Source organism: Rhinolophus sinicus, chromosome 14, assembly GCF_057876585.1.
Source record: "Rhinolophus sinicus isolate RSI-liver-muscle chromosome 14, RSI-T2T, whole genome shotgun sequence".
Classification (NCBI taxonomy): domain Eukaryota; kingdom Metazoa; phylum Chordata; class Mammalia; order Chiroptera; family Rhinolophidae; genus Rhinolophus; species Rhinolophus sinicus.
Genome location: NC_142514.1, coordinates 178,064,174 through 178,287,028, shown reverse-complemented (window position 1 = coordinate 178,287,028; position 222,855 = coordinate 178,064,174). Strand labels below are relative to the sequence as shown.

Here is a 222,855-nt window from a genome sequence, read left to right as displayed (position 1 = left end):
GGATGACAGCACTTGGGTAAAATTCAACATTGTCAGTCCCCCAGAGAATTGCATCTACTGAAATACACTTTGACCTCAGCCTTTTGCCTGACTTGAGAACTAGCACTACAAATCTTCTTGCTTTCCTGATTTAAAGTGTATTGTTGAGGATTTTAACCACTACATCAATGGTTCTGAATATGGCTGCACAAGAAAATCATTTGGAGAAGTGTTGGAGAAGATGTGGGTCACACGGGGCACTCCTGCACGGCTATGGGAATATCAAACAGTGTAGTCACTTTGGAAAAACAATTCGGCACTTTCTTATAAAGTTAAATATATGCTTACTGTGTGTATATGATCATACAAACGTCCTTGTAAGCATTTACCTAAGAGGAACAGAAGTGTATGTTCAAGTATTTGTGCATGAATGTTCACAGTAGCTTTACTCACAATCACTCTAAACTAGAAACAACCCAAATGTATTTCAATAGGTGACAAGATAAACAAACTCTGGTAGATTCTTGCAATGGAACACTGAAAAAAAACCCAAACCTTTGATATATGCAACAATTTGAATTAGTCTCAAAGGCATTTTGATAGCAAACTAAGAATAATTTCAGCAAGTTACATACTAAATAACTCCTTTTATTTGACATTCTGTAATGGAAAAGCCATGGGCCAGAAATCAGATTAATGATTGCTAAGAGCTAGGAGTAAGAGAAGGGGATGGATTGCAAAGGGACTTAAGTAAACTTTTGGGGGTATTCAAATTGTCTATATTATTATTATGGTGTTAGTTATGCAAATTCATACGTTTTTAAAAACTATCAAAGTATCTAAAGTTGGTAAATGTTACTGTATGTGAATTATATCTCAATTAAGCTGAACAACAATAATAAAAATAGTCTGGAGAACTTTTAAAAAATATATAATTCCAGATTTCATATTCCCTTAAGACCTTCTAAATAAAAAATAGTGATACGGGAGAGTTAGCATGTCCCTAGGTAGACAGGGAGGTCCCTGGTGGAATAAACAAAGACAGTCATATCCTAAAACTTCAGGTTTTAAAATCACTCCGCTCCAGGACATAATGTAACAAGGCCTTGAGGTTAATCGTAAAATTCATTTTGGTCTGACAAACAGAGCTGATGTGATAGATAAAGAGTGGGTTACTTTGCTAATTCCTTTAGGATGGGCAAACAGAACAAACCTGGTAGATGAATTTCATTAGAAGGTGCCAGTTCCTTTCTTAAAACAAATCCCCTTCTTCAAAGAGCTCCCCTTCCCCAAGCAGGCAAGGGAAGGTATAAAAGTAAGAGCTTTTGCCTCAGTCATGGGGTACCCCCCCATTCGGGATTCCCTCCCACTCAGGAGCTGCAACCTCTTCTCCTACCTCTAATAAACTATCCTCTTTTTAAAACTTTTTGCCTCTCCCTGGTCCGTGTTTCCATTCTTTGGCTTCACGAGACAGGATTCCGGCCCACACTCAGAAACTGCCGGCAGATCCAACATCACCTACATCAATAGCAGGGGCAAGTTTAAGTAATTTTTAAATTTTTCAGGTGGCTCTAACACGTAGTTAAGTTTGGAAAATGTTTCACTACATCATTTATTTGTCTACTATGTAAGGGCTCATAGAAAAAGATTTTTTTTTTCTTTTTCTTTGGCTCCAAAAGCAAGAAATGATATGCTTTATTTAAGTTATAGTGATAGCAATAATTAAAACGGCTGACACATACTGAGGACTACTCCATGCCAGTCACTCTGCTAAAGATTTAAAATTTATTATCTCACTTACCATATGCCACATTACATGGATTACCCCATTTAATACTCAGTATAAATTCTTGCGCAGAAGAAGGGTCACCCAATAGACTTTTTTTTTGGATGACAGGGTGGATTGACTATTGCTTCTGCTAATGATAATAAAAAGGGTAATAATAATCATAATCATTAATTGAGTGCTTAGTATGTCTCAGACACCGTTCTAAGAACTTTACATGTATTGGTTTATTTGTCACAACTACTCAATGGGACAGGTCATTGCCATTTATAGATGAGGAAGCCAAGTTACAGAGGAGTTAAATAACTTGCCCAAGCTTCTAAGTGGCAAAGTCAGGCTTGTCATAAATGAAAACTTAATCTATAAGATGCTCATATATGCTTAGAGAATATACTCATTTGTTAATCTCAGTGAATCCTTAATTATTGAAATTCTGGGTGATATAAAAATTAAAATTAAAATTTCAGAAATATTTTTAAAAGTTTAAAAAATATTGAAAATAATTTCAGAAAGAGGCAGCTGTGCTTCCTGCCAATCTTATCCTTCATTGAGATAATGAGGAGTTTAGTGAATGGGGCACCAATGAAGTGGCTGTGATAAAGGCCAGACCAAAAGCTAGAAGTGCCTATCATGTCTTCTAGCACTTCTCATTCCTGGTTCTTGATCCTCTCTTTAGCCTAAGGTACCTGCCAAGATGTTCTGATTACAAGGCCCACAGTGCTGCAGACTCTAGAGAAATCCTTGAGGAGGAGCTTCCTTGAGTCCTTGAAGGTGAAAGTGGAGCATCTTAGGGAATAAAGGACTAGCAACTGCCTATGAAAGAGGTGGGAAAGAGAATAAGTGTTCACTGAGCACCTGTTCTGTCAGGCATTCACTCATTTTGCAACTCGTTTGGGTCACATCACCTTGCTGCACGTCAGGTATATTATATCCATGTAACCAAAGAAGAAAGGGAGGCTAGTCATATGACTTGACCAAAGTCACACCAGTAGTGAGTGGCAATGCTATGATTTGAACCTACTGTGACCTTTGCTGTGTGATGACCCAAAACCATCCCCTTGTTCCCTACCAAGAATTATGTTAGATAACACCGGGAGTTATTCCAAGAATTGCAAAGTTGACTGAAACTAACATATTAATGCTTAATTTATTTTTTCTAAACAATCAAGTGACTGATGAAAGGTTAACCATTATGACTCTTCTTTGAAATTAACAACAGGTCATTGTATGTTTTGTTAAACCTGAAAGGATAATGTTTAATTTGTGGTGAGACAGAAATTTAGTTTTAGAAACGGATCAATGATCTTGTACCATAGAGAGTTCTTTTTTTTCTTTAATAATATATGTTGCAAAGGGACTAGAATATTACCAGGGATAAAGAGTGCCATTGCATTATGATCAAGGTATCAGTTCACCAAGAAGACATAAAAAATGCTGAAATGTATATACCTAACAACAGAGGCTCAAAGTACATGAAGCAAAAATTGATAAAACTGAAAGAAGAAATAGGTAAATCCACAAGTATAATTAAAGACTTCAACACTCTTTTATAAGTAATTTATAGAATAGACATAAAACCTCTAAGTACATAGAAGAACTGAACAATACTATGAGCCAGTTTGAACTAATTGACATTTATAGAATACTTTCCTCAATAACAGCAGATTACATCTTTTTTCAAATGCACATTAAACATTTACCAAAATAGACCATATTTTAAAGAACTTTAAAAGAATTGAAATCATATCAAGTATGTCCTTGAATAATATGAAATTAAACTTAAAACTTTTTAAATCTGAGAAGTATCTGAAAATATTTAGATATTTAGAAATTATACAACATACTTCTAAATAAACCATGCTTTAAAGTCAGAGGAAAAATTAGAAAATATTTTAAGTGAATGAAAATGGAAAACAACATATCAAATTGGGATATAACTAAAGCTTTGGGATATAACTATAAGTGGGAAATATATAGTATTAAATACTTACACTAATAAAGAATAGTGGTCTCAAATCAATGCTTTAAGTTTTCACCTTAAAAACACCAGTTTAAGTTAACCCCAAAGCAAACAGAATTAAGGAAAATGTAAAAGATAACAGCTAAACTCAATGAACTTAAGAGGAGAAAAACAATTGAGAAAATCAATGAATCCAAAATCTGGTTCTTTGAAAAGATCACTAACCAAACTGATCAAGAAATAAAGAGAGAAGATACAAATTACCAACATCAGGAATGAAATAGGGGACATCACTACAAACCCAATAGACATTATAAGGATAATAAGGACATACTATTATCAACACTATGCCCGTAATTTCCACAAATTATGGTCTGTGAAAAGCACAAATTACCAAAGGCCACTGAAGAAGAAATATACAACCTAAATTGTTTCATATATATTGGGGAAAGTGATTTCATAATTTAAAACTTTCCAACAAAGAAAACTCCACGCCCAGATGCTTTTAGTGAGAATTTCTACTACACATACAAGGAAGAAATAATACCAATTCTTGCAGAAGAGAACAGAGGAGGGAACACTTCCCAACTCATTTTATGGGTACAGAATTACTGATACCAAAACCAGAAATGGATATTATAAGAAAACTACAGAACAATATCCCTTATGAACATAGATGAAAAACTCCTCAACAAAATATCAAGTCAAATCCATCAATATATTGCAAGGATAATACGTCATAGCCAAGGGGAATTTATCTTGATAAAGCAAGGCAGGTTCAATATTCAAAAATCAATCAATGTAATTCATCATATCAGCAGACAGAAAAGCCATATGATCTTCTCTTAATAGATGTAGAAAAGTATTTGACAACATGCAATATTCCTAATGAAAATAAAACTCTCAGCAAACTAGGAATAGAAAGAAATTTATTCAACCTGATGAGAAGCATACACGAATAACATACATCTAACATAATACTGAATAGTGATAGACTGAAGGTTCCCTCTGAGGTCAGTAACAAGGCAAGGATTATTCATCCTTATGATTTCTATTCAACACGATATGGGTATCCTAGCCAGTGCAATAAGAAAAAATAAAAAAAGGAATACATACTGGAAAGAAAGAAATAAAACAGAGTTCATTCGCTGAGGGCATGATTGTCTGATGTAAAAAATCGTAAGAAATCTACAAAAAACAAAACGCTCCTAGATATAATACTAAGTTTAGCGAGGTCATAGGATTCAAGGTCAATATACCATAAATACAAAAATTGATTGTATTTTTATAAACTAGCAATGAACAATTGGTATTCAAAACTAAAAATCAGTACCATTTATAACAGCACCAAAAACAGAGACAACAAAACCCTTAGGTATAAACCCTGTTAGTTTACAAGGCTTGCCTCTAAAATAAATGCCATTTTCTTTTGCTGATGAATCATGCATCTGGACTCCATAGGGAAGCATGAGCACACTGTATGATTCAGTATAGTTATTATACTGTTCATGCTGATGGGAAATCTGGAAGAAATAACATGATATCCTACCTTTTGTGCTCTGACACCTTGTGTAGGGTCTTTTGTAGACTAAGCCACAGGCAGTTAGTATAAACTAATACACCGATCCTTCTAACTGCGGTAGGGTAGGACAACTACCCAGGAGGCAGGGTTTGGAGTCACACTGCTTTGATTCCACAAATTCAGTTTTCTGGGTAACATTGCAAAAGTTAAATATCTGTGAGTCTCAGTGTTCTTGCTCCAACTTTTACAGGGTTATCATTCCCTCACAGAGTTGTGGGGAAGATTAAATAAAATGATATGATAAAATTAAGAGCCAACATGTCTTGAACACTTACTAAGTATCAGGAAGTACACCAAGTGCTTTACATGAACTCAAACATCTTACTTGAATCATAAAAACAGAGAATCACTGCCTCTCAATTAATTCCCAGACTTGAGCCAATTTACAGATCTGGAACTCCTTGAATGGAAGGAAGAATAAGTACCCTTGAGGGAGAATCATTCCACTGTCAAACATGTATACTGTCAGTCTTCCTCCCCGTCTTCTCCAAAGGGATCTACCACCTTTAACCAGGATGACTGTGCATTTTCAGGAAAGGAATTAATTAGACTTTCCTTTACTAGATATGGATTAAACGCTTGCCTGTTCTACCTTTAATTACTACCAGAAAGAATGACTCCAGATCAACTGTGCTAAAACTAAAGTCATCTGTTTTGGTAGGCATCGCCTAATATTTGTCTATGTTAACTCTTAACGGCCTTCAGCTGGCAATCCTATTCAATGAATGAATGCATCCCACAGCTAACTACCTTTTATTTTTTTCGGAGGGGGAGGTAGTAAATCAGTTAGGTGCTCTGTGCACTAGGATGGTTTCATCTTGAGTGGCTGCTTTAAAGTTTTCTAGGTTAAATTTGTTTTTCTGCCTCTATAGGGCAGATTTCTGGGATTTGAATTATTCTTTCCTCCTTGTGTTAAATTGATCTCAACTTTTGTGAGACAACTCTTGACACTACTCTTAGCCCAACTCTATTGTGAGGCCAAGTAAGGCTCAATAGCAGATCCTCAACTTTAATGAATAATTGCTTCTTCTCTCCACTCAATTGACTCTTTGATGACATAGTTTTTCCCGTAAGTAGAAATCCAGAATATTTCTATGAATGGTTCTTGTTACAAAGATGTAGCTTAAAACCCATTCCCGTTCAATACTCACTAACGTCTCATGTGAGAGAAATATTTGTGTCATGACCTGAAAAACTGCCTATCAATTTCTCCAAATAGTGGATACAAAATCGGTTAACGTCAACTCCAATTCATTCCATGTGTAGTGGCCGCCTGGATCACTATGTTCTGACTTAGTGATGCTAGCATGTGCATAGAAAAGAGAAGTGATCTCACCTATTTTTAATCTAGTGCATATGAATGTCACTGGTCCCAAACACCAATGTTCAAAATTTGTAACCTCTTTAGTTTTCCTAAAATTGCACTTAATTTCTATATTGAACCTTTGCCGATGGCAGAAATTTAATAATTTTATAAAAGCTCAGTAACTCAAAGTTTGCCTCCCCCTCTTCCTCCTGAGTCTGACATAAACACGTCATGAAAAGGGTGCAAAAGCACAGGCTGAGGTGTGGTCCTTGGTCATTGAAATGTTCATCATTCCATTGGCCCTTGGTCTTCGGCATCTTCTGTGCTACCTGCTAAGGCACCATGTTTCTACTGCACTTAGTCCTGAGGTCCTGTCTGGCACGCACTGCTGCTTCCCCTCTCCCCACAACCACAGGGCCCCTTCCAGTCTGGAGGGTCTCTCTTTCTTCATCTCTTCAGTGAACAAATGTTTGTGGAAAAGGTTAAACAGATTGCCCCGTGTGTGATGCTCTTGGACTTTGTTCACCAAACCCGTGCTCACAACACCATGTTCTGTCTCTACTTATTAAATAGGCAGAAGCTCATTCAACCAAAAATTTAGAAAAAAAAAAGTGACATGTCCAGCAACAGAAGATAGAGAAATTAAATTAGAATTCTTCCATATAATATTATGCAGTCATTAAAAATGATTATGTGGTCAGAAGCATGGGGGGATAAGAGATAGCCCTGGTCTCTCCCACTGAAGTTACAACAAGTTGAACTGTTATAATTCAACAAAGGCGTCCCTGCTCAACACATAAACATGTGTGAGATCTGCGCGTTGAAACAACTGAAGGTAGACCAAGGGGGTGAACAGGGGAGGAGGAGAGGGAGAAGGGCAGAGACAGGTGCTCTCACTAAGGGTCTTAGGAGAGGGGAGGAATCAGGTTGCAGCATGCACTCTCTGCAGCCCTAAAGATCAGAAAGGTAGAATAAACATCTGGCCTGCGTGGTCATCGCACACTGTGGCTTAACCCAGTGACCCAGGCAGAGATGGAACACAGAGGTGTGGCAGCTGTGGCCTAGCAGCCACCATTGCCAGGCAGAAAACAAAGCCATGGAATCTGGCTGCATGCCCTTACACTCTGAGAGCTAGCAGGGGGACCAGGAAGAAGCTGGAGGAGTGAGTGTCAGGTTACAGAGCACACTGTTTGCAACCCTGAGAATGAGAGGTAGCTTCTAGAACCAGAGAAGTAGAAGTTCCTTCCTGAGCAGCAAGCATACGCGGCTGCCAGTCCCAGTGACAGGGGTGGAGATACAGAAGTGAGACAGCTAAGGTCTGGCAGTTGCCATTACTGGGAGGGGAACAAAGCCACTGTCATGCGGGGTGGCCTGCGGGGTCTCAGCTCCTGCTCCCCCACATAAGAACGCAGGACATGGTGAGGCCAAAAAGGAACACCCACCACTTTCGGGGAAACACGATATATGGTCTTTAGTATGTTGAGGTACTTTCCTTATGTACCCATTTTCTTAAGTGTGTTTTTTTTTAAGTTTATTGGGACGACAATTGTTAGTAAAATTACATAGATTTCAGGTGTACAATTCTGTATTACATCCTCTATAAATCACATTGTGTGTTCACCACCCAGAGTCAGTTCTCCTTCCATCACCATATATTTGATCCCCTTTACCCTCATCTACCACCCCTGTCCCCTGTTACCCTCTGATCTTAAGTGTTTTAATCATAAATGGAGGTTGTATCTTGTCAAATGCTTTTTCTACATCTATTGATATCTTAAATTTTTTATCCAGTATTTTATTTATGTGGTGTACCATATTGACCAATTTGCATATGTTGAACCATCCTGTGCTCCTGGAATGAACCCCACCTGATCATGATGTATAACCTTTTTAATGTATTTGATTTGATTTGTAGTGTTTTGTTTAGGAAGTTTGCCTCTGTATTCATCCGAGATATTGGTCTATTGTTTTCTTTTCTAGTGTTAATTCTTACCAGGTTTTGGTAACAGGGTAATGTTGGCATCATAAAATGTGGTAAGAAGTATTGCCTCTTCTTCAAGTGTTTGGAAGAGTTTGAGAATGACAGATATTAAATCTTCACTGAATGTTTGGTGGAATTAGTTAGTAAATCTGTCTGGTCCTGGACTTTTACTTTTGGGCAGGCTTTTGATGATTATTTCAATTTCCTTACTGTTGATCATTTAATTGAGATTTTCCAGTTTTTCATGATTCAGTCTAGGAAGGTTATCTGTTTCTAAGAACTTGTTCACTTCTAGTTTATTGGTGGCACATCATCCTTCACAGTATTCTTGTATGACCCTTTGTATTTCTGTGGTGTTCATTGTACCTTGTCCTCTTTCATTTTTGATTTCGTTTGTCTTTTCTCTTTTTTCTCAGTGAGTTAGACAAAATGAACACAATTGACATTAATCTTGATCCAGGTGATTCCCAGTTGAGTGCTGTCTTTGCTGCACAATGTTGGGATTTAATGTTACTTCTCTTGAAGTGTTAGGACAGCTAACTCTCCCAACTAACGGGTACCAACCAGAAAAAATATCCCTCTGCATTACCAACCATACTCACCCATGACACTGTTGTCTTAACTGCATAGAATTCAGGCACATGAAACAATGTGCCAAGGTCAAATGAAACAATAGGTCCCGATTCTGTACTGTTCTCCCCCTCAACTTCTATCTCTTCTCAATAAATATCTACCTCCTTGGTCTGGGTCCTCCCACTCTCCATAAACTCACCCCATATTCTTATCATCATGAACCACTTAACTTCAATTTCTATAATCAAACACAGAATCTCTGGTGGTTTGGGGTGTTTTAGAAACCTCCATTTTTAGAAACAATAATGAATCATTTTCCCTGGTGTGGGAGTGAGGAGAGGACAGGCTAATATAAGTTAGTCCTTTTCTTAGTAACTCTCCCTGCCATACCATGTATGTAATGTTTAACCTAAATACGTCCTATGTTTTGTGTAAAATATATTTAATGTACTCATAAAGCAGCAATCAGAGGACAGAATAATCTCTACAGACCTACCGAGCAGAGTTCACTTGATGAACATTAAGAGAAAGGCTATAGAAAGAGAAAGGAATAAGTCATAATTCCCAGAAAACATTACCCCTTCTTGGAAAATTGGGCAAGTCTCCACCAATCCCATGCACTAGGAGTTTCAGGAGAAGCCATTTGGAGCCACACATAGCTGATGAAGAAGTGTCACCGAGATCTCCAGAAGTGTGGGGACCTAAAGTATGTGGGACCATGCAGGGTACCTGGGACAGCTTTACATGGACAAATCTAAGGGAAGCCTGTGAGTGATTTGAATTCAGGGACCATGGTGGTCCTGCTGACCATGCATACCGCTTCCCCAGAGACCAGTCTCTTACTGATGATTGCAATTACCATTTATTCTTTTGGTCCATCCACTCATCCACTACTCCAGCCACGTGCCCAGGCCCATTCGACACTGTCTTGTGTGTAGGACATCACAGAGGCACACAGTGCCACTGGTTCCAGTCACAGGGCATGGGGAGATGATGCAGATTATAACATGTCTTCTGCATAATTTTGTTATTCTTGTCGACATGAGAATACGTGGGGAAGCCGAGTTTCTCCATAGCCTGGGACTGGGTATAGACAACATAGGTGACGAGACCCTGGGCTCTGTACTCAGGCATGGTGCCTCCCATCCGCATCTCTCCTGTCTGGTCCATCAGGCTCCAGGACACGGGGGTCCCCTCAGGCCCCAGCAGAGCGACGCTGGGGAAGCTCCTGATACAGCGCTCGATGAATCTCTGGCTCCTCTCATTGCCACCAAAATGCCATAATTTATTCACCAGGGCAGCATGGGTGACATCCAGGGATGAGAGTTTAAACATCTCTTGGTTGCTATGGAGGTTCCAAGAGAAAAAGCAAAGTCCATGATTATTTATTATATTTGTTCTTATCTCTGTTGTCTTGAGAGACTGACTAGGCAGCGGGGATAGCAAATGCAAGTCCTGGAGTAGGGTGAGCTTGTGATGACACAGGGACAGAAATAAGGCCAGTGTTGCTGGAGGCAGAAAGCAAGGAGCAAAAGAGAAGTCGGCCAAGTTGACAGAGGCCTGGTGTATTCCAGATGACAGAGGAGGTGGTGGGAGCTTTTTAAGCAGGAGATGAACATGCTCTAAATTACATTTCTAAACATGATTGTTCTGGTTGCTTTGAATAATATTGATTATGGGATGGACAGAGTAAAAACAGGAGGAGAAGTTGGGAGGCGCTTCAGGACTCAGAGGTGGGAATAGTGGGAGGGACTTTTATCAAACTTACATGGCTTTCGGTTTGCCACTGTTGGGGGGTAAATTCTTCACATCCAACAGAGAAGGAACCAGTTTCTTTATAGTCTCAGTTGTCATATAGAGAAAGCGCTGTGTTTGCTCAACTTTGAAGGATTTCATGACTGCTAGATTTTGTATTGCCTCATTCAGGCCGGACTGTGAACCTAGAGGGGATTATAAAGAGAGATGCGATGATTTCAGTTCGTTCTATGGAGAAGCTGTCCAGTGGAAGAGCAAGTGCTAGGAATTAGGGTCAGAAAACCTTGGTTCTGGCTTGGTGCTGCCACTATGTGATGGAGGCCACGGAATCAGGATTTTTGTAACTTCCTCATTTTACTTAAGTGAAGAAGTGCTCAGAAATTCATGCAGTCATGGTTATGCCATTTGTGGCAATATCAAACTGGAACCAAGATTTCTGGGCTACATATTCATGCAGTTTTGATAATCATAGGAGATGAGTTATTTTAAAAAATAGTAGTGTACATCTACTGCACATTTACTATGTTTCTAGTATGGTAGATTGTTGCAGGAATGGCCCACAATTTGTCCACATTTCCTCTATCCATTCCCGGGAATAGTTCCCTCCTGCATTGCATCTGACCTTCGCCGTATGACTTCTTTCCAATGAGGAAGGGTAAATTTGATGTAGGGAGAGGTTTAGGAGTGCTTCCACATTGAGGCTTTGCCTCTCTTTGTGTTCTTAATTACCTTGAGACCAACAGCATATAAATAGGCCTAGACTAGCCTGCTGATGACTTGTGCTCCTATCGGGTTGTCACCAGAGCAACCAGCACTGACAGCTAGAACCATCATTAAGACATGTGACTGATAGTTTAGTGGTTACCAGAGGATAAAGGAGGGGGGAGGTGGTAGATGAGGGTAAAAGGGATCAAACATATGGTGATGGAAGGAGAACTGACTCTGGGTGGTGAACACACAATGTGATATATAGATGATTTACTACAAATTTGAACACCTGAAATCTATGTAACTTTATTAACAATTGTCACCACAATAAAATTTAATAATAAAAAAAGACACATGACTTAGGCCATGCTAGAACATCCAGCCAATAGTCCACCCATTAATGGATTGCAACTGCATGAGGAAACCCAAATGAGACCAGCAAAAGAAATGCCTTGCAAAGCCCAGTCCAGATTGTTTCACAGAATTACGAGGTTTGCTATGCAGCAAAAGTTAACAGACACATCCAGGTATTGTGCTAAGCAATTCTTATTCAAGATTTTATATAATCCTTTCAACACCCCTGTGTTTTAGGTACCATTATTATCCTCAGTTTTATATATGAAAGCCGCAATCTTAGCAAGAATAAGTCACGTGGCTCAGATTATATAGCAAGTGACAGATGCCATCCTCGGGAGTCTGACTCCGGAGGGTATGCTTGTAACCATGCCACTTGTCCTTCAGGACCTGGGAGGTATTTGAAGGTACCAGTTGTCATTCTTATTCTAGGAGCAGAAGCCCCTAGGGAAACTCAGCTCTGGCACTCAATCAACCTAAGGGATTCTGGGTATGTTTGCAAAATACGCCATAAATTCTTGGCTATCTAATAATTATGTTATGGTTCCATATATGAAGCCAGTCTTTGCAAGTTTGAGGGTGTTTTTCCCTCTTTACAGGTATAGTAGAAGCAGAGTCCAAAAATGACAGCAGGCTGAGGGTCTGGAGCTTGGAGAAAGGAGATACGAGCCACAGGGTAAACTGTTGAGGACAGAGAAGTGAGTCAACACAAATCCCATTCCTCTTACTTACTTTGGATCTGCAAGTGCTGTTTCCAGTTGATGACCTCTGGTGAGCTAAGGAAGTGCTGAGAGTTCTCAGGGTCCTTGGAGTAGATTTGATAGGTATTGGTGTAGTGATCAAAATCATCTATCATCTCCTGTCATCATTAGAGAAAGGAGAATAGGGAAGGAAACTTCCATGTATTTCATGATTATAATACTTTTTCTAAATTCCATTTTTCTGTGAAAATTTTAAGTACTAAAATATTGGTATTTAATGGTGCATTATGATTATTTCTGAATCATTTAATCATGAGGTGAAGAGTTTCAAGTATTCAATTTATAATGGAAAATTACAGAACAATACTATTCTCTGCCCATATATTGCTTTAAAATTTCAAATCAAGCAGCGACACTAGTATTTAGAGAGCATTGTTCTAGAATTCCATGATCCTCAACAGGAAGAAGAGAAAAATCAATCGACAAGGAAGAGCTTCTGTTGCAAGAATAATATTTACTACAGTTCAAATAGTTACAGAACACAAAAACTATGAATATGACAGTATTAAATTTGGTTACTCTGGATTAAAATTTCCATCTATACTTAACGAACTCAAAGAAGACGAAACCCACTTAGAAATGTTTGCTTAAAACAATCCTATGGTTAAACAAATTATAGTTCCCGAAAAACCAAGAAACCATTTATTTAGAAGGAGCCCCATTATTAAAAAAAGATGAGATTATTAGGAGGAAGGAGGCACAGAAAAATATTACTGAAACCAGGGCAGAATTAGAAAGCTTTTTAAAAATAGTTGGTAAAAGTTGCGCAAAACACAGTCACAAATCAGCAATGACAATACTAACACATTTTCTTCCTTAAGATCACATTTAAGATAACATATCAAATGATTTTATGTCACTTCAGTTTTTATTATTAATATAAATTTCTCCATTTTATATATTATCTAATTTAGTGATTTTAAATACTATTTATTTATAGGAAAGGTACAATACTTGTATTATATAAATTTATAATTTCACTAGATGTTTTTAAATGAGCTTAAAAATTTTTGGTTTTGAAATTTTGTTTCACTAATTTTTAAAGGTTCCCCTAAAATGTATATGGAAATTCTAGCTCTATAAATTTGCTTTATACAATCACCCTACCTCACTGTCCTGCTTCACACCCTCCTACCTTTGCCCGTACTATGTCCTCTATTCTTTGTCAGCCTAACAAATTAGTTATCTACAAAATGCAAGTCAGGTGAAACTTCCACTGAGAAGTGCCCCTAACCTTATCCTGTAACCGCCATCTTCAGCCTCCATAGTTTAAACAGCTTTCGCCTGTACTATCACTGTACCTTGTGCATCTTCTGATCTTGCATACTTCACCATGAGTTATAATTTATTTGCTTCTCTCTCTTTTCCTCAAGGTTATAAGCTCCTTCAGGGCACGGACTTGTTTAACATCACTGCAAATCATTTCTATATCTCCTGGGTCTACCACCTTGCTAGGCAATTGGTAGGCACGTAGCAAATAAGAAAGCAGAAGTGTATTCATTCCACATCAGGCTCCTTACCTGCTCCTGAGGGCGGACAACTACTGTATTATAATCAGGCCACTTGTCCACCAGGACCTTTAGCTTGAATGGGTTTCCTTGGTTCATGTGGAAGACGGTCCCATAAACCTACAGCATCCCAAGAAAGTGGGAGGGTAAGTATATTAGGAAAGGATGAAAAAGTGTCCTGTTTGATCAGGACAATAAATTCTTTCTGTGAGTTCATGAAATTTAATGCAAAGAACCAAATAGGGCACCTAGGTCAAACAATCTCCTTGTACTACAGGTCAAATGAGAAGACCTTTTTCTTCCCCTCCATTATGAATCATGCATGCATATAGGAAAATATTTGGACAAATAAAATTCATGATTGTAAGAACATCACTCTTTATTTTAGCATTTCATCTTTTCCCAGACTTTTTCCTATTCATACACACAGAGATACATAATTGAACAAAAATAAGATGATCTGATACATGTTTTTTTCCCCACTAAATTTACTGTGGGCATATTTTTATGTTCATAAACACATACTTTTCAGTTGTTTTCTAATGGCTGCACAGGATTCCATTATATGAATGTATCACCATTTCATTTATTCATTTGGTTATTGACGGTTATTTCAGCTGTTTCCAACTTTTCACTTTAACAAATAATTCTCTATAAAATATGCTTGCACAGAAATCTTTGCATGGGCATTTGATATTTTTTTAGAATATACAGAAAACTAATTGTTGGTTCAAAGACTATGTTTAAAATTCTTTAACACATATGTCCATATTACCTTCTGGAAAGGTCAAATGAACTCCCACCAACAAGCTGAGGCTACAACACAGTGCTCAAGAGAATAGGGTGTGGGGTCCCCTGCCTGGCGGCCACCTTGGATCCCTAACCCCACCACGTTGTACAGGCTATTGAGAGAGAAGGAGCAGTGGGGAGAGAATGAATTATGTCAAGCCTGTGAACATGAAGTGTCCATGTGGTTTGGTGCTTGGGAATATGGCAGCATGGGCCTTATGACAATTGCGAACACAAATCCACAGTTACCAGCAAGGAAACATGCCAATGACCAAAGGTCCAAAAGATGGTAGACACTTTAATGGCTTCCCCAGGGACAGATGAAGTCCAAGGACTATATCAGTATCCCTCCCTCCTGCCACCTTCCACCTCACCAATGTAGTGACTTTAATTTTAGATTAGTTGATTTGGAGCCATTTATTTTTGGTAGTAATTAAAGAACAGACAAGTTATTACATTAGTCTCTTTCCAAAAAGTGATATGAAGCCAAAGGATCTATAAATAAAATAATGTAAATAAAATAGTATTTTCTCCTATACTGAAAGAAGTGAATAACAAATCTACTAGGCATTGAGGGAGGTGAATACATTTATCTGATCTAACATGTGTGCATGTTATAAAAGTATCATATAAAACAGGAGAAATCAGGTATCTATTTCCACAAAAAAGTTTCAGGGACAATGATTGTTACACACACACACACACTGGTGCAGACCCTATGCCTTCGGTTATTAAAGAAAAGCACAAGTAAGGACCTGAGCCTATCAGTAGAGTTGCTCTTGCGCACTTCTGGATGTAGGTATTGACGTGTATGTTCTTTCTAACCCTGAGATTTCTGATCAATTTTACTAGGTTAAGGGAGCTACTGGGATCCGACCACAAAATAGCCTGATATGCAGTAGTTCAGAGCAATTGGGAAATTTAAGTCAAACTAGGAATTGACTTATTATTAATTTCAAAGAAGACTCATGATGGTCAATGTTTCACCTGGCAAAGTGCTCTCTTAGGGGGAACAAATTAAACATTATATGTAGTCTTGCCTTTGGAGAAAAACTGGGCAAATTTCCAGGGCTGTTATGGAATGTTCCTTGGAAAGGAGTGAGGAATACTTTTTGAATCACAGAGCACAGGGCAAAAGACTGTGGTAGGTCTCAGACATACCTATGTTCTTACCAAGCATGGCAACTCAACACATCTGTGTAATACAGGGCACATGACTTAACTGAGCCTCCACCTTCTTATCCCGTGACATGGACATCAGAGCAAATATCTTGTAGGGTATTGAATGACAGAAAATATGCAACAGTGCCTGGCACAGAATTGGTATTCAACAAATGTTATTCTCTTTTCCTCTTCTTTCACAGGAAATTTCTATTCCTTCCCTCCCTGACAATTTTCAACTGTACCTTTAAAGATTCAGGAAGACTCTTCCTCAAATATGTCTCCAACATCTGAAGCATCTGGGCACCTTGTAATGGGAACATCATGGCAGATACCTTAGCCTAGGGAGATAAACAAGAAACAACCAGGAATGAGAAGAGCTGAAAGAGATTCAGAAACAAAAGGAGCAAGTTCTATACTAATGCACAGGTCCCTCTTAGGGTCCCTTTAGTGGTGTCACCTTCACTAGGTCTTCACCATCTCCAAGGAAGGACAAGAATGGCAGAAAGCACAGGCGGCACCTTTTGGAATTTCGTAGTTCACCTTCTTACACATCGGTGAATTCCAGACATCAGTTTCACGTTATGGTAACAAGCGCATTTTAAAAATATAATGTCTTTTGAAATTTAGTTGCTATCGGTGATTTTCCTGACTCTACCAGTATTAAGCTGTGTAACCTTGGGAAAGTTACTTAGTCTCTCTGTGCCTTGGTTTCCTCAGGGTAGATGGGATAACAGCACTAATCAACTTCCAGAATTTGTGCGGGTTAAATGAGTTAATACATTAAATGAGTAAGTAGGTACTTAGAAGAGTAGGTTTCATATGGTAAGCACTGAGCGTGCTATTTTATCACTACGACCAGTCTTCCTCCTCTCTCTCTGCTCTTCCTTGTATTTCTTTTTCTTCTCCTCCTCTAGCCCTCCTCCTGCTCCTCCCCAGTTGTGTACAAGTGCTGTACATTGTATGATATTTTGATGCAGCCTTTCTAATGGAGGGCATTTTGACATGGTCTAAAATATAAACAACTAACCTTTTTTTCTTTTTTTTAAATTGCCAAGTCATCGTCCCAGATGGTACCCTCGTCCTATCAGTGAGTCTTACCCTGTTTCTGAGTCTTACTCCATCTCTAAGCCTCACTCTTGGATCTGTGATACATATTGTACAAAGCACTAGGTAGTATAAAAATAGCATTTTTTTTTTACATATTTGACCTACTGTATCAACTTGAGATTACCAAAACATTCCATAATACCCCAACAATATGAAAAAAGGGGAGAAAAGAGGCTGTACCAGTTTTTGATTTTGGAATTGTGATCATTGGAGGAGTACGTTACTTGTAAGTGAGAGGACGTTGAATTAAAATCCCTGGGACTGCGATGCAACACTCCAGGCCCGAAGAGTGTAACTTTGTGATTTTAGAAAAGGAGGGAGGAAACCTCCGCTTTTGGCCAAGATTGGATACCAGGATCTCGATTTACCTTTTCTTGGACGGGGGGCAGTGCAAAACAATGATACCCCCAAAAAAGGAAAGCAGAAAATATGAGACGTATGATTGCATCAGCTTATTGTATGAAGGCTGCAGCTCAAGGAAATGGAACCTGACCCTGAGCACACGGGTCTCACTGACTGAGCATACAGAGATTGGAGTTTGTGGAAGACAGGGTAGCGCTTCACACAGAGAGAAAGTAGAAAGAGAGACAGCTAGGGCTAGGGCTAGGGCTAGGGCTAGGGCTAGGGCTAGGGCTAGGGCTAGGGCTAGGGCTAGGGCTAGGGCTAGGGCTAGGGCTAGAGCTAGAGCTAGAGCTAGAGCTAGAGCTAGAGCTAGAGCTAGAGCTAGAGCTAGAGCTAGCTAGCTAGCTAGCTAGATAGATAGATAGATAGATAGATAGATAGATAGATAGATATAGATAGATAGATAGATAGATAGATAATAGATAGATAGATAATAGATAGATAGAGATCTGGAGCTCTTCAGAGAAAGTGATCTCCTCGAATCTTTGGCACATTACTGACCTGTGTAAGGGGAAGCTACCTTAGACTTTGTCTTAGGGGAATAAGCACTGCAAAGGGGCAGGTGGAAAACTTCATAGATCTCACACAAAGCTGTGAATAGTTTATGTTTCCCACAGGCTGGAGTGGAAGTTCTCAGAACATAAGTCTATTGAGTAAGATGCTCCGGATTAGCAGGAGGGTGAAACTTGGCCACGTCTGCTCAAGATCCATTCTAACACTGGTTAGAAGAAAACCTTGAAATGATCCATCTGATTGCAATAACTTAGATGTGCACCAGAACAAAATGCAATGCTCTCAATAAGTATAGCAACAGCTATCAACTAACAGTATATAATTCACATTTTCCAGCATCCAAAAACAAAACAAAACAAAAACAACAACAAAAATGCTAGGCATGAAAAGAAATGGGAAAACGTGATTCCCTAACCAGCCGAAAAGCACAGGTCAGTAAGTATTGACTCAGAAGGGACATTTGCAGACTTTATGGTCAAAATGTTTTCCTTATTGTATTGGTGTTTCTTCCCCTATTGGAATGGTCTCTTTCCCCCACTTCCATGCAATAACACTTGTAAATAAGGTTTCTCCTTACCTAAAGAAATTTTAAAAATAGGGAGATGCAGAGATATTGGAATAGCAAACGTGGATATTAAATAGCTATAATAACAGTGCTCCTCATGTTTGACAAGATGGAGGAAAACATGAACAATGAAGAAAAAATGGAGGATATAAAAGAGACCCTGATGGAGCTTACAGAACTGAAAAACATACACCTAAAATGAAATATACATTGGGTGTTACTATAAGTTCATCAGACATTACAGAAAAAAAGATCAGTGAAACTAAAGATACAGCAATTGAAACTATCTATAATATGTTACACAGAGCAAAATAAAAAAGACCATAGGACCAATTATTGCTAATATGTCACCATCTTTTCCAAATTGATGTATAGTTTATAATTAGTTATAAAACACCCAAAAATTAATTGTAAAACATTACAAGCTGATTTTAAAATTTACGTGACTTCAAAGCTTACTAGAAAGCTGCAGTAATCATGATAGAGAGGTTTTGGTATAAGGATCAACAAATAAATCAATGAAATGGCATTGAGGGTCCAGAAGTAGACATTTGTGGTCAATTGGATTTCTACAAAGATGTCTAGACAATTAAATAAAGACAGGATAGTCTTTGCAACAAATGGTGCTGATTTTTAATTTTTAACAATGATTTCTTGATAGACTCAGGTGGTTGTAAATTTCTGAAGGTAGGTGTTAGAAGAAAGTCATTGCTGTCTGTACTTATTTGCTCCTCCGCTATTTTCTGCCTTCCCACCCGCCCCCAGGTCCTTTATCTAAAATAGCTCCCCAGACAGATCAACCTCCTGGTCAAAATGGCAGACTAGGAAGATCCTGGGCTCAATTCTTCTAGGACACACCAAAACTACCACTATGTAGAGCAAGTATCTCTGCAAACAATCCAAAGACTAGTGGAACAGATGCGCTATAACTGGAGAATATTAAGGAGGCTGTGAAGGAAAAGCCACATCAAGACAGATAGGCGGGGCAGAGTCGGTATGCTCAGGACCCACACCCTGGGTGTGACATGCCACAGGCAGGAAGGATATTACGGCCACAGACTTCCCCCAATGACCCAAGTGTCTAAGACCCACCTCAGGCTTCCCAGCCTGAGGGACCCGGACTGGCACTGGGAAGGGGAGCCCGTATAACTTCTGGTTTAAGGACAAGCCAGGCATCTGAGGGAGCCGAGGAGCTGTGGGAAACTGAGTGTCCACTCTTACAGGGCCCACACACAAATTCAGTCCCAATGAGTTTCAGTGCAGAGACAGCAGTTTGAAAAGCATATGCGAAGGGCCATATGCGAAGCAGATACAGTGACTGTTTCGGAGGCATGTGCTGCAGGGGCTGGAATCTGTTGGAGCTTTCTCTGGGGACCGTGGTGGGTGCCACTTAGCTTGGTTTGTTTCGTTTTGCTCTCCTTCCACCTAGACAGCCCCAGGTTGGTGGGTGTCCGATCTGGCACTCTCCCTGAAACTGCTACTAACAGTAGTAGTACTTCCCTAGGTGTGAACTCCTCTGGGGAAGAGAGCTGATCTTATTCATTACCTTGTCCCTTACGCTTATCATTATCCCTGCCTCATAATATGCCTTTAATAAGTGGATGGTGAAGCAGTGAATGCATGAAATGCTTATAGTAGCCTTTCTGTCTGATTTTTCCACTGTCCAAAGCATAGATATGATTAATTGACAAATTCAAGCAACGTATGTATATTGAGTGCTTAATATATGCTGGGCATGAGAAAGATTTTAAGCTACTTTATGCTAAGTTATGTCTTGAAGAAAAATCCAGACCAGACCAGTGTAGAGATAACTTTGTCATATATTTGAAGGCCTTAGGACTGTGAAAATGGAAATTTCTGAAAGCTAATCTTATCTTTTATTCAGAGGCAACTCACAAGGAGGTTACATGAGTATGACATGCACGGAGAGTTTGCTGTCAAAGCCGTGGGGTGTGATGCTACCATATTCCCTGAAAAGTGTAGCGTCCGTACCACCCTCAAAGGAGGTGCACACAAACTAACAACCAAGGATGGTGCCAAATGACTAGGGGAGACTGAAAATGACTGAGACTGAGATTCTGACACAGTCACTGTGAGATGGCGAATTGGGCCACAGGCAACTTCCTCGTGAGTGAGCTTCAGAATCTTTAACTCAGTCATTCCAGAAGTAGAAAATTAACAGAAAGAAAACAGTTCAAAAGGAAAAAAGCTCTAAACAGAATTAGATAAAGTCACACACACATAAGCACGGTCTGCGCAAAATCCCAATGTCCAGCGATAGGGAAAGGTAATATATGATCTACTGGGGTGAAGCAACTCTACAACACTCACATTATACCTGTATGTATGGACACATTGGGAAAGTGTTAGAAGAAAATGAGAGAATGTAGGACATAAAACAGTCCATAGAGCACATAGAGGAGCATAAGTTTAAACAGAACACAGACAAATAAAAAAATAGATTGTGGTCGTAGCAGTATAGGGGAAATCTTTAAAGTAAATTTGCTTACTATACGACTTAAAAAAATGATAAATCTGGTTTGAAATCTTGTCTATATTCATCTACTTATTTCCTTTCTGACTTTAAGTACAACAACCTTCTCATCAGCCAGGCAGAAAAAACCTTATAACATAACCAGAAGGATTAAGTATGGTCACGTTTGCAGTGCCTCCACACATTCAGTGCTCCCTTCACCCACCCGCTTCCAAAAGTGCCCAAATCTCTCCTCATTCATTTATCAGTTCAGATCAGAAACCTGCAAGAAACTTTTATAGCACCTAACTAGTTGCCGTTTACAGAGTAGGCGCTAGACGTATGTTTTTTTAAGTTGAACTTATTCATTTACCTTAGGTATATGATATTGAGCAGAGCACAGTATGAGCATTTTGAATTGTGTCACTTACGTGGACAGGATGCCGCAAAGCAATGATTATCTCTTTTGAGGTGGGGAGAGAAGGGCATGAGTCCTCACCCGGGGAGCTGCCTCTACACCAATCTTCACAGTTGTCCCCAGGAACAAATGAGAAGAACAGACTTCTAGATGAAGAAATTTCCCCCTGATGTGGTCAGTTCTGCAGTACCTTACAGAGTGCAATTTGGCGTGTCTCTTCCAGAAACTGCTGAGCTTAGGTTTCTAAGGTGGACCTTACACAAAGTGAAAAATTCCTGGTGTTAGCGCTTACGCAATCCAGCCCTTCCTTTGGGAGCCTCGTGCTGAAGGAGCTGCTTCTGCAAGGTTCACAGGTTGACAGTGTGCCGCCGGAGCTATTTTTTCCCAAACGCCAGGCTGCTCTTTGCTCCCACAGGCTTTGTCACTACTCTGCAATGTTTGTGAACCAACAGGCCAGATACTGGAAGGGGAGTCAGATTGTGTAGGCAATAAATGCCTTCTTCCTCCCCTTCCCACTCTCAAATATCTGCAAGAAGAGCAAGGCAGTAGGCAAGATATGGATGAGATCTGATTTGCAGAATCTGATCTCTTTCCTTACACGTATGCAGAACAGGAAATCACTTGCATCGAGTGACTAAAGCTGTAAGGACTCTCCTTTTGTAGGATAAGCTCTGCCCTCTCACGGCCTATTCTAAGGCTGCAGTTAAACAACGGGAGAATGACCCTGTGAGCACTTCTTAGACTCACTTTTATAGAGAAGGAAACTGAGGTTCAGCGTGGCTGAATTAAATAGAATTTAAACCCAGAGCCTCTTCACACAAACATGCCCACAACCCCACATTACACTTGCTGTACCATCCACAGAAAAAAGAGAATTGTTCTTAGAAATGATATTTTGAGTCCCAACTCCTATTTGAAACAACTAAGGAGGAAATGTAACACTACTTCTTGTCCTCATCAGCCTTATCCTTGTTTACCAGGTAAGTGGGTAGTTTCATTATGGAGGGAAGAAGAATCACTCTAATCAGAGGAGCACAGACAGGGGTGGCTAGTGTCTAGAGAGAAAGTCCGAAAAGCTGGGGTGCCCCTTCAGTCCATGGACCAGCACAGCACAAGTTTGCACATCTTTTTTCCCTCCCTTTCTAGGAGTCTTGTCCTTCCTAGAGTATTAGTCCTCAGTCTTATCTCCTGGGGTTGATGGCATTATAACCGTTCATTATTATTTCTCCAAGGCCAAGGCCATTGAAACTATTCTGTCACTATCAGTAGAGTGGATACCCTGGCCCCAGCAGGGTCCATATCTCACAAAGATTGACTACAACAGAAGAGTCCTGTGCCCCAGTACTAGAAACCAGACCTCTGGTCTTCTGTTTCCTTTAGCCCTCAGCCTTACTCAGTCAGATCTAGGGTCTCTGCTGCCCTCCCTTGTAACTTAATCTAGGCTGTTAACCTCTCTGGGTTGTTTCCCCAGCTGTCAAGAGTATTTTCATACCAGGTAACCAAGGATTTTTCCTGCTTTTCCTTGACTCTGGTTATCATTCGTGTTTTTTTACATGAGACAGTGCATGTAAATTTTCTCTTGAACATGAGGTCAGATACAAAGTTTCAGGAGCACTGGTGTCAGTCTGCCTAACATAACAGCTCTGATATGGCCAAATTAACAGGGCTGATATCCTGACAGCACCATTTATAAGCTGTGATCCAACAATATGGTGATTGTTTAAATAAAAAAAGAAATTATTACAGTAAAAGACACATTGCCATTAATCCTTCTCAAAATACTCCCCCTCACTTTGAACACACTCATCCCATTTTTCTTGCCACTTTCTGAAGCAGTCCTGGAAATCCTCTTTTGTGAGTATCTTCAGTTGTATTGTCATGGCTGCCTCGATGTCCTGAATCATTGTGACTTTGGGGAATACCCAGAAGTCACACAGTGCCAGACGTGGTGAATAAGGTAATGTTTTTATTTGATAGAAATTGGAATATACCAGAAATGATTGTGACACAGATCGTTGTCATGCTGTAGGATGATTTACAGCACACTTCAAAACACACCTTCTCTCAACCATAGCTCACACCCGACTGACAGCACCGAACAAGTTGGAATTTGTCACACACTGTTACTAAGGTTCAAGATACTGCTTCTCCGTATTGAAGATCCCTGCCTTTCCATTGGATGGCACTTGGCAGCAGCATTCACTGTATTTTGTGATCTCAACAGAAAGCCTTCATGTCACACATGGCATCTAGGATGGCAATTTCTTTCAAATAAAAACATTATAGTGTGTCCTCATCTTCCTTATTCACCACACATCTTCTGGCTCTTCCCCAAAGTCAAATTGACCATGAAAAGTAAAGGTTTTGAATCAATTCAGGACACTGAGGCAGCCACAATAGCACAACTAAAGACACTCATGAAGGAGGACTTCCAGAACTGATTCAGAAAGTGGCAAGAAATGGGATAAGTGTGTTTGAAATGAGGGGTAGTTTTTGAGGGGGATTAATGGCAATGTGTCTTTTACTGTAATACAGTTTTAAAATTTAAACATTTACTGTTTAATTTACTGTATGATGATGATTTACCTCATCATACCTACTGTGTGACCTTGGACATATTGTTTCATCTTTCGTGTTTTGTTTCTGTATCTAGAAAGAAGATTAATAATAGTACTTAATTTGTAGGGTTTTGAGGAAAATTAAGTTCTTCTTGTGCTTATTTTTTGTGTGTGTGACAAAAACTAAAAACTGTTGGCAAGGATATAGAGAAATTGGAACCCTTGTGCACTGTGGGTAAGAATGTGAAATGGTGCAGCCACTATGGAATCCAGTATGATAGTTCCCCCAAAATTTAAAAAATAGAACTACCACATGATCCAGCAATCCCACTTCCAGGTATATTTCCAAAAGGATTGATATCAGGATCTTGAATAGCGATCTGCCCTCCCTTGTTCATTGCAGCCTTAAGTCACAATAGTCAAGACGTGGAAGCGACCTAAATGTTGTCAACAGATGAACAGATAAAGAAAATGTGGTATATACATAGAATGGAATATTATTCATCCTTTGGAAAAAGAAGGAAACTCTGCAATATGTGAAAACATGGATGACACTTGAGGACATTATGCTGAATGAAATAAGCTAGTCACAGAAGGACACACAGTGCATGATTCCGCTTTATGAGGTATCTAAAGTAATGATACTCATAGAAACAGAAAGTGGAGTGGTGCTTACCAGGCGCTGGGGAGAGGGAAAGATGAGCTGCTGTTCAATGGGTAAAATTGTCTGTTATGCAAGATGAAAAATTTCCAGAGATCTAATGTACAACACACTGCTTATACATAATACTTCGCTTTGCACTTAAATATTTGTTAAGATATCATATTATTTTTTCAACCACAATTACGTAAATAAATATTACAAATCAATCAGAGACAAAAAGACACATGTTGTATAGGGAATAATGATAAGAACTGCGATTGACTCGTCATCACTACAAGTCAGAATGCTTTGGAACAATGTCATAAAAAGTGCTTCAGGGGAAAATATCACGTAATTCCATGTGCATTGAAAATATCCTTCAAAAGTTGAGGTAAAATAAAGCCATTTTCAGATAAAGATAAACAGCTAGCATACTTTATCACTACAATCTGTGCTCTTTCGTTTTTACCACAGTCACTAGTCAGCAGAAACAAAGCTAACATCAATAGCCAGACTTGCGACTGTGAGACTATGACTAACTGAGTCCTACCAGCTCACATAAAACCGCCAGCTGACGGGAGTCACATGGGTGATTTTTCAGCTAGGAGGGATGAGCTGAAGAGTCACCCAGCTGAATCCAGTTCGAATCCACAAAATTGTGAGCTAATAAATTATTGCTATTTTAAGCCACTGTTCTGGGATGGTTTGAAAACCTAACGATCAAACCAGACAGGGTGAGTGCTAAGCACTTATTCAAGATCTCACTGAGTCTTTAAATGGTTTTGTCTCTCGAGTGCCCTTGTAATCCTCATTTTTATCCATAAGAAACTGATCCACAGAGAGGTTGTTAGTTGCCCTAAATCACACAACTAGTTAGAGGCCCAACCAGGTCACAAGTTTAGCTCCAGAGAGATATTCTTAACCACTGAATGCCTCTGTTGTAGATATGACAGAATGATAAAACAGAGATGAGACAGAGGGGAAGCTGTGCTCCCATACACATGCTTGCCAATAGATCCTGGAGAATAAATCATGAGTCCTTAGCTGTTAAGAAATGAGATTACTCCTGCTTTCCGTTGTAAACCCCATACATTGCCATTTCCAAGTTCTAATTCACTGTGGAGGTGGTGACAGCTGAGAGAAAGGATGGACAGCAGGCTGAGTGTCAGGGGCTTGGAGTAAAGATGTTATATATGGAACAGACAGCTGTTATTCAACATGAAGAGTGACCCTACAGTAGAGACATGGGAGATCTCAGCAGCTGGCACACATCCCAGTGCTCTAACTTTGAGTCTGCAAATGTTGTTTCCAGTTGATGACTTCTGGTGAGCCAACGAATTCCTGACAGTTTTTCGGGTCCTTGGAATTGATTTGGTAAGTATTGGAATAGTCATCAAGGTCATCTGTCATCTCTTGTTTGGTTTAACAAAGTAGAATCAACCAAAATATTTGTATTCCATGATTGCCATACTGTTTTTCAGTGTTCCATTACACTTTGATATTTTAAAATACTAAAACATTATATTTTTTCTGGGTGTTGCCTTTATTTGGAATTATTTATAATATGAGGTCAAGTCAAGGACTTCCTGATTCAATAATAATGAAAACTGTCCTAAGCAAAACTATTCTTAGCTATTGCTCTAAAACTTTAAACAAAAATGACCCATTTAAAATTACATTTCTATACCTCTATAACACTCAAGTAGAGAAGTAAAATGACCAGCAAAATCTTTGGCCAAAAGAATAAATCTTGCTCCAGTGCAAAGACTTTCAGAACATATGGGCTATGAACATGTCTTTCTTAAAACAGATACATGTAACAGAATTAGAACACCCATCAATAAAAGATGAAACAGGATCACGTCATAAAAATGGCGGCATGAGGTAAGCCTCTGGAAATCTCCCCTGGGATTGACAACACATTGAACAATCATAACTCCACAAAGGACTCCCTGCACAGCAGACAGGCAAGATGAAGAGGCTCACTACTGAATTCACCTAAAGGTGGGCGAATCGCGCGAGCAGGGCAGGAGGAAGGGAGAAGTGCGGAGACGGAGCCGCGTGGGCGCAGGATGCAGACCTAGCTCGGTGCTCTGAGCTCGCTGCATCCCGGAACTACCGCAGTCGCGGGAGAGGGAAGAACTCAGACTGCTAGAGCTCCATTTATGACCCACAGGGCTGAGGGGACAGCATATAACACAGCTGAACACAACGCTCACGGCAGAGACCACGGAGCAAAGACTGAGGGAAGAAGGCTGAAAATGGTTTAAGCCCTCACTGCCGCAGAGAATGGAAGCCTTAGGCACTGAGACTAGCCACCCCCTCCCTACCCTCCCAGAGCTCGCCCTGCCCCCACCTGCCCGGTGCTAGAAGCAGAACAGTAGCAGTGTCAGATCAAAAGAACAGAATATTTGCATTCTGAGAACTGTGGTCCACAGACACAGACTGTCATGCAGGGTCTCTGGTCCCGCTCCCCGCATAAGAACGCAGGATATGGCTAGGCCAAAAAGGAACACCAATGGAGCCATAGATAGGGGAGTCATACCACTATATTCTCACTGGCGCTGGGTTGGAGACACAGGGAACAAACATCCACCAGTACCTCAAACGGGATTTTCCTGCACCCCAGCTCTTTGGTGGCCTTGCGAGATGCAAAAAGCAGGATCCAGACGATCTGCAATCCCCTGTCTGCTTCTCTGCCTGCCAACAACCAACCAACAAACCAGCCCAGCCACAGCAGTTATATCAGTGGCTAATTGGCTAACTGGTTACAGCTGATGGCCGACTACCCGCAGCTGATGGCTATCTACTAACCAAGCCAGCACCCAAACGACGAGAACTTTCCAAACTTGTGGAAAGAACTAGATCCTCCAATCCAAGAAGCAAATAGAACACCTATTTACGTCAACCCCAACAGGCGTCCTCCAAAGCACATTGTATTGAAGCTGTCAAAAATGAACAACAAAGAAAGAATCCTCAAGGCAGCCAGAGAAAAGAAGAAGGTAACCTACAAAGGAAAGCCATTAGATTATGATCAGATTTTTCAGCAGAAATTCTACAAGCCAGGAAGGAGTGGAATCAAATATTCAAACTATTGAAAGAGAGAAATTATGAGCCAAGAATAATATATTCAGCAAAGATATCCTTTAGATATGAAGGAGGAATAAAGACCTTTCCTGACATACAGAAGTTGAGGGAATATACACGACCTACACTACACACAACGTCTAACACACGACCGGCACAAGAAACACTGAAGGGGACTATTTGACCAGCATAAATAGGGATAATTTGTGACAACCAAAACATAAAAGGTGGGGGGGGGGAGGGGGGAGAGTAAACGCCTGAACAAGAATATGGGAATGGAGAATGTAAGCATGCTGAAGAAAATGGAATACTCTAAATAGGAAACTTTCTTTTACATAAACTTAATGGTAACCACTCGTAAAAAATCCAGAACTGAAATATATAATGTAATAAAAGAAGAAAAACAGAGGGAAAAATCATAGAATACCACCACACAGAAATAATAGACAACAACAAAAAGGCAAAGAAACAATGGAGACACAGTCTTACCAAAAAACCAGAGATACAATGATATATATCAATAATCACTCTAAATGTAAATGGACTGAACTCACCAATAAAAAGGCACAGAGCAGCAAATTGGATCGGAAAACTAAACCCAATCATATGCTGCCTCCAAGAGACACATCTCAGCTACAAGGATAAACATAGTCTCAAAGTGAAAGGGTGGAAGCTGACACTCCAAGCAAATGGTATCCAGAGAAAATCAAGTGTAGCCATACTGATACCAGATGAAACAGATGTCAGTTTAGATAAAAAAGGTAACAAGAGACAAAGATGGACATTTCATAATGGTAAAGGGGACTACACAACAAGAAGACATAACAGTCATCAATATTTATGCCCCCAATCAGGGAGCACCAAAATATACCCACCAACTACAGAACTAAAGGGAGAAATTGACCAAAACACAATTATAGTAGGGGACCTAAATACATCACTGACAGCTATGGATAGATCATCCAAACAGAACATAAATAAAGAAATAGCAGCCCTAAATGACACATTAGATGAAATGGACTTAATAGACATTTATAGAGCACTTCATCCTAGAACATCAGACTACAAGTTTGTTTCTAGTGTACATGGAACATTCTCAAGGATAGACCATGTGTTGCGACATAAAACTAGCCTCAGCAAATTTAAGAAGATTGAAATCACACCAAGCATATTCTCTGATCACAAGGCTTTGAAATTGGATATCAACTGCAAAAGAAAGCAGGAATAAAACACAAATATGTGGAGATTAAACAACATACTTTTAAAGAACGACCAGGTCAAAGAAGAAATAAGACGAGGGATCAAAAGATACATAGAAACAAATGAGAATGAAAATGCATCCTACCAAAATTTGTGGGATGCAGCAAAAGCAGTTTTAAGAGAGACATTTATATCATTACAGGCCTATCCCTAAAAACAAGAAAAATCCCAGATAAATAACCTCACATTACACCTTAAAGAACTAGAAAAAGAAGAACAAATGAAACCCAAGGTCAGTAGAAGAAAGAAAATAATAAAAATCAGAGCAGAACTAAATGAAGTAGAGAACAAAAAGACAATAGAAAAAAATTAATGTGACAAAGAGCTGGTTTGTTGAAAAGATTAATAAAATGGACAGATCCTGGGCTAGACTCACTAAGATAGAAAGAGAAAAGACACTAATAAGCAAAATCAGAAATGAAGAAGGTGAAGTTATCACGAATGCCACAGAAATACAAAGGATCATCCAAGAATACTACGAAGGGCTATATGCCACCAAATTCAATAACCTAGAAGAAATGGACAAGTTCTTAGAAATATACAGTCTTTCTAGGCTGAATCATGAAGAATCGGAAAATCTAAACAGACCAATCACCAGTAAGGAAATTGAATCAGTCATCTGAAACCTCAAAAGCAAGAGTCTGGAACCAGATGGCTTCACTAGTGAATTCTACCAAACCTTCAGAGAGGATCTAATACCTGTCCTACTCAAACTCTTCCAAAAAATTGGAAAAGAGGCAATACTCCCTAACTCATCTTATGAGGCCAACATTACCCTGATACAAAAAACCTGGTAAGGATAATACAAAAAAAGAAAACTACAGACCAATATCCCTAATGAATACAGATTCAAAAATCCTAAACAAAATTCTAGCAAATCGAATGCAACAATGCATTAAAAGGCTTATTCATCACGACCAAATGGGGTTCATCCCAGGGGCACAAGGATGGTTCAACGTATGCAAATCCATCAATGTGATACATCACATAAGCGAAATAAAGGACAAAAATCATATGATTATATCAATAGATGCAGAAAAAGCGTTTGACAAGATACAACATCCATTTATGATTAAAACACTTAATAAATTAGGTATAGAAGGAAAATACCTTAACATAATAAAGGCCATATATGACAAGCCCTCAGCTAATCTCATAATTAACAGTGAAAAACTGAAGCCCTTTGCTGTACATTCAGGAACGGGACAGAGCTGTCCCCTATCACCTCTGCTTTTCCATAGTGTTGGAAGTCCTCGCCAGAGCAATCAGGCAAAAGAAATAAATAAAAGGCATCCAAACTGGAAATGAAGAAGTTAAGTTGTCACTCTTTGCAGATGACATGATGCTATATATAGAAAACCCTAAATACTCCACCAAAAAGCTATTAGAAACAATAAACGAATACAGTAAAGTTGCCGGCTACAAAATCAATGTACAAAAGTCCATTTCATTCCTATATGCTAACAATGAAATCTCAGAAAAAGAAATTAAAAAAATTCCTTTTGCAATTTCAACAAAAAGAATAAAATACCTAGGCATAAACTTAACCAAGGATGTGAAAGACCTATATGCTGAAAACTATAACACATTAAAAAAAAATGTGAGAAGACACAATGAAATGGAAAGACATTCCGTGCTCATGGATTGGAAGAATCAACATGGTTGAAATGGCCGTATTACCCAAAACAATATACAGATTTAATGCAATCCCCATCAAAATCCCAATGGCAATACTATTCGGCAGTGAGAAAAGATGATATAGGAACATTTGTGACAACATGGATGGATCTTGAGAGAGTAATGCTGAGCAAAACAAGTCAGACAGAAAAAGCAGAGAACCATGTGATTTCACTGATATGTGGTATATAAACCAAAAACAACAAAAGAACAAGACAAACAAATGAGAAACAGAAACTCATAGACACGGACAATAGTTTAGTGGTTGCCAGAGGGTAAGGGGGGTGGGGGGGGGGAGGTGAGGGTAAGGGGGATCGAATATATGGTGATGGAAGAACTGACTCTGGGTGATGAACACACAATGGAATTTATAGATGATGTAATACAGAATTGTACACCTGAAATCTATGTAATTTTACTAACAATTGTCACCCCAATAAATTTAATTAAAAAAAAAAAAAAATCCCAATGGCATTTTTTAATGAAATAGAAAAAAAGATCATTAGATTTGTATGGGACCACAAAAGACCCCGAATAGCCAAAGTAATCTTAAGAAAACAGAATAATGCTGGAGGTATCACACTCCTGGCTTTAGCTTGTACTATTACAGGGCAACAATAATCAAAACAGCATGGTATTGACAGAAAAATAGACACACAGACCAATGGAATAGAATTGAGAACCCAGAAATAAACCCACATAAATATGGACAGACAATTTTTGACAAATAAGCAAAAAACATACAATGGAGAAAAGACAGCCTCTTCAATAAATGGTGCTGGGAGAATTGGAAAGCCACATGCAAAAGAATGAAACTGGACTGCTATCTGTCACCATGTACCAAAATTAATTTAAAATGGATCAAAGACCTAAGCATAAGACCTGAAACAATAAACTGCATAGAAGAAAACATAGGTACTAAACTTATGGACATTGGGTTCAAAGAGCATTTTATGAATTTGACTTCAAAGGCAAGGGAAGTGAAAGCTAAAATAAATGAATGGGACTATATCAAACTTAAAAGGTTCTGTACAGCAAAAGAAACCATCGACAAAATAAAGAGGCACCAACTGAATGGGAGAAGATTTTTGCAAACAGAGCCTCCAGAAAGAGGCTAATATCCAAAATATACAAGGAACTCATGCAACTCAACAACAATAAAACAAACAACCCAAGTGAACAATGGGCAGAGGACATGAAGAGACATTTCTCCAAAGAGGACATACAAATGGCAAATAGACATATGAAAAAATGCTCAACATCACTAATCATCAGAGAAATGCAAATCAAAACCACAATGAGATATCACCTTACACCAGTCAGAATGGCTATCATCAACAAGACAAATAGTAACAAGTGTTGGAGAGGTTGTGGAGAAAAAGGAACCCTCATACACTGTTGGTGGGAATGCAGACTGGTGCAGCCACTATGGAAGGCCATGTGGAGGTTTCTCAAAAAATTAAAAGTGTGGAGGTTCCTCAAAAAATTAAGAATAGAATTACCATATGACCCAGCAATCCCTCTCCTGGGTATCTACCCAAAAAATCTGAAAACATTTATCCATAAAGACATGTGTGCTCTGATGTTCATTGCAGCTTTATTTACGGTAGCCAAGACATGGAAACAACAAAAATGTCCTTAGATAGATGAATGCATAAAGAAATTGTGGTATATATACACAATGGAATACTAGTCAGTGGTAGGAAAAAATGAAATAGTACCATTTGTGACAACATGGATGGATCTTGAGAGTATAATGCTAAGCTAAATAAGTCAGACAGAAAAAGTAGAGAACCATATGATTTCACTGATATGTGGTATATAAAACCGAAAACAACAAAAGAATAAAACAAACAAATGAAGGGACAAAAACTCAGACATAGACAATAGTTTAGAGGTTACCAGAGGGTAAGAGGGCAGGGGGCCTCTAGAAGAGGTTAAACAGCGTCTAATATATGGTGATGGAAAGAGAAGTGACTCTGGGTGATGAACACACAATGGGATTTATAGATAATGTATTACAGAATTGTGCACCTGAAATCTATGTAACTTTACTAACAATTGTCACCCCAATAAACTTTAATTTTTATAAAAAAGCATATATGGTTCATCATCCTTTTCTTTGGTTTCGTCATTTATTGATGGATATTCTAATTCTGTTACCTGTATCGGTTTTAAAAAAACATGTTTGTAGCCCACATGGTCTAAAAATCTTTGCACTAGAGCAAGAATTATTTGGCCAAAGATTTTACTGATCAGTTTACTTCTCTATTTGAGTTTTATAGAGGTATAGAAAAAGAATTGTTTTGTTCAAGACAGTTTTCAATATTATTGAATGAGGAAGACCTTTACTTGACCTCATATTATAAATAATTCCTAAATAAACGCAACACACCCAGAAAAAGTATAATATTTTAGCATTTTAAAATATCATAGTGTAATGGAACACTGAAAAACAGTATGGCAATCATGGAATACAAATATTTTGGTTGATTCTACTTTGCTAAACAAAACAAGAGATGACAGATGACCTTGATGACTATTCCAATACTTACCAAATCGATTCCAAGGACCCGAAAAACTGTCAGGAATTCGTTGGCTCACCAGAAGTCATCAACTGGAAACAACATTTGCAGACTCAAAGTTAGAGCACTGGGATGTGTGCCAGCTGCTGAGATCTCCCATGTCTCTACTGTAGGGTCACTCTTCATGTTGAAAAACAGCTGTCTGTTCCATATATAATATCTTTACTCCAAGCCCCTGACACTCAGCCTGCTGTCCATCCTTTCTCTCAGCTGCCACCACCTCCACAGTGAATTAGAACTTGGAAATGGCAATGTATGGGGTTTACAACGGAAAGCAGGAGTAATCTCATTTCTTAACAGCTAAGGACTCATGATTTATTCTCCAGGATCTATTGGCAAGCATGTGTATGGGAGCACAGCTTCCCCTCTGTCTCATCTCTGTTTTATCATTCTGTCATATCTACAACAGAGGCATTCAGTGGTTAAGAATATCTCTCTGGAACTAAACTATCTAAGGTTGTGACCTGGTTGGGCCATTTACTAGTTGTGTGATTTAGGGCAACTAACAACCTCTCTGTGGATCCGTTTCTTATGGATAAAAATGAGGATTACAAGGGCACTCGAGAGATAAAGCCGTTTAAAGACTCAGTGAGGTATTGAATAAGTGCTTAGCATTCACTCTGTCTGGTTTTATCAGTTAGGTTTTCGAGCCATCCCAAAATGGTGGCTTAAAACAGCAATAACTTATTAGCTCCCAAGTTTGTGGGTAAGCAATTTGGACCAGACTCAGCTGGGTGATTCTTCAGTTCGTCCCTCCTAGATGAAGAATCAGCCACGTGGCTGCAGTCAGCTGGGGGTTGTCTGTGAGCTGGTAGGACTCAGTTAGTCACAGTCGCTAGTCTGGCTGTTGGTGCTAGCTTTGTTTCTGCTGGCTAGTGACTGTGCCAATGTAAGTGGATTGGGCATTGTATAGACATCACAGGGTTCTCAAGAGCAGAAAGAGAAGGGAAAACACCGGGCGCTGCCACATTTCAAGCTTCTTAGTAAATCACATTTGCTACTGTGCCCTTGGCCAAAACAAATGTCATGGTCCAGCCCAGAGTCATTTCATGAGGAAAAATCCAGATAGTGAGGAAAGAACTGGAATAATTGTTGCAATGATCTACTGCACAGAGTGCATAGAATTGTTCAATAAATTTACGTAATCACATTTATACGTCATCTCTTTTGATAGTCGTAACTACATTGCGTTATCCCAGTATTAAATTTAAAAATGTTGGAGTGATTTAGACAGTTTCCTATAAAGGCCATGTCATGGTTGAACACGAGTTTTGAGAACTCTAAACCCACAAACTTTCCAGCTCCTGAGCAGCTTTTTCCCAACATTGAAATGAACACTGATATCTCATATTATTCCTCATTTTCTTTATCCAGATTCACAGCCCATCCTGGATGAGGTTGGAAATAGAAAATCTTGTAGCTGTTAAATTGGTCAAGGTCAGGCAAACACAATGCATTCTCTCTATGGTCTCTGAGACAGCAAAGAAATTGTTTCCTTCTGTGCTGGATGCAAAGAAGTTATCCCCCAGTGGTGGAAGCACAACTTCGTGCAGGTCCTACAGAAGCCACACGCTCCACCTTGTGTCTCTCAGTACTACAGGAGCCCATGTGTTCATTTTGTAGGACTGCTGCAAAAAAAATCACCAAAACAAGCAAACAAACAAACAAATGAAAAACAAAAAACCACCACCAACTGGGCTGGCTTATAACCACAGAAATTTATTCTCTCACAGTTCCAGAGGCCAGACGTCTGAAGTCAAGGTGTCGGCAAGCCCGTCCTCCCTTCAAAGCTTCTAGGAGAGAATCCTTACTTGCCTCTTCCAGCTTCTGGTGGCTCTAAGTAAGCATTCCTTGGCTTGTGGCTTCATCACTCTAGTCTCTGTTTTTGCCCTCACATGACCTTCTTTTCTGTGAGTGTATCTTCTCTCTGTTATAAGGATTGTCGTTGGATTTAGAGCCCACTGGGTAATCCAGGATGATTTCATGTTGAGATCCTTAATTTATTTACATCTGCAAAGACCCTTTGCAAAATAAGGTCACATTTTCAGGTTCGAGGTGGACATATCTCTTGAGTTTCGCTCGGATTTCTTATCATCCATTTTCTGCAGAGCAGCCAAAGTAATCTTCCTTTGAAAAATGTAAATTATAACATTCTTAAAAGACTCCAGTACTTCTCATCCCACCTTGAAATAATTCTAAACTCCTTCACGGCCACATACGAGCCAGTACCATTTATCTTTCAGACCTCATCTCCTGTCTTGTTGACTCCCCCAACTACATGGGCCTTCCTCATGTTGTCAATCACAGCAAACTCAGGCCCTTTGAGTCAGCTTTTCTCTTTTCCTAAAATATCTTCCCCACCCCCACCGATTCTTTACACACAGGACTTCTTTTGTTATTCAGGACTTCTCAACTGTCACGTTACCAGTGAGTACTGGTGACACCACCCACCTAAAAATCACTTCCGTTATTTGCCACTCATGACCCAGTTTTATGTTCGTCATAGCACTTGCACTTATTTGAAATTAGCTGACTTAGTTCACTTACATCCTTATTTGATGTTTGCACTCTTCCCAAGAGGATGCAAGCCCCCCTGGAGCAGACACTGTCTGTCTGGCTCACTGAAAGGTCCTCAACAGCTACAACAGTGCCTAGCATATAGTAGGTGCTTAATAAATGTACTTAGTGAATTCGCAGAACAAAAGATTTCCAATAAAGATAATTTCAACAAGTGATATATTTTCTCCCACTGATGTCTAGTCTAACACTGAAGAGAATTAAAAACTGACGGCAGCGATTTGATCTGGAGATGGTCCATCCCACGGCCTTCTGCTAACATGCCTGGAAAATCTTTACTGAATCGCACGTTACACCTGCAAAGCACCTCCTCACATACCATCTCATTTGATTCTCTTGTCCAGCCCAAGAGATAGATAAGGTAGGAAATGTTATCCCCCTTTTCCTGACAGAAAACAGGCTCAGAGGATGAAATACTAGGAGCTCATTCAGGTCACGTGGACGGGTAAGGTATAATTGGGGCTTGAGTCTCCATCTTCTGGTACCACATTGTGGGCTCTTTCCAGGACACCCGTCAAAGCCCCTTTAGGCCATGGCAGAAGCTTCCGGCTTCGGTGCTCCACGTCACTGCCCCTCTGTGGACTGCAGCTTTCCCACAGTGGCCAAGGGCCCCCTAACACCAACATTCTAAGCTTCCACGATTCTCGGCTCTGGCTTTACAGCTTGCTAGCATGTGCTTCGGGGCAGGCATTTATTTTCTCGGAAACTTTTCCTTCTCTGTAAAATGAGGATAAGAACACCTGCCATATCTAACTTGGATGGTTATGTCCAAGGCCAAATGAAACAATTGCAGCTAATTTCTGTGGGGTGCTTACTATCTGCCAGGTACTGACTCTAAGCACCTACATCCATGGGCTCATTTAAGCCTCACAGTGAGTCTATGAGGGAGGTGTGATTATCATCCCTCTGTATTCGATGAGGAAATAAAGGGAGCGAGAGGTGAAGTCATCAGCCCCAAATCCCACAAGTAGTCAGATGATGAACCCAAGCAGCCTGGCTGCAGAGCACATGCCCTTGAATTTGCCCCCTATTTGCCCCTGAAGACAATGTGGAGGGGAAGCAAATATCATACTTCACAGTGCATGTGATAGTGTAGGCTGTTCTTTCCCCTTGTTCCCAATACCAACCAAGAGATGTTTCAACTCTCATCCCTGGATGTCACCCACGCTGCCCTGGTGAATAAATTCTGGCATTTTGGTGGCAATGAGAGGAGCCAGAGATTCATTGAGCATTATATCTGGACCTTCCCCACCTTCTGTCTGCTGGGGCCCGAGGGGACCCCGTGTCCTGGTGCCTGATGGGCCAGACAGGAGCACTGCGGATGGGAGGCACCATGTTTGGTACCGAGGACAGGGTCTCACCTATCAGGTCGCCTATGCCCAGACCCAGACTCTGGACAAAGCTGGCTTCCCCATGTAATCCCATGTGGATAAGGCCAACCACACTATCCAAAGAATGAACTTCAATGTACAGAATGCCCCCATGCCCTGTGACTGGCACCAGTAGAAATGTGTGTTTCGGTGAAGCAGCCCTGAACACAAGACAGTGTTGGGTGAACTGGGCAGGTGCCTGGAGGAGCAGATGGGTGGATGGAGAGAAAGAATAAATTGTGGTCAGTGGTAACAGGGTGGTCTCTGAGCTCTGGGGAAGCGGTGATGGATGACAAACAAGGCAGACTCAATCTCTGCCGTCACATACCTTACAGACTTCCCTTTGTTTCTTCAGTATGAAGCAAACCCAGCACTGCTGCTGCCCAGCCGGTATAGCGCCCACATTTCCAGGATGGTCGTCACAATTTATAATCAGTTGCTTTTCTATACTGTTCTTCGTGGAATTCTTGCTCATTGACCCCTGCCAGTTTGCCAGGAGGTGGTGATATTTTGTGGGTTCTATGATTTTCTCTTCTGGCTTTTGTATGGTATTTTTGCTGGTGTTCGTTTGTTTGTTTTTGACAGGAGAGTGGCCTGTCTTCTGACCAGGTCTTTGCAAGATCATCCTTTCTCAAGTCACTTCTTAAGCTTTGTATTATAATCACGTGAAATATATTACGCGCGCATGCATACACAGACACACATACTATATAGCTTGAGGGTATGATGCAAATGAAATAAGCCAGACAAAGAAAGACAAATACTGTATGATTCTACTCATATGTGGAATATAAAAGAACAAATGAACAAATAAAACAGAACTCATAGATGCAGACAACAGATTGGTGGTTATCAGAAGGGAAAGGGGTGGGAGGGCAAACTGGGTGAATAAACAGCGTCAATTGTATGGTGACAGATAGAAACTATACCTTTGGTGGTGAACATACTGTAGTATATACATATGTCAAATTATAATGTTGTACACCTGAAACTTATGCATGAGGTCTGACAATTAAGTTCGCAAACGCATCCTAGAAAAAGTGCTGCGTACCTCATTGCTGACTATCACTACACTCACTTTCGAAGTACTCCCCTTGGGAAGCTATGCATCAGAGCTGTCGTTGTATTACCCTTGATGTCCTGAATGTCATCAAAATGTCTTCTTTTCAATATTTCCTTTATCTTCAGCTAAAGAAAGAAGTCATTGGGGGTCAGATCAGGTGAATAGGGAGGATGTTCCAATACAGTTATTTGTTTACTGGCTAAAAACTCCCTCACAGACAGTGCCGTGTGAGCTGGTGCATTGTCGTGATGCAGGAGCTGTGAATTGTTGGCTAAAGTTCAGGTCGTTTTCGTCTAACTTTTTCATGCAGTCTTTTCAGCACTTCCAAATAGTAAACTTGGTTAACTGTTTGTCCAGTTGGTACAAATTCATAATGAATAATCCCTCTAATGTCAAAAAAGGTTAGCAACAATCATTGCAACAATTTCGCGAACTTAATTGTCAGACTTCGTAATGTTATAAACCAATGTGACCTCAATGAAAAAAAGGGGGGGGGGAGAGAGAAAGAGAGAGAGAGAGAGAGAGAGAGAGAATATGAGTGTCCAGTGAGAGCGCTGTATGGCAGAATTCACTCATACTGTAAATATTTGCTGAGCGCAATGTTGGGCACTGTGCTAGTTAACATACAACAGTGAACGATACAGACAATTCCTAACTGTACAGATCGGGTAAATAAATCACCTGAGGAAAGGGATGGAGATCACAAGTGCAACCACATTAGTAAAAGTATTCTTAGAAATGGTGGTCCTATAAAGGAAAAAGTGAAAATAGCTATGAATTCGTATGAGATAGAATCTCAATTTACTTGAGGAGGTTGCAGGAAGCGCCTCTTAGAAGAAGAGGTGGAGGGATGTTCCAGGCAGTGATACTAGAAATGAGTCAGGATTTGTCCCTGACGTGGCTGTGACTCACCAGGTTAGTCACTTAAACACCCAAACCACTCACTGTCTCACCTGTCTTACAGATGGGTTCACAAGCAGATGACACACTTTCTGTCAGAGTATTCTGTACCCTACGTCTTTTAAATCTTATTCTTTAAGGTAAATGCCAGTAAGAAACCCTTGACCCTTTCCTGAAACTGCATGGTATGTAGGGGATCTGGACAGGTCTGAAAATGACATTACCTGCTGTCAAATTGATAACTTCTCTTCAATTTCTCACCTTTTCCATTCACTCCCACCCCTGCCCTCTGCTCTCTTTTCCCATTCTTTGTTAACTGCCATATCTTCAAAAGAACAAGTTGTTCAAGGCCATTCTCCAGTGCTTCTTCTATCATAGAACCTTCCTGATATGCCCAGTTTGAAAATGATTTCTCTCTCCTCCGAACTCCTCCAGCACTTGACCCATACCTTTCTGGGGGACCAAATACTGTGTAGTCTACCTTATTTCAAATAGTTTTAGCACAGCTGCTGACATAGGAAGATAAATGACTTTAAAGGAAGGGGTGTCTTGCTCCTTGATGACCAAAAGCTGACACTGTGAAGGGAAGACCCATGGTGACTTTGAATTAAGGGGAAGCGGATGAGAAGGGCTCTGATGAGGACATTTCCTTTTTTAATGCTCGAGTGTGGCTGGCACTGGCAGGAGGTGAAGGGAGACACTATGCCTCCCTCATACATACAAAGGTGCACAATACAGACAATTCCTAACTGTACAGATCTGGTAAATAAATCACCTGAGGAACGGGATGGAGATCACAAGTGCAACCACATAAGTAAAAGTATTTGCCACTGATGTGACAAATACATGACATACCAGGAGTTGTTCAAATCAAGAACGAGGAGACTTGTGCCAAGTGTATATTGTGCAAAAGGCAACACAGTCATTCAGAAAAAGAAGGCAATTAGGGCACATGCTACAGAGTGGATGGACCTTGAAAACAATACGCTAAGTGAAATACGCCAAACACGGTATGATTCTGCTTACCTGAGGTACCTAGAGTAATCACATTCATAGAGACAGAAAGTAGAATGGGGGTTGCCAACAGCTGGTGGTGGTGGTGGGAGAAATGGAGAATTGTTGTTTAACGGACATGGAGGTTCAGTTTTGCAAGATGAAAAAGGTTCTGGAGATTGAACAACAATGTGAATATACTTAACGCCACTGAACTAAACAGCTAGAAACGGTTAAGATGGTAAATTTTATGTTTTAGGTTATGTGTGGTTTTTTTAACCACAACTGGATTTAAAAAAAAACAAAAACCAAAAAACAAACAAACAAAAAAAAAACGTCATTCTGTCTCATAAAATGACCTGCAAGGTGATCACATCTGTGTGCCACTTACAATTGCTTGAAGGGAGAGTCTCAGGCAGGCAACACCTGCGGTCTGCACTGCCCTCTGCTGGTAGGTGATGCCAACGCAGTGAGGGGTACTGGCTTCCAGAATAAAATCAACTGCTCACCATCAGAGGAGGCGTTTACTTTATCAACACTCTTGGCTTTGAAAACAGGCAGAAAGTATGCCCCTGGGGTAAAATCTTAGTCCAAAGCCCGCACCATAAACCAAGAAGGTTGAAAGCCACCCCCTTTCTTCACCTTTCCCCTTACACTGGTCCCTGTCGTTAGACCTCCATATCCCCTCAACCATATCCCAGCCTCTACCAGGTAAACCATAACCTGGGTGACTTTAAAGATTAAAGGCTATGATTTTCTCCCAGGATAGTAGTTTTATCTCTGTTTGCAATGCATTCTGATCTACTGGAGAGGGTGTACATCACAAATTGTTCTGACCCTTGGTGGAAAGTATTTTTTCCTAAATTGCTGGTCTCACCTAAAAAGGCCTGCTGTCCATAGAACAGGTTGAATTCCTAGAATACTCTTCAGGAAGCCAGAACAAAATGGAACGTTCCATTCAGGAAGTTGAATATTTTCTGTTTGACTTCAGCCGGGAACTAGGTGATTTCTACTTCCAGCTGTGGAAACGGGAAGGAAGTTGAGTGGGATAATGCAAAACGCTTCATAAAGGAGTAGCTTTTGAGGTGAGGCTTGAAGGTGAATATTTGGTGGTCTATGGCGATATAACAAACCATCACAAAATTGAGTGGCTTAAAACAACAATTCTTTATCCCTCCCTATGCTGTGGTTTGACTGGGCTCAATCGGACCCCTCCGGTCCATGGGATGTTGGCTGGCAGGGAGCTCAGCTGGGCAGATTGTCCATGAGGCTTACTTACATATGTAACATAAAGATGGCAGAAAGGCTGGGCTAAGCCAGGACGCTGGCAGAGCAGGGCCCTCTATCTCTAAGTAGTCTCATGGTCTCTCCTTTTCCACATGCTCTCTCCAGCAGAATATCTGATCAGCCCAGGACTCTCAGAAGTGCAAGACTTCGGCTCCAAACTGACTTCTTAGGCTTCATTGAATTGGTTAAAGTGAGTCACAGAGCCAGACCAGATTCACTGTGGAAGAACTCACAGGGGGACGAGCCCTTGCAGGGACGGTTAATCGGGAACCATCCCTGGAGACCCGTTACAGCAATGGGTAGACAAAGATGCTGAGATGGAGAAGGATGAGCAAAGCGAAAAGCCTGAATAAAAGCACAAAGTTGGTAAAAAATACAGAACGGGCTAGTTTAAAGTGCAGGCTTTGTGAAGAAGAGCAAATGAACAACTGCTTTGAAAGTGAGGCAACAGTCAGACTGCTGGGATATTGAACGTTAAACTTAGCAATTTGAACTTAATTCTGTATAGTAGTTCTCAAATCTGTGTCACAGAATCTCCTGGGGACTGTGGAATGCCAGCTCCCTCCAAAACCATCAGTACAACCTGTTGTTGTTGTTGAGACAGAGAGAACACCCTCTCAGCAGAGATTTGGCAGTGCAGGGCGGGGGGGGGGGAGGCAAGGCCAGAATTTATAGAGATTTGGAAGTTTGGTTTCAGACAGGTCCCTCACTGGAGGTGGGGGAAGTCCTGACTAGGATTGGGTAAAAACTCACAACACAACAGTCTGAGTTTGGCAGCAAAAGCAACATAAGGCAAGGGATTCACATAATCTTAGGGTACAAACTGTCGATGCTTTCGCTGAAGAGCTGATAGATATTTTAGACAATTTCTATGATGAATAATCAAGGCATTTGCCTAGGCAAGAATCTGCTGGAATAGTAAAGTCATGCTAATGAAGACAAGGGAATAATAGCTCCGTGTTAAGGAGACGGGAGCTCTGTGGAGTGTAGGTATTTTGGTTCTCAGAACTTTGTCCAAATAACAGATTCTCAGAACTCATCCTCAAAAGTTCTTATTCGATGAAACTCAAGGACCCCTATTTTTAACAGGCTTCACTGGGAACCCATGCTAGAAGCTGAAGGGTAGTGGGGTACACATACCACCCAAAATATGCTGTTTGGTTAGATTGCTTATTTTGAGCTGCATACATTTGAAAAATAGCAAATGCAGGGAGATGTTTTCTCTGAACTTCCCTTATCTGCCTAGAGACAGAACTTCCAAAAGGAACTCGATTGTCATAAGTCCCCTCCCAGGGAGTTTCATCATCCAGGGAAGGTTGACTCTTAACACAGAAGAAGATTCTAGAACTAGACACCACAACCACAAAAACTTTGTCACAATCATACCTCCCATCTCTTCTGCTAAGGGTCATTCATGTTTCCTAAAAACCATTCACTCTCCCTTATGAGATCTACATGTTCCCCTCTCCGTTATTAAGATGGTATGTAAGATAGCATTGAAGACGAAATTCTAAAGCCACCTCTTGACTTACTCATTCTTCCCTGGGTAAGCATCTGTTTCTCTCTTGTTAATCTCTTTTATTACAGGAGGTCTCAGTTAAGAACTCAGAAGGATAGAGGAAAATAATTTTTCATCCCCTACAAAGTAATTCAGGTTTGTTTGTTTGTTTTTTGCATGTCTGCCTGGATCCCAGCTGTGCTTCAGGAGATGGAGAAACTCCTGAGGGGACTCCAGAAATCATCTAAATGACATATAATGATAGTATCAACTGTGAGTTTTGAGGACACAGGTTAATTCAGTGAATCTAATTCAGACAGATTCTTCGGTCTACCTCCCCCAGCCCCTTTTCCTCATCTTTTTGGTGATGCTGGGTCTTCTCCAAGCTAACTTGGAGAGAATCTGTGTATCCATTGCCAGGTAAGGCAGACCCAGGAGAAATCCTTGAGGAAATGTATCAGGAAAGGGAGGGAGAGTACAGGACATGGGGATTCCCAGGTGCCTTTGGAGGGAGGGGAGTGGGAACCGGAAGTTTCCTTGAGCCTACTGTTCTTTAGTCAGTACCTCTTGGTGTGCATGGCAGGGTGGGGGCAGGAGGGCACCTGGAGGGAGGAAGAGCGATTTAGAAGTTTAACCGAAAATCCCCATCAGCTTGCATTCAGGGTGAGAAAGGCCTTAAAAACGTCATCTGGGATTTAGGATCCCTGGGCCTCCCCTGACTTGCACACTAGAATAAATGTCCCCTAGACCTCTCAGCCCATCTGACTCCGAATTGGTGTAATCATGGTTAAACTACTCTGTCCCTCTCCTTCCCCTCACAGTCACAGATATTCATAGAAAAAATGTTCACCGAGATGAAGTCTCTCGTCCAAGGTCACAGAACTACAAGTGCAAAGCTACCTCCCAAATCTAGTTCTGCCAAACTCCAACTAACTCTGCCTCTCTGCTTCTTTCCTGTTTCATTATTGCCTCTTCCCCTTTCACATGCAGCATAATTTTTTCAAGCAGCATGATGACATTTCCCTATTTTAAAAGTACGTAGACAGATAATGCTGCAGCTAATAACGTTGTAATTCTATTGACAGAAGTTTCTTCTTTTGCAGTGTTATTTAAGACCACTTTACATTCTCATTCACTCATCCATCCGTTCATTTATGTATTCCCTCTGCAACATGTAGGGTGTGAAATGAGACCCCTTCATGCAGGAGCAATAATTAGCCAGTAACCTCAGGGAGGCCATTTGTAGCCAGTGTGTGTTCTGATTAGCTGGGCCCGCAACTTTCAGGGTATTAAATATTTGGACTATTGCCTCTGCCTATCTGCCAGGGAACTGTGTGTGTGTGTCCCTTAGGGCTCTCAGCTGGAATGTGCACAGCCCAAGGCTGTGCAGTAGGGTGGGGTGTGGACTGATTCCTGGAGGGGGAGTCGAGAGGCAGAGACCCCAATCAGGATCCTCTACAGTCTATCAGGTATTTTTTTGTTTTTAAATTAAAGTTTATTGGCGTGACAATTGTTAGTAAAGTTACATAGATTTCAGGTGTACAATTCTGTATTACATCATCTATATATCACATTGTGTGTTCACCACCCAGAGTCAGTTCTCCTTCCCTCACCATATGTTGGACCCCCTTTACCCTCATCTACCACCCCTCTTCCCTTCTTCCCCTCTGGTAACCACTAAACTGTTGTCTGTGTCTATGAGTTCTTGTTTCTTCATTTGTTTGTCTTGTTCTTTTGTTGTTTTCAGTTTTATATACTACATATCAGTGAAATCATATGGTTCCACTACAGTCTATTTTTGTGTGGCCTTGTGCCCATCACTTTCTCTGGAAATCAGTTCCTCTGTGGATAAAAGTGTACTGTTTTTATAAAAGAAAGCAGAATGGATCTCTGTGCCTGGGTGCACACATGGAAACGTGGCAAGGATATGCCCCTACCTGTTCACAGTGGCTGTCTCTGGGGAGTCGACCTGGAGGAAGGAGGTCTTTTCCACTTTATCTAATCTCTTTACTCTTTTAATTTTCCATAACAAGCATTTGTTGTAGTTTCTTTTAGTTAACAGCTGAAAAAGTCCCATTTGTTCCTGTTGTGCAGGAACTCACACTTCTTAGCCGAGGTCACACGGGGCCTTGGCATCTCACTCAAGGCTGTCCTGCCTGTGTGTTCTTTACGCTGCCTCTGAACAATAGGGGGATGTGAGGCTGGGTACAATTTGACCCTCCTAATCCCCGGGCCTCAGCAAATTCTGCCTAGAACTGGTAACCAAACATCCTCACAGTTTTCCTTGCCCTCCTCCTGCTGGCCTCTGAGCCGTGTCAGCAAATGCTCAGCCACCGGTCAGTCAAAGCCCGTTTATCTTCTCTTGTATCCACGGCTTTAAAACGCCCACAAACCTGCTTCCGGTCCTGGGGACAACCTATCACCAAACATGAAGGATTTCCAGACTCCTTTGGATTTATAATGACATGAGGTGTTTGTTCCTAAGTCACAAGCCTTAGCAGGATATGGGAAAGCAGAATGATTACTTGTTCCTGTCCTAGGAATATACACCAAGGGTGGGGGGGGACTTTTTCCCAGAGAACAGTCTTTTCTCTACCAAACAATCCATCCCAGATTACCTGATGATAAATCAGTCACACTTTATAAACAAAAGAATGTAAAACTAGAGATTGGAAGGAACCACACGGTGGTAGAAAGAGCACTAAACTTTGGATTCAGACAAATCTGGGTGCAAATCCAGACCTCAAACAAGTCACTTTACCCACGTTACTGAATGAACAACACTGGCTCGAGGCCCAGTGTTGGGACCATTGCTGGCCCTGTGTGGGCACCATAGTGGCTGTTGCTCTGGGGGGAAGCTATGGCTTCAGGTACTACAAGAAAAGAGGCTGCAGGAGACTCCAAGGGGCATCCTCAGAGAGGAACAGAGCGCCTGTGGGGCCACTGAAATCACGGCAGAGCCCAGCTCTGTCTGAATGCACAGGCAAGATAAGAGCCTCATTACTAATGAAAGCTTTAGCCCGTTCTGCTCCTTCTGCCACCTAGATAAAAAGTAAGATACCCAACCATAGAACTGGCTCCACTTTCTGAAGGTGCCAATGTAGAACTAAACTATGCTTCCGCAAACCCTTCACCAATTCACCTAATATAAGCTCAAGCCCTGTGACAATCCCTTTCCCTAAAACCCTCTGCGGAGAAGCCCCACCATTCTCCATGGTCACCTCCCTTGTTGCCAAGAGTCAATAAAAACAACTTCATTCAAATATAGGTGTATTCCAGGTGGTCTTCGGCAGTGGGGAATCAACAGGGAAGATAGAAAAATATAGGACCTATAATACAGCTTTGAAGTTGTAATTCTTTTTGTAATTGTTATAAAATTTATTTTGTCAATCTATTTTCCCAGAATCATTCATTGTCTTGGACCATCAAAATTCTCTCTTGGTCTTGATCTAAGTTAGAGATTTTTTTCAAACAGGACCTGACTTACTTGTGGATCAGGAAATGAATTGGATGGTCATCAGCATTTTTTTAAAATTAAAGTTTATTGGGGTGCAATTGTTAGTAAAGTTACATAGGTTTCAGGTGTACACTTCTGTAATACATCATCTATATATCACATTGTGTGCTCACCACCCAGAGTCAATTCTTTTTCCATCACCATATATTTGATCCTCTTTACGCTGATCTACCACCCCTTCCCCCCGTACCCTCTGGTAACCACTAAACTGTTGTCTGTATCTATGAGTTTTTGTTTCTTCATTTGTTTGTCTTGCTACTTTGTTGTTTTCAGTTTTATACACCACATATCAATGAAATCATGTGGTTCTATACTTCTTTTGTCTGACTTATTTCGCTTAGCATAATAATCTCAGGATCCATCCATATTGTAACAAATGGCATTATTTAATCTTTTCTTATGGCAAAATAAAATTCCATTGTGTATATATACCATATCTTCTTTATCCAATCATAGGTACTAAACTTATGGACCTTGGGTTCAAAGAAGATTTTATGAATTTGACTTCAAAGGCAAGGGAAGTAAAAGCTAAAACAAAAGAATGGGACTATATCGAATATCAAACTAAAAAACTTCTGCACAGCAGAAGAAACCATTGACAAAATAAAGAAGCAACCAACTGAATGGGAGAAGATTTTTGCAAACAACGCCTCTGATAAGGGGCTAACATCCAAAATATATAAGGAACTCACACAACTCAACAACAACAAAAAAACAAACAGTCCAATTAAAAAATGGGCAGAAGACTTGAATAGACATTTCTCCAAAGAGGACATAAAGATGGCCAATAGACATACGAAAAAATGCTCAACATCACTAATCATCATAGAAATGATGAAATGAGAGAAATGCAAATAAAAAATACAATGAGTATGACCTCACACCAGTTAGAATGGTTATCTTCAACAAGACAAATAATAACAAGTGTTGGAGAGGATGTGGAGAAAAAGGAACCCTCATACACTGTTGGTGGGAATGCAGACTGGTGCAGCCGTTATGGAAGGCAGTGTGGAGGGTCCTCAAAAAATTACAAACAGAATTACCATATGACCCAGCAATCCCTCTCCTGGGTATCTACCCCAAAAAATCTGAAAACATTTATCCATAAAGATATATGTGTTCCTATGTTTATTGCAGCCTTATTTACAGTGGCCAAGACATGAAACGGAAACAATCAGCATTCTTTTTTAATGACATAGAAAATATAGTGTATTCCATAAAATAAATACAGAATTATTTTGTGAAATTTTATTTCAGTAATATATTTGAGTTGATCATATAAAATCGCCCATATCTAATCATTTTTTACTCACAAAAAAAAGGCAGTTTTCTATGGTACAAACTAATGTATATGTATCACTGGGTCATGAGGTAAAACATATTTTAAATTGTTATTAGTCAAAACATTTAAAAGCCATTGTTTTCTTTTTTTTTTTTAATTTAAAACTTTTGTGCTTCAAAGGACAAAACCAAGATAGTGAAAAGACAACCCACAGAATGGGAGAAAACACCTGCAAATCATGTATCTGATAAGAGATATTAATCCAGAACACATAAGAACTCTTACAACTCACAAGTAAAAAAACATATAAATTGAAAAATGGGCAAAGGATCTGAATAGGCACTTCTCCAAAGAAGACACACAAATGGTCAATAGCACATTAAAAGAATCTCAACATCATTAATCATCAGGGAAGTGCAAATCAAAACCAAAATCAGATACCATCTCACCTCACCAGAACAGACAAAATAAAAAAGACAGACAAAAAAGTCACTGTTTTCAATGGATGTTCCAGGAAGCTTAGCTTTGGAAAACTTATATGAGCCCCCACCCCTCTATTTCACCCCCACTAGGAATTCTGTGGAAGAGACTTCCTTTTGGATGTCCTGTTTTAGCTCAAGTTCAACAGGGTAAGTTGCCCTTCTCTAACCAAAGACAGCAATTTCTTGGGGACAGGGTTCGGTTTTGTAATGTTCTTGGAACACAACTTAACCCCAGAGTGTGGGTCTCTGGTTGTCACAGGAAACTGAGGGTGTCCCTTTAAATCCTAACCTCAGAACCACAGGGCATGCAGGACCTAGTCTAAATGAGCCCCTTGTGGTGTGAATTTTTTGAGCCAGTTCTGAAGGCACACGGAGAGACCCTAGGTGGTGGTAGTCAAGAAGTACGGCCTCACTGGGTGGATAAGACCCCATCTCCCTGCCCTGGGGGACCTAAGTGAGTCATTTAACTTCTTGGGGTTTCAATTACTCTAGCTACAAATTGGAATTTATCAGGGCACTGATAAGAGTATTGGTGCAAACTCTGAGTTCTGACTAGAAGAGGCAACTGAAATCCAAATATGCTGGGACGTTGGAGATCACTGCTCCCACTGGTCTGATGTGGGTGCATTAGAGCCGATTGTCAGCTAAGGACTGGCTGACTGGTGGTGCTCCTCACCGTTCTCTGGACTTGTGGTCACTACCATTTCTAGAGACTTTATGTGAAAATACCTTCATCATAGCATCTCACTCCCTCTTCACAAACCCTAAGGTAGGTAAGTAGTTCTCATGCTATGCATAAGGCTCAGAGAGGTTAAGTGATTTCCCCAAAGTCACATGACTCAAATACTAAGAATAATAATGGATAACACCTACTGAGTATTTACAATTTGTCCTTCACAAAAATTATTTTACTTAAATCTTTGAAAAACCATGTTAGCTAGGAACTGGGAATACCGTTATTTTACCAGAGAGGAAACTGATGCTGAGAGAACTTAAGCAGCTTTTACAGGAAACTGCAGCTGAGCATAGCCGTAAAGCTATGGGCTTGACTTGGGTCAAATATTGGCCTCTGTTAATTCCTTGTGCTTCAGCTTGGTCCTCTATAAAATAGAGTTAACATGTTAAATTCTTAGGTTATCTGAGAAGATAAAATGATTTAATGGTACAAAGCACTTTGGAACAGCCGGGACTTTCTAAATTTGAAATCTATCACACTAACACTAGGGGTTTGACTTGCAGCTGCTTTAAGAGTAGGACTCCAGAATTAAATCAGACAGACCTGGGCTCCAGTCTCAGCACAGCTGCTTACTAGCTCTGCAACTATAGGAAAATTGTCTCACCTCTCTGAGAACTAGTCCCATCTATGAAATGAGAATTATCACATGACTAATGTCATAAATTGTTACAAGGATTAAACAAGATCGACACATTGCCACTGATCCTCCTCAAAACACTCCCCCTCACTTTGAACACACTTATCCCATCGTCCTTGCCACTTTCTGAAGCAGTTCTGGAAGTCCTCTTTCGTGAGTGTCTTTAGTTGCACTGTCATGGCTGCCTCAATGTCCTGAATCGATTCAAAATATTTACTTTTCATGGTCATTTTGACTTTGAGGAAGAGCCAGAAGTCGCACCGTGCCAGATCCAGTGAATAAGGTGGATGAGGACACACCGTAATGTTTGTATTTGACAGAAATTGCCGTACCAGAAGCGATGTGTGACACAGAGCCCTTCCGTTGTGATCACAAAATACGGTGAATGGTGCTGCTGAGTGTCATCCAATGGAAAAGCAGGGATCTTCAATACAGGAAGCTGCATGTTGGATCTTAGTAACAGTGTGGGACAAGTTTCAACTTGTTCCATGAAGTCAGTCGGGTGTGAGCTAAGGGTTGAGATAAGGCACGTTTTAAAGTGTGTGGTAAATCATCCTCCATCATGACAACGCTCCATGTCACGCATCGCTTCTGGTATACGACAATTTCTGACAAATAAAAACATTATGGTGTATCCTCATCCACATTATTCACCGGATCTGGCACCACACGACTTCTGGCTCTTCCCCAAAGTCAAAATGATTCAGGACATCGAGGCAGCCTCAACAGTGCAACTAAAAACACTCATGGAAGAGGACTTCCAGAACTGCTTCAGAAAGTGGCAAGAATGATGGGATGAGTGTGTTTGAAGTGAGGGGATGTAATTTGAGAGGGATTAATGGCAATACGTCTTTTACTGTAATAAATTATTTTTTTGTTTAAACATTCACCATATTGTTTAATCACACCTCATGTGTGATCAAATATGTACCAGGGATGCCAAAAAAAAATGTATACAAGTGGACACTTGGGTCAACATTGCTCAAGCAGTAGTTGGCCGTAATCAGAAGTGTCTGGACGCTGATGGTAACCACTTTGAGCACCTCTTGTAATTGCAGAAGTCAAACGTGACTTGTATTCATCTTTTGTTATCGGTATATATTGAGTAACACAATTTTAATACAGTTTTCCTTTCTTAAAATGTGTATACATTTTTTTGGCACCCTCTGTGTGTGTGTATATATATATATATAGACATACATGGGTTTTTTTTAAAATAAAGGGAAATAGATACGCAGCTGAGCAATTGTGGCAGGAGACTTACAAGCAAGGGCCTGGTAAACGCCAAGCCCCATCTCCCAAGTCCACTTCTTATCTCAGTCATAATCTCATACTTCTAGGCTTAGGCTTGGTCCAAACCTATCCTGTCTAATGACTGTTCTCTGTAATTCATAGAGAGGAACTGTTGTAACCTAGATAGTCTCTGCTTATTTTGAGAATCTGACAATGAAAACTGATTTTAAATTTAATTGTTGGCTTATAAAAAGCAGGTTGGGGTATAAATGAAAGTGGGATGTGTATATGTTATACAAAGAATGTGTTACAGGGCTCGGCCCTGGGCCACTGAAAAGCAGGTGCTACCCCAGGGGGGCAGTGGCTGGTTATGATGTGGGGAGACCAGTGATGAAGCCATCGAGTTCATTGCAAACAAGTGAGTTTGACTCCTCAGATGACGAGCCTGTTAAAGATGAACAGACTCCAATTCAGATATCATGGCTGTGATGAGTGAATTGTTCTCAGTTTCTTGGTTTATGTGCTCTTCCAGGTTGTAAATTTAAAGATATTAGAAGAAACAGCGAAAAAGATACAGAAGAACTAAGCAGCTGTGGTACACAAGACATATTTTTTTTCTGCACCAGAAGGGAACTGTCAAAATACAGAGTCCCAAACCTTTGGAACCTCTATCAGCAGTACAGAATTATTACTCACCATCATCCAATCCCAGGCAGAGGGACTCCTGCCATAGCCAGCTGCTATGAAATGATAGAGGAGCTTGCAATCTGCTTTGAAAACAATTGAAAAATCTTAACACACTGTTATGGAGGAGATGGGAGATCTTGCTTTGCAGCCATTCGTCTCCTACTATATCTGTCTGACATAGTGTCACCACAGCGAGCCCCAGACAGCCTAAGAGGCCTAAGAGAGTCTGGAGCAATACACCATAAAGTTCAGGACAAACTAGCTGCCCATCTGTCATCAAGAGACTCACTCTTGATCTGTATCTAGATTTTTAAAAAAAAAAGAATCTCAAACAGGATATATATATATATATATATATATATATATATATATATATATGAAATTTGAGAGCTCTCTGACATAATTTGTATTGAAGTGAAACTACTAGTGTTATCAACTTGAAGCAAATGTATATGTGCAGATAATCCTAAAGCTTTTATTGACCCCAAAAAAAAAAATGTGTTGCAGCATCAAAACGCTAGGAATCACTAAATTACAGGCAAACAAATCTGCAACATTGGGAGCTCAAAATTCAGACTGGGGTTCAAGGACTCTCTGTTGAGCTTCATGGGTTAGGAAGTCTGAGGTGGGGAGAATTGGAGGTAAGAAAGTGAAGGCATTTAAATCATTCATTCATTCATTCTCAAGGGGCTTCTAAGAAGGCTGACCCTTTATGAAGTTTTGAAGATAAAAAACATTGAAGGACGAAATAGAGGAAAAAGTCTTTGTGACCTTGAGTTAGGCAAAGATTTTTAGATATAACACCAAAAGCAAAATCTATAAAAGAACACATTAATAAACTGGGCTTTGAAGGAAACCAGAATAAGTTATCCCAAAATATGCTCTTTGACATAAGAATTATTTTGAGCAAAATAAAATTAAGCAATTGAGCAAACACACATAAAAAAAAGCTCCCCCTTTCTTGCCTAAAGGCAGGCTATAAATCCTACTTTTATTGACGATAGATTCATATCTACCCAGAGCTGGCACCAGAGGAATCTGCAAACAAACCTCACTCCATTCATTTACCTTCCCATAATGAGCTGCCCTGGGAAGCCTAAGTATTTCTTTGTCCAGTCATTTCTCTAAAAATGTATTCTTTGTTGAAGATGCTAGAATATATAAACTGGAATTCTAAGCCACATTTTTGAGTTACTTTTGGTTTCGGTTTCTCCCACAAGTGTCCTTTCTCCTTTAATAAACTGTTTGTTTTTCTCTTGTTAATCTATTTTTTTGGTTAAGAGTCCCAGCTGAAAACCAAAGTGAGTAAGGGTAAAGTTCTGCCTTGCCTAAAACTTCAACAAAGTTTAAAACAGGACTAAACTTTTCAAAGTTTAAAAAAGCTCTGAAGCATAATATTCATATACATATGGGGTCAGCAAATATGACTTACAGGCTGGGTGCCTGTTTTTGTAAATAGATTTTATTGAACATAGCCACACTCATTTGCTTACATATTATCTGTGACTGCTTCCATGAATAGTTGCAACAGAGATGTTGTAGTGCACAAGCCTAAAATATTTACTATCTGGTCCATTAAGAAATAGCTTGTTAACTCTTCAGATAAAGCACAGACTGTAGCCAAGACTTAATTAATCCCTTTAACACTATGGAAACCAAGTGGGGACTGAGACTGCCAGACATACCATCCCTACCATGGCCCAGTTTCCCCCAGCCTAGAGCAGCATACTCCTGGAATCCAGATCCCCTCCAGTTTACTCCAGTGTGTCATACAAACATTATCTTTTCTTGGAGAGATCCAAGATGGTGGAATACATAAACATTGTGCCTGCATCCTTCTGTGAACACATTAAAATTACAACTAAATTATATAACAGTCAACAGGAGAACCATCTGAAGTCTAGCCAAACAGAAATCCTATAACTAAAAATATAAAGAAGCCATGTTGAGACTGGTAGGAGGGGTACAGACACAGAATGGGCCCCAAACTTCCCTGTGGCAGTTGATAATCAGGAGGGATATCTCGGTTGCGGAGTTTCCCCCAAAGGAGTGAGGGATGCCTGCCTCCTACACCAGGCTAACAAGCCCAGAGTACTGGTACCGCGAAGAGGAGACCCCACAACATCTAGCTATGAAAAACAGTGGAGATTCCGACAGTTCGGGTGGGATGGTAAGTTGCAGGAAACCCAAACGTCCTTTTAAACAGCCCGCGTACAAATTTACTCATTCGCAGGCACTCACCTTGGGCTCCAGTGGAGGGAGGGTGACTTGGGGAATCTAGGAGACATACAGGGGCCAGAGAGAGGTGTGTGGCTTTAGGGAGAAGACTGGAGGACAGTTGACATGTTCCTGGTGAGGAATTCTTCTCCCGTGCAGCCTGCAGGCAGACACCATCTTTCCTATGTTGAGCCTGCCTCCACAGGCCAAATCTGAATCTAATCGGCTGGTGAGATTGCCTGCTCTGCCCTGCTGACTCAGCTGGGAACCCTCCCCACCAACTCATGCACAGCTGGAGGCACATTCTCCACGAGTAGCCAGCCTCTCCCAAATTGCACTCTTCCTTGGAAAACTACATGAGTCCATGGGCCCCAGGCAGGTGGTGACTGGCCTCGGTATGCTCTGAGACTTTTGCTGAGTTGAGTCACTCCAGGCTCAGCACTGGCACCAAACCAGAATCTACATTAACCTGGTGATCACAACTCTTCCCACTCTAGTGACTCCCTGAGACCCTGCCTCACCCAAATTGCATACCACACAGGCTTAATCAGTGGCTGAACCTTAAGGGAGTTGGCAGGTGGCAGCAGGATTCTGGGTGTCATGGCTTTTTGCAGAATTATCTCCAGCCTAGTGCTGGTGGCAGTCATCCTCGGTTTGAAGTGTGGCCCACACTCCTCCAGTTTTAGCAGAGGCAGCACACAACTGTAAGTCACTTCATAGCTCCTACCAGGTGGCTCCCAGCCAGTCACATGCAGTGGCTGACTTGGGTCTGCATTGGAGCTCCTCCTAAGAAGCCCCAGAACCAACATACTTACTTGGAGGTTGGCTTCAGACCATAGCAGAGCACCTTCCAATTAGCCCCACAAGTGGCACACATAAAGGGTGGTCTCAACAGGCACCAGAGCCCACTGGGGCAAATCCCGTTCAGTGGGTAAGCCTCCCGCACAGCAGTCCATAAGCTGTAGGTGTGGCCAAATGCCACAGCTAATCAGCCTGAGGGTCAATGCTATCCACTGACCTGCCAATAGCAATCAAGGCTCAACTATAACAGGAGAACATACACAACCCACACAAGGGACACTCCTGGAGCACCCAGAGCAGGTGACCAGGGAGACTGTGCCAGGGCCCCACATTGCACCTATTACATAAAGCCACCTGGCCAAGACTGGGATGCAGAGCAGATCTGCCTAATGCATGGAAACAATCACAGAAAGGTAGCCAAAATGAAAAACAAAGAAATACATCCCCAGTGAAAGAACAGCAGAAAAATATAGAAAAAGAAATACACGAAATGGAGGCAAACAACCCACCAGAGACAGAGTTCAAAACAATGGTTACAAGGAAGCTCAAGGAATTTAGTGAGAACTTCAACAGAAAGACAACAAGCATGAAACAGGACACAGAAACCATAAAAAAGAACCAGTCAGAAGTGAAGAATACAGTAACTGAAATAAAGAATGCACTAAAAGGAATCACTAGCAGACTAGATGAAGCAGAGGATCGAATCAGTGGTTTGGAAGACAAGGTAGCAGAAAACAGCCAATTGCAACAGCAAAAAGAAAAAAGAATCCAAAAAAATGAGGATAGTTTAAGAGACCTCTGTGACAACAGCAAACGTAACAACATTCACATCATAGAGGTACCAGGAGAAGAAAGAAAGCAAGGGATTGAGAACCTAATGGAAGAAATAATGACTCAAAACTGTCCTAACCCAGTGAAGGAAATAGACATATAAGTCCAGGAAGCACAGAGAGTCCCAAACAGGATGAACCCAAACAGGCCCACACCTAGACACATTATAATTAAATTGGCAAAGCTTAAAGATAAAAAGAGAATACTAAAAGCAGCAAGAGAAAGGCAACCAGTAACTTATAAGAGAGCTCCCATAAGATTGTCAGCTGATTTCTCAACAGAAACTTTGCAGGCCAGGACGGATTGGCACAAAATATTCAATGTGATGAAAAGTAAAGACCTACAACCAAGATTACTCTACTCAGCAAGACTATGATCTAAAATTGAAGGATAAAGAGCTTTCCAGATAAGAAAAAGCTGAAGGAGTTCATCACCACCAAACCAGTATTGCAAGAAATGTTAGAGGGACTTCTTTAGGATGGGATAAAAATCAAAATTATAAGTAATAAAATGACAATAGCTCCATATGTGTCAACAATTATTTGCAATGTAAAAGGATTAAATGCTCCAATCAAAAGACATAGGACAGCTGAATGGATAAGAAAACAAAATCCTTACATATGCTGCCTACAAGACACACACAAACAGAAAGTAAAGTGATGGAAAAAGATATTTCATGAAAATGAAAAAAGTGAAAAAATCTGGGGTAGCAATACTTATACCAGACAAAATAGACTTTAAAACAGAAGCTATGAGAAGAGACAATGAAGAACCCAGTAACTGCACTTCAGGGTATTTATCCAAAGTAACCCAAAACACTACTTCAAGGGGACATGTGCATCCATATGTTCACTGCAGCATTGTTTTCAATGGCCAAGGATGTGGACGCTACCTGGCTGTCCGTCGATGGAAGAATGGATAAAGAGTAGGTGGTACATATATATACAATGGAATATTGCTTAGCCATAGAAGGGCATGGGTTCTTTACATCTGCAGCAGCATGCATCCATGCTGGGGGGTGTTGCGCTGAGTGGAGTATGTCAGACAGAGAAAGACAGATGCAATGTGATTTTGCCTATATGTGGAATCTAAAGAACAAAATAAACAAACAAAACAGAAACAAATTCATACAGAAAACATTTTGATGGTTGCCAGATGAAGGGGTTTTGGGGGTGTGGGTGAAAGAAGGGGAAGGATTAAGAAGTACAAATTGGTTGTTACAAAGTAGTTATGGGGACATAGGTATAGCATAAGGAATATAATCAATAATATTGTAATATCTATGTGTGGTGTCAGATGGGTACTAAATTTGTTGGGGTGATAGATGGGAGGGGGCCGAGTGAAAAAGGTGAAGGGATTAAGAAGTACAAATTGGTAGTTACAAAATTGTCATAGGGATGTAAAGTAAAGCATAGGGAATATAGTCAATGATATGGCAATAATTATGTATAATGCTAGATGGGTACTAGACTAACCAGGGGATCACTTCTCAAATTATATAAATGTCCAACCACTATGCTGTACACCTGAAATTAATATAAAATAATATTGAATGTCAATTATAATTGATCAATTTAAAAAGGAGGGGAAAGGGGAAAGAGAATAAGAGGTCCAAATTTCCAGGTATAAAACAAGTAAATCATGGGATGTAGTGTACAGTATAGGCAATATAGTCAATAATATTATGATAACAGTACAGTGTCAGATGGTTGCTGGACTTATCATGATCACTTCTTTAGGTCTATAAATGTTGAATAACTATGGTGTACCCCTGAAATTAATATAATATTGAATGTTAGCTATATTTTTAATAAAAATCTTTTTTAAAAAAGACATTATCATTTCTGTGAAAAAGGTTGGGAAGAATTTATCTAAAGCAATAATCATTCTTCCACAGCAAACCTTCCATTCCCTTTACCACTACCCTTTACCTGACTCCTTCTTCTCGTTCAGGTTACATTTGGGAAGCATCTACATTGTGTCAGGGAAGACACAAACCCCTGCCTTTAAGGAGCTCACATTTCAGCACGAGAGAGGCATTTACACAGTTACTATGCAGTATGCTAAGTCATGTGATAGTGGCGTAAAGAAAAATTATGGCTTGTACATCCATATACCTCAATTTGAATACCGGCTCTGCCAGTTGTCAGCTCTGCAACTTTGGGTCAGTCATTTAACTTTTCTGAGCTTCAGTTCTCTCATCTGTCAAGTGGAAATGAGAATAACGTCAAGTGCCACAGGGTGTTGTGAGGATTAAGTTCTGTATCAGAATTCAAAATTATTATTACTCTCAGAGGCAGTGGTAGTAATAGTCAGTAGTAGAAGCAATAGTGATAATAGATGACGTATAACCCACAAGTCACAGCAAAGAGGAGGGCCGTGACATAGGTGTTATTAATCAGGGATGTTCTCACAAAGAAAGTGACATGTCATTGGAATCTTGAAGCAAGAACAGGAGTTAGTCACGTGGAGAGGGAGGTGAGGGTACAGATGGAATAAAAGAAACCCTTCTTGGGAGATGCAAATTTGTCCAAGATGAGAGACAGAGAGTGGGGTTTTCTTATATGCCTTAGGTTTACTAAAACTCTGGTGACCATAAGAATGAGAGGGGGCCCCTTGTCCAAATCCCTTGGATTTGGACAAGGGGACCCTTTCAGTTCTCTTTAGGACTAAGACAGAAGAACTGACCTGGCTCCTGGTATTTTTATCTTTCCTTCTTCTCATGGATTCTTTCATGCTGACTTTAAGAGGGTCACTGATCTAAAATCTTGAATACTTTCTCATTGCCTATCGAATGAATCTAAAGTCCCTAGCATGGTGGGCAAGGCCCCAACCTTCCTATCCAGCTTCGTCGTTCCGTTACTCTCCTCACCACTCTTTCCTCCATGCTTCCCATTCAACTCAACACATTTAAAACCAGACTTGCAATCTCCTATGCTACCCCCATATCAGTTCCCCCTTTTGTGTTCTTGCCTAAGTTTTTCACTGTCCTCCTGGCTGGGAGGGGGTGCTCTTTGGTTCCTTCCTCTTTCTAAAACTCACTATCCTTGTCCCCAACTTCCCATGCCAAATCCTGTGTTATGCTTTTCAGAGCTGTCCTCTTTTCTCCGTCCCCCCGTCACTTTTAATCCAGGTTCTCCATCATCTGGAGTTTTTGCATCTGGTCTTACCTCTATAAACACATCTGTGCTTCGGTGCTCATTTTAAAGATGTGAATCTTATCGTGTCACCTGACTGCTTAAAAATTTCCAATGGTTTCTCCTTGCAGTGTTGATACCCTTTATCCAAAGACCCCCAGGCAACACCTGTAGTCAAAGTTCACTGCCTTGTTGCAATGAGGGAGACAGCACCTCAGGGGGCACGTTGGGGTAGCCCAATAAGGAAGTGTTAGCAGGGATCTGTTATCGGATTTGATCTTGTGGAGTTAGTTTTGGGGAGAATTCAATGAAGCACAGTTTTGCTCTGGGTTGGATGCTGTCAGGGATGGGACAGTTCTGTGACTGGGTATCTTGATCATGTTTATCTAGGAGGAGATGCTCTTTGTTGTCTGTATGGAGACACTAATCACACATTCACCTCTGTCACCATTGGTTGTAATCCTCTGCCTGTGTTCCGTCTCCACACATAATTTTAATATTAGTGAGAGAGAAGAGTGGTAACCCCCAATGTCCAGAGTTGGTCTGAGGTTCACAGCTGAACTGTGATATTATGACCAGCTGGTCTGAGGCTCACAGTCAGGTTGTTTAGCCTAAACAACCTAAACAATCTCATAGAAGAATCACCTCACACAAAGTTACTCCGAGACCATGATAAAGGAAACAAAACAAGGCCACTGTCTAATTGCAGACAAAAGTAAGGTGACTGTGCCGTGCACAGAAGAGTCATGGAATCCATGGCCCCCACCTTCTGACAGCATCCAGTCTAGAGCAAACCTCGGCTTCCTTAGGCGCTGCCCTAAATCACCCAACCCAAACTAAGTCCTATTATATGTTCTTTCTAACTGTCTTACTGAGATGCCCTGTGGCTTCCTATGATGTGTATGTATTATCCCTCATTGCAACAAGCAATAACCCCACCTGTTTAACTACTGGTGTGTTTCTCCTGGTCTTTGGCTGAGGGCCTTGGCCCTGGCCTTGATCCCCTGCTCAGCTGATTTCAGCCACATCTTTCAGTTAGTTCCCTGAAGACAGAAAGCTCCTTCCTGCCTCGGGGCTTGGTACTTAACAGTTCCCTCTGATTGAAACACCCCACCCTCAAGTCTACTTCTCATTCAGATTCCCTCTCATCATTTAGATCTCGGGGAAAATAACCACTTGAGAGAGGCCTTCCTGGCCCCTCCTCTCAATAATTCTATAATATTGCCTTTTAGGTTTCCTATATAAGCCGTATCACTCTAAATTACATTATTGTGTGTTACCTGTCTGCTCCCACCAGAATGCAAATTTTAAAAGATCAGCAATTATGTTGAACTTACCTCTGTATCCCAGTGCCTGTAAGGTTTCCATGAATCACTGAAAGGTCCTAACTTACCTTGAGCACAATAGCATCTTCTTGATGGCCCTCTCTACCTCCAGCTGCTTTCACCTCTAATACAGCTCTTACATAGCTGTCTGGATTATTTTTCTAAAACACACGGTAGAAGCCAGCATCGTCCATTTTCAAAATTTTTTCATAGATTCTCTCTTGAAGGTGTCACCAACTCACTTCTCTAGTGTCATCTGAGCTTCAGAGTGAACAGTCTCAAACATGCCACATACATTTGTCCAACAAACTCAAAAGAGTCTGGAGGCTTTGGCTAGAAATAAATAATAAATTTTATTCAAGGATCTCAGAGTTTGCAAGTTGGAACACAGGTAGGCAAAAGCCAGGAAGTGTTCCAAACAAAGAAAACTTAAGAGTTCTTATAGTAAAAAGTGCCTTCTTGAAAACAATCAGTCCGGCTTTCTTAGCCCTAGGATTGGTCCAGGACAGCTATCAGTCAGGTGTCAGGCAGTCTGGATGATGGATGCCAGGTGGTCTAGAGGAGGGGCTCCAGGAGGTCTGGTCATGTCAGGTGGTCTGGATATGTGAGTCTTCCGGGGGCATTCAGAGGGTTATCTGGAGGTCTGGTGTACATCCAGATGCATATTTAGGCATTGACACAGGACTGAAAACTTCAAAACATAAGTTCCCAGGCTGGTCTGGTCAAGAACAGTCTTTCCTCTTGCCTCAACCTTCATAATGTTAATAATTTTGGCATCTTGGTGAAAGTGACTCCATTTTATATATTCCCCCTCTTCACTCTTTCCTTATTTTCCCCTTTAGATCCCAATTTTTCTATCAGACAACACCATAGATCAAACATAACATTCTAAAGTGCCTCATCGCCAGGATGGCAATGCCTTCCCTGGGTCCATCATGTCCCTCAGAGGGGCATATGGGCTAGACACATGCCTGCCATCCTACATCCAGCCCAATATTTGTGCCAATTTTTAGGTTGCAGCATTAGGAAAGGCCCAATTAAGACATTATTATGTGTCAGTTTCAGAAACCAGTCTTGGTCTGGGGAATAGTTCAGTTCAGTTGAACAGTGGTGTCTCATTTCAGGAGGCCGTGATACAGGTGGCACACATAGAGCTATGGTACAAGCAATCAGGTATTTGATTAGAGGTGTCTCTATGGAAACGAAAGAAAAAACAATGGCAATTGTAGAAGCCAGCTATAATCCCAGTTTCTGAGTTGTGAAGGCAGCTAGTTGAGAAGATTTCTAGATGTTTGGCTGGAAGCAAATTCTGATGGACAGGCAGTGATGATCTGATAGATTCTCCTGGTTTGCAGTTTGAGTGTCTCTGGTGATTTTTCTACAATAGGCACAAAGATTGTCAATATATGAGCTGTTGTGGTGATTTCTCTGAAGTTTACGTCAAGTTGTCCCACTTTAGTTTGTGTGGCTTTGGGAAAAGGGAAGCTTTAGTTCTCAATGATTCCAAGTCAGAAGGGTGGGAGAAAAATTGGAAACATCAGTTTGAAGAGTCATAGCCAGATACTGGAGAAAACTAGAATAATTCAGGATCTGGTCCAGTTTACGGGTAGGATCAAACCTCAAAAGATAGTGAATACCACTAGAATCTAATATCCACAAAGGTGTATTACTAAAACATAATTTCTATAAAATGATCGTCATTTTTACCAAAGGTAGACAAATTAAGACTAGTTTGTTTGCAGAATAAGTCTACTTTTAATAAACTTGGCCTGTTATTTACATAGGAACAGCAAGAATAGTAATTAACCATATAGGCTCTTTTAAAACTGCTTTCCTGGAATTTTTCATGAGGAATCTTCATATAGAACTTTAAAACCTCTACATGAGAAAAGCCAAGGCAAGGTCTTGCCATCAGACTTTACTGAAATACTTATAGATTTGGGGGAGTTCCTCTCTTCTCAAGGTCCCCAAAATATCTTGAGGTTCCTGCACCTGTCAAGAAGGGACCTTCATTACTCATCTGGTGAAGCTGCTGGAAATCCTGTAAGGAAGGTACCAGGATGATGTTTCCAAGAGTTTTATTGACTTCCATGAGTCAATCTTAATTCCTTAAAGCTGTCTGGTCATATCTGAGTCCATGCATGTTTTTCTCAAATATGAATTCCAGTCAAAGCCTCAGTAATATAACCAGTTTTCAATTTTCCCTGTTACAAGAACAGATTCTTACTGAACTTATGCAAATAACAATATTACCATGAAAATAAGAACACTCACTTACAAATTTCCAAACTCTGGAGGGATCAAGTGGGGAGAAAAATATAAATGTTTCAATTCTGCTTACAAGGATATAACTTACCAAATTGCTCTAGGTCATAGGTAGCTTAAGAGAAAAATGTTTCCTTATGTTTGGAAAACAAAAAATTAAAGAACCAGCCATATTTCAAATAAAAACTCATAAAAATGGTAATCATCCACATCAGTTCGTGCAGTCTCATCTTATTGATTCTTGTTGGTCTTGATCCTTTTGTTAGCAGTTTTATGAATCCAGTTTTTCCTGAGTTCTGTAAATCCTCAACCAGTTTAAAGGTATGACCTAAAAGCTTATCAGAAACCTGAATTTTCTAGTAAGTGTCAGAGTTCTCTCCAAGAATCTCTCTAAAGATGAAACATACTTTCAAAAAGTATCAGAGTAAAACAATGACTTGGCAAATGACAAACTTAAAATGAAATGGTTAAAGACCTGATTACAATGTTATTGACAAAGAAATTTGCTTTTTTTCTCTGTAACACACAACATTTGAAGATAACATTGTATCAGGACATTGTAGAGTCTTAGAAATTTTATATAATTTCTAGAACATTTATTTTAATAACATATGCATACAAACACAATTATTTCTTATTTGACAATGTTTTCCATGTAATTTTAGCATATCAAATAGGTTAAATTAGCTTAATTTCCCCTTTTTATAAAGAGAGAGCATTTCCTTTGAAATGTTTCAGGAATCCTTCTGAAAAATCTCAAAGTTATATTCGGGTTAAGGAAAAAGACTATTTAATTTTGAAATTTGGGAAGTTTGTCAAATATATCAAAAGTTTTAAAACATTTGGTCAAGTGGGATCATAGGTTGAAACAGTTATCTATTTAATCATGGTGACAAAAACTTCACAAGCAAATACAAAAAGTTAAATAGTTATAAGCAAATTTAACTCTTTTAATATTACGAAGACTTGGTTTACCTAAGCAATAAAAAACCTGGTGATATAGAACATAGGAAATAATTTTAATAAAATACAAAAGTCTTCGTTTTCCCTTTATGATCTCATTAAGAACATACCAATAGTATAGGAAAATTTTGTTCTTTTAACAGAGATAGAAAACCAAATTCTAATTTTGTATCGATGTACTTTTGATATTGAAATCAAGTTAACTTAAATCCATTCCAATCTTAGTTAGCTTGATCATATATAAATTTTTTTCTCAAGATTTTTGTTCCACAAACCTACAACTGTCCTCGTCCCTCTTAGTTTGTCTCTTTTAATACATTCAGAAATAACCAACTTATTAGGACAAACCACTTGAAAAACTTTCTCTCAAAAATGCATTTCTATACTTTATACCTTCTTTTACTGAAAACATGTATTATTTCCTTCCACATTAATTTGAATTATTAACCCTCAGAAACCCTAATTTCTAATGACAACTAAAATTAACCAATTAGCATTCCTTAGATTGGCAAATATATTAATATATTTCATAACCTCTAGAAACATGGGCTCTTTTACTGGCAAATATATTTCATAATTTTTAGAAACATGTGCTTCTTCATGTTTCTAAGAACAAAACATATTCATTAACAGATCCAAATTTATCTTTTAGTTTCTCTGTTATAAAAAGTCAAAAGTAGATAAATTTAGAGTACTTTAACAATTAATTGTTTCAATATTTTATCTTATTTGGAAATGATCTAGATATTCAATGAATTTAACTTGACCCATCATTAACTTATCTTGGCAACACTCTGAGGTTTCAAGTTACAAAATGATTGGGAAACTAAGTAGACATGCAATAAAACATAAATATTGCTGAAAAGCTTCCCTAAAATCTTTTAATCCCATCTACATCTATTTATTTTACTTGTTCTCAATAATTATGTTTAGGTTACTTATGAAAATTTCATCACACCGAGTTATTTTTCTTGCTGACAAATTTTGCAATAGAGATAATATGAACTTATTGGACTAATAAACACAGGTAGAATAAAAGTATTATACTTAATTCTGATAACTCTAAAGACATTGTTATTTAACCAAACCAAACTCGAACCAGCTTTAACATCAAATATTCTCCCAGATTATGTGATCCAGAAAAGCATTTTGGGTTAACTTCTATTATATTTTTGAGAACTTTTTACGTAAGTACTTAATTCCCTTAAGCCAATTAAACAGAGCTCTTTTACAAATTAGCAATACCATCCAAAGATAGAAAATACAACACAACACACATGAACATACAGACACAGAGACCTGATAGTTTTGTTTTTAATATTTTAGCCATGAGACAGATATAAGGCAAGAACCCACTAATTCGTTAACAGTTGGAGTTAGTTAAGTTTATTTTAAGGCGTTTTCTTATTACTATTTGTGGAGAAGACAATTAAGATTTGTTATTTGTTCTTGACAAGGAGCCTTGGAGCCAGAACTGTTGTTTGTGCTTTAAAAATGTTTTTTTCTCCTTCAGTCTGAGGAACTGAGGATGGGCTTTTAATTACCTCTCAGACGATCAAAGTTTCTTTTAGAATCTTTTTCGAGTTTTTTTTTTTTTTTTTTTAAGTTATTTTGTCTTCTAGAAGCTTCTGCAAATCAAAGAATGCATTCTATTGTGCCCTGAGAGGTTTGGTCTAAAAACGGGCTATGGGGTGAACTGAAAACAAAGTTTTTCCTAAATGGCCATCAGAGTTTTAAATTATTTTAGCTAAGTTGGTCCATTTTATTGAACAGGCAGAAAAGGAGGGACCAAAATGTTTGTACATATAACCAGCTAGAGTTCTGGAGAAAGGAAATTTGGGGGACTTTCAGAGGGTGAAAATCTCACGTCAAAGATAAATTCTCCTGATAGCTGTTAACTACTGCTATACAAAAAAGCCAAAAGAGATGTCAATCAAAAGTCCCAGGTAGTCTGTTTCAATAGATGCCTGTCTAGTGAGATCTCAAGCCCAGTAGTTTATAGTAAAAAGTGCCTTCTTGAGAACAATCAGTCTGGCTTTCTTAGCCCTAGGATTGGTCCAGGACAGCTATCAGTCAGATATCAGGCAGTCTGGATGATGGATGCCAGGTGGTCTAGAGGAGGGGCTCCAGGAGGTCTGGTCATGTCAGGTGGTCTGGATATGTGAGTCTTCCGGGGGCATTCAGAGGGTTATCTGGAGGTCTGGTGTACATCCAGATGCATATTTAGGCATTGACACAGGACTGAAAACTTCAAAACATAAGTTCCCAGGCTGGTAAGCTCAAGAATAGAGTCTTACCTCTTGCCTCAGCCTTCATCACGTTAATAATTTTAGCCTCTTGGTGAAAGTGACTCCATTTTATATATATATATTTCCTATCTTTGCTCCTTCCTGGCCTTTCAGCAGCCACGCCTTGACAAATGCTGCTTCCTCTACCCAAAATGTTCTTCCACACCCCTCCCCTTTATTTTTTCCTGAGTGCAAAAATCCTAGTCATTTTCAAAGCCTAGCTCCCTCCCAAAGTGCTTCTTACGAGAAGCTCTCTCTAATCCTTCCTTCCTCTGGGCTCCCACAGCTCATTGTGGTACTTACGGTATTTCTAACCACATTTCTGTCACAGTTGGTTGTATACCTGTTGTCTTTCTCAGGAGACCGAGTGTTCGCTGGGCAGGGAACTATCAGCTCTCTGTGCCTCTGTTTCTTCAGTTGTAAAGTGAGGATCTCTACTGTCCTCCTAGGGTTCTTGTGAGGAACAAATGAATTAATGCCTGTAAAGAATGGCACTGATGCCTGGCAGAGTGTAAACACCACATAAACGTTCGCTATCATTAGTACGCACTTCTGTATCCTTAGTACTGGACCGGAGTAGACGTAATATTGTATTGCTATTGCATTTGGTTGGTGTGGGTCTGGAAATTTCCCAATGGCAAAGCCTTAGAGCTGAGAAGCAGGCTGGGGTTTCTTTTTTAGTGGCTTGCTAAGTTATTTATGTAACTCTCATCCCTCCCTCCACCCCAAGCTTTGGGGATAGGAGCCAGGGCCTGTTGAGTAAGAGAAGAAAAAGTAGTCCTAAATTTTCCCTAGTGGTGTGGCTGAAGGGTTGGTGTGAGCTGAAGAAAAGACACCTGCCTCAGAAATTTGTTTTTAAAAAATCTTCCCTCAGTCCTTTGTTTAAATGACACTTATCATTTAAAGGAAGGAGTAATATACTTAACCATTACCTCAGAATGCGTCCCACTTTTCGCATAATATCAGGGGAGAGATGAGATATAGGACCACCAAATTATAGAAGAGATGAGGGGTGGGGTGACGAGAGAAGTCTGTTATGAGTGGCTGTTCCCAGAGCTTCCAAAGGCTCATTGGAGGTAAGGGTCCTAGAGAACACTGGATGCCAGTGTGAAAAGGACATACACCGAGATACCCTGTTTCCTGAGATGAGGTTGGTCGAATGGAGAAGCAGGCAGGTGCCGTGGGGAAGGTCCTGGACTAAGACCTAGTTCTCATTCTTCTACTTTCTAGCTGGGTCACTAGGGCCGATTACTCAATCTTTCTGGCTCCCTGTGTTGTGTTTAATGATGGGATCCAACTAAATGAAGTTTGAGTTCCTTCCTGTATTAAGAGGAGGGTGCTGGAGTATGGCAGAATGGCCCTAAGTCTAAATGCATGCGTTAGCGCATTGTGGGTGGAGCCTTCGTTTGCACGTTTCCTTGGCTCTCTAAGGAGCCTGCCAGGCTTCTCCAGAAGGTGTCTGAGCCGCCTACTGTGAAAGCCATCTTCTGGGTGCAGCAAACCAGCCAAGTCTCAACCCTCCGGAAAGGCGGACGGTCCTGGAGGCTGTGTGAGACTGGGTTAGCCTCTAGTGGCCAACGGCCCACAGACACAACAGGGTGAAGCCTCGGCTGTGACAGATGGATCCTGGGAAGCGACTGCTTTTTCTCTGAGACACTTATGGAGCTCTCTTCATTCAAAAGCCTTACATTGGTGCAAGCTGCTTGGGACATTAAATATACTTGACGTTTAAATAGACTACAAGCACTTTCAGATACTCAGTTTGTCTAAACCATTAACAACCCATGAAGTCAGTATGTTATTTCCATTCCCAAAATGAGGAAGCTCAGAAATACCGACTTGTCCCAATGTTTGGAAACGTAATAGGTTTTGCCACAGAGCAAAGTTTGGTACAAGTGTATACTGGCTTTATCCAGGAAACGTGAATTAGAGAGGGAGAACGAATTTTGGTGTGAGATGACCTCAGTCGCTGGTGTCCCATGGCAGGGGTGGAGTGGAGTGAGTTTGGGAGCCAGAACTAAAACGCCAACCCAGTCATATACTAGTGGAGGGACCTTGGACAAGTTAATGTTCCTTCTCATTTCCCTCATTTGTGAGAGACCGTATCTCAGAGGATTAAATAACATAAAATAGTGTTGAGATGCCTGACATAATTAACAAAATGCAGTGTTCCGTTTCACACTACCTTGAATATGTGGACAAAAATACACGACCTCTTAGCAGTTTTTCATATTTTTCTCTATGTGATTTTCCACAACTTAGTTTCTACTTTCAAATTGACCACATACGGGCTAATCAGTGTTCTTCTGTCTTCCAAAGGCTTGACTGGGGTTCAGATACTTGATCTGAGACGTTACAAAAGAAAACTTTCCGCCTCTGCAGGCTGGCAGGTGTGCTCAGGGGCAATGTACCTTTGCGAGGCTGACTGGCTTCGGGAGTTTTTCCCAGGGGCCTGGCGTCGTGGAGATTTACCCAGCACTGCCTGACTGAGCCTGGCCTGGCTGGGAGGATTACGTTTCATTCAAGGTTGAAATCACTTGAAATTCCCCTGTTCATCCAAAGATACAGAAACAAAAGAAGCAACTCATGGTCTTGCTGAGGTGAAATCTGTATTGTTAGCCAATCTTCCATCTTTTATTTTCTATCTGCCCAAATTAGATCAATCCCAGTAATAGAAGAATCACATGCACATTAATTTTCTTACCTCACACCCCACACACATTTCACCAAAAGATCAAATTATATTTTTTACTCTGTCTTTCTCGGTGGAACTTAGAGCTCTATAGACGCTTTGGAGTGGAGAGATGAAATTTTTGTCACTTTCACTTTGAACGTACTAACATTCAGAGGATTCATTCTTGGGTCTGATGCTTGCCGCTAAGGTGGGATGAGGCAGGAGGCCAAACCATTCTTTTTAAATACCCGGCCTAAACACTGTTGGTCACACATGGTCACACACACACACACACACACACACACACACACCAACTGAAGTGCTATCCAAATTCTTCAGTTCCTCCTTTCCCTCTTCACCAATCCTTTTCTTAGCTTGATGGAAGCTCCCCTGCTTTCTGCATTTCTACTTTACTCCTCAGTAGAGGAAGAAGGTGTTCAGCTACTTCATGAGGAGGTGAAGATTCACCAACAAAAATCATCCTAAACAACTTCTCAGATACGTCTCCCTGAAGTATTTACTCGTTCTCTCCCTGTGTGACCAGCAACACAATGAGTCATCCGTTGGGCTTTAATCCACAGCAGCCTGAAATAACAGCAATACCAGGGCTATGACTTTACACTTTCCATTTTTATTAAAACTCTCACTCCCCTCAAACCCGATTATCTTAAAGCTAATTTTATTCCATGCTTGGCCTTTGAGTTTGTGCTAATCTGAAAATCTGCAATCACCCACTTAAATCAATGCAAGAAGAATTTATCAACTCTCATACATGCAATTCCTTGACAGATTCAGGAAAACTGACTCTCTTTACCCACAGAGAGGGCATTTCTGAAGACAGTGGGATAGAAGGAATCCTCTTTACAAAATAAGAGTTAGGGACAAAGAACTAAATTTATGCTTTTCAATTATACACACACATAATACGGTTATAATGTACATATGAACATATAATTTCTGTGTATGTAAAAATATGATTCCCCAGAGATCTTATCCATATACAGATCTAAGAAACAGAAGAACTAAAATCTAAAGATCAGATATCTCTCTTGGATTGTGGATGCTTAAAAAATATACGCGTATACTTTCACAACGTCACCCTTATCCCCATGGTATTATAAGGTACACAGCCACAGCACTGGCCTAACGTCAATCCCTGAGTCAATCTGTTTCATCCATTTCAGACAAGCACGATGCAATGTCGACACATTCAGAGCCATGCGTCCTTATGTCTTTATTACTAACGCTAGGTGCTGGTTTCCCCCTTCCTCGATCTTTTTCTGAGGCGCTCCCCCACACTTCTTTGAAAGCAAATTCCAAGCTTGTTGAAGAAGAAACTGACGCACAGCTCAGCACAGTGCTTACACACCTTCTTATTTCCTCCCACTCAAGAGCTGGTACTTGTACCTTTTTCTGGACCCTCTGCCACTGCAAACACGCCTCTCGTAGGTAGACATTCCTTCACATGTGACTCGGAGCCTAAGCCATGCTCCAGATGTCTGAAACTTCTGCAGGTGTCTGTACTGCAACATCTGCTGAATAGAAAAACAAAACACTTGGAGAGGGGTCAATTCCTTTCAGATTTAGCAAGTTTGTAATCAATTATTGCCCATTAAGAAATTTTAGCCACATCTTTCTCCATGAAACAGAAAGAGCCTAAAATACTACCCAGATAGATTTAAAACTACTATCTGGATAAATTTAAAAGCTTTATGTTAATACACAGGTACTTTATCAATCAAAAATATGGCTCTTACACAAGAGAAACCATTTAAATAAGGAAAGCTTAAATGAAATATATCTCTATGCATTCATTGGGCATCTACCTATGCCAAAATTACAAATGAAATAAAACCAAACAAAACCTCTAGGGATAGCTGGACCCAATCATTTATAATTGCCTCACTTTTCTTCTGAACAGACAATTCTTTCCTTTTCCTCTTCTCCTGATTTCTCTTTATTTGGTACTCAGCCGACCACTGAAACACAGCTAGCACCACCCTCCTCCAGGAAGAAGATCCCTGGCCCTCGCTGAGCTCCTTCCCTTCACTCTGTACACTTCCCCCTGTGCCTTACAATTTCAACCTAGTACTGACTTCTCATATGCATGCAACCTTGTTTCCGAATTAGAGAGCAGGGGCTCGCTTCCCCTGGATTGCCATAAATTCATATCCCCGAGTCTTCTTGTAATACGCACTTCATGGAGTTTTGGACACGAACCTACGTGGGATAGGACACAAGCTAAGTCACCCATTCCACCTCATACAACCTGTGGAAGCCAGAGCCCTGAGACTCAAGGTTCATTTAAGGATACAGACGCTTCAAATAAGTAAACTAAATTGGTTTGGGCCCCCAAACCAAGGTCTCGAGTTTTAGTTAATGGGTAGGAGGGAAATGATACACCTGAGAACCTCTGGCTTGATTCACAGTTGCACCACTAGCTCATAGGCCCGACTGCAAATGACCTTTTCCGTCCATGCCCTCGTTTATGGTTGGCACCTTTCATACTTTCTTTCTCCAGAACAGTGAACACAGAGCCCTGGCCCTTTGATGGGAAGCATGGAGGCTTTGCTGTATGTTGTCTCAGAATCACTGGCACTCCCAGTGGAGACAGAGTGGGCCTCACCCTCTCCTCATGACTGAGTCTAGAGAATGTGGTGAAGGAGTTCTGTGACTTTTTAACCTGAGTGGTAGTCCAGCCATTGTCCTCGGATGCTTGGGTTAGAGGCAGTGACATTGCACTGATTACGATACATGTGTGGTAACCTGGTATAAGCTGTGCCCAACTCCAAACTCACAAACATCAGCGGACACTTTACAGCAGATTCATTACCGCCCACCCCAGCTTCCTGTTTGCTGGGCCTCCTTTTATCCCCAAGCAGAATCTTAAGATTCCCACTGCTCTCTTCTTTGCCAAGTACAAACAAATACTGCCTTTGACACTAAAATTGTGCCATACAGTAGGGTAGTCCCCCGATTCACGGGGTACATTCCCAGGCCTCCAGAGGATGCCCGAACTGCGGACAGTACAGAACCTTCTGTTTTGTCTTAACAGTAAGAGATTAACAATAAAAAAAAAACTATAACAATATACTGAAACAGAAGTTATGTGAATTTGATCTCTCTCTCTCTGATAACTGAGATGGCTAAGTGACTAATGGGTGGGTATATTGTGGATACTTTAGACAAAGGAATGATTCATGTCCTGGGTGGGATGGAGGGGGACTTGGCGAGATTTCATGATGCTACTCAGAACGGCGCAGGATTTAAAACTTATAAATTGCTTACTTCTGGAATTTTCCATTTAATAATTTTGGACCGTGGTTGACCTCAGGTAACAAACCATGGAAAGTGAAACTGCAGATAAGCAGGACTACTGTATGGGGTTATTTTTCCAGTGCTAGGGATAGACTACATGGATGCATTTTCCAACCCTACGTGGCAGAGGTGCAGTGAGAGAGGTTCATAATCAGGCCTCTAACAGGAGGGCACATAGGAACTTGGGAAGAGAAAGATCTGAGTGCAAACTTATTGTGCCCTTTGCTAGGTGGGTAATTTTGAACAAGTTATACATTTCCGAGTCTGCTATCTCATGTGCCAAATGGGAATAACACTGCCGCCCTCAACAGGGTTGTTGTGAGAAATTTACATAAAGCCGCGGCACACTGCTTCCATATAGTAGATGATGCTCAATAAATTTATTATCCAAGAGTTTGAATTGGTTAGAGTCCATGATTTTTAGTTCACCGTTAACAGTCTTCTCAGAAGAGTCTAGGACTAGAGTTAACAATATACTTCTCCTGTGAGGCTGTTAAATGTCCGCAGAGGTTACTCAGTGGGTAGAAAAGGTAGAGCATGGGGTAGAAGAATGCTGCCTATGCCCCCGCTTCCTTCTGGCCCCAACGTCCCCCCACCTCTGCCGACTAAACCTAATGCCCACTTGTCCACGTGTCCAACCCTACTTCATGAAAATGCCTGTGGTCTTAAAGGTTTTCAAAAACTTAAGAATGGGAAAGTGAGGCCTCACAGGACTATGTATATTCCATTAGAAAAGAAAGGGGGAGAGAGGGGGGGAGGGCAAGAGAGAGAGAGAGAGAGAGAGAGAGAGAGAGAGAGAGAGAGAGAGAGAGAGGTAACTGCTAGCTACATTTTCTTGTCGTTAGCATTATAGTGGCCTCCACGTGTGGCGATCCCAGTCTGACGAGAAGAAATGACTCGAAGGTCACGAATGGACCTCACTGTCCACTGTGAAAGCTCCTGCAGCACCTTTAGTCCCCAAAGCTTCTTCTCAAAGAGACCACCATCTCCAACAATAGGGGGCATCCCATCAGCCTCACTGGGGGGGATCTTGTGTTCCAGGAGCACCATTAATTCCTCCAACTGATAAGCAAAGGCAGCAACCTGGAGCAGAAGGGTATGTATTGCTTGATGGAAGTCCCCTTCAGCTGGAGTGAAATGCACCCGCTGGTCTTCTAAGAGCCTGGTCAACATAACATGGAAGGCACGGTAAGCTTGGAGGTTCTCCTGGAGCCGCTCTGCCTCCGTCAGCTCACCCCACCGATCAGTGCTTGCCACCGGCACACCATCCACAGAATCCAGGTTGATGTTCTCGTTCAGGCCCTGATGCTTTACCTGGCGGAGGATAAAGAAAAACATCACATCTCCTGGAATCACCCCAACATCCTCACTTACCCACTGGTCCAGAATAACTTTTCCTTCCCACTTCAAACTCCTCCTAGACACTGGAATATTTTACTCATACTGGAGTTCTAAATATTTTAAACATACTTGAAAACACTGGCCACACCTAGGAAACCCCAGAATGTAGCCACTGTAGAATTTCTCTCACTGCCCTCTCCCAATGGTGAGGATAATCTTTAGAGAATTCAGTGGGAATTAGTTAAAAAAAAAAATTGGGACTTCAGAGTCTGATGTCTTACTGGTGGAGCTGTATGAAGCTTTCCACAGGGTCTGGAGTATTTCCACAGCAGGCCTTTCGTGGACTAATGAGGACCTCCCTCTATCAGAAAACCAACCTGAACTCATGGTTAACTCCTTAAGAATATAACACTTCCCAAGTCCTCCGTGAAACTTCTAGGGAACCCTTTGGATAGTGTAGGTGAGCCTTCTACTTAGACCCGTAACACTTTTGATATATGTAATTAAAAAGTAGGTGACCAAAACTTTTTAGGAGAAATTGGTTGGGTTTATACTGCTCTTCTCCCAATTCTATAAACCTTTCATTTACATAGCTCAGAAATTCAGAACAATGTATACAAAGAACCCAAACTTAGAGGGCTCATGGTTAATCTATTCTGGTAGAATTCAGATTGTAGGCAACCAAATAAGGAACATCCTCCAAGACGTAGAGCCAATCCTACCTAGAAGCCCATGTACAATTTCTTACTTAAGGAACTTGTCTCCTGAACAACCTAGAGAAAGAACATAAGGTCATATGAGTTTCCTTAAGGGAAGAAGGGGCCATGTCAAATGATACGTGCCCAATATATGACTGATTGTATGATTAGGGCTTTCATAATTCGTAATGGGACTGGATCAGAAGAGATGAAGTGAAAACAGACAACAGAAAAATAGGCAACTTACATAAGATTCCGTAAGAGCAGTCAGGTCTGAACGAATCTTCCTTGCTAGCCAGATAGAGCGGCTACAGAGGTCCCGGCGGTGAGGGGTCAGCAGTGGATGCTCTGCGAAAGCCATCCCCTAACTCAACTGTCCCAGGAAACAAGCAAGCTAGGTTTGCTTGTGTCTACACTGGTCCAAATAAGAAATGTGACTCTCAGACTGAATCCACTGGGCATTCTCTCCTAATGGACTTGTGCACCCCACCCCCACCCCTGCCTGACTCAGAGGTGGCAACAAATTCCTGGCTATGGATTTTTGTGCCTGTGGAATCAAAGGCCCCTATTTAATCTTTTTTTCCTGCAGCGTCTGCCTCCATCTCTCTCCTCCACTGAGTGCATAGTGTACTTGTTTTTATGTCATTGTTTTGCTTTTGCTCTTAGCAACAAGGTCACTATCACACTAATCCTCACGACACCCCTGGCTAATGAAATCTATTTTATATACACATAACAGCAGTTCGTTTTATTATCACCTTCCTTGTGCTCCCCATGTCCTTTCTTTTTTTCTATTAGCCTCGTATTCAATATTGTTACATAATTATTATTGATATAGCTGCCATTTATTAAGCACCTACCATGGGCAGACATTCTACTAAAGGCTTTAAAGCCTTTATTTGATCTTTAGAATTCTGAGATAAATATTATTTCTCCCATCTTACCTAAGAAATTGAGGCTAAAAGAAATTAAATAATATGCACAAACTCCAATTACTAGGCTCAAAATTGAAATACAGGTTCTTTGATTCTACAGCTGTTTTCCCCACAGACTTTCAAATTTTATTCTCCAGAGAGTTCACATTTTGTTTAAGAAACGAAGTTTATGTGAAACAAATCCTTTAAAAATATCGCTTCTTTTTTTACTCCCATCCTTTTGCTACGTATTTAAAGTTAGTTTAATTTACACTCTGATTAAAAATCAGCTAAGAAAGCATCCCTAATCTCAACCACGGTGCTTTCCTCGTAGCTACAGGATGAGGACGGTACTGTTTAGGCCTGTTCTTTTCCAAAGGAACAGGAAACACCCAACCCTGACTTGGTAACATTTCTAAGGCATTCTCACTCAAGTGACAACATGCTTTTCTTTTTCTTATCGCAGTCATACCACACGCTTAACTAAATTAGAGAATGAGCTGGGCTTTGGAATGAGGGCGTTAAGTTTAAAAGCACTTGGAGAGTGGCTGTTCTGTGGCATTTAACTCAGTAGATTAGAGGATGATGTTAATTAAGAGTTGCAAGTTTCAACCTCCAATGAATCAATTAGCTTTCGCGATTTCAGATCATAGACATTGCTTCTAAATTGAAACACATGCCTTCTCTGAGGCCAATTTCCATAGGTAAACAACAAAAGGAGGGACAGAAGGAGAAAGAAATGAGGCCTGGGCAGCTGTCACAGTAGGCCTTTTAAGGTAGAAGGCTTCTATTATTTTCTTTTTTTAAAAATTAGTACTTGACATGGACAAGTGAGTTTTATGAAGAAGCACTGATATTAAATGCTACCCAGGTTTTGCCATTATCAGAGTGAAATTAACCTCACAGCAACCTTACCGTTCTTGCTACTAGATTAACATGGCCACCTTTCCTAGCAGAAGGCTGCTGAAAAACGGGTTTTCCAAATTTGCCAAATGTTCACAGGATCATACGGCATCTCAGCGTTAGAAATCAAGAACTAAATGGAGTGCAAAGTTTACCTGATTCTCAGCAAGAGCAAACAGTATCTGCCACATAAGACCTGCTGAGGGCACTTGTTTCCTTATTTAGCAGCAGCAGTGTTTTCGCCCTAGGACAACTGTAACTCAGTACAACCAAGGAAGACCAGTTGCTTCCATGAAGACAACTTTTATTTTTCTTCTTTACATATTTATTTTGAATATGCCTTATTTAGAGTAAGAGAAAACAAGGACTTGAAAAGCAGAGTATCCCTTTTATTATAATTTCTTTGTACATAACCTTTTCAACCTAGATTCAGGTAACTAACTACCTGTCTCTCCCATCAAAGGAGAAGGGTCCTGCAAATTACAACAGGCAAAAGGCTTTTAGGAAATAAAGTATTTTAAATTGATCATTACAATTTTTCAATTTTTCTGAGTACATTGGAAAGTGGGAAAAAGACAGGAGAGAAAAATGGTATTTCAAATCACCAGACTGTAATAACCTCAGGTTTAATACACTCTTTATATTTTTTCTCCAAACAGGTACAAAGGAGGTTCAAGTGCTCTATGTGGATGCTTTTCCATACCTTAATATATATATTTTTCACTCCCAGTAATCCCGGCCAGTGTTAATCTAAACTCTCTGAAGCATATTAAGTCAATTATGCAAAATAACTGTGGGCAACCACAAAGGGGAAGCACAGAAATAATGCTTGTATGTCAACTACATTATCAGAATCTAGTAATGTCCAATTCAAGATGGAGAATATGCAGTGGGGAGAAAAGGTTACGGAATTTGAGTAAGAGTAGGAAACGCAGAATTTTAAGATTAAAAGAGCTCCTTGGAAGGACAATGAAGTAAACAGCATGAGGAGCAGAAAGGAAAAACGGAAGAGGGGCCAGTACAAGTTAGTTTACTTATACCAACTCTTTCCTATGCCAGCATCCTTTTCCCAAAAAGAAAAAAGAAAAAGTCCACAAAAAACATTTTAAAATGTATTGCAAACTGCTATAATTTATTGAAGCAAATTATAGGCAAATTGTAGCTATGAAGAGGACAAAAAATAGAGGAGAAAGAACATAAAGTTTCTAATCATTAGCAATAACTAATTGTTTTTGGTGGGGAGAGGAGTGTGAGATAGGGAAAAACATATTTTCCTCTATCTCATTTATACATATATTTTTAATGCAGTTTGCTTTTGTGTATGTGGCTAAAATACCTGATGACTAACCAGTAAATGTAATTTATGGACACAAAGGATAAAATAAATGTGACAAAGGTAAATGTGGGGAATAGATGCTAACTAGTGAAATGGTACTAAATGGATTTATATGTATGGGGAACAACTTGCGTTGTAGACCCACCCAATCAATCTTACAATATTTTCAAATCTATCCAACATACCAAAGCCAACTCCAAATCCTTACTGTGGGCAGGAAACATATTCTACACCCCTCCTATCCTTAGTCGATTTTCTACCCCCACGTTGGAGAGATGGCAAATCTGCAACACTCTGAAAAGAAACAATAGTGCATTTAAGGCTGTTCACTGTAGGTGTTTCACTCCCTCTTCCCTGGCATCCCAAACACTGACACTAGTGGGTGTAAAGTAAGCCTCTTTCAGAGATGACATTTTGTTACCCTTCTTTTTGGGAAAAAAATAAATCAAAGAGAAAATTGATAAACTTTGTAGTTTTAGTGTTTTTGAAAAACAAGCTGTTCCTTATTCTGTTCTCAGCAAAACTTCATTCTTTCCAAAAGCCATCGCACATTTCTGACAAACAATGAATAGGGCAAGCCTTGAATTCCATCTTCTGAGGTACACAGAAGGATTAAAAATTGCCCTTTTAATTCCCTAAAAATGAGCCAAAATTGGTTTTTAATCTGGAGTTATGAACTTGCACAAAAACAATACCTGTCTCTCTCATGGACAGTAATAAGCAATCTACCCCACGAAAATTCCTTCTCAAAGGAAGCAGTAATTCCCAGAATTTTAGGGAAAGCCAAAGCTACCGATTAACTTTGTCTATTGAAGCCTTTCCTTTTCTGAAGCGTTATTAAAAGGGAAACAAAACAGAGCAATTTTCTTTGACTTAAAACTGTATGACTCAGCCTATTCCTTCACTAATGTCAATGTCCTTCACTAATTGGGAGCTGGAATGAACCAATGATAAAGCGCAGCAAAAACAAAAACCAGGCCAGGGGCCAGAGTTGGACCAATAGGGAGGTATGTGTAAAGAAATGATGGTGACAAAACAAAAACAAATTCGTAAGAGAAAATCTTTTATCTCTAATTCAGACCCTGGACGACCTTCCTCATCCCCTCAAAATTCCTAAATCTCAATGCTCTAAAACTCACAGAGCACTAATTACCACAAACCTAACAATCTTCCCTAACAAGGCTTCTGAAAAAGCACTAAACTACTGTAGTGATTTTATTAGTGCTGAGGACCAGCTTAAAGGCCACTGGAGAGCTATGATTTTAGAGGCTGGCTGTGCTTCTTCAACCCTATATCTTGCCTTCAAAAGTACCTCTTATGGAAAAGGACCCCATGTCAGAATAATCCACTCTCTCCTAGCCCCACACAAAATAGCAACAAAGACAAAAAAAAAAAAAAAAAAAAAAAAAAAAAAATCACTTTCCGTTAATAAATAAGGAATCTCAGGTTCCACAACACAAAAACACACATGTTCAAAGTGCAAATTTCTGCCATTAGTCTGGGACTTTACTCACTGTCTCACTGACACGCAGCCCTGTCCTATGGTCAGAGACACCATGGGGAGGGCAGCCCCCTCCCTGTCGGGGGCCTGCTTCCAAGTAAGTGAGCACCACTAAGAACCACATGGAGGTGTCAGGAGGACTGAGGTGCTGGGGTCAAAGGGGAGGGAGGTGGTCCCCATGTACCCTTCCTTCCTGAAACCCAGTGGGGACTGGAGGAAAAGGGGGTGAGAGATGTGTGCTGTTTTAACAGCTCACCCTGCTAAGGGGCCCTAAAGTGCCAAGTCAAGCTGCCAGCCTCCAAAGATTAGAATTATATGATACTTTTCAGGTAAATGTCTGCAATGGGTAGAAGCCAGAACCACAGGGCAGCAGTAAAGGAGGAGTTTGGGTTTAGAGGACAGTAATATACTAGTTAAGAGTTAAAAGCTGACCCAGAGCACATCAGAGTTGCAAAGTGGAAAAGGGGATCTGCTGATGAGCAGGAAGTCTGCCCGGTTGGAACTGAGTGTAAGGAGAAGCCTCACTTTAAGAGCTTCTTCTTTTTTGTCTGCCTTTCTGGTAAAGGCAACATTGATTTTATAAAGGGGACAGTAGAGGGAGAAAAGGGGATGGGTGTTATGTGTGTGCTGTGATCCAAAATGGAAATAGCAGGCCCTTCAGTTATTTTACTAGATTTTAAATGCTTTGAATTTTTTTTGTCCTTTTTATCTTTTAAGTACAAAGTCTGAGCTGTCCCAGTGTCCAGTCTTCCCTTCTCCTAAGGTCCAGTAGAGTCTGAATCTTCAATCAGAACCTCTGTGGTAGCACCGAGTATGTCCGAGTTCATGACCAGCCCTTCAGCACCCCCACTGCTGCCACTGCCCACAAAGATCTTCCCATCAGCCATCAGGCTCACCCGCTCTGTCCCACTGCAGTATGACTTTGACATCCCTTCCGCCTCTAGCAGGAGGCACTCTCCAGAGGTGGAGTTTCCCAAGGGCTCAGGAAGAAGAGGAAGACCCTGACCATCCGCAGGTTGTGTCAGGGACTCGGGGTTAGTGCCCAAGATATCAGTGCTGGTGATGAGGGCACCCGCGTTGGCGGCCAGAGCTTCAGCAATCAGCACCTCGGGGTGGCTTTTTGCTTTGTGCGCCACTACGCTGTCCTTCTTCTCAAATTTTTTGCCACAGATATTACAAGAGAACTGGTAGAAGGAGTCTGCATCATGCTTCTTCATGTGCCAATTAAGGGATGCCTTTTGCCGACAAGTGAATCCACAGATCTCGCATCTAAGGAGAGTGGAAGAGGAAATGGCTGGTCAGACAGAGAAATAAAGAGAACTCTTATTCAGTCAGGGTGAGAATTCAGAGGTCACATATACAAGCAAAAGTCAGTAACACATACTTCTTGTGAAATATTAGGAAAAGTTACTAGATGGAACACTAATCTTTTTTTCTTGCTTGAAAGAACAGAAGAAAAAGGTCACTAAGTAGCTCCCCCCACAAAAATGCTCACTCTAATTTGGTAAAAGTAAAGAACAGTGGCAGGTGAAATGTTTGTAAAGGGGCTAACCCCCGGGGTATACATCCTTCTCACCCAGACATTCACCAGTAACTACTCACTGTAATGGCTTCTCTCCAGTATGAATCATCCGATGCACTGCCAGGTTGTGGGAACTCTTGAAGGCCCGAGCACAGTATTCACAGATATAATCTCTTTGATCTGAGAAAAAAAGATAATGTGGTTAGTGTTCCATTTAGTAGAATCTCCATTTTTTTTCCTGGTTTACAATGAGTAAGCAGATGATCAGGCAGCTCAATTTAGAGTAAAAGCAATACTGTTTTCAATGTATAAAAACTTTGGATTAACAAAATTTTAAAAAGAAATACATAGTTCCATCTTTTTTTTTTTAATCCATTTATTCAGTATCCTTATGGATGTTAAAAACAAAACAAAATAACAAAAAACAAAAAAAAAACCTAGACAGAAATATGACAACTGAAATCCTAATCTCAATTTTACCAGTAATCCAGATCTTGGATGAATTGTTTTAACAAATAAACAGCTACCTTTTCCATGGATTTGATTCTTTAGAATTTTTTCCACATTATCATGAAACCTAAATGCTTATGAATAAACAATCTGGCATTCAAGCAACAACTACAACAACAACAAAAGAATTTGGCATTTGCTAGAAGAAAAGTGATCTATATCTCAAGTAGTAATCTTATCTTCTGTTGCAGGTTTAAAAAATGTTTCCCAAGATAAACGATTTATAGTTCTCTCAAAAGATTCAAGGTGCTATCAAATATGTATAGCACAGGACTGTATTTACCCTTTTCTCCTACCTCACATCTTCTGTACCACTCAACTACCTCCCTCTGTCATTTCACAAGCTCCCCAAATTTCAGAGGATTTTTGATGAATTGGTAACAGGGTATGGAATCTCTGAGGCAAAAGAGTATCATACTTAATTATTTCTTATCACTTGGTTTACAAGACAGTGGACAAACAGATGCTCAGTATCATTTGTTGAATGAATGACCACTACAATTTCCATGCCTGTCACTTAAAATTACTACAAATAAAGTGAAAACACAAGGATAAGTTAAAAGGCAAACAATAACAAATTCAATCCTATACTTTATCCCAGTTTTAAAACTAAATGTGGGAGAAGCAAGTTTTTTTCAAGCTTGAACGTACTTAGGAATCACCTGGGGGTCTTACTAACTGCAGATGATGATTCAGTATGTCTGAGGCAGGGCTTGAGATTCTGTATCTAACAAGAGCTCAAGTGATGCCAATGCGTGTTGGTCTGTGGGCTACAGGATGGGTAGCACGGCCTAGAAAACTCAGTCATAACCCAGAGAGAATTTTTAGTATCTCTCAGGTCTTGTCTACTTTCCCAGCCCCGCAGGAGCATGGCAAATCAGTGAGGTATCCATTTGTTTACATAAATTATATTTTCTAAGGGCATCCATATATACTAATTTAGAAAAGGAAAACTCTCAACACTGATATCATACAATTGTATTAACCAAATAAAAATATTTGGAATGAACTGAATTCTAAAGCAGTTTGTCATAGCAGGCTTGCAATATTTAGCTAAAATAGTCTAAAAACTAGCTAAACTAGCTAAAATAGTCTAAAAACAGTTGTCAGAAAGTACTTTTCTATGAGCTAGAACAGTCTAACAGAAAGGAGCAGAGAAATGACAGCACCTAGCAAGAAATACAGCGCATACAGCATTTTCTCTAAAGAAACATAGCATAATGCAAAGACTGTAGACTTTGGAATTAGGGTTTCCAGGCGGGAATTCCCGCCCATTCTTGGGAAGTTTTTTTTCGCTTTCCTGTTCCTGAATCCCGAGAAAAGTTGGTCGGGAAATCAGGAATATCGGCTCCTTAAACCCAGGTGGTTGGTAGTATCGACCATCACTTTGTGGAAACGATTCATTGTGGAGAACAGAGAACAGTTTATATCTCGGGATTCCAGAACGGGAAAGCGAAAAAAATTCCTGAGAAGGGGAGGAATTCCCACCTGGAAACCCTATTTGGAATGATTTCAAATCCTGGTGTTTAGAAAGTCTACCATGTGCCAGGCCCCGTGCAATAAATAGCACTTTATATGTTATCTCATTTCATCTTTATAGTAACTCATGGTATTGGTGTCATTAAATCCTTATTTTACAGATGAGGAAAAGTGATGAGAAGAAATTAATTAACTTGCCTAAGTGACACATAAATGATGCAAAGGGTACATATCTCAGTATGACCTTGGGCAGGAGACATAGCATCTCTGTAACAGGAATTCCTAGCCTTACCCACTATGATTGTTGAGAAGGTAATATATAACAATCAAGTGTCTGGCACGTAGTTGATTACTGATTAGCTCTAATACCCAGCTCAAATTGTTCCCATTAGCTACACTGCACGGAGATTGTCGGTGATGAAAAATGAATGGAATCTGAATCCATTCCATAATGTGCATTACTAAGACATTCAGTTTTTCTTTTTCATAGCGCCTGCGTGAGGTTACATGTGAACTCAATAGCTTTAGATTTCAATAGCAGCAGAAGTCCCAGGAGCTATTTAGTAGTTACCATAAACTATAAGCAAACCTCTTTACCATTTAGGTTTTCTCCTCAAACTCCTCCCTTTTAATCCGTAAGAGCTACTATAAGCATCTACCTGAAGCAGAATTGGAAAATCCTGGTTTTGCTAAAATGAGTTGTGTGAACATAAGTAAGTTATTGACTGTTGCTAGGCCTGTGGTTCATAGGCTGAAAACAAGGCCAAAACAAACAAACTTGGTGATGCTGAGTGGATGGATAAGCAGCAATATGTGTCAAGTATTTGGTCCACAGCTGACACAGAGTATGTGCTCAAGAAAAGATCATTATCCAGGTGATGAAAGCTCTTCACAAAGAAGTCAAAGGAAAAAAATTAAAAGCCCTAGCTTTTCATCCTTTGTAAAACTTGTGTTTTTATATTTCATTTTACCACCTATCTCTCACACTTCACTGTATACTCTTTTAAAATTTATGTTAGAAAAATATATCATTACCAATTTATGTTTAAAAGTACAGTGCCTTAGCTACTTGATAAAACACTTTTAAAAGTACCGGTATGATGTTTGGCGTGTCGCAGAAGTTGCTTCTGGAGCCGGAAGAGTCGTCCACAGGAGGGATGGGGACATACATATTTCTTCTTCAGTAAATGCTGATATTTAATGTGGTGCTAAAACAGCAAAAGAAAGGGAAGAGGGGTAAAAATCAAGGCTTCCTGAATGCTTGTTCCTTTGCTAAGTCCAAAGTCCTGAAGGAAAGTCAAACACTTTGTACACGGATGGGGAGGCAGTATAATCAAAGGGTTCAGAACATCGGCTATGGCAACAAACTTTCCAATCTGGGTCTGTCATTTACTAACAGCATCATTTTAGGAGATGTGTCCTGAAATATTGTTAAGCTCCAGCTCCCATCTGTAAAATGGAGATCATAACTGTCCCTCAGTGTCGGTGTGGGGATCCAGAGCTCATATATTGTATGGTGCTTAGTGCAGCAAATGGCACATAGCAAAAGAATACTAGCTATCATTATTATAACAGAACCAGAGTCAGAAAGCAAGGCCTTACTCTCACTTTATACTTGCTGCTAAACTAAAGATCAAATAGGCATTTCTTAAGCTTTAGTAATTAGTATTTCACTTTCATGTTTTCTGCCAGACCTAAACATAAGCTGTATCTTTACTCATATTTTAAAAATTTATTCACTAAAAACAAACAAAACAAAAAACCTACAAACTAAAATTTAAAAATTTAAACAGTATTCAAGAAATCACTGGTTTGAGTTACTAATTTTGTTTTTATAAAGGTACATATTAAAATCTGTTCATCTGTGTCTTGGTATGTAGTTACAATCATTTCCTATATCAGAAGCATTTACACCACAATGGGAAACACAGGAATTTCCCAAGATTCCAAGGAAATCCTTCATTTGGGCTCAGGTTCTTATACACTTTTCTTTTTCTTTAACACAATGAAGTAATTTTATGTTTAAATAAAGATTTTTCTTGATATTGCATGTCAATGATAAAGCCTACACAAGTTTACAAATTATAAAGTCTCATGAGGTATGAGAATTAGTAATGGAACATAACCTGAAAGGCTGCCTTACGTAACAACGTCACTGACCTGCAAATAGCGAGGGTGAGCAAGAACGGTTCCACATCCTTCCATCTCACAACGGACATACTGGATTGGAGGCTTTTTTCTATTATCAATATGTCAGAGAAAAGTTAGCAACAGAAAAGAGGCAGTCTGTTGCCTTTAATTCAAACTGCACTATTAGGGAATAGCAATTTTACAGTATGAAGAATTAAAATCTCTTTACTGGTCTATAGCATGCTAGAATGTTAGAAGTAACCAGAAATTGCGAAATGTTTAATAACATTTATAAAAATTAATGCAAAACAAACTAGTAACCCCGCAAAAGGTAAAGAAGTATTAAGATTTTCAGAAACTTTCAGATCCTGCAGTGGAAGTAAAACCATAGTAACTCTGCATCAAGGACATTAACGAAGCTACTTTTGTGAAATTTTTAAGTAGCCATTCCTGCAGGATTATTATGGCTAAATATGTGACTAAAGTGCCTGCCACCAGAAACAAAGTACAACATAGAAGTATAAATTTTCACCTCCTTTTGGGTAATCGTGGACTTTTGTCATCTTTTCGTCTTCTTCCTCTCCTGTAATTAAAAAACAGAGTAAAATGTCCACATATTCTGGATTGAAGCTTACTGAGTGAAGGATGGCTGAAGACATACGAGGTGTGATAAAAAAAATTCAGTGTTTAAACTTAAAAAAAAATTATTACAGTAAAAGACACATTGCCATTAATCCCCGTCAAAATACTCCCCTTGCTTCAAACACACTTATCCCATCGTCCTTGCCACTTTCTGAAGCAGTTCTGGAAGTCCTCTTTCGTGAGTGTCTTTAGTTGTGCTGTCATGGCTGCCTCGATGTCCTGAATCAATTCAAAATGTTTACCTTTCATGGTCATTTTGACTTTGGGGAAAAGCCAGAAGTCGCACAGTGCCAATCTGGTGAATAAGGTGGATGAGGACACACTGTAATGTTTTTATTTGACAGAAACTGTCGTACCAGAAGTGATATGTGATCAACAAATACAGTGAATGCTGCTGCTAAATGCCATCCAAATGGAAAGGCAGCGATCTTCAATATGGGGACGCGGTGCACAGAATCTTAGTTTAACAGTGTGTGACAAGTTTCAACTGTTCAATGCAGTTGGGTGTGAGCTACAGTTGAGAGAAGGTGTGTTTTAAAGTGTGCCGTAAATCATCCTCCATCATGACAATGCTCCGGGTCACACACTGCTTCTGGTATTCAGCAATAAAAATATTACGGTATGTCCTCATCCACCTTATTCACCAGATCTAGCACCATGCAACTTCTGGCTCTTCCCCAAAGTCAAAATGATTCAAGACATTGAGGCAGCCATGACAACAACTAAAGATACTTCCAGAGCTGCTTCATAAAGTGGCAAGAACGAGGAGATAAGTGTGTTTGAAGTGAGGGGGAGTATTCTGAAAGGGATTAATGGCAATGTGTCTTTTACTGTAATAAACTTTTTTTTATTTAAACATTCACTGTATTGTTTGATCACACCTCGTATATATTCAAGACCAAAGAGCAGATGGCAAAAACAAAAGATTACGCAGAATATATAGTCACAGACATATCTTGCAAACCAAAGATTTCACTCGGAAGTAATTTCACTTTCAAATAAGTCTGCATTACAAGTTACATACACCTTCAATAAACTATACAATACTATGGAAGAATTGGATAAACCTCAAGGTCACTACCTGAAAAGTTGTTTCAGTTAAAAGTCTATCACTTAATTTCATCAATTTAAAAAGTAGAGTAAGAGTCTATTATCTAAATATCCTAAAAATATAAACTGTACTCTCCTTGCAGTAGAACCAAAAAGTCTAAAACACTTTAAAAATCTTATTTCTGCAACAGGAATGATTGCTAGATAGAAAAATTTTCCCTGATCAAGGTTATAACATCATTGGCTTTATCTGCCCTTCTTTTGAAGACCAAAAGATTTGCCATATTTCTCTAGCTGTTCTATTCCCTCTGAAGCCCTACACCTACTGTCTTACCCACTCATTTGTATGTCTAAGTACTGCTTTGAATTAAACTTTTCAAGCTTTTGAGAAGAGTCTCTGCAATAAAACTGTCAGCTGCTTGAGGCCACGATATGTATATGTCAACATTCTTCCTCACTTTCCCCACCCTTTTTTCCACTAGTGGCTTCAAAATCTGTTAGGTTTCCATGTAAGGAGTAATTGCCCACTCACTTTCTAGGAGGTTCCTCATCCTCCCTAATTTCATTCTCTTCTTCTTTCACCTCTACCTCTACTTCCACTTTAATTTCTTTCTTCTCCTTCTCTTCTTTCACCTTCCCTGATTTTCTCCGTGGCTTTGGGGTTTCCCTGAAAACACAAATACATTTCAACATTGGTATCTAGCAAAGGATTTTGCCAAGGAAAACTGACAACAAGGTAAAGCCTGGGATTATCACTGATTTACTATAAAATTATGATCCTTAGCTCATGAAATGTGATTTCCAGACAACCATTCCTCATATGCAGAGTAATGATAACTACTTAAAACCTATGGGATGAATCCCCAGAGTAATGATGCCCTAGAATGAAATCTCACTATTCTTGTAAAGAGAAAATAAAAATGGAAAAGTCTAAGTAATCAGGCAATTCATGATCTCGTTATAATATGCAGACATCATAACAATATAGATAGGATCAAAATAAAGCTCTATAAATAGAAGAGAGGGCTGTATAAGAGAGTAGTAAGATGTTAGATTTGCAAAATAAATATACAATTATCCACTTAAAATAAGTCTATACCCATTAGTTTGGCAACAAAGCAAAATAAAAGAATGCAACAGTTATTTTCTAACTTATTTTTCATCGACAAGCCTGGAGTAAAGTGAGACATGCCTTTCTAAGTGGGGTTTGTAGGTCTCATCTCTTGGGTCATCTTTGAATGGTATTTCCTCTTCACTGATTAACATCTCTTCTTCCTCCTCCTCCTCCTCATCACTACTTCAAAGAAGCAAAAAAAGATTAGAAATTCTAGTTGTAAGGATTATATCTGAGTAGATTTTCTAATTTTAGTATATGTGCTGCTGAAGTGAACATTGGATTTTATTCAGGAATTTTTTTTAGAGGTAGCCAAAGATTCACAGTAAGTTATCTAGAATTTTTATCCTCATAATTTAGTTGAACTGCAATCTATCTGTTTCATCCTGAAGAACTGGAACTAAAATTCCTAGATATGCTATATATACATATAAAGTATATGTGTGTGTGTATGTATGTGTGTATATATATATATATATATATATATATATTCATTTATATATATATATATATATATATATATATACATATATACTTCATTAAATAAAGTTAATGACTGCTCAATGGCACTAAGAGTTTAAAAAAACAAGAATACACTTTATAATGCATGTCTAATAATCTGCTGTATCAAAAAACACCAATCAACACACACACACACACACACACACACACACACACACACACACACAACCTTTATCACCAAAGATACTGATAAAATTTCAAAAGCCAGGTCTAAAACACACACATTTCATATTATTGCCTAGCACGGAATAAGACAGAACACAGAAGATACTCAAGACAATTTCTGAACTACATAACTAAAGATTATATGGCTAAAGCTCTAATCAAGAACCAAGTGGAATCTAAATTGAACATGAAACAAGTTAATTTCTCTTAGAGCTCAGAATTCTCTCAAGTAGAAAACAACTTTGACTCATTTAATGTGATTGTGCCCTACATCCCCAAGGGTTACATATGAAATATGAAAGTGTCTTACCTAATGCCACCTGGAGATTGATGCTCTTCTGTAACAACTGGAAAAATAAAGGCAAAACAAAACAGTTTTATGTCGAAAGAAGTATTTTCTCCCTCAAGCCAAGAGACTCAAACCAAATTATTCTCTGAAGTAATCACACGAAAGGAGAAGATCTGCAAATTGTCCGAAAGGAACCCTTCCTGTATACCACTACACCCACCCCTGAAAGATACGCTGTTCTGGCAAATGTTCAGCAGTATAATGAAAATCAACAGACAACTGGTTCCTAAATAACCATGCTCTACTTGGACGGTACCATAGTCAAGCTGATCTGTATTTGGTTCCGACTTGCAGATGAGCTGCAATGAACCAGTCTTCGACCTAGAGCTTCGGGTGTTCTCCGTGTCACGATGCCGATGGATAGATGTCCTGCTGCTGCTGCGCCAGCCCCGGCTGGGTCTCGTTGCTGCAATTGAAACTTCCTGAGGGAGGGTAGAATCGTTTTCTTCCTCTTTCTCTTCCTTGGGATCTAGATGAAAACATATACCATTCTTACTAAGTTTACAGTTAACCAATAACCATCGCTGTATACCTACTATTGTAAATAGTCAATGAAAAGAAGAAAACTTTCCAGAAGAAAAAACCCTCAAATTTTTAAATGAAATAATAGGAACAAACAAAATGAGAGAAAAATCAGGTAAAACTTATCCTTACTGTCATCTCTCTGAAGAAAAAACTTCATGTTGCAAAGTAGCAATTTTATACTGCTTCATCTACTAAGACGTGGATTTCTAAGAGGAGTATGTAAAATATACCAAACAAAGTAATTCAATTCATGGAATTCTAACATTTAGATATAAAGAAAGTAAATTAAGTCAGTGGTCCCAGAAAGATGACTGGAACTACAAGAGGCCTGCAAAAGAACCCTATGTCTAGATGTTTTAACAACCAAACAATCCTGCAAGGAATCCGCTAAAGAGGAATCCCGTAACAGGAATGCCTTTCCTTGGCTACTTAAATAGTTTTACTTGAAGCTACAGCATGAATGTAAATTAACCTACAGGGCAAATCACGACCAAGTGCAGCTCCAGTGCAGCTCTGTTTCAGGTGTGTCATAAGCCACTGAGCACAGGCACACACACAATCTGCTACTGTTACCCTGTACTAACCATGCTTTAAAGGGAGAATAAGGTGAGGGAGGTCATCCCCTTCTGCGCCATCGATAATAAAAACTTAGCATTAGAAACTGGCTTTCAAACCTAGAGTAGCTTATTATTACTTATATCTATGTAAGTTAGTATGTATTAGAAGTGAGCCTATTTTGACTATGGAAGATTCTTTAATAACCTTGGAATGGAAAGGGCCTAAGACCAGTACAAAATTTCACATCTTAAGACTGATACTCCTGACTACATAAACATAAAAGTTTTCTGCATGGCAAATTCCACTATAAACGAAGTCTAACAGCCCAATAGAAAAATAGCAGCTCGGTAAAAAATAATGGCTTTCAAATATACAAACAAATAACAAAAAAGCTCAATCCACTCATAACAGAGAAACTCAAATGAAAATGATAGCGTGATTCCATTGTTCCTCTATTATATTGGCGATAACCCAAATGCCTGACAACACACTGTATAGGTAAGGCTGTAGGAAACAGGCACTCTACTACAGATAATGGCATGCGTATCGGCAAAACCTCTATGAAGGACGATTTGGCAATATCTATCAAAATTATAAATGCACACATCTTTTCATGCTAATTTCAACTACTAGGAATTTATCCTACAAAACTACAATCATACTTATAAAATGACTTATGTATAGTCATTACAGCATTGTTTTTAGTAGTTAAAGAGTAGAAAACTATCAGAAGGGGACCAGTTACATGAATTTTGATACAGCTAGTCAATGGGCAACAGCATGGAATCAACCCCAAGACACTTTATTATGCAAAAAACCTATATCCATATAATACCCAAATATTATATATGTATCTATGTTTTATATATACACATGTAATATATGTAATATATTATGTATATTATATATTATGTATATGATGTATTATGCATATGTAATATATATAAAGATGTTTCTTATGGATGATAACAATACTTCTGGAAGAATATACAAGAAACTGATAAACACTGGTCATCTTCTGGGAAGGTCCAAATATATACCCAGCAATTCTACCTCTAAGTATCTACCTCAGGAAAATAAACTGACACATGGAGGTTCACTATACCATGTTTATAACTAAAGAATGGAAACAACCTAATCCTCCATCAACAAAAAAGTATTTAAATAAACCATGCCCTATTACCAAGATGGAATATTATATAGAGGAATCTGTAAAAAATGACACAGAATTATGGCAAAAACAAGATATAGTACATAAAAAACTTTTTTTTAAAGATCTGCAAAATACAGTTTCTTCTACTGTGGAACGAGGTGGTAACTTGGGGCTACTTCAGCTTGAACTATACTGTTTAAAAGTTTTATGAGAATATATTCAGGTAATAGAATAAAAAAGGTTTGAAATGTAGATGAATAGCAGTGGAACTTCTAAAAACTTGCCATAATTATTAAATCAGATGTGCATTTTGGTTCAGTTTTCCTTTCCAGTCATTATTGCCTTTGTCATCCTTCTATCTGAGCTACTGAAAGTATCAAAATAATAAAAGGCTAGAGTTGAAATTATCTTCAAGACATCCTAGTCTAACTACAATCAGCTTGTTCAAGATCACAAAGCTAGCTAAGCAGACCTAGACTTAAAAATCATGTCTTGAGACCATTTTACACATAGGTCATGGCCACTTTTAAGAGAATTTCTTCAAAGGGAGATACTCAACACCCTCCATAAAGTATTACATTAAATAATGGAGAGAAAATGCTCTTATTCAACCCAACTACACTAATATGGATTTTACACTCACTCCATAACCTTCCTGTACTCAGTACAGTTCTTTTCTTCTTCATGATGAAAGGCCTGTATGCCTAACCCTTGTCATACTGTGGATCTTACCCACTGGACAAATGATAGCAACCTGACGAGAACTGCTTCTTGTCATAAAGCATAACAGCCTATCTTATTGAATACCACACTCATCCCCCAAAAAGTCTAGTGATGGTGACATCAAGCAAAGATGTTTCTCGACAGACAGACAGACAGACAGACAGACACACACACACACACACACACACACACACACACACCTTACCGAATTAACTTTGTAAAAACTCTGGGAAAGTCAAAGGTTTATAGCAAACAAGTAAACACTGAATCAAGAAAAAGAATTAAGCAAGGTATTTAAGGAAATCTTTGTCAAATCATTTGTTGAACACAAGCTAAAGGAAACAGCCTTTAGAGATCACACAAGACAAAGAATATGGTCTTTAAAAAATATGCTCAGAGAGCCATAGGAAACCATCAATAAAGAACTAAAGAAAATCAGGAGAATAATGCTTTGACAAATAGAGAATGTCAATGAAGATAGTAATTATAAAAATGAACCAAACAAATTCTGGCGTTGAAAAGCGCAACAAATAAAAATTCACTGGAGGGTTTCACTCAACAGCCGATTTGAGAAAGTAGATGAATCAACAAAGTATAAGAGGTCAAATGTGAGTCTCTAGTCCAAAGAATAGAAAGGACAAAGAATGAAGAAAAATAAACAAAGCTGAAGAGACTTGTGGGACCATTACGCACACCAACATATATATCCCAAAGGGAGAGCAGAGAATGGAGCAAAAAAGAATATTTGGACAAATAAAGGTAAAAAATTCCCCCAATTAATAAAAAACATGAATCTACACAAACAAAAAGCTCAACGAACTCCAAACAGGATAAACGCAGAGTTCCACACTAAGACACATTATAATCAATCTGTCAAAAACCAAAAGACAAAGAGAGAATCTTGAAAACAGCAAGTGACTCATTAGTATAAGGGATGCTCAATAAAATTAACAGCCTGTTTTTCATCAGAAACCATGGAGACCAGCAGGCAGAGAGGGACTATTCTTTAAAAATGAAGGAGAAATTACAACATTCCCAGATAAACAAAGGCAGAGTGTGTTGCTAGTAGGCCTGCCCTACGAGAAATGCTATAGGGAGTCCTCCAGCTGAAAGGACACTAGACAGTAACTTAAAGCCATATGAAGAAATGAAAATAGTTGCAAAGGTAACTATATAGGCAAATATAAAATAGTATTATTGTATTTTTGGTGCCTCAGAATTCTCCCACCCATTAGTCATTAACAAAAAACAATGTCCATACTTTTAGGTATTTTGTTACAGCAACACTCCACTTCTGGTACGAAAATCTGTATTAGTTCCCTAGGGTTGCCACAAGAAATGACCACAAAGACCTGTTTATCTATAAATATCCTATTTCCAAATAACGTCATTCACAGGTACTCAACATCTTTTTTGGGGAAATAATTCAACCCATTGCAAGTAGCTCTAATACAAGATGATACAGACCTCAAGTCAAAAAGTGGTGTGAGACAAATACACTGTACATTGATAATAAAGGTCCATCAAGCAAGAAGGTATAAGAATTAGAAACCTATGTGTACATAATATATAAAGCAAAAATTGACAGAATTGAAAGGAGAAATAGGAAGTACTAAAATAAGCTGGATAGGTTAATACAACTTCAATGGATAGAGTAACAATCAGAAGTTCAATTAGGACATAACGAATTTGAGCAAATCTACAAAAAAATTATTCCAGACACATAGAAACAGCAGAATACATGCACACAGAAGATTCTCCAAGGTAGACCATATGTTAGGACACAAAACAAGTTACAAATTTTAAAAGATTGCTATCATATAAAGAATGTCCTCTGATCACAATTGAATGGAACTAGAAATTGGTGTAAGAAGGAAACTGGAAAATTCACAAATGTGTGGAAATTAAACAACACTCTTAAAGCACCAATGGGTTAATGGAGAAATCACAAAGAAAATTAGAAAATACTTAAAGATGCAATAAAATAAAAACACAACATACCTAACTTATAGGATGCAGTGAAAGCAGTGCTCAGAGGAAAATTTTATATACATAAATGCCTACGTTAAAAAAAAAACCACACAGATCTAATCAATAACCTAACTTTATACTTTAAAAGTGTGTGTGGGGCCCCGATGGGGGGGGGGTAGAAGCAGCAAACCAAACCCAAAACTGCAAGAAAGGAAACGAAGACAGAGATAAATGAAATTAAGAAAATAAAAACACAATAGAGAAAAATCAATGGAACCAAAAGTTGGTTCTTTGAAAACGATTTATGAAATTGACAAACTTTTAGCTAGACTAAGGAAAAAAAAGAGAAGATTCCAATTACTAAAATTTGAAATAGAAGTGGGGACATTATCACTGACCTTATAGAAATAAAAAGGATTTTAAGAGAACACAATGAAAAACTGTATGACAACAAATTAGATAATCTACATGAAATAAATTCCTAGACACACACGTACTAACTCAAGAAACAGAAAATCTACACACACTTATAACAAGTGAAGACATTGACTTAGTAATCAAAAACCTCCCAATGAAAAAGAGTCCAGGAACAGATAGTTTCACTGGTGAATTCTACTAAATATTTAAAGAGGAATTAACACCAATTCTTCTCAAACTCTTCCAAAACAATAAAAGGAGGAAACACTTCCTAACTCATTCTATAAGGCCAGCATCACTCTGATACCAAAGCAGGGCAAAGATACTATAAGAAAATTATAGACCAATATCCCTTGAAAACTGAATCCAGCAGCAGATTCAGACTATGCAGCATGTTAACACACTATGACCAAGTGGGGTGCATCCCAGGATTTTGAGGGTAGTACAACATACAAAAATCAATTGATATAATATACCACGCATTAACAGACTGAAGACAAAAAGTACATGACCATCTCAATTGATGGAGAAAAAGTATGACAAAATTACAGACTTTCATGGCAAGAATATACAACAAACTAGGGACAGAATGGACTTCCTCAACCTGACAAAGGGTATTTAACAAAACCCAAGAGCTAACATACTCAGTGGGAAAAGACTTTAAGCCTTCGCCCTAAAATCAGGAACAAGACCAGGATGTCCTCTTTCTCCACTTCTATTTAACACTGTATTAGAATTTTAGCGAGAGCAATTAGGCAAGGGGGTTGGGGGAGAAGGAAACACCCAACCTGGAAAAGAAGTAAACCTGTCTCTATAGAGAAAATGACCTTATTTCTAAAAAAAATTTAGAAGAATCAACAAAAAACTACTAAAGCTAACACAAATTTAGCAAAGCTGCATAATACAAAAATCAACATACAAAAATTAGTTGTCTTTAAATATACCGGCAATGAGCAATCCAAAAAGGGAATTAAGAAAATGATTCCATTTACAATAAAAAAGAATAAAATATTTAAATATTACTAAGATGGCAATACTCCCCAAATAGATCTACAGATTGAATATAATTGCTATCAAAATCCCAGCTTCCTTTTAGCAGAAATTGACAACCTGATCCTAAAATTCACATGAAAATGCAAGGGACCTACAGCGTGGTGCTAGTGTAAGGACAGACATGGAGACCAATGGAACTGAACTGAGAGTCCAGATGTAAACGCATACATCTATGGTCAACTGATTTTCAACAAGGTTACCAAGACCATTAATGGAGAAAAGAATAGTCTCTTCAACAAATGGTTTTGGGACAAGTGGATACCCACATGCAAAGAGTGAAGATGGACCCTTTATACCACATACAAAAATTAACTTGAAATGGGGCAACAAAGACCTCAATGTAAGACCTAATATTAGAAAACTCTTAAAAGTGAAGAAAACCTACAGAAGGGGAAAATATCTGCAGGTTATATGTCTATTATCAAGAATATATAAAGAACTCTCTCAGTTCAACAACAAAAAGACAAACCACCCAATTAAAAACCGGGCAAAGGACTTAAACACACATTTCTCCAAAGATATACAAATGGCCAGAAAGTACATGAAAAGATGCTCAATGTAAGTCGTTAATGAAATGCAAAACAAAACTACAATAAGATTACCACTTTACACTCACTAGACTGGCTATTAAGGAAAAGAAAGGAAAAAGGAAAGGAAAGGAAAAAGGAAAGGAAAGGAAAAAGAAAAAAGGAAAGGAAAGGAAAGGGGAAAGGAAAGGAAAGGAAAGGAAAGAAGTTGGAGAAAGTGTGGAGAAATTGGAATTCTTGTACATTGCTGATGGGAATGTAAAATGGCATAGTCTCTGTTGAAAACCGTTGGCAGTTCCTCAAAAACATATACATAAACAATTACCATTACACCGCAGTTCCATTCCTACGTATACACTCCCCAAATTGAAAACAGGTATCCAAACAAAAACTTGTACACGAATGTTCACACCAGTAAAATTCACAATAGCCAAAATGTGTCCATCAACCATTGAACGGATAAACAAAATGAAATTACTCATAAAATGAAGTACTAATACATGCCATGAATGAATCTTGAAAATATTATACAACACAAGCCAGACATGAAAATTACATATTGTATGATTCCGTTTATATGAAATATTCAGAACAGATAAATTTAGATTAATGTCTTAAGGTAATTAAGGTAAAAGTAGACTGTTAGAGGCTGGGCAGGGGGAAATGGGGAATGACTGCTTTTAATCAGTAAGGGGTCTAGTTTGGTCAGGGTGGAAATGTCTGGGACTAGATAGAGGTAATGGATGCACAACATTGTATATGTCACTGAACTGTAAACTTTTAAATGGTTAAATTTTTGTTACATGAATTTCACCCCCACAAAAATTATATCTATCTATCTATCTATCTATCTGGGGGGAAAAATAGCACTGTCAGGTTCCCAGAGTAGAAACTGACAACAGAAGGATAATTCCTACGTTAGGATAAACAATCATGACCAGATAGAAAAGAACCACATTTCTCCTGTGTGGTACTTCAAAGGCAACTTCTAGTTGCTTCTCATAATAGCTGTCATCTGAGGAGACTCTTTGATAAAGAGAGAAAAGCCAGAGTGGCCTGAGTGAAGGAAGACATCAGGCAAGCCATTGCCTGAGCAAGATGCAAGCAGTGAATTCAACCCCGTCCTTGAAAGAGGAAGAAGGGACAGAGTGGTTGACAGTGTGCACTGAGATAAAAAGTTGCCAGTACTACTAGCAGGAATGTTTCTCCGCATTCTTCTAGGTAGCAAAAGATGAAATGTAAGAGTGATTTATCTCAATCCTACAGCAACAGGTAATTATTTCAAAACAAGCTAACTCATTTAATTCCAAAAGGGGATAGTCACTTCATTATGATAAAATACTTCAAGTTAGAAGGGTCATCCTAACGTGATCTGGTCCTCTTTCAGGGTGCCCCATTTTTCTCACACAAGCTTAGAGAAATCAAATTACTTGTTCAAGATTACAAGGCTAACATTGACTGTTGAGTGAAAACGGAGTGGTTGATTGATAGGTTGGGAAAAAGCTAAAGGTCTTTTCACTCCTATTTAAATATTTACATTTTCTCTGAGAAACTAATCCTTAAATACTGGTTAAGTGCCTGGCAGTATAATATTTTTTTCATCTTTCCAAATTTGGCCTGCATAACCCTGTCAAGTGTTGTTATTACTCTTGTCTTTATAGAGGAGGAAAGCAAGTAGCAAGTGACTTCCCAGGCTCACATACAAGCTGTAGAGCTGGAACTGGAACCCAGGTATAGCTAAATCCAAAGTCCATATTCTTTCTATAGACCATACCTAGCCACATAAGAGGAACGGGAAAACACCAGTCCAAGCGCTTCACTCAAATTTGGCTCATTTCCACCCAGCTCAAGTGCCAAGAGGTGGTCCCATGTATGTAATATACTGATCTAAAAGACAAGAATTACTCCCTAAAAGTGATTTTTTAAATCTAAAACTACATATAGTATTTTATGTTTCAAAACAGAGAACTGGAGGCATTTTTTATGATTAAAAACCAGCAAAAAAGCTGAGAGATCTTCAAAGTTTAATTAAGAAATTAAATGATCTGTACATTTCAATCTGGTTTACTCATTTTTAAATCAACAAGACTGAGTGTATGTATATGTGCTAATATTTAAATTTTATTTTTCTTTCTTGTTTTAGTTATTTCCTTCACTGTTTACTACATCTGTTTTTATTTCCAGCAGACACTAGCGACTGGTGTATTGAGAGAAAGGAAGTAAAGGATAAAATTATGGTATTAATGAGCATTTATGAAATTTCTAGATAAAAATCAGAATCACAAGCTAGTTGCATTTATTTCCAAAGTATAGATGTTAGGTGAATAAACTGTCTCTTAAAAACATTAAGACGGCTTAGACATAGGTTTGAGAAAGTGAAAAGATGCTTTTTCTTTGAAACTGCAGCTCTGAAAATTAGTGTTCATTAACTTCATTAAGTTTATAGCTAACAATTAGCCCAAAATTGAACATTTCAGCTTGAATAAATATGGCTGGACTCTGACGGTTGAGTAACTGCTAGCTAGGTGATACTATGAAGGAAGAGTGCATGGAAATGAGATGGGAAATGAAAGTAAGAAGACCAATGTGACTGGAGCAGAGCATGACAGAAACTGTCATCACTTATAATGTTGCTGAGGAGAAAGGAAAAATTCTAATAAAGAAGAAAGCCACAGAAAGCCAGGGAAGAGTTTAAATAGAAAGGCATGATCAGATTTGCAGTTTTAACGTTCACTCTGGTTGCAGGTGAGAGAATGGCCTAGGTGGGGTAAGAGGAGATTCAAGGAGACAAGCTAAAAGTCTTCTGCTAACAGGTAAGTCTATTCCAACAGACTAGGCAACAAATAATAGCCCAATAAAGAATAACAGCATTGGAGATGGAAAGAATTGGAAATAGGTGAAATACTTAGGAGACCGACAGACAGGACTAATAAAATGACTTAATTTTATTAGAGAGGTATCATACATTTAATTAGTTTCTAGATTTATGTCCTGAACAATTAGATGGATAGTAGGAGCATTCACAGAAAAAGGATCAGGTGTTTTTTTTGTTGTTTGGAGGACACAGTAGAGAGAATATGTATTCCATTTTGGACATATGTATTAAGTTTGAGATGTCTGCTGAATAAAACAACTGTGCACACAGACCTTCCAATCAGCATTTTAGTAGTTTACTCTAAAAGTCAAAAAAAGTTAGGGAACACCCGAAACTTGAGGAAAATCTCTAAAAAGAGAGCCTAAATAAACAAATGGGAAAAACAACTTGAAAGAAATAGGTAATTCAGGGAACAGAAAAAAAAGTATGTGTGTGCATGTGTGTAAAAATGAGAAGCAAGTACATCATTAGATAAAGAACAGTATACTGTTTAACAAAATACACTCAAAAAAGATCTTGGAAATTTAAAAAATATAGCAAAAATTAAAACCTTGAAGGTGTGAAGTCAGGCTGAGAAAATTTGAGAAAGTAGAACAAAAATAGAAAGAGTTAAGAATAGAAAGGGTTAAAGAATAATGGGATAAAAGATAAAACTAAAGGCTAAAAAAACAAAAGTGATAAAGTTAACAATGAAATAAGAACATAAAATCTGTCACAAATTAAGGATATACTGTAATGGTTAACGGTATGTCACCTTAGCTAGGCTATGCTGCCCAGCTGTTTGGTCCAATACCAGTCTACATGTTGCTGTGAATATATTTCTTAGATGTCATTAACATTTACATCAGTACACTTTGAGTAAATGACCCTCCATAATGTGGGTGGGCCTAAGAGCAAAGAAAGGGTTCAGGGAAAAGGAATGCGGCCTCACGAATGCAACATAAAACCCTGAGTTTCCAGTACTGCGGATTTTAGACTCAAGACAGCAACACCATCTCTTACCTGAATTTCCAATCTGCTGGTTTGCCCTGTGGATTCTGAACTTGACAGCATCATGTGAGCTAATTCCTTAAAATAAATCTCTCTAGGTACATATCCCATTGCTTCTGTTTCTCTGAAGTACCCTGAGTAATACAAACTCTGGTACTGAAAGTGATTCCAGAGAAAGAGAATCTTAAGGATGAGTTTTCTTTCTGTTTGTTTGCTTTTTAGTATTAGTTTTCTGAACTGGTTCTGTGGTTTCTGAAATTGGTTCTCTAATCTGATTAGATTTAATGGCACTAATGACTCTATTTCCAGTAAAAAGTGACCACTAAAAGTCCATGGCATGATGTGGCAACAGAAATAGGCAAAATATCACCAATGGATAGATACTCCTAATCAAATCCTTGTAAGAGTACCAGTTTCTGGTGATCATGTATTTGATACCTTAGAACATTTCAAAATAACAAGGATGGGATTGGCTGGTTGCTCCTAAATTGCACTGGATAAAGTGGGGAAATATAAGGACATGCTCAAGGATTCCAATTCTCAGCTCAAGCACCACATAAATAACCTGAAAGTTTTTATGCCTGCCCTGAAAGAAATCCTTGTCCCCTGTAGCTGTAGGGCTGAGACTTCTGAACACTAAACCCCGAGTCTCACACCAAGGCCAACCTGGCTGTAGGCATTGCTGAATGCCTACTCTGCTAGAGCAGAGACCAACAGAGTCCCTGATAATGGCACCATTCCCCAGGGTGATCGGTCAGCTACCTGGTGGCAGGTTCACTGCGTTGGACCACTTCCATCATGCAAGTGACAGTGTTTTTTTCTTATTGGAAGAGACACCCTGGATATGGATTTGCCTCCTCTGCACACAATGCTTCTGCCCAAACCACCATCCATGGACTTGTAGAATACCTTATTCAGTCATGGTAGCCCACACAGCATGGCTTCTGGTCAAGGAACTCACTTCACAGCACATGAAATGCAGCATTGGGCCCATGCTCATGGAATTCACTAGTCTTCCATGTTCCCCACCATCCTGAAGCAGCTGGCTTCACAGAACAGTGGAATGGCAATAACAAACATTGGTGAGCTTTTGAAGAAACAGAATCCATCATCTACTAACAGTGGAAACTTAAGTGTCACAGCCACCATGGAATACCGTTTTGTTAGTTTCTTAAAGATAAATGGATGTCAGACGCAGGCACGTTCAAGGTGGCTGTGGATAAATCAAATGGCATATTTCCATACAAAGGAATAAAAATATCGAAGTATGCTACATAGATGAACCTCAAAAATATGCTAAAAGAAACAAAACAAAAAACACAGACTGTATGTACAATTCCATTTATAAAATGTTCAGAAAAGGCAAATCTATATACAGAACTGTATGCTTGAAATAGGTGAATTTTATGGTATAAAAATTTTGCCTCAATAAAGTTGTAATAAAACATGCATCACAGCACTAGTCATAAAGGCCTATAACTAAAAGCTACCCAAATGCCCATCAACAATAAAATGGATAAATTGTAATATATTCCCACAGTGGAACAATAGACAGCAATGAAAATAAACAATCTGCAACAAACACAAAGAAATATCACATAAATGGTGAGGAAAAAAAACTAATTTGTGCTATTCCAAGTCAAAAAGATGTTTACACTTGGGGATAGTCGATTCATGTTCTGTTTCTTGAGCTGGGTGAAGGTTCTATGGACTGGGCTCACCTTGTGAACACTTATGGAGCGGTACATTTATGATAAGTGCATTTTGTATATTTTTATATTGAGAGTTTCTATTTTAAAAATCACCTGTAATCCCAGAAAAAATACTGAAGCATCAAATGTTCTTCAATGAGGTATGGTTAAAAAAAATTATGGAATACACACATATTAGTAGCCATGCTTGGATGCCCACCAAGTATCTACTCACCTCTTCCTCTTTCTTTAAAGAATAGATCCCACCCTTAGAAACATGGTGGGATTCCTGATTAGTGTAAGCTAATGGTTTTCAAGGTGTAGTATGTATACTCCAAAGAGTCTCCAAGATCTTTAAAAGGCCAAAACTCTCCACAAAGAAACCTGCTGGGATTTTTATTTAGATTACACTGCATTCACAGATCAATATGGGGAGAAATGACGTTTTTTTTTTAATTAAAAATCTTTTTTTACTTAAGTATAGGTGGTAAACAATCTTACAGTCGTTATATTAGTTTCAGGTGTACAATATAGTGATTTGACATATTTATACCTTATAACATGATCACCCCATTAATTCAAGTAATCATCTCTACCATGTAAATTTATTACAATATTATTGACTACCTTCCCCTTCCCCTTTTTATCCATCCTTCCATCCCCTCCCCTCTGGTAACCATCCTTTCGGTCTCTGTTTCTGAGTCTTTCCACATAAAAGACAATATGATATTTGTCTTTCTCTGCCTGGCTTATTTCACTTAGAATAATACCCTCTAGATCCATCCATGTTATCGCAAATGGCAAGATTTCATTCTTTTATTGCTGCGTAATATTCTACTGTATATAGATCACATCTTTACCCATTCATCTATCGATGGACACCTAGGTTGCTTCCTCATCTTGACTATTGTAAATAATACTGCAATGAACACAGGGGTGCTTATCTTTTTGAATTAGTGTTTTTGTTTGCCTTGGATAAATATCCAGAAATGACACTGCTGGGTCATATGGTATATCTATTTTTATTTGGAGTAATCTCCATACTTTTTTCCCACAGGGGCTGCACCAATTTGCAGTCCTACCAGCGTTCCCTTTTCTCCACATCTTTGACAACACGTGATATTTGTGAACTTTTTGATAGACTATGTGAGGTAGTACCTCACTGTGGTTTTGATTTGCATTTCCCTGATTAGTGATGTTGAGCATCTTTTCATGTCTGTTGGCTATCTGTACATCTTTTTTGGAGAAAGGTCTTTTCATGTTCTCTGCCCATTTTTCAATTGTATTGTTTTTATGTTCCTGAGTTATATGAGTTTTTTATATATGTTGGATATCAACCCCTTATTGGATATATCATTTGCGAATATATTCTCCCATTCAGTAGGTTGTCTTTTTGTTTTGCTGAAGATTTCCTTTGCTGTGTGGAAGCTTTTTAGTTTGATGAAATCCCATTTGTTTATTTTTGCTTTTGTTTCCCTTGCTCGAGGGCATGTTATCCAAAAAGATATTACTCAGACTAATGTCAATTTACTTATGTTTTCTTCTAGGAGTTTTACGGATTAAAGCCTTACATTTAAGGCTTTAACTCATTTTGAATTTGTTTTTGTGTATGGTGTAAGAAAGTGGTCCAGTTTCTTTTCTTTTTTTATTTTGCACGTATCTACTCAGTTTTCCCAATACCACTTAACAATATTGAGTTTTCAAACCCATAAGCAAAGTGCATGGCTATTGATTTAGGTCTTTAATTTCACTTAGCAATGTCTTATACTTTTCAATGTATAAGTCTTTCACATATTTGTCAGATTCATCCCTTAGTAGTACAGATTTTTTGATACTATTTAGTGGTTATTATTTAATTTTATAATTTCAATTTTTTTGTGTCAGAAATACAACTGATTTTTATGGTGATCTTGTATCACATGGGTTGGGGCTTCAAGAAGACTTGCAGCTTTTGCCTTCAGCCTTTGGAACACTGCCCTGGGACCATCATGACATGAAAATATCTGGATTAAAAGACCAATGAGGAAAGGAAACAACTCAACTGGAAAAGTTTTCATGTTTTAAATTTTTTTCTCTTTGCTTCTTCTGTGCGGAATGGTCTTCATCCAGGTATCTATCTGCACTGCATATTCTGGTCTGAACTCAAATGTCACCTTCTCAAGGAGGTCATCCCTTGCCATCGTATAGCAACTTAGCCTCCCCACCCCAACTTCATCAAATGTTGCATTACATTGCTTTAATTTCTTCATTGCACTTATTTGATTACTAACACAACCCAGTACCTAGAATGGTGCTGGACACATAGTAGATGCTCAATAACTATTTGCTGAATGAATAAACTCTATTTTTTGCAGGCAACATTCCATTTGTTTTCTACATATATCCATCAGGGTTAAATAAACGCAGCAGGAACAGGGACTATTACTATTATGTTTCTTTACTATTATTGCAGTTTGAAAATGAACTTTGCAATTTGATAATTTAAAAACAGCAAGTTACTTTCTTTGTGTGTGCAATAGCATTTGTTTGATCCAATATATCAAAGGTTCTTATCTTCAACCTAAGGCAAGCATATAATTTCAAGCTGTTTGGAGTAAAGAAGACTAAAAACAATCCTGACAACATCTTTTCAATAATAGAACAGAGAGATAGTCTTACCTCTAGAAAATATCACTACCTATTCAAAGTTTTGAAAAAAACCTCAATGAATGTGGTTACTTCAGTTAAAATTCAGCAGACTGAACATAAAAACTATTCTGGAATAACAAAATATCTCTGAGACGTTAACTGACAAGAAAAAGAGAGGAACTGAAGTGAATTTTAAATATTAAACAGCGAAGGAAAAAGTGACTACTACATCCTCTATTTACTGATCTAGTTGTATAAATGTATGTGAGATACGGTTTTTATGTACTGTTCATAGAGCTGAAAGCTACAGTAATAGGTAAATTAATGAAGAGATGGAGATGGGAATTGGAGAATATCTATTACTTCAAAATTTTACAAACTTTCATTGAGTGCTCACTGGATGCCAGATATTGGAATTATTTGCAATAAAAGAAGATAACTTGAATTCAAACCCTGAACTCTAGAGCATTTAATTGGTGGATTACAGAGAGATTGATTTCAAGACTGAATTACCCACAATGCAGTTTTAACCTCTCTACAGCCATACTACTGTTTAAGAAGTAGTTGCCAACTTCTGGTTTAAAACATCTACACAAAGAGCAATTAATTTCTCCCAACAGGGGTTCAAAATGTCAACCACATCTGCAAGTTCTCCTCAAGGCCATCCAAAATAATCTTTAGACATACTCTTTAGACACACAAAGTAATTTTAGCACTGATAAAGGCAGGCTGGGATTTTTGTTTTTTTTTTTTGTTTTAATAAGAACTGCTCTGGTACTTGATTGTCACCTGTCTCAACATTTCCCCCACACATCATAAAATTTCCAAAATGATGTCTGAATAAGGAACACAAACCCTTCCATTCTTGGCAGACACACCCTATTTTCCAAGCAAAAACACCAACAAAACCAAGAACTTGTTAGACAAAACAGTCACGCAAAACTTCCTACACAAAAATTTGCTTAGTACAAAATATTTCTGCTTGGTATAGTATGAAATACTAGCCTCAGATTCTAAAATTTAGAGGGGAAAAAAACAAACCGGAACACTGGTATCTAATTATTTACAGAACAGCCACCACTTCAAATCACTGGTTCCTAATCATACTTCTAAACAACATAAAACATAAGTTTTAAACTTGCCTTATACATATTCTCAAAGCATTCTTTGTGTGTATGTGTGTGGGGGGAGAGAGAGAGAGAGAGGGAGAAAGGGAAATGGAGAGAGGAAGAGAGGGGGAAAAGGGGAGAGGGGGAGAGAGGAAAAAGGGAGAGGTGGAGAGAATATGAATAAATGAATAAATTAACCAGTTACCCCTTAGTTATTAACTAGATTCCTGTCAAGACTGGGCCAAGATCAGACACAATAAATGAAATATGCTTAAAAGTATATTTGTTCCAGTTTTAAGAAGGATGCTATATATTTAAACTCAGAATCAAGGAACACAGCCAATAACTAGAAAAAATAATGAAATGAATGAGCAACTGGCCCAACATGATAGTGTCAATTTTAATAACCCAATCTGCAAAGCTAGAATTAAGTCTTTTTTAAAAAATGTTTAAAAAGAAATAGTGAACAGTAGCTTCCCTTCATAATTCAGATAAACAGAAGACAACATACAATACACATATATGGTTTGCTAAAACCTGAAAGAGAAATAACCTAACGACCCCATTTTTCACCAGGCTAAAATCTTAGAACACTTTTCTTTCCACATTCTTCAAAATGCATTTATAATTTGAGTCTCTACCAGCATCAAGATTTTGTCTACACTTGATATATTGTGTATCATTCTTTGTTAATGAAAATAAATAGCTTTAAAAATTGCAATAAGCTGACATCAAATAATTTGCTTTCCATTAGGTTTCTAAATGATGCCAAAATGTTCCACTTGCCCAAAGCTGCTGTTATCTAAATAGGATCTATCTACTCCAATAATTCTTTACTAATTAAAAATCATTTTTAAATGGGAACAATTTGAATTATCAAGCTGAAGTTCATTCTATTTTCTATCAGATTATAAAATAATCAGTGTAGGAGGAGGAAGGATGTTAGAAGAGGGTAAAAGGGGTCAAACATATGGTGACAGAAGGAAAACTGACTCTGGGGGGGTGAACACATAATGCAATATACAGATGATGTATTATAGAATTGTACACTTGAAATCTATGCAGTTTTGTTGACCACTGTCACCCCAATACATTTTAATAAATAATAATAATGATCAGTGAGTGTAATGTACGTGAGATATAGGAATAACCAAGTCTTACCTTTGTCAGTTGTTACTTTTTCTACACATCTGAAAAAAATGAGAATCAAGTATTAAATGAACAATCTCGCACTTTCTTACAATACAAATATTTATCTCTTTCAGGCTCATTCATAGTGATGCAGAAAGCATTTAATGCAATGTTTTCCAATAGAATCTTCTGCAATGATGGAAATATTCTGAAGCTGCACTGTCCAATATGGTAGATGCACGTGGCTACTAAGTACTTGAAATTGCTAATATAATTGAGGAACTGAATTTTTTATTCTGATTAATGTAAACTTAAATAGCAATATGTAGCTATCATATCTCACAGCATACAGCTATAGTATCATTCAAAACAGTTGTTTCTAACTGTAAAAATATATTAAGAACAAGAAAATATTACTAATTTTGTTATACTAAGTGGTTATATAAGAAAATGTCCTTACTTTACACAAATGAAGTAACTAGAACTGAAATGAAATAATGTTTGAGATTTACTCTTAAAATACTTCTTGACAAAAGAAAAAGAAGGCTAAAAGGGATAGAGGTAGCAAGAATGGCAAAATCTCAGTAATTGTTAAATCTACCTGCTAAACAATAGGGTTTCATTATATTATTTTATCTATTTTATATTTGAAAATTTTCATACTAAAAATGTAACGAACCTAAAGAAAACTCTAATATTATCATTTGTGAAACCCAAAGTCAAAATCTATTTCAAAAAAGGCAACAAGATTAGACCTCAGAAATAAATGTCATTTGCACTTTACAAGTAAGACAGCCACAATAAAGAGTTTAATGTGTTATAAAGTACTAACTTAATTTGTTTTTAATTTGGGAAATTTCTATCATATGTAACTGTTGAGTACAGTATGATGAATCCCCCTTTATGCCCATTACCCAATCACATAAACACCCCTTAGATCTTTACCATAAAGATGTCATACAGGATCTCTGAGCAGTACAGTTTTCTGACAATAAATTTAATACAAATGACGACTCTTATTTTACAAAAGAATATCCAAGCAAATACAGAAGCCACAGCATAACACAAATTCTGTTCTCTTTAGAAAAAATAGCTTCCATTTTTTCATTTCAAATTTAAAAAATATGGAGTTATATTTTTATTGTAACTTTATTTTAAATTATATCACCAATGGCCTAATTAGCAATTAATAAAAGATAACTGCTAATCATCTTAATTCTAAATAAAAAGTACAGAAATAACTGCTAAAAACAGAATAAACTTTCTGAAAATCTTTGGAATTGTTTCAATGTTTCTACAACCCTATTGATCACCATATAAGAAAAACTCAGGATTTCGTCTTGTACAACTGAAGCCTTCTCCAAAGAGCTCTAAGTTTTTTCAATTCAGAATATTACTGCCTCTTCATTCTCACTATCCATGATCCTCACCTTTTCCTTACAAAACAACAAAGTGTCACCCAAAGGTTTATTATCATTTTATTTTTATGAAGAAAATAAACGAAAAATGGAATTTCATATACCAGAAAATAGAGCAGTATTTGTTTTCTTCATTTGTAACCCATCTGAACCTGAAGGAGTAGCTCTAAGAATAGTCAGTTTTAGTCAATATGGTTACTCAACAACTAAATTAGAAGTTTAAGAAAGTATTTAATGGGGTTTTAAATTCTGATAAACCAGGACTTATTGGTAGAATTAAAAGCCTTTTTGCATTTTAACCTAGTTTAACAATTACACTGTTCCCATATTAGTAGAAAGTATGGGTGTTTTATTTTATGAGTAACAAACAATTTGTGGAATATTTTTTTAAAAAATATAAACGACTATATAAATATCTGAATTTGAAATATAAGAATCTTAACTCTAGGATTTATTGGCTAAAAGACAGCAAATGATGAGCCTAGAGAGTACTGATACATAACTTTTCTTCAAATTTGGTTTCTTTTTCCTTACTATTAGCCTCTAAGTTTAAATTTATAATGACTAGCATTTAACTTTATGCCTTTCTCTTAAGTACATTCACTGAAAAAATTTTAATTTCCCATAACAAAGATATCCTACTGTTCTCATTAACATCTGAACATTTCAACGCAAATGGAAGTTGTTATAAGTTTAAGAAAGTTTATAAAAACTGGAACCTAATTATCATCTAACTATAAAGCGCATTTCACAAATTATAAATTATCAGTTATAGAAGAAGCAGATTTAAAGAGGTTAAGTGACTTGCCCAAGGTTACTTACTGAGTAGTAGAAACTGGGACCTGAAACTGTCTGCCGTAAGTCCAACGCTTTTTCTACTATATTATTTTGCCTTCTAATAGGAAAAGAGGTTTCAATTAATCCAAACCTCTATATTTATTGACCTTTCAAGCTACTGTACACTTTGCTGTTTCTTCAATCATGAGAAACAAATGTAGGTTAAATAGTTGATTATTGGTCATTTTTAGGGGACAGTGTTGGGATATGAAAAAAAAAATCAACTGAATGGAACAAGTAATTAACACAGAGATTAAATCTCTTCCTTTTTAAAAAATCGTCATAATGTTATTTGGAAAACAGACATGTCAAGGTCAGAAGGCACTTGACCAGGGTTCAGTAAACTGATACTCAAAACCTCCTGAAATGTCTTAAAGGATTAAATTATACTTCCTACTTAATTAGTTTTCAAATTTATTTTTATCACTCTGAAAATCTGTAAACCAGGCACACATTTGATAAACCTCTACTAATCAATGTCTCTCCCCGTTATACTGCAAGGTCCTTAAAGATGAGGTCCGTGTCTCATGTATCTTTATAAACCTAGCTCAGCACAATACCAGGCCCAGTAACTGCTCAACCAAGGTTTAGCAAGCTGAAATGCTTTAAGACTCCTCTGATTTCCAGAGCATACAGTAAATTGAAAACGTGTAACAAAAAATTACTACCATAAGACCTAGCTGGACCATCAGCTCTAATGCGTCTTTTGGAGCAAAAATTAATATGACCCGCTCTTAAATTTTAATATAAGACCGGGTATAATATAATGTAATACCAGGTCTTATATTAATTTTTGCTCCAAAAGATGCATTAGAGTTGATTGTCTGGCTAGGCCTTATTTTCGGGGAAACATGGTATGAAAATTTTAACAATCCGGTCCAAATTACCTAATCTAAAATACATAATCAAGAGATAGTTCTGAGTCTGAAGGAAGGTAAAAGAACACTAATACAGTACTACCTCGGTTTTCGAACGGTCCAGAAGACTGTTCAAGTCTGAAACGTTTGAAAACCATTTCTTTTATGATATCGGATGAAGAAAGGATACTAAGACTATATTTCTCCCCACAGTAATATTAAGGAGAAAAAAACTGAAACAATTTAACTAAGTCATCTTTATCCAAGTTCAACTGTTGTAACATTTATATTATGGAAGTAAAAAGACTCAGTAATTTTTGGCCAAGAGTTACAGAAAAAAAACAAACCATGACAGTGGGTAAAATTACTACTCTACGTATAATTATCTTGAGATCGTTCTATAAGCAAAGCTGGTGGACCGGTGGAAGGGAAATATGTCAAGGTATATTTAACTCTCAAATGGGTAGGTGAGAATGGAAGGGAACTTAAAAAATACATTAAGTTATTAACCTTCCTATGTATGGTAATAAGAAAAAACAGGACAAAAATCCAATTTGGCAGAATTTACATGAAAACACACCACTTATACCTCTATCACGTCACTAACACTCAAACCAATAGCTTTGTGTTAAGTGCTTCATATGCTGTATCTAATTCTCACAAACGGATCTTAGAGGGATTAACATTATGTCCTATAGATGAGGAAACTGGGGTACAGACTGTTTAAGAAATTTGTCCAAAGGATTTGTATCCAAATAAGCCTAATGATGTGTTTCAAATTTTAACTAATGTGTTTCAAATTTCAAATCTACTGGGTCTGATATAAGCCAAATCTTGCCACATTCTGTTGGTGGGGTTACTTTAAACTCAGATTCCCTCCACCTTCAGTTTTCCCTGCTTTTACTAATTTTTTTCACTTGACAAATGATGTTTTCAGTAACAAATTAAATGGCTAACGTGATTAATTTCTAGAATTTACAAATACGTGTGCTTCAGCGTTTTCAATATAGGGAACACTGTTTTAGTAAATAATTTTACATATTTATGTTTCTGGTTCCTCTACTATCTCTAGGAAATAAAGGAATTCCTTTCAGATTAGTCTAATTTTAAGGACGTTTCTACATAAAAATATATACAAAAACATATGCTACTAGGTATAAACAAAAAAACTAGTACCTCTCTAAACTTGTTATATGAAAAACTACACTTAACAAAATTGAGAGAGCCACGCACGTTTTTACCCTACCAGTAAGCACCAGATTTCTAAAACGAGTGAAAAGTGATGTGAAAATTTAGTGAAGTGAAAAAAAGCTACATAAAGATACTAGTACAACGGGCTCTTGAACTAATTAAAGGGAGGAAGGGACGGACACACTTCTGAAGGCTAAGACTGCGCTGTCGATTTCTTAATGGGGATGTGATGTAATACTGGAGAACTGCCGTAAGAGGGAAAGGGACAAGCTGACAAAGGGAGTGCAGGTGCCAGAGTGCGGGACAAGCGTGCGGCGCTGGGAACGGATGAGTCACTAGGGAGCAGAAGAGGTGTATCCTACAAAGAACGAGTTCACAGAGTGGGGAAGTGGCTCGACCGAGGACACGGGGAGAGGGCCAGAGAGTGATAAGACAGCTACCAGGGAAGCAGTGTCACATCTGGCGTGCGAGCCGGCAGGGGGCAGAACAGGCACGATGTCACGTGGAGTGGGCGCTACGGGAGCCGAGAGGGTGGCATGAGGACCGAGGGGGGTCTTTCCCACCGCCTGAAAGACTGCGTTACTCACAGGAGTCGCGGACTCTTCTTGCCCTGAGCTGGAGACGGGGGCTTCGCGGCCTGAGACTGCTGCCCTGGGGCGTCCGGAGGCCTGGCGCTGGGGCTGCTCCTCCGCCGGCGGGGATACTCGGCCTTCCTCCGGCGGGACACAGCGGCAGCGGCGGCGGCGGCAGCCGCCGCAGCGGCCCGGCCCCGGTCCCGACCTCCCCTCAACACGCGGCTGCTAGTGGTCCCCGCGGGCGCCCCCGCCGCCGCCTCAGGGGGCTGCTGTTGGGGCTCCTCTGGAGCCGCCTTGGCCACCGCCGCCTCTCCCCCTTCCTGGTCCTGCTGCTCCGGGGGTCTCGGCTCTTCCGTCTCCCCCGGCATCGGGGCTCGTCCGTCCCCCACCCCCTCGTCCCAGGAGGCGGAGGCGGAGGCGGAGGCGGCGGCGGCCGCGGCGCTGCTCCCCCCGCCCCCCTGCCTCCCGGAGCGTCCTCCTTACTCTCCCTCTGCGCTCCTCTCCCCCCTCCCCTCCGCCTGGCTCCGAGGGCGCCCCCCCCACCCCCTGCCACTCAAGAGCCGCTACTGCTGGCGGAGCGCGCGCGCCCCCCCGACACAGATGCGCAGCAGGCCAATCGGAGAGGAGGAATGGTTTCCTTGTCCCGCCCCCCGCAGTCTCTCACGCAACGACGTACCGGATTTTCCCTTCAACCAATCAGGAAAGGCCTCCAACGGAGCGCGCGAGGTTTCCTTCCCCGCACACCCGTTCTCACCGTTAAACGGCTGCGTCTCGCGACAATCCTAAAGTGACCTTTTTCCACCCTCCGGAGCTCCACGCGCGTTAGGGGCAGTAGGAGGGGTAGGTCTCCCGAGGAGGTTGGTGGGAAGAAAACGCACCTCTTTCCCCGCCTCGCGCGCACCCTGGAGTGGCTGCGCGCGCACCTGCCTCCCTAAGGAGCCGCTAATGACACAAGGGCTCTAGTCTTCTTCCTTAAGCCAGGGAAGTAGCCTCGGCGTTCTTCTGCCCCACCCTGATCCCACTTTCCTGTAGGTGGTCTTTCTGACCCCAGCGCAACCAAGGCTTGCAGGCAGAAAGGGGAAATTTTTTGAGCTGTCGCTTTTCCTTTAAGAAAAAAAGCCCCGTCCGCTGCCGGATGAAAGTCTCTAAAAAAATGGCGGCAGTAGAACAGAGGCGGGGTCGTGAGGGCAAGGAGGACCCGCCTCTTCGGCGCATGCGCATGGTTAACTTGGCCAAAGGCATCTTGGGAGATGAAGTCCTACTTATCCTATGCTTTAGAAAAAAAGATAGGAAACCAGAGGAAAAGAGGATGCTGGGGAGTTTCTGACTGGTGCACGGTGGGGAAAGTAGTTTAGTGTTTCCACTGGGTTTACTTTTCCATGGAGGGTGTGTTTCCGGGTTAGGGCGCGACGCCTGCGCAGACCCTTCCGCAAATGTTGAGCCCGTTGCTGATCCGGTTTTCCTGGGAAGATTTTCCCTACTTTTTTATTTGTCGTTGGCGAAGCATGTATGGAGTGGTCATGTAACAGCCCTTACCTTGGTTTTGGTTTCATGGCACCTCCTCTGGGGCTAGCATTCATGTCAGCAATATTCGTCTCGTCATCCTGTGTCTGACCTACTAACCTGTAAGCCCCTGGAGGTCAGGGACAAAATGGTTCCGTCGAGTCCTCGGGGCCCTAGCAAAATTCTCACCACATTTGACTCTTAATAAAAGTTTGCGGAAAGAATTGTGGAGTTGCGTTTTACCAGACATTGTCGAGACCACGGAGCTGGCGTTGGCTGCTTAAGTTGGCTGTGGTCCCTGGGCTGAAGGGAAGTTGTTAGTATGACCAGAGTCACCAACCCGGAGAAAACAAGGCCTCCCGCACCTTCCCTCCCTCACCTTCCCTCCCTCACGCTCCCAGCTCGGAAGCCACCGGGTTCTGCGGTTTTTAAATGTTTCTGCTGCACAGGAAGCACGGCCAGATTAGCAGCTTTGTCAGAATTTCTCTTACGTCCACTAGCGTGTGCAACTAAATCGTCCTAAAGCGTTAAACGGGAGTTTCCATTTGCTTATTTATAAGTTGGCATTTGGTGATGGCACAGTAGGCCTCTCACATTCTTTCCTTTCTTCCTTTCATCCATTATAATCAAGGAGTGATTCGCGGAACCAGTTTCTTACCCCTGGAAAATAAAGTATCCGGGGGTAAAATGCCTTAAAGCGGATGGAAACAAGATCTGGGGATCCAATTCTAAATTTCACATTAATCATTCAGTTAAACTGCAGACACAGTCCAATATTTGCAAGCCAAGTACTGAAGTGCATTTTTCCTTCCAGTATCTTGGCTAAGTTACCACTTCAGATTAGGCAAATGTTTTCTATTTTCTATTGAGTGTTTTTGCACTTTCATGGGGCTAATGGCATTTCAGTTGTAAAAACTGGCGCAGTGTGGATAGGAATTTTTTCAAACTCATGTTTGCAGTGAGCAGACTTTTGGAACAGTACTGACATCCAATGGCTGCTGAAAGTAATGCAGAGTGGGAATCTCCATTAAAGTCTTTTTTTATTTATTTATTGGGGTGACAATGGTTAGTAAAGTTACATTGGTTTCAAGTGTAGGTTTGTATAGTACATCCTTTATATATTACATTGTGTGTTCACCACCCCAAATCAGTTCTCCTTCCATCACCATATATTTGACCCCCTTTACCTTCTGGTAACCACTGAACTGTTGTCTGTGTCTATGAATTTTTGTTTCTTTGTTTGTTTGTTCCTTTGTTGCTTTCAGTTTTATGTACCAAATATGAGTGAAGTCATATGGTTCTTGATTTTTTCTGTCTGACTTATTTCGCTTAGCATAATCTCAAGATCCATCTATGTTGTGGCAAATGGCAGTATTTCATCTTATGGCAGAATAGTATTCCATTGTGTATATGTACCACATCTTCTTTATCCAATCATTTATTGAAGGACACTTTGTTTTTTTCCATGTCTCGACCACAGTAAATAATATCTGAAGAGTCACTAGGGAATAGAGAATGAGTGGATTCCTTTAGATCACCTAAAAAGAGAAAGACGATTGTGTTGTAGAGGAAAGTTCACAGGCTTTGAAGTTAAATGTGGATTTAGTAGTAGCAAAGCTACCTATTAATTCTATTTAGCAAGTTACTGTTCCTTGAATCTATTTCACCACTGGTAAAAATGGGGATATCTATTTCATGGGGCCATAATTATAGTTCATTACATACTGCCTTCCCATAGTAGGCCTTCGAAAATGTTTTATTTCATTCAAGGTGAGTAAAAATAAGTGGTTTAAAAAAAGGTGAAAGTTAACCTCAGCAACATTTTCAGAAAACTGCTATGAAGCAATGTAGCTAGGCAGGAATTATGCTTAATTGGGATGTCAGCAGCTTAGCACCTGGTGTCCTAAATCTTCCAGTTTCATTCTTTATGACCCCTATAGTTCTTTCCATTTTGGACCACTGAAATAAACCAGGCCTGGAGAACTCAAACGTGAATGTGCCTCTGCCACATTTAATGGATTTACAATCTATTCAAGAAATCAGGTAAACATAATTTCTGAATAATTAAGTAAAATAAAGACAGCGAAATGAATTGGGTGCTAGTTAACTCTGATGGAAATCTTATGAAGGAGACTATGCTTCATGATCCCCCAGCTTCACAGAAGAAAAAAAAAGCAGATTCCCCGATGTACAGTCACAGTGGGATACCCACAGTAGGAAAAAACACAAGTGTAAGTCTGCCATTTTCATGAATTCAAGATAAATTCTGGCATATAGTCAGTGCTCAAATTTTTCAAAATTAATTTTGAATCTTCATCACCCGGGCCAGTGCACCACCAGAACTCCAATTTTAGTACCCGTCTTTCTATGTCAGTCTCATTTTTAAAACTTTGACCTACAAAAAAGAAAAAAAAAAATCTCACCAAATCAAAAGAGAGGAAGTGCTAAGCAAATACAGGAACCAAAAATGGTTATAGAGGCTGCTTCATGCTGTCTCGTTCAGTTCCTTTGCGGTCCTCTTCTTCAGCACATGCCAAAGCAGTTCCTCACAACCTGTGGGACCAGAGCATCTTTGGTGTGTGACAATGGAAGAGTTGGGTGAGTGAGGAGCTTCTTGGAGGAGAAACTCTGAGAGAATAAAGACTTACTTGGCTGCCATCTCCATGTGTGGTGGGGTGTGCTAATAGCTAGACGGAGGGTAGTGCTGGAAGATTTCATTTTCACTTCTCTCCTGACCTCAGCCCAAACAAGAATGAAGCATAAGGAACTACTATTGTTTGGGGGAAATACGGGTTCACTGTTTTCAGTGGCACAAAAGGCGGAGAGTTTGGTGGTAACCACAGAGTAAACTCCGTACAAATACTTTTGGATTGAATTGTAATTGAAGTTGTCATTTTGTTATGAACATTTGCCCCTTGGGGGCTAGTGGAGATTGTAGGGTGATCACACAGTTGGCAACTGCAGAGATGATTTGAGGAGAAAAAGAAAGAAAAGGGTGTTATGAGGAGAAGAAATAGTACAAGAATGAGGGATTCACAAAGGTTGAAGGAAGGCCAGGGTGGTTTCATTTGCTCCAAGATCTAGTATTAAATCAAGAAAACAGCACTATAACTCCAGTGATTTTGTTGCTAGGCTATTTATTCAGAGGAACTCTGAAAGAACAGATTACTATGGCCTGCAAATATGATACCACTTTCCATTCCAAAGCAGTTAAAACCAGCAGTGAAACTATTGGCCACATTGCTCGAGAGAGATCCCTGATTTCAAAATTTGGAGTAATGAAAGGTTTGTCATTCTTGGGACTTGTTCTATATCTTTTGCCAACTTTTGTTGCTGGCTACCATGCTAACACTGAGTCACTAACCCAATTTCCAAGCTGTATTAATTCCACAGTGTCCTCGGTTTTGGTATATTTGAGGTATATCAAAAGTGTAAATAACAATGACAAAAAAGCGTATCTAGCATATTGTCCTTTTAAAAAATTGTTTCGAGTATAATTTGAGAGCTGGAGGAATACCGGAAGGAAGGCAAATTACAAGAGGAAAGAAGAAAAGGTGGTGTTTGATAAATACGTATTGAACTGTTTTGGAGGTAAAGTCTGTTTTGATACTTGGGGTAGAATATATTTTGGACTCTGGGGAGAATCCAAATTCTTATCCTGTGTGAGGGCCGGGGAATTACACATTCCTACCTGAGATCCACTAGAGTCCAGCTCTGCTTTTTTATTTTAGGGATTCCTAATGGTTTTCATGTAGGTAATTCAAAAAGGAACTAATACTTATTCAGTGACTTAAGCTAAAATTAGACATTTTTACATATGTTAATCAAGTTAGTGTCTGACGCAATCCTCTAAAATGGGTATGATCCACTTTTTTTTTTTTTCTCAAATGAGAAAACTAAGGAAAGCAAAATAACTAGTTAAACGTCACTCTCAGGACCACCTGACACAACGGAGTAAGCTACAAGGTATTTTCATTTTAGAAGTGTGTTGGCTTAGGTGCTCCGGATGACAGAATAAGATGATAGATAGATAGATAGATAGATAGATAGATAGATAGATAGATAGATAGATAGATAGATAGATGATAGATAGATAGATAGATAGATAGATAGATAGATAGATAGATAGATAGATATTTACACAGTTTCGCATTTCCTGAGCAGGATGAATGGTAGAGAAATCTGGTCCAGAAATGTAGAAAGTACCAAGCAGCCTGGAAGGTCACACATTTCCATAGATGATTTGGGTGACTAAACCTCAACTACTTTTTCAAATTGTCATCAGCCCACTTAGGGTGAGTCTCTCTTCCTGCTGTGAAGAAACAGGGTGGAGGACAGGCCGATATTTCTTCTCTGCTTCATTACAAGGGCATGCTAGATAAGGGGAAACCAGGAGCAGACTCTGCTCTAAATGGGATCATTACAATCCAATGAAACCCCCAAGAGACCTCACCTTACTCCTTTCACATTAATACTGATAATTATTTGATCTCCACAGATGAAGGGCTGTAGAGAAGGATTGTAGACATTTCAGGCTAGTATCCCCCCCAACCAGTCACCCTATTATTTGTCATACTGAAATTAGTCATTTTCAAATTACGGAATCTGGCAAAAGGCAAGATAATGTTGGGGTGTTGAGGATATGTGTACTCAAGAAACAGGAAGAGAAAGGCCTGTTAACTCATGACCCAGATGGGAGAGTTCCAGTATCTTCGACTAGCAGGTGCTTCTAAGGGCAACCTTCTACTCTTAGCAGTAAGCTTTGTTTCTCTTGCAGAGGGTCTCCCCTCTCTCCTGATCTTTATTATAAATCCCTTTTTATTTTGAATCCAAGAGGATCAATGACTTCGGGTTGGAGCAAAATTTAGAAAATAGAAAAGAAAGGGGATACATCTTAACAGAAAGATATAGACTAAAAATTTTGAAGTCAGAATTTTGGCATTCAGTCTGGCTAGAAAAGTTGTGAGGAAAGAAGTTTTACTTTCTACCTTATTTTTTCTTTTAAAAACCTTTTATTATAGAAAATTTAAAAATATAAAAAAGTAAAGAAAATAATTTAATGAAATCTGATGTACTCATCATCAACAAGCTTAAACAATCGAATCTTGGCAATCTTATTTCATTTATACACCCACCCATTCCTTTAATTCCTATATTATTTTAAAGCAATTTCAGACATTATATAATTTCATCTGTAAATATTTCAGCATAATCTCTAAAATAAATATATATACTTACACAAATAATTATAATACCATCATCACACCCACAAAATCCTTAATAGTAATTCCTCAATATCATGAAATATAATTATCACACCTAAAATATTAACAGAAACTACTTAATATTAGGTTGCTGCAAAATTAATTGCGGTTTTTGCAGTCATTTTTAACTTTTTAAACCACAATTACTTTTCCACCAATCTAATATTATCAAATATCCTTATCACATGTAAAATGAATTAATAGTATTTACTTAATATTATTGAATATCCAGTCAGTGTTTAATATTCCTGGTTGTTTCTTTTTTTTTGTTTGCTTGTTTAGTTGAGGTTTAGTTATAAGTCTCTAACATCTTCTTTAATCTATTGGTTCTCCTCCCCCATCTCTTTTTTCCATTACAACGTATTTGTCGAAGGGTAATTTGTCTTGAAGAATTTAGCTCAGTTTGCTTATCTCTAAAATGGTGCATAAAATTCAATATTTTTTGTGAGATGGATGATTTAGAAAGATCTGTAGAAGATTTTATTTGTAAGAAATGATTAGACCTTTTCTTATGCCATTAAGAAATATCTGTCTCTCCGATATCTGAAATAAATGAAAATCTGTGTTTTTCATGACGTGTAAAGTTCATTTTCCTCATTTGAGGACTTCAGAGTTAGGCAGATCCTTAGAAATAATATAATCCAGTGCTTTGCAAACTTTTAAAAACTACAACCTGTGGTAAGAAATCCCCTAATGGGTTTTAACCCACAATTTGAAAAATACTGCTGTAATATAATTGCTTCATTACGTAGATGAGGAAACAGCTTCAGAGAAGAACATGTCATGCCCAGAGGACCCAGAGAATCCACGTGAGAATGGGGACTGGAATTTCTGACTTGAAGTTAGTGCAGGGCCTGGGAGCCAGATAGCCAGTTTCTGCATTCAACAGCCGTATGACCTCAAACAATTTATTTGGCCCTTTCTCGATCTACAGAATAAGAATAATAATATCACCTGCCTCAAAGACTTAGGATGAGCAAATTAAACATATAAATTCCTGACCATAGTGCCTGATGTGTTAATTTTATTAGTTATTATTAATTTCACCATAACAGAAAGGTAATAATGTAATACTTGTAAAGTCCATTGGTCTTTCCCAAGAAAATACAGGAGAAGCAATCTCAACAATTTGGATTGCAACATCTTGCTTAATTTTGTAACATCTGTTTTTTCCCCATCTCCTTTTCTCCCCACACCCTAAAAGACAGACCACTCATCTTTGCTTTGATAATTTTGTTATGTGCTTGGAATACAAGAAAAAAAATCATCAGGCTTAAGAATAAATGTTACTGTCCTGGTATATTTTGAAAAGCTGTAATATAATTGCCTATATTTTTCTGAAAGAAAAAATATGTAATATTTATTTTTTTCCTCATTGGGGATTTTTATGGGTAATCCACCCCCAAATGAATGATAAAAATTAATATCTTTTGTTGTTTTCAGTTTATATACCACATATCATTGAAATCCTATGGTTCTCTACTTTTTCTGTCTGACTTATTTCACTTAGCGTTATAATCTCAAGATCCATCCATGTTGTCACAAATGGTCCTATTTCATCTTTTCTTACCGCCGAATAGTATTCCATTGTGTATATATACCACAACTTCTTTATCCATTCATCTATCAAAGGACATTTTGGTTGTACAAAAACTCATAGGCACAGACAATACTTTAGTGGTTACCAGAAGGTAAGAGGGGAGGGGAGTGGTAAATGAGGGTAAAGGGGATCAAACATATGGTGATGGAAGGAGAATTGACTCTGGGTGGTGAACACACAATAGGATTTATAGATGATGTAATACAGAATTGTACACCTGAAATCTATGTAACTTTACTAACAATTGTCACCCCAATAAACTTTAATTAAAAAAATTAATATCTTGCAATAAAAGAAGTCAAATTATCAAGTGAGCATATGAAACAGAATGCAACCTTAGAAAATAAGGAACAGGTCACAGTGTTTGAGTAAGGGGAAGATGTTTGAAAATAGCCTTTCTGCAAGAGAAGAGGGAGATGAATGGAGGCACAGTGGGGCTATTTAAGGGGAAAATTATTCCAGAAGACTTACACATTCTATATCATGATTCTTTTGTGTCTTGTGATATAGATGCTTTATTGGAGGAACTGGAATGCTCCACCCTCCAGGACAGCAGTGAATACTCCAGCCCAGCTCCTCTCCCCGTGGGTCAGTGTTCCAGAAAGGAGAGCAACTGTGCTGAGACCCTTTCCATTCAGGATGACACAAGCCCTTTGCCGGTAACTTTTGATCTACTGAAGTGCTTTTAACATAGATGTTTGCATGCATTTATGACAATGAATTGTAGCTCACAAAAAATGATGTGAAAGGACAATCATATAGCCAAGAAAGAAGCACAACAAAAATCCCGCAGTGATCACTTAAAGGTGGTTGTTTTGGAAAGGGGAGGAGACTTAAGAAAATCATCTTAGAAAAATAAGCCTTTGAGAACTATTTTTTTTTTTCTAATGAGGGCATAGTAATAGAGTATTCCCTAATTCACTTGGGATATTCTGATCTCACTGCCAATAAGGCCAGAGATCACCTGGGCAAGGCCAGGTGGCAGCTCAGACAAGTCTTTTTGGGGTAACATGTTAGGGTCACCACTTTCCAAGTCTTCTTTGCTGCCTAATGTATTAAGAAATTCAATTATTAGTATACCCAGCGATGAGGAAGCTCTAGGAAACCAACACAAACAAACTAAACTCAGAAAAGAGGATGTATGAAAACACCAGAAATCCAACGTATTAATTTCTGGTTAGAGTTAAAATCACCAAGTAGAACAGATGCTAGTTATTTGCTGACATATGTATCCCATTTCTATGGATAAGTCTACTTTATAATTAGAAGGTTGCTTGCTAAGAATGAAATTAGTATAAGAGGAATGCTCTTCATATCTGGTGTTTTTGAACTATGAGATTCTGAGTCTTCCTTATACACTAGTACATGAAATCACCAGCGATACAGACCTGAAATTTGAACCCAGGGGCAGATTCCCCCTTTAATGTTCTTCTCTTCAACTACACAGAGTTTTAAGGAGGCACATTTATCTCTCTACTTAGCAAGCCATTGTCTTGGTTCTCGCTGCTGGATTGTAGCCATAAGCCCCTAACTGGTCTGCTACCCATGCTCCCCTTTAATTTATTCTCAAAATAGCAGACAGGGTGATCCTGTAAAACTTAGATCATATCATTTTTCTAGTCAGAAATCCACAATGAGTTCCCATCTCATTTAGAGTAAAAATCACAGTCTTTACACTGACCTTAGTAGGGTGTCCATTTGTCTTGGTTCATTTGAAACTAAGAACCCTTGGTTTATGCTGGTTTTCTTGATATCCATTTATTGGCTTTGCCTTTTACCCCAGATTTTCCATCTTTTTACAAAGTTTTCTTATTAGCATTTATATTAAAGTAAACCAGCGTGGGTTAATAGACTTCTATGAGGTTCTTCTGTCTTCTTTCATGGTCTCATCTAGTAGTGTATAAAACACACATACGGTGAACAGAGTTCTTACTTTATTATGATTAAATCCAAAAGATGATTAATGATAACTCATCTCTCTTGTCCTGATCTTGTTCAGACAAAAACCTAAGTGACAGCACCCTTTCAAGAATAATATGTAAGGTGCTGAGTGTTAAAGCTAAGAGCTCAAGCACAGCCATCAGGGCTAGCAAATTCCTCTGGTCTTAGGTGGTGGCAGGAAAACTTTTACCCCTGCTGGCCACTTGGTATACCACCACTCATGCCCTGCTACGTTCCCTGTGGTGACCTTTGAGATGCCCGGATCCTCCTCAAGGTCAGAAAGAAAAATGGTAAACTGTGGCTTAATGTCACACAAATTCTGTTTGGGAAACCGAGACTAAGCAGTCTTGACACACAGTGTGGTGTAACCTAAATGTTTACGTTGAAGCAGTTTTGTCATTAATAGTATATGTAAAGTTATAACTATTTGTTTTATTATTTGGCGATGCTTTTTAAATTTTGCAGTAAATGCTTTTAGCAGCATTTGGCTCAAAACCAAAACCAAAACTACACATTTAATTGTCTCAAGAAAGTTGACGATGAATGTGTAATTTGCACAAAATATTTGTCGATATTTACTGTCCACTATGGAGGCAAGTAGAGATATCACTGTGACTTTGAAAAGCAGAAGACACAGACATGGTAAAGAGACATCATCATCTACTTCAAATGTTAATACTAAATTTAAGAAGAATGTGTCTGGAGATGATGACTAAACATGTGTTTTTTCGGGAGGTGCGTTTACAGGTCCTTGTGAAGCATACCTTTCCATTCTGGTCAAATGACTTCTAAATTAATTTTGCTCATTTTCAATTCCTGCTTTTCTTGTGCTTGGAAGTAAAGTGAACTGGTGATGATTAATGAGTTGATTCCCTTTGCAAACCATCAAATAAGGTCAGATTTATATCACTGACCTTTTATGTCCTCAGAGGCCTCAGTTAGAGAATGTGTTAATTCCAAAATGGTTTCGTTTTTTCACCCAGTTCAAAGGAATAAAAAGAAAGTATTTAGAAGTTCATTCTTCTGTCAAAAATGAAACATCTGATGTTATTAATGCCATTGTAAATTTAGTTGAAAAGTTCAACAATGAAGATGAAATGTTTTTGGGGTGACTGATAATAGGAATACAGCTTTTGATGGAGCACAGCATTGTGGTAAAAACAATGTTCTTACATGCTGAAAAATCTGTGCAACAGAAATGTGGTTGGAATTCGTGACGTACACAAAATTCATGAGTTCATTCAAACAAGTTGCAGTATTCTACCAGTCAAAATAGAAAATGCAATTGTCCAAAATTATAAATATTATATATATATAATATTTAAAATATATAAAATCAAAGTATATATATATATACATATATATATATTTTAGTATAAACACACACACACGTATGTGTGTGTATATATACTCATCTATAAAACTTTTTATGACAGAAGCTGATGTTGAATCCCAAAACATTTCAGCATGGTTGTATGTATTTTCTCTCTGTAATGCCTGTCATCAATTGGATTTTAGAAATGCCTGAGGCTTTGAGAAACCTCTTTGTAAAGCAACCTAAATTTAGTTCACATTCTGTGCAAAAATCAGTTGGAAATATTTAATCAAATTATTCAATGAATGTAGCATGAAATTTCAGCTTTTGAAGCTTTTAACAAGTTGCAATTACGTAAAACAAAGCTTGCAAAAAGGCAGAAGTTCAAGTTTGTGGCCTACAAAAGCCAGGGAGGAATTGAACAGACCAAAAGATGAGAGCTCAAATGGTTTAATTACCTAATCTGAAAATCGTGCTTTGGAAAAATCCTGACTTTGACAGAGCTTCTAATTTTAATTGGATAAATTTATATCCTCCACCAGAATGGGATGAAACTGTGAAGGCCTGTGATTTTGCAGTACCTACATGTGATGAAATGTTAAAAAGGATCACACGTAGAGACAACTTAAGAGCTCTGTCTTGTAAAAGCATTCTTGAAGAAAGGGGCTTTGAATGTAGGTAGATATACAGCACCTGTGAAAGTACTAGGGCTGACATATTTACACATTTTAATATAAAAAATAGAACTGAGAATATCCTTTATTTAGCAGAATTGTCTCTGAACTAATAGGCTCATCAGCATCTAGTGAGGGAGTACTTTCTCAATTAAAAATATGATGGCATACAGAGAAGCATCAATTTAAAGTCTCAGCAATTTCAAATACATTAATCATGAAATGCAGCTTTGCAGAAAATCGCCATTTTATAAAAATATGAAAATAAAAAGGATCATATTAACAAAAGACATTTTCAGAAAAATTTCTACATCACAACGTTAGAGACAACAATGGCTAAGTAACCAATTAAGGTATGTGAACCTATATCAAGAATAATTTACTTGTGCTACTTTAAAATGCTCAAGTAATCAATATAAAACAATTTTTAAAAATCTTCGCTTTAATGTTCATAGCTATGTGTCATTTAAAAATATTCTAGAAAATCTTATTTTGAAATTAAGTTTTCGATAGAATTATTTTGTAGTTCCACCAACACAATAACACCAAATTTTTGGTTAATAAATACACATTTTTGAAAGTACATAATATTAATTATGTCTAGTAGCCTCTTTCATTCTCAAAAGTATTCCCAGTTTGAACAAAAAATTATATGATCTCCCTACTTGTATGATCTGGCCCCTTTTACTTTTTGCCCCCGTATCACAAGTTCCCTCTGCTCAGGTCACACTGGCCTCCTTTCTGTCCACAGATGCTCCAGTTTGTTCTCCCTGCTGTTCCTTCTACCTGGGCCAGGCCAGGTTACCCCTGATATCTACAAACTTTTCTCACCTCCTATCAGTCTTTGCTCAAACTTTTCTCACCTCCTATCAGTCTTTGCTCAAGAGTCCCCTTCTCAGTGAGTCTTTCTCCCATCAATATATATATATAATTGCCATCTCCCCTATTTCCTATCGCCTACCCCTTGATTAATTTTACATATCAATTATTTTTTTTACATATTAATTTGTATGTTTGATCCAGGGTGGACCATTTTTGTTCATTTGTTTTGATTTGTTTTCTTTTTTGACTGGTACATCTCCAGCCCTGGCACATGACAGGTACTCAATAAATATTTGTTCAAAGTATAAATGAGTTGCTGGTCAACTACCCTTTAGAGTCACACATTATTTCTTTTAGTATGTTAAGTTTAATCATGTTACAGTCTTCCCCTTGACAACATCCTGTCTAGTTAAAGGGGCTCTGACTCATTTTATGTGTTTGACTCATTTTATGTGTTTTATGGTTTCTATCTGAGTACTTCTCTAGTGGAGTGCTTTGAGGACAGGGACGGGGCACTGTCATTGGTGCACAGAACAACTACTCTGCTTGGAATTTGGCCTTTCTCTGTGGGATGGCTGGTATTCCTCAGCTTTGTGAAAGGAGATCTCAGAGATATGCTAGTTATCAGCGCCCCGATAGAGAAAGCTGAAAACATCCACTAATTCTGGATGTAGATAAGCGCCAACATTCTCCTAACAGAAATTCATTCTTTGCTCTTCTCTGTCACGCTGTCTTAGGTGCAGCTCATGTATACGACCAACATCCAGGAGCCAAATGTCTACAGGTACATTTTTAAATTAAATACTTTAAAAATTAAAATTATTAGATGACTGTTATCAATCTGTGTTTGGACAATAATTTGCTTACATCTCCTACTACCCTCCTCCTCTTTCCATAGTCTTTGAGCCGAGGTGGAATTCTGCCAAGCTGACATGGCAATTTTCCAAGGTGCCTGGTTTCTAGATGGGTGTCCAGGCTGATGGGCTCTGCTATTTACTTCACCACCTGAAAAAATGTAAATAGTTCGAATCATCACAGATGTTTTGGCCTGGCTATTCCCAGTCACGAAAGAGAACACCGAAAGAAATTTCAGCAAGAGGTTAACAAAATCAGAGCTAGGATCAGGGTTGAACTAAGACAATGGGTCTCCAGGGCAGACTAATGAACGTATACTTCTTCTTTCCATATTTGCTAAAAATTTATTTAGAGGGTGGAAGGATTTCCTTTTAACAAAAGTTACCTATTGAAACAGATCCATTTACTAAACCATTTCTACTGGCTAAAGCATAATTGACAGTCTGAAAAAATAAAAAAGCCACTTTCCTTGTTCTCTCTTCAGTTGTAGCTTGCAATTTAAAAAATCAGACAACTTTCTGGGAAACAAAGGGCTTAAAATGTGGATAGTAAATGCTCGTGCTTGGTAAAGAGTGCTACAGCACACCTCATTTGATTTCCGAATTGCAGCCAATAGTGCTCACACGACACCAAAATAAGGGAAGGACCTGTGCTATCGAGAAGTCTTTTTATAACTTCTCACTTGAGGACACGTTCTACTTTGATGGGAGCGATGCCAATTTATTAATATGCTTGCTAGTTAATTCCAGTCCCAGGAAGTGGCCTGGTGGGCATGCCCCCTAGACCTCCCTGTCTACCCCCTTGTAAAAAAGCAAAACAACAACAGCAAAACAGTGCCTGGTACACAATAGGCTCACAGTAAATATTTGGCTTTTTACATCCAGGAAACCAAGACTTTAATAGAAACACTAATGAACATATGAACATATAAGATGAAAACCAGCCCAACCAATAGCCATTTTCCTGTGTATCTGTCATTTGATCAATTGATGGTACAACGATGCTAACTTATTGATACCTTCCTCCATAGTAAGAGTCTTTGATCTATTTACTATCAGACCCATTTCTCCCTCTTCTCTTGCTCTGCCCTGTATTCCCGGGGGCCTGGCTGGCCCCTGTAGGTGGCGTTTTCCAGCCTCCAGAGGCAATTGTCTTCTCACTGGCTTCAGCCCACGGGAAGCATGGTGGAGAGACTGGAGGGTGAAAGGCAGGGAAATTTAAGGCATCTTCTCCCCAAACCCCACTCTCTCCACAGTGTCTCTGTTAGCAGTTGTATTTCCTTTATGGCTTCAGTTGGAGCAAAACAGGTCCTGCTGTGGTGGCAGCTTATGCCTGTTGACCTGGGACCCTGGACTCTGGTAACTTTGTCCCTTGGCTTTGTCCCTTTGCCCTAATGGCTTCCCGCTGTCGCTAATCTTTGGGTTCCCTCAGTGTCTTCTGTTTGCTTTTTAGCTTTTTGCTGTTTGCTCCCATTTCCTGTGTAATCAAATTTTTGGATTAAATTCCTTCTGTTCACTCCCAGTATTTGTATATTTTCCTGAGTGGACTTTGACTGATACACTTCCCATTGCTGAATGATGCTTGGGGTGTAGACCTTTGTGGGAGAGTGATACAAAATACAGGTGATCTAGTAAATATGTAATAGACCAATACAAATCCCCAAGGCTGGTATAATTCAGAGCAGACAAGTCTGGCACATACAGATAGAGCATGAGACTCCGAAACGAGACTCCTGCATTCTGTGTTCACCATTTTCTCCGGTTTGCTTAATGAAGCAAACATTGCTTTGGACCTTGAAAGTATATTCAATACCAATTGTGAATATAACAACGTAATAATATTTCTAGTGTTGTCATGTATTAGTAGTAGTATGACCAATAATTTAGGAATGTACTTTTTACAAGCACAACAATTAATTTTAGTAAGAATAGAGAGAAGCAATAAAAAATATCGCAAAAGAATGAATGGGAGAAAAAAATCCAGCACAATGAAGCCCTCTCACTTGCGAAGTCTGAGTTCTTTTAAACACATCTCTTGTGATTTGTATTATTAAAATCTCTGAGTAATGACATTGTTGCTGGTGGCATAGCAGACCCACCTTTACCACGTTCAAGAAGTGACAGGACAAATCACAGGAGCTCTGACTTGAGGTTCCTTTCTTCAGGAAATTTCCTATGGTGATGTAATCATCAACTCTTCAAGAGCTCTCATTTCTTAGTTAGAATGTTATGTTGTTGACTCAAATACTATTAGGGTATCATGACAATGATTTTCTTCCCTTTATATAGTGCACTAGGAGTCTAGTTAAAAAACAGTGAGAATTCTCTGAGTAAACACAGTACGTCCCAACTGTGAGCTGGACAGGCTTTCAGAATTATACAAACCCACATGAAAAACTCATCCTACGCTGGGGCACCGGGCACAAGAATGTGCTCACAGTCCAGCTGCCTTTTGTGCGTCCAAAACACAGGCCTGTGGCAGCAATCACTAAGGATTCTGACTGAAGAGAGTTGTGAGGGGGCGCTCCTCTACACTTCCCTGGGAACCTCCCAGGACTGAGGCAATCACTTGTCTACCTGCCATTGTTCCCAGATTAAAAAAATAAAATATTTTACATCTGGCAAGAGGCCATGTTGTACCTAAAAGACAAAGTCTTTTATCCCAAGAGGGGAAGAGTTCCACTTTCCTCCTCCATTTTCCTTGTTGTTAGATAAGCAAACATAAGTAAGTCAGTAGTGGGACATGTTGTACTCAAGAGAAAGTCCTTTTTTTCTTCAGAGAGGAGATAGCCATTTTTCTTCTACTTGTTTCCTGGTTGGTAATTACATAAAAATAAGTAGTAAATTTATGCTTTCACTTTTGAAAATATATTTAGTGAAAGACTCAGAATATTTGGTTTTATTTATGGCAGAAAGAGAGAGAGAGACAGAGAGAGAGAGAGAGAGAGAGAGAGAGAGAGAGAGAGAGAGAGAGAGAGAGAAATTGGTGGGTTGTTAGCTGAGCTCTCAGGGTTAATGTTGATCACAAACATTACTCGAGTTAGTTGCCTGTATGATCCAGTTTTTCCACTTCTCAAAATTTACTCTATGGAAATAATCAAATGTGGGTGCAAATGTTTATTTAGCAGTGTTGATGATAACAGCAAAAATCAGAAACAACGTAGTTGTCTAATAGTAAATGATTGGTTTAATAAACCATGGTACATTATATATTTGAAAACTAGCCTTTAAGCACCATTTTGGAAGACAGTTTAGCATGGTGACAGAGAACATAAACTTTGCAGTCTGCACACCTAAACTCTGTTATTTACCAGCTTTATTATGTAGAGTAAAGTTTTTAACCTTCTCTAAATTGCAGTTTTTTCTTCTGGGAGTGACAACAGTTCGATTTTAAGGTTGTTATGAGGATTTTAAGAGGACATGTAAAACCCTTCACAGAGGGCCTAGCTCAGTGTAGACACGCAAAAAACGTTAGCTGTTAGGGTTGCAAAGGACAGATCAGGATGTGCATAAGGATATGGGGAAATGTTCACTTTAAAACATGAAAAAATATCATCCTAATTTTCTAAAATTATAAACAATCATAGACGATTGTACAGCTATATGTCAACAGGCCTAGAGTAATTAATTGCCTCTCAAAAGGAAGATTATGTGTGGTTCAAATGTTTTCTTGATATTCCTCGGCAGTTTTAAATTTTTCTACACCTATCAATTTTGTGTTTAAGAAGCATTTGTATGTGGGAATCACAGCACTGTGACCATATTAATGTAGTTTACTGAAGGTTGTTGATAGAATCATGTGACTATGATTGTGTGTATATTCATATTGACTCGTGAATGTGAATATATTCATATTGACATGTGTGTGTAACTCAAATACACATGAGAATTGCAAGACTGATGCTCCATCTGCCACCCCCGCTACCTCATCTGTTGGCCACGTACGTTAGCTCTTTTCTAATATAGATGACCTTTGTTTTGAAAATATAACAACATACACAATTATTTTATAAATTCATGCATATAAAAAGTCAAAGAAGTACCTTCTGCTCAATATTGCTGTGAACCTAAAACTGCTCTAAAAGTAATCTTAGAAAAGGCAAAGAATTCGGAAATATGCAGGGTAAAAAGCGAGGCCACTTCCCTTAGAGTCTTGCTTCCACCACCTAATTGCCAGTTCCATAGCTAACTACTTTCAGGTATGTCTCCTCACACACCTTTGTGTATGCATATTCACACTGACGTATATGTGCTTAAAATTACAGAAGTGGAAGGATTTTTCATATTGTCCTGGGCTTTGCTTTTTTAAGTTAACAATGTATCTTAGAAGTCTCTCTTAGTTCATTTAAATCTATGTTTGCATTCTTTTGAGCAGCTGCATGGTATTCTGTAGCATGGATGAACCACACTTTATTTGACTATATCTCCATTTAGTTTAGTTTTAATTTGCTCATAAAAACTGTACTATTTTGTGTTTTAAGGAACGTCATTGTAATTACACGTCCAATTTTCTACAGGATAGAGCCTTGGAAGTGAAATTGGTATAAGGCTCACAAATTTCTTATAGACATATTTTATCAGTTATGGAGTTTTTCTTCTTTTCTTTGATCTTCAACAACAGGAATGGTGGTTGAATTTGTTTTCCATTGCTTTTCAGCACCCATCAACATGTTTATAAAGTTTTCTCTTACTTGTTACTATAATGCATTATATTAATCCTTTTCATAATGCTAACCCATCCTTGGCTGACTGGTATAAACTCTATCTAACTACGGTATTTTTAACACATTTCTGCTGTTTTTATTTAAGTCTCTCTCCCAGCTGTGAGTTTTCCAACTCTGTAGGAAAATAGCTGGCCCATGGACCTTGCTTTGTCAATGACTGTTCTATACTCTTATTTATTTTTTGTCTTTCACCTGACAATAACTGAGAGAAGATATGATATTTTATAATTTAAAAAGAATGCTATTAAAATTTAAAAAATACATATTGGGCTATGGTCTTAAAGTTCTTTTCAGAGGCTACTTTGCACCTGGCTGTTGGGGGAGAATGGCTTGCCAGCTACATGTCCAGTGCTTTTCTTCATGCACTTGAGAACAGTTTTTGAGATGGCCAGAGGGAGAGAGAGAGATATATACTTTTAGTCTTGTACATATATTGTAAAATACTGTCTGTCTCTAGTTTTACTCACATTTAAGCGGTTAAGAGTTAAATCTGAATTTTCTGGTATTCTATTTATTTGAGTTTTGATGTTTTACCATGTGTATGTTTTGTTTTGTTTTGTTTTGTTTTGTTTTTCTCTCTGTAGTGAGGTTCAAGAGCCGAAGGAATCACCACCACCTCCTAAAACCTCAGTAGCCGCTCAGTTGGATGAGCTCATGGCCCACCTGTGTGAAATGCAGGCCAAGGTGAGCATGGTCCCTGTGATGAAGCCTGCAGGGTTTATCTGTTTGGGACCCAGCTCCACATCGCCCCTTTAGCAACACTTCTAAGCTGTCATTCATTTTCCTAGACTACATTTAATTCAACGGATGAACCCAACTTGGTGTGATGCATTATCTGGACACAAAAGATAATGTGACCCAGGCTCTGATCTCCAGGAGCTTGGAGTACTTGGTAAATTAAGGCATAAGCCTCTGTAATGTTTATAGAGTAAAAGACAGGTGGGCTTATCAAAATATGTGGAGCAAACATAGGAATGTAGAGAGGTCAAGGAGATTTTGTCAGAGGTGGGCCTGGGGTGTGGGATGGACTCTGAAGGATGGAAATGGTTTGGACGCAAAGAGATGAGAGAGGAGGTCCTTTAGTTGGGGTGAGCCCTGAAGGTATTGAAGGTATCAGCATCGAAGGTGAAGTGTGGCAGGACTGTCAAGGAGACCTACCTGAGCAGGGTAGAATAGAGTTGGGCCCAAGCTGGGGCAGAGCAAGGGAGATCAAAGTGTGGCTTTGACAGTAGGAAGGATGAGGAGTCTTAAACCCCATATTGAAATGAAATCCAGCTCCTTCTTGTGGCCTCCGGAGTGTGAGTGGCAAGTTCACATAGCAGCAGGAAATGGAAATCAGATAAAGGGGCTTAAGAATTTGTCAAGGGAACTATCATCCAGAATTCTTAAAGTAGGGAATCCAACCCAATTGATTGGAAGCTATGATATGAACACGTGAAGTGACTATGAAATCATTTCAAAGCAGTATATAAAAAATGTGTGTGGGGAGGGTAAGGACCTTATCTTTGTGTCTCATCTTTGGACACCCAATGCCCAGCACAATTCCTAACACATTGTGAATAATATGTACTTATTAGGAGGACAAATGAATAAACATCAGAAACAAGTTTTTTTTTTAATGTCTGCCATTAAGTGCATTCCTCATTCTCTCTATATCTGGAAATGCTAGAAAAAAATCTACATTAGGAGTTTTAATAGTGTGGTGCTTTCTAATTGATTTAGCATGTGGCTTGGCTTATTTACATTTTAAAAATATCTGTCTACTTTTTGAATATGCCATACATTCATACTGTACAAAACTCCAAAAGAATCATTTCCTTATCAGCTCTGTCTCCAGTCATCCAGTTCTGCCCCCTAGAGGTAGTCAAGTATTTCCTCTTTCTTACATATCTATTCAGAAGTGCTCTGGAATATACTAATACAAGCAAATAGGTAACAGCTGTAAATGTAGATGTAGCTACAGATATATTATTGTGTTTTTATTAGTTACTTGTATTTTTTATTAGTTATTTCTTGTACTTATTATTGGTCACCCCCCACCCCAGGCCTTTTGGACATTAACTTTTTGAACACTAATGTTTTTCAACATTAATTAAAATTATATAATAGACGAGGAAGGAAATCTGTCAGATGATAAAAGTTTCTTGAAGGGAAATGAGCATTTGAATTAATGAGATAAGGTGAGGTTATTCCTGGCTGTAAAGTAGGATAAATAGAGGCCTGAAGTCAGACTGTAACAGATCCCATTCGGGAGACTGCATGGAGCCTGACCAGCCTTAAACAATGGAAGATTTTACTGAGTGATAAAAGATGAGATTGAGAAGGTACAGTGAGGGCAGTGGATGGGAGACTTTGAACGTCTGTAAGATATGTGCAAATTTGATGCCGGAAGCAACGGACAGCCATTGTAGTTTTCTGATCAGGAAGTATTAGATAGAGGGTAGCAGTAGCCCAGTTGGAAAGGAGTTGAGAGAGACGGAATCAGGACATTAGCTGATGACGGATAAGTTGGGCATCCTTTTTTGTAATTTGAGATTTTTCCTTTGAATGTTTTATAATAACTATTTTGGAATTTTGCTTAAATAACTCAATCCATCAGCTTGTCTTTTTTCTTGCCAGACATTGTTTTATTGAATCTAAGATGACAATAGAAACCCAATTTCTCTGCTGACATTTTCTATCTGTCATTCTCTTTGCTGAGCTTTTTCTTAGCCATCAGCAAGTCTTATCTGGCATCTTCTCACTACCTTCTCCACTAACACTGGTCCAATTCATTATTTTTGGTTTGAGCTGTTAATAATAGTCTCCCACCTAACTAGTGCCTCTAATTCCATTCTATAGTTAATTCTTCATTTAGCTACCACAGGGATCTTATAAATCAAACTCTTTTACTCTCATGCCTGAAACCCTCCGATGGTTCTATCACCCTTGGAATAAAAACCCAGGCTTTTACCATGAGATTAAAAATATGATCGTTGTGATCTTTGCTTCGCTCCATTATCTTCTCCAGCCACAGTCATTCTCACTCCCTCTGCTCTAGCCTCACTGACCTTTCCTTCCTCTGGGCGTCCCTTTCCTCTGGAATGCTTTCCCGCAAATATCAATATTTCTGTGTCCCTAAGTACATCACTCAAATATCACATCCTTGCAGCTCTTTCTCTGATCACATTCATCTAAATCAGTTCTTCCTCACCATCCCACCTTCTGTCTTGATATATAATTTATATTCTATTTCTACTTGGCATTACATCATATATTTATTTGTTTAATTGTTTATTGTCTATCACCCAGAGAATGTAAACTTCATGTGCCTAGAGCAGTGATTGGCACAAACGAGGTGCTCAATAAACATTACAGAATAAATGCATAAAAAGATTGTTGACCTGTGGTCATCATAAGGGGCATCTTTATTCATTCAATTTCCTATGGTCAGAAAAGATTTACAAATGAAGAAAGATTAGTCTGATTTCATTCAGCCTGGGGATCTTAAAATGAAAAAGAGATTAAAGCATTTTTATTGGTATTACAATTTTGGATTCTCCATGCTTTGGAGGAAAGTTCAGGAAAGACGAAAGGGTCAGTCATCAAAGGCCTCCCTTTCCTCTGGAATGCTTTCCCACAGATATCAATATTTCTGTGTCCCTAAGTACATCACTCAAATATCTGCTTACATGAGCTTATAGGATCGTACAGAAGATGCCAATGAGGATAAATGTTCATGAGGTTGACTCTCTTCATGGTTCCGTCCTTGGTACCAGGTCACAGTGAAAGCAGATGCCAGCAAGAAGCACGTGCCAGACAAGCAGGATGACAAAGCCTCCCTGGACTCAATGCTGGGGGGTTTGGAGCAGGAACTGCAGGACCTTGGAATTGCCACAGTGCCCAAGGGCCATTGTGCTTCTTGCCAGAAACCGATTGCTGGAAAGGTGGGACGGACCAGGATGTTGGTCCTACAACCATCTATGTCTGTGTCTGCGTCTCTCACGGTGCCACCAAGATTGCTTGCTCTCCTTATATTCTAAGATGTTTTCCTAATAGTTAATAACTACTGATCACTTACGGTGCTCCAGACACTGAGCCAAGTGCTTTACAAGTATTCCTTCATTTAATGGTCACCTTACTCCTTTGAGGGAGACTCTATGATTGTCCCCATTGTAAAGATGAAGAAACTGAGGGCTCAGGGGACATTAGCTGAGAGACCCAAGGTCTAGGAAAAGGCAGAGCTAAGATTTGAACCCAGGAGAGTCTGACTCTCAATTGTGAGAGCTTAACCATTTTTCGGTACTGCCTTTCCTGAGAGAAACTTTCTCACTGTTCGCTCTGTTCAAACATTTCCAGTATGAATTGATTTAATACAGTTTTCAGCTGTGCTCAGCTCCAAATCCTGGCCACAGACTCCTGCTCTGCGTCATCCTTCTCTAAAGCCATAAAAAAGGCTATGAGACCTGACTGTGTGGGAGGTGAGGTGAGATGTTCAGACCAGAGGAATAAAGACTGTCATGTGGCCTTTTCCTCCTCCGGGGAGCCCTTCCATGCCAAGGCTGTAGTTATGTCTTGTCTGTTTCTACCGTGCTCTATTTTGTTTCTGCCACCCTCTGGGGCAGTAAGGTGGTAACAAACACTTACAGGCTTTTATCAACATGAGCAGTCAGAAAAGTGGCACCTTGTCCTATCCATAGGGCAGACAACAGACGGCACAGGCAGAACCTAGGTGTCGGCCTGTGTTGTGTGACTCCAAAGGGTGTCATTTACGTGGAGTGCTATGTGGACAGTGCCCTCCAGAGCTGTGCAACCTGGAGGCCCTAGAGCCCCTACAGGGCTCCCATGCCAGGCCTTGTTTCATCCTCCAGGTGATCCATGCACTAGGGCAGGCATGGCATCCAGAGCACTTCGTCTGCAGTCACTGCAAAGAAGAGATTGGCTCCAGGCCCTTCTTTGAGCGGAGTGGCTTGGCCTACTGCCCCAAGGACTACCACCATCTTTTTTCTCCACGCTGCGCTTACTGCGCTGCTCCCATCCTGGACGTAAGTAAATCCCCCTCCCCCTGCTTTCCTGTAGCTTGTACTCATTCATTTAGAACCAGGGTCATGTTTCACTGCTCTGCAGCATTCTAATATCTCTGTGTGTGTTCTTTTTCCAGAAAGTGCTTACGGCAATGAACCAAACCTGGCACCCAGAGCACTTCTTCTGCTCTCACTGTGGAGAGGTGTTTGGTGAAGAAGGTATGACTGGGGGGAACCTCCATCTGCCTTTCTGGATCTGCCGTGGTCCAGGTTCCTGCCACTGCCATCCAAATGCCTGTTTCAGTACTGGATGCCATCCCTCCCTATCTTTTCCCAACATTTATAAATTTTGTTTAAATTGAATTTTTTAACCAAAGAAATATGAATGCATAATTTTAAAACTGAAACATTACTTCAAGGGTAATATTGAAAAAAGTCGGTCCCCTACTTCTCCTTTCTCCACCCCAAATCTACTTCTCCTCTCCTAATTTTTTGAGCTTTCTCTTCTGTTATTTACTTGTGTTTTAAATAATATATTACTACAGATTTATTTTTCCCCTAATTTTAATCGTTATGTATTTACTTTCTACCAGGGAAGATAAGGATTTAGAAATGTTATTACTATCCCACTTTACCCCCAATATTTTTCCCCTTCCCCATTCTCTCAATATATAATTATATTTCTAACTGTTATTTACTTAATCCCCACTACAACTTTGTGAGAGTAATTTTATTCCACATTTTACCTAGTTACAGATGAAAACACTGAACCTCAGGGAAGTAAAGTGATTTTCTTAACGTCATACAACTGGAAAGTCAAAGAGTTGGAATTTAAATTCCAGTTTTGTTTCTGCAAGTTCTATGTTTATTTTCCTACAACATCATAACTGCCCCTTGATGGAGTCTCAATTCCTCTTCTGTTGTTGGATCTTTTTACTTTCTTGGCACCAACATAATACACTGTATTTGAAGACAGAGCCAGATCCAGTAGCACTGACATAGTCCACTAGCAAAGTGCTTTGTAGTAATATGCTTGTTCAATGAAGCTTGTTCAATGCTTTTCACAAATCATTAGGTCTTTCGTTTCCCGATTACACTTTAGTTAAACAGCATTTTTCATTGAGATTTAATCTAAAGCATATTGAAATGTGTCACGGTAAATTTATATTGTATTGGTAGTCATAAAGTCTGAGAGTTAGTTGTGTAGAACAACCAGCAAGCGAACACTGCCCAGGGTTGATTAGGACCTGGAAGTTGCCTGAGAACAGAGCAACCGAATACAGGCATATTTCAAGACACATAAGTTAGATACAAGAGAAAAAGATCCTACCCATAGGGGGACCAGGAAGCACCATGAAGGTAGCTAGTTCTCACTGTTCTTGACTTGGGCCCCTTCTAAACACCCAAGGCTGATTGGGTGACTTATGACTTGACATAAATATGATGCCACACCTAAGAGATATTTCTTTAGACAACTGGTAAAAAGGCCATTTATTAATCAGAAGCTCCTCCTGGGTAGTATTTTTGTTTATATCCTCTGCTTTGTGTAATTGGGTCTCCTACCATATGGTTAGTCCATTCATCAGGTGGTATCCTGCCTGACCCACCCACACCTCACATAGCCACACACAGAGTTTCTATAATGACAGCTTAACCACTAAGCCTCCTGGGAAATTAAATTCATCTGCATTTTTGTTTCAGTTCAGGGAATTCCTCTTTAAGGTTCAAGTTTCTAAGCACACAGGCCTTAGCATCAGGTCCTCAGTGGCTACGTCTCTCTTTTTAATTGTTCATTATGGAGCCCATGCCGGTGTTCCCTCATTTCCCCTGTGGCTAAGAGCCTCAGCAGAGTATCAACTCCCTCCCTCTCGCTGTGGCAATTTTAATTGTTAGTGTTTCTCATCCATCCTCCAGAGGTAATTGGCCCCAGAGAGAGCCTCTAGGAAAGTAAGTTCTGAAACTTTCTCAATTTATTGGGTACTGAATGCAGGGGTATCACAGAAAGTTTGGCTGACTGCTTTTGATTCCTCTCCTGAGACTCACCTGAGTTCAAACAGAGGCTGTTATTTCTCTGCTGTTTCATTCTTGGGACTGGCTACCTTGCAAATGCCTGGATGAGGGTCATTCCTAGGTCAGTTGGCATGTCTTACAGTTTTCCCAGGTAACACCCACTTATAGGCAAGCTCAGTTTTAGGTCATTCGCATCACTTGAGGACTTGTCAGAAATGCAAATTCTCAGGCTCCATCCCAGACCTACTGAATCAGAAACTGTGGGGGTGGGGTCCAGCCTGCGGTCTGCATATTGACAAGTTTTCCAGGTGACAGACACATACAAATGTTAGAGAAATAAATACTGTGTCACACAAAAGCAAGAAAGATTGTTGTGTGTATTGGTTTTTCTTAAACAGTAGGCCTTTCTGCGGTCAGTTGCATTTGGTTAGACTCTAGACATTCTTTGATAAAGTGAAAAAAGTGAGCCCCTCTGTATCTCAGGGGTTTGGAAGAACACAGGGCAGCTTATAAAAATTATTAGTGTAGATTCTTAAATCTATAGGCCTCAGAAGTCAGTTAAACTGTCTACTTTTCCAAGACAGCATAGTTGAAAAAGGCAAGGCATATCCAATAGTGACCAGAGATCATGGAAAAACTACAGCTACCTGATTTGGGTCCCAACTCCCTGGCTGCTCCTATTACCGTTTTTTTTTTGTTGTTGTTGTTTTGTTTTTAATCTGGCTGCCACTATCAAAGTGGATGTCTAGAAATAATGTTCTTGGGTGGGCTGCTTTCCAATGCACTGTGCATGCTTTGTTTACATGCTATTTTAGTGAGGCACAGGTATTTACAAAGCTATTGAGTTATGATATTTGGGCTCAGCTGATAACTACCAGATCCCACAGAGAGGTAAAGTCAGGATGCATTTAAATTAGGGATGTAACATCCAAGTTAGGTTGTGACTTTAGGCCTAGATTTGAATCTCAGCTCTTCCACTGACAGGTTGGTTAGATGTAATTTTTCTGAGCTTTCCTTTTCTCACTTGTAAAATGGGAGGGTTGTTGTGAAGAATCTAATTTCAGTTTGTACATGTTCTAGCTAATCTTTGAGTGAGACTCTAGACGACCTATTTCTGGAGCTGATGATCCGTTTTTGCTATTGTAATATTGTTCATATGACTACTCATCACTAAATATTTCTTGAACAACTACTATCTATGTGGCAGGTACTATTTTAGGTACTAGCGAGACAGTGACAAAAAAAAGTTCCTGCCCTCATGGAGCATGTGTTCTAGTGTGAGAGACAGACAAAAATTAAACTAGCCAACTAACTAACTAAAGAGAGAGAGAGAGAGACAGAGGGAGAGAAAGAGAGAGAAAGAGAGAGAATTATAGGGTGCTATTTGAGACAGTTTTTTCAGTGGACAAAGTGTAGAGTCCTTTTTTGTTTTAAAGAAAAATAAATCATAAGTTCATACTGATATTTCAAATTTAAGTGTAAGATTACATGTTTTTTCTTTACTTGTTTTATTTTGTACTTGTGTCTTTTTTTGCACTCAAAATCTTGCTTACCAAAGACATTACTATCATTAATTATTTTATTATAAATCTACCTATAATACTTTCAAAAAAAGCAATATAAACCTTGCAAATAACAAGATTATTGAAAACAGTTTAAGATTTCTTTGTAGTTCTTTTTGTGTTTAGATTATATCCAGTAAGACTGTACAGTTAAAATGCTATCTGTTAAAGGTACTGGAATGAATTATTGCCTTTCTTTGGTAAGATTACGAATTTGATATACAGTTAATTTGTTTCAACTTAATTTAATTTTTTAGGAATTAAATTTTTTCTGGTTTTTTTTTTTTTCTAATTTTAAAAAACAATAATTGAAACAGTATATTTATTTAGGGGCTCTTTGTATTCACTATTTTTCTTGAAATATAATTGGCAAATGTTTTCCTCAGTTTGTCCTTTCTCTTGGCTTTGCTTGTGGTGGTTTTTGGTCATGCATAAGTCATTCACATCTATTTTTAATGCAGCTAAATTTATTAACCTTTAACTTGCTTTTGAAATTTGAGCCATTTTATGACATTTTTTTTTCATTCCCTAATAAAGAGGAATCCATTTTTAATTCAAGTTATTTGTATAGTTTAAATTATTGTATTTGTATCTTGTATCCATTTGGAAATTATTATTTAATAGTGCTTTATTTTTCAATATTAGGCACTTTTCTCCAGGTGCTGTGTTAGATACTGGAGATATAATGTGACAAGACCAACTATATCTAGTTTCTCTCAGAGCTAATGTTCCAGTGAGGGAAGACAGAACACAGAGATGTTTTCAGATAATGGTAAATACTATAAAACAATTAAAAAGATGAAGTGATAGATAGGGCTGAAGAGATGCCTCTCTGATAAGAAGATTTTTGAGCTGATTTCTGAACTACAAGATGAGGCTAGCCATATCAAGGCTTGGGGCAGAACTGTACAGGCCAACAGAATACTTTGTGCTAAGGCGTGGAGGAGGAATAGACCTTGACACTGTTAAATGCTCGCTATGAACAATATGAAAACACTTTACCTGCTTTATCCATGTATTTCTTATAACAAACCTTTGAGGTATCTATTACTAATCCATTTTGAATATGAAGACCCTGAGTTTGAGAGAGTTTAAACCATTGTGCTCTTTGCAGCCTCCACCTTGACTTAAGATCTCAAATGGCAACAATGAACTCTTGATTTTCTCTCTCCAGGCTTTCACGAGAAGGACAAGAAGCCATATTGCCGAAAGGATTTCTTAGCCATGTTTTCACCCAAGTGTGGTGGCTGTAACCGCCCGGTGTTGGAAAACTACCTTTCAGCCATGGACACTGTCTGGCACCCAGAGTGCTTTGTCTGTGGGGTCTGTATACTCACATATCTTTCGGACTTAGGGAAAATAAGGGGTCCTCCTGTGGGAGTGGCAGAACTGCAACTGCTAAAAGGGTTCACAGCTCGGGATGAGGAATTGATGTGGGCTTCTAGGGGAGACATCAACCACAGCATCCAGTGCAGGCATTTTCTTGTCTGTTTTGCAAGTGGGCGATATTCTAGCCTCCATTTGGCAAGGACCTGAGTGAATTCCTGCAACTGGCAGGTAACTGGTGGGAGTTCCAAAGCTGAGAGTTTTACCTTGCTAATGTTTTACTTCCTGACGTCTGCATTCCTTTTCTTTCTCTCACCACCCCCAGGACTGCTTCAGCAGCTTCTCTACTGGCTCCTTCTTTGAACTGGATGGACGTCCATTTTGTGAGCTCCATTACCATCAACGCCAAGGCAATTTATGCCACGGATGCGGGCAGCCCATCACCGGCCGCTGCATCAGTGCCATGGGCCACAAGTTCCATCCTGAGCACTTCGTATGTGCTTTCTGCCTGACACAGTTGTCAAAGGGAATCTTCAGGGAACAGAATGACAAGACCTATTGTCAACCCTGCTTCAATAAGCTCTTCCTACAGTAATCTCAGCTGAACCTACAGCCTCTTCAGATTCCCAATAAATTTTAAACCAAGAGAGGAAAGAGTACATTTGTTGTTACTGACCTTCTGCTTAATAGGCTTATAGAGAAAGTAAAGTTGAAGAACAAATAGGGGACCTTCCAGATGTTGTGTGCCTAGGCTTGTCTTAAGTTTTAGAGTTTTCATCTTATTTTTTTAAATGGGTACTTGGATTTAGATCTAGGTCCTGCTTTCTAGTGCCTCTGCAGATGTATTTTGCACATGCACGCATTTATTTCACAACTGGTTTTCTCAGATTTCTTCATTTTCACCCCTCTGATGGCCCTGCTCACATCTTCTTTCCTTTCCCATCATAACTGGGCCTTTTCAAGCTTCCCATACTTCCCTGTGACTCGCTTTCCCCCAAGCACTGCTGGGACTTTATCCTTGCTGTCGAGAATCACGGCACCACTCTTAAGCTCCTGGCATCTCCCTTTACAGTATTTCTCTCTTTCAAGAGGAAGTAGATTTTAACTGGACAACTTTGAGTACTGACATATTGATAAAAAAGTGACTTGTGTTTTAATGGCTCAATGTCATATTAGTTTGGTAGATAAACTTTGTACTTTTCATGTCAATATACTAGGCACTACGTGCAATTAAATTTTTACCAATCACGTTTACTTCCATTACAATAAGCACTTTTTTTAATCAAAAAAAAATTAGAAGGAGGGATTCTTATTCACTAACTTTTCTATTAATTTGAGAAGTTATTCACTTACTCATAATATTCAAAAGTTATTCATAATATTCATTTTATTTTATTTTGCATTTAGATAAATGAATTATCTTGAAAGATGGCAAAGCTTCCTAAAATTGTTTTCATCACTTTGTTTACCTAAGGAGAAAAACTAGATCTCCGCTAGGCACTTGAAAATTCATATTAACATATGTATGCTTATCTCTGAACTCACAAAATTGTATGTATTAAATATGTCCAGTCTTCTTGAATATCAATTATATTTCAATAAAGCTGTTTTAAAAATGAAAACACATCTTCCTCAACTTCACACTTGTCTCATGAAAACAAACAAGTTGGCTATTCTTAGAGCATCTCTGAGGAAAAATACTATAAAAGATCATTTGACCATTCTCTAGTTTGGACTAGGAAATCCAAGCTCCAAATAAAAATATCCAGTTAATTATTTGTTCCTCTGCAAAATATTAAAGTTGTAGAGAAGCTAGTCAGGTTATTAAAGAATCTGACTTTCTCATGCCCTATCTTACGTAAGCTTTAGAAGGAGTCATCCTTCCTCAAAAGAGATAGTAAAATCTGTACTGTATTGTTCTTACCATGGTCTTAAAGATACTGTATGATTATTTGTTTAAAAAAACAGATTAAATTACTGAGGAAATCTCCTTCACTGAAGGTATTTTTTTAAAAATAGAACTGAATTTGGTGTCTTTAGGTTGGTATTGGCATAGAACTTGGAGAACTGATGGATTAAATAATTCTTGCCAAGCTTATTATAGCTATCTCCTTTGTTGGAATGGATGATAAGGGGTTTTGAGTGTTAAAAGGAAGTGCTAACAGTTAATGCTATGAAATAGGAACTTCAAATGCGCCCAAGCTCTGTGGGAGGCTGCACAGTTAGGCAGCCATCTGGCTTCACGTCCTGCTTGGTCGCTGAGAGTACCGGACTAAGCAAAATTTACGTTCAACTTCTAAGCATCCTCTTTACTGCATTTGACTCTATGACGTCATATACAGGTGTTAATATGCTAGTGTTCATGGGTGCGTTGGCAATTTGACAAAGTAAACTTGGGGTTTTAGCCCATAAGAAAGAAATGTTCAGGTGTTGAAATTTTTAAGGATTAGCTATTTTGAGATTGCAGTAGAATCTTAATATGTTTAAAATGTCAGAGAAAAGCCAGAGTCCCCTAAGGTACAATTACAAAGTAGAGGCGTTTTCTTCTCACAATGAATTTTACTTGTTCAAAAAGAGATGCTGCCTTCAGGGCCAGTGTGTTAGCCACAAGAAAGCCACTCACAAGTAAAAAGTTCTTTAAAAAAAACAACAACCAGAAATAGTATCACTCAAACTGACCATTTACCTGTTTACTGTTGATTCTAAGGAACTCCTAGCTTTTAAAAAATACAACATATCCTCAAAGAACAGGGCTTTCCACAGTGAAAATATATACGAGGTCGGACAATTAAATTTGTGAACTCATCCTAGAAAAAGTGCTACACACCTCATTGCTGAATATCACTACGGTCACCTTTGAAGTACTCCCCTTGGGAAGCTATGCACTGATGCCAGTGCCTAGTCCACCCTTCATAGCAATTTTGGAACTGTTTTTCTGGAATGGCCATTAGTGCTGTCATCATATTACCCTTGATGTCCTGAATGTCGTCAAAATGTCTTCCTTTCAATATTTTCTTTATCTTCGGGTAAAGAAAGAGTTCCTTGGTGGCCAGACCAAGTGAATGGTGAGGGGGCGGGTTCCAATACAGTTATTTGTTTACTGGCTAAAAACTCCCTCACAGACAGTGCTGTGTGAGCTGGTGCATTGTCGTGATGCAAGAGCCATGAATTGTTGGTGAAAAGCATTTTTGTCTTTTTCGCGCAGCCTTTTCAGCTCTTCCAAATAGTAAACTTGGTTAACTGTTTGTCTAGTTGGTAGAAATTCATAATGAATAATCCCTCTGATATCAAAAAATGTTAACAACATCGTTGCAACAAGTTTGTGAACTTAATTTTCAGACCTCGTGTGTATATACACACAAACACACACGCACACACACATTGTGAATATGCTGTAGACTGGGAACTCTAGTCTCAAAGAGGAATGTCTCAATTAGTTTGGCCAATTATTTTTTTGGAATAAGTATATAATCCTCCAAGGTGACACTTTGGTAAAAACAATTATTTTTGCATACGAGTTCTGCCGTGTACTTCTCTTACGGTTATAGGATGGCTGTCAGCCACACGCTTCCCTTTTCATGACCAGTAGAGGGAGAAAGAATGCTTTTTTTCTAGCTTTGCAAGAAAAGTCTGAGATTCATCCTGACTGGACTAGTGTAGGTCACACACACACACACACACACACACACACACACACACACACAGAGACCCAGTGATTTTTGCTGGGGGAATGGACTATGCAGTTTGGCTTAAACCAAACTGGACCATCCCCAGAGTTAGGGGCAGAACTAAGTTCCTGAAATCACAAGGGTTCTGTGGAGGAGATGTGAATGCTTAGAAAATCTGGGTAGTCGTGAAAAGGGGATAATGAGTCTCAAATTCCTATGAGTATATCTTTGAAACCAAAAGTATTAAAAAGTTTCTGAGTTTCAAGGTAATATAGAAAGCAAGCAAGTAGACGTTTCCAGTGCCCTCAGGGAACGTGTCTGAGAACTTTACAGAGTTCAAAAAGCAGAGGAGAGCCAGGGATAATGGAGTTATAAATCACAGGAGGCAGAGGTACTGGTCTTCCTTAGGCCCCTAGGGGCACAACAGTAGGAAGCATCAAAAGCAGCTTCAGCCTGGAAATCTGGACATCTTCCAGCTGAAATAAAGGTGAGAAAGAATGCTTTTTTTCTAGCTTTGCAAGAAAAGTCTGAGATTCATCCTGACTGGACTAGCATAGATCACCCCCCCCCCCCCCAGTGATTTTTGCTGGGGGAATGGACTATGCAGTTTGGCTTAAACCAAACTGGACCATTCCATGACAACTTTCTTTAGGGGCAAGTGTCTTAGGCATGAGCAGGTCCTTAATAAGGAAGGGGTGGCAGCCACTTAAATGTAGGACTGAAAAAACAACTGCCTGTCCCCCTCTCCCCCCATACTGTGGAGGCTGTGTTACTAGATAAAATTCACCATCAGGGCAGCATGGAAGTGCTGAGTACACTGAGCTCAAAGGAGAAATGGAAAGTTACTGGGGCTCCAGTGGATAAGAAAGAAAGAAATCTCAGATAAGAGCTGGTGCTTGAGTTGTGCTTATTGCAAATGTACAACTTTACCAGGTGGCAGCAACTTCTCAAATCATTTCTGCATGAAAGGAGAGACGTTTATGTAGAAGGTTCCTCCTCCCCAGTTTTGGTGCCTAAATTAATTCCTGTGGGAAGATAACCCCTGTGTTTCGAGTAACAGACCATGGATTTGGACAATTGCAGAGACTTCCTGGCATCCTGGTGAAAACAATCCATCTTCCCTTTCTATTTTGATTATCACCAAATACTAGTGAATACTGTATTCTAGGAATAACTTATTTTGCCTAGGATAAGTAGCCCAATTCCCGTGAAAGATATCTTAGATCATAGGTGCTACTGAAACAACTATAGCCGAGAATGGGCAAACTAAGAAATCAGAGTTTCTTAAAGTTTATTTCCTGTAAACTTTAATTCAGAGGAGATGAGACCATTTGATTTTGGATTTTACTGCCTTGGGACTTTGATATGATATGATCACTAAGGACTGGACATAATCAAGGATGTGACATAGAAGGGGAGAACACGTCTCAGCATTATGTTTTTTCAGCCTAGTTTCTCCACAAGTTACCACATTACTCCCATATTTGGTCCATGTGGTTAGGGGGGCTCACTTTACATTTAGCTCCTGGAATGAACACAAGCCTCAGGCCTAACTATACTCTGTTCTTCTGAACCAAGGTGATTGGATCAGGGGCAGACATGTGATCCTAGCAAAGCCCATCAGATTGCGCCCCAGGACTTCTGCTGGGTATATTGGAAAAGAGGTACTCTACACTCATTTTTGGGGATTCTAGCTGTAGGATAATAAAAACCCATTGCTGCTGAGAATTATTTTTATTATCACTTAGAAGGAACTTGCTTGACAAAGAAGCTAACACAGATGAAAGTAGAGCTGAGTAATGGTGGGGTAATGTTTTCTTTTTTTGAACAACTCAATCCTACCACATCAGCATCTTAACCCCAGACTGGGAAGTTATGTGAGCAAATAACTTCTCTTTTTTGTTTAAATAATTTGAATTGGAATTCTGTCACCAATTAATTGAGTAAGCAGAACAGACATACTTGGTCTAAAACTTAAAGTATTGTGAAAGAATGAATAAATGAACAAATAAACTCAATAGCGGCACACAATGTGCATTGCATATAACCATGAAAAACAAATAGACTAGATGATGTCATAGGAATGACGGCAGTGAGGTGGTCTTCTTGAGTTCTCCTCCGGAACTTAACACAAATTGAACGTCTATAACCCATCAAAGGACTCTCTGCTCATCACACAGCTAAGAGACTCATGCAAGGATTACTTGAAGGTGGGCCAATTGGGCAAGCAGGGGAAGAGGGAAAGGAGCAGAGTGGAGATACAGCCCGAATACGAGGCTGCAGAGATGCAGGGGGTCCCAGGACAGAACAGAGACCACAAGAGCCAGGAGGTGGGCTCTTTCCCTGGTCCCACAGCTGATCTCTCCTTCCGAGAGACCAGTATACCCAGCATTTGAGGCAGTAAGCTCAGCTGAGAACTCCAGCTGGGCCCTAGGTTGGACAAAGGAAATAAACACCATATCTGGACCCCTCTCCCCACTCTCCCACAGCAATCCTACCCCTACCCTTCTAGAGACTCAAGCTGGCCCCTGAACTGAGGAGTAACATCAGATTACAGAGGAGAAGTGGAGCTCAGGATCTGGGAGGACCCGGTTTGCAGCTGTGACCCATGGAAGAGGCTGGGAGGAGTGTGACACTGCTGGGCTGGGAGAGAGAAGATTCTTCCATCCCCAGCTCCCACCTTTTCTGGCCTGCCTAGGGCAGGACAATTACAACTGCGGAGACACACCCAGGGGTCAGCAGCAGGTGACAGAAGCAGCTCTGGGCTTTCAGCAGCTCAGAAATCTCACACCCTATACACACACACACACACACACAGAGAAGAAGTGCCCTAAGACTCAGGAGACATGGGTACAGGGCTACCTAGGTTACTCTCAGTGAGTATATGTGCAGGCAAGAGCAGAAACTGCACTGACTTTGTAAAAACTACCATCCAGACCCCATAGCCCCACTCATCTAGAACTGCAGTGCCAGGTTCACTCTGGGCACCAGGTGGCTGGCTCTGGCTCTGCCTGCACAAGACACAGAGGACTCTTTGGTACAGCAGAGGATAACCTGGAGATTACTTGATGGGCTTAAGCCAAGACTGGTGCTGCTTTTTTGTTTTGTTCTGTTTTGTTTTTGTATTTTTGATATTTTGCCTGTGTTGAGTGTGGGTTATTGGTTATCTTTACATGTGAATGCATTTGGTTTTTTCTTTCTTGTTGTTGTTGTTGCGCTTGGTGATTTGCTTTGTTCTGAAATTTCCCTACACCAGGGCCTAGCCCAAGAGGTACAAGATTCAACACACACAGAGGCCAACTCCAGACCAAACCAGAGTATCACCGGGTTTGACCTACAACTGACACACCCAGAGGAAATTCTCTACAGTCACAAGAGCCCATAGGGGCCAAGCCTCATTTAAGCAGTCAACCTTCATGCAGCAGATCACCCACTGTGTGTAGAGCCAAGTCTCGCAACTAGTCAGCCTAGGAGTCAATCCCACCTACTGACAAGCCAAAAGCAATTAAAGCTCAACTTTAACAGGACAATATACACAACACAAGGGTCACCTTTGGTGCACATGCACAGGAGAATAGGGAAGTGGTGCAAGTCAAATATAAAGGACACATACTACATAAAATCACCCAGAAGAAAACCAAGACCCAATGTATTAGGAACCCTACCTAATACATTGAACACAGAGAGTCAGCCAGAATGGGGAAACAAAGAAACATGTCCCAAATACAAACACAGAGAGTCAGCCAGAATGGGGAAACAAAGAAACATGTCCCAAATACAAGAACAGAAGAAACTTCCAGAATTGGAACAAAAAGAAATAGAGGTAACCAACCTATCAGAGACAGAGTTGAGAACACTGATGATAAGAATGTTTAAGGAGCTTAGTGACGACATAAAGGATAGAAAAATCATAATGAACAACCAATTAGAACTAAAGAATACAATAACTGAAATAAAGAACACACTTGAAAGAATTACCAGCAGGTTAGATGAGGCAGAGGATTGAATCAGTGACTTAGAATAAGTTAGCAGAGATCACCCAAGAGGAACAACAAAAAGGAAAAACAATATAAAACAATGAGAATGGTTTAAGAGACCTCTGAGATAACATCAAGCGGAACAACATGTGCATGATAGGAATATCAGAAGGTGAAGAGAGAGAGTAAGGGATCAAAAACATATTTGAAGTAATAATGACCGAAAACCCCCTAACCTGGTGAAAGAAACCAACATGCAAGCCCAGGAAGTGCAGAGAGTTCCAACCAGGATGAACCCAAACAGGTCCACACCAAGACACATTATAGTTAAAATGGCAAAGGTTAAAGACAAAGAGAGAATCCTAAAAGCAGCAAGAGAAAGACAGCGTGTTACATACAAGGGAACTCCTATAAGACTATGAAATGACTTTTCTACAGAAACTTTGCAGGCCAAGAGGGAGTGGCAGGAGGAATTCAAAGGCCTACAACCTAGATTGCTTTATCCAGCAAGGCTATCATTTGAAATTGAAGGAGAGATGAAGAGCTTCCCAGAAAAGAATAAGCTAAAGGAATTTATTACCACCAAGCTAGCATTGCAGGAAATATTAAAAGGGCTTCTGTAAGCAGAAGAAAGATGAAAACAATCTAACAACATAAAAAACATGGCAATAACTATGTACCTATCAATAATCACTTTAAATGCAAATGGATTAAATGCTCCAATCAAAAGACATAGGGTGGCTGAGTGGATAAGAAAACAAGACCCTCGCATATGCTGTATATAAGAGACTCACCTCAGATCAAAAGACACACACAGGCTGAAAGTGAAGGGTTGGAATAAGATATTTCATGCAAATGGAAATGAGAAAAAAGCTGGAGTTGCAATACTTATATCTGACAAAATAGACTTTAAAATGAAGAACATATTAAAAGACAAAGATGGGCACTATATAATAATACAGGGATCGATCCAACAGGAGGACATAACCCTAGTGAACATCTATGCATCCAACATAGGAGCACCTAAATATATAAAACAGATATTTACTGACATAAAGACAGAGATCAACAGTAACACTATCATAGTAGGGGACTTCAACACACCTCTGACAACAAGGGACAGGTCTTCGAGACATAAAATCAATATGGAAACAACGGCCTTAAATGAATTATTGGACCAGTTGGATTTAATCGATATTTTCAGACCATTTCACCCCAAAGCTGCAGAATACACGTTATTCTCAAGCACGCATGGAACATTTCCCAAGACAGACCACATGGTAGGCCACAAAACAAGTCTTGATACATTTAAGAAAATTGAAATCATACCAATTGTCTTCTCTGACCACAGTGCTATGAAATTAGAAATCAACTACAGGGAAAAAAACTGGAAGACACACAAATACATGGAGGCTGAATAACATGTTACTAAATAATGAATGGGTCAACAATGAGATCAAGGAAGAAATCAAAAGATATCGTGAGACAAATGAAAATGAAAACATGACAACCCAAAATCTATGGGATGCAGCAAAAGCAGTCTTAAGAGGGAAATTCATAGTAATGCAGGCCTACCTAAAGAAACAAGAAAAATCACAAACCAACAGTTTATCCTTATACTTAAGGGATCTGGAAAAAGAACAACAAAATAAGCTCAAAGGGAATACAAAGAAGAAGATAATAAAGATCAGAGCAGAAATAAATGAAATAGACACACACACAAAAAAATACAAAAGTTCAATGAATTCAAAACTGGTTTTTAGAGACGATAAACAAAATCGACAAACCTTTAGCCAGACTCATCAAAAAAAAAGAGAGAAGGACCCAAATTAATAAAATCAGAAATGAAAGAGGACAAGTGACAACAGACACCACAGAAATACAAAAACTTTAAGAAATTACTATGAGCAACTATATGCCAGCAAATTAGACAATCTGGAAGAAATGGACAATTTTCTATAACCTTCCAAGGCTAACTCAAGAAGAAACAGAAAACCAGAATAGACTGATTATACCAGGGAAATTGAATCAGTAATCAACCAGCTCCCAACAAACTAAAGCCCTGGACCAGATGGCTTTACAGGTGAATTTTACAAAACATTCAAAAGAGAATTATTACATATTCTCCTCAAACTATTCCAAAAAATCCAGAAGGAGGGAAGGCCCCCAAATACTTTTTATGAGGCTACTATCACCCTGATCCCCCCAAAAAGAAAACTACAGGCCAATATCCCTAATGAACATAGATGCAAAAATCCTGCAAAAAATATTAGCAAACAGAATTCAGCAATACATTAAAAAGATCATACACCATGATCAAGTGGGATTCATTCCTGGTATTCAAGCGTGGTTCAACATCCACAAATCAACTAATGTGATAAACCACACTAACAAAATGAAAAATAAAAATCATATGGTCATATCAATAGATGCAGAAAAGGCATTTGACAAAATCCAGCAGCCATTTATGATAAAAACTCTTAAGAAAGTCGGAATAGAGGGAACATATATCAACATAATAAAGGTCATATATGATAAACCCACAGCTAACATCATACTCAATGGGGAAAAGCTAAAACCATTCCCCTTAAGATCAGGAACAAGGCAAGGTTGCCCACTTTCTCCACTTCTATTCATCACAGTTCTGGAAGTTCTAGCCACTGCAATCAGACAAGAAGAAGAAATAAAAGACATCCAAATTGGTAAGGAGGAAGTAAAATAGTCATTATATGCAGATGACATGATACTATATAGAGAACCCTAAAGACTCCACCAAAAGAACTATTAGAACTGATAAATGAATTTAGTAAAGTAGCAGGATACAGATTAATATTCAGAAATCAGTTGCATTTGTATATATCAATAATAATATATTGAAAGGAGAAATTCAGAAAATAATCCCATTTACAATTGCTTCAAAGACTATAAAATACCTAGGAATAAATTTAACCAAAGAAGTAAAAGATCTGTGCTCAGAAAATTATAAGGCACTGAAGAGAGAAATTAAAGAGGATACAAATAGATGGGAACACATACCACGCTTATGGACAGGAAGAATTAATATCGTTAAAATGTCCGTACTGCCTAAGGCAATATACAGATTCAATGAAATTCCTATCAAACTACCAAGGACATTTTTCACAGAAATAGAACATATAATCCTAAAATTTATATGGAACCATTAAAGACCCCAGATAGCCTTGGCAATCTTGAGAAATAAGAACAAAGTGGGATGTATCACGATACCTGACATCAAATTATACTACAAGGCTACAGTAATCAAAACAGCATGGTACTGGAATAAAAACAGACACACAGATTAATGGAACAGAATAGAGAGCCCAGAAATAAATCTATGCCTATATGGTCACTTAATCTACAACAATGGAAGCAAGAATTTACAGTGGGGTAAAGATAGTCTATTCAATAAGTGGTGCAGGGAAACCTGGACAGACATATGTAAAAAAAAAAAAAAAAAAAAAAAAAAAAAAAAAAAAATCCTGGACCACCTCCTTACACCATATACAAGAATAAATTCAAAATGGATTGAAAACTTAAATGTAAGACCTGAAACCATAAAACTCCTAGAAGAAAATATAGGAAGAAAGTTTACATACATTACTTGGAGTAAGATTTTTGCTGATATATCCCCTCAGGCGAGGGAAGTAAGAGAAAAAATAAACATGTGGGATTATGTCAAACTAAAAATTTTTTCACAGCAAAGGAAACCGTCAATAAAACAAAAAGGATCCTACTGAATGGTAGAAGATATTTGCCAATGATATAGCTGATAAGGGGTTAATATCTAAAATGTATTTAAAAAAACTCACTCAACTCCAAAAAAAGAAGCAACCCAATTAAAAAATGGGAAGAGTACATGAAGAGACATTTTTCTAAAGAGGACATACAGATGGTAAACAGACATATGAAAAAATGCTCAACCTTACTAATCATCAGAGAAATGCAAATAAAAACCACAATGAGATACCACCTCACCACAGTCAAAATGGTTATCATCAATACATCAACAAACAACAAGTGCCGGTGAAGATGTGGAGAAAAGGGAATCCTTGTGCACTGTTCGTGAGATTGCAGATTGGTGCAGCCACTATGGAAAATAGCATGGAGGTATCTCAAAAAACTGAAAATGGACCTACCTTATGACCCAACAATTCCACTCCTAGGTATCTAGCTGGAGAAATCCAAAACTCTAATTGAAAAAAATTTATGCACCCCTGTGTTTATTGCAGCACTCTACACAATAGCCAAGACATGGAAACAACCGAATGCCCATCGGTAGACGACTGGATTAAGAAACTGTGGTACATTTATACAGTGGAATATTACGCAGCCATAAAAAGCATGAAATCTTACCATTTGCAACAATATGAATGGACCTAGAAAACATTATGCTAAGTGAAATATGTCAGACAGAGAAAGATAGAAACCATATGATCTCACTTATGTGTGGAATCTAAAGAAAAGAATAAATGAATGAACTAATCAGAAACAGCCTCAGAGTTATATAGGAAAAACTGAGGGTTGCTAGATGGGGCAGGGCGTGGGGATAAGGGAGAAGGTGAGGGGATTAGAAAGCACAATCAGTAACAACAGGATTGTCAGGGGGATACGAAAGTCAATTTGGGGAATGTAATCAATAATCTTGTAAGGATTTTGTAGGGTATCTGATGGACACTTGTCTTATTAGGGAGACCACTTCAGGCATAGTGTAGATGCCTGATCACTTCACTGTACACCTGAAGCTGAACAATAATGAATGTCAACTATAATTTTATATATATATATATATATATATATATATATATATATATATATATATATATATATATATATATGGCTACAAGAAGTGGAGTACAGCATTAGGAATAGAGACAGTGGAAATGTAACGGCTGTATGTGATGTCAGAGGGTAGTAGTTTGGGGGAGGGGGGTTGTCACTTTGTGAGGGATATAAATGATAAATATCTAACTAGTACATTGTTTTGTACACCTGAAACTAATAAAAATAATAAGAATAATATCTGATCATTTCCCGGTGTTCGTAACATGAGAGCACAGTGAAACACTGTGTATTTTAAATCTGACGCATCATATATTTAGAGTACACGCTTCTTGTTCTTGTCCAATTTGGTAGTAAAATTGAGTATGTATCAATATCACTAAAGGGAAAAAAAGGAGAGAAGGGTGCTATCACCCTATAAGATGCAAAAATGTGTCGTAAATCATGTGATGTATGCTGCTTTGTCTAATGCTCATCCATAGAAAACTATTAAATCTTACAGTACTGTGTATTGGAGTGAAAAATCATTTTAAAATATCTTGATGTCTTACTTGCCAATAAAAAAAGAAGAAAAATTTTAAATCCTAAGAGAATTGGATTTACATTTACTCTGAAAGTTGGTACTTGAAGAAAATTGAGTTTGCAAGAAGTCGAAGAAGAGAAAGAAGACACTTATGATGGTTCTGAGAAGAGATCTTAACGACATTCTTTAGGGATATGGAGGTTGAGGGTGATGGTTTTCATTATGTCCAATAACACTTGGAAATATGACTTTCTCACTCCAGTGCTCTTGCATTTTCAGACATGAGTTAAATAGTGGAGGCTTAAAAATAAAGTGAGAAGCTTAGAGGGAGAGAGATTTTTCTAAGATAACCTGAAAAATTTGAAAGACAGGAAATCAGGAGGGGAGAAAGTTATAAGACATATATTTAAAAACAACAACAACAAAATTGTGAGTTGGGCAAGGTGAGATTTCCAGAGCTTCAAGCAAAGAAACAAGAAGGATGACATATAACACTGTCTCTGTGAGGAAAAGAAGGCAATGGTGGGGAAGAGGAGGCATGTGTCTGTCACTCAGCTAATTCCTTTACACAAACTGCCTGGGGAAGCTATCACTTACCCTGAAGTATCTCTTAGTTTGGGTTTTCTTAGAAGTGCATCCTGAGACTAAGACTTGTGCGCAATGGTGTATTTATGACGGGAATGCTGGGTATACAGGTAGGAGAGTGGGAAATGAGATAGCAAAGGGAAGAAGGTTAATTCAGTATGTATTAATGAGCAGGTTACTGCTGTAGGAAGTTGGAGCTCAATATCCTTGAGGACCTCTGGGATTTATTGTAGGACACATGGGATGTCAACCAATATCACACACCCCCCACTCCAGCTCTGCTTCCTTTGGCTTGCCCTGTATGCAAGCTGGACGTGTTTCTCTGACCAAAGAAAGCTCTTAGTCTAAGTCACAGGTGCCTGAAAGCATCAGCCTTCACCTGGCAGTGAGTGCCAACAGAGATGGGTGGGGAACTTACAGCATCTGTTGGGGAAACTTATGAAGGGGTAAGCATATAAGAAAAAAGTCCATTGGAAAGCTCTTCAAATCATGAATAATCTCAATACTTTGAATGTGTGGTAACACACTTATTTGCAAAGTTTTAATGTCAACTGCAGGGATCTTGATGCATTTTCCCCAGTGTAGTAATGGTGGAGAGCATTGAGAAGGGGAGTGGACAAGGATTATTACATCCATTTTACCTATGGAAAAAATGATCAATTACATGAATAGGCCAAGATCACTCAATTATAGTGATAACACTAGAACCAGATCAAAGTTTGCTTAGTCCTTGCCTAGGCCAGTTTGTTAAGGCTCTACATTAACAATATAAAGCACATCTCAGAAATATAACCCATGATGTGAATTTTCAAAGTACAAGTGAGTGCACTAGGGCAGGACTCCTGGTGATCCACTGCTACAGTTTATGTTGTTTTTCGGTAGAGTGACAAGAACAGTAGGCCTGGCATCAGACAAACCCAAGTACAAATGTTGATTCTATCACTTACAAACTGTAAACCTTAGTTAAGTCATTTATCTTCTCCAAACTTCAGTCCCATAATATGCGAAACGTGGGTAATTACACCTCTCACTGTGGGTTTCCTGTCAGAATTAACCAAGATAACAAGTGAGAAAGGGCTATGCAAACCACCAACAACCATACATAAAAGGCATTCACAAGCTAGTCCAAGAGATAAGTGAAGCAGTCAACATAACTTCCATCTCAGGCATTTCCATGGAGACCGTGAAATTGTAGCAGGCTTGTTTTGGGATGATTTTAGAAATCTTTTTTAAGGCTCAGGATGAAAGCTGATGGAATTGAAAATGCTGAGAGATTAGGAGAAGAGCTTGAGTTTGAGCTCATAATCTTCCTTTACAGCAACATATTGACAAAGTAATGCTCAAGAGTGAATAATTTCCATGGCACAGAAAATCCATCCAGTTAGCCATTTCCCATAGGTAGAAAACAGCTAACTTCAGTTAAGAAAAAAACTCAGGAACCTTCCAATGTCACGATTTTCACACCAGTCAATGGTCTAACAATAATTCAATGGAAATTCCCAGGAAAATTCTTATCATCGTTACTTGTATTAGTTTGCTATGGCTGCCATAACAAGAACACAAGACTGGGTGGTTTAAACAACAGAAATTTATTTTCTCACAGTTCTGGAGGCTGAAAGTCCAAGATCAAGGTTTTGTAGGTTTGGTATTTGCCTGCAGTCTCTTTCTTTGGCTTACAAATGGTCGTTTTTCTTACTATGTCCTCACTTGGCCTTTTCTCTGTATGCCTCTCTAGTATCTCTTCCTCTTCTGAATAAGGACACCAGTCCTGTTGGGTTAGGGCCCCACCCTATGACCTCATTTAACCTTAATTATCTCTTTAAAGGCCCAATCTTCAAATACAGACACATTTAGGATTAGGGCTTCAACGTATGAATTTTGTGGGGACACGATTCTGTCCAAAACATTATTTAAAAGCATACAGTGGCAAAGATACAATGCCACATCTGATCACCAGCTAGGTGGTGTCACTGTTTACCAATCTCAAACTCCCCAACAGGCAAATTTGGGTCTTTTTTCTTTCTTAATAGTCACTTTATTATATCCATCGGAGATAAAAATCCCAGAGCGATTGTTAGGCACGTAAATACACACCCTACTAGATATTTAATGCAATCAAGCTTGTCCGACTTGAGCATGTTTTGAGGCCAGCAACCTGAGTGTCTATCTTCCTGTCTGTCTAGATGAGGCAGGGCCTGATCTTGTGGGGCTTTCAGTGCCACCAATTCTGTCCTCATTTCCAGCAGCTTCTTTCATTCAGTGAATATAATTCTTTTACTCTGCTCTTTTCTAAATTGACGTCTGATTGGACATCTGTCTAGACTTTGATCACTTCACCCGTTACTTATCATTTTCACTGATGTAATTCAAGTTTTATTTTCTCATTTTCTGCTCTGAGGGATGAAAATTCATTCTTCTCCAAAACAACAATTTCCTTTTTCACATTAGCAATCTGAGACATTATTTGCTGAGGAGTGATCTCTGGCTGTGTCTTGGTGACCATATCTTTGTAGAAGATATTCATGTTGGCTTCTATGATCTTGACCAATGCAGATATGCTTGCTGAGTAGTCAACCCATTTTCTTTAAGTTTTGGGGAATGAGATGGGTAACTTTATCATGTTTGTGGATAAACAGGGTAAGAGCAAGTAAGGGAGGATATAAAGGACAGGAACGAATTGCTATAGCAAGATCTCACAAAAGAACGTAGAGATAGGATCAAGAGTATAGATGGAGGGGGCAGGAAAAGAAGAGGGGAGATTTTGAGACAGGAAGGCAGAAGGAGACTAGATGTATTTAAATGTATGAGAAGCTAGGGTGAAGTTAACATTGGACGGCCCCAATCTTAGTAAAGGAGAGGAAAATGTCACCCACATGGAGTGCAGATACCTGAGTGTGAGGCTGAGGACTCAACAGAAGCTCAGAAAATTCTGGAAAAATTGATAGAAATAAATCAGGAGTCTTAGAGCCACAGGTTTCATTGTGCCGCTAATCATCTATGTGGCTTTAAGCAGCTCACTCCACCTCTATGAATTTCAGTTTATTCCTTCATCAAAATAGATATTTACACAACACACTTATACAGTGCTCAGTATTATATGTACTTTTTTACATCTATTAATTAATTCTCACAACATCCCCACAACAAGACAGACAGGAATGGAGAGGTTAAGTGACTTGTAATGAGCCTTCCAGGCACTCGGGGTAGAACTGGGACCTGAATCCATGCGTCTGGCCCTAGGAACTGTACTTGTCACCTCTGGGCTGCGTTGTCTTGTGCACCTTAACACCTAGTGATCTCTTAGGTCTTAAAAGGTGCTGACATCCAATGTGTCCATGAACTTAACATTTTTAGGCTAGTAGCTTCTTGATTTTTCTTCTAAGTCCAAAGCATTTTTCCTCTGTGACCTTACTGTGACCTCTTCTTCAGTGCTTCAGAAGAACAGTTCTCCTGTTCCCAGCCAGCACCACTGGAAATGGCTCATCACATGAAAGGCTTAAAATGGCCACAAGGTGGAAGCATTAACTCATAGATGGATGGACAGAAACAGATCTGGCCTTGAACTAACCCAAAAGTCAAAACTGGCCCCTTGCTTTGTTTTTCTAAAACCCCAATGTATACATATTTGAAGGTAACGTTACTATTTGATTTTGTAAGAAGACCAACAGTGAAGGAGCCAGAGAAGTCAAAGCAGAAGTATTCTCCCAGGAATGAAGAGCCTCTGGGAGGAAAATGAAAGAAGAGAAATTCAGTGTCACGAGGAGCTGATGAGGCTTGAAAAGATTAATGACTGATCTAAGTTATCCATTCAATAAGCAGCAGATTCACTCGCCAAAATCCAGGACCATTCCTCGTTACCATACTAATAGTCTTTATTTTAGGCTGCGTAATTTTTTAGAATATTAACCACAGTTAAAGGAGATACTAAATTATTTTTAGAGCTAGATGTTTTTGCTGTATTGTCTCAGTTGTTAGGGGGTTGAAACTACAGGTAAAGGTTTATCCTTCTCTTGCTTCTCCTTTTCTTGATCGTCTTCTCTATTCTTCTTTTTCTTTTTTATTCTCGCTCCTTCTTCCGCTCTCTGTTTTTCCTTGGTTGTTGTATTGATCAAGAGCAATAGTGAGGATGAAATGTAGTCTTTGGGGTCAGGACATTTGATGTTACAAAATTCCAAGAGTGGTGCAAAAACATCCTCGGCTGCATACAAGTACTACCTAGCTTGCTCCTTCTTATTTCTTCTTTTATCCAAAAAATTAATTCATTATAACAGGAAATTCTTTCATGAATATTGTTTCATGAAAGAAAAAAAATAGGTAAATAAAAGCTTTACTTTTGTAGCTGACTTTACTGGAACACACATTTGTGAGTCCCCATGGGAAACAGGACACTTTTCTGGATTCTGACAGTGTCCCTGCTCGTCTATATTGATTGGCTACAGTAGGAGCAGTAGAGCACAGTGTGAAGGTGCATAGACTTTGAATCAGACAGACTTGAGCATCTCCTTGCTTTTGGGGGGATGCTCCAGCTTTGTCTGGTATATTTCCAGCTCTAGTCCTCGAGGCAGGCATTTTTCCAATCCAAGGAGCCCTGGTTCCTTTTATAGAAAAAATATTATTAGAAACCAAGATCTGGGTCCTAGGTGAACACTAAAGTTTTCACATCTATAAAATTGGAAAGATAATACATTCCTTGTAGAGTTGTGTGAACATTAAGCAAACTAACAGATACATAGAACTTAATAAGGTTTCCAAACATAGAAGGCATCCAATATGTGATAATTCAGTAGGGGCTGACATAGAATCTTTTGCTTTCTATAAGCTCCATATTAAAACTCATTTGAAACCAAGCTGATGGGGATAAAATGTTCTGAAAGGATTTTGATCCACAAAGCTCCTTGGAACTTGGGGTCCTTTAGTTAGATCTTGGTCTAGGCAAAAGGGAGATTCTAATGTTTATCATCTATATTTTGCATTTAACATTTTCTCCCCATTTGGTTTTAGAGAAAGAACCAAACCCTAATACTCACAGGAAGTCTTTTTGTGCTGAGTGGGGATGGTTGGACCCTCCAGCTCCTTTGAAGGCATTTTTGATGGAACTTGATCCTCAATAATTTTAGCTTGTGCTTGAAGAATGGGGGCTCCCCCTGGGACTTTGAGTCTCTTCCATAGAATCACAATAACATTTCAGTCCCTCAGGAAAATAGTGTTTTGAAAGTAGTGCTTGTCTGATTGTCACTGAGCCTTGAGTTGCACTGGGGTTGAGACCTTAGGGATCTTCCCTCCAGAGGCTCCCAAATCCACATAGATGCCAGTTTCCAGTGGACCCTGGTCCTCTCACACAGTTTGGTACCACTCACTCAAGCTCTGAAACCAACTGCAACCACAGCCGAAGTGCCTTCACATTTTTACCACTCAGTCTCAGGAAATCTTTTACTATTTGAAATCTGACCTCCTCAGAGACTAGACACCTTCTTTTCTTTTTCAGACTTCAAAAAGTTCGGTAGTGGAAAGCAGCTCTAAATTGAGATGTCATAATCCCCAAGAAACCAGATGTTTTTCCCTGACCTTTTTTAAAGCAGTACTCTTCACACTGTGGGTAGAAATAATAGGTTTGTCTAGGAGAAAGGGACTCAGAAGTAGGTATAAAAATGATTCAGTTTCATTTTCCCGACTGCCACATTTCACAAAAAATTGAGACAGAGTGAGGCTCCCATAGGTCATAATTTTGGGTCACAATTTCTTAAACAGAAACTGACATAGTCATTGCTAGATAGAACGTTGCTACCAACTGATGTTAACAAAAATCCAAGAACCAAGTTGATACGATCAACCAACAGTTTAATAATAAAATAAATAAATTCGTTTGTAGTGAACACCCACCATAGACCACACAGTGACTGGATTTTTCTTGTATTTTGTCATACTTAATCTTCTTTTAATAGAGGGATATTGACCTCCTTACAGCCCACATCTAGCAAGCATTAAAACCATTATTTTAACTCAACTGCTGGACTTCTAGTTCATTCATTGATTTAGCAAATATTTAAAAGTCTACTATGTGCCAGGCACATACTAGGCCACGAATAATGATTCACAAAACAGTGACAGACCTTGTCTCTTTCTACTTGGAATTTAGTCCAATAGTTTTACATTGAGAGTCTCCTTTGTAACTCCCCAAATGGGATGTGATGGCTGATGGTGATTCCTCAAGCCCCTTTAGAAACAATTTTGATAAAACTTTTAGTTCCAGACTATCTATCTTGGTGGTTTAGACTTCTACAATGCCTTAAGTTTTAATGATTTTCAGTTTTCAACACACTTTCTCATTTGTTGTTTATTAAATAAAGCGGTTTAACCTGTACTATCTTTAAATGTATTTTAAATGTCTTTTTCAAGTCTCCTTCTGGCATTTATTTTTAACCTGTACAGAAAAGCTTGGCCTTTGCTGGATTTGGGTGGGAGGAAATATACCAGCAGCAGCAATGGGATTTGAGTTGGGCCTTGCAACCCTTCGGGGATGGTGCTAAGTAAAAGAAACCATTCCTCTCTCTGCATGATTCCAGATTTCTCTTTGCTGCTCTGGATCCAGACACATTTATTAACAGTGGCTGCAATGCATAATGGAAAGGGTTTTCCATCCAGGGAACAAAATGCCTTGAATATTAATTGCTAATGTATGAAGATGGCAGTGTGGGGCAGTTCAATGTAGGGCGTGTGTGATAACTGTTAGAAATCAGACCTATAGATTAGGTGAATACAATCGAGGGGCCAATATTAACCAAGGAAATTGATTGAATAAATGTTTAAGAATAGAATTCAGAATCCATGCCAAGTCAGCTGCCTTTCATTCTTGGAGTTTTTCCAGGTCGGTTATCCTACCTTGTGTTGGGGAAGAGGTTGGTTTATGAGAGGAGGATGAATATGATTTTAGGTGAAGGATCTCAGTACTTAGACTCCCCCACCAACGAGCAGCAATATTTGGCTGGCACGCTGGACCTTGAACTAGCCACTTTATCTCAGATAAATATAAAATATATGTGTATGCTGTAAAATACGTCATCTAAAATATGTAACATATGAAATTGTTGTGATTAGATGACAAAATGAACACAGAGTTTTATAAACTGTAGAACAGTGGTTCTCAACCAGAGACAAACCACCACCCCACGGGACATTTGGTAGTTTCTATAAACATTGTTGGTTGTCACAACTGGGGAAGGAGGTATGTTACTGGCATCTAGTGGGTAGAGGCCAGGGATATGCTACACATCCTACGAAGCACAGGACAGCCTCTGCCAGCCCCCCGGCCCCACCTCCAACCAAAGGTTGAGAAATTCTATTCTGAGGTATTGTACAGATATTGCAACTAAGTAATAGTGTAACCTTAAGGGGCACTACATACCTCAGTTTCCTGATATGTAAGATCAGGAAACTGCTTGTCACAGATTATAGGATATTATGTCTGCTAAATTAGAGACTACACACACATGCCAACAGTCAAAAGGAAAAAAAAAATCGAATGGACTGGATAAGTATAATGGAAAGTGTTGCTGGTTGAAAAGTTAACTGATATATTACTGGATGGAAATACATCAATAAGCAAAAAGCGGATGAAAAATATAAAATTCTAGGAAGTTATCCCAAGGAAAAAGAGGTGTGAGAAGACATGGACAAGCAAGGGTATTTATTCACTGGAGCATTGTTCATAAAGGTGAAAAATTGAAAAGGAAGGAGTGTAATATCATCATGGTTCCTGTTCAGTAGTGTTTCACAAGCTGGCTGAGCCAGTTCTTACAATCCCAGCCACAACACTTGTGTGTGTAACTGTCATCCAAGCAGGACAGGCTGGGCAGCCCCATTCTTTTTGTGGCATAAGAAAGTTTCCTTGCAAACCTGATCAATGCAGTTGCTTGCCAAAGTAAACCAAAGTCGAGTGGAGCTGAAACATTTGTCTCTTTCTAGTCCCTTGTTTCTGCCATTCTTTTCTTCTCCACACATTTTCTCTCTTCCCTTGTCTCAGCCTGTTTCCATCCACCCTACTACCAGGGACAGGAAAAGCTTGTAAACCACCTCAGGCTGAGGAAAAACAGTAGGAGAGAGACTTGTGCCCTAGAATTAGGACACAAGTCTCTCTCCAGGCCTGTCCATCCCCAATCTCACTTTACGTCTGAATATTTTTCATACCACAAGTCTCAGCTAATATTTTGGCAGAAAACATGGATCCAGCTGGACAAGAGAACAAGAAACTGTTTGTTGTAGAATTAGCATGAAAACAATGTTTAAACACTTAGATGTTTGATGCAATTCACCAAATACTTGTTTACATGTGCAAGAGGCCACAGTGGACTGGGTGGCCAGAGGGGATAAAGACTGTCTCTGTCCCAAGGGGCTCAGCACGAGGTGAGGAGCCCGGTGATTGCCCGCTATTTTTGTGACAAGCAACCAAGACTCAAGTGCTTTGAAAAATCAGAGAAGGGAGGACTTCATTGTAACGAGCATCAATAACAAAGACTTCTGACAGGAGATAGAGCTCTACGATCTCCCTGTAACCATATGAATATAAATTTCAATTAAATCACTGTTGAAGGATAAACTCATAAAGACACTGAAAGTTACAGTTAAGAGCCCTGGATTTAACATCAGACAGACCAAGGTTTTAATTCTACTTCCAGTGGAATTAAAGGTTTTAACACTTACCAGTTATGTGACTTTGGGAAATAGTTATTTTATTATTATTATTATTATTATTATTATTATTATTATTATTTTATAATGCTAGCTCTCCAGTCCCCATCTAAAACCTACTAGATTTTAGGATGAGATAGTAGCTAGAAAAAGGAGACTAAGTGTAACATATATTTTCAACTGAAAATAATCCAAGTAAGAAAGCAAAATGCTCTGTTTGCGTGTTTTATATTATGGAGTATTATTTATAAAGGTGACAAATCTGAAACAAGGGAGTACTTGTGTAAAATGAAGAAAATAATAGAATCCACCCGAAAGAGTCAGTGTGAGAATTAAATGAGTTAACCACAAGTAAGGCCCTTGGAACAGTGTCTAGGATGTAGTGAGCTGTTATTATGATTAATGCCATGTAATTACATGTGCATAGAGAATGTCAGGAAATTGCCACGAGGCTATATTCGTGGGAGTGAAATACACAGGCAAGAAATGAGGGATTTATCCTTTTTCACTTATACTGTTTTCTTTTATTTTTAAAAATTGAATAAATAAAATCTTGGAAACAATGCTACCAGACACATCACAATTTGTTTTATACGATGCAAATAGGTAGAATAATCCAAGCTGTGAGTGTGTGGACTTTGGATTCCAAAACACAAAGGTGTGAACTCTGATTCTGACCTCGACTAATTAGGTTATTTTGGTCCATATTAAGCTCCCCAAGCCTTAACTTTCTCATCTATCAAATGGGCAGAATAGCACTAATCTCACAGGATTAAACGCTATTATATAATGGAAGGGTCTAGCGTGTGCCTTACACATAGTAGTACACTCTTAATATACAGAGGATGCCAATAAAATGTATACACATTTTAAGAAAGGAAAACTGTATTAAAATTGTAATACTCAATATATACTGATAACAAAAGATAAGTATAAGTCACGTTTGACGTCTGCAATTACAAGAGGTGGTCAGAGTAGTTACCATCAGCATCCAGACACTTTTGATTATGGCGAACTACTGCTTGAGCAACATTAACCAAAGTGTCCATTTGTATACATTTTTGGCACCCCTGGTGTATTAGTTGTCTGTATGTATATTGTCAGGCCCAGCACAGGCTGCCCCAAGTTATCCCACAATAGCAAATTGATGATTTCAAATTAAAATGACTTAAGAAGTAGCAGGAGCAGGAGGGACTCTCTGACTCCTCTGTCTCTCTAAATGCAGGAAATAAATCTCCATGTGACAGGTGCCCTCCCTTCCCTTAAGGGCTCAGAGACAACCTGATCACAGAGTTAAAAAATCTAGAGTCGAAAAAGCGTGTATAAACAAACCTTGTAGCCTTGACTAATTTATTGCCTAACCCCAAACCTTGCTTGGATTCCTTTCTAATGAGCACTAACTTTCTTTGTCCTGTCAACTTCTCACAAATTCCATGTCTCTTTGTCTGAGAAGTATGAAAAGGTGCCTAGTTTGATCATTTCTTTGCGCCTCATTTTATGACCTGAGCATCATATTCTCCCATGCGCACGTATTAAATGGGTGTTTCTCCTGTTAATCTAATTGTGTGCATTTTTATTGTTGTATTATTAATCCAGCTGCAAAAAACAAGGATAAAGGGGGAAATTCTCCTCTTCCCCAACACTGCCATCCCATCATTCCTCTTATACTTTCATCGGCTTTGCTTTGGCTTCTCTTCTTTAATCACCAGGCTAAATTGAAGTTGACTCCAATGGAGAATAGCACAGAAGCGACAGAGTTCATCCTCTTGGGATTAACTGATGACCCCAATCTTCAGCTTCCCCTCCTCCTGCTGCTTTTGTTCATCTACCTCATCACTCTGGCTGGAAATGGGGGAATGTTGGCAATCATCCACTCAGATTCCCGTCTTCACAGTCTGATGTACTTCTTCCTCAGCAACCTCTCCTTTGTAGATCTGGGTGATTCATCAGCCGTAGCTCCTAAGATGGTGGCTGCATTGCAGTCAGGGAACAAAGTCATCTCCTACAATGGATGTGCTGCCCAGTTCTTCTTTGTGGGTTTTGCCACAGTTGAGTTCTACCTCTGGCCTTCATGGTCTCTGACCACCATGCAGCTGTCTGTAGACCTCTGCATTACACCATCACCATGACAGCAACTGTGTGTGCCCTGCTGGCTATTGGCTCCTATGTCTGTTGCTTCCTCAATGCTTCCATCCACACAACAGACACCTTTAGATTCTCCTTCTGTGGTTCTAATGCGATTAACAGTTCCAGTAGATACACTGTTTGAACTTTAACCTGAATAAACGTACCTTTCTTCAGAGAGACTGCACTCTGTTCTATGTTTTTGGCCTTTGTCTTACATAATTACCAAAACTTGCAGAAAGTTTGGAGAAAGAAGAATTTTCACCCCCCAAGGGCTATGAAAGAGGATATTTGTCTTTTGAATTAAATGCTTACATTTCTCACCTTATGTTTGGTGAATCTATTGTGAATAGACATTAGCTTTCTATGCCCTTTTTGCTTCTATTTTTCAATAATTCAACTCACTTCTGGAGCCCTGTTGCTTTCTGATGTTCTGTAATTAGGTGCTGCAAAAATAAAAAAGCCTGCGGAAATTCACTTACGATAAGAACAGAACAATGACACACGGCAGAAGTCCACCTTCAGTCTTGTTTCACGTGCTCGATGGTGTGAGTGAATGTGTGTGTGGGGGGAGTGGTGATTAATTATATTTCTCACATATCTACTGCTTGATGGCGTTTATAGTTACAATTAGTCTAAATCATCACATATTTCATGATTTCAAGATCACACACAAAAATGACTATTTATTTTAAATGTGAAAACCAGAAATCTTAGTGGGATAAATCAAGGAAATTAGTTTTGGGATTATCACATGCCATTCTGCACAGGTAACCTCTGCCTGGGAAGGGGGGATCATGAGTCTTGTGGAAAGAGGAAGAGAGAGGAAATTTTGGAACATGAGGCTGACCTATATGAAAAGCTTTCTCTGGCACATGGCTGCCATCTCCTAAAGAGATGAGGAGCTTCTTCTGGATCTTAGACCTTGAAAACCTAGACCTGCCTCATCCATCCTCCTGCCTCCCTCCTCCCTTTAGCAGTGGGACCTACCCAACAACACACATGTAAGAACAGTCTTTAAAGGGCAGGATCCACATCACGTAAGAATCCTTCTCAGCGACTTACAGAAGTTACAGAGCTCAACGGTACCTACATTCAGAGATTTGAGAACCAGCATTGAGCACATTCCAGTCTTACCTCTTTCTTTTCCTACTTGGTTGATATAATCGACTTCTTTTTCTTTCTCCTCCTCTTCTGCTTCCTCGTTTTCTTTCTCCTCCTCCTCCTCCTCCTCCTCCTCCTCCTCCTCCTCCCCTTTCTCTTCATTTTCTCCTCAACTTCCTTCTATCTTCAGCCCAAGCAAGAACTTCCCTCACCACTAAGCTATTAAGTCCCTATAAAAAATTAAAGTCTGCAGTTTGTATATCGTAATTGTGACAGTACATAGTAAGGTGTATTTCTGGGTGTGTTTATTTCTGCCTCTTTCAGTTTAGGCAAAAAATGGATGTGGATCTACTAAGAGATGAAGGCCTAATGTCTACTATTTCTATTTTCTGTGGAAGTTATCTCAAACTTGTGTTATAATTGACTGCAAATGGGTATAAAGGAGTACTAGCTCTGGTATCGAGTTGAATGAAAATCCTTACTCTTCTTGTCAGTTGTGTGACCTCAAGAAAGTCATTTAATTTCTTTGAACCCAACATACATAATAAACTGTTAAGACAACATGAAACAAAGTCTGTGAACATGCCCATCATAATGAATGCATATTTGATATAGCTGAGATTTCTGTAATATCTGTTCTTATACTTCCCACTTTCGACCCCTCAGCTCCCTCCTCTTTCCACCCCATCCAAGTCCAAGCCTTTATTTCCACCCATTGTTTGACTTCCATTCCTTCAACCTCCAAGTTCTACAGCAGACACATTTCAAGCTGACATTACACAAGTATTCACTTACAGAAGCTACTCAGAAGGAGGCGTCTTGTCGCCAGCAAGACATCAATTTACAGAATACACGTTACTGTGGGGAGCTTTTTCACTTCCACATAGGAAATCTGTCAAATAGAGACTAACTGCCCATTTGGCTATCAACAACACGCTCTCCCTGCAGGAATGGTCTAATGAATGAAAGACACTGTAAGGTCTGTAGATCAAAATAGTACAATAAAAGCACAGGACGACCTCCTTCCTGAAATGTCCAAGAACAGAACGTGAAAACACATAAATCAGGACAATTATTTATATCAGGATAGATAATCCTTTTGAAAAAGGATTCATGATTGAATTATTCTAAGTGGGAGGCTCCCTTTGTGCATTACGTGATTTACTTAGCTTTATGTATAGGAACAGGAAAATTAAAATGTTAATTCTTGACAATTGAAGCTGGCATTACAGTGTCAGAACTCTTAAGCCCTCAAAGAGATTTCAAAAATAATCTAAATTAACCCTCTCATTTTACAATAGAAAACACTGATTCCCACTTAACTTGCTTAAACACAGAGAACCAAATCTTATTTGACTCTTACTCATGCTTTAAATTCTAGAAAGTTTTTGATGTGTCAAAAGACATTTGTACTTTCATTTGTTCACCACGAGATATACTATTTTGCTTTACTTTTGCAGTTCAGGAAACCAAAGCTTTGAGAAGTTCACTTGCCTGTACTGTTAACAAGAGGAGCCAAGATCGAACGTAAGTCTTGCTTTCCTTGCCCAAGTCTCTGAGAAAAGAAAAGTAGCCTTATGTTTTAGTAAACTTCAATAGAAGACTTATTTGATGTATAAATCATTTACAGACACTCTTTTATGATAAGTTCCTGCTACGTGGAAAGGTGCTCTGGAGAATACAAACATAAGACTGTAAGACGTAATTCTTACTTCAACAAAGCAAATCCTCCTGCATGTATGATGACTGATGAAATGCACTTGGAGATTAATGACTCAGTGTTCAATAACTTTGTCGGCAGGAATTTTTCCTATACTCTGTGGAACATGAATGGGCTAGGGCTCATTTGTTTTTAGTCTTGGTAGTTGGCATTGGCTCTTTAAATGGGGCACACCCAGTGATGGGATTCTGGTCAGGCCATTCCAGACAGGAGATGGTCTCTTTGCTTCTGACTTCCTCCTCTCTCTGATAATGCCCTTGGTTCCTGTCCTGTGCCCAGTTTCCCTTTGATTCTGTGAACCTCTTGATATCCTTTCAATTACCTCCTGTTTCTTTTTTCCTTTATGTTAGCCTGAGTTCGTTTTTGGAATAAAACATAACTGGTATATCTAGCACGTGACTGTATAGTAAATAAGAGACAAGTTCCTATCCTCCAGAAATTGAAAAATACAGTAGAAATGTAAATGCTAAAACAATAGGATTAAAAAACTCTCAGTAATATAAGAGATGTCTATACACATTTCAGCTAGCAAATCAGTAGGAAAATGAAAAATATAGAGTAAGCATAACCACAAAATTTATCTTCTACCAGAAGGAGTGAAGTAATTACAAGTCATCTATTTTTTAATCATTTTTTTCTTGCTAACAGTACTGATAAAGATCTAGAATTATTGGTAAAGAGATATGAAAGAAATCTTAGGGCTATTTTAGTTCCGCTGTTGCTTGTTACAGACAAGGAAGCTGAGGCCTGGGGAAGGGAAGTGGCTTCGGAGAGTCTCGTGTCCAGGAAGTGGCTGAGCCCTATTTCGTGCCGTTTCCCACCCTTGCACCCACTGCACACACCACAGCCGCCCTGGCTGGTGGCCACAGCCCACTTCATGCTTGCTTCTCCCTGGATGTTTCTGACAGAGTCATCCTTTTTTTCTTATAAACACGTTACTGGTTCTCTCCTCAGATAACGGTCACTTTCTACCTCCGTGATATGTTGGCCTGGCTGCAGTAGAAGAGCAAGACATATCCAAGAGCCAATGTGTTGCTTTTCAAGTTAATAGTAGCAACCTCTTCACTGCAGTTCTCTAGTTAGCTACTCTTTACATTTCCCCTCTTCAATTCCAAACATCTCTTGTGTCAGTAATAACGTATCCCGTAGTGCATGCCACAGGTGAGCTGCCTGGACCTCACAGATGAATTCCCTCCAGGCATTGCTTTCAGCTAAAGGGAGCCACCTCACGCCGGGTGACTGCATCTAAGACGGATCAGTGAGGGATACAGAGGCCTTGTCTCCTTGAGACAGCTCCTGGGGGCTGTCCCAGCCCCAGAGTTTCCTGAAAACTTGGCTGAGGCCTCTGTTGTGACTGCCTCACAGCCCAGCTTCTCCTTCTCTCTGATTCTGCTGCCATCTCTCCCTCACTAGTGCTGTTCCCAAGGACATTCCCCAGTGAGCCACCTGCTCGCCAATGTGTTTCAGAGCCTATTTCCCAGCAAATAAGATCTAAGACGCCCCCTCACCCACTCTCAGTTCGACGAGAACTTCTGACAGCCAAATAATATTTTTAAATTTCTTCAGGATTGTGATTTTTACTGCTAACAATCTCAGAGATAAAACCCTCAATCCCCAAATGTGTTTTCTGAAGTAAGTCGAAAATAATAGCCCTGAGGTTAGTGCACCCAACAGTCACATTTCTGGCGAAGTAAATAAAGATCCTTAGAGACCACCCCTGTGCCTCCCCAAACAGATCCTGAGGGTTTCCTCTGTGCTAGGAGCTCTGCCTGGCACGGTCACCTATGTTGTTTCTCACAGCTAGTCGAACAACTTAATTTATTATCATAGTTCTTAGTTGATAAAACTAAGGCTCAGAGATGTGAAGTGACTTTACTGAAGGTCAAATAAGCTGGAGAAGTGTCACCATATTCTATGAAATGATAAGGGGTTTGAGGACATGCACTCGGTATCCCTAGTACCTAGATGAGCACCTGGCCCATAGCAGGTGCTCAGTGATTCTTGCTGAGTGGCTGAATGATTGGACATTCAAAGAAAGGGAATTACAATTTTATTGAGTATCTTTATCATGCCAGAGATGTTTTCTATATTTTAATGTACAATATTTCTTTAAAATTCACAACAAATCTGTGAGGGGCCAGTTAAATTTTCCATTTCACAGATGGTAAAACTGAGGCTCAGCTACAGATGTGCTAAATGGTAGAACCAGGATCCTAACCCACTCTGTTTTCAGGCTCTGCATGCCTTCTACTGTATCTTGACCTACTCCCCCATCTCTTATTCCTCACTTGAGGAGACCAAGGCACAAAACCCTTGAATAGCTCTCCCCAAGCCATATCACAGTGCAGAGGCTAGAACCTAGATTTTCCATCTCCCGTTTCTCAACACCAGCTGGTTCTCCTGTTCAGCATCCATAGGACTCTGGCTGCCTTTCCCAAACATGGCCAGTGGAATGGCATCCTCACTTAGATTGCAAAACTCCTCACCAGACATAAAACTGAAAATGTAGGCCACCTGCCCATGCGATTGTATTTCATAACTCAGAGCTAAAAATAGCTCTCAGCTTACTTGGCCTGTTTATAAAATATTAAAAGCTCATATTCAAAGTCACTCGCCTCTTGGATTAATGTCAAGATTATGGCTTTCCATGTTTCTTTCTCTCTCCATCTCTATCTCACTCAGCAGGGAATGGATTATGCTTGTCAAAGTTATTTTCTACAAGAATTACTGAGCACTTATTTTCAAAGATGAGCTTTGTGACCTTATTCTCTTTGCTGTGCCTGCAGAATTCATTTTAGAAGGCAGGAGAGAGAAGTCATTAGGGGCGCAGACTTTAGAGACAGATGGGAGTTAAGGCACTGTATTCTTGGGCAAGGCATGAAACCTTTGTCTTTGTTTCCTTGTCAGTGAAATGGACACCAAATAATGCCTTATCTCCTAGGATTGTTGTGAGGATTAAACAGAAGAATTCATGGTCAGTGTTTCACTCGATTCCAAACACAGAGAGTGAGAGTACACACATAAGACAACTAAGGACAAAAATCAACAAACAAATAATCGCCGCCACCTAGCATGACCAACTTGGCCCATTTGCCTGGGACTTTCCGGAATTAGCATTAAAAGTTCCAAGTCCCGGGCCAGCCCGGTGGCTCAGGCAGTTAGAGCTCCATGCTCCTAACTCTGAAGGCTGCCAGTTTGATTCCCACATGGGCCAGTGGGCTCTCAACCACAAGGTTGCCAGTTCGATTCCTCGAGTCCCGCAAGGGATGGTGGGATCCGCCTCCTGCAACTAAGATTGAACACGGCACCTTGAGCTGAGCTGTCGCTGAGCTCCCAATTGGCTCAGTTGGTTGGAGCGCATCCTCTCAACCACAAGGTTGCCGGTTCGGCTCCCGCAAGGGATGGTGGGCTGTGCCTCCTGCAACTAGCAACAGAGACTGGACCTGGAGCTGAGCTGCGCCCTCCACAACTAAGACTGAAAAGACAACAACTTGAAGCTGAATGGCACCCTCCACAACTAAGACTGAAAGGACAACAAGTTGACTTGGAAAAAAGGCCTGGAAGTACACACTGTTCCCCAATAAAGTCCTGTTCCCCTTCTCCCCCCGCAAAAAAAAAAAAAAAAATAGAAAGAAAAAGTTCCAAGTCCCAGGAAACCCCTTAGCCCTGGGCAAATTGGAATTGTTGGTTACTCTATTCTCCATTAAAGAAACAAACAAAAGGTTCAGAGTTATTCATTGATTCACATAATATTTTTTGATAACTAATACATTCCAGACATTTTGATTTTGAAAGGTAAACGTGATATAAATGAGTCCTCACAGAATGCTCAAGCTAAGAGAAAGAATCATGAAAATGGGCCAATTATAAATGGCTCCCTGAAAGTTGTGATGAGTGTTCAGAGCACAATTCTGAAATGCATTGCCCCCGGGGGGACACTAGGTAGGAATTTTATGAATTACACACTTCTTTCTAATAGAGAATTTTTTTCTCAAACATTAACGCTTTGGGGAGTTAAGAGGCTTACATAGGAAAAAGCATTTCCATGAACAATTTATAGTTAAACAGCTTTTTAAAAAAAATTTAAAATTAAATTTATTGGGTGACATTGGTTAGTAAAATTATATAGGTTTCAAGTGTACAATTCTATAATACATCATCTACATATTGCATTGTATGTTCACCACTGCAATACTTCTAAGCGTCTTTATAGGCTAATGAGCACTTGACTTTCTAGGATGTTTTAAGTATTGTTTCCAAACTTAAAAAATTTTTTTGATAACACAGAATTATTTTTAGGACTTATAAAATGACACCAGTGTTCCACAGAGCTTTGACAGAAGGAAAATCTAGGTGGTATCTGGCATTGAACACAGACAGCTCAGACTGAGGATAAAGGCACCCAATCTCAGCTTCTCATAAATAGAGCAGCCATGCTTCTGTCAGAATAGCCCAAGCTGTGGTTCTTAACCATTTTTTTTTTAAATTCATGAACCTCCTTTCAGAATCTGATGAGCACATAAATGCATAGAAGATAAAAGACACCAATCCAGAGGCTTGAACTTTGCAGAGCAAATAGGAGAGATGCTATGTTTTCTTTGGAATTAAAAATATCTTGTTCTCTAAGAGAATTTTGAGGCTTCATATCAGGATGGAAAAAAAAAAACCTGCAAAGACTGAAATAAATTCTGACACAAGAAAGAAATACTCAAGTGTAGACTGGCACAAAGAATAGTGTGAATGCACAAAGGCAGTACTTAGATAAAATAATAGTGATCACTGTGATATATGGAGTGCTTGCTATTATGTGCATTACTTTATTCAGTCGGGAGGTTATTTACCATGGTAGTTTAGGCTGTGGTTTCTGAAATCAGACTTCTCAGTTTTGAATATTGTTTTATCATTTACTAATGATGCAACACAGGAAATTACTAAGATTTCTCTTAGTCTTAGAATGCCTATCTATAATGTCGAATCATAATAGTATGTTTTTCATAAGGCTTAAAGAGGTTGCATGACATAATTCTTGCAGCCAAGTGCCCAGCTCATAGTAAAGCTCAGTAAACACTAGCTATAAATATGGTTATTAGGTGGGTATTATCATTATCAATTTCATTTCACAGAAGGAACTGAGGACAAGTGATCTGTAGCAGATTAATCAAATCACCCACACTCATCTCTGAAAATGAGTTAATGAAATCTGATGCACAGTTTAATTGTTTATGCAACCCTTCTACTTGGATGGCCAAAAGGAATCTCAGACTCGGCATGACTAACCTGCAATGGTCTCTCTTGTTCTTTCCCAAGTATCTGCTTCTTTTACACCATTCCTTGTATTGCTATATAAGAAATGGAGTCATCATTGTTCCACCTTTCTCTAATGCTCCAATGCAATATATTGGAAAATCCAGCCAGCTTTACTTTTGAAATATATCCAGAACTGGATAATTTCTTATCACCTTTCTCACTACCACACTGGTCCAAGCTATCATTATCTCTTACATAGATACATTAATTAATTACATTAATGCAAAGGAAAATGAAATGTGTGAGATCACAGGAGCCCAGATTTCATTTGCACGTGGAAGCCCTCCTTAACCTTACCTACATTTTGGATCCCTAGATAGAGCCTGTCACTATCTTCAAACAATAAGAATATCTACATTTATTGAATATTGGTTAAGTGCCGGGCAATATAGTTACCTTAATTTTACAGATGGGGAAACGGAGGATAAGACACCTTAGTTAATGGGCAAGATGACTCAGAAAATAAATGGACTCTTACTTGGCACTGGCCACTAGGTAGACAAGGAATACTGTGTGAAAAATTGGAGAAAGATATAGAAGGAATATGAGAATGGAAAGAACTTGGGAAAGAAACAAATGGAAATAATAGTATCATGGTAGCTAAACTACCATGATAAATTACCTCCCGACTGAATAAAGTAATGCACATAATAGTGAGGATATAGGATGTTAGATTTCATACTTTTCTGGAATTCCCTCTATTACAGCATTCACCCCTCTAATCCAGACATAGGCCAATAACTGTCCTAGTCTTTAATGTGTGAAAACTTACATCAGATTGCATTATCAATCCAGTCTGACAATGAGTTCAAGGGAAAACTGATGGTAAAGTGATATTAAGGAATATCCAAAGTCAGCCATTTAATATATGGTGGAGCTAGAATTTGCACCCAGACATCCCTAGTCTGGACTCACACTTTTAACTTTAATTCTCTAGATGTCTTTATTTCTTTTACATGATTTGTATGGTATCCCACTGTGTGGTAATTACACATTCTATGTATTTTATTATCCTGTGAGACTATTGAAGGATAGAACATGATTAAACTATGTTTTGCTAGCATATAATACTGCTCTTGATGCAATAGAGATGATGGAAAAGTGGTAATTAAAGTGAAATGAATTAAATTACATTAACCTATTTTATTGCATGAATATTTTGTGTCAGTGTTTGAAAATCTGAATTGGGAGATCAAGATATCCCAGTCAGTAACAAGTTGTGTGATTTTGCGTAAGTCCCTTTTCTTTCCCCCACTTTATTTCAATCACTTATGAAGATAGAAGATTCTGCTATATTTTCTCCAAAATCCTTTTGCCTAGAACACGCTATGCTTCAACCAAAATTTAAGAATTACATTTTGTGGTTATGTTCACGTTAAATTCAGAGAATTCCAATAAAAGGCATACATTGGTCATAATGATGGCTCTAACCACACTTATTATCCAGATCCTCTTTTCTCTTTGCTATAGGGCATTCGCATAATCCACAAATGACTTCAATGGAGAACAGTACACAGGTGATTGAATTCATTCCTGTGAGAATAACTGATGACCCAGAACTACAGATGCTACTCTTTGTAATGTTCACCCTCATCCACCTTATCGCTCTCCTTGGGAACTTGGGATCCTATCCATCCTGCTGGACTCTCGTCTCCACACTCCCATGTACTTCGTCCTCAGTGATCTTGCTCTGGCGGACTTTGGTTCCTCCACAGCAGTCACTCCCAAAGTGATAGCCGATTCCTTATAAAAACAAGGTCATTTCCTACCATACATGTGTTGCTCGTATGTTCATTTTTGCAGTCTTTCTCACTGTAGAAATAATGTGACCCCTCTTGTGTTCTTGGTAGAGAAGTAGATGAATGAATGAGAGAGAGAGTGAGTGAGTGAATGAATGAATGAATACAATAGTTGAGTAGTGATCAAAACTATGAACTATAAAGGAATAAAGCAAGAAGAGAACACAGTCATTCAGGGGGTGGGGTGACTATGATATGGTAACATTTAAGCAAACACCTGAAGAAAGTGAGGGAGCTTTCTGAGCACACAAATCAGCAAGTACAAGGACCCTGAGGCAGGAGCATGCTTGGAGTTGTCCAGGAAAAGCAAGGGACTCGATGTGAGTGAAGTGGAATGGCTGAGTAGGAGAGGGGTAAAGCATGGTGGAGCTTAGCTAAACCCTGAAGTATCCATGAACGAGTCGCATTCGTTTTTAATAGTGTTTCCAGCAGGATAAATGGATAACATAATTAATCAGTGACTTCTTTTTCAAAACATAAGACAAAGTAGCCACATACAGAAAAATTGGAAAATTCCCTTATTATTGACGAATCACCTTTTCTTGTACTCTGGCCTTCTTCTTTATGAAAATTATCCCATGACCAACTATATCTGCCAATAGACTTATTGAAGACAGAATATTAATTCCTTTATAATGCTCTATGTATTTAGCTCTGAATGAAATGAGCCAACAAAAAGCATATATCTTTATTTAAAAATCCATGCCACATTTTCTTCATTTTGGGCTCCTAAAATAGTTTTTAACTAGAGACATAAATGATGTTGGATGTAAAATTCTATTCTGATATGTAAATTATGTTAACTTTTAATTTAACACTAGCCATATTCCATCCAAATCTTTTAACAAATTTCCATCTTTTCTGAGTATATGCACATATGGGATTCTTGCATGTGCTTCTATTCACGTGTTTGTGTGTGCCATGTTTTACATAAATGCTTGCATTGCCATATGGTGGAGAAAATATGAACATGTGACTAAATCAAATATAATTAATAAAGTTTATTATAAACAAGGCCCCAATTTTCTTAAGGTCCCCCTTGGCCATCCTAATTCAGGTATCACACATTTGTATATAATATTTTTTTTCTAGATGATGGAATTTTGAAAATAAATGGTATTACCTCAGTAATTTAGACATACTGTGGGCCTTAAAATGTGAGTTGTTGCATATTGAACATCTGACAAGACAAAATTAGATTATTGTGGAATCTACAACTTCACAAGGTGAAACCTAAAGACAATTTTTTCTTCTCAACAACCTTCTTGAATGCATTTTTAACCTCCTTGCTCCACAAGCTATGGATCAGGGCATTCAGCATGAGGATGAGCATAGTATAAAACACAGATGCAATTTTGTCTGTGGCTATGGAATGGCTGGAGCTGGGCTGAGAGTATATAAAGATAACTGACTTGTAGAAGATGGAGACTGCAGTGAGGTGGGAGGCACAGGCGGATAGAGCCTTCTGATATCCTTCAGGATGGTGACAAATATGAACAGGTAGGAAATTAAGATAATCAGGAGAGCAAAAAAGATGTTGAAGCTTGCCACAACAACAAGAACCAACTCACTAACATGTCTGTCAGAACAAGAAAGAGACATGACTGCTGGAACATCACAGAAAAAGTGATGGACCAGATTGGACTCACAGAGAGAATGAACGTGTCCATAATGTGGATGGAGGCATTCAGGAAACCATAAACATAGGAGCCTATAGCCAGTCATGTACACACCCCTGTCATCATGGTGGTGGTGTAATGCAGGGGTTTGCACACTGTTGCAAAGCAGTCATAAGCCATTGAGGCCAAGAGGTAACTTTCCACAGTAGCAAAGGCCACAACAAAAGAACAAGACAAACAAATGAGAAACAGAAACTCATAGACACAGACAATGGTTTGGTGGTTGCCAGAGGGTAAGGGGGGTGGGGGGTGGGGGGTGGGAGATGAGGGTAAGGGAGATCGAATATATGGTGATGGAAGGAGAACTGACTCTGGGTGATGAACACACAATGGGATTTATAGATGATGTAATACAGAATTGTACACCTGAAATCTATGTAATTTTACTAACAATTGTCACCTCAATAAATTAAAAAAAAAAAAAAAAAAAAAAAAGAACATCTGAGCAGCACATGCATTGTAGCAGATGACCTTGTCTCCTACAAGGAACCTAGCCATGACTTTGGGAGTGACCGTAGAGTAGCCAAAGTCCACCAGAGACAGGTTACTGAGAAAAAAGTACATGGGAGTGTGGAGACGAGAGTCCATGAGAATCAAAATGATTATCCCCTGGTTTCCAACCACACTGATGAGGTAAATGAGAGTGAACATGATAAAGAGAGGGACCTGCAGTCCTGGGGCACTGGTTAGCCCGAGGAAGATGAACTGTGTCACTTCTGCCCTGTTCCCCATCAGTGTTATTTGGGAATCATGTGATGTCCTGTGGTAGTGAGAAATAAAGGAACAGAGTGATAAACAAAAGTGAATTGAAGAAAAATTGAAACAGATAGAAAGTTGATAGATATACACCTTTATTATGGCAAAAATTCTTCACTGTTATTCAAATCTAAAGTATGGGTTTGACAACAAAATTTAATGTATACATTATCTACAGTTACACACTATTGAAACTGAAGGATTTTTTATGGATCATTTCCCACTTTCTAAATTTTATAAACTGGCAAACTGATATGTGGAAAAAGTAACATCTTGAACAAGATGACATATCTGGAAGGAATATATGTGTCATTTCAGTTCCCTGAGCCTAGTAAATGCTTATTCTTCTCTGTTTCTCACGTGCCAGGAACTGTTCTAGACACTTTGTCTATATCCACTTATTTTTCTCAGTAACTCCTTTAGATTGACTAGTTGTTACCCTATTTAACTTATGAGGCACAGAGGTTGAGTAATGTATTTAAGTTTACAAAATTATTACTGCCAAAGCCTAATTACATACCCAGGCAGAATGGTTCTTCAGTCTACTGGTGTTAATATAAAGGAAATTGAACTTAACTCAACTTACAATTACTCTTTGTCTCCATTAATCCAAACTCAGTGTGGGGACAGAGCCAGGAGTGCAGTTTCCAGGCTCTCGGCCTCACCTGGAAAAGTGCTGGCTCAGGTAGTAAATGGCCATCACCTGTGATTGGATGGCCATCAGCTGTGGCTAGTTGGCCATCAGCTGTAACCAGTGAGCCATTGGCCACTAATATAACTGCTGTGGCTAGCTAGCAGGAGAATGGGGGCTAGCAAGAAGATGGTGGCTTAGCTAGCAACAGCGGATTGCAGAGAGGCAGATGCCGCCAGCGAGAATATAATGGTATGACTCTCCTATTTATGGCTCCATGAGTGTTCCTGTTTGGCCTCACCATGTCCTGCTTTCTTATGTGGGGAGCGAGAGCTGAGACCCCACGTGACACCCTGCATGACCAATGGCGCAGCGAGCAGGGTCTCCCGCATGACTCCCTGCACGACACTCAGTGTTTGAGATTTCACAGTTAACTGAGACACATATGCATAGTAGATGTACTGAGATAAACTGGAGAGGTAGGAGTGTATACAGCAAGCAGAGACCATTCTGAGGAGAAGACATGCCACATTGGTAATAGACCATGGGCTTTGGGAAGAGGTGCATATCAGCCCTACCATTTACTACCCAGGAGTTTTTGGTTCTAACCTAAGTCCCCAAACCTGATTTTCTCCATGTACAAAATCAAGATTGTAATGAGGTAAATCTGAAGGTATTATTGTGAGAACTAAATGAAATAATGAATTAAAAACAATGAGTAAAATTCTGGGGATTTAGCATAGCCTGGTAAGTGTTAGCTATGATATTATTATCAGGATCGAATGACAGCCGTTATGTTTGTTTGAGAAACATGGGTGATGAAATTCAGGGATTCAGGAGTAAATGTGTTTTGAAGTCTTATAGCCTCTCTCTTTGATTTTCTTTTTCTCATACACTTGGTCCTGAAATATTTTGTGTCCTCCAGTGTTTCTCTGTCTGTCTCTCCTCTGCCAACATGAGGGGTTATTCTAGCCATTCATTACGAGCCATTCTTTCATGTAATTTTTTTCTTTTTAAATTTTTCTTGTATTTTTAAATAGAGTTGAAATACAGTATTTTGACATACAGCATTACATTAGTTTCAGGTGCACAAAATCATGATTAGACATTTGTATAACTTACGTAGTGATCACCCCAATTAACCTAGTCCCCATATGACACCAAACACAGTTATTACAATGTTATTGATTATAATTCTTATGCTACACTTTACATCCCCATGACTATTTTATAACTACTAATTGTACTTCTTAATCCCTTCACCTTTGTCACCCATCCCCCAGTCCCCTGTAATTTCTTTCTTAAAATCTATGTTTTAGCATGAGTAGAAAAAGTCCCCTTTCTTAAACTCATTTTTCTCTCATTGCTATCATCTCATAGTTGAACCACAGAGATCAAGACCTGAAAGTTCCTAATTTGTTGGCTGCCTTTAGTCTCCAGGTCTGTTTTGGGGGTGAGCTTCATGTTTAAAAACTTTTATATAAATATGTTCTTGCGTAAGGACAGTGTTTTAAATCCTTTTTATTTGAATTTGAGGCCTTCAGAAAGATGGTGGCCAAGACATGGAAACAACCAGCCCAGAACACATGGGATAGATAATTGGATAAAGAAGATGTGGTATATACACAATGCAATTCTATTCTGCCATAAGAAAAAGTGAAATAGTGCCATTTGACACTACATGCCTGGATACTGAGATTATTATGCTAAGCAAAATAAGTCAGAGAGAAAAAGTCAAAAACCATATGATTTCACTGATATGTGGTATAAAAAATTGAAAACAACAAAGGAACAAGATAAACAAATGAAGAAACAAAAACAACAGACACAGACAATAGTTTAGTGGCTACCAATAGTTTAGTGGGGAGGGAGATGGTAGATGAGGGTGAAAGGGATCAACCATGTGGTGATGGAAGGAGAACTGACGCTGGGTGGTGAACATACAATGTGATGTATAGATGATGTAATACAGAATTGAACACCTGAAACCTATGTAACTTTATTAACAATTATCTTTCCAATTAATTTCAATTAAACAAAAATACAATGACTGAATTAAAAAAATTCAGTAAAGAGCTTATAATCAGACTTGATCAAGCAGAAGAAAGAATCAATGAACTTGGAAACAGGTCATTTGAAATTATCCAGGTATAGGAGCCAAAAAAAAGGAAAGCCTAAATACTTATGAGGAACCATAATACAATACATACATTATAGGTGTTCTGGAAGAAGAGAAGCTATTTCTGCTGGACAAATAAGCCTAATGATTACCAGGGCAGGAGAAAAGACAACTGAAGGGCAGTGTGTATGTTTCAACTAATATATCAATTCTTCTCACAGTGCATTGCCTAGAACTATTACATGTCTCTCCCCAGCTGAAAAATGGACAAGCATATATGGGTAAGCAGAGCGATTGTTTGAACTGCACTATTTTTATGATCTCTGTAGTATCAATTTCTATAAATAATAAATATTAACATTTAACCTTATGAAACACCTGATACATGATGAAACTAGTGCTACAGTTGCTACATGTGTCATGTGATAATTTTGAAAATCCTATGAAGATGACAAGATAGTTATTTTCTTCCTCCTATAGGAGAGAAGTTGAAGTGTGAAGAGGCTATATCACTTACCCAAATTTAAAGTAAAGCAAATTTGATTTGTGCAAAATGTGCCCAGAACACATGGGTAACCATGACTCTTGCCTGCTTTAATAAAAGTGTAATGTGATGAGTCAGCTTGGAAATGTGGGCTTGAGGTAACTGTCAGAAGGAAGGACTAAATCTATATCGTTTGTTGGAGAAAAACATTCCTAATGCAGAACTTGATGGTAAATTTTGTAGGTGTTTTATAAAAATATTTGCTAAACAGACTTCTTGAGATGTCTTTGAGAAAAAGCAAGAAGGAAAAGGATATAAAAGTTAATTACATTTTAAAAACTTTAAAATACCAAATAATGGTAAAGATGTAAAACAATTGGAACGCATTGCTGGTGGGAAATCAAAGTGGTAGAGAACTTCAGAAATGAGTTTGACAGTTTCTCATTCAAATAAACATATATTTACCATATGACCAAGCAATCCAACTCCTAGATATTTACCCAAATGACATGAAAACCTATGTTTACACAAAAATGTTTTGGCAAATGTTTATATGAGCTTTGTAATTACCAAACACTGGACCCAACACAAAAGTTCCTCAACCACGGACAGGATAGACAATCTGTAACGTAATAGAATACTACTCTGCAGAGGGTAAGGGGGGCAGAGGGTGGTAGATGAGGGTAAAGAGGATCAAATATATGGTGATGGAAGGAGAACTGACTCTGGGTGGTAAACACAGTGGGATTTATAGATGATGTAATACAGCATTGTACAACTGAAATCTATGTAACTTTACTAACAATTGTCACCCCAATAAACTTTAATTAAAAAAATAATAATAAAAGAATACTACTCGGCAGTAAAAACTGACACGGGTAACAATATGGACGGACCTCAAGTGTCAAGTGAAAGAAAGATTACACACTCAACTTGTATATATTCCAGGATTAAAGTTAAGGACATTCATACAAAGGCAAACTTATTTGGACAAAATAATTTATTGGTTGCCAGGGAAAGTAGGTGGGAGAAGGGGTTTACCAAAAGAAGATCATAGGAATTTGCTTAGGTGATAGTGATTACTTGACCATATATTTGAAAAAGTTCTTAGAACTATACACTAAAATTGTGGATATTAGTGCATGAAAATTATGCATTAATTATAAATGGACAAAAATAAGAAAAAACAAATAATGCAAAAACGTGTACAATGAAAGTAATCAGCGTGTCCCCACAGGCAGTGTAATTGCTTCTTTCTTGGGAAAGTGGGATGAGCAGCGGTGGATGCCCTCAGGGGGAGATTCCCAGAGAGCTCCATCTTTCTATAATTCACATCCCCACGCTTTAGCCTCTGAAATGCTAAGACTCAATGTGACATCATTATAGAAGGACCAGTCTGCACAATGAACCCATTTGGTGATCATCTATTCATCTGAATATTAATACTTGCTGGTACACAGAGGCCTTACCCCAGGGTTTGCTATGAGCCTGCAACCATAGTCAGGAAAAACACCCCAACATAAAAAGTATGTGGATTGTTGTTAAAATGAGAATCTCTTATTGAGATGTTTTACAGATTTTCTCCAGCTTGTTATTTATGGACACAGTTCTGTGAATTGTGTGACAGAGGTAATGTGATTATGTTTATCTTACAAATAAGGAGGAGGTAAGTGACGACTCTAAGAGCACAGAAAGAAAGGCTGGTAGGTTCAGAAACTGAACCATGTTAATATTCTTTCCTCCAACTCTTCCTGCCTTAGTGACTTTGGAACCTTAATACCAGTACCTGAGAGAGAGCTCCTCTAATAGTGTTTGTGAATATTCTACAGCTGATATTCTGATTTCGGACTCACTATTCACAATTGACTATTCCTTCTCTCCCAGCAGACAGGTAAGCATCTAGATTCCATAAACATTTTTAGTGATAAGTGTAATTCACACAAAATCAGTGGGGCAACTATACCTACTTCAAGTTATTTGACAATAGAAATAGATATTTTCAATGTTTTTCTAAAACACTGAAGTAATATTGGGGTATAAATGTCAAAATTTCCATCAGTAGGGAGTTTACTGATCTCTTATGAAACATCGTTAAGCTTTTCCAAAGCTCTGAACAAAAAAATACAGCTATGTTGCTCTGTACACCTGAAACTAATTAAAAACTTGTTTAAATTACTTTAAAAAATAGCATAGATGATTCTCTGATGATCAAGTGATAATTTCATCTTGGTCACCAAATGTTGGCACTCTCATTGGAGGTAAAAAAATGAACAAAAAAACAAACAGAAAAAGAGCAAAGGACAGAAATTATCCTTACACTACTAAAATATCTAATATGAATTAACAAGATCCAGATTGCATTTTAAACTTTTCCCTACAATATCATGCTTCTTATACTAATTCATCTACGCATGTAGACAGTGAATGGCTACAAACATACAGTTTTGATTAGGTGAAAAGTGGATTTCACTCTGGAATCTCGACTCTCCCATGTACTAGCTGTGTAATTTTAGAGCCTCACGTAACTTCTCAAATCCTCAATTTCATTAATGGTAAAGTAGGAATGATAAGACTACCTACCTTGCACACACACACACGCACACACACACACACACACACACACAAAGCCCTTATTGTTTCTAGAATGTACTGCATGGTAAAAGTGGTTGAGGGTGTTAAGGTTGCCAAACATAATGTTATCGTGGGATAGGCTTGTGAAGTGAACTTGCAAAAGTTTTAGGAGGAAAATGTCAGTAGTTAGCATAGGATGCATCCCTTTCAATTTGAAACACAACATTTAAAATACTGTTCCTACACAAGAACAGATTCAAAGAAAACATTTTAGAACACAGTGCTTGCCTCCAAAATAGATCCACAGGCTAAAGACAGCTCATAAACGAGGAACTTTCAACCCTGATCTCCATGACTCTGCTATGATATATATGTCATAATGTGAGAAAGAATCAGTTTAAGAAAAGGGGGCTATTTTTTAAAAATTGTATTTGTTTATTGAAAACAATTCTTACCACATAACTTTTTAATTTTATCAAAGACGTGCACGTGATTAAAAAATCAAACCCTGTGGAAGGGCTTAGCAGTCCTCCTCTACCCTCACTTCTTCATCCCCATTCTTGTCCCCAGGGACAACTACATTTAAATATTTTAAAGTCCCCCTGAGAGCCAACTACATATCTGTCGCTAAATAATACACTTAAACTCATAATTCCTGATTTAGCATGCTGGCTTAGACATTACCTATTGATTCTTGCCACGATAGATGATGGTTTGGCTCACTGACCCCACCTGATCACTTCTATCCCCACCTTCATGTTTTGATCATCCTATTAATAATTTTGGTTCCTTTATTAATTACTCTTATAAGTATAAATAACATGCTGAAACTCCTATCTATATTTTGACCATCATCTTTCATTGGTATTACTTGACTGCCTTGTTTATAAGTGCATATAACCTTATATTAGGGCTCCCAACCTTTACCGCTACCTTTCTTTCCCCTTCCATCTCACAACATCTAATAGCATATGCTTACTTTTTTAAAATTAGTTTCAAGTGTACAAAACAATGTAATAGTTACACCCCTCACAAAGTGACAATCCACCCGCCCCAGTCTGCTATCCGTCTGACATTGTATATAGCTGTTATAATTCCATTGACTCTATTACCTGTGCTAAGGGGACTATTTTAAGTGAAAATATGGACTGGCTTTCAAGGAAGAAATAACGCAGAAGAATGGCTCACCTGGAATTGTGGGAGCAGCCAATAGTATGGGAGAAGCAAAGACAGACGAGAAAACACTGCAGACACAAAAACTGTCAGTGACCCTAGTGTGTGAGAAAAGGCAAATTAAATGAAAGGCGTCAAGACTTTAAAACTCTTGCACACCTGAAATCTGCAGGTCACCACCCATTTTCCCAGACCAACATAAACACAGTTATCCCATCCTAATGGTAATATTATAGCTAGCATTCATCCAACTGTGCCAAACACCTAGCATTTATTGATTTTTTTAAATGTTACCTTATTTAATGCTCACAATTATACTATAAATAAAGTAGATCTCATTGCTGTCTTAATTTTGCCAATGGGTACATGAGGTTCAGGTGAGTTAGGGTAGGATTAATGATTCCTAGATAGTAAACTTTAGGGCTGATATGCACCTCAGCCCAGAGCCCTGGCTCCATACTCAATGCTTTGTGTTCTCTTCAGAATTGCCTCTTAAATCCAGCACCATTTATGATAAAAAATAATAATAATAACTCTTGGCAAAGTGGGAATAGAGGGAACACATTTCAACATAATAAAGGCCATATATGATAACCTCACAGCTAACCTCATACTCATTGGAGAGAAGCTAAAAGCATTCCCCTTAAGATCGGGAACAGGACAAAGATGTCCAGTCTTGTCTCTGTTGGTTGTATGTGTTCCTACTGCTCCAATTATCCTACCACATCTACTGTGCACATATCTGCCTCTCAGTTACTTCACTGTGAAACCCCAAGCACTGAGTTTGGGCCAATGGAGACAAAGAATAAGTGTAAACTGAGTTAAATTCAATTTATTTTAGATACAATTAAGACCATTGGACTTCAGATCCACTCAGTGGGGGTTCAAAGGTTGGCTGGGATCCAAAGCACAGCTTGTCCATTCACATGTATTTGAATATAAAAGATTACTCAACCTCTTTGCATAATAACTGAAATGAATATAATAACAAAACAAACTCATAATGTTGTTAAGAGGATATAAAGAATGTACATTTAATGAGGCTAGAGCAGTTTCTGGTAGGTGAGCAACATGCAAGGATATGCTTTTAGTAGGCTTGGGAAAAGTGAACTGGCAAATATAGTCACTATGGACAAGCCATTTATTAAGTTATTTAATTTTCTATATCTCCATTTACAAACAGATAAATTGTAAAATTGGGCAGATGATCCATGGAGATCCTTCAGATTCAACAATATGTAAAACTATCTATAATTGATGCACTCAGTTTTGTTGTCAGCCCCTGTTTATCTGGAGAATTTTGAAACACAAGTTATTGTACAATAAAATAATACATACTGTATGTACACTTTTCAAGTTTCTTTGTTTATCACTGTGTTTCTCCTCAGCCACAGAGCATTTTGTGATTCTCAACATTGATGAAGAATAGTACTGAAGTGACACAATTTATTTTCCTAGGACTCACCAATGACCCGGAACTGCAGGTCCCCCTCTTTGTAATATTTACCCTCATCTACCTCATCACTCTGATTGGGAATTTGGGGATGATCATGTTGATTCTCTTGGACTCTCGTCTCCACACTCCCATGTACTTTTTCCTCAGTAACCTGTCTCTGGTCGACTTTGGTTACTCTACGGCTGTCACTCCCAAAGTCATGGCTGGGTTCCTTATAAAAGACAAGGTCATCTCCTACAATGCATGTGCCACTCAGATGTTCTTTTTTGTAGCCTTCGCCACTGTGGAAAGTTACCTCTTGGCCTCAATGGCCTATGATCGCTACGCAGCAGTGTGCAAACCCCTACATTATACCACAGCCATGACGACAAGTATGTGTGCACGTCTGCTCATAGGCTCCTATGTCTGTGGTTTCCTGAATGCCTCCATCCACACTGGGGACACTTTCAGTCTCTCTTTCTGTGACTCCAATCTGGTGCGTCACTTTTTCTGTGATATTCCAGCAGTCGTGGTTCTGTCTTGCTCTGATAGACAAGTTACTGAGCTGGTTCTTATTTGTGTAGTGAGTTTCAATATCTTTTTTGCTCTTGTGGTTATTTTGATATCCTACACATTTATATTTGTCACCGTCCTAAAGATGCACTCATCTGCAGGATACCAGAAGGCTCTATCCACCTGTGCCTCCCACCTCACTGCAGTCTCCATCTTCTATGGGACAATCATCTTCATGTACTTACAGCCCAGCTCCAGCCATTCCATGGACACAGACAAAATGGCCTCCGTGTTCTACACCATGATCATCCCCATGCTGAACCCTGTGGTCTACAGCCTGAGGAACAAGGAGGTCAAGAGGGCTCTCGTGAAGTTGTTTGGGAGGCAAAATTATCTCTAGGATTGTGATTTTAGCGTTGTACATGTGCAGTAAACTAGTTTCATTAATGCCACAATGAAGTTAAGTTCCTGAAGTGATATCATTGCCTATTCAAAAGTCTCTCATCCTGAAAAAGTACACACTATGTCCCAAAATGTAATACCTGAAGAAGAATGCTAAGATGTCTTGGGGCCTGCTTTTCAATAATCTTATTAAGGATATTGGTTTATTCATTTATGACACATGCAATTTTTCTACCACCTCAATGCAAATGCACACAAAATAGGGCCACAAGTGAGACCATGAACACGGTGCATATGTGCCCATGAGGAAACCTACCTATGGCGCAGTAACCAATAATGTACACTCTATTTCTGGAAATGCTTTCAAATTGTTAATGCTGATCTTACATGTCTACTTTTGCTGATTTAAATGATCTTTTTTTGCCCCCCAGTTCCTTTACCTTACTTCATTCACACTGATTTTCTTCCCTTTTTTTTTTTTTTTTTTTTAAATCTGACAACTACAAACATGTTCCTGCCTCAGGACTTTTGTACTTGCTCCACCTTGTGTGTGGAATGTTGTCTTACCATTAAGGTTGGTGCTTAAATGTTCCTCTATTACAGATTTCTTTCCTGGTTATCTTTATAAAAGAGTCACTGTATATTCCCATGCACACTGTTATTCACTCTGTGTTATTCTTCATAGTCCTTACGAACCATCGCCTATTGTGTATTTATTTGTTTACTTGTTCATTCTCTCTTCCCCAACTAGCACTTAGATTCCACGAAAGCAGTGGCTTTATCAGTTTTGTTTAGAACATGATTCACAGTACCTAAATGAGTGTCTATTTCATATTAGATTCTCAATAAATGTTTCTTAAATGACTAAATAAAATAATTAATGAATAAATAAAATAATGAATAAATAAAATGAATAAATAAAATAATGATACAATTTGAGTCCAATTGTATCAATATGTGAACCTTTAAATAACTAATGATTATAGTGTATAGTTCATAATATAAACCTTCTACATAGCTGTCTAGTGGATTTCAAGAAGCACAGCTAATTTTCTGTTTTGTTGAAATATTGTTCTTTAAAATTATCGGGGTGACAATGGTTAGTAAAATTACATAGGTTTCAAGTGTACAATTCTGTATTACATCATCTACGTATCACATTGTGTGCTAACCACCCAGAGACAGTTCTCCTTCCATAACCATATATTTGATCCTGTTTATCCTCATCTACCATCCCCCTCCCCCATTACCCTCTGGTAACCACTAATCGACTATCTGTTTCTATGAGTTTTTGTTTCTTTGTTTGTCTTGTTCCTTTGTTGTTTTCAGTTTTATATACCTCATATCAGTGAAATCATATGGCTCCCAATTTTTTCTGTGTGACTTATTTTGTTTAGTGTAACAATCTCAAAATCCATCCATGTTGTTGTAAATGGCACTGTTTCATCTTTTCTTATGGCAGAGTAGTATTCCATTGTGTATATATACCACATCTTCTCTATCCAATCATCTATCAAAGAACACTTTGTTTCTTTCCATGTTTTGGCCACAGTAAATAAAGCTGCAATGAACATAGGAGCACATATATCTTTACAAATAAATGTTTTTAGATTTTTAGGGTAGATACCCAGGAGAGGGATTGCTAGGTCATGTGGTAATTCTATTCTTAATTTTTTGAGGAACCTCCACACTGCCTTCCATAGCAGCTGCACCGATTTGCATTCCCACCAACAGTGTACGAGGGTTCTCTTCTCCACAGCCTCTCCAACACTTGCTATTATTTGTCTTGTTGATGATAGCCATTCTAACTGGTGTGAAGTGATTTCTCATTGTGGTTTTTATTTGCATTTCTCTGATGATTAGTGATGTTGAGCATCTTTTCATATGTCTATTAGTCATCTATATGTCCTCTTTGGATAAATGTCTATTCAGGTCCTTTGCTCATTTTTTAATTGGGTTGCTTGTTTTTGTTGTTGTTGAGTTTTATGAGTTCCTTATATATTTTGGATATTAGCCCCTTATTGAAGGCGTTGTTTGCAAAAATCTTCTCCCATTCGATTGGTCACCTATTTATTTTGTCGATGGTTTCTTTAGCTGTGCAGAAGCTTTTTAGTTTGATATAGCCCCATTCATTTGTTTTAGCTTTAGGAAGTATCCCTTGCCTTTGAGGTCAAATTTATAAAATCCTCTCTGAACCCAAGGTCCATAAGTTTAATACCTATGTTTTCTTCAATACAGTTTATTGTTTCAGGTCTTATGTTTAGGTGTTTGACCCATTTTGAGTTAATTTTGGTACATGGTGACAGAGAGAAGTCTCATTTCATTCTTTTGCACATGGCTTTCCAATTATCCCAGCAACATTTATTGAAGAGGCTTTCTTTCTCCATTGAAATATTTTCTATCTACAGTCCTTCTCAGCGCTTGCATTCCAACACAAATGATTTCCATGATCCCATAAGCAAATGAATCATCTGAAACAAGCTCATAATTTTTACTTAGAAGTTATGTCTGTTTAAGTGACAAGTAACATATCAAATAAATACTACTTAGTAAATCACAAAAGTGCATTAAATATGAGATTATTTAAAGGTTTAGTTTCTGAATATATTTGAAAAGTACTTCATACACATGAAATATAATTAAATAATTCTAAATATCAATATAGAACATAAACATGACAATATCTGTCAATAATAAAGGTAATGTACATTCAATATGCCAGTATAGTACATAATCTTTACGCTTTTAATTTTGATCCTAAGGGAGCTATATGCTGTACAAAAGCTACCCACATAAATGTGTAGTCTTGTCTATTTTATTGCCTCTATACAAGAGGCTTCAATATCTCAGTATTTTAAGATTGCACTTGAATATGCTAATATTCTCAGGCTGGTACTCGTGGGGCACTGTAGCATAACATAAATATTCTCTTCTATTTTATGGTGATTATTTTCCTCTTGGAACCATTTCTAATTATTGTTGTAAATAATTATTTAATTTTAGAATTTTAGAATTACTGAAAATTTTAAAAAATGGTAAAGAATGTTCAATGTAACCCTGTGGCAGTCTAAACAATGGCCTGCAGAAAGATCATCTTAACTCCTGCAACCTTCCAATATTACCTAAGAGGGTCTAAAAGGACTACAAAGATATGAATAAGTTAAGGACACTGGGATTATTCGTGTGTACTGTAAAAGGCACTCCCATGCATACTTATAAGAGGGAGTCAGAGAGATCTGACCACATATAAAAGAGGTATGGGCGATGTGACCTTGGAAGTAGAGATTGAAGTGATGTGACCACAAACCAAGGAATGCCAAGTCACCAGGAAATGGAAGTCAAGAAATGTATTTTCCTTTATAGCCTATAGAGGGAGCATGGCTCTTCCAACACATTGTGTCCAGGGGAACTGATTTGGACTTCTGGATTACAGACTGTGAAAGAATAAATATATGTTCTTTAAGCTTCCAAGTTTGTGGTAATTTGTTATAACAGCTATAGAAAACTAATAAAATTCTTCCTTAGTTTCCCCTACAGAGTAATCTTACATTACCATGGTACATTTGTGCGACTAAGAAACCAAGATTGGTACTATATTATTTTCTAAACTTCAGATTTCATTAGTTTTCCACTAATATCCTTACTTCTTCTTACATTTAGTGATCATGTCTCCTTAATCTCTTCTGGTCTGTGACAAGCTCCCTGACTCTCCCTGTGTTTGATGATCTTGAAAGTTTTGAGAGTACTGGTCAGGTATTTCCTAAAATGTCCTTCAGTTGTGATGTTCTGATGTTTTCTCAAGATTAGACTGAGGTTATAGTTTTCAGAGAGTAATACCACTAAGGCGAAGTGTTTTCCTCATCACATTATGTCAGCGGTACATGCTATCAACATGAATTATCACTAATTATGTTAACCTTGATCACAAGTCCTCGGTAAATTTTGCAAGTTTTCTCCCTTGTAAAGTTACCCCCTCTCTCCCTTTTCTATATTTTATGCTTTAGAAATAAGTCCCTAAGTCCAGATCACAGTCCAGTGTTTGATAACTATTCCCACCTCCTGGAGAGGACAGTATTTCAATAACTTATTTGGAGTTCTCTTAGCAAGACGTGTCTCTTTTTCCTCAATTATTTATTTACTCTGTCATTTATTTATTTTATTTTGTGGGTAATAACCAATACTGGGTTATTTATTTTTTGCTCAAATTGTTCCACCTTCACCATTCACAGCTCTTTCAGTTTGCTGCTGTGTCCCTTTGACATAGCTTCATCTTTCTGTTGTTGTTGTTTTTAGCACTTCCTTACTTTGTGTTACTACACAATTCTCCAGGCTTATCTGGTATTTTCCCTATCCCTATCACAGAATCAACTATTCCTACAAAGAACCACCTTTCTTTTATTAAAGAGTGGTATTTAAAAGCCAAGTTTGAACCCTGATTGTGCTTACTGATACTGGAGTTTTACTTCTAGGCCCTCTTGCACACAGAGGTAGAAAGTATATATCTATGTAGTCTGTATACATTCATAATTACACTTATTCTCTACCTGTCCATCATACCGATATTAAGCGAAACATGAGTGTATACTGATATCTCTGACTCTAATTTATTTCATCCCAACTGTTTCCCTTTCATAACTTCTACCTCTGACAGTGAGAAACCTGGCTCTCAACAAGTGCCGTTCATTAATTTATTTGTGTGACTTTTTTTATAAGTAAAGCAGTTCCATAATTGTTAATGTATACCTCCATGATAAACAACTTCAGTAATTAAAGAATAGAATTTTTATAGCTTCTTTTACTTTTAGCCTTGTAGTTTCTGATCAACACATTATTTTCCAACATTATTTAAGTCAGCTTAAATTTTTTCCCTATCTCCGTTCAGTGAATTTAAGTCATACATTTGTAGTACAATTAGATTTTTTTAACACTCTGTGTTCACTCCTGGAATTCTCCTGTACTCCTGGATGATTCTTCTAATTTGTGTATATTAATATTTGCTCTTTGCTTTGTACAGTTCTATGGGTTTTAACAAATGCAGGGTCATGTGTTCACGGGCCCAGTAACATGGAGAATACTTGTATCATCCTAAAATTTCCCTTTCCATCCCTTTTCTAGACAACCACTGCCCAACCCTTGAAAATCACTCAGCTTTTTTCCATCCCCATGTTATATGAATGGAATCACACAGTATGGAGCCTTTAGTTCTTGCTTCTTTCATTTTAAAATCCACTTTAGATTCATCCATATTGTTGCATAAATCAATATTATTCTAATTTTTCACTGAATTGTCTTTCAGTTTAATGATGTACTACAGTTTGTTTAGCCTGTCACTTTCAGAAGTGCATTTGGTTGCTTCCAGTTTGGCAACTCTTAATCTCAATAAAATTTTAAAAACATTTGCACAGAGGTTTATTGCGGGGAACATCTGATTCTAATTTACATTTAACATTTGGGTTTTTTGCATGTGGACTGACAACTGTTGCAGCAAAATTTGCTAAAAAGAATATATTTTCTCCTTTGCATCTTTCACAAAAATTAGTTGATGGTATATCTGTGGGTCATTTCTGGATACTACAATCTGATCCATTGATTTATGGGTCTATTTTTTTCCCTAATGCCAAATTGTCTCGGTTACTATGTGTATAGTAAGTTGTGAAGTGAGATAATTTTCAGGCCCATACTTTGTTCTTTTTCATAATTATTTTGCCTACTCACTAGTTTTGCCATTATATATAAATTTATAATCAGTATGCCAATATTTACCCCCTCAAAAAGCCTTACTTAGGTTTCCATTGTGATCACATAGAGTCTGCAAAGCAGTCAACTTTAAGTCTCCCAATCCATGAATATGGTATATCTTTACACAATTTTGAATTCATTCATTAGTATTTTATATTTTTCATCACTTTTAAGACAAAGTCCTAATTATGTTCAAAGAGCTAAATGTAATCTTAGACAAAGAACTGAAGGAAATCAGAAGAATGAGGTCTCAAAAAAATAGAGAGTATTAATAGGGAGACAAAAAATATAAGTAACTAGATAGAAATTCTGGAGCAATAACCAAGAAGAGATGAGGTAGGCATCAGAAAGTAATGGTTCAGATTGCCTAATTTTAAAATATTAGTATCTTTTGTGCTTTCCAAAGAACCTTCATATTCATTGTCACCTTACATAGCAATCTATGAGGTAAATGGAGAGGGATTTTCATCTTATGACTTAAAAAAATGAGGTCATGGCAGGTCTGTTCACAGCTGGTTATCAATAAAACTAGGATTGAAATTGGTCCTGTTTTGTAGTACAATACAAATCATACCTCTACACCTCTGAACTTCTTGATCAAAAAGACACATTTGTGTTTCTTTATACCTAGGATTATAAATAAGATATTTCTCATAATGCATTAACTACTCGTCACATATCAGAGAAATACAGAGCTTAACTATTTTCAAAAATAAGTGTAATCAGATACACATGCTTATTTGGGCCAAACATGGAAACTCATAGAAGAAGAAACTTCATGATCAATAGGATTTTCTGGTACTTTCTGAAATCTTTCAAGATGATTTAATAACATTTTGTCAATATTTGATTATAGCACTTATCACTATTTGAATGATGATTTGTAAATCTTGTTGTCTCTACCCACATAATAATCGACTCATGTTATTAACTTTTTAATAATATTAACAAACATACTACTTGGTACACAGTGGGATTCAATACACTTTGTTTACGTGAGTGAATTAGATTAAATAACGTGATTCAAGCTATGCCTTGAGAGTTACTCACAGAGGTAGGCAAACATTATTTTTCAGTTGTGAAAAATAGCTCTCATATCCCGTTCTTAAGAAAGAAGCAATGAAATTGCCTGTAGGGAACTAGCTGGGTATGATGAGGGTGCACATATGTTTTTGTATTATTTGCTATTTGTTATTTTTCTACTCTCTAATTAAAGTGTAGTTTACACAAAAAAAACAAAAAACAATAATATCCATAGCTTTTAGTGTATAAATCTTCAAGTTTGAAGTGATGCTGAAGTTTTAATAAAATTTGATACCATTTATAATAACAACATAAATGGTCAATGGTTGTAAGAAGGTTATAAATTATCATCTATCCACACAATAAGTGTAGAGAATCATTAATAACATTTTTTGAAAGATATGCAATATCTAAAAAATGTTTAAGATATTTTCATTGGAAAAATCAGTGAATGAAATTGTACATAAAATTACAGTAACATAAGAGAACAAACATAGAATAATAAACCTGGAAACACAGAAACCAAAATGTTAAAAGTGGTATAATGTGCAAGCATTATGGGTGTTTTTCCTTCTTTTCAATGTCCTGATTCTAACATTTCAAAATGAAAAATACAATCTAATGCAAATAAAAGAGTTTTCATCATAACTATAGAAAAAAATAATAGAATAATGGACAGGAGACATGAATAGCAAGATCACAGAAAAAGAAATAAATGCATGTGTCTCTTAAATATATGAAAAGATGCTCAATACCACACATAAATTAAAACCCATCGAGATATAGTTTCTCATCTAAGAGACTGGCAAAATTCAAAAGTTTGCTGTTATCTGCTAGTGATGCAAAATCTTGGCTTTAGAAGACAAATAACCCCCTTTCATAAACATACAAATTTACGGGAGAAAAAGAGAAAGTCATAGATAGAAAGGAAAGCTTTGGAGTAAAAGAAATTTGAGATATACCTCAATCAACTGCAAAATTTGGATCTTATATGGATCTCAATTTGAAAAACATTTCAAAACACTTATAAAAGTCAATCAGGAAAATCTGAACATTGACTAGATAATTATAAAAAGAAAATATTAGTAAAATTATGTGCAATAATAGTATTGTGGCTTTCTTATTAAGTCCTTGTATTTTAAAGAAAGACACTGAAATATTTATGTATAAAATGATATGATTTTGGCAACAGAAATTTCTTTCCTCACAGTTCTGAAAGTTGGAAATTCCAAGATCATGGTGCTGGACAATTCAGTTCCTGGTGAAGATTCTCGGTCTGGTTTGGAGATGACCACTTTTTCACTGTATTCTCACATGGTAGAAAGAGGCAGCTCTGGTGTCTCTTCCTCTTCTTATAAGGCACCAGCCCTGCTGGATTAGGGCCCCATCCTAATGACCTCATAAAACCTAACTACCTCTGTTTAGTCCCTATCTTTAAAACAGTCACATTGGGGTGGGTGTGGGGGTGTTTATGGTTTCAACATATGAATTTGGGGGCAGGAGACACAGTTCAGTCCATAGCTGTAATCACTTAAAGGATATTAGGAAATGATAACTTTGGCGCCATTTTTCAGCCTCTCACAGATTTGTTTCTCACTATGCCACTCCATGTCCATCACGTAGCTTGTCTTGGGAAGGAGAGGACCCTCTCTACGTGGTCACTGAAAGATACCAGATAAGGAAAGCTTCACCAGCCATAGCTGCACCTGCTGGCACATGAAGCCTTCTCGGTCTCCATGGCAGGAGAAGAGACAACTGGAATGTTGCACCTGTGCTTTAAGCCACCCAGAAATGACACATATCAGTTCTTCCCAAAGCTTATTCTATAGAACTAGTAAATGTCTCTGGTGAGCTGCCATGGGGCAGTCACATGTGGGGGAAGCAGATGAAATGTTTGAGCACCAACACATTTGTAAAAAATGCTATATCAACTTATTTTTATTTTTTATTAAATTTGTTGGGGTGACAATGGTCAGTAAAAGTACAAGAACTCATCCTAGAAAAAGTGTTACATACCTCACTGCTGAATGTCACTATGGTCACCTTTGAAGTACTCCCCTTGGGAAGCTATGCATTGACACCAGCACCTAGTCCACTCTTCAAAGCAATTTTGGAACTCTTTTTCTGGAATGGCCATCAGAGTTATCATTGTATTATCCTTGATGTCCTGAATGTCATCAAAATGTCTTTCTTTCAATATTTCCTCTATCTTTGGGTAAAGAAAGAAGTCATTGGGGGCCAGATCAGGTAAGTAGGGAGAGTGTTCCAATACAATTATTTGTTTACTGGCTAAAAACTCCCTCACAGACAGTGCAGCGTAAGCTGGTGCATTGTCGTGATGCAAGAGCCATGAATTATTGGTGAAAATTTCAGGGCATTTTCGTATAACTTTTTCATGTAGCCATTTCAGTACTTCCAAATAGTAAACTTGGTTAACTGTTTGTCCATTTGGTACAAATTCATAATGAATAACCCCTCTGATATAAAAAAAAAGTTTAGCAACTTGGTTTACCTCTTGATTTGGACAGATGGAAATTTTTTGATCATGGAGAATTGTCTGGCTTCCATTGTATACTTTGATGCTTTGTTTCAGGGTCGTATTGGTACACCCATGTTTCATCACCAGTGATAACATGGCCCAAAGCATTGTCTTGCCTGTCCAAAAGGTCTTCACAAACTTCCACTCTCCTTTGCTTGTATTCATTGGTGAGCTCCTTCGGGACCATTTTTGCACATACCTTTCTCATGAAAAGATTTTCAGTTAAGATTTTCCTAACTGTTTCGTTCTTGATGTTTACTTGGTCTGCTATGTTTCTTAGTCAGCCAACTATTTTGACGCACAATTCCATGAATTTTTGCAATGTTTTAATCAGTTCTGCTCGTTACTAGCCACCCTGACTGCTCTTCATCAGTGACGCATTCTCTCCCCTCAGAAAAACATTTAATCCATTTGTACATTGCCGTTTTCTTTATGGCATTATCCCCGTAAACTTGGCCTAACATGTCCCTGATTTCATTTCCACTCTTGTCAAGTTTAACAAGAAATGTGATGTTTGTTCGTTGTTCTAATACAATCTCAGGCATTCTCGCGACACCACACAAAAACACGCAACAACAATAATGAATGCCACTCAGGAAGACATGCCACATGTTGACTCAAACACCTCTGTGAGACACTGATATACCAAGGTTATGAAACCTTACCGAGCTGTTGGTACAGTGCTGCCAATGTAAGTGAATGGTGGTAAGTTCATGAACTTAATTGTCAGACCTTGTAGTTACCTCTGACTAAGTAATCCTTCTCACAGTTATTTTCCCAAATGAAATCAAAATTTATGTTCACAGAAAACCTTTAGGTAGATGTTTAGATAGGTTTCATTTATAATCACCAAATACTAGAATCAACGTAATGTCCCTTAGCTGGGGAATGGATAAACAATATGCAATGTCAATAAAATGGGGAAAAAAACCAGATTCCACTATTGGTAAAGATAGCAATATTGAAGGATCTTAAAATGAATCATACTAAGTGAAAGAAGCAAGACTCATATATTGCATATTCTAGAATTCCAGTTGAGGGCATTCTTGCAAAGAAAGTTATATACACAAAACAGTTATGTGGTTTCCGAGGACAGTAGGTGGGAGAAGGAGTTGACACAAAGAACCTCGAGGTTTTGCTTATGTGATGGATGTGTGCTATGTCTTCATTGGGGTCATAGTTATATAACCATACACATGTAATCAAATTCTTAGAACTATACACAAAAATGTGTGGATTTTATTGTTTGTAAATTATGCATTTAGAAAGGATAAAAAGAGAAGTAATACCAAAATATGCATGCATACGTAATAGATGCAGCTAGGTCCCATAGGTAATTTAATCGCTTCCTCCCTAAGAACGTGGGATGAGGAGCTGCAGACGCTCCCTTGGGGCGTGTCCCCTGAGAGCTCCATCTCTACAATTCACTCCTATTTCCCTTGCATTGGCTTCTGAAATACCAAAAGCACTCCATGTGACACCATTTTAGAGGGACCAGACTGCATGTTGGTCCCTTGGACTGTCATATATTCATCTGAATGTTCATAGTTGTCATTATACACAGGATTTCTCTCTACTGAAGAATTGCTATGAGCCTGCAACCATGGCCAAGAAAATCACCACAAGATAAAAATTATATTGAGTAACTTTAAAATGGTAACCCCTTAGCAAGTTGTTTTATAGACCTTCCCCTATTTGCTATTTACAGACACAATTCTGTAAATTATTGTGGGAGAAGTAATTTTATTTTATTTATTTTACAGATGAGAAGGGAAGGATCCTTCCAAGGGCACAGTAAGAATTCACGGTGGATTCAGGGCTGGAGCCCTGGTTTCTGGGTCCTTGTTAGTGTTTTTTTCCTCTATCTTTCCCTGTCTTAGAGAACGTGGGACCTTTTGATCACTACTTAAAATATAGCTTATCTATCATTATTTATGTATTATTTCATGGCTGATTTTCTGATTTCACACTCACTATTCAAGATTGATTTTTCCCTTCTCTTCAAGGAGCGAGGTAAGATACTATATTCCATATACACTATTAGTGAAAAGGATAATTCATGCCAAAGCAATAGGAAGCTACACATACTGTAAGTTATTTGAGCAGAAAAATTGATGTTTTGAACTCTTTTTTTTCTAAAATAGTGAGTTGAGGCTGCAGTATAAATATCAAAACTTCCAGTAGTAGAAAATTTAGTGATACTTATGAAATATCCTGCTGCTTCCCTAAAGAAGTTGAATAAAAAAATAAGATAGATGATTCTCTGATTGAGTAGGTGGTAATTTTATCTTGTTCACTATCTGTTGGTCTCCTACTGGAGGTAGAAAAAAGGAAAAAAGGGTTAAGTGTGCAGTGACCATTCTTTAAACTACAAAGGAAACTAAATGAATTAGCAAGATCAAACTGCAGTTTAACCTTTTCTCTATACTTTCATCCTTGTTATTCTGGCACCTTTAAATATGCTGACAGTGAGGTGGATAAAAACACAGAGAATTTGATTAGGTTGAAACTGGGTTTCAAACTTGAATCTTATTCATAGTAGTGATATAATTGTAGAATATCATATAACTTCTTAAATCCTTTATTTTTTAATGGTACAATATAATATTATCCATTGTACACACACACACACACACACACACACACACACACACTTACATGTAAAGCTTGTAACATTAGACCAAGATAATTTTGAAGTACAAATTATTAATGAAATAATGCACATGGTATTTAGACATTTCAGTTTCACTACAATTTCGTTTCTGCTTGTCACTTTTTCCCTTTATTTCTCACTACTACAGGACATTTGATGATTCCCAAATAACACTGATGGGGAACAGGACAGAAGTGACACAGTTCATCCTTCTCGGGCTAACCAGTGCCCCAGGACTGCAGGTCCCTCTCTTTATCACGTTCACTTTCATTTACCTCATCATCATTGTTGGGAACCTGGGCATGATCATGTTGATTCTTTTGGACTCTCGTCTCCACACTCCCATGTACTTTTTCCTCAGTAACCTGTCTTTGGTGGACTTTGGTTACTCCTCAGCTGTCACTCCCAAGGTCATGGCTGGGCTCCTTATAGGAGACAAGGTCATCTCCTACAATGCATGTGCTGCTCAGATGTTCTTTTTTGTAGCCTTTGCCACTGTGGAAAATTTCCTTTTGGCCTCAATGGCTTATGACCGCTTTGCAGCAGTGTGCAAACCCCTACATTATACCACCACTATGACGACAAGTATGTGTGCGCGTCTGGCCATAGGCTCCTATGTCTGTGGTTTCCTGAATGCCGCCTTCCATGTTGGGGACATATTCAGCCTTTTCTTTTGTAAGTCCAATATAGTCCATCATTTTTTCTGTGATGTTCCAGCTGTCATGGCTCTCTCTTGCTCAGATAAACACATTAGTGAGGTGCTTCTTGTTTTTATGTCGAGCTTTAATGTCTTTTTTGCTCTTCTGGTTATATTGATTTCCTACCTATTCATATTTATAACCATCTTGAAGATACACTCAGCTCAAGGGCACCTGAAGGCTTTGTCCACCTGTGCTTCTCACCTCACTGCAGTCTCCATCTTCTATGGGACAATCATCTTCATGTACTTACAGCCCAGCTCCAGCCATTCCATGGACACAGACAAAATGGCCTCCGTGTTCTACACCATGATCATCCCCATGCTGAACCCTGTGGTCTACAGCCTGAGGAACAAGGAGGTCAAGAGTGCAGTCAAGAAGATATTTGAGAAGGCAAATTTTTCTATGGGATTGGGATTTTAATCATTTATTATGCACAATAATCTTATTTAATTCCTCTTAAACTTTTCCTGTTCAATAAATTACTTTTTAAGCCCCACACTACATTTAAATTCCTGAGATAAATCATTATCTTTTCAAAAGTCTTTGTCTAGTAAAGAGAAAACGTATTCAGGAATATAATCCTTGAATAAGGATGGCTAAGGGGAAGCATTAGAACTTTTGGAACCTGCTTGTCAAATGTTACTGATAATATTAACATGTTAAACAGGTGGCACAAACAAGCCCATGAACAAGGGAAACATGTATGTGCCCCATGAGGGCACACACACATTAGAGTGGGAAATTTGTTAGAGGCAAATGGACTGTTGTTAATTTTTAATAAAAATGGTTTGAGCAGTTAATTGACATATTAAATATAAAATTATATCTAATCATAATTATTTTTAAATAACTGTTCTAAGATTCTGAATAGGAGAAAAAAATCATGTACTTTTAAATGAAAATATGCACTCTTTTGGCACATTTTCTTTCTTGACTGAATCCTTTTGTAGAATCAATATGTTCACAGCACACTTTTCAAAAGTATAAAATAATTACCCAAATCTCATAGCTTACTTTTGGATTCTATCTTGGTGTTATATATACTATGGGTTTGGATAAATGTATAATGGATTGAATCCACCACTATAATATACAGAGTATTTCCACTGCCCTGAAAGTCCTCGGTGCTCTGCTTAGTCATCTTTCTCTCTCCAAACCCCTGGCAACTACTGATCTTTTTACTGTCTCCATAGTGTTTCCTTTACCAGAATGTCATATAGTTGGAATCATATAGCATGAAGCCTTTTCAGATTGGTTTCTTTCATGTAGTAATATGCATTTAAAGTTCCTCCATGTCTTTACCTGGCTTCTTAGCTCATTTCTTTTCAGTGTATTTATCCATTAATCTAATGAAGAACAGTATGGTTGCCTCCAGTTCTGGCAATTATGAATAAAGGTACTGTAAATTTTCATGTGCAGGTTTTTGTGTGGACATAATAGGTTTTTGACTCATTTGGGTAAACCCAAGGAGGAGGATTGCTGGATCATATAGTAAGATTACGGTTAGTATTTTGTTGTTTTTGTTTTCTTGTTTTTGGGGGGTTTTTTCTTGGGTGTTTTTTGTTGTTGTTGTTATCTTTTTAGGGGAACAGGACTTTATTGGGGAACAGTGTGTACTTCCAGGACTTTTTTTCCAAGTCAAGTTGTTGTCCTTTCAGTCTTAGTTGTGGAGGGCGCAGCTCAGCTCCAGGTCCTGTTGCCGTTGCTAGTTGCAGGGGGCGCTGCCCACCATGCCTTGCAGGAGTGGAGGAATCGAACTGGCAACCTTGTGGTTGAGAGCACACTGGCCCATGTGGGAATCAAACCAGCAGCCTTCGGAGTTAGGAGCACGGAGCTCCAACTGCCTGAGCCACCGGGCCGGCCTTCTTTTTTCCTTTTTTAATTAACCTGAATGCACCCGATCTTGTCTGATCTCGGAAGCTAAGCAGGGTAGGATCTGGTTAGTACTTGGATGGGAGTATGGTTGGCTTTAAAAGAACCTCCAAAGTATCTTCCAAAGTAGCTGTTCCATTTTGCATTCTGACCAACAATGAATGAGAGTTCCTCTTGCTCCTCATCTTCACCAGCATTTGTTGTCAGTGCTCTGGTTTTTGGACATTTTATAGGTGTGTAGTGGCATCTCGTTATTGTTTTAATTTGCATTTCCCTAATGACATCTGACGTGAATTATCTCTTACAATGCTTATTTCCCATCTGTATATCTTCCTTGATGAGGTGTCTGTTAAAGTCTTTGACCCATTTTATAACCAAGTGATTTATTTTTTTAAATTATGTTTTAAGAGTTCTTTGTGTATTTGGGGTTATAGTTCTTTATCAGATGTGTCATTTGGAAGTATTTTCTCCAAGTTTGTGGCTTGTTTTCCTATTTTCTTCATGCTGTTTTTCACAGAAAAGTTTTTAATATTATTGAACTCCAGCTCATTAAATACTTCTTTCATGAATAATACCTTTAATGGTGTACCTACAAAGTCATCGCTATACCCAAGGTCATCTAGGTTTCTTCCTGTTATCTTCTATGAGTTTAATAGTTTTACACTTTACATTTAGGACTATGATCCATTTAGAGTCAATTTTTGTGAAGGGTGTAAGGTTTGCAACTTGATACATTTTTTGTCTTTTTGCATGTGGATGTCCAGTTGTTCCACTACCTTTTGTTGAAAAGATATCTTTGCTCTATTTTATTGAACTTGCTACTTTGTCAAAGATCATTTGGCCACACTTAAGTAGGTATTTCTGGACTCTCTATTCTGTTCCATTGATCCATTTGTGTATTCTTTCAACAATACCACATTGTCTTGATTATGTAGTTTTATTGTAAGTTTTGAAGTCAGGTAGTGGCAGTCTAACATTTTTTTTTTTTTTTTTTTTTGACTCTTAGGATTTCCATCTCTTACATTTCCCATCTGTTCTTTCATTCTGTCTACTTTATCTATTAGAGCCCTTAGCGTATTAATCATGGTTATTTTAAATTCCTGGTTTTAGAATTCCAATATCCTTATCATGATTAATTCTGGTATTTTTTGTGTCTCTTCAAATTGTGTTTCTTGCTTTTTGGTATACCCTGTAATTTTTCTTGATAGTCAGACATGATATATCAGGTAAAAGAAAAGGAAATGCTGGAAATAGTCTTTAAGTTATGTTCTATGAGATGTGGGGGAGGAAAAGCAGTGTATGGACCTATCATTAGGGCTCAGTATTTTAGTGAGCCCACGGCTCTGTACTATGAAATTCACATGTGTTTCTCCATTTTATCCTCCACCTTTAAGTGTGAGAGGATGGTTAGAATAGGCTAGAGTTGGTTATTTACCTTCTCCCACCTGGTAGTTTACAGCTGACTTGAGTTAGATGCTCTTTTTTTCTACCAGGTCGGTAAGGCTCTGATAATACATCAGCAGGTTATGCTCTGGTTAACTAGTTTCTCCTGAGGGCAGACTTTGTTAAGAAGATCTAAATATTATGGCATATTTCAAAATGATTCCTTCCCCACCTAACATGCTCCAGAAGAAGCCTGAGGGAATTTTTCTGTGGTGTTTACTGTGAGATCCTGATTGAGCTCCTGGAAGTAAAACTCACACAATGGTGAAGCACCTCCTACCATTAGCTCCCCCAGAGTCTTTAATTCTCAGTTTTCCACACTGAGCCTCCAGCAAGATAATTTATGTTCTCCTGCCATGGTGCTGGATCCCTTGGCATTTTCTGCTCAAGAGTATCACCTCTGGTAAGCTGTCACTCCCTGTATTCACCTGTCGGTTTGTCCAATCTTGGGGACAGTGTTTTGCCCTGTAGCCTCACCTCTCTTATGAATCCCAGAAGACTTGTCAATCTTTATTAGTCTGTTCAGCTTTTTACTTGTTGATAGGATGGAGCAGTGACTTAAAAACTCTTTATATGCACAACCAAAAACTGGAAGAGCATTAACATTTTTCAATGCTTTTGATGAATTAATAAGATGAACATGTGTGCCTTTTTAAATTAAATTTATTGGGGTGATATTGGTTAGTAAAATTATATAGGTTTCAAGTGCACATTTCTATAATACATCATCTGTATATTGCATTATGTGTTCACCACCCAGAGAACATTAGTGTCTCTTTCCTTCACTCTATTCAAGTGATTTGTTAGAGTGACATCAGCAATACTGAGAATAGGAAGTCCCAGCTCTCAACTCCCCAAAGATACACCAACTTAGCAACAATATATGGACCAAAATTATCTTATGAGAGGTCTAAAATCCAGTTGAGAAGTTGCAGTACCTAAGATAAGCACAAAAGTGAAAAGAGACACATTGAAACAGATGAAAACAACAATTTCATTTTACTCATGTCAGAGCTGTCTTCAAGAAGGTATAGCTCAGATCTGAGAGAAAGCCTTGGCTTGTGACTTCTCTCTCAGGGAAAAGAGAGAATGGAGAGTTAGACCAAAAATTGTAACATCCACAGCTTGGGTTTATTAGATCATTAATAGAAAGAAAAAAAAGAAGAAGAAGAAGACCAGTCTTGGGGCATGAAGTCAAAACCACCAGCATGGTAGAGAAGACAACATATCCATCGTCCAGGAGTTCTACAAGCATTTTTATACATTAATAGGGAAGAGAAAGATACAAGCCATTCTAAAAGGATTTACATTAGCTATAGACAAAAGGAATGGGAGAAGGTGAAGCAGGGCTGCTTCTGGGATAGGTGCACAGTCCATAAAGCTCATGTGTAAATAATAAGTGGAGGTTCCCCAGGTTCTATGGCACCTGACTACTCTCTCTATTGGATAATCACAGAAACAGCCACCTAGAAATGAATCCTAAATTATATACAGGAATGTGAGTGCGTTTTGTCAGAGCAGGATCATGGCTATAAAATGGCTAACTGTTCTGTCATTTTCTCTCACTCAATCGCCACAGTAATTTTAATTTAGAACAGCTCAGAATGGTTTTCCTTGTCAGGAGCATTCATCTAATGTCCTTGCACTGTCAGCACACTGCCCTAGGGAAACAGGACAGGAAGTTTGCAGCAGCCAGCATGGTTCTGTAAAATTAGGAAAAGTCACACAATCCTGAAGCTTCCCCCCACAGGAAGAAGGAAGAGGAGTGTGTATCCAACATCCCCAGCCTTACAGTGCATTGCCCAAATAAAAGAGGCAGGTGGTTTAATACAAGTAACATGGCTCTGTGATATTGGGAGAAGATACACACCCTGAATCTTTAACCAGGAGGAATGGAGAAGAGTGGAGAATGCATCCAATGGCTCGGCCTACTAATGCACTGCACTAGAGATTTAAAAAAAAATGACTGTTTTGCTGCAGCCAGCATAGTTCAGTGAGATAAGAATAAAGTGTACAAACGTAAGACCTCTCCTCCAGGAGAAACAGAGGTGGGTGGAGTGTACACATCCATCAAAAAAAAAGTTTAGAATCTCCCAGATTCTCTAGCTAAGCTAGTTGGTGAAAGCCTTTTCCTATTAATCCAGTGCATAAAATATTATAGAAGTTACTGTTTCTTAAAAAGCAGTGGTGACAAAAGCTACAAGGAAAATAAAGAATTAGAGAAATATGATAAAACAAAAAGAATAAAATGAATTAGTAATTGAACCTAAGAAATGGAGTTCTGAGATGATGTAATAAAAATGGCAGCGTGATGTGAGCCTCTTAAAATCTCCCCTGTAATTTACAATAAATTGAACAACTATAACTCCACAAAGGACTCCCTGTGCAGCAGACAGGCAAGACTAAGCGGCCCACTACTGAAATCATCTAAAGGTGGGTAAATTGCATGAGCGGCAGAGGAGGGAAGGGAGAAGTGTGGAGAAGGGGATGCGGGGGCTTAGGACGCAGACCTAGCTCAGTGCTCCGAGCTCACTGTATTCTGGAACTACCACAGCTGAGTGAGAAGGAGAACTCAGACTGCTAGGGCTCCACTTATGGCCCACAGGGCTCAGGGGACAGCATATAAAATGGCTGAACCCAACTCTAATGGCAGAGACCTCGGAGCAAAGACTGAGGGAAGAAAGCTGAAAACGGAGGTTTAAGCCCTCACTGCTGAGCAGAGAATGGAAGCCTTAGGCACTGAGCCTAGCCAAACCCTCCCTACCTTCCCAGAGCTCGCCCCACCCACCTGCCCAATGGTAGAAGCGGACAGTAGCAGTGTCAGATCAAAAGAACAGAATATTTGCAGTTCTGAGAACTGTGATCCGCAGACCTGGACTCACAGCCCAACTAGTTCCAGCAAAGGGGAGGGAGCCATGGAAGCAGGACTGGCTGTGGTGGTAGACACCACCATTGCTCTAGGCCACGTCTCACAATACACACTGCCCCTGTCCCCACCTATCTGGGCGGATCCATGCAGGAGTAAACAGAGCTGCTAAAACACACAAGACTCTTAATCTGGCATAGGAAGAGCTTTGGAACTTCAGAAGCTCTCCCCATCCCCCAATGGAGGTGGTGTCCTATGACCCAGGTAAACTGTTCATAGAGGAGAAACCTGCGTTCCAGGGAATCCCCCCCCCCCTTGTGTGAGAATCTGGAATAGTGCAGAGAAAACATAGCAGTACAGTATGAGAGAGAATAAAAGGCTGTGGTCAGAGAGAAAATAAAACATTCTACCAACACGCACTGGAAAACAAAAGAAAGACCTCTTTCTATCAACCTCTAGCAGAACCCACTCCTGGAGATGTCTAGGAAGAGAAATAATAAATCATTAACTGCCATGAATAACCAAGATAACAAGAAAGCTCACAAAGAAAATGAAAAGTCTCCAGAAAATGAACTTAAAGATATGGAAATGTGTGAGTTAAATGACAGGGAATTCAAGATTGCAGTTCTTAAAAAACTCAATGAGATGCAAGAAAACACAAGGTAGGCAGTTTAAAAAACTCAGAAACACAATCAAAGAACAAAATGAACATTTTACCAAAGAGATTGAAATTTTAAAAAAGAACCAAATAGAATTTCTGGAGATTAAGAACTCAGTAAAGGAATGAAGAATGAAATAGCCAGCTTAGGTAGCAGAGTTGATCAGATGGAGGAAAGAATCAGTAACATCGAAGATAAAAATCTGAAAATGACATGAATGGAAGAGAGAAGAGACTTGAGACTTTGAAGAAATGAAAGAACTCTACAGAACTTTCTGACTCCTTCAGAAAGAGCAATATAAGAATAATAGGCATACCAGAAGGAGAAGAAAGAGACGGGAACAGAGAGAATATTCAAACAAGTAGTCAATGAGAACTTCACAAACTTGTGGAAAGAACTGGGTCCTCGAATCCAAGAAGCAAATAGAACACCTAGTTACCTCAATTCCAACAGGCCTTCTCCAAGGTACATTGTACTGAAGCTGTCAAAAACTAACGACAAAGAAAAAAATCCTCAAGTCAGCCAGGGAAAAGAAGACGGTAACCTACAAAGAAAGCCCATTAGATTATCATCAGATTTTTCAGCAGAAACTCTACAAGCAAGAAGGGAACAGAATAAAATATTCAAACTATTGGAAGAGAAATTATGAGCCAAGAATAATATATCCAGCAAAGATATCCTTTAGATATGAAGGAGAAATAAAGACCTTTTCAGACATACAGAAGCTGGGGGAATTTTCTAACACATGAGCTGCACTACAAGAAATACTGAAGAAGGCTATTCAACCAGCATATATAGGAATAATTTGTGACTACCAAAACATAAAAGGAGGGAGAGTAAAGGCCTGAACTGGAATGTGGGAATGGAAAATGTAAGCATGCTGAAGAAAATGGAATACTCTAAATATAAAACTTTCTTTTACATAAACTTAATGTTAACCACTCAAAAAAAAAATCCAGAACTGAAATATATAATGTAATAAAAGAAGAAACAGAGGGAAAAATCATAGAATACCACCACATAGAAATAATAGACAACAACAAAAAACAAAGAAACAATGGAGACACAGTCTTACCAGAAAACTAAAGACAGAATGATAGGAAATCCCCACATATAAATAATCACCCTAAATGTAAATAGACTGAACTCACCAATAAAAAAAGCATAGAGTAGCAGATTAGATAAAAAAACTAAACCCAACCACATGCTGCCTCTAAGAGACACATCTCAGCTAAAGGACAAACACCCACTCAAAGTGAAAGGGTTGAAATTGACACTCCAAGAAAATGGTATCCAAAGAAAATCAGCTCTAGCCATACTGATGTCAGATGAAACAGACTTCAGGATAAAAAAGGTAACAAGAGACAAATATGGACATTTCATAATGATAAAGGGGATTATACAACAAGAAGACAACCGTCATCAATATTTATGCCCCAATCAGGGATTACCGAAATTTACCAAGCAACTACTAACAGAACTAAAGGGAGAAATTAACCAAAACACAATTGTACTAGGGGACCTAAATACATCATTGACAGCTATGGATAGATCACCCAAACAGAAAATAAAGAAAGAAATAGGAGCCCTAAATGACACATTAGAAGAAATGGACATAATAGACAGTTATAGAGAACTTCATCCTAGAACGTCAGACTATAAATTTTTTTCCAGTTTACGTGGAACATTCTCAAGGATAGACCATATATTGGACATAAAACTAGCTTCAGCAAATTTAAGAAGATTGAAATCATACCAAGCATATTCTCTGATCACAAGGCTTTGAAAATAGATTATCAAATGCAAAAAGAATGCAGGAAAAAAAACAAATATGTGGAGATTAAACAACATATTTTTAAAGAATGACCAGGTCAAAGAAGAAATAAGAGGTTAGATCTAAATATACATAGAAACAAATGAGAGTGAAAATACATCCTACCAAAATGTTGGGGTTGCAGCCAAAGCAGTTTCAAGAGGGAAATGTATATCATTACAGGCCTATCTCAAGAAACAAGAAAAATCCTGGATAAATAACCTCACGTTACAGCTTAAAGAACTGGAGAAAGAAGAATAAATGAAACCCAAGGTCAGCAGAAGGAAGGAAATAAGAAAAATCACAGCGGAACTAAATGAAATAGAGAACAAAGAGACAATAGAAAAATTTAATGTGACAGAGTTGGTTCTTTGAAAAGATTAATAAAATTGACAAACCCTGGGCTAGGCTCACTAAGATAAAAAGAGAAAAGACACTAATAAACAAAATCAGAACTGAAAGAGAGGAATTTATTACAGATGCCACAGAAATACAAAGGATCATCCACGAATACTATGAAGGACTATATGCCACAAAATTCAATAACCTAGAAGAAATGAACAAGTTCTTAGAAACATATAGCCTTCCTAGGCTGAATCATGAAGAACTAGAAAATCTAAATAGACTGATCACCAGTAAGGAAATTGAATCAGTCATCCAAAACCTTCGCAAAAGCAAAAGTCCGGGACCAGATGGCTTCACTAGTGAATTCTACCAAACCTTCAAACAGGATCTAATACCTGTGCTACTCAAACTCTTCCAAAAATTGAAGAAGAAACAATACTCCCTAACTCATTTCATGAGGCCAACATTACCCTGATACCAAAAACCTGGTGAGGATAACACAAAAAAAGAAAACTGCAGACCAATATCTCTGATGAATACAGATTCAAAAATCCTAAACAAAACTCTAGCAAATCAAATACAACAATGAATTAAAAAGATTATTCATCACAACCCAGTGGGGTTCATCCCCGGGGCACAAGGATGGTTCAACATCCACAAATCCATCAATGTGATACATCACATAAACAAAGTAAAGGACAAAAATCATATGATTATATGAATTGATGCAGAAAAAGTGTTTGACAAGATCCAACATCCATTTATGATTGAAACACTTAATAAAATAGGTATAGAAGAAAAATACCTTAACATAATAAAGGCCATATACAACAAACCCTCAGCTAATATCATAATTAACAGTGAAAAACTGAAGCCCTTTGCTCTATGTTCAGAAATGCGACAGAGCTGTCCCGTATCAGCTCTGCTTTTCAACATAGTGTTGGAAGTCCTTGCCAGAGCAATCAGGCAAGAGAAAAAAATAAAAGGCATCCAAATTGGGAATGAAGAAGTTAAATTGTCACTCTTTGCAGACATGATGTTATATAGAGAAAACCCTAAAGACTCCACCAAAAAGCTATTAGAAATAAGAAATGAATACAGTAAAGTTGCCGGCTACAAAATCAACGTACAAAAGTCCACTGCATTCCTATATACTAACAACGAAATCTCAGAAAAAGAAATTAAAAAAAAAATTCCTTTATAATTGTAACTAAAAGAATACAATACTTAGCAATAAACTTAATCAAGGATGTGAAAGATCTATATGCCGAAAACTATAACACATTTTTAAAAGAAATTGAAGAAGACACAAAGTAATAGAAAGACAGTCTATGTTTATGGATTGGAAGAATCAATATAGTTGAGTTGACAAAATAAAGAGGCAACCAACTGAATGGGAGAAGATTTTTGCAAATAGCGCCTCCAGAAAGAGGCTAATAACCAAAATATACATGTATGTCCTCTAAAGAGGACATACAAATGGCACATACACATATGAAAAAAATGCTCAACATCACTAATCATTAGAGAAATACAAATAAAAACCACAATGAGATATCACCTCACCCCAGTCAGAATGGCTATCATCAACAAGACAAATAGTAACAAGTGTTGGAGAGGCTGTGGAGAAAAAGGAACCCTCATACACTGTTGGTGGGAATGCAGATTGGTGCAGGTGCTATGGAAGGCAGTCTGGAGGTTCCTCAAAAATTTAAGAATAGAATTACCATATTCCCTGTCCGGAGTATCTACCTAAAAAATCCGAAAATATTTATCCATAAGGGCATGTGTGCTCCAATGTTTATTGCAACTGTATTTATGGTGGCCAAGGCATGGAAACAAACAAAAAGTCCTTTAATAGATGAATGGATAAAGAAGTTGTTGTGTATATACACAATGGAATACTATTCGTAAGTAAGAAAAGAAGAAATAGTACCATTTGTCACAACATGGATGGATCTTGAGATCATAATGTTAAGCAATTAAGTCAGACAGAAAAAGTCAAGGACCATATGATTTCACTGATATGTGGTATATAAAACTGAAAACAACTAAAGAACAAGACAAACAAATGAAGGAACAAAAACGCTTAGACGTAGACAATAGTTTAGTTGTTGCCAGAGTTTAAAGGGGGAAAGAGGCTCTAGAAGATGGTAATTGGGGTCTAATATATGGAGATGGATAGAGAACTGACTCGGGTAGTGAACACACACTGTTAGATATAGATAATGTATTACTGAATTTCACACCTGAAATCTATGTAACTTAACAATTGTCACCCTAATAAACTTTAATTTAAAAAAATGGAGATCTGAGAATTGCTAGAAAAGGAATTCAAAATAATTATCTTAAGGAAGCTCAGTGAGTTATAAGAGAACTTGGATAGACAACCAAACAAAATCAGGACATGATATATAAACAAAATGAGAAGTACAACAGAAATAGAAACCATGAAAAAGAACCAAACAGAAATTCTGGATTTGACCGAACTAAAAAATTCAATAAACAGTTTTATGATAAGGCTTGATCAAACAGAAGAAAGAATCAATGAACTTGAAAACAGGTCATTTTAAATTATACAGGCAGAGGAGCAAAAAAAAAAAAAAAGGAAAAAAAAAGAAAAAAGAAAGCCTAAATACTTATGAGAAACCATAATGCAATATATGAATTACAGGTGTTTTGAAAGAAGAGGAGCTGTTCCTGCTGGACCAGTAAACCTAATGATTACCATGGCAGGAGAAAAGACAACTGAAGGGCAGTGTGTATGCTTCAACCAATATGTCGATTCTTCCCACAATGCATTGCCTAGAACTATTAGATGTTTCTCCCTAGCTGAAAAAGGGGCAAGCACATATGGGTTAGCAGATTGTTTGAGTTCCATTATTTTTATGATCTCTGAAATATCAATTTCTATAAATAATAAATAACCTTATGAAACACCTGATACATGATGAAACTAGTGCTATACTTGGTATACATGTCATGTGATAATTTTGAAAATCTTATGAGGATGACAAGATAATTATTTTCTTCCTCCTATAGAAGTTGAAGTGTGAAGAGGCTATATTGCTTACCCAAATTTAAAGTAAAGCAAATTTGATTTGTGCAAAATGTGCCCAGAACACATGGGTAACCATGACTCTTGCCTGCTTTAATAAAAGTGTAATGTGATGAGTCAGCTTAGAAATGTGGGCTTGAGGTAACTGTCAGAAGGAAGGACTAAATCTATATCGTTTGTTGGAGAAAAACATTCCTAATGCAGAACTTGATGGTAAATTATGTAGGTGTTTTATAAAAAGATTTGCTAAACAGACTTCTTGAGATGTCTTTGAGAAAAAGCAAGAAGGAAAAGGATATAAAAGTTCATTACATTTTAAAACTTTAAAATACCAAATAATGGTAAAGATGTAAAACAATTGGAATGCATTGCTGGTGGGAAATCAAAGTGGTAGAGACGCTTCAGAAATGAGTTTGACAGTTTCTCACTCAAATAAACATATATTTATCATATGACCAAGCAATCCAACTCCTAGATATTTACCCAAATGACATGAAAACTTATGTTTACACAAAAATGTTTTGACAAATGTTTATATGAGCTTTGTTTGTAATTACCAAACACTGGACCCAACACAAAAGTTCCTCAACTACGGACATGATAGACAATCTGTAACATAATAGAATACTACTCTGCAGAGGGTAAGCGGGGAGAGAGGTGGTAGATGAGGATAAAGAGGATCAAATATATGGTGATGGAAGGAGAACTGACTCTGGGTGGTAAACACACAGTGGGATTTATAGATGATGTAATACAGAATTGTACAACTGAAATCTATGTAACTTTACTAACAATTGTCACCCCAATAAACTTTAATTAAAATAATAATAATAATAATAATAATAATAAAAGAATACTACTCGGCAGTAAAAACTGACACGGGTAACAAGATGGACGGACCTCAAGTGCCAAGTGAAAGATTACACACTCAACTTGTATATATTCCAGGATTAAAGTGAAGGACATTCATACAAAGGCAAACTTATTTGGACAAAATAATTTATTGGTTGCCAGGGGAAGTAGGTGGGAGAAGGGGTTTACCAAAAGAAGATCATAGGAATTTGCTTAGGTGATAGTGATTACTTGACCATATATTTGAAAAAGTTCTTAGAACTATACACTAAAATTGTGGATATTAGTGCATGAAAATTATGCATTAATTATAAATGGACAAAAATAAGAAAAAACACGTAATGCAAAAACATGTGTACAATGCAAATAATCAGCATGTCCCCACAGGCAGTGTAATTGCTTCTTTCTTGGGAAAGTGGGATGAGCAGCGGTGGATGCCCTCAGGGGGAGATTCCCAGAGAGCTCCATCTTTCTATAATTCACCTCCCCACGCTTTAGCCTCTGAAATGCTAAGACTCAATGTGACATCATTATAGAAGGACCAGTCTGCACAATGAACCCATTTGGTGATCATCTGTTCACCTGAATGTTAATACTTGCTGGTACACAGAGGCCTTACCCCAGGGTTTGCTATGAGCCTGCAACCATAGTCAGGAGAAACACCCCAACGTAAAAAGTATGTGGATTGTTGTTAAAATGAGAATCTCTTATTGAGATGTTTTACAGATTTTCTCCAGCTTGTTATTTATGGACACAGTTCTGTGAATTGTGTGACAGAGGTAATGTGATTATGTTTATCTTACAAATAAGGAGGAGGTAAGTGATGACTCTAAGAGCACAGAAAGAAAGGCTGGTAGGTTCAGAAACTGAACCATGTTAATATTCTTTCCTCCAACTCTTGCTGCCTTAGCGACTTTGGAACCTTAATACCAGTACCTGAGAGAGAGCTCCACTAATAGTGTTTGTGCATATTCTACAGCTGATGTTCTGATTTCAGACTCACTATTCACAATTGACTACTCCTTCTCTCCCAGCACACCGGTAAGCATCTAGATTCCATAGACATTTTTAGTGATAAGTGTAATTCATGAAAAATCAGTGGGGCAGCTATACCTACTTTGAGTTACTTGACAATAGAAATAGATATTTTCAATGTTTTTCTAAAACACTGAAGTAATATTGGGGTATAAATGTCAAAATTTCCATCAGTAGGGAGTTTACTGATCTCTTATGAAACATCATTAATCTTTTCCAAACCTATGAACAAAAAAATACAGCTATGTTGCTCTGTACACCTGAAACTAATTAAAAACTTGTTTAACTTACTTTAAAATATAGCATAGATGATTCTCTGATGATCAAGGATAATTTCATCTTGTTCACCAAATGTTGCCATTCTCTTTGGAGATAAAACAAACAAACAAACAAACCAAACAAAAAAAGAGCAAAAGACAGAAATGACCCTTACACTACAAAAATGTCTAATGTGAATTAACAAGATCCAAACTGCATTTTAAACTTGTCCTTATAATATCATGCTTCTTATTACTAGTTCATCTACGCATGTTGACAGTGAATGGTTACAAACATAGACTTTTGATTCGATGAAAAGTGGATTTAACTCTTGAATAATGACTCTCTCACGTACTAGCTGTGTAATTATAGAGCATAACATAACTTCTCAAATCCTCGATTTCCCTAACGGTAAAGTAGGAATGATAAGACTACCTACCTTGCACACACAGACACACACACACACACACACACACACACACACACACACAGTCCTTATTGGTTCTAGAATGTACTGCGTGATAAAAGTGGTCGAGTGTGTTAAACCTGGCAAACCTAATGTTATCATGGGATACTCTTGTGAAGCGAATTTGCAAAAGTTTTAGGAGGAAGATGTTAGTAGTTAGCAGAAAATGTATGTCTTTCAAATTGAAATAAAACATTTAAAATCCTGTTCTTACACAAGAACAGATTCAAAGAAAACATTTTAGAACATAGTGCTTGCCTCCAAAGTAGATTCACAGGCTAAAGACAGCTCATAAACAAGGAACTTTTAACCCTGGGATCTCCATGACTCTGCTATGATATATATGACATAATGTGAGACAGAATGAATTTAAGAAAAGGGGGCTATTTTAAGTGAAAATATGGACTGGCTTTCAAGGAAGAAATAACGCAGAAGAATGGCTCACCTGGAATTGTGGGAGCAGCCAATAGTATGGGAGAAGCAAAGGCAGACTGAGAAAACACTGGAGACACAAAAACTTTCAGTGACCCTAGTGTGTGAGAAAAGGCAAATTAAATGGAAGGCGTCAAGACTTCAAAACTCTTGCACACTTGAAACCTGCAGGTCACCACCCATTTTCCCAGACCAACATAAACACAGTTATCCCATCCTAATGGTAATATTATAGCTAGCATTCATACAACTGTGCCAAACACCCAGCATTTATTGGCTTTTTAATATTACCTTATTTAATTCTCACAATAATACTATAAATAAAGTAGATCTCATTACTGTCTTAATTTTGCCAATGGGTACATGAGGTTCAGGTGAGTTAGGTCAGGATTAATGATTCCTAGATAGTAAACTTCAGGGCTGATATGCACCTCAGCCCAGAACCCTGGCTCCATACCCAATGCTTTGAGTTCTCTTCAGAATTGCCTCTTAAATCCAGCACCATTTATGATAAAAAATAATAATAATAATAACTCTCAGCAAAGTGGGAATAGAGGGAACATATTTCAACATAATAAAGGCCATATATGATAACCTCACAGCTAACCTCATACTCATTGGAGAGAAGCTAAAAGCATTCCCCTTAAGATCGGGAACAGGACAAAGATGTCCAGTCTTGTCTCTGTTGGTTGTATGTGTTCCTACTGCTCCAATTACCCTACCACATCTACTGTGCACATATCTGTCTCTCAGTTACTTCACTGTGAAACCCCAAGCACTGAGTTTGGGCCAATGGAGACAAAGAATAAGTGTAAACTGAGTTAAATTCAATTTATTTTAGATACAATTAAGACCATTGGACTTCAGATCCACTCAGTGGGGGTTCAAAGGTTGGCTGGGATCCAAAGCACAGCTTGTCCATTCACATGTACTTGAATATAAAAGATTACTCAACCTCTTTGCATAATAATTGAAATGAATGTAATATAAAAACAAACTCATAATATTGTTAAGAGGATATAAAGAATGTACATTTAACGAGGCTAGAGCAGTTTCTGGTAGGTGAGCAACATGCAAGGATATGCTTTTAGTAGGTTTGGGAAAAGTGAATTGGCAAATATAGTCACTATGGACAAGCCATTTATTAAGTTATTTAATTTTCTATATCTCCATTTACAAACAGTTAAATTGTAAAATTGGGCAGATGATCCATGAAGATACAAAAATATGTAAAACTATCTATAATTAATGCACTCAGTTTTGTTGTCAGCCCCTGTTTATCTGGAGAATTTTGAAACACAAGTTATTGCTATAATAAAATAATACATACTGTATGTACACTTTTCAAGTTTCTTTGTTTATCACTGTGTTTCTCCTCAGCCACAGAGCATTTTGTGATTCTCATCATTGATGAAGAATAGTACTGAAGTGACACAGTTTATATTCCTAGGACTCACCAATGACCCGGAACTGCAGGTCCCCCTCTTTGTAATATTTACCCTCATCTACCTCATCACTCTGATTGGGAATTTGGGGATGATCATGTTGATTCTCTTGGACTCTCATCTCCACACTCCCATGTACTTTTTCCTCAGTAACCTGTCTCTGGTCGACTTTGGTTACTCTACAGCTATCACTCCCAAAGTCATGGCTGGGTTCCTTATAAAAGACAAGGTCATCTCCTACAATGCGTGTGCCGCTCAGATGTTCTTTTTTGCAGCCTTCGCCACTGTGGAAAGTTACCTCTTGGCCTCAATGGCCTATGATCGCTACGCAGCAGTGTGCAAACCCCTACATTATACCACGGCCATGACGACAAGTATGTGTGCACGTCTGATCATAGGCTCCTATGTCTGTGGTTTCCTGAATGCCTCCATCCACACTGGGAATACTTTCACTCTCTCTTTCTGTGACTCCAATCTGGTGCGTCACTTTTTCTGTGATTTTCCAGCAGTCATGGTTCTGTCTTGTTCTGATAGACACGTTATTGAGCTGGTTCTTATTTGTGTAGTGAGTTTCAACATCTTTTTTGCTGTCCTGGTTATTTTGATATCCTACACATTTATATTTGTCACCGTCCTAAAGATGCACTCATCTGCAGGATATCAGAAGGCTCTATCCACCTGTGCCTCCCACCTCACTGCAGTCTCCATCTTCTACGGGACAATCATCTTCATGTACTTACAGCCCAGCTCCAGCCATTCCTTGGACACAGACAAAATGGCCTCTGTGTTCTACACCATGATCATCCCCATGCTGAACCCTGTGGTCTACAGCCTGAGGAACAAGGAGGTCAAGAGGGCTCTCATGAAGTTGTTTGGGAGGCAAAATTATCTCTAGGATTGTGATTTTAGCATTGTACATGTGCAGTAAACTAGTTTCATTAAGGCCACAATGAAGTTAAGTTCCTGAAGTGATATCATTGCCTATTCAAAAGTCTCTCATCCTGAAAAAGTACACACTATGTCCCAAAATGTAATACCTGAAGAAGAACGCTAAGATGTCTTGGGGCCTGCTTTTCAATAATCTTATTAAGGATATTGGTTTATTCATTTATTACACATGCAATTTTTCTACCACCTCAATGCAAATGCACACAAAAATAGGGCCACAAATGAGACTATGAACATGGTGCATATGTGCCCCATGGGGAAACCTACCTATTGGAGTAGAAACCAGTAATGTTGCACATTTTGCTTCTAGAAATGCTTTGAAATCATTAATGATGATTTTACATGTTTACTTCTGTTAACTTAAATGATGTTTTGTTGCCCCCCCAGTTCCTTTACCCTACTTCATTCATACCGATTTTCTTCCTATTTTTATTTCTTTATAATCTGAGAACTCCAAACATGTTCCTGCTTCATGACATTTGCACTTGCTCCTCCTTGTGTGGAATGTTCTCTTACTATTAAGGTTGGTGCTTAAATGTTACTCTATTATAGATTTCTTTCCTGATTACTTTTATAAAAGAGTCACTGTATATTCCCATGCACACTGTTATTCACTCCGTGTTATTCTTCATAGTCCTTATGAACCATCACCTATTGTGTATTTATTTGTTCACTTGTTTATCTTCTGTCTTCCAAAACTAGCATTTAGATTCCATGAAAGCAGTGGCTTTATCTGTTTTGTTTACAACATGATCCACAATACAGAAATGAGCATCTATTTCATATTAGCTTCTCAATAAATATTTCTTAAACGAATAAATAAAATAATTAAGCTTTGAGTCCAATTGTATTAATATGTTGAATCTTTAAACAACTGATAATTATAGTATATAATTCATAATATAAACCTTTTAGATAGCTGTCTAGTGCATTTCAAGAAGCACAGCTAATTTTCTGCTTTGCTAAAATATAATTTTTATTAAAATTTATTGGGGTAACAATGGTTAATAAAATTACATAGGTTTCAAGTGTACAATTCTGTAATATATCATCTGTATATCACAGTGTGTGTTCACCACCCAGAGTCAGTTCTTCCATCACCAAATATTTGACCCCATTTACCCTCATCTACCACTCCCCTCCTCTCTTATCCTCCAGTAACCACTAAACTATTGTCTGTGTCTGTGACTTTTTGTTTCTTTGTTTGTTTGTCTTGTTCCTTTGTTGCTTTCAGTTTTAGATCCCACAAATCAGTGAAGTCATATGGTTCTTGATTTTTTTGTGTGACTTATTTCAGTTAGCATTATAATCTCAAGATCCACCCATGTTATTGTAAATGGCACTATTTCTTTTCTTATGGCAGAATAGTATTCCATTGTGTATATATACCACATCTTATTTATTTACATCTATTAAAGGACACTTTTGTTGATTCCATGTCTTGGCCACTGTAAATAAAGCTGCAATGAACATTAGAGCACACATATCTTTACAGTCAGTGTTTTCAGATTTTTTTGGGTGGATACCCAGGAGAGGGATTGCTTAGTCATATGATCATTCTATTCTTAATTTTTTAAGGAACCTCCACACTGCCTTTCATAGCAGCTGCACAAATCTGCATTCCCACCAACACTGTATGAGGGTTCCTTGTTCTCCGCAGCCCCTCCAACATTTTTCATTATATAGATCGCTATCTGTCACCATGTACCAATTAACTCAACCTGGATCAAAGACCTAAACATAAGACCTGAAACAATAAACTACATAGAAGAAAACATAGGCGGTAAATTTATGGACCTTGGGTTCAAAGAGGATTTCATGAATTTGACCTCAAAGGCAAGGGAAATAAAAGCTAAAATAAACGAATGGAACTATATCAAACTAAATCTTCTGCACAGCAAAATAAACCATTGACAAAATAAATAGGCAACCAACAAAATAGAAGAAGATTTTTGCAAACAACACCTCCAATAAGGGGCTAATATCCCACTAGTGAATTCTACCAAACCTTCAAAGAGGATCTAATACCACTCCTACTCAAACTCTTCCTAAAAATTGAAGAAGAGAAAGTACTCCCTAACTCATTTTATGAGGCCAACATTACCCTGATACCAAAACCTGGTAAGGACAACACAAAAAAAGAAAACTACAGACCAATATCTCTGATGAATACAGATGCAAAAATCCTAAACAAAATTCTAGCAAATTGAATACAACAATGCATTAAAAAGATTATTCATGATGACCAAGTGGGGTTCATCCCCGGGGCACAAGAATGGTTCAACATCCGCAAATCCATCAATGTGATATATCACATAAACAAAATAAAGGACAAAAATCATATGATTCTATCAATTGATGCAGAAAAAGCATTTGACAAGATACAACATCCACTTATGACTAAAACACTTAATAAAATAGGTATAGAAGAAAAATACCTTAACATAATAAAGGCCATATATGACAAGCCCTCAGCTAATCTCATAATTAATGGTGAAAAACTGAAGCCCTTTGCTCTACGTTCAGGAACACGACAGGGCTGTCCCCTATCACCTCTGCTTTTCAACATAGTGTTGGAAGTCCTTGCCAGAGCAATCAGGCAAGAGAAAGAAATAAAAGGCATCCAAATTGGGAACGAAGAAGTTAAACTGTCACTCTTTGTAGGTGACATGATGCTATATATAGAAAACCCTAAAGACTCCACCAAACAGCTATTAGAAACAATCAACGAATATAGTACAGTTGCTGACTACAAAATCAATGTACAAAAGCCCATTGCATTCCTCTATACTAACAATGAAATCTCAGAAAAAGAAATACAAAAAACAATTCCTTTTGCAATTGCAGCAAAAAGAATAAAATACCTAGGAATAAACTTAACCAAGGATGTGAAAGACCTATATGCTGAAAACTATAAGACATTTTTGAAAGAAATTGAAGAAGACACAAAGAAATGGAAAGACATTCCGTGCTTATGGATTGGAAGAATCAACATAGTTAAAATGGCCATATTACCCAAAGCAATATACAGATTCAATGCAATCCCCATCAAAATCCCAATGGCATATTTTAAAGAAATAGAACAAAAAATCATCAGATTTGTTTGGAACCACAAAGGACCCTGAATAGCCAAAGCAAACTTAAGAAAAAAGAACAATAATGGAGGTATCACACTTCCTGACTTTGGCTTGTACTACAAGGCTACAATAATCAAAACAGCATGGTATTGGCAGAAAAACAGACACATAGACCAATGGAATAGAATTGAGAACCCAGAAATAAAACCACATAAATATGGACAGATAATTTTTGACAAAGAAGCTAAAAACATACAATGGAGCAAAGACAGCCTCTTCAATAAATGGTGCTGGGAGAATTGGATAACCACGTGCAAAAGAATGAAACTGGACTGCTATTTGTCACCATGTACCAACATTAATTCAAAATGGATCAAAGACTTAAGCATAAGACCTGACACAATAAACTGCATAGAAGAAAACATAGGTACTAAACTTATGGACCTTGGGTTCAAAGAGCATTTTATGAATTTGACTCCAAAGGCAAGGGAAGTAAAAGCTAAAATAAACGAATGGGACTATATGAAATTTAAAAGCTTCTGCACAGCATAAGAAACCACCGACAAAATAAAGAGGCAACCAACTGAATGGGAGAAGGTGTTTGCCAACAGTGCCTCTGATAAGGGGCTAATATCCAAAATATACAAGGAACTCATGAAAGTCAACAACAAAAAAAGCAAACAACCCAGTTGAAAAATGGGCAGAGAACCTGAGGAGATATTTCTCCAAAAAGGACATACAAATGGCAAATAGACATATGAAGAAATGCTCAACATCACTAATCATCAGAGAAATGCAAATCAAAACCACAATGAGATATCACTTCACTCCAGTCAGAATGGCTATCATCAACAAGACAAATAGTAACAAGTGTTGGAGAGGCTGTGGAGAAAAAGGAACCCTCATACACTGTTGGTGGGAATGCAGACTGGTGTAGCCGCTATGGAAGGCAGTGTGGATGTTCCTCAAAAAATTACAAATAAAATTACCATATGACCCAGCAATCCCTCTCCTGGGTATCTACCCAAAAAATCTGAAAACATTTATACATAAAGTCACGTATGCTCCAATGTTCATTGCAGCTTTGTTTACGGTGGCCAAGACATGGAAACAACCAAAATGTCCTTCAATAGATGAATGGATAAAGAAGTTGTGGTATATATACACAATGGAATATTATTTGGTGGTAAGAAAAGATGATATAGGAACATTTGTGACAACATGGATGGATTTTGAGAGTATAATGCTAAGCGAAATAAGTCAGAGAAAAAGCAGAGAACCATATGATTTCACTGATATGTGGTATATAAACCAAAAACAACAAAAGAACAAGACAAACAAATGAGAAACAAAAACTCATAGACACAGACTAGTTTAGTGGTTACCAGAGGGTAAGGGGGTGGGAGGGGTGGGAGATGAGGGTAAGGGGGATCGAATATATGGTGATGGAAGGAGAACTGACTCTGGGTGGTGAACACACAATGTGATTTATAAATGATGTAATACAGAATTGTATACCTGAAATCTATGTAATTTTACTAACAATTGTCACCCCAAAAAATTAAAAATGGGGGGGGCTAATATCCAAAAAACATAAAGAACTCATACAACTCAACAACAACAACAACAACAAAAAACCCAATTAAGAAATGGGCAGAGGACATGAAGGAACATTGCTCCAAAGAGGACATATAGATGGCAAATAGACATATGAAAACATGCTCAACATTACTAATCATCAGAAAAATACAAATAAAACACACAATGAGATATCACCTCACACCAGTTAGAATGCCTACCATCAACAATCCTGAATTGTGAGTCTGAAATCAGCTGTACATGCCTCTAATGCTGCATTTAGACCACGGCATCTACTATACATTTATTTGCAAATTACCCAATTGTGCTACTCTATGAATTAAGTTTGGTTCAATAGAGACAACTGAATATAAATTGAATGAAATTAAAATTAATTCAAATTCATTAACAGCATTTAGGCTGGCAACCTCTCTGATTGGGTCTAAACCTTGGCTTTGTCCATTAATACCTGTGTAACATTGAATAAATTACTCATTCTCTCTATTGCCAAGTTACCATATGTGAATATATGGTAACTTGCGTATACATATATGGTAACTTGGCAATAGAGAGATTAGAGATAATAGAGATTATACATATATATATATATATATATATATATATATATACACATATATACATTCATATAAGGTAACATATCATATATGGAAAATAGCAAATTGATCTAATAGATTGATGAGAGGATTAAATGAATATATACATGTAAAGCACCTGGCACGTGAGCACTATAGTGTAAGTGTAACCTGTTAGAAGAATCAAAAGATCTAATTTAGGAGATGGATTCATTCCAGGCTTGTGAACTGGGACAACCCATTAGCACTTCCTGCAAATCAGTTTATTCGTGTACAAAAATCAAGAAGTGTGGAAGAAGATCTGAAAATATCCTTTCTCTTCAAAAGTCTATCACTGTTATCACTAAATTGTGTTCTCATGGCTATGCTTTAGAAATGGAGCATATTAAAAATCAAGTTACTGTTCTAATAAAAAAAATGCTTGTACTTTTCACTTTCTATGCAGCTGGTTTTTGTTAATCAACGTGTTCCTTTACTTTTCGTTACTACAGAGTACCTCGTGATTCTCACATCACATCCATGGAGAATACACAGGTGAAAGAATTCATCCTGCTAGGACTAACCAGTGTCCTAGGACTGCAGGTTCCTCTCGTTGTAATGTTCACCCTCGTTTACCTCATCACTCTGATTGGGAAACTGGGTATGATCCTGTTGATCCTGTTGGACTCTCGTCTCCACACTCCCAAGTATATACTTATCCTCAGTAACTTATCTCTGGTGGATTTTTGTTACTCCTCAGCAATCACTCCGAGAGTCATGGGTGGGTCCTTATGGGAGACAAGGTCATTTCCTACACTGCGTGTGCCGCTCAGATGTTCGTCTTTGTAGTCTTTGCCACTGGGTAAAGTTATTAATACCTCTTGGCCTCAATGGCCTATGATTGCTACACAGTAGTGTGCAAACCCATGCATTACACCATGACCATGACAGCAGGTGTGTGTGCACATCTGGTCTTAGGCGCCTATGTCTTTCCTTTTTTGACTGCTGCTATTGACATTGGAGACACGTTCTGTCTCTCTTTTTGTATGTCCAATGTGATCCATCACTTTTTCTGTGATGTTCCAGCAGTCGTGACTCTGGCTTGCTCAAATAAAGACATTAGTGAACTAATTCTTGTTCTCCTCTCAAGCTTTAATATATTTTTGCACTTCTTGTTATATTGATTTCCTGCTTGTTCATATTGATTACTGTTTTGAAGATGCACACGGGTGAGGGATACAAGAAGGCTCTATCTACCTGTGCTTCTCATCTTGTTGCAGTTTCCATATTTTATGGGACTGTCGTCATCATGTACTTACAGCCCAGCTCCAGTCATTCCATGGACAGAGACAAAATCACATCTGTGTTTTATACTATGCTCATCCCCATGCTGAACCCTGTGGTCTACAGCCTGAGGAACAGAGAGGTCAAGAGTGCATTCAAGAAGGTTGTTGAGAAGAAACAATTTCTCTAGGCTTCATCTTAATGATGTAGAATCTACAAAAAGTTATTTCATCCCTCTTAGATGTGCTCCATGTACTAACTCAATGTGCATGGCCACGTCGGGTAGTAGAACATAAAATTTTGTCAATATTATTTATTCCTTTAGTTTTGAAACAGGTCTAAGCATCCAAAATGCAGAAAAATATAATTAATTTTATTATTTTTAATAAAATTTATTTAACAAAGTATATGTGATTTTTTTTTTTTTAATTGGGGAAGGAGAACAGGACTTCATGGGGGAACAGTGTGTACTTCCAGGCCCTTTTTTCCAAGTCAAGTTGTTGTCCTTTCAGTCTTAGTTGTGGAGGGTGCCACTCAGCTTCAAGTTGTTGCCCTTTCAGTATTAGTTGTGGAGGGTGCAGCTCAGCTTCAGGTCCATTTGCCATTTTCTAGTTGCAGGGGGCACTGCCCACCAACCCTTGCGGGACTCGAGGAATTGAACTGGCAACCTTGTAGTTGAGAGCCTGTGTTCCAACCAACTGAGCCATCCGGGAGCTCAGTGGCAGCTCAGCTCAAGGTGCCGTGTTCAATCTCAGTTGCAGGGGGCAGAGCCCACCATCCCTTGCGGGACTCAAGGAGTTGAACCGGCAACTTTGTGGTTGAGAGCCCACTGGCCCATGTGGGAATTGAACCGGCAGCCTTCGGAGTTAGGAGCATGGAGCTCTAACCCCTGAGCCACCCGGCCAGCCCCTATATGTGATTTTTAGCACATTTGATTCATAATTAATAACAGCATCTTAATAAATTAATGTTTCAGTCATTACTGAGTGTTTTATTAAGAGGAAGCATGTTCACATGACAATTTCAAAAGATAAATAGCCATATTAGATTAAAAGTGGGGGAAATATTAAGTCATTTTTTACCTTAACCTTATGACTGCCGTTATGTTAAAAAACAATACACTGATATTAATAGTACCATATTCTCTTTTTTTGGCAGAAATGTTTTGAAATGGTTAGTTCCACTATTGATATTTTAGCTGAGCTATATCATGTCTCACCATTCTCCTACCCATTCACCCCGCTAACACTGGTTTCTTGGTATTCCTGGATAACTCCATGCACCAGCAGGTTTGTATTTGCTGTTTCATCTGCCTGGAATGCTCACCAAATTATTTCAGATTGCTGGTTAATGTTACCTGCTCAGGGAAATCATACAGGCCTTCCCTGAACTACTTTATAAAATAGTCACTTCACGCTCCTTAGACCTTCTTTTCTCAGCCTGCTTCATTCTTCATAGTTGATACCAACATTCAGCTCTTGTATTTATTTGTTTGACTGTTTATCTATGTTTCTCAACTTGTGTGGAAGCTCCCTGTGAACAGTGGCCTAATCTGGTTATTTTA

The 222,855-nt window shown here is 38.6% G+C and overlaps 9 protein-coding genes and 3 pseudogenes across 16 annotated transcripts; 8 read left to right on the top strand and 4 right to left on the bottom strand.

Moving 5' to 3' along the window:
* Nucleotides 1-10,010: 10,010 nt before the first annotated feature.
* GLYAT (glycine-N-acyltransferase) lies at nucleotides 10,011-22,087 on the bottom strand. Of its 3 annotated transcripts, none has more exons than XM_074336423.2 (6): nucleotides 21,640-22,087; nucleotides 16,449-16,544; nucleotides 14,266-14,373; nucleotides 12,717-12,843; nucleotides 10,936-11,107; nucleotides 10,011-10,512 (listed from the first exon to the last, which is right to left on the bottom strand). In XM_074336423.2, exons 1-6 carry the CDS (start codon nucleotides 21,676-21,678, stop codon nucleotides 10,110-10,112), a joined length of 945 nt encoding a protein of 314 aa, XP_074192524.2. In that variant the 5' UTR covers nucleotides 21,679-22,087; the 3' UTR covers nucleotides 10,011-10,109. The 3 variants fall into 3 exon arrangements, with proteins under 3 accessions (XP_074192524.2, XP_019575401.3, XP_019575400.3); XM_019719842.3 differs by having other exon boundaries at nucleotides 21,766-22,087; XM_019719841.3 differs by having other exon boundaries at nucleotides 21,698-22,082.
* An 11,335-nt stretch (nucleotides 22,088-33,422) lies between these two features.
* On the top strand, nucleotides 33,423-37,577 carry LOC109438812 (glycine N-acyltransferase; the record flags this gene model as incomplete). Its single annotated transcript, XM_074337093.2, is given in 6 exon segments — nucleotides 33,423-33,552; nucleotides 34,869-34,897; nucleotides 34,899-35,041; nucleotides 37,168-37,346; nucleotides 37,349-37,405; nucleotides 37,408-37,577. Coding segments are annotated over 6 exon segments (708 nt in total), but the record flags the coding sequence as incomplete, so codon positions are not given.
* Nucleotides 37,578-51,459: 13,882 nt separating this feature from the next.
* Nucleotides 51,460-52,062, top strand: LOC109438811 (cyclin-dependent kinase inhibitor 3 pseudogene; annotated as a pseudogene).
* A 9,124-nt stretch (nucleotides 52,063-61,186) lies between these two features.
* CNTF (ciliary neurotrophic factor) lies at nucleotides 61,187-74,113 on the bottom strand. 4 transcript variants are annotated; one of them, XM_019718900.3, is made up of 4 exons: nucleotides 73,862-74,113; nucleotides 72,405-72,889; nucleotides 69,665-69,792; nucleotides 61,187-61,445 (listed from the first exon to the last, which is right to left on the bottom strand). In XM_019718900.3, exons 1-4 carry the CDS (start codon nucleotides 73,973-73,975, stop codon nucleotides 61,336-61,338), a joined length of 837 nt encoding a protein of 278 aa, XP_019574459.2. In that variant the 5' UTR covers nucleotides 73,976-74,113; the 3' UTR covers nucleotides 61,187-61,335. The 4 variants fall into 4 exon arrangements, with proteins under 4 accessions (XP_019574459.2, XP_019574460.2, XP_019574461.1 ...); XM_019718901.3 differs by having other exon boundaries at nucleotides 69,665-69,789; XM_019718902.3 differs by lacking the exon at nucleotides 61,187-61,445 and adding an exon at nucleotides 68,670-68,842 and having other exon boundaries at nucleotides 73,862-74,112.
* A 1,686-nt stretch (nucleotides 74,114-75,799) lies between these two features.
* On the bottom strand, nucleotides 75,800-110,481 carry ZFP91 (ZFP91 zinc finger protein, atypical E3 ubiquitin ligase). Of its 2 annotated transcripts, none has more exons than XM_019718895.3 (11): nucleotides 109,993-110,481; nucleotides 105,133-105,161; nucleotides 88,008-88,220; nucleotides 87,713-87,749; nucleotides 86,794-86,898; nucleotides 86,134-86,268; nucleotides 84,442-84,492; nucleotides 83,940-84,018; nucleotides 82,873-82,987; nucleotides 79,871-79,970; nucleotides 75,800-79,537 (listed from the first exon to the last, which is right to left on the bottom strand). In XM_019718895.3, the coding sequence occupies exons 1-11, from the start codon at nucleotides 110,346-110,348 to the stop codon at nucleotides 79,027-79,029; spliced, it is 1,731 nt and encodes a 576-aa protein (XP_019574454.2). In that variant the 5' UTR covers nucleotides 110,349-110,481; the 3' UTR covers nucleotides 75,800-79,026. The 2 variants fall into 2 exon arrangements, with proteins under 2 accessions (XP_019574454.2, XP_019574456.2); XM_019718897.3 differs by having other exon boundaries at nucleotides 86,794-86,895; nucleotides 109,993-110,480.
* A 3,450-nt stretch (nucleotides 110,482-113,931) lies between these two features.
* LPXN (leupaxin) lies at nucleotides 113,932-140,194 on the top strand. 2 transcript variants are annotated; one of them, XM_019718898.3, is made up of 9 exons: nucleotides 113,932-114,081; nucleotides 118,858-119,006; nucleotides 123,837-123,883; nucleotides 129,262-129,361; nucleotides 132,436-132,603; nucleotides 133,528-133,701; nucleotides 133,818-133,899; nucleotides 138,427-138,575; nucleotides 138,904-140,194. In XM_019718898.3, exons 1-9 carry the CDS (start codon nucleotides 114,069-114,071, stop codon nucleotides 139,171-139,173), a joined length of 1,152 nt encoding a protein of 383 aa, XP_019574457.2. In that variant the 5' UTR covers nucleotides 113,932-114,068; the 3' UTR covers nucleotides 139,174-140,194. The 2 variants fall into 2 exon arrangements, with proteins under 2 accessions (XP_019574457.2, XP_088645730.1); XM_088789604.1 differs by lacking the exon at nucleotides 113,932-114,081 and adding an exon at nucleotides 114,639-114,768.
* Nucleotides 140,195-162,543: 22,349 nt separating this feature from the next.
* Nucleotides 162,544-163,085, top strand: LOC109438809 (olfactory receptor 5B21-like). The gene is given in 2 exon segments (XM_019718892.3): nucleotides 162,544-162,874; nucleotides 162,877-163,085. Coding segments are annotated over 2 exon segments (537 nt in total). The 5' UTR covers nucleotides 162,544-162,546.
* An 11,004-nt stretch (nucleotides 163,086-174,089) lies between these two features.
* LOC109438814 (olfactory receptor 5B2-like) lies at nucleotides 174,090-175,281 on the bottom strand (annotated as a pseudogene).
* Nucleotides 175,282-183,701: 8,420 nt separating this feature from the next.
* LOC109438808 (olfactory receptor 5B3-like) lies at nucleotides 183,702-184,631 on the top strand. Its single transcript, XM_019718890.3, has one exon. The coding sequence runs from the start codon at nucleotides 183,702-183,704 to the stop codon at nucleotides 184,629-184,631; it is 930 nt and encodes a 309-aa protein (XP_019574449.3).
* Nucleotides 184,632-196,757: 12,126 nt separating this feature from the next.
* Nucleotides 196,758-197,708, top strand: LOC109438813 (olfactory receptor 5B2-like). Its single transcript, XM_019718894.3, has one exon. It carries the CDS (start codon nucleotides 196,764-196,766, stop codon nucleotides 197,706-197,708), a length of 945 nt encoding a protein of 314 aa, XP_019574453.3. The 5' UTR covers nucleotides 196,758-196,763.
* A 16,089-nt stretch (nucleotides 197,709-213,797) lies between these two features.
* Nucleotides 213,798-214,735, top strand: LOC109443008 (olfactory receptor 5B3-like). Its single transcript, XM_088790013.1, is given in 2 exon segments — nucleotides 213,798-214,698; nucleotides 214,701-214,735. Coding segments are annotated over 2 exon segments (936 nt in total).
* A 5,812-nt stretch (nucleotides 214,736-220,547) lies between these two features.
* On the top strand, nucleotides 220,548-221,481 carry LOC109439636 (olfactory receptor 5B17-like; annotated as a pseudogene).
* Nucleotides 221,482-222,855: the final 1,374 nt, after the last annotated feature.

Excerpts from the sequence above, each read along its gene's own strand:
- GLYAT (XM_074336423.2), bottom strand. The coding sequence starts at position 21,678 with ATGCTCATACTGTGCTCTGCTCAATATCATATACCTAAG. Across the intron at positions 14,374-16,448 it reads GTCTTCCTGAATCTTTAAAG|GTTTATGGGACCGTCTTCCA; the intron begins GTACAGTTGAAA and ends GGGATGCTGTAG. Across the intron at positions 11,108-12,716 it reads ACAGCACTTGCAGATCCAAA|GTTCACAGTCCGGCCTGAAT; the intron begins GTAAGTAAGAGG and ends AATCCCCTCTAG.
- CNTF (XM_019718900.3), bottom strand. The coding sequence starts at position 73,975 with ATGGCTTTCGCAGAGCATCCACTGCTGACCCCTCACCGCCGGGACCTC. Across the intron at positions 69,793-72,404 it reads AATGCTAACGACAAGAAAAT|CAGATGTTGCAGTACAGACA; the intron begins GTAGCTAGCAGT and ends TTTTCTATTCAG. Across the intron at positions 61,446-69,664 it reads GGCAGAGGGTCCAGAAAAAG|AAAAATCACCAGAGACACTC; the intron begins GTACAAGTACCA and ends TGCCTATTGTAG.
- ZFP91 (XM_019718895.3), bottom strand. The coding sequence starts at position 110,348 with ATGCCGGGGGAGACGGAAGAGCCGAGACCCCCGGAGCAGCAGGACCAG. Across the intron at positions 105,162-109,992 it reads AAGAAGAGTCCGCGACTCCT|ATGTGTAGAAAAAGTAACAA; the intron begins GTGAGTAACGCA and ends CATTTTTTTCAG. Across the intron at positions 79,538-79,870 it reads ACTGGAGAGAAGCCATTACA|ATGCGAGATCTGTGGATTCA; the intron begins GTGAGTAGTTAC and ends CACTCTCCTTAG.
- LPXN (XM_088789604.1), top strand. The coding sequence starts at position 114,654 with ATGGCCTGCAAATATGATACCACTTTCCATTCCAAAGCAGTTAAAACC. Across the intron at positions 114,769-118,857 it reads AAAATTTGGAGTAATGAAAG|ATGCTTTATTGGAGGAACTG; the intron begins GTTTGTCATTCT and ends CTTGTGATATAG. Across the intron at positions 132,604-133,527 it reads AGAAACCGATTGCTGGAAAG|GTGATCCATGCACTAGGGCA; the intron begins GTGGGACGGACC and ends TTCATCCTCCAG.
- LOC109438808 (XM_019718890.3), top strand. The coding sequence starts at position 183,702 with ATGAAGAATAGTACTGAAGTGACACAATTTATTTTCCTAGGACTCACC.
- LOC109438813 (XM_019718894.3), top strand. The coding sequence starts at position 196,764 with ATGGGGAACAGGACAGAAGTGACACAGTTCATCCTTCTCGGGCTAACC.